The 282,673-nt window shown below is 51.3% G+C and overlaps 13 protein-coding genes, 5 long non-coding RNA genes and 5 pseudogenes across 35 annotated transcripts; 12 read left to right on the top strand and 11 right to left on the bottom strand.

The window, feature by feature from the left end:
- The first annotated feature begins 40,029 nt into the window (after positions 1-40,029).
- Positions 40,030-51,816, top strand: LOC140265348 (uncharacterized). Of its 2 annotated transcripts, XR_011906254.1 has the most exons (7): positions 40,030-41,243; positions 41,639-41,694; positions 44,638-45,750; positions 46,146-46,201; positions 47,594-47,668; positions 48,010-48,165; positions 51,413-51,816. It is a non-coding gene; the product is annotated as an uncharacterized lncRNA (long non-coding RNA). The 2 variants fall into 2 exon arrangements; XR_011906253.1 differs by lacking the exon at positions 51,413-51,816 and having other exon boundaries at positions 40,032-41,243; positions 48,010-49,924.
- An 89-nt stretch (positions 51,817-51,905) lies between these two features.
- LOC140265346 (ciliary microtubule associated protein 1A-like) lies at positions 51,906-60,334 on the bottom strand (annotated as a pseudogene).
- A 3,193-nt stretch (positions 60,335-63,527) lies between these two features.
- On the bottom strand, positions 63,528-68,182 carry LOC140265349 (uncharacterized). The gene is made up of 5 exons (XR_011906255.1): positions 67,403-68,182; positions 65,703-65,792; positions 65,547-65,628; positions 64,972-65,166; positions 63,528-64,533 (listed from the first exon to the last, which is right to left on the bottom strand). It is a non-coding gene; the product is annotated as an uncharacterized lncRNA (long non-coding RNA).
- Positions 68,183-71,219: 3,037 nt separating this feature from the next.
- Positions 71,220-77,404, bottom strand: LOC140265347 (SUN domain-containing protein 2-like). The gene is made up of 8 exons (XM_072361263.1): positions 75,463-77,404; positions 74,999-75,039; positions 74,638-74,734; positions 73,690-73,774; positions 73,391-73,491; positions 72,623-72,790; positions 71,778-71,864; positions 71,220-71,327 (listed from the first exon to the last, which is right to left on the bottom strand). The coding sequence occupies exons 1-8, from the start codon at positions 75,523-75,525 to the stop codon at positions 71,220-71,222; spliced, it is 750 nt and encodes a 249-aa protein (XP_072217364.1). The 5' UTR covers positions 75,526-77,404.
- Positions 77,405-79,809: 2,405 nt separating this feature from the next.
- LOC140265343 (uncharacterized) lies at positions 79,810-87,250 on the top strand. 4 transcript variants are annotated; one of them, XM_072361261.1, is made up of 6 exons: positions 79,810-80,242; positions 80,936-81,034; positions 83,151-83,233; positions 83,425-83,551; positions 84,151-84,261; positions 84,367-87,250. In XM_072361261.1, the coding sequence occupies exons 3-6, from the start codon at positions 83,210-83,212 to the stop codon at positions 86,541-86,543; spliced, it is 2,439 nt and encodes an 812-aa protein (XP_072217362.1). In that variant the 5' UTR covers positions 79,810-80,242; positions 80,936-81,034; positions 83,151-83,209; the 3' UTR covers positions 86,544-87,250. The 4 variants fall into 4 exon arrangements, with proteins under 4 accessions (XP_072217362.1, XP_072217361.1, XP_072217363.1 ...); XM_072361260.1 differs by lacking the exon at positions 80,936-81,034; XM_072361262.1 differs by having other exon boundaries at positions 79,810-81,034; positions 84,370-87,250.
- Positions 87,251-96,074: 8,824 nt separating this feature from the next.
- LOC140265299 (olfactory receptor 14A16-like) lies at positions 96,075-97,016 on the bottom strand. Its single transcript, XM_072361209.1, has one exon. It carries the CDS (start codon positions 97,014-97,016, stop codon positions 96,075-96,077), a length of 942 nt encoding a protein of 313 aa, XP_072217310.1.
- A 5,451-nt stretch (positions 97,017-102,467) lies between these two features.
- LOC140265345 (uncharacterized) lies at positions 102,468-106,409 on the bottom strand. Its single transcript, XR_011906252.1, has 4 exons — positions 105,069-106,409; positions 104,618-104,673; positions 103,151-103,225; positions 102,468-102,809 (listed from the first exon to the last, which is right to left on the bottom strand). It is a non-coding gene; the product is annotated as an uncharacterized lncRNA (long non-coding RNA).
- A 5,897-nt stretch (positions 106,410-112,306) lies between these two features.
- On the top strand, positions 112,307-113,248 carry LOC140265298 (olfactory receptor 14A16-like). The gene has a single exon (XM_072361208.1). The coding sequence runs from the start codon at positions 112,307-112,309 to the stop codon at positions 113,246-113,248; it is 942 nt and encodes a 313-aa protein (XP_072217309.1).
- An 11,413-nt stretch (positions 113,249-124,661) lies between these two features.
- Positions 124,662-132,086, bottom strand: LOC140265302 (uncharacterized). Of its 4 annotated transcripts, XM_072361220.1 has the most exons (6): positions 131,654-132,086; positions 130,862-130,960; positions 128,660-128,742; positions 128,342-128,468; positions 127,632-127,742; positions 124,662-127,526 (listed from the first exon to the last, which is right to left on the bottom strand). In XM_072361220.1, the coding sequence occupies exons 3-6, from the start codon at positions 128,681-128,683 to the stop codon at positions 125,350-125,352; spliced, it is 2,439 nt and encodes an 812-aa protein (XP_072217321.1). In that variant the 5' UTR covers positions 128,684-128,742; positions 130,862-130,960; positions 131,654-132,086; the 3' UTR covers positions 124,662-125,349. The 4 variants fall into 4 exon arrangements, with proteins under 4 accessions (XP_072217321.1, XP_072217319.1, XP_072217322.1 ...); XM_072361218.1 differs by having other exon boundaries at positions 130,862-132,086; XM_072361221.1 differs by having other exon boundaries at positions 124,662-127,523; positions 130,862-132,086.
- Positions 132,087-134,241: 2,155 nt separating this feature from the next.
- LOC140265319 (SUN domain-containing protein 2-like) lies at positions 134,242-140,720 on the top strand. 2 transcript variants are annotated; one of them, XM_072361240.1, is made up of 9 exons: positions 134,242-135,952; positions 136,166-136,227; positions 136,383-136,495; positions 137,142-137,261; positions 138,125-138,209; positions 138,408-138,508; positions 139,091-139,258; positions 140,017-140,103; positions 140,613-140,720. In XM_072361240.1, the coding sequence occupies exons 1-9, from the start codon at positions 135,933-135,935 to the stop codon at positions 140,718-140,720; spliced, it is 864 nt and encodes a 287-aa protein (XP_072217341.1). In that variant the 5' UTR covers positions 134,242-135,932. The 2 variants fall into 2 exon arrangements, 1 of the variants encoding a protein (XP_072217341.1); XR_011906236.1 differs by lacking the exons at positions 138,408-138,508; positions 139,091-139,258; positions 140,017-140,103; positions 140,613-140,720 and having other exon boundaries at positions 134,242-136,227; positions 136,383-136,432; positions 136,860-138,171.
- Positions 140,721-141,813: 1,093 nt separating this feature from the next.
- LOC140265307 (uncharacterized) lies at positions 141,814-154,714 on the top strand. Of its 2 annotated transcripts, XM_072361232.1 has the most exons (15): positions 141,814-143,396; positions 143,996-144,123; positions 144,548-144,819; positions 145,370-145,476; positions 145,665-145,761; positions 146,283-146,355; positions 147,028-147,245; positions 147,901-149,235; positions 150,825-150,886; positions 151,181-151,334; positions 151,521-151,777; positions 151,978-152,063; positions 152,558-152,682; positions 152,959-153,070; positions 153,365-154,714. In XM_072361232.1, exons 8-15 carry the CDS (start codon positions 149,166-149,168, stop codon positions 154,065-154,067), a joined length of 1,569 nt encoding a protein of 522 aa, XP_072217333.1. In that variant the 5' UTR covers positions 141,814-143,396; positions 143,996-144,123; positions 144,548-144,819; positions 145,370-145,476; positions 145,665-145,761; positions 146,283-146,355; positions 147,028-147,245; positions 147,901-149,165; the 3' UTR covers positions 154,068-154,714. The 2 variants fall into 2 exon arrangements, with proteins under 2 accessions (XP_072217333.1, XP_072217332.1); XM_072361231.1 differs by lacking the exons at positions 141,814-143,396; positions 143,996-144,123; positions 144,548-144,819; ... (3 more) ...; positions 147,028-147,245; positions 147,901-149,235 and having other exon boundaries at positions 149,677-150,886.
- A 3,417-nt stretch (positions 154,715-158,131) lies between these two features.
- On the bottom strand, positions 158,132-168,643 carry LOC140265340 (uncharacterized). The gene is made up of 3 exons (XR_011906247.1): positions 167,300-168,643; positions 166,849-166,904; positions 158,132-158,265 (listed from the first exon to the last, which is right to left on the bottom strand). It is a non-coding gene; the product is annotated as an uncharacterized lncRNA (long non-coding RNA).
- On the top strand, positions 160,283-166,687 carry LOC140265334 (ciliary microtubule associated protein 1A-like; annotated as a pseudogene).
- Positions 168,644-174,537: 5,894 nt separating the features above from the next.
- On the top strand, positions 174,538-175,479 carry LOC140265297 (olfactory receptor 14A16-like). The gene has a single exon (XM_072361207.1). The coding sequence runs from the start codon at positions 174,538-174,540 to the stop codon at positions 175,477-175,479; it is 942 nt and encodes a 313-aa protein (XP_072217308.1).
- An 11,346-nt stretch (positions 175,480-186,825) lies between these two features.
- On the bottom strand, positions 186,826-194,273 carry LOC140265301 (uncharacterized). 4 transcript variants are annotated; one of them, XM_072361217.1, is made up of 5 exons: positions 193,841-194,273; positions 190,858-190,940; positions 190,540-190,666; positions 189,830-189,940; positions 186,826-189,721 (listed from the first exon to the last, which is right to left on the bottom strand). In XM_072361217.1, the coding sequence occupies exons 2-5, from the start codon at positions 190,879-190,881 to the stop codon at positions 187,548-187,550; spliced, it is 2,436 nt and encodes an 811-aa protein (XP_072217318.1). In that variant the 5' UTR covers positions 190,882-190,940; positions 193,841-194,273; the 3' UTR covers positions 186,826-187,547. The 4 variants fall into 4 exon arrangements, with proteins under 4 accessions (XP_072217318.1, XP_072217316.1, XP_072217315.1 ...); XM_072361215.1 differs by having other exon boundaries at positions 186,841-189,724; XM_072361214.1 differs by lacking the exon at positions 193,841-194,273 and adding an exon at positions 193,060-193,298 and having other exon boundaries at positions 186,841-189,724.
- A 3,429-nt stretch (positions 194,274-197,702) lies between these two features.
- LOC140265324 (SUN domain-containing protein 2-like) lies at positions 197,703-202,929 on the top strand. The gene is made up of 8 exons (XM_072361245.1): positions 197,703-198,622; positions 199,051-199,091; positions 199,356-199,452; positions 200,316-200,400; positions 200,599-200,699; positions 201,300-201,467; positions 202,226-202,312; positions 202,822-202,929. Exons 1-8 carry the CDS (start codon positions 198,560-198,562, stop codon positions 202,927-202,929), a joined length of 750 nt encoding a protein of 249 aa, XP_072217346.1. The 5' UTR covers positions 197,703-198,559.
- Positions 202,930-204,022: 1,093 nt separating this feature from the next.
- Positions 204,023-256,694, top strand: LOC140265333 (E3 ubiquitin-protein ligase Itchy-like). 5 transcript variants are annotated; one of them, XR_011906240.1, is made up of 8 exons: positions 204,023-205,601; positions 206,201-206,328; positions 206,753-207,013; positions 207,575-207,681; positions 207,870-207,966; positions 208,488-208,560; positions 209,233-210,276; positions 256,240-256,694. XR_011906240.1 is itself a non-coding variant. In XM_072361255.1 (7 exons), exons 4-7 carry the CDS (start codon positions 207,592-207,594, stop codon positions 209,258-209,260), a joined length of 288 nt encoding a protein of 95 aa, XP_072217356.1. In that variant the 5' UTR covers positions 204,023-205,601; positions 206,201-206,328; positions 206,753-207,013; positions 207,575-207,591; the 3' UTR covers positions 209,261-211,678. The 5 variants fall into 5 exon arrangements, 1 of the variants encoding a protein (XP_072217356.1); XR_011906237.1 differs by lacking the exon at positions 256,240-256,694 and having other exon boundaries at positions 209,233-209,450; positions 210,106-211,678; XR_011906238.1 differs by lacking the exon at positions 256,240-256,694 and having other exon boundaries at positions 206,753-207,024; positions 209,233-209,450; positions 210,106-211,678.
- On the top strand, positions 217,581-220,025 carry LOC140265321 (coiled-coil domain-containing protein 81-like). Its single transcript, XM_072361242.1, has 3 exons — positions 217,581-218,092; positions 219,301-219,436; positions 219,637-220,025. Exons 1-3 carry the CDS (start codon positions 217,883-217,885, stop codon positions 220,023-220,025), a joined length of 735 nt encoding a protein of 244 aa, XP_072217343.1. The 5' UTR covers positions 217,581-217,882.
- LOC140265314 (ciliary microtubule associated protein 1A-like) lies at positions 222,746-226,696 on the top strand (annotated as a pseudogene).
- On the bottom strand, positions 227,339-233,367 carry LOC140265339 (uncharacterized). 2 transcript variants are annotated; one of them, XR_011906246.1, is made up of 5 exons: positions 231,696-233,367; positions 231,245-231,300; positions 229,778-229,852; positions 228,396-229,436; positions 227,339-228,219 (listed from the first exon to the last, which is right to left on the bottom strand). It is a non-coding gene; the product is annotated as an uncharacterized lncRNA (long non-coding RNA). The 2 variants fall into 2 exon arrangements; XR_011906245.1 differs by having other exon boundaries at positions 227,365-229,436.
- LOC140265312 (ciliary microtubule associated protein 1A-like) lies at positions 241,603-251,100 on the bottom strand (annotated as a pseudogene).
- Positions 249,187-251,739, bottom strand: LOC140265322 (coiled-coil domain-containing protein 81-like). Its single transcript, XM_072361243.1, has 3 exons — positions 251,120-251,739; positions 249,776-249,911; positions 249,187-249,575 (listed from the first exon to the last, which is right to left on the bottom strand). Exons 1-3 carry the CDS (start codon positions 251,327-251,329, stop codon positions 249,187-249,189), a joined length of 735 nt encoding a protein of 244 aa, XP_072217344.1. The 5' UTR covers positions 251,330-251,739.
- Positions 256,695-275,835: 19,141 nt separating the features above from the next.
- Positions 275,836-277,659, top strand: LOC140265290 (AH receptor-interacting protein pseudogene; annotated as a pseudogene).
- The last annotated feature ends 5,014 nt before the right edge of the window (positions 277,660-282,673 follow it).

The raw sequence follows: 282,673 nt of genomic DNA, 5'->3' as shown, positions 1-282,673 counted from the left end.
TAACCATATAAAAGCATAACCCTAACCATATAAAAGGCATAACCCTAACCATATAAAAGGCATAATCCCAACCATATAAAAGCATATCCCTAACCATATAAAAGCATAACCCTAACCATATAAAAGCATAACCCTAACCATATAAAAGCATAACCCTAACCATATAAAAGCAGAACCCTAACCATATAAAAGCATAACCCTATCCATATAAAAGCATACCCCCTAACCATATAAAAGCATAACCCTAACCATACAAAAGCATAACCCTAACCATATAAAAGGCATAACCCTAACCATATAAAAGCATAACCCTAACCATATAAAAGGCATAACCCCAACCATATAAAAGCATAACCCCAACCATATAAAAGCATAACCCTAACCATATAAAAGCATAACCCTATCCATATAAAAGCATAACCCTAACCATATAAAAGCATAATCCCAACCATATAAAATCATATCCCTAACCATATAAAAGCATAACTCTAACCATATAAAAGCATAACCCTTAACCATACAAAAGCATAACCCTAACCATATAAAAGCATAACCCTAACCATTTAAAAGCATAACCCTAAACCATATAAAAGCAATAACACTAACCATATACAAGCATAACCTAACCATATAAAAGCATGACCCTAACCATATAAAAGCATGACCATAACCATATAAAAGCATATCCCTAAGCATATAAAAGCATGACCCTAACCATATAAAAGCGTAATCCTTACCATATAAAAGCATAACCCCAACCACATAAAAGCATAACCCCAACCATATAAAAGCATAAATCTAACCATATAAAAGCATATCACTAACCATATAAAAGCATAACCCTGACCATATAAAAGCATAACCCTAACCATATAAAAGCATAATCCCAACCATATAAAAGCATATGCCTAACCATATAAAAGCATAACCCAAACCATATAAAAGCATAACCCTAACCATATAAAAGCATAACCCTAACCATATAAGAGCATGACTCTACCATAACCCTAACCATATAAAAGCGTGACCCTAATCATATAAAAGCATAACCCTAGCCATATAAAACCAAGACCCTAACCATATAAAAGCATGACCCTAACCATATTAAAGCATAACCCAAACCATATAAAAGCATAACCCTAACCATATAAAAGCATGACCCTAACCATATAAAAGCATGACCCCACCATAACCCTAACCATATAAAAGCAAGACCCTAACCATATAAAAGCATGACCCTAACCATATAAAAGCATAAGCCCAACAAGATAAAAGCATAACCACAACCATATGCAAGCATAACCCTAACCATATGCAAGCATAACCCTAACCATATGCAAGCATAACCCAAACCATAGGCAAGCATAACCCTAACCATATGCAAGCATAACCCTAACCATATGCAAGCATAACCCTAACCATATGCAAGCATAACCCTAACCATATGCAAGCATAATCCTAACCATATACAAGCATAACCCTAACCATATACAAGCATAACCCTAACCATATACAAGCATAACCCCAACCATATAAAAGCATAACACTAACCATATAAAAACATAACACTAACCATATAAAAGCATAACCCTAACCATATAAAAGCATAACCCTAACCATATACAAGCAGAACCCTAACCATATAAAAGCATAACCCTATCCATATAAAAGTATACCCCTAACCATATAAAAGCATAACCCTAACCATACAAAAGCATAACCCTAACCATACAAAAGCATAACCCTAACCATATAAAAGCATAACCCTAACCATATACAAGCAGAACCCTAACCATATAAAAGCATAACCCTATCCATATAAAAGCATACCCCTAACCATATAAAAGCATAACCCTAACCATACAAAAGCATAACCCTAACCATACAAAAGCATAACACTAACCATATAAAAGCATAACCCTAACCATATAAAAGCATAACCCCAACCATATAAAAGCATAACCCCAACCATATAAAAGCATAACCCTAACCATATAAAAGCATAACCCTATCCATATAAAAGCATAACCCTAACCATATAAAAGCATAATCCCAACCATATAAAAGCATATCCCTAACCATATAAAAGCATAACTCTAACCATATAAAAGCATAACCCTAACCATACAAATGCATAACCCTATCCATATAAAAGCATAACCCTAACCATATAAAAGCATAACCCTAACCATACAAAAGCATAACCCTAACCATATAAAAGCATAACCCTAACCATATAAAAGCATAACCCTAACCATATAAAAGCATAACCCCAACCATATAAAAGCATAACCCCAACCATATAAAAGCATAACCCTAACCATATAAGAGCATAACCCTAACCATATAAAAGCATAACCCTAACCATATAAAAGCATAACACTAACCTTATACATGCATAACCCTAACCATATAAAAGCATGACCCTAACCATATAAAAGCATGACCATAACCATATAAAAGCATAACCCTAACCATATAAAAGCATGACCCTAACCATATAAAAGCGTAATCCTAACCATATAAAAGCATAACCCCAACCATATAAAAGCATAACCCCAACCATATAAAAGCATAAATCTAACGATATAAAAGCATAACACTAACCATATAAAAGCATAACCCTAACCATATAAAAGCATAACCCTAACCATATAAAAGCATAATCCCAACCATATAAAAGCATATGCCTAACCATATAAAAGCATGACCCTAACCATATAAAATATGACCCTAACAATATAAAAGCATGACCATAACCATATAAAAGCATAACCCTAGCCATATAAAAGCAAGACCCTAATCATATAAAAGCATGACCCTAACCATATAAAAGCATAACCCTAACCATATAAAAGCATAACCCTAACCATATAAAAGCATGACCCAAACCATATAAAAGCATGACCCCACCATAAACCTAACCATATAAAACAAGACCCTAACCATATAAAAGCATGACCCTAACCATATAAAAGCATAACCCTAACCATATAAAAGCATAACCATAACCATATAAAAGCATAAGCCCAACAAGATAAAAGCATAACCCTAAGCATATAAAAGCATAACCCTAACCATACAAAAGCATAATCCCTACCATATTAAAGCAAATCCCTAACCATATAAAAGCATAACCCTAAGCATATAAAAGCATAACCCTAACCATACAAAAGCATAATCCCTACCATATTAAAGCAAATCCCTAACCATATAAAAGCATAACCCTAACCATATGCAAGCATAACCCTAACCATATAAATGCAAACCATAACACTAACCATATAAAAGCATAACCCTAACCATATAAAAGCATAACCCTAACCATATGAAAGCATAACACTAACCATATAAAAGCATAACCCTAACCATACAAAAGCATAACCCTATCCATATAAAAGCATAACCCCAACCATATAAAAGCATAACCCTAACCATATGCAAGCATAACCCTAACCATATGCAAGCATAATCCCAACCATATAAAAGCAAATCCCTAACCATATAAAAGCATAACCCTAACCATTTAAAAGCATAACCCTAACCATATAAAAGCATAACCCTAACCATATAAAAGCATAACCCTAACCATATAAAAGCATAACCCTAACCATTTAAAAGCATAACCCTAACCATATAAAAGCATAACCCTAATCATTTAAAAGCATAACCCTAACCATATACAAGCATAATCCTAACCATATACAAGCATAGCCCCAACCATATAAAAGCATAACACTAACCATATAAAAGCATAACACTTACCATATAAAAGCATAACCCTAACCATATACAAGCATAACCCTAACCATATAAAAGCATAACCCTAACCATATACAAGCATAACCCTATCCATACAAAAGCATAACCCTAACCATTTAAAAGCATAACCCTAACCATATAAAAGCATAACCCTTACCAAATAAAAACATAACCCTAACCATATAAAAGCATAATCCCTACCATATTAAAGCAAATCCCTAACCATATAAAAGCATAACCCTAACCATATAAAAGCATAACCCTAACCATATAAAAGCATAACCCTAACCATATAAAAGCATAATCCCAACCAAGTAAAAGCATATCCCTAACCATATAAAAGCATAACTCTAACCATATAAAAGCATAACCTAACCATATAAAAGCATAAACCTAACCATATAAAAGCATAACCCTAACCATATAAAAGCATAACCCTAACCATATAAAAGCATAACCATAACCATATGCAAGCATAACCCTAACCATATGCAAGCATAACCCTTACCATATGCAAGCATAACCCTAACCATATACAAGCATAACCCTAACCATATACAAGCATAACCCTAACCATATACAAGCATAACCACAACCATATGCAAGCATAACCCCAACCATATAAAAGAATAACACTAACCATATACAAGCATAACCCTAACCATATAAAAGCATAACCCTAACCATATACAAGCATAACCCCAACCATATAAAAGCATAACACTAACCATATAAAAGCATAAGCCTTACCATATAAAAGCATAACCCTAACCATATAAAAGCAAAACCGTAACCATATAAAAGCATAACCCTAACCATATAAAAGCATAACCCTAGCCATATAAAAGCATAACCCTAACCATATAAAAGCATAAACCTAACCATATAAAAGCATAACCCTAACCATTTGAAAGCATAACCCTAACCATATAAAAGCATAACACTAACCATATACAAGCATAACCCTAACCATATAAAAGCATGACCATAACCATATAAAAGCATAACCCTAACCATATAAAAGCATGACCCTAACCATATAAAAGCGTAATCCTAACCATATAAAAGCATAACCCCAACCATATACAAGCATAACCCCAACCATATAAAAGCATAAATCTAACCATATAAAAGCATAACACTAACCATATACAAGCATAACCCTAACCATATAAAAGCATAACCCTAACCATATAAAAGCATAATCCCAACCATATAAAAGCATATGCCTAACCATATAAAAGCATAACCCTAACCATATAAAAGCATAACCCTAACCATATAAGAGCATGACTCTACCATAACCCTAACCATATAAAAGCATGACCCTAACCATATAAAATATGACCCTAACAATATAAAAGCATGACCCTAACCATATAAAAGCATAACCCTAGCCATATAAAAGCAAGACCCTAACCATATAAAAGCATGACCCTAACCATATAAAAGCAATACCCTAACCATATAAAAGCATGACCCTAACCATATAAAAGCATGACCCCACCATAACCCTAACCATATAAAAGCAAGACCCTAACCATATAAAAGCATAACCATAACCATATAAAAGCATAAGCCCAACAAGATAAAAGCATAACCCTAACCATATAAAAGCATAACCCTAACCATACAAAAGCATAACCCTATCCATATTAAAGCAAATCACTAACCATATAAAAGCAAAACCCTAACCATATAAAAGCATAACCCTAACCATACAAAAGCATAATCCCTACCATATTAAAGCAAATCCCTAACCACATAAAAGCATAACCCTAACCATACGCAAGCATAACACTAACCATATAAAAGCATAACCCTAACCATATAAAAGCATAACCCTAACCATATAAAAGCATGACCCTAACCATATAAAAGCGTAATCCTAACCATATAAAAGCCTGACACTAACCATATAAAAGCATGACCCTAACCATATAAAAGCATGACCCGAACCATTTAAAAGCATAACCCTAACCATATAAAAGCATAATCCTAACCATATAAAAGCCTGACCCTAAACATATAAAAGCAAAGCATACCTCTAACCATATAAAAGCAAAGCATAACCCTAACCATATAAAAGCATAACCCTAACCATATAAAAGCATAACCCTAACCATATAAAAAGCATAACCCTTACCATATAAATGCAAAGCATAACCCTAACCATATAAAAGCATAACCCTAACCATATAAAAGCATAACCCTTACCATATAAATGCAAAGCATAACCCTAACCATATAAAAGCATAACCCTAACCATATAAAAGCATAACCCTAACCATATAAAAGCATAACACTAACCATATAAAAGCATAACCCTAACCATACAAAAGCATAACCCTATCCATATAAAAGCATAACCCCAACCATATAAAAGCATAACCCTAACCATATGCAAGCATAACCCTAACCATATGCAAGCATAATCCCAACCATATAAAAGCAAATCCCTAACCATATAAAAGCATAACCCTATTTAAAAGCATATCCCTAACCATATAAAAGCATAACCCTAACCATATAAAATCATAACCCTTACCATATAAAAGCATAACCCCAACCATATAAAAGCATAACACTAACCGTATAAAAGCATAACCCTAACCATATAAAAGCATAACACTAACCGTATAAAAGCATAACCCTAACCATATAAAAGCATAACCCTAACCATATAAAAGCATAATCCCAACCATATAAAAGCATATCCATAACCATATAAAAGCATAACCCTAACCATATAAAAGCATAACACTAACCATATAAAAGCATAACCCTAACCATACAAAAGCATAACCCTATCCATATAAAAGCATAACCCTAACCATATAAAAGCAAATCCCTAACCATATAAAAGCATAACCCTAACCATATAAAAGCATAACCCTAACCATACAAAAGCATAATCCCTACCATATTAAAGCAAATCCCTAACCATATAAAAGCATAACCCTAACCATATAAAAGCATAACCCTAACCATATAAATGCAAAGCATAACCCTAACCATATAAAAGCATAACCCTAACCATATAAAAGCATAACCCTAGCCATATAAAAGCATAACCCTAACCATTTAAAAGCACAACCCTAACCATATGCAAGCATAACCCTAACCATATGCAAGCGTAACCCTAACCATATAAAAGCATAACCCCTACCATATAAAAGCATAACCCTAACCATATGCAAGCATAACCCTAACCATATGCAAGCATAATCCCAACCATATAAAAGCATAACCCTAACCATATACAAGCATAACCCTAACCATATACAAGCATAACCCTAACCATATACAAGCATAACCCTAACCATATACAAGCATAACCCTAACCATATACAAGCATAACCCTAACCATATACAAGCATAACCCTTACCATCTAAAAGCATAACCCCAACCATATACAAGCATAACCCTAACCATATAAAAGCATAACCCCAACAATATAAAAGCATAACACTTACCATATAAAAGCATAACCCCAACCATATAAAAGCATAACACTTACCATATAAAAGCATAACCCTAACCATATAAAAGCATAACCCCAACCATATAAAAGCATAACCCTTACCATCTAAAAGCATAACCCCAACCATATAAAAGCATAACCCTAACCATATACAAGCATAACCCTAACCATATAAAAGGATAACCCTAACCATATACAAGCATAACCCCAACCATATACAAGCATAACCCTAACCATATAAAAGCATAACCCTAACCATATAAAAGCATAACCCCAACCATATACAAGCATAACCCTAACCATATACAAGCATAACCCTAACCATATAAAAGCATAACCCTAACCATATACAAGCATAACAGTAACCATATACAAGCATAACCCTAACCATATACAAGCATAACCCCAACCATATAAAAACATAACCCTAACCATATACAAGCATAACCCTAACCATATACAAGCATAACCCTAACCATATACAAGCATAACCCTAACCATATAAAAGCATAACCCTAACCATATACAAGCATAACCCTAACCATATAAAACCATAACCCCAACCATATAAAAGCATAACCCTAAGCATATAAAAGCATAACCCTAACCATATAAAAGCATAACCCTAACCATATAAAAGCACAAACCCAACCATATACAAGCATAACCCTAACCATATACAAGCATAACCCTAACCATATACAAGCATAACCCTAACCACATACAAGCATAACCCTAACCATATAAAAGCATAACCCTAACCATATACAAGCATAACCCTAACCATATAAAAGCATAACCCTAACCATATACAAGCATAACCCCTAACCATATAAAAGCATAACCCCAACCATATAAAAGCATAACCCTAACCATATAAAAGCATAACCCTAACCATATAAAAGCATAACCCTAACCATATACAAGCATAACCCTAACCATATAAAAGCATAACCCTAACCATATAAATGCATGACCCTAACCATATACAAGCATAACCCTAACCATATAAAAGCATAACCCTAACCATATACAAGCATAACCCTAACCATATACAAGCATAACCCTAACCATATACAAGCATAACCCCAACCATATAAAAGCATAACCTTAACCATATAAAAGCATAACCCTAACCATATAAAAGCATAACCCTAACCATATAAAAGCATATCCCTAACCATATAAAAGCATAAACCCAACCAAATACAAGCATAACACTAACCATATACAAGCATAACCCTAACCATATAAAAGCATAACCCTAACCACATACAAGCATAACCCTAACCATATAAAAGCATAACCGTAACCATATAAATGCATAACCCTAACCATATACAAGCATAACCCTAACCATATAAAAGCATAACCCTAACCATATAAAAGCATAACCCTAACCATACACAAGCATAACACTAACCATATACAAGCATAACCCTAACCATATACAAGCATAACCCCAACCATATAAAAGCATAACCCTAACCATATACAAGCATAACCGTATCTATATAAAAGCATAACCCCAACCATATAAAAGCATAACCCTAACCATATAAAAGCATAACCCTAACCATATAAAAGCATAACCCTAACCATATAAAAGCATAAACCCAACCATATACAAGCATAACCCTAACCATATACAAGCATAACCCTAACCATATAAAAGCATAACCCCAACCATATAAAAGCATAACCCTAACCATATAAAAGCATAACCCTAACCATATACAAGCATAACCCTAACCATATAAAAGCATAACCCTAACCATATACAAGCATAACCCTAACCATATACAAGCATAACCCTAACCATATAAAAGCATAACCCTAACCATATACAAGCATAACCCTAACCATATACAAGCATAACCCTAACCATATACAAGCATAACCCCAACCATATAAAAGCACAACCCTAACCATATAAAAGCATAACGCCAACCATATACAAGCATAACCGTATCTATATAAAAGCATAACCCCAACCATATACAAGCATAACCCTAACCATATACAAGCATAAACCCAACCATATATAAGCATAACCCTAACCATATACAAGCATAACCCTAACCATATACAAGCATAACCCTAACCATATACAAGCATAACCCTAACCATATAAAAGCATAACCCTAACCATATACAAGCATAACCCTAACCATATAAAAGCATAACCCCAACCATATAAAAGCATAACCCTAACCATATAAAAGCATAACCCTAACCATATAAAAGCATAACCCTAACCATATACAAGCATAACCCTAACCATATAAAAGCATAACCCTAACCATATAAATGCATGACCCTAACCATATACAAGCATAACCCTAACCATATAAAAGCATAACCCTAACCATATACAAGCATAACCCTAACCATATACAAGCATAACCCTAACCATATACAAGCATAACCCCAACCATATAAAAGCATAACCTTAACCATATAAAAGCATAACCCTAACCATATAAAAGCATAACCCTAACCATATACAAGCATAACCCTAACCATATACAAGCATAACCCTAACCATATAAAAGCATAACCCTAACCATATACAAGCATAACCCTAACCATATAAAACCATAACCCCAACCATATAAAAGCATAACCCTAAGCATATAAAAGCATAACCCTAACCATATAAAAGCATAACCCTAACCATATAAAAGCATAAACCCAACCATATACAAGCATAACCCTAACCATATACAAGCATAACACTAACCATATAAAAGCATAACCCTAACCACATACAAGCATAACCCTAACCATATAAAAGCATAACCCTAACCATATACAAGCATAACCCTAACCATATAAAAGCATAACCCCAACCTTATAAAAGCATAACCCTAACCATATAAAAGCATAACCCTAACCATATAAAAGCATAACCCTAACCATATACAAGCATAACCCTAACCATATAAAAGCATAACACTAACCAACTAAATGCATGACCCTAACCATATACAAGCATAACCCTAACCATATAAAAGCATAGCCCTAACCATATACAAGCATAACCCTAACCATATACAAGCATAACCCTAACCATATACAAGCATAACCCCAACCATATAAAAGCATAACCTTAACCATATAAAAGCATAACCCTAACCATATAAAAGCATAACCCTAACCATATAAAAGCATATCCCTAACCATATAAAAGCATAAACCCAACCATATACAAGCATAACCCTAACCATATACAAGCATAACCCTAACCATATAAAAGCATAACCCTAACCACATACAAGCATAACACTAACCATATAAAAGCATAACCCTAACCATATAAATGCATAACCCTAACCATATACAAGCATAACCCTAACCATATAAAAGCATAACCCTAACCATATACAAGCATAACCCTAAACATATACAAGCATAACCCTAACCATATACAAGCATAACCCCAACCATATAAAAGCATAACCCTAACCATATAAAAGCATAACCCCAACCATATACAAGCATAACCGTATCTATATAAAAGCATAACCCTAACCATATAAAAGCATAAACCCAACCATATACAAGCATAACCCTAACCATATACAAGCATAGCCCTAACCATATAAAAGCATAACACTAACCACATACAAGCATAACCCTAACCATATACAAGCATAACCCTAACCATATAAAAGCATAACCCTAACCATATACAAGCATAACCCTAACCATATAAAACCATAACCCCAACCATATAAAAGCATAACCCTAACCATATAAAAGCATAACCCTAACCATATAAAAGCATAACCCTAACCATATAAAAGCATAAACCCAACCATATACAAGCATAACCCTAACCATATACAAGCATAACCCTAACCATATAAAAGCATAACCCTAACCACATATAAGCATAACCCTAACCATATAAAAGCATAACCCTAACCATATACAAGCATAACCCTAACCATATAAAAGCATAACCCCAACCATATAAAAGCATAACCCTAAAAATTTAAAAGCATAACCCTAACCATATAAAAGCATAACCCTAACCATATACAAGCATAACCCTAACCATATAAAAGCATAACCCTAACCATATAAATGCATAACCCTAACCATATACAAGCATAACCCTAACCAAATAAAAGCATAACCCTAACCATATACAAGCATAACCCTAACCATATACAAGCATAACCCAAACCATATACAAGCATAACCCCAACCATATAAAAGCATAACCCTAACCATATAAAAGCATAACCCCAACCATATACAAGCATAACCGTATCTATATAAAAGCATAACCCCAACCATATACAAGCATAACCCTAAGCATATACAAGCATAAACCCAACCATATACAAGCATAACCCTAACCATATAAAAGCATAACCCTAACCATATAAAAGCATAAACCCAACCATATACAAGCATAACCCTAACCATATACAAGCATAACCCTAACCATATAAAAGCATAACCCTAACCACATATAAGCATAACCCTAACCATATAAAAGCATAACCCTAACCATATACAAGCATAACCCTAACCATATAAAAGCATAACCCCAACCATATAAAAGCATAACCCTAACCATATAAAAGCATAACCCTAAGCATATAAAAGCATAACCCTAAACATATACAAGCATAACCCTAACCATATATAAGCATAACCCTAACCATATAAATGCATAACCCTAACCATATACAAGCATATCCCTAACCATATAAAAGCATAACCCTAACCATATACAAGCATAACCCTAACCATATACAAGCATAACCCTAACCATATACAAGCATAACCCCAACCATATAAAAGCATAACCCTAACCATATAAAAGCATAACCCCAACCATATACAAGCATAACCGTATCTATATAAAAGCATAACCCCAACCATATACAAGCATAACCCTAACCATATACAAGCATAAACCCAACCATATACAAGCATAACCCTAACCATATAAAAGCATAACCCTAACCATATAAAAAGCATAATCCCAACCATATAAAAGCATATCCCTAACCATATAAAAGCATAACCCTAACCATATAAAAGCATAACCCTAACCATATAAAAGCATAACCCTAACCATATAAAAGCATAACACCAACCATATAAAAGCATAACCCGAACCATATACAAGCATAACCCTAACCATTAAAAAGCATAACCCCAACCATATAAAAGCATAACCCTTACCATCTAAAAGCATAACCCCAACCATATACAAGCATAACCCTAACCATATAAAAGCATAACCCCAACCATATACAAGCATAACCCTAACCATATAAAAGCATAACCCCAACCATATAAAAGCATAACACTTACCATATAAAATCATAACCCTAACCATATAAAAGCATGACCCTAACCATATACAAGCATAACCCTAACCATATAAAAGCATAACCCCAACCATATAAAAGCATAACCCTTACCATATAAAAGCATAACCCCAACCATGTACAAGCATAACCCTAACCATATACAAGCATAAACCTAACCATATACTAGCATAACACTAACGATATAAAAGCATAACCCTAACCATATACAAGCGTAACCCTAACCATATAAAAGCATAACCCCAACCATATACAAGCATAACCCTAACCATATAAAAGCATAACCCCAACCATATAAAAGCATAACCCTAACCATATAAAAGCATAACCCCAAATATATACAAGCATAACCCTAACCATACACAAGCATAACCCTATCCATATAAAAGCATAAACCCAACCATATACAAGCATAACCCTAACCATATAAAAGCATAACCCTAACCATATACAAGCATAACCCTAACCATATACAAGCATAACCCTAACCATATACAAGCGTAACCCTAACCATATAAAAGCGTAACGCTAACCATATACAAGCATAACCCTAACCATATACAAGCATAACCCTAACCAAATAAAAGCATAAACCCAACCATATACAAGCATAACCCTAACCATATACAAGCATAACCCCAACCATATAAAAGCATAACCCTAACCATATAAAAGCATAACCCCAACCATATAAAAGCATAACCCTAACCATATACAAGCATAACCCTAACCATATACAAGCATAACCCTAGCCATATACAAGCATAACCCTAACCATATACAAGCATAACCCTAACCATATACAAGCATAACCCTAACCATATAAATGCATAACCCTAACCATATACAAGCATAACCCTAACCATATAAAAGCATAACCCCAACCATATACAAGCATAACCCTAACCATATACAAGCATAACCCTAACCATATACAAGAATAAACCTAACCATATACAAGCATAACCCTAACCATATACAAGCATAACCCTTACCATATAAATGCATAACCCTAACCATATACAAGCATAACCCTAACCATATAAAAGCATAACCCTAACCATATAAAAGCATAACACTAACCATATAAAAGCATAACACTAACCATATAAAAGCATAACACCAACCATATAAAAGCATAAACCCAACCATATACAAGCATCACCCTAACCATATACAAGCAAAACCCCAACCATATAAAAGCATAACCCTAACCATATAAAAGCATAACCCTAACCATATAAAAGCATAATCCCAACCATATAAAAGCATATCCCTAACCATATAAAAGCATAACACTAACCATATAAAAGCATAACCCTAACCATATAAAAGCATAACACCAACCATATAAAAGCATAACCCTAACCATATACAAGCATAACCCTAACCATATAAAAGCATAACCCTAACCATATACAAGCATAACCCCAACCATATACAAGCATAACCCTAACCATATAAAAGCATAACCCTAACCATATAAAAGCATAACCCCAACCATATACAAGCCTAACCCTAACCATATACAAGCATAACCCTAACCATATAAAAGCATAACCCTAACCATATACAAGCATAACCCTAACCATATACAAGCATAACCCTAACCATATACAAGCATAACCCCAACCATATAAAAGCATAACCCTAACCATATAAAAGCATAACCCCAACCATATACAAGCCTAACCCTAACCATATACAAGCATAACCCTAACCATATAAAAGCATAACCCTAACCATATACAAGCATAACCCTAACCATATACAAGCATAACCCTAACCATATACAAGCATAACCCCAACCATATTAAAGCATAACCCCTAACCATATAAAAGCATAACCCTAACCATATAAAAGCATAAACCCAACCATATACAAGCATAACCCTAACCATATACAAGCATAACCCTAACCATATAAAAGCATAACCCTAACCACATACAAGCATAACCCTAACCATATAAAAGCATAACCCTAACCATATACAAGCATAACCCTAACCATATAAAAGCATAACCCCAACCATATAAAAGCATAACCCTAACCATATAAAAGCATAACCCTAACCATATAAAAGCATAACCCTAACCATATACAAGCATAACCCTAACCATATAAAAGCATAACCCTAACCATATAAATGCATAACCCTAACCATATACAAGCATAACCCTAACCATATAAAAGCATAACCCTAACCATATACAAGCATAACCCTAACCATATACAAGCATAACCCTAACCATATACAAGCATAACCCCAACCATATAAAAGCATAACCTTAACCATATAAAAGCATAACCCTAACCATATAAAAGCATAACCCTAACCATATAAAAGCATAACCCTAACCATATAAAAGCATAAACCCAACCATATACAAGCATAACCCTAACCATATACAAGCATAACCCTAACCATATACAAACATAACCCTAACCATATAAAAGCATAACCCTAACCATATAAAAGCATAACCCTAACCATATAAATGCATAACCCTAACCATATACAAGCATAACCCTAACCATATAAAAGCATAACCCTAACCATATAAAAGCATAACCCTAACCATATACAAGCATAACCCTAACCATATACAAGCATAACCCCAACCATATAAAAGCATAACCCTAACCATATACAAGTATAACCCTAACCATATACAAGCATAACCCTAACCATATACAAGCATAACCCTAACCATATAAAAGCATAACCCTAACCATATACAAGCATAACCCTAACCATATACAAGCATAACCCTAACCATATACAAGCATAACCCTAACCATATAAATGCATAACCCTAACCATATACAAGCATAACCCTAACCATATAAAAGCATAACCCTAACCATATACAAGCATAACCCTAACCATATACAAGCATAACCCCAACCATATAAAAGCATAACCCCAACCATATACAAGCATAACCGTATCTATATAAAAGCATAACCCTAACCATATAAAAGCATAAACCCAACCATATACAAGCATAACCCTAACCATATACAAGCATAACCCTAACCATATAAAAGCATAACCCTAACCACATACAAGCATAACCCTAACCATATACAAACATAACCCTAACCATATAAAAGCATAACCCTAACCATATACAAGCATAACCCTAACCATATAAAACCATAACCCCAACCATATAAAAGCATAACCCTAACCATATAAAAGCATAACCCTAACCATATAAAAGCATAACCCTAACCATATAAAAGCATAAACCCAACCATATACAAGCATAACCCTAACCATATACAAGCATAACCCTAACCATATAAAAGCATAACCCTAACCACATACAAGCATAACCCTAACCATATAAAAGCATAACCATAACCATATACAAGCATAACCCTAACCATATAAAAGCATAACCCCAACCATATAAAAACATAACCCTAACCATATAAAAGCATAACCCTAACCATATAAAAGCATAACCCTAACCATATACAAGCATAACCCTAACCATATAAAAGCATAACCCTAACCATATACAAGCATAACCCTAACCATATAAAAGCATAACCCTAACCATATACAAGCATAACCCTAACCATATACAAGCATAACCCTAACCATATACAAGCATAACCCCAACCATATAAAAGCATAACCCTAACCATATAAAAGCATAACCCCAACCATATACAAGCATAACCGTATCTATATAAAAGCATAACCCTAACCATACACAAGCATAACCCTAACCATATACAAGCAAAACCCTAACCATATACAAGCATAACCCTAACCATATACAAGCATAACCCTAACCATTTACAAGCATAACCCTAACCATATACAAGCATAACCCTAACCATATAAAAGCATAACCCTAACCATATAAAAGCATAACCCTAACCATATAAAAGCATTACACTAACCATATAAAAGCATAACACCAACCATATAAAAGCATAACCCCAACCATATACAAGCATAACACTTACCATATAAAAGCATAACCCCAACCATATAAAAGCATAACCCTAACCATATAAAAGCATAACCCTAACCATATAAAAGCATAATCCCAACCATATTAAAGCATATCCCTAACCATATAAAAGCATAACCCTAACCATATAAAAGCATAACCCTAACCATATAAAAGCATAACCCTAACCATATAAAAGCATAACCCTAACCATTAAAAAGCATAACACCAACCATATAAAAGCAAAACCCCAACCATATACAAGCATAACCCTAACCATATACAAGCATAACCCCAACCATATAAAAGCATAACCCTTACCATCTAAAAGCATAACCCCAACCATATAAAAGCATAACCCTAACCATATAAAAGCATAACCCCGACCATATAAAAGCATAACACTTACCATATAAAAGCATAACCCTAACCATATAAAAGCATGACCCCAACCATATAAAAGCATAATCCTAACCATATACAAGCATAACCCTAACCATATACAAGCATAACCCTAACCATATACAAGCATAACCCTTACCATCTAAAAGCATAACCCCAACCATATACAAGCATAACCCTAACCATATAAAAGCATAACCCCAACCATATACAAGCATAACACAAACCATATAAAAGCATAACCCCTACCATATAAAAGCATAACACTTACCATATAAAAGCATAACCCTAACCATATAAAAGCATAACCCCAACCATATAAAAGCATAACACTTACCATATAAAAGCATAACCCTTACCATCTAAAAGCATAACGACAACCATATAAAAGCATAACCCTAACCATATACAAGCATAACCCTAACCATATAAAAGCATAACCCTAACCATATACAAGCATAACCCCAACCATATACAAGCATAACCCTAACCATATAAAAGCATAACCCTAACCATATAAAAGCATAACCCCAACCATATACAAGCCTAACCCTAACCATATACAAGCATAACCCTAACCATATAAAAGCATAACCCTAACCATATACAAGCATAACCCTAACCATATACAAGCATAACCCTAACCATATACAAGCATAACCCCAACCATATAAAAGCATAACCCTAACCATATAAAAGCATAACCCCAACCATATACAAGCCTAACCCTAACCATATACAAGCATAACCCTAACCATATAAAAGCATAACCCTAACCATATACAAGCATAACCCTAACCATATACAAGCATAACCCTAACCATATACAAGCATAAAACCCAACCATATAAAAGCATAACCCTAACCATATAAAAGCATAACCCTAACCATATAAAAGCATAAACCCAACCATATACAAGCATAACCCTAACCATATACAAGCATAACCCTAACCATATAAAAGCATAACCCTAACCACATACAAGCATAACCCTAACCATATAAAAGCATAACCCTAACCATATACAAGCATAACCCTAACCATATAAAAGCATAACCCCAACCATATAAAAGCATAACCCTAACCATATAAAAGCATAACCCTAACCATATAAAAGCATAACCCTAACCATATACAAGCATAACCCTAACCATATAAAAGCATAACCCTAACCATATAAATGCATAACCCTAACCATATACAAGCATAACCCTAACCATATAAAAGCATAACCCTAACCATATACAAGCATAACCCTAACCATATACAAGCATAACCCTAACCATATACAAGCATAACCCCAACCATATAAAAGCATAACCTTAACCATATAAAAGCATAACCCTAACCATATAAAAGCATAACCCTAACCATATAAAAGCATAACCCTAACCATATAAAAGCATAAACCAAATCATATACAATCATAACCCTAACCATATACAAGCATAACCCTAACCATATACAAGCATAACCCTAACCATATAAAAGCATAACCCTAACCATATAAAAGCATAACCCTAACCATATAAATCCATAACCCTAACCATATACAAGCATAACCCTAACCATATAAAAGCATAACCCTAACCATATAAAAGCATAACCCTAACCATATACAAGCATAACCTTAACCATATACAAGCATAACCCCAACCATATAAAAGCATAACCCTAACCATATACAAGCATAACCCTAACCATATACAAGCATAACCCTAACCATATACAAGCATAACCCTAACCATATACAAGCATAACCCTAACCATATAAATGCATAACCCTAACCATATACAAGCATAACCCTAACCATATAAAAGCATAACCCTAACCATATACAAGCATAACCCTAACCATATACAAGCATAACCCCAACCATATAAAAGCATAACCCCAACCATAAACAAGCATAACCGTATCTATATAAAAGCATAACCCTAACCATATAAAAGCATAAACCCAACCATATACAAGCATAACCCTAACCATATACAAGCATAACCCTAACCATATAAAAGCATAACCCTAACCACATACAAGCATAACCCTAACCATATACAAACATAACCCTAACCATATAAAAGCATAACCCTAACCATATACAAGCATAACCCTAACCATATAAAACCATAACCCCAACCATATAAAAGCATAACCCTAACCATATAAAAGCATAACCCTAACCATATAAAAGCATAACCCTAACCATATAAAAGCATAAACCCAACCATATACAAGCATAACCCTAACCATATACAAGCATAACCCTAACCATATAAAAGCATAACCCTAACCACATACAAGCATAACCCTAACCATATAAAAGCATAACCATAACCATATACAAGCATAACCCTAACCATATAAAAGCATAACCCCAACCATATAAAAACATAACCCTAACCATATAAAAGCATAACCCTAACCATATAAAAGCATAACCCTAACCATATACAAGCATAACCCTAACCATATAAAAGCATAACCCTAACCATATAAATGCATAACCCTAACCATATACAAGCATAACCCTAACCATATAAAAGCATAACCCTAACCATATACAAGCATAACCCTAACCATATACAAGCATAACCCTAACCATAAACAAGCATAACCCCAACCATATAAAAGCATAACCCTAACCATATAAAAGCATAACCCCAACCATATACAAGCATAACCGTATCTATATAAAAGCATAACCCCAACCATATACAAGCATAACCCTAACCATATACAAGCATAAACCCAACCATATACAAGCATAACCCTAACCATATAAAAGCATAACCCTAACCATATACAAGCATAACCCTAACCATATACAAGCATAACCCTAACCATCTACAAGCATAACCCTAACCATATACAAGCAGAACCCTAACCATATACAAGCATAACCCCAACCATATAAAAGCATATCCCTAACCATATAAAAGCATAACCCTAACCATATAAAAGCATAACCCTAACCATATAAAAGCATAACACTAACCATATAAAAGCATAACACTAACCATATAAAAGCATAACACCAACCATATAAAAGCATAACCCCAACCATATACAAGCATAACCCTAACCATATACAAGCAAAACCCCGACCATATAAAAGCATAACCCTAACCATATAAAAGCATAACCCTAACCATATAAAAGCATAATCCCAACCATATAAAAGCATATCCCTAACCATATAAAAGCATAACCCTAACCATATAAAAGCATAACCCTAACCATATAAAAGCATAACCCTAACCATATAAAAACATAACCCTAACCATATAAAAGCATAACACCAACCATATAAAAGCATAACCCCAACCATATACAAGCATAACCCTAACCATATACAAGCATAACCCCAACCATATAAAAGCATAACCCTTACCAGCTAAAAGCATAACCCCAACCATATACAAGCATAACCCCAACCATATACAAGCATAACCCTAACCATATAAAAGCATAACCCCAACCATATAAAAGCATAACACTTACCATATAAAAGCATAACCCTAACCATATAAAAGCATGACCCTAACCATATAAAAGCATGACCCTAACCATATAAAAGCATAACCCCAACCATATAAAAGCATAACCCTTACCATATAAAAGCATAACCCCAACCATGTACAAGCATAACCCTAACCATATACAAGCATAAACCTAACCATATACAAGCATAACACTAACGATATAAAAGCATAACCCTAACCATATACAAGCGTAACCCTAACCATATAAAAGCATAACCCCAACCATATACAAGCATAACCCTAACCATATAAAAGCATAACCCCAACCATATAAAAGCATAACCCTAACCATATAAAAGCATAACCCCAAATATATACAAGCATAACCCTAACCATATACAAGCATAACCCTAACCATATACAAGCATAACCCAAACCATATACAAGCATAACCCTAACCATATACAAGCGTAACCCTAACCATATAAAAGCATAACCCTAACCATATACAAGCATAACCCTAACCATATACAAGCATAACCCTAACCAAATAAAAGCATAAACCCAACCATATACAAGCATAACCCTAACCATATACAAGCATAACCCCAACCATATAAAAGCATAACCCTAACCATATAAAAGCATAACCCCAACCATATAAAAGCATAACCCTAACCATATACAAGCATAACCCTAACCATATACAAGCATAACCCTAACCATATACAAGCATAACCCTAACCATATACAAGCATAACCCTAACCATATAAATGCATAACCCTAACCATATACAAGCATAACCCTAACCATATAAAAGCATAACCCCAACCATATAAAAGCATAACCCCAACCATATAAAAGCATAACCCTAACCATATACAAGAATAACCCTATATATATAAAAGCATAACCCCAACCATATACAAGCATAACCCTAACCATATACAAGCATAACCCCAACCATATAAAAGCATAACCCTAACCATATAAAAGCATAAACCCAACCATATACAAGCATAACCCTATCTATATAAAAGCATAACGCCAACCATATACAAGCATAACCCTAACCATATAAAAGCATAAACCCAACCATATACAAGCATAAACCTAATCATATAAAAGCATAACCGTAACCATATACAAGCATAACCCTAACCATATACAAGCATAACCCTAACCATATACAAGCATAACCCTAACCATATACAAGCATAACCCTAACCATATACAAGCATAACCCTAACCATATACAAGCATAACCCTAACCATATACAAGCATAACCCTAACCATATACAAGCATAACCCTAACCATATACAAGCATAACCCTAACCATTTACAAGCATAACCCTAACCATATACAAGCATAACCCTAACCATATAAAAGCATAACCCTAACCATATACAAGCATAACCCTAACCATATACAAGCATAACCCTAACCATATAAAAGCATAACCCTAACCATATAAAAGCATAACCCCAACCATATAAAAGCATAACCCTTACCATCTAAAAGCATAACCCCAACCATATACAAGCATAACCCTAACCATATAAAAGCATAACCCCAACCATATACAAGCATAACACTAACCATATAAAAGCATAACCCCAACCACATAAAAGCATAACACTTACCATATAAAAGCATAACCCTAACCATATAAAAGCATAACCCCAACCATATAAAAGCATAACCCTTACCATCTAAACGCATAACCCCAACCATATAAAAGCATAACCCTAACCATATACAAGCATAACGCCAACCATATAAAAGCATAACCCCAACCATATAAAAGCATAACCCTAACCATATAAAAGCATAACCCTAACCATATACAAGCATAACCCTAACCATATACAAGCATAATCCCAACCATATAAAAGCATAACCCTCTCCATATACAAGCATAACCCTAACCATATACAAGCATAATCCCAACCATATAAAAGCATATCCCTAACCATATACAAGCATAACCCTTACCATATACAAGCATAACCCTAACCATATACAAGCATAACCCTAACCATATACAAGCATAACACTAACCATATACAAGCATAACCCTAACCATATAAAAGCATAACCCTAACCATATACAAGCAGAACCTTAACCATATACAAGCATAATCCCAACCATATAAAAGCATATCCCTAACCATATAAAAGCATAACCCTAACCATATAAAAGCATAACCCTAACCGTATAAAAGCATAACCCTAACCGTATAAAAGCATAACACTAACCATATAAAAGCATAACACTAACCATATAAAAGCATAACACCAACCATATAAAAGCATAACCCCAACCATATACAAGCATAACCCTAACCATATACAAGCAAAACCCCAACCATATAAAAGCATAACCCTAACCATATAAAAGCATAACCCTAACCATATACAAGCATAATCCCAACCATATTAAAGCATATCCCTAACCATATAAAAGCATAACCCTAACCATATAAAAGCATAACCCTAACCATATAAAAGCATAACCCTAACTATATAAAAGCATAACCCTAACAATTAAAAAGCATAACACCAACCATATAAAAGCATAACCCCAACCATATACAAGCATAACCCTAACCATATACAAGCATAACCCCAACCATATAAAAGCATAACCCTTACCATCTAAAAGCATAACCCCAACCATATACAAGCATAACCCTAACCATATAAAAGCATAACCCCAACCATATACAAGCATAACCCTAACCATATAAAAGCATAACCCCGACCATATAAAAGCATAACACTTACCATATAAAAGCATAACCCTAACCATATAAAAGCATGACCCCAACCATATAAAAGCATAACCCTAACCATATAAAAGCATTACCCCAACCATATAAAAGCATAACACTTACCATCTAAAAGCATAACCCCAACCATATACAAGCATAACCCTAACCATATAAAAGCATAACCCCAACCATATAAAAGCATAACCCTAACCATATAAAAGCATAACCCCAACCATATACAAGCATAACCCTAACCATATACAAGCATAACCCTATCTATATAAAAGCATAACCCCAACCATATAAAAGCATAACCCTTACCATATAAAAGCATAACCCTAACCATATACAAGCATAACCCCAACCATATACAAGCATAACCCTAACCATATACAAGCATAACCCTAACCATATACAAGCATAAACCTAACCATATACAAGCATAACACTAACCATATAAAAGCATAACCCTAACCATATACAAGCGTAACCCTACGTATATAAAAGCACAACCCCAACCATATCCAAGCATAACCCTAACCATATAAAAGCATAACCCCAACAATATAAAAGCATAACCCTAACCATATAAAAGCATAACCCCAACCATATACAAGCATAACCCTAACCATATACAAGCATAACCCTATCTATATAAAAGCATAACCCCAACCATATACAAGCATAACCCTAACCATATACAAGCATAATCCCAACCATATAAAAGCATATCCCTTACCATATACAAGCATAACCCTTACCATATACAAGCATAACCCTAACCATATACAAGCATAACCCTAACCATATACAAGCATAACACTAACCATATACAAGCATAACCCTAACCATATAAAAGCATAACCCTAACCATATACAAGCAGAACCCTAACCATATACAAGCATAATCCCAACCATATAAAAGCATAACCCTAACCATATAAAAGCATGACCCCAACCATATACAAGCATAACCCTAACCATATAAAAGCATAACCGTAACCATATACAAGCATAACCCTAACCATATACAAGCATAACCCTAACCATATACAAGCATAACCGTAACCATATACAAGCATAACCCTAACCATATACAAGCATAACCCTAACCATATACAAGCATAACCCTAACCATATAAAAGCATAACCCCAACCATATACAAGCATAACCCCAACCATATACAAGCATAACCCCAACCATATACAAGCATAACCCTAACCATATACAAGCATAACCCTAACCATATACAAGCATAACCCTAACCATATACAAGCATAACCCTAACCATATACAAGCATAACCCTAACCATATACAAGCATAACCGTAACCATATACAAGCATAACCCTAACCATATACAAGCATAACCCTAACCATATACAAGCATAACCCTAACCATATACAAGCATAACCCTAACCATATACAAGCATAACCCTAACCATATACAAGCATAACCCTAACCATATACAAGCATAACCCTAACCATATACAAGCATAACCCTAACCATATACAAGCAGAACCCTAACCATATACAAGCATAACCCCAACCATATAAAAGCATAACCCCAACCATATAAAAGCATAACCCTAACCATATAAAAGCATAACCCCAACCATATAAAAGCATAACCCTAACCATATACAAGCATAACCCTAACCATATAAAAGCATAACCCTAACCATATAAAAGCATAACCCCAACCATATACAAGCATAACCCCAACCATATAAAATCATAACCCTAACCATATAAAAGCATAACCCTAACCATATACAAGCAAAACCCTATCTATATAAAAGCATAACCCCAACCATATACAAGCATAACCCTAACCATATACAAGCATAACCCTAACCATATAAAAGCATAACCCTAACCATATACAAGCATAACCCCAACCATATACAAGCATAACCCCAACCATATAAAAGCATAACCCTAACCATATAAAAGCATAACATCAACCATATACAAGCATAACACTAACCATATACAAGCATAACCCTAACCATATAGAAGCATAACACTAACCACATACAAGCATAACCCTAACCATATAAAAGCATAACCCTAACCATATACAAGCAGAACCCTAACCATATACAAGCATAACCCCAACCATATAAAAGCATAACTCCAACCATATAAAAGCATAACCCTAACCATATAAAAGCATAACCCCAACCATATAAAAGCATAACCCTAACCATATACAAGCATAACCCTAACCATATAAAAGCATAACCCTAACCATATAAAAGCATAACCCCAACCATATACAAGCATAACCCCAACCATATAAAATCATAACCCTAACCATATAAAAGCATAACCCTAACCATATACAAGCAAAACCCTATCTATATAAAAGCATAACCCCAACCATATACAAGCATAACCCTAACCATATACAAGCATAACCCTAACCATATAAAAGCATAACCCTAACCATATACAAGCATAACCCCAACCATATACAAGCATAACCCCAACCATATAAAAGCATAACCCTAACCATATAAAAGCATAACATCAACCATATACAAGCATAACCCTAACCATATACAAGCATAACCCTAACCATATAGAAAGCATAATACCAACCATGTAAAAGCATAACCCTCTCCATATACAAGCATAACCCTAACCATATACAAGCTTAATCCCAACCATATAAAAGCATATCCCTTACCATATACAAGCATAACCCTTACCATATACAAGCATAACCCTAAACATATACAAGCATAACCCTAACCATATACAAGCATAACACTAACCATATACAAGCATAACCCTAACCATATAAAAGCATAACCCTAACCATATACAAGCAGAACCCTAACCATATACAAGCATAATCCCAACCATATAAAAGCATAACCCTAACCATATAAAAGCATGACCCCAACCATATAAAAGCATAACCCTAACCATATAAAAGCATAACCCCAACCATATAAAAGCATAACACTTACCATCTAAAAGCATAACCCCAACCATATACAAGCATAACCCTAACCATATACAAGCATAACCCTAACCATATAAAAGCATAACCCCAACCATATAAAAGCATAACCCTTACCATATAAAAGCATAACCCTAACCATATACAAGCATAACCCCAACCATATACAAGCATAACCCTAACCATATACAAGCATAACCCTAACCATATACAAGCATAAACCTAACCATATACAAGCATAACACTAACCATATAAAAGCATAACCCTAACCATATACAAGCGTAACCCTACCTATATAAAAGCACAACCCCAACCATATCCAAGCATAACCCTAACCATATAAAAGCATAACCCTAACCATATAAAAGCATAACCCCAACCATATAAAAGCATAACCCCAACTATATAAAAGCATAACCCTAACCATATAAAAGCATAACCCTAACCATATACAAGCATAACCCTAACCATATAAAAGCATAACCCTAACCATATAAAAGCATAACCCCAACCATATAAAAGCATAACCCTTACCATCTAAAAGCATAACCCCAACCATATACAAGCATAACCCTAACCATATAAAAGCATAACCCCAACCATATACAAGCATAACACAAACCATATAAAAGCATAACCCCAACCATATAAAAGCATAACCCCAACCATATAAAAGCATAACCCTAACCATATAAAAGCATAACCCCAACCATATAAAAGCATAACCCCTAACCATATACAAGCATAACCCTAACCATATAAAAGCATAACCCTAACCATATAAAAAGCATAACCCCAACCATATACAAGCATAACCCCAACCATATAAAAGCATAACCCTAACCATATAAAAGCATAACCCTAACCATATACAAGCAAAACCCTATCTATATAAAAGCATAACCCCAACCATATACAAGCATAACCCTAACCATATACAAGCATAACCCTAACCATATAAAAGCATAACCCTAACCATATACAAGCATAACCCCAACCATATACAAGCATAACCCCAACCATATAAAAGCATAACCCTAACCATATAAAAGCATAACCCCAACCATATACAAGCATAACCCTAACCATATACAAGCATAACCCTAACCCATATAAAGCATAATACCAACCATGTAAAAGCATAACCCTCTCCATATACAAGCATAACCCTAACCATATACAAGCATAATCCCAACCATATAAAAGCATATCCCTTACCATATACAAGCATAACCCTTACCATATACAAGCATAACCCTAACCATATACAAGCATAACCCTAACCATATACAAGCATAACACTAACCATATACAAGCATAACCCTAACCCATATAAAAGCATAACCCTAACCATATACAAGCAGAACCCTAACCATATACAAGCATAATCCCAACCATATAAAAGCATAACCCTAACCATATAAAAGCATGACCCCAACCATATACAAGCATAACCCTAACCATATAAAAGCATAACCGTAACCATATACAAGCATAACCCTAACCATATACAAGCATAACCCTAACCATATACAAGCATAACCGTAACCATATACAAGCATAACCCTAACCATATACAAGCATAACCCTAACCATATACAAGCATAACCCTAACCATATAAAAGCATAACCCCAACCATATACAAGCATAACCCCAACCATATACAAGCATAACCCTAACCATATACAAGCATAACCCTAACCATATACAAGCATAACCCTAACCATATACAAGCATAACCCTAACCATATACAAGCATAACCCTAACCATATACAAGCATAGCCCTAACCATATAAAAGCATAACCCTAACCATATACAAGCATAACCCTAACCAATATACAAGCATAACCCTAACCATATACAAGCATAACCCTAACCATATACAAGCATAACCCTAACCATATAAAAGCATAACCCTAACCATATAAAAGCATAACCCCAACCATATAAAAGCATAACCCTTACCATCTAAAAGCATAACCCCAACCATATACAAGCATAACCCTAACCATATAAAAGCATAACCCCAACCATATACAAGCATAACACAAACCATATAAAAGCATAACCCCAACCATATAAAAGCATAACCCCAACCATATAAAAGCATAACCCCAACCATATAAAAGCATAACCCTAACCATATAAAGCATAACCCCAACCATATAAAAGCATAACCCTAACCATATACAAGCATAACCCTAACCATATAAAAGCATAACCCTAACCATATAAAAGCATAACCCCAACCATATACAAGCATAACCCCAACCATATAAAAGCATAACCCTAACCATATAAAAGCATAACCCTAACCATATACAAGCAAAACCCTATCTATATAAAAGCATAACCCCGACCATATACAAGCATAACCCTAACCATATACAAGCATAACCCTAACCATATAAAAGCATAACCCTAACCATATACAAGCATAACCCCAACCATATACAAGCATAACCCCAACCATATAAAAGCATAACCCTAACCATATAAAAGCATAACCCCAACCATATACAAGCATAACCCTAACCATATACAAGCATAACCTATACCATATAAAAGCATAATACCAACCATATAAAAGCATAACCCTAACCATATACAAGCATAACCCTAACCATATAAAAGCATAACCCTAACCATATAAAAGCAAAACCCCAACCATATACAAGCATAACCCCAACCATATAAAAGCATAACCCTAACCATATAAAAGCATAACCCTAACCATATACAAGCAAAACCCTATCAATATAAAAGCATAACCCCAACCATATACAAGCATAACCCTAACCATATACAAGCATAACCCTAACCATATAAAAGCATAACCCTAACCATATACAAGCATAACCCCAACCATATACAAGCATAACCCCAACCATATAAAAGCATAACCCTAACCATATAAAAGCATAACCCCAACCATATACAAGCATAACCCTAACCATATACAAGCATAACCCTAACCATATAAAAGCATAATACCAACCATGTAAAAGCATAACCCTCTCCATATACAAGCATAACCCTAACCATATTCAAGCATAATCCCAACCATATAAAAGCATATCCCTTACCATATACAAGCATAACCCTTACCATATACAAGCATAACCCTAACCATATACAAGCATAACCCTAACCATATAGAAGCATAACACTAACCATATACAAGCATAACCCTAACCATATAAAAGCATAACCCTAACCATATACAAGCAGAACCCTAACCATATACAAGCATAACCCCAACCATATAAAAGCATAACCCCAACCATATAAAAGCATAACCCTAACCATATAAAAGCATAACCCCAACCATATAAAAGCATAACCCTAACCATATACAAGCATAACCCTAACCATATAAAAGCATAACCCTAACCATATAAAAGCATAACCCCAACCATATACAAGCATAACCCCAACCATATAAAATCATAACCCTACCATATAAAAGCATAACCCTAACCATATACAAGCAAAACCCTATCTATATAAAAGCATAACCCCAACCATATACAAGCATAACCCTAACCATATACAAGCATAACCCTAACCATATAAAAGCATAACCCTAACCATATACAAGCATAACCCCAACCATATACAAGCATAACCCCAACCATATAAAAGCATAACCCTAACCATATAAAAGCATAACATCAACCATATACAAGCATAACCCTAACCATATACAAGCATAACCCTAACCATATAAAAGCATAATACCAACCATGTAAAAGCATAACCCTCTCCATATACAAGCATAACCCTAACCATATACAAGCTTAATCCCAACCATATAAAAGCATATCCCTTACCATATACAAGCATAACCCTTACCATATACAAGCATAACCCTAAACATATACAAGCATAACCCTAACCATATACAAGCATAACACTAACCATATACAAGCATAACCCTAACCATATAAAAGCATAACCCTAACCATATACAAGCAGAACCCTAACCATATACAAGCATAATCCCAACCATATAAAAGCATAACCCTAACCATATAAAAGCATGACCCCAACCATATAAAAGCATAACCCTAACCATATAAAAGCATAACCCCAACCATATAAAAGCATAACACTTACCATCTAAAAGCATAACCCCAACCATATACAAGCATAACCCTAACCATATACAAGCATAACCCTAACCATATAAAAGCATAACCCCAACCATATAAAAGCATAACCCTTACCATATAAAAGCATAACCCTAACCATATACAAGCATAACCCCAACCATATACAAGCATAACCCTAACCATATACAAGCATAACCCTAACCATATACAAGCATAACCTAACCATATACAAGCATAACACTAACCATATAAAAGCATAACCCTAACCATATACAAGCGTAACCCTACCTATATAAAAGCACAACCCCAACCATATCCAAGCATAACCCTAACCATATAAAAGCATAACCCTAACCATATAAAAAGCATAACCCCAACCATATAAAAGCATAACCCCAACTATATAAAAGCATAACCCTAAACCATATAAAAGCATAACCCTAACCATATACAAGCATAACCCTAACCATATAAAAGCATAACCCTAACCATATAAAAGCATAACCCCAACCATATAAAAGCATAACCCTTACCATCTAAAAGCATAACCCCAACCATATACAAGCATAACCCTAACCATATAAAAGCATAACCCCAACCATATACAAGCATAACACAAACCATATAAAAGCATAACCCCAACCATATAAAAGCATAACCCCAACCATATAAAAGCATAACCCTAACCATATAAAAGCATAACCCCAACCATATAAAAGCATAACCCTAACCATATACAAGCATAACCCTAACCATATAAAAGCATAACCCTAACCATATAAAAGCATAACCCCAACCATATACAAGCATAACCCCAACCATATAAAAGCATAACCCTAACCATATAAAAGCATAACCCTAACCATATACAAGCAAAACCCTATCTATATAAAAGCATAACCCAACCATATACAAGCATAACCCTAACCATATACAAGCATAACCCTAACCATATAAAAGCATAACCCTAACCATATACAAGCATAACCCCAACCATATACAAGCATAACCCCAACCATATAAAAGCATAACCCTAACCATATAAAAGCATAACCCCAACCATATACAAGCATAACCCTAACCATATACAAGCATAACCCTAACCATATAAAAGCATAATACCAACCATGTAAAAGCATAACCCTCTCCATATACAAGCATAACCCTAACCATATACAAGCATAATCCCAACCATATAAAAGCATATCCCTTACCATATACAAGCATAACCCTTACCATATACAAGCATAACCCTAACCATATACAAGCATAACCCTAACCATATACAAGCATAACACTAACCATATACAAGCATAACCCTAACCATATAAAAGCATAACCCTAACCATATACAAGCAGAACCCTAACCATATACAAGCATAATCCCAACCATATAAAAGCATAACCCTAACCATATAAAAGCATGACCCCAACCATATAAAAGCATAACCCTAACCATATAAAAGCATAACCCTAACCATATACAAGCATAACCCTAACCATATACAAGCATAACCCTAACCATATACAAGCATAACCCTAACCATATACAAGCATAACCCTAACCATATAAAAGCATAACCCCAACCATATAAAAGCATAACCCTTACCATATAAAAGCATAACCCTAACCATATACAAGCATAACCCCAACCATATACAAGCATAACCCTAACCATATACAAGCATAACCCTAACCATATACAAGCATAAACCTAACCATATACAAGCATAACACTAACCATATAAAAGCATAACCCTAACCATATACAAGCGTAACCCTACCTATATAAAAGCACAACCACAACCATATCCAAGCATAACCCTAACCATATAAAAGCATAACCCCAACAATATAAAAGCATAACCCTAACCATATAAAAGCATAACCCCAACCATATACAAGCATAACCCTAACCATATACAAGCATAACACTATCTATATAAAAGCATAACCCCAACCATATACAAGCATAACCCTAACCATATACAAGCATAATCCCAACCATATAAAAGCATAACCCCAACCATATACAAGCATAACCCTATCTATATAAAAGCATAACCCCAACCATATACAAGCATAACCCTAAACATATACAAGCATAAACCCAACCATATACAAGCATAACCCTAACCATATAAAAGCATAACCCCAACCATATACAAGCATAACCCTATCTATATAAAAGCATAACCCCAACCATATACAAGCATAACCCTAACAATATACAAGCATAAACCCAACCATATACAAGCATAACCCTAACCATATAAAAGCATAACCGTAACCATATACAAGCATAACCCTAACCATATACAAGCATAACCCTAACCATATACAAGCATAACCGTAACCATATACAAGCATAACCCTAACCATATACAAGCATAACCCTAACCATATACAAGCATAACCCTAACCATATAAAAGCATAACCCCAACCATATACAAGCATAACCCCAACCATATACAAGCATAACCCTAACCATATACAAGCATAACCCTAACCATATACAAGCATAACCCTAACCATATACAAGCATAACCCTAACCATATACAAGCATAACCCTAACCATATACAAGCATAGCCCTAACCATATAAAAGCATAACCCTAACCATATACAAGCATAACCCTAATCATATACAAGCATAACCCTAACCATATACAAGCATAACCCTAACCATATACAAGCATAAACCTAACCATATAAAAGCATAACCCTAACCATATAAAAGCATAACCCCAACCATATAAAAGCATAACCCTTACCATCTAAAAGCATAACCCCAACCATATACAAGCATAACCCTAACCATATAAAAGCATAACCCCAACCATATACAAGCATAACACAAACCATATAAAAGCATAACCCCAACCATATAAAAGCATAACCCCAACCATATAAAAGCATAACCCTAACCATATAAAAGCATAACCCCAACCATATAAAAGCATAACCCCAACCATATACAAGCATAACCCTAACCATATAAAAGCATAACCCTAACCATATAAAAGCATAACCCCAACCATATACAAGCATAACCCCAACCATATAAAAGCATAACCCTAACCATATAAAAGCATAACCCTAACCATATACAAGCAAAACCCTATCTATATAAAAGCATAACCCCAACCATATACAAGCATAACCCTAACCATATACAAGCATAACCCTAACCATATAAAAGCATAACCCTAACCATATACAAGCATAACCCCAACCATATACAAGCATAACCCCAACCATATAAAAGCATAACCCTAACCATATAAAAGCATAACCCCAACCATATACAAGCATAACCCTAACCATATACAAGCATAACCCTAACCATATAAAAGCATAATACCAACCATGTAAAAGCATAACCCTCTCCATATACAAGCATAACCCTAACCATATACAAGCATAAACCCAACCATATAAAAGCATATCCCTTACCATATACAAGCATAACCCTTACCATATACAAGCATAACCCTAACCATATAAAAGCATAACCCTAACCATATACAAGCATAACACTAACCATATAAAAGCATAACCCTAACCATATAAAAGCATAACCCTAACCATATACAAGCAGAACCCTAACCATATACAAGCATAATCCCAACCATATAAAAGCATATCCCTAACCATATAAAAGCATAACCCTAACCATATAAAAGCATAACCCTAACCATATAAAAGCATATCCCTAACCATATAAAAGCATAACCCTAACCATATACAAGCATAACCCTAACCATATAAAAGCATAACCCTAACCATATACAAGCATAACCCCAACCATATACAAGCATAACCCCAACCATATAAAAGCATAACCCTAACCATATAAAAGCATAACCCCAACCATATACAAGCATAACCCTAACCATATACAAGCATAACCCTAACCATATAAAAGCATAATACCAACCATGTAAAAGCATAACCCTCTCCATATACAAGCATAACCCTAACCATATACAAGCATAATCCCAACCATATAAAAGCATATCCCTTACCATATACAAGCATAACCCTTACCATATACAAGCATAACCCTAACCATATACAAGCATAACCCTAACCATATACAAGCATAACACTAACCATATACAAGCATAACCCTAACCATATAAAAGCATAACCCTAACCATATACAAGCAGAACCCTAACCATATACAAGCATAATCCCAACCATATAAAAGCATATCCCTAACCATATAAAAGCATAACCCTAACCATATAAAAGCATAACCCTAACCATATAAAAGCATAACACTAACCATATAAATGCATAACACTAACCATATAAAAGCATAACACCAACGATATAAAAGCATAACCCCAACCATATACAAGCATAACCCTAACCATATACAAGCAAAACCCCAACCATATAAAAGCATAACCCTAACCATATAAAAGCATAAACCCCACCATATACAAGCATAACCCTAACCATATAAAAGCATAACCCCGACAATATAAAAGCATAACACTTACCATATAAAAGCATAACCCTAACCATATAAAAGCATGACCCCAACCATATAAAAGCATAACCCTAACCATATAAAAGCATAACCCCAACCATATAAAAGCATAACACTTACCATCTAAAAGCATAACCCCAACCATATACAAGCATAACCCTAACCATATACAAGCATAACCCTAACCATATAAAAGCATAACCCCAACCATATAACAGCATAACCCCAACCATATACAAGCATAACCCTAACCATATACAAGCATAACCCCAACCATATAAAAGCATAACCCCAACCATATACAAGCATAACCGTATCTATATAAAAGCATAACCCCAACCATATACAAGCATAACCCTAACCATATACAAGCATAAACCCAACGATATACAAGCATAACCCTAACCATATAAAAGCATAACCCCAACCATATACAAGCATAACCCTATCTATATAAAAGCATAACCCCAACCATATACAAGCATAACCCTAACAATATACAAGCACAAACCCAACCATATACAAGCATAACCCTAACCATATAAAAGCATAACCGTAAACATATACAAGCATAACCCTAACCATATACAAGCATAACCCTAACCATATACAAGCATAACCCCAACCATATACAAGCATAACCCCAACCATACACAAGCATAACCCTAACCATACACAAGCATAACCCTAACCATATACAAGCATAACCCTAACCATATACAAGCATAACCCTAACCATATACAAGCATAACCCTAACCATATAAAAGCATAACCCTAACCATATACAAGCATAACCCTAACCATATACAAGCATAACCCTAACCATATACAAGCATAACCCTAACCATATACAAGCATAACCCTAACCATATACAAGCATAACCCTAACCATATAAAAGCATAACCCTAACCATATAAAAGCATAACCCCAACCATATAAAAGCATAACACATACCATCTAAAAGCATAACCCCAACCATATACAAGCATAACCCTACCCATATAAAAGCATAACCCCAACCATATACAAGCATAACCCTAACCATATACAAGCATAACCCTAACCATATAAAAGCATAACCCTAACCATATACAAGCATAACCCTAACCATATAAAAGCATAACCCTAACCATATACAAGCATAACCCTAACCATATAAAAGCATAACCCCAACCATATAAAAGCATAACCCTAACCATATAAAAGCATAACCCTAACCATATAAAAGCATAACCCTAACCATATACAAGCATAACCCTAACCATATACAAGCATAACCCTAACCATATACAAGCATAACCCTAACCATATAAAAGCATAACCCCAACCATATAAAAGCATAACCCTAACCATATAAAAGCATAACCCTAACCATATAAAAGCATATCCCTAACCATATAAAAGCATAAACCCAACCATATACAAGCATAACCCTAACCATATAAAAGCATAACCCTAACCATATAAAAGCATAACCCTAACCATATACAAGCATAACCCTAACCATAAAAGCATAACCCTAACCATACACAAGCATAACCCTAACCATATAAAAGCATAACCCCAACCATATAAAAGCATAACCCTAACCATATAAAAGCATATCCCTAACCATATAAAAGCATAACCCTAACCATATACAAGCATAACCCTAACCATATAAAAGCATAACCCTAACCATATAAATGCATAACACTAACCATGTACAAGCATAACCCTATCCATATAAAAGCATAACCCTAACCATATATAAGCATAACCCTAACCATATACAATCATAACCCTAACCATATACAAGCATAACCCCAACCATATACAAGCATAACACTAACCATATGAAAGCATAACCCCAACAATATAAAAGCATAACACTTACCATATAAAAGCATAACCCTAAGCATATAAAAGCATAACCCCAACCATATAAAAGCATAACCCTTACCATCTAAACGCATAACCCCAACCATATAAAAGCATAACCCCAACCATATACAAGCATAACCCTAACCATATAAAAGCATAACCCTAACCATATACAAGCATAACCCCAACCATATACAAGCATAACCCTAACCATATAAAAGCATAACCCCAACCATATACAAGCACAACCCTAACCATATACAAGCATAACCCTAACCATATAAAAGCATAAACCCAACCATATACAAGCATAACCCTAACCATATACAAGCATAACCCCAACCATATAAAAGCATAACCCTAACCATATAAAAGCATAACCCTAACCATATACAAGCATAACACTAACCATATAAAAGCATAACCCTAACCATATAAATGCATAACCCTAACCATATACAAGCATAACCCTAACCATATAAAAGCATAACCCTAACCATATACAAGCATAACCCCATCCATATAAAAGCATAACCCCATCCATATAAAAGCATAACCCTAACCATATACAAGCATAACCCTAACCATATACAAGCATAACCCTAACCATATACAAGCATAACCCTAACCATATACAAGCATAACCCTAACCATATACAAGCATAACCCTAACCATATACAAGCATAACCCTAACCATATACAAGCATAACCCCAACCATATACAAGCATAACCCCAACCATATACAAGCATAACCCTAACCCTATAAAAGCATAACCCTAACCATATACAAGCATAACCCTATCTATATAAAAGCATAACCCCAACCATATAAAAGCATAACCCTAACCATATAAAAGCATAACCCCAACCATATAAAAGCATAACCCTAACCATATAAAAGCATAACCCCAACCATATAAAAGCATAACCCTAACCATATACAAGCATAACCCTAACCATATACAAGCATAACTCTAACCATACACAAGCATAACCCTAACCATATAAAAGCATAACCCTAACCATATACAAGCATAACCCTAACCATATACAAGCATAACCTTAACCATATACAAGCATAACCCTAACCATATACAAGCATAACCATAAACATATAAAAGCATAACCCTAACCATATAAAAGCATAACCCCAAACATATAAAAGCATAACCCTTACCATCTAAAAGCATAACCCCAACCATATACAAGCATAACCCTAACCATATAAAAGCATAACCCCAACCATATAAAAGCATAACCCTAACCATATACAAGCATAACCCTAACCATATACAAGCATAACCCTAACCATATACAAGCATAACCCTAACCATATACAAGCATAACCCTAACCATATACAAGCATAACCCTAACCATATACAAGCATAACCCTAACCATATACAAGCATAACCCTAACCATATACAAGCATAACCCTAACCATATACAAGCATAACCCTAACCATATACAAGCATAACCCTAACCATATACAAGCATAACCCTAACCATATACAAGCATAACCCTAACCATATACAAGCATAACCGTAACCATATAAAAGCATAACCCTAACCATATAAAAGCATAACCCCAAACATATAAAAGCATAACCCTTACCATCTAAAAGCATAACCCCAACCATATACAAGCATAACCCTAACCATATAAAAGCATAACCCTAACCATATACAAGCATAACCCTAACCATATACAAGCATAACCCCAACCATATAAAAGCATAACCCTAACCATATACAAGCATAACCCTAACCATATACAAGCATAACCCTAACCATATACAAGCATAACCCTAACCATATACAAGCATAACCCTAACCATATACAAGCATAACCCCAACCATATACAAGCCTAACCCTAACCCTATAAAAGCATAACCCTAACCATATACAAGCATAACCCTATCTATATAAAAGCATAACCCCAACCATATAAAAGCATAACCCTAACCATATAAAAGCATAACCCCAAACATATAAAAGCATAACCCTTACCATCTAAAAGCATAACCCCAACCATATACAAGCATAACCCTAACCATATAAAAGCATAACCCTAACCATATAAAAGCATAACCCCAACCATATAAAAGCATAACCCTAACCATATACAAGCATAACCCTAACCATATGCAAGCATAACCCTAACCATATGCAAGCATAACCCGAACCATATAAAAGCATAACCCCAACCATATAAGAGCATAACCCTTACCATCTGAAAGCATAACCCTAACCATATACAAGCATAACCCCAACCATATAAAAGCATAACCCTAACCATATACAAGCATAACCCTAACCATATACAAGCATAACCCTAACCATATACAAGCATAACCCTAACCATATAAAAGCATAACCCCAACCATATAAAAGCATAACCCTTACCATCTAAAAGCATAACCCCAACCATATAAAAGCATAACCCTAACCATATAAAAGCATAACCATAAACATATACAAGCAAAACCCTAACCATATAAAAGCATAACCCTAACCATATAAAAGCATAACCCTAACCCTTACCCTAGCCCTAACCCTAACCCTAACCCTAACCCTAACCCTACCCTAACCCTAACCCTAACCCTAACGCTAACCCTAACCCTAATGGTAATGGTCTGTAATGTTTGTGTCACCACTCCTGCAGAACCACGGGCTAGTGTCTGTGACAAGTTGGTGATGTGTGCTGTTGTAACTCAGACGTTTGTACTTTGTGTGATCCCGTGTTTTATTCAGCTTACACAGCGCGATGTATCCTCCGTGTGCTTTGTAACCACTGCAGCTGGTGACAGACAAGGCCAACAGGTCAGGGCAACATTTGTAACCGAGCCTCCAAACTCCTTTGGAGCAATTGTGTCCCACTGAAGTCCCTCTTCCCACGCCAAGCGGGAATGAGATGCACAATCAGCCAGGGTTGGCCTTGCCGTGTCTGCACCCCATCATGTGTGGGTACCTGCAGTGCCCAGGCCAGATGATGTGCCCGGCAGTGCAAAGCCGGCCCACGTGTGTGCAGATGGCAAGGAGCGTGCCTGCAGCATCGTGCACCGACAGGGCCGTGTGTGGAGGGCATTGCCCATTGCAGCTCCGTGCTACCTGTTGTGGTTTGGGGATGTTTTGTAGATATCCCACATCAGAACATCATGCAGAGCGGTGGCAGTTCAAGAGTTCACCTTCTGGTCCTGTGGCCTGCCTTCTTTGGGCACTGTGGCTCTCAGAAGGGAGGGGAGGAGTGGCATTTCCCCAGAGGACTTTGAGCCCGAAGCTGAGGCCCTGGCACTGCTGCCCAGAGAGGCTGTGGGTGCCACATCCCCACAGGTGCACTCGACTCAGCTCCTGTTGCAGTGAATGGAGGCACGGGGAGGGATGTGGTTAGTACGTGACCATCTCCTTCCCCAGGCACAAAACAAGGCAACAGGGACAACGGCAGCAGCAGCCGTGATGGCAGACTGTCAGTGAGGAAGAGCTTGAGGAGCTGCAGCTCCTGGCTCACCGCAACCAGCCCAACATCCCCCAGCCGCTGAACACACTGTACGGGACAGGCACCTCTGGGCGTGCGCTGTATGGACGTGCTCTGCAGCCTGCCTAGCGCACGGCAGGGGAAGAAGCACGGTGGTGGCAGCGCTACGGGGAGACCTGCCGTGCTGCAGCGCGTGCCTCCGGTCCCGCTGCCGGGCACCACCGGGTGCGGTCTGGCTCCGTCCTCTCTGCACCTCCCTGCGGGCGCCCGCCTGATTCTCTGCCAGGCTTTCACACGTCTCGATCCGTGGGATCGGTCCCTCTCTTTCGGGGCTGCCCGGCTCAGCCAGGAGCTGCTCCTCGAGACCGGGCGCGTTCCGCTGCTCGCGGTCAGCCGCCGCTTCTCACCGCCCAGCAGCGCCCCACCGCCACGCTGACTCCGGAGGACGGCTCAGTTCTGCCCCTGCGCTGGCTTCGCCTGACCGCCCGGCGTCCCCCGAGGCACGGCACAGGCGGCGGCGGGGACGCGGGGCGGCGGAGCAGCGCTCGACCCGCACGGAGCTCCGCAACTCGCGCCGTCATAGCGGACCGGCGTCGTCATAGCGGACCGGCGCCCGCAAGCGCTATTGGCGGAGAAGCCGCGCTCGGCCCCGCCTCCTCTGCGCTCCCATTGGTCGGTCCGCCGAATGGGGCGAGCGCTGCCTGCTGGGGTCTTTCCCTTTCGCCCGTGAGGTCGTGGCGCCCTCGTGACGTCATCACCTCGCAGCCCGTCCGGATCCGTCCGCAGGGTCTTTGCGTCCTTAGGCAGATCGTAGGAGGATGCGAGAGCTGAGGGGCGATGGGGGGGAGGAGCATCCTGCCGTGGCACCGGGAGCCTGGGGACAACGTGCTTTGGGTGCCGGCACGAAACTCCTCCATCCGTCAGCACAGGAGCAGCAGTTCTTGCCGCAGCGGCAGGAACTCAGCGCAGCCCTGCAGAGAGTGGCCCAGAGGCACAAGAAGAAGATGACATCCATCGAGTGTGAGCGCCCAGCAGTGTCTGCAGCCTGCGAGGTGAGCGGGGCTGGGAAGAGGAAGCTGTAGGAGTCCTGGGGAGGGACGCACAATGGCAGCGTTAGTGGCAGGATGAGCTGCTTCCTCTTCCCCTCCTGACACCGTGCACTGGTTTCCTTGGAGAAGCGCCCCACAAGCCAGACCCCGCTGTCACATCTGTGGGGTTCCACAGTGCACACAGACATGGGGACGCCGTGTGCTGGGCTCATGACAGCAGCACTCGGGCGCTGTGGGCAGGACGAGGGTGGCGGTCTGCTTCTCTTTGTAACCTCAGCCAGGCTGTCACTCTCGGGATAGAAAAAGCATTTCTTAGCCATGATCTGCTTGTGCGCGGCGTCCTTCTCTCACGTAGAGCTTTGCTAGAAAACTCCTTCTCTTTCTGTCTGTTATTGCAGTTGCCAGCTGCTGGTGGACCTGAGCCATAAGAGACTGAGCAAAACCTCGAGCGATGGTGAGTGTGCTTGTTTGCTGTGTGCATGTGCTTAATCCTTGTTAATTGTGGTTTCTTTGTGTATATTAAGCACGACGTAGTGATGTAGAAACGGAGGGGAATGTCACAGTTGGATGATCTTTTGTTACTGGTATTCCACAACATAACATCATGTAGTGCACCAGGAGTTAAACCGTTAATGTTCCAGTTCAGGGTACCTGCCCAGAGGAGAAGAACTGCATTCCCCAGGGAACTTTGGGGTCAGAGAGGAGATATAACTCCAAACAAGGTCACCTGATGGGGCTTTTCATCTTGACACTCCCCTCCTTCACCTCTCAGTGCCGCTACCTGTCCCAACTGCGTGCATCACTTCAGAATCAGTGTAAAGCCTTCAGCTATTTGGACAGTCTCCCTCATTATAGTTATTATCTATTAATTTATATAATAAATTAATATAATTAATTAACATATTTATTAATATTACCACATTTAATCAATTAGTTTGTATCTACTCAAATCTTTGCCGCTGACTTTAATTACTTTGTAGTCCCCTGTTTCCCTTTCCTGGACGCATGGATTTTGCAAAATCCCTCTGCCCCACTAGTCACAGAACTGAGCAGGAGCAGCCCGTAAACCATCGACATTCAGACAACAGTACCCATAAAACAAAAACAAAGACAAACCGCGCCTTCCTCCTAAGCACCACCATTCCTGCGCAGACTCCCATCACTCTACACATACCAACTGCCATTCTCAGCCTGACCAAAGCATGAGGAACTGGGCCCAGGCAGCCCACAGGGGATGAAGCCAGAGAGACCTCCTTACAACCAGCCCACAACCCCTCAAGAGCAACCCTCAACCCAAAAAGGCCACTGTAGGCAACACAAGAGCAGACACAGCTTTAAATAAGCCAAGAAACACTAAGGACTCACCCAGGAAATAACCACAGAACTGCTTACCCCTTTCTGAGGAACAGGACACACAAAACACCAGCCAGGAGCAGACCTCCAAGCACAGCTCCCTCCCTGCGGGCAGCCAGCCCTGAAATGAGGCTCCGGAGGGCTGGAACCAGGCCACACGCCTTGCTCATGCAAGTGAATTGCTTCCACCTGCTCTCTGCAGCACAACAGGGTTTGGTGAAGATTCAAGCCTGCAGAGTCTAAAGGAGAACTGCCACGATGCTTTCTCCTTTGCGTTATCCAACTGCTGTTTGACCCAGGTGCGCTTCCTGTGTCTTGCAAATGACACCTGGAAGCGGGTACAGAAAGGAGGCACGGCACCCTGCAACCTTCAGGTGGGTGACAGCGGCCAAAGAGACCTTTGGGCTCTGCAGGGTCTGCATGTGGAGCATTGCACACAGCAGCAGCTGAGCATCAAGATGATGGCAGGGCTGCAGAGCTCTCAGTGAGACATTTGTGTTGCTGCTGTAGTTTCGTGTCCTGAATGCATTGCGTGCATTTGTTCCCTGGGTTTGGTTTTCTTTCTGCCTGCTCTTTTGCACTCAACAAACAGCAGGAATGAGCCACTAGGTTGGCTCAGTTGCTCACGTTGCAGTTTCTTGAGCTCTTCAGTGCTCCTTCAGAGCTCCTCCTCCTCATCCCCTGCCATCATTGAACTCCAAAGCCAGAGAGCTTGTCTATAAGCTGCTACTGTGCATCAGCATAGCAGAGATGAACTCAGCAAAAAACTGGGGCTTGTTGTGCTTTAAATGGACCGTGTCTGTTCCTGGAGCAAACAGGTGTGCTTTTCTAAAGCTACAAATGAACAGACTGGCTCAGTTGCTGTACAGCCAACAAATGGACAGGGTGGTGTGGTTAGGCTGGTACCTACAGATGATACAGCTAGAAAGATGATCGTGTTGGAAAAGGATAATCAAAACTAAATGAAAAGGCTAACCCATGTCTTGCTCACAGTAAATAATAAGAATAAAAGCTCCCAAAGGAGCAATCTCCGGAAAGAGATCCTTCCTTGAGAGCTGCAGCCAGGCTGCACCCCTTCCAGTCACACAGAGGAACTGCCTTTCTCCTGCGCTCCCACAGCTGACTCAGGGCTTGCCTCAGCTGGTCAATCAGAGGTTCAGGCCATAATTCAGCAGTTCCCATACACCTGCCTTTTAAGTTGTACCCACTTTCTGTTGTGTGAAAAGCTCTCCTTTGTTTGGCAGCTTTCTGTAGAACACTTGGCTTTGTTAATTCTAGGATGGCCTTCATGAGGCTGTGATTCTATCAGACAGCTATCTTTGCAGAGATCTTGCTTGTGAGGACACCTGGATGTGGATGTCTCACTGTAAACATTCTGCTACCATGCAAACGTTCTTATTGTTTTCTTTGTTTTCTTTGTTTTATATATGTATGAAAAATGGATATCCCTACCTAACTGAGAGGTTCCTTCTGCTATTTGAGGCTAGGAAGCCCATTCCATGTTAAGCTTGTCATAGTGTAATGTAAGAGGCAAGAAATGTCAAGGAAATTGAACAGCTCTTGATTTTCCTTTCAGCGTTTGGAAGAGGCTGGGCTTGAGGTCCAAACTCTAGGAAGAGGGTCCCTAGAAGTTGTGGAAACATTGTATAGGATCTGCAGAGGAGAGAATAATTTCTCCTGCGTTGGTCTAGGAGATGGTGTGATCTCTAGGGACTAAGCACCATCAGTGAATGTTGCTGCTGCCCCAGTGCACCAGCTGGGCTGCATTGAACTTCCTTTGCTATCTGATAGCTAGTGATAGAAACAAAGCCAAAGTTGGAGGCAAAGCCCTACTGTACAGGAAAAAAGAAACTCCTCTAACGTGCCTGTGACTCTTCTGAGTCAGAGAGAAGTTGTTCACTGAGGGGGAGCTGAGGCCCTGGCACTGCTGCCCAGAGAGGCTGTGGGTGCCACATCCCCACAGGTGCACTCGACTCAGCTCCTGTTGCAGTGAATGGAGGCACGGGGAGGGATGTGGTTAGTACGTGACCATCTCCTTCCCCAGGCACAAAACAAGGCAACAGGGACAACGGCAGCAGCAGCCGTGATGGCAGACTGTCAGTGAGGAAGAGCTTGAGGAGCTGCAGCTCCTGGCTCACCGCAACCAGCCCAACATCCCCCAGCCGCTGAACACACTGTACGGGACAGGCACCTCTGGGCGTGCGCTGTATGGACGTGCTCTGCAGCCTGCCTAGCGCACGGCAGGGGAAGAAGCACGGTGGTGGCAGCGCTACGGGGAGACCTGCCGTGCTGCAGCGCGTGCCTCCGGTCCCGCTGCCGGGCACCACCGGGTGCGGTCTGGCTCCGTCCTCTCTGCACCTCCCTGCGGGCGCCCGCCTGATTCTCTGCCAGGCTTTCACACGTCTCGATCCGTGGGATCGGTCCCTCTCTTTCGGGGCTGCCCGGCTCAGCCAGGAGCTGCTCCTCGAGACCGGGCGCGTTCCGCTGCTCGCGGTCAGCCGCCGCTTCTCACCGCCCAGCAGCGCCCCACCGCCACGCTGACTCCGGAGGACGGCTCAGTTCTGCCCCTGCGCTGGCTTCGCCTGACCGCCCGGCGTCCCCCGAGGCACGGCACAGGCGGCGGCGGGGACGCGGGGCGGCGGAGCAGCGCTCGACCCGCACGGAGCTCCGCAACTCGCGCCGTCATAGCGGACCGGCGTCGTCATAGCGGACCGGCGCCCGCAAGCGCTATTGGCGGAGAAGCCGCGCTCGGCCCCGCCTCCTCTGCGCTCCCATTGGTCGGTCCGCCGAATGGGGCGAGCGCTGCCTGCTGGGGTCTTTCCCTTTCGCCCGTGAGGTCGTGGCGCCCTCGTGACGTCATCACCTCGCAGCCCGTCCGGATCCGTCCGCAGGGTCTTTGCGTCCTTAGGCAGATCGTAGGAGGATGCGAGAGCTGAGGGGCGATGGGGGGGAGGAGCATCCTGCCGTGGCACCGGGAGCCTGGGGACAACGTGCTTTGGGTGCCGGCACGAAACTCCTCCATCCGTCAGCACAGGAGCAGCAGTTCTTGCCGCAGCGGCAGGAACTCAGCGCAGCCCTGCAGAGAGTGGCCCAGAGGCACAAGAAGAAGATGACATCCATCGAGTGTGAGCGCCCAGCAGTGTCTGCAGCCTGCGAGGTGAGCGGGGCTGGGAAGAGGAAGCTGTAGGAGTCCTGGGGAGGGACGCACAATGGCAGCGTTAGTGGCAGGATGAGCTGCTTCCTCTTCCCCTCCTGACACCGTGCACTGGTTTCCTTGGAGAAGCGCCCCACAAGCCAGACCCCGCTGTCACATCTGTGGGGTTCCACAGTGCACACAGACATGGGGACGCCGTGTGCTGGGCTCATGACAGCAGCACTCGGGCGCTGTGGGCAGGACGAGGGTGGCGGTCTGCTTCTCTTTGTAACCTCAGCCAGGCTGTCACTCTCGGGATAGAAAAAGCATTTCTTAGCCATGATCTGCTTGTGCGCGGCGTCCTTCTCTCACGTAGAGCTTTGCTAGAAAACTCCTTCTCTTTCTGTCTGTTATTGCAGTTGCCAGCTGCTGGTGGACCTGAGCCATAAGAGACTGAGCAAAACCTCGAGCGATGGTGAGTGTGCTTGTTTGCTGTACCACGCTGTGCCAGGCGTTTGCTCCATTCAGATAAACATAGGGAGTGTGGATGGGTCAGGATTAGTCAGTCTTTTTTTTTTTGAGTGGTGAATTTGTAGCTTCTTTCCATTTCCTCCTTCTAGAAGATAGTGCCCCACACGTCTGTGCTTCTCCTGCTTGAGAGTGAATGGAAAATGCAACTGAATGTCAGTACCCAGAGGAAGTATTTTTCCAGATAAGCTCTCTGGGCGTACTGCTCCCTCCTGGTTCAACCCACAAGGTTCCACGCGTGCAGTGTTTATTCCTGTGCCTGTTTCCCAAAGCCCAGGCTCCATGAAGGTCAGCGCTGCGTTGGTGTTGACCTTGACTGGAACAGAGTTGGGTCGCAGAAGGCAGTGTGATCTCACAGAGATGGCACTGAGCAAGAGGCAGGAGAAAGCTGTTTGTGAATGGCCAGTTTGAGCCAAACACAGCATGTCGTGGTGTGTTGTAGAAGCACAGAATGGTTGGTGTTGGAAAGGACCTCTGGGCCCATCTGGTCCAGGCCCTGCTGCAACAGGGCCAGCAGAATTGGTGCCGAGGGCCACATCCTGGGCTTGGAGATCACCTAGAGGAAACTCTGCAGCCTCTGTGGGTCTCTGTGCCAGCTCTGCAGCACTTACACAGTGCAGGAGTGCTCCTGATGTTTGGTGTCAAGCTCTGGTCCTGGCACTGGGCTCCACTGGATGCAGCCTGGCTACATTCTCTCTGTCCCTCCCTGCATGGATTGATGGCCATGGGTGGGATCCTCCTGAGCTCCCCTTCTCCAGACTGAGCGGCCACTTCTCTCAGGCTCTTGTCATAGAAGACGTCTTCCAGTCCCTTCACCATCTTGGTAGCCCTCCATTTCCAGTGTGTCCAGCTGTCTCTTGTACTGGGAGCCCAGACCTGGACACTGTTCTCCAGGTGCAGTCTCACCAGTGCCGAGTAGAGCAAAAGTAATGGTGCTGAGTAATGGTCCTTACCTGCTACAAGAGAAGTAGCTAGGGCTATGATGGGAGCACACTGCTTTATGACTGACACGGAGAACTGCTAGGAAGAAGGCCTGGTGGGACTGGACACAGATGCAAGGTGGTCCAGCTTTTGTTTCACTGCAGACTCTGTGGGCAGCAGCATGGAGATATGTTCTCCATATAGTTGTGCCCCTGTGGCTTCTTTCTGATGTGCCTGGGAAGTCCCCCTAGAATAGGCTGCTGCGTGAGACAGAAGTCTGATACAACATCACTTGTGTGGGTGGAGTTTTACTATCTCTGTGTTCACGTCTTTTATGTGCTTTGTTTTGTTTTAATTCAACTCTCTGTGTGCACGGGTGCAAGTCTGCCTTTGCTAAATCCTTTTCTTGTGGCCTTAGGCAACAATGAAGGGGATCTCGAGTTTCAGCGCTGAGCAAGAAGCACAGCACTCAGGAAGGCCATGAAGGGTTTTGGTAAGTTGATCTCCCTCCGCAGGTCAAGTTGTTTTGTTGTTTTTTTTCCCAGCACTGGGAATGGCAGCTCGGATGGTTTGTTCGAGGGAAGCGCAGCTGCTTGTATTGCTCTGCTGCACAACTGCCCTAAAAATAGTTGGGAAGAGGAAACACAGCTGCCTTTCTTATGTCCTGAAATACGGCTCCTCTGGTGGAGTGGGTCCTGGCAGCTTTGTGTGCATGGATGTGGTCCTGGGGCTGTTGAGAACTGGCTGTGGAGGGGACTGGGGGCGGCACAAGACCAGAGGGCAGTTCTGATTCTTGTGCAAGCAGCCTGACTGGCTTCCATTTGTTTCCTGCAGGCACGAATGAAGAAATCATCATTGACATCTTGACCAAACTAAATGTTTCCCAGCGTCAGCAAGTTCTGATCACCTAAAAGGTCTACAGAGATGTGTGAAGGTGGTTGTGTCGCTTGGGTGAAAAGTGACAAAGGACCCAATCTCCATAAGACAAAGGTCGGTGGAGAATTTCCTTGACCAAGGTAGTTTTGGTTTTGTTCAGTTCAGTGCAGTTGTTGATGCAAGGAGGGTTAGAGCCTAAAGAGAAGAGGTGAACAGCTCGGTTCTGTCTGTCCTGGAAGGCCGTACCTTCTGCCACCTCCTTCCTCCTCTCTTGGCTTTCTAGGATTTGATTGGTGACTTGATGTGGTTGCTGAGTGGGAATTTTGAGAGGGTGATGGTTGGGATGATGACTCCCACCGCCACGTCTGATGTGCTTGAACTGAGGAGGGCTGTGAAGGTTTGGAAATCTTTCTTTTGTATTGTTGAAGTTCAGGCCAAGGACTTACTGCTTTGCTATGAATGTCTTCTTAATTTATTATTAACGCTTAAAGAAACCTGATTGCATGTCTGGAGCAGCTGTTGGTATCTTAAATCTTGCCTTGGCGATTCCTGGGAGCAGGAACAGATGAAGGCTGCCTGATGGAAATTCTGGCTTCTCGCACCAGTGAAGAGATTCGTCTCATTCATGAGAACTCCAGGCTTTATAAGTAGTGCGAAAGGCCGGGCCTTGTCCTGCTGCCTGACAGTCAGTTTGTGTGTGTGCAGGCAGGTGTGAGGAGGAAGGAATCTGGGGAGCTTGTAGGTGTGACATGTTGGCCAACCTCGCTGTGGCTGTTTGTTCAGAGTGGAGCCAGACTAGAATTTCACCAGCAACTGATGTAAATGAAATGGGGAGGAGCGTTCTGTCTGTCAGCAGGACGTATGGCTCTCTTGCCAGTTTCTTACTGTCTGTGCTTCTTAATTGGAGGCTGTAGCACTAACGATGATGAATGGACTGCTGCAGTGATGCTGAGAGCCCTGGGCACAGTTCAGTACTTAGCTAAGTTACAGCTGGCAAACGTGGGAGGCACCCAGGTGGTGGCTCTGCTTCCAACAGATGCCGTGTGCGTGTGTTCTTGCGAGAGTATGGCTGCTCCCTTGAGGATGACATCGTATCCAACACATCTTCCATTTTTCCAAGTGTCCTTGTGTCACTTGCAACAGTGAGCCAAGCGAAAGGGAGAGGGGAGAAGGGATTGAATCTTCTTGTAGGCGCAGCTCTGTGCTCATTGGTGAGGAGCTCCAGGCTGGCTTTTTCTCACCCTGTGTGTCTCATGGCCTGCTCCTCAAACCCATCTTCTGCAGGGAGGGGATTCTGACTCTGGGTGTGCATGAATGCCATGGGCTCTTTTCTAAATGTCCCAGTAAAGTGGGCTGCTGCTTCTTTCAGAAAGAAGCCCAAAGCACATTTGAGATGTGTCACTGTGTTTGTAAGCTAGTATTCCCTTTGAAGGACTCCATTAGCCATCTCCTGCAGCTGTTTCTGAGTGGGGAATTCTCAAGGGTTGCTTCCAGTAGATGCTGTGGTGAGCTTTGTCTTCTGTCCTTGTACCTTTGCAGGGTAACAGAGATGAGGGAATGTATGTGGATGATGCTCTTGCTCAGCAGGATGCTCAGGTGTGTAGGAACGTGCTTCCTTGCAAGAGCAATCTATTCTTGTGCATGTGATGCGTGGTGAAGAGAAGCCAACCCGTGAAATGGGAATAAATGGGTTCTGGTCTTGTTTGCAAGTCTCTTAACGAGAAGCCTGTCGGTAGACTGGTTACTTGTCAGGGGCAATGGCATTTCAGCTGTGAGTTGCCATGCCTGGTTGGTGCTTGTTGGAAAATATCCATGATCTGGACAAGTATGTTCCAGCAGTTCTCTAGCACCAATGAATTAAAGATCTCGTGTATACCCAGTCTTCTCCATGAGCCTTACTTTGTCAGCCATAATAAGTGCCTGTACGAAGCGAGGGAGAAGAAATGGGGAACAGATGAGGTGCAATTTATGTCTGTCCTCTATACATGGAACAGGCATCACCTCCTGAGAGGTAGGACCCCTCCCCAGCGTCCTGGGTTTTTCTTCCCTTCCTTGTTTGTGTGTGATGCTTGTGTAGGAGTTTCATAGGTGTTAAGTGCAAGCTCTTCTGGGTCAACAGGTGTCTTAGCGAGAGCCCCATTGCATCCATTCCCTTCGGTCTGTTTTATTCCCTTCTGAGACTGGAAGGGATTTCAGAAACCTAAGTACAATTTGCTGCTGCTCTAGCATGGAAAGCAGAGATCGTGGAGTGTGACCACCATTGGGGCAGGGGGGAGAGGAGCTGAGAAATTCATCTGCCAGGTCTTGAAAATGGGAACAGTTGTTGTAGGCCAGTTAGTAAGCATGTTAGCAATGGAAACGAATTATTCTAGTGGGAAGGTCCTGATTTAGCTGGCAGTGCTGCAGGAATGATAGGATGTTCATGCAGCACGTGAGGAGCTTGTTCTTGCAAAGTGGTCCTTTGGATCTCTCTGACTCACTACCATGGACTCTTCCTCCTAGTTTTCGATGTGTACAGAGGCATTGCTAACAAGGACATAACAGACAGTATTAAATCTGGGAGGTCAGGAGACCTGGAAGATGCTTTGCTGGTTGTGGGTGAGCGCTCTGCTTTTAAACCTTGCATGCAGAGTAATGAAATGATGAGAGGTGCTGCGTGTCCCTTTGAGTGGCTGTTACAGGTTTCAGGGGGTAGACGTGGTTTGTCTTTGTTTATGTGCTCAAAGCCGGGCTGGGTGGGACTTGGAGCTCCCTGGTGTAGAGGGAGGTGTCCCTGCCTACTGCAGGTGGTTGGAACTGTGTGATCTTCGAGGTCTCTTTATACCCAAACCATTCTCTGCTCCCAGCTTCACACCGACTGCCTGCCCTTCTCTGTTCCCTGCTCGTGCCCTCCAGGCTTTTCCTCCCCTTGCTGAGCAAGGCCATGCCCGGTAGCTACCCTGGATCCTCCTCCGCTCTTTGCCTTCCTCCACACGGATGCTTGCTTCTGGCCAGCACTTCAGCCACTGCCAAGCCTATGCACCTCATCTCTTGGGGAGACAGCAAGGTGGCCTGGAGCGGCCCACAGCTGCTCCCGGACATGGCTTCTCAGCTGTGCTTCAAACCCAGAACCCAAAGGAGTTCCTCTCACATTCTGGCCCAGATTCTTTTCCTCCCATGCAGCTCCTGTGGCAGCAGGGGCACAGCTCTTCCCACATTCCTCCATTCCTGCAAGTTTGCTTTTTTCCATTCTTTGCCTTGCTTTGCTTTGCTGTGCTATGGATAGCTTTCCTACTTGCTTTCTCTATCTTTGTTGCCATCCGTTGCTTTTTATCCTCTTTTTGCCTCCGTCTTTCATTATTTTCCCTTCCCTTTGTTCCAGGAATGTCCTTATGGCCAAGCCAGGTGTTGTCACGGGTACAGGAAATGCTGCCGGCCATCCTGTAAGCTGGCAGATGATCAGCAGCAGGTGTTTAAGTCACCCAGCCCCAGGCATCTCACTGACATCTACCTGATGGCGCTGGAAGGGCTGCACTGCCCACGGCCACTGATTCCTTACTTCAGCACGTGGCAGACCTCAGTAATGCAAATGACTGATAAAGCAAGCGTCAGCAGTTTGCAGTGCGCTGATGTTAGAAAGGCTTCAGGGAGCGGCAGCGCATTCCTGTGTGCAGCAGTGAGGAAAACAGAGTAACAAGAAGGTATACATAAAGGTACTAAATTAATTTATTGATGACTTACTCCTAACACTGACATTAACAGTATAATGGGCAAAAGCCAAATTGGATGAAGGGAAATGGAATCAGAAGGAAACCGGCAGTTGGCTGCTCTTTCTTCTCCTCCCCTCCCATTCCAGGAAAGCAACCACGGCCTTCCAGACTTTGCTGTCTTATTCCACGATGAGAGGGGTTGTGTAGAGGGAATGCCGGATCCCAAAAGTGGAGGCAGGCGCCTGGGGCTTGATCAGCGTCACCTGGAAGGGCAGAAAGGAAAGGCAGATCAGCAAGGGCCCTTCTTTGCTGCCCTTGCTCCCTGCTGTCCTGCACCCCTCCCAATCCCAGACAGTCCCAGTGCAGAGCTGGTGCAGCTCCCTGCTAGAGCAGAGCTGGCTCAGGGAGGTGTGCTGGCCTTACATGTGCTCTTATGGGCCCCTCCTGTCTCAAAGAGGGCTGGCTGTGCACCTGGGACCTCACAGCTAACTCTCCTATGCTGGGGGTGTGCTGCTTGGAGCCCCTCTGAGCTGCATTCCCCCAAAGAGCTTGTGAAGGACCAGCACGGCCCATTGAAGGTAATAGGAGCAGAGGGAGGAAAAGCTGTGTGCTGCGCTGTTCCTCACTTCCTCTACTTGGAGGTGGCACGAGGGCAAGGAGCAGGCCTGCTGTCCTGCACTTGGTTCCTGCAGCCAGAAGCTGTTTGGCTGGATGAAGCCTCAGGGAAAGGGGGAGAGGCATGAAGGCTGTGCTTGTGAAGCAGAGGGGAAGAGCTGAGCAGCTGCCTTACCCGGCCTACGCTGTAGTCTGCTGGCCCGGGCTTCACTGCTTTGCCCTCTCCATGTTTTGGTCGGGCTGGCATCGTGTATGCGGGCGCCCTGGTCTTGTACACATCCACAGCCACTTTGGGGAGCGCCGCAGGACCTGGAGTCTGCAAGAGAGGCATGGCCACACGGGGCTGGGGTCACATTCAAGGCTCTCTTTCCCTGGAAGGCTGCATTAAGCAAAGTTGCAGCAGGGTTGGAAGCCCCTGTGGCTCAGGGAGAGCAGCCCAGGTTCGGACGCTAACATGGAAAAGAGGAGCAGCGGAGCTCACCTTGGCAAGGTCCTCATCAAAGCGACCGCGCTGGCTCCTTCCCCTCATGGAGTAGCAGGGGCTGGCCGATGTGTAGGCTGTGTTGGGCCCCATCAGCCTGGGCAGCGTGTAAGTGCCAGGACCTGCAGGAGGAGCAGCAGAGAGTGTGTGCGTGAGGGGATGGAGGAGATGGAAGCAGCAGCAAGGGGCAGCCTGCCCAGCCGGCTGGTGGGAAGTGGAGGGACATCTTGCCCCTCTGCCAGTTCCTGCCTCTCCTCTGACACAGGGCCAGTGCCAGCAGCTTCGAGCATGAGCAGCTGGAGACGCTGCTGGCCGAGAGGTGGTGGTCATGTAAGAAAGCTTGTGGCCCAGCGCCGCATCTTGCCGCACAGGCCATGCAGTAGGCCCTCTGCTGGTGCTGAGCAGCAGCCCGTCCCTGGAGGATGCTCAGGCTGAAGGGTCTGCCTTTGCCAGGGTCACGTACCTGGAGGGCGGTCTGTCCGGAGGGGCTCCCGCCGGAAGGCCATGGACTGCACCGGTGGGCACTTGAAGACGTGCCTGTTGGCAGCTTCGGTGCGGTAGTCACCTGGGACAGAGGAGGAAGAAAATGTGAAGGGCTGGTCTCCTTCTGCAGCCAGAAAGGGTCCTCTGAAGAGCTGCAGAATTGCTGGGGGACACAGGCAGCACGCGGGGACACTTCTCTGTGCCCCGCCACTATGTCCTGCCTTGCTGTCCCCCCTGTCAGCCCCCTGCTCCTTGTACTTTTCAGACATAGTGCCTTGTGCCCTGGGCCCATGGTGCTGGGCAGCTGTCCTTCTCCGAGGGCATTTATCGCTGCTCAGAGCAGCTCATGCTCTCTCAAAAAAGACCTACAGCTCCATCAGGGCATGAGCTGACCCCGGGCAAATGTGCTGCGTGCTCGTGTTGTCTGGGAGAAGTGCTGCAGCAGTGCTACTCACTCGGTCCGGGGGTGACGGTGGTCTTTGTCGTGAGTCGTCCCCGGAGGTGGGTGCCTGGAACCACGTACTTGCCATTCCTAGTGATGGCCGGCTCCACAAAGTAGCAGGGACCTGGCCCACAGCTCTCTGCCGCAGGCCGTTTGGTCCCTCTAAAGGTGTAGGCGGGGGCACGGTTTTTGGTGGGGCTGTGGCCCACGTAACCTAGGAGGAAAAGCAGAAGAGAGCACACCCCTGTGCAGCTGCATGTTTTGAGCTCCTTTGGACCCAGACCAGAGGTGGGCCCCTTTGTCCTCGGGTCACAAGGAGCAGCGCCAGCAGCATTGGCCTTCCTCGGCCAGGCCTGGCTTGCAGCTGCGCCAGAGAGCCAGGAGGCTCTGACAGAACGGGGCAAGGCTGGGGAGCTGCTCTGCCCCTCTGACCAGCCCTGGGGACGGTCACTGTACCTGTTGTCCCCGGGATGGAGTACTGGGGCCCGGGGCTGGGGAACTGGGCCGAGATGAGGCCACGTGGGCGATGGGGTCTCCAGGTCCCCACCCAGGCTCCGTCCATGCTGGCAGGCATGTGCCTCCAAACCTAAAGGCAAGAGCAGAGCAGTTCCTGACGGGGGTTCCTGAGCAGGAAGGGCCGGCAGCAATTTCTCCTGCTCACTGCCAGTCCTGTGCTACACGCCCCTCACACACACTGCAGCCAAGCCCGCATCCTGCAGCTGGGCTCTGCAGCCTGAAGTGTGCAGGAGCTCTCCCTCACCTCTCTGAGCCTTGGAGGACGAGCGCGATGAGGCTGAGCTGCTCTGCTGCTGGGGCTGCTCTCAGGCACAGGGCACGGCGAGCGGCTGCGGGCAGCACAGCTCACAAATGAGGTGCCTGGAGCCAGTGGCCGGCTGTCCTTGGGGAGGGCCCGGCGTCGTCATGGCAGCGCATTGTGACAGCACACAGGCTCCGGGTGATGCCATCCGTGCTGTGACATCTCCTGGCTGGCCTGGAGCCGCGCCCTCCACGCCTTCTCGGCCTTGCACCCCAACCAGTAAGAAGTCGTAGCTCACGCTGCTGACACCTGCAGATGGACCGAGCTCTTAGTTAGATCACACAGCAGAGCTCAGCTTGGTCCTGCTGGCTGTTCAGATTGGTAGTTTTTCTCTCGTTTTGTTTTTAATTGTTGGATTAACACGTGTGAATGGGAACTGCTGTGCAGTCAGGATTGGTCAGTTATGGAAATGTCACATGCCCAGAAGTGTTATGAAAACGTTTGTCCAGGCAGTGAGAGGTCCTGGTGGGACAGAAGGTGCAGCAGAGATGAGAATTACCTTTAGTGAGGCTGGAAAGGAGGAAAAGAGGAAAGAATGCAGCAAAAAGGGGGATAGATTTATCTCCAAACAATTCAGTAATCTATGCATAACCTGTCACGTGTGATGTCTGCATATTCCCCTAGAACATGCAACAATTTTCTGCTGCTTGTTGTTTGGAGCTCTCCTATGGCTTGATCAAGTTAGTCTTGATGCCAGCCACGGGTGCAGCTTTAGCCATTCTCAGCAGAATGGTAACAGAGGTTGCTCAAAGGGAGAGAGGAAAGGAGGAGCTAAACTAAAGCTAACACTTAGTTGCAAAGAGCTCTGCCTGCATTCCATGTCAGCACCCAGACACGAGCCGTACAGCCCTTGCTCTCAGCACACACACCTCTTCTCTTACCAGCTGCTTGCATCCCTGCGCAGCGCTGCTCAAAGCCCTCCTCCAGCTCTCCCTTCACAAAGCAATACGCAGTCTCTCCCCAGCCATGAGCTCTGGGCTGTTTGATGCCTGTGCCATCAGCGGGACCTGCAGAACAAACCTTGGCTTCAGAGCTTGGAGGAGACAAGCGCTCTGTCTAGGAACATTCACCATCTGAAGCACTTGAAAGCAGCAGCTTCTTGAAAGCCCTGGATCTGTGTGACACACCAGGAGATGCTCAACTCAAGCCACAGCCCTCTCCACAATGGAAGGGCTCTTCACAACCGGCTGGAGGGGGAGCAAAGACGCACAGAGGTCTGACAGCTCTGAACCAAAGCAGGGCAGCTGCTGCTGCTGCAGGCAGTGCTTCCCGTGCCTGCCCAGCACGCAGCCAGCAGACAACGTTGGCGGCCGCCTGCTGCTCAGATAGAAGCACAAGTGCTGCTGGAGGAGCAGTGCAAAGCACAGCCTGAATCGCTGCTACCTTGCGCTGAGGAAAGTCTGCGATGCACCACGGCCTCACCTGCTGCCTTCTTGGAAGGGGAGGTTCAGCAGCAGCTCCACTTGTCAGCAAGTCCTCCAGAAACTTCCTTCTTTCTTCCTGAGCAGGAGACTGGATGCTGAAACCTTCTCCAACGTCATTATTAAACAGTACCTGGACCTGAAGCCCCAGGAGAAAACGCAGTTCAGATCCAAGACCACAAAACAGTCATATTCTAGTCCAGTACAATTCCAATTCTGATTTAAATTTCGGGACTAGCATTTCACCCACCCTGCTATGGAAGGGGGAAGGGAGGGGAAAAGGGAAAGGGGAAGCGAGGGAGAACCTTCTAGTCCCACATGCCCCTGTAGCCTATTCTATAGCCCCATATCACCCTATGGCCCCATACACCCCTTTACCCTTGTATCCCACTAGAATCTTCCTACTGTCCCTCCTAGGGACACATACCCCCATAACCCTCCTAAAGCCCACCCAGAGCACCCTACAGGTCCCACTTAGAACGTCCCCCACAGCCTTATATAACACCCCAGCCCCCAAGCTCCCTATAGCCCCATGATCCCCCACAGCCCAGCATCACCCCTCTATCCCCTCCACAGTCCCCTATATCCTCCCCAGAGCTCCCGCTGTCCCATATCCTCCTATACCACTTCAATAGTTCCACAAAACTTTCTAGAACCCCATAACCCTCCTATGGCCACTGTGAAGCGCCCCATAGCCCCATATACTCCTACATCTACCCCTGCAGTCCCCCTAGCATCCTAAAGCCCCATATCCTCCTATAAGCCCCGCACAGCCCTATATCCCTCTACAGCCCCGACCGGTGTTCCCTATAGCCCCAGTTCTCTCCCAATAGCCCTCTTCACACATTTCTATATTCCCCCTTCAGCTACTGATATCCCCATATCCCCCTACAGCCACCGGCAGACCCTACATTGCGCTCACAGCCACCCATTTCCTCACATCCGTTGGTATCCCCACACAGCCCACTACAACCCCACTATATCCCCCACTATTCACCCCTATGTCCATCCCACTGCCACCCACAGCCCCGTATTACCCTATACCCCCCTGGCATAGCCCCATATTACTCCATACCCCCACGTTACCCTACAGACCCCCCACAGCCCCACATTACCCCACACCCCCCTCACCTTTCCCTTCCCCCCCACTCCTCCCCCACTGCCCCCTACACCCACATCCCACCTCAGCCCCGCCGGGCACCGCTTCCTCTCCCCGGCCCGGAGCCGTTCTCCCGCACAGCTCCGGCGCCGCCATCCTCAGCACCGCTCCCGTCGTGCCGCGGTTCCGTCTCGGTGCTGCCCGCACAGCTCTGGCAAGCAGCGGCTGCAGCCAAATGAGGGGAGAGCCGGGCGGCCCCGAGCCGCATGATGGCGGCCGTTCCCGCCTCAGCATGGAGCCTAAGCCAATCAGAGCCGTTGGCGCTGTCGCCGACCAATGAGACGGCGACACGCGTCGGCACTGCCGCTAACCAATGAGAACCCAGGGGAGGTCCGCATGAGCCTCTGACCAAGGAGAGGCCGGCGCGGGCCGGATGAGCAGCTGATTAATGAGAGATGGGGGGGTAGAACTGAGCTGCCGCTGACCTGCAGCTCTGGGGCTGCAGGCACTGCCCGGATGGGTGGCAGAACACTGAAAGGACAGAGCGGGAGGGGTCTGCATGAGTGGCTGATGGCTTTGGGGCCGCATCCCTCAAGGCTGAGCCAGGAGCCTGGGCTGTAATGCAGCCTTCCCCACAGACAGCTGAGCGGCTGCCCCGGGGCTCTCTGCTGATGTGGAGAGGGGCCAGCCCTGTGAGCTGGGGGACCCAGGGGAACCCTGCCAGGCCAAAAGCTGAACAGGAACCGGGGTGCCCTGCCACGCCAGAAGCCAAGCAGCCGGCACAGAGGGCCCTGCCAGACAAAAACCCGGCGGAGCCAGGGAAGCCCTGCCAGGCCCCAAACCTGCCAGGCCAAAAGGCGGCAGGCTGGCTGGGCGGGCCCTTCTGGGCCTGATCTTCTGTGCCCTTTGTCCGAGAAGTTGGAGTGAGCCCCAGGCCAGAAGTGGCTGCCTGGATGCTGTGTCTTGGGGCTCTGGAGACAGGCTGGGCTCAGCCCTTGAGAAAGATCTGGAATCTCTGATGAAAGCTGGCCGTCCAGACAGGGAAGCCCTGCATGGCCAAAACCCAGCTGGCAGACCCAGGAGTCCCTGCCGGGATAGAACCAGCTGGCTGGCCTGTGGGGTCCCTGCTAGGCCAAAACCCAGCTGTCCCAAGGCACCATACCAGGTCAAATGCCAGCCGGGTGGCTTGAGTGGGCCCTGCCAGGCCAATAGCCGGCCTGCTGGCACATGGGGTCCCAGCCAGGCCAAAAGCCAGCTGGCAAGGAAGGCCCTCGGGTGAAAGCCATCTGGTCAGATAGTTGCAGGGCACCAAAGGCCGACTAGGGAAGCCCTGCCAGGCCAAGAGCCTGCCGCCGGCCAGCAAACACTGGCAAGGCCAAAAGCTGGCTGGCCGGCTTGGGGATTCCTACCAGGCCAACATCCAGCCTGCCTGGGGCTCACTGCCTGGCAACAAAATGGCTGACTGACCCGCTGGGCCTGTGAGGCCAAAAGCCAGCCACAAAGTTGGGGGCTACCTTGTCAGGCCTGAAGCTGGTAATCCGGTTAGGGGGGCCCTGCCAGGCTAAAAGCCAGCTGTCTGGTCTGGGGGGCACTGCCAGGTCAAAGGCCTGCACGCCGGGGAAGCCCTTCCAGGCCAAAAGCCTGCAGGCCGAGGTCCCTGCCAGGCCAAAACCCATCCTGTCCGAGGCTCCCTGCCAGGCTAGAAGCCGGCTGTCCGGCCTGTGGGGCCTGGGTTACCTTGCATTCCCTGATCACAGCTAGTGAAAGAAGTTTTCCTCCTTAGATTGTTGCTGCTGCTCTCTTTGTTTCCTTGTGCCCAGCTCCCATCTCCCTACCCCTTTCCCTACTCCCTTCCCATTTGTCGGGGGCCCCACAGCCCTACTGCCCCTCTTCCCCCACCCCTGTCACGGGCAGATTGATCCAGATAAAAAATGGCACCCGCTGACATCCTTTGTGCCCCGGGGCCGGTACCTTGGTCTTGGCTCTTGCCACGCTCCCTGCATGGGCTGCCTTAACAAGACACAATGACACTCGCACAGACATTGCTGAGGTTTATAAGGGATAGGGTTTATTAGGGTATATAAAGCCCGTGATGAGGTTTTATTGGCTGTTTCGCCCCTCTGCATTTCACTCTACATCTCCTTGTGTGGCCTGGAGAAGAGAAGGCTGCAGGGTGACTTCATTGCAGCTTTCTAGTACAGAAGGGGAGTTTACAAACAGGAGGGGAGTCAACTCTTTCAACGTGGGTAGGGTGTGCCCTTCCTGTGGGGTGGGGCTTTGGTCTTTGGAGCCGGACACCTGGGAGACCCCGCTTCGTTCCTTATGGGTGGCAGCAATCTGGCTCCCATGGTGGATGACTCCTTGGGTAGGCTGGTCTCGCCATGAGATGCTGCTGCTGCCATCTCTTCAGTGGGAGTCCCTGTTGCATCCTTTATGGGCGGCAGCAATTGAGCTCTGACAACTGATGGCTCCTTGGGCCGGCTGGGCTCGACACGAGATGTTGCTGCTGCCATCTTTTCAGTGGGAGACCCTGCTTCTTCCCGTATGGGTGGCAGCAATCCAGATCTGTTGTGGGAGGACACCTCGGGCAGGCTGGTCTCACCACCAGATGTTGCTGCTGCCATTTCCTTGGCTTGCTCCCGCTCTTTCCTGATCTTCCTAAGCCTCTCCCTGTGATATTCCACCGAGTCGCAGGCCAGAAACGCCAGCATGGATGGTTTGCGTGGGGTCTGCAAGGACAGGCTGGAGAAAGATGGCGGCTCTTGGCTGCAAGCTGTTGTCTTCTTCAAGGCCGAGTGGCGGCGTGAGGCCTTGGCTTCTTGCCGCTTGGGCAGCGCACCCTCACGCTGGGCTTGCTCTGCTCCTCCTTCTTCACCGAGGAACTTGACGCACCTTGTTCGGCCCAGGTCTGCAGGCACTGCCCGGATGGGTGGCAGAAGTCTGAAAGGACACAGCGGGAGGGGTCTGCATGAGTGGCTGATGGCTTTGGGGCCGCATCCCTCAAGGCTGAGCCAGGAGCCTGGGCTGTAATGCAGCCTTCCCCACAGACAGCTGAGCGGCTGCCCCGGGGCTCTCTGGAGATGTGGAGAGGGGCCAGCCCTGTGAGCTGGGGGGATCCTGGTGTCCCCATCCCAGCACTCTCGGGCGGCCACTAACAAGCAGCAACCCTTTGGTGTTAGGGAAAGGGCTCCTGTTGGCTCAGCCCCATGCACATACATACACCTCCATCCTCACCTGTTGGCAATGCTCTCCTTCTGCAGTTTGCTCCTTATCCTTCGCAACAGCTCTCCGTCAACACCTGCAGAGCTCAGGCGTCCGCAGGCGGATCCACATCCATGGGCTTCTCTGGAGGTGGGTCCACTTCCATAGGCTCATCCGGAGGTGGATCCACCTCCATTGGCTCCACATGGTTGGTGGTCACCAGGATGGTCCAGGCATGATGGAAACGGGCTCTCTTCCCCCTCCTCCACTTGATGGTCATGGCGGGACCCCTCCTCCTCTTTGGTTCTGGGGCCCCCAGCTCCTTCTTCCCACTTAAAACCACGCTATCCAGGTGGGGCAGCAGCAACCAAGGTGACAGCTGTGACATGGGGAAGATTCCAAAATGGCACCTGTGCTGCTGGGAGTGGCATTCTGCATAGGATGAGGGCACAGAGGAGCAGACCCCAAGAAACGGGTCCTCAGCCTCCTTCACCCTCCCCCTCCTTCCACAAGGGAATCCCACCTTGGGTCTGGCGCACGCAGCAAGCAGCGGCACACTCAGGGATCTTCTGAGCTCAGCACCAACAACAGCAGGCTCTAATGGGGACCTGACTACGCCTGCCTCCTGGGACACAGAAGCCCCGGCTTCCATTTCAGCACCCAGCGCCTTTTCCTGCAGGTCACCTCTGGGCATCGAAACATCACCAACAAGAAATACGGACAACTGAGTTCTGAACAAAAGCTTCAGAGTCTCTGAGGGAAGACCTCATAGGGAACAAGCTTCCTCAACAAGACTGCTTGTTACTCGCCTGGCTTAGAAAGCCCTTGCATTCAATAACCCCCTTGCATTCAGCAATCACACCCCCACTGCTCGCCCGATCATCTCAGGCAGCCTTGCTGGCAAAGACGGGCTAGGGAAGTATTGCAGGACACAACTTCCAGAGGACACCCAGGGACTTGGAAGGACAGCAGCCACCTCAGGCCTGTGGACGATGTCGGCGTCCTTTCCCCGCTGCAGATGTTCAGCGACAGCAAGAGAGCATCTCCTCCTGCCACGAAGCAGGCAGCCGGCAGCAGGGAGCAGGGAGGCAGCAGCTGGGGTACAGAGCTGTCAGCAGAACAGGAAGCGCACGCTAAGTGAGCTGCGGGAGGCGCACGCCGAGTCCAGCAACACTTCAGCTGCACCGAGGGGATGGGCACATGCTGGAGCTGCGGCTCCGTGCCCAGGGGCGCAGCTGCTGCAGGGCCAGCCTACATCAGCCCGGGCAGCTTCTGCCAGCTCCCACACAGCTTCTCCCCTTTGCACTTTCTCGTGCCAAAGAAAAGAAAAGAAAGAAAAGAAAGAGTGGTATTTGGTACTAGAGCACAGGGCCTGGATGGGCCAGTACATGATTATTCACCTTTGGAACTGAAGTGGGAAGGGCCCTACAAAGTGCCACTGACTACACATACTGCGGCTAAGGTGGAAGGACTGATCCCGTGGATACATCACACTCGCCTGAAAAAGGCTGCCCGACCACGGTGGACTATTGAAGAGAAAGAACCTCTTAAGCTTAGACTTAAGAAGAAAACATGAACGTATTAGTTTTTAGTATATATATATATATATAGGAGCTGCTTTAGCTTGGCGGGATAATGCTTTTATAAAAATGACAGAAAATCTTACTCGAATTATGAATATTTCAGATTACTGTGTATGTACAGCCTTGCCAAGGGATGGAGGAATGGAACTCCCTCAAGATGGGATTCCATCCACTAATTGGACATTGTGGAAAGGAGCAGGAGGTAAACGTAAGTGTATGAATGAGAATATAACCTCAGAAATAAAGGAACCTAAGTTTGAGTTACAATTCTGGGCAAAACATAACATTACAATGCTTAGGAGATATGGCATAGGTCAACCAGTAAGCGTAGGGGAATTTAATGCGTCCCTACGAGATGGAGTACAGTTTTGTAATCTTGAAAGCCCCAGACAAAGTGGGAAAAATGACCCTTGCTATAATATCATGGGTCAGAAAAGTGCCCCTTGGGACCGGGGTTGTGGTGGCTTTGTGGTGATGGACAGGCAAGAAAGACTTTACCAAGTTAACTGGAGGGGACACTGCATAGGGGGATATTTGGTACAACAACACGATTCTCCCTCCTGGGATATGAAGAACTCCTTGGAAGAGGGTGAAGCATGTAAATAACCCTCTTATAGACAGGCCAACTGCCTTTCATAGCTTTGCAATCATTCATATTTCAGCTACGTTAGAGATAATAGAAAATGCAACTATTGATGCAATACAAGCGCTATAAGTAGAAGTTTCAACGTTAAGTAAGGTAGTACTGCAGAATAGAATGGTGCTGGACTTAATAACAACAAAAGAAGGGGGAAGTTTGCTGTGCTTATGTAGATGAGACACAAAGAGTAGAGATGGACTTACAGACTATGTGGGAATGTACTACAGTGCTCCATCAAGGTTCATTAGACGACACTTCCCTTGGTTTTACAGAGTTCCTGGAAAAGTTAACTGATTGGCTCCCCAATTTTACCTGGTTAAAATAATTGTTTCTGACTTGCGTTGCAATATTGGCCTTGCTTGTTTTGGTGTGTATCATGTCATGATGTGTGATGTGGCTTTGCAAAGATAGAGAAATAGCTATGAGGATTGGAAGAGGCACAGATTACAGCAGGAGATGGAAAATGGAAGTTCTTTTAGAAATTCTCTTTCTAGAAATGGAATCATTTAGCAAAAGATTTTGCTAGATTCAAGAAAAGGGGGGAATTGAAAGTAAGAATTAGGGTAAATGGGGGCCTTTCATGAAGATTAAGCATCCTAGGCTTTGGGGAATGTTAGAAGAAAAGGACTAGTGGGACATGTCGACGCTGCTATAGTTATAATACAGTTGGGACAACACAGCTGGGATAATACAGCTGGGTCTATAGTTAAGACAATACCGTTGGGGGTATGCATAAGGGAAAGGTAGCCAAAGAAATTGGCGTTGACTGATTGAGTAGAGGAACTGGGTCAAAGTAACCTGAGGAAGACTACTGACTTCATCCCAACGACCACCGGAGCGAGACCCCCACTACGGACTGCGCACGCGTCAGTAGGAGGGACAGCATGTGCATGAGTTCCCGGAAAAACAATGGATATGTGATGAATATGTATATGCTTGCTCTATAACTTGCTAACGCTTCTGTCCATCAGTGCACATGCTAGGAGGTGCCATCCCCCATGTGCCCAGCGCTGAATAAACACGTACCTGCTTTAGAACCTGCTCCTGGTTATAGAGTCTGATTCCGCACGTCAATACCGACACGTCGCACAACAGCGGACCGAAGCACGCCGGGGAGTCGCGGCTCGGCACCCGGCGCCACCCGGATCTTACAGCCAGCGAGCGACCGGCAAACAAACGGACGTCTTCCTGCCGCGCGGCCCAGCACGGCCGGAGCCGCACCGCACGATCCGGGCCGGCTCAGGCTCTGCCTCCAGGCTTTTGGGGCCGGCCGGCTGACTCCGCAGCGAGACCGTGGAGCCGCCCGGGAGCCGCCTCTGGCTGCCGGCAGCGCCGCGAGCTCCTCCCCCGGCAGCCCCTCCGTGCCCCCGCACGAGGCCCGACCCCGTCCGCAGCGCACCCGCAGGACCCGGCATTTGCTCTTGGTGAACCTCATCCCATTGGCTTCAGCCCGGCTCTCCAGCCTGTCCAGAGCCCTCTGTAGGGCCTCGCTACCCCCAGGCAGATCCACACTCCCAGCCAATTGAAACGTGGGACAAGCAGCTCCATTTCCAGGGAGGGGCGTGAAGCCGACCGCTTCATGGCCCTGCGACTGCCAGCCCGAGCCAGGCACCTTTTGAGCAGCTACTGAAAGAGGCAGCACCACTATTCAAATGTTTGTTCCGCTTTTATTTGCAAGAAAGAGATGCTAAATGCAACCAAAATGCATTTCAATGGGAAATCAAATAGGTGGGATACTGGTAATGACTAAAGACACAGCTTCCTTAGTTCCTCTCCGCAGTCCACAAAAGGGAAAGCACCGCCATGCCTGAAAACAGGACCACGCAGTCTGTGTCCTTTGGTGCACCTCTGAGGAAGCATTCCAAGCGATTCTGCTGTCCTTTGCGCCTCACTGCTCAAGCCCTTATCGTTTCTTTTTGCTTTCCTTCTTGGCTTTCTTGCTCAGCTGTGCAGCACTCGCCTTGGGTTTCTTCATCGTCTCCCAAGTCTTAGACTCAAAACCCTCCGAGTCCTACAAGAAGCAATTGGGACACAGTCAGGGAGCTCCCTATCAACTGGCTGACAGCTGGCTTTGGGAGCTCAAGTCACCTGACCGAGCAGCTTTGGGGCCAGCACTGGAAATCGCCTTTCTGACCTCAGGGCACATTAGAAACTCCCCCTCTGTCTAGTTCCCAAAAATCCCATGCAAACCAGAGCCTAAAGTCCTCTATAGCAAGGCTGTCCGAGCTAATCGGGTGGACCCCCTGCCTGGCAGCTCATAGGGTGCAGCAGCAGCTGCAGGATAGGACAAGCTGGCACCTCAAGGCTGCTGGAGTGCGGAAGGAAGGACAGAACCAAGTGCGGCACTCTCAGCAGTGCCGGGGCACTCTGCCGTAGGCAGCAGCTACAGACGGTTCCCTCCCAGCCCACTGCCTGAGCATTGCTATCAGTCTCACACAGCGCTACTTACTGCCTTTGGGGACTTGGAAACTGGCAGGATGATGGCCAGAACACACGGGAGCTGGAAAAGGGCTCCAAACAAGAGTCCGCAGCGCAGCACGTTCTCCATTAGTGTGGGCTCAGGGATCTCAGGTGGCGAGAAATGCAGTTCAGCAGCCATAGTGCAGACAGCCTGCTGCTCCACTGCTCTCACGGAGGCTGCCTGCTGAGAGGGGGAAAAAGGCACCGTTAGTCTCAGGCACTGCGACGGGGTCACTTCCTGCTAGCAAACATTTCCAGGCTAACTTAGAGAGCTGCTCGGAAGAGATCCAGGGCCTACTGACCCGAGAACAAAGAGGGACATCAAACTTGCATTCCAGTTCCCTTTGCCCGCCTGCCTAGGACAAGAGCCCTCAGCCTTCGGTACTGCTGCACTTGTAGGTGGGGGAAGAGAAGCAAGAGGGGACGGGTAGACGTCAAATAAGGGAAGAGCTTACCAGGCAAGATTAAACCTATCCCTGAGCTCCATCACACACACGTAACCACTGCCCTATTAATATCACAGCAATGTTATTCTTACCATTAAAGTTACCCATGTTCACGTACCTGGTTGTGGACGTGTTCGTGGCCTTGCTGCTGCTGTGCTCTACAACGCCAGCCACGGAAATAAAGCGAGCAGAAAGCTGATCTGTTGAAGACAGAGGAGTGAGCCGTGCTTAACCAGCACTGCTTCAGAGCACGCTTACAGTAAGGCACACCTACCTTACTATGGCAGCTCCAGATGCAGCTCCAGACTGCTCTCCTGAAGCCCAATTGCATTTCACAGCCACTCACGCGCTGCCCCTCGACAACCTGCAACACAAGAGTCACAAGCTGCAAATCCCATCCCTGGGAGATGTCAGCACATCTCCGCACTCGTGGAGCAGCGCTCACGTCTTCGGGTGAGAAAGCAGGCGTGTGCTTACCGAGTGAGCGCTGTTTGCTGCCAGCTGCTGGTAGGAACCCACCCAACTCTAAGTACGAACAGTAACCTAAGCCTAACTCTAAAACAGGAACAAAAACCTACACCTAACAATAAAACACCAACAGTAACCTAAGCCTAACTCTAAAACAGGAACAATCCTCTACTCCTAACACTAAAACATGAACAGTAACACCTACTCCTAATCAAAAACACGAACAATAACCTACTCCTAACACTACAACTAAACTTAACAAGAAAACCAACAATAAAAACAGGGCTAAGATGGGACATAGGAGGGTTAAGATGGGACCGGGGACCCGCAGAGGAGGAGCAGATGTTAAATGAAGCCTCCCGGCTAATGCCGGGGGCGGACCCACCTCCATGGGCTCGTCCAGAGGTGGATCCAGCTCCATGGGCTCGTCCAGAGGTGGATCCAGCTCCATGGGCTCGTCCAGAGGTGGATTCACCTCCATGGGCTCCACGGAGGTGGTCACGGGGCTGGTCCAGGCGCGATGGGAACGGGCTCTCTTGCCTGTCTGCTGCCCGATGGTCATGGCGGGCCCCCTCTTCCTCTTGGATCCTGCGGTCCCCGGCTCCATCTTCCCACCTCCATCCTGCCCATCGTCCAGCCTCGCTCTCTTGGCTGCCCACATGGCTGTTGACGGCCAGAGCTCGGAGAGGCGAGTGCGTTGCGTGGGGCAGCGGTGACCAAGGCGACGGCTGTGACATGGCCAGGGTTCTAAAATGGTGGCCGCGCTGCTGGCACTGCTGGCACTGGCGTTCCACATGGCATGAGGAGGGGGCTGGAGGGCAGGGCACGGCACGGCAGCCAGAAGGCACTTGCTGTGCCCAGCGGGCAGCCCTTCTCTCCGGCCAGCAAGAGGGCACAGAGGAGCCGGCCCTGAGCAAAGGGCCCTCGGCCTCCTTCGGCCTCCCCCTTCCACCACAAGGGAATCTCTTCGGGCTGCCATACGCAGCACGCAGCACCACGCTGATGGGGCTCCTGAGCTCAGCGCCAACAACAGCAGGCTCCAAAGCGGACCTGACTACGCCTGCCTCCTGGGACACACGAGCTCTGCTCTCCATGTTGGCATCCAGCGCCTCTCCTTGGGTGGCCTCTTGGGGGATTCAACCACGACCCACCATTAATACCTCCAGCTTCCACATCCAACAAACTCACAACAGCAGCAACAAGGCGGGCAGGAACGGGCCGTGCTGCTGACTGCGGGCGCTTGTCAAGCCTCCCTCTCGCTGCCCCCATTCTGCTCGGGCAGCCGGTCCCAGCAACAAACACCATCACACACAACTGCAGCCCTGACTCGTCCCGCTCGCCGACAGCCAGAGGAAGGACATGGATTCCCCTTCCTTCAGCTCCGCACTCGCTGGCACCGCACGCATCGCCTCTGCGTGCCGCCAGCACCGCGAGCTGCTCCGCCGACATCCCTCCGTGCCCCGCACCGCGGCCCGGCCCCGCTGGCAGCACACAGCCCGCTCCTACCGGCCCCATTCAAACTGCCGCGCCGCCACGCCGCGCTGCCCCGGAAGCGCTCTCGGCCGGCAGGAAGCACTTCCTGCCCCGGCCCTAGCAACCGCCTGCGCCGTCCCGTTGCTAAGGGCGGCCTGGGGCCGGCCCGGGCCTGTGGGGGGGTTCGCTTCCGGATTCCTGGCGGGTGGCGCCGGCGGCACGGAGCTTTCCTTCTCCTTTCCTGCTCTGGCCTTTTGGACTCCTCTTTTCCTTTCCTTTCTTTGCCTTCCTTCCCCTCCTCTCCTCCTTTCCCTTCACGTTCCGCCCACACTCAGTACGCAGATCTCCAACGGAGGTGCCTGCAGAAGCTCATCTGTGCAGGCAGTCAATGGCTCGTGCTGTGCTTCGCTGCTTTGTGCTCTTCAATGACCGCTCAGTCGTGCCCTTTCCTAACCCCTTGTGCACTATCAGGATGGCCCGGCTGGCTTTGCTGCAGAGCCTCATTGGAGAGTCTGCAGACGTGGGGGAAAAGCTCAGCAGCTGCCGAGGGAAGGTTTCATGCCCTGGCCTGCACACAGCCCGGCCCTCCCTGCTCTGCGCTCCTGGCGTCCCCTGCGGCCCCTGTGCTGTGACCAACACGAGCGGGGCTCAGGCCCAACGCCCTCCCTGCTGCCGGCCCTCCCCCATGCCCATGTGCTGCACCCACACCGGCTGCCCCAGCCCCGCAGCCCTCCTGCAGGCAGCACAGCCCCAGGCACCGGGCTCGGCCCCAGCCCCGAGGTGCTGCTGCACGGGCTGAGCCCAGACCTAAGATGCAATGACCATTCACAAGTATTTGGGTTTCCCTCATTTTCCCCCTTTGCTGCACCCAACCCGACAATCCTGTCTCCCATCTCCAGCAGCGCTTCCTGCTGCCAGGCAGGCAGGCAGGCAGCAGGAGGCAGTGCCTCGTGGCTCGCTGTACCGAGTCCACCGTGCAGGCTGGAGGAAGGAGGAAGAAGCCAACAAACATACAAGATAACACAATACGATACAATATAATTGCGGCTAATAAATCGAACAAGACAGAGAGAGAGAGAGAAAGAGAGAAAAAGAGTCCCCGAGAACGGGGGGGCCTACTGTGATCTCTAGGCAACGGGCTGGAACGTTGCTGATAGAGGGAGACGGCAGGGATGGAGCGCTCCAAAGCGATAGACAGAGCGAAAAGAAGGACGTTCCAGCCTGGGAGCGAGATTATATATGTGTCCTCCTCCGGTGATTCGTCTCTGGCCGCGTCGTCCCCTGGGATATGTAGTTCTCCTCCAAGAGCTGAGTACTCGGGATGCTGCCATTCCACAGAACGGGAGCATGAACCTTCCACATTTCCACATACCCTCTGTTACACTTCCACATACCCTCTGTTGCACTTCCACATACCCTCTGTTATACTTCCACATACCCTCTGTTACACTTCCACATACCCTCTGTTACACTTCCACATACCCTCGATTACACTTCCGTATGCCATTAACAACTACACTTTCTTATACCATCAAAACAGTTTGCCACTATTTGTACCCTCAGTTAATGATTCATACTGCACATGATGTCATGATGTAGAATATTGACAGCAACAGCACAAAACCATGACACACGGCTCGGGGTCCTCCTGGCTCCTGGTGGACTCTGCTCCGATCCACTCGGTCGTTCCCCGGCAGAGGCCAGGTGTCGCTTCCGTGGCGGTTCGGGTGCGCCGGCACAGTCTACCCGACTCCAAGCGGCTGTCCCCAGCTGGGCTGGCGGTGTGGTCTCCATTAGGAGAGGGGTGGCCAGCAGGGATAGGCAGGTGATTGTCCCTCTCTACTCTGCTCTTGTGAGGCCCCATCTGGAGTACTGTGTCCAGGTATGGAGCCCTCAGTACCAGAAAGACATGGAGCTGTTGGAGAGGGTCCTGAGGAGGGCCATGAGGATGGTCAGGGGGCTGGAGCACCTGCCCTATGAAGACAGGCGGAGGGAGCTGAGCTTGTTCAGCATGGAGAAAAGAAGGCTGCGGGGTGACCTCACTGCAGCCTTTCAGTACCTGAAGGGAACCCATATGCTATATCCAGGGGGTGATCTCATTGCAGCCTAAAGTACCTGAAGGAAACCTATATCCAGGAGGGGAGTAAGCTCTTCAAAAGGGCTGATAATAGCGGGACAAGGGGAAATGGATTTAAGTTGAAAGAGGGCAGATTTAGGTTGGATGTCAGGGGGAAGTTCTTTGCTATGAGAGCGGGGAGGTCCTGGAACAGGATGTCCATGGAGGCTGTGGATGCCCCGTCCTTGGAGGTGTTGAAGGCCAGGTTGGATGAGACCCTGGGCAACCTGATCTAGTCAATAGTGGAAGTTTGGTGGCCCTGCCAGGCATGGGGGTGTTGGAGCTTCATCATCCTTGAGGTCCCTTCCAACCCAATGAGGCTGAGGTGCAGCCGTGAGGGGTCTGGAGAACCTGATGGGGCTGATGGGGAGCCAGGATGGGTCAGCGTGGAGAAGAGGAGCACAGGGGAGACCTCAAGGCTCCTGAAGGGAGGCTGTGATGAGCTGGAGGTCGGCCTGTGCTCCCGTGTAACAATGATAGGATGGGAGGGAATGGCCTCCAGTTGTGCCAGAGGAGATTCAGGCTGGACGTGAGGAAATAGTGCTGCTCCTAAAGAGTGGTTGGGGGCTGCAATGGGCTGCGCAGGGGGTGGTGGGGATGGAGATGCCGCGTTGAGGGCCGTGGTTGAATGAGAGCTATTGGTGATGGGTGGATGGTGGGGGAGCTTGGAGGGCTTCTCCAACCTTGGTGATTGTGGATGGGGGGGATATGGGGGGTGGAAGAGGATTAGAATGGGGGAATAGGAGGGGTGGGATGGGGGAGGGACCCTTCGGGAAGGGACGGGGGACTCACTGGGGTGATTCTGGGGAGACAACAGGGGACTCTATGGGTCAGAATGAGGGAACTGAGAGGGATATGAGAAGGGGTAAAAGGATCATAAAGGGGAATAGAAGGGATGGGATGGGATGGAAGTGAAAGGACCCTTAGGGTAAGAATAGGGGGAGTTGCTGGGGGGGACAGAGGAGCTGGTGGACAGAATGGGGTGTTTCATGGGGGGTGGGGAGGTGGATAGGGGACTCTAGGGGTTGGAATGGGGGACTGGGGGGGGGATATTGGTGGGGGAAGAGGATCAGAATGGGGGAATAGGAAGGGTGGGATGGGGTGGGGTTGGGGAAGGGACCCTGGGGGTCAGAATGGGGGTAGGGAACTGAGGTGGGGGGGAGTCCAAGAGGGCTGTAGGAATCAGAATAGGGGAACTGGAGTGCGGGGGCTCTGAAGGTCAGATGGGAGGGGGACCAGGGGGGACAGTGTGACCCTGGAGGTCAGAGAGAGAGATAAGGAGGGACGGGGCGGGGGATGTTGTAGGTGAAGTGTTGGGAGGGTGGAAAGGGAGGCAGTGAGGTACCCTGGATTGGGGGGAAGGAGGGGTGGAATGCAGCGCAGCTCCCCACACCAAGCAGAGGCCCTGAGCACCGCAGAGGTGGCATGGGGCCAACACAGAGCGGCCCGCAGCCCCCACCCCCTTAGCCCCGGCCCCCTCCCCAGTGCCTCCCCCAAACACCCACCCAACTCAGCCCCGCAGCTTCTCCCTCCCCCCAACCAGCCTCGAGCTGGGCAGAAAGTTATCAGCATCTCTTCATTGAATGATCAATCCCTAATTAAAACCCTCTGGTAGACATCAGAGTTTAGGGGTTTTTAGGGTTTATTAGTTTTTTTGTTTGTTTTTGGTTTTTTTTGGGGGGGGAGGGGGGTTAGGGGTTTTTTAGGGGTTTTTAGGGGTTTTTTTAGGGGGTTTTAGGGGTTCCCATGGATTTCCACCCGGTACACGCAGGTGTATTCCATGTTCCCCCAGTTGCTCTGCACTTCCACTTTGATCCTTTGATAGGCATGAAGGGGCTCCTCCTGCCAATACAAAGAGGAGAGGCTTCGTTATGGGACCAGAGCCCCGTAGTGCCCCATAGATCCCACTGTTCACCCCATAGATATAGGTAAACCTAATAGATAGTCAATGATTTCCTGGAATTTGGATCCATATTCAACAGTTGTTTAGCATGCAGACCCCCCCCTCTTGTTATCACCCATCTTATCAGTGTGGGAATCAAATGTTGTTTCTGCATTTAGAACAAGATAAGATTCTTTTCTTTCAAGGTCTCACTATATAAGTGAAGCAGTAGCAGAGGAGAGGCTTCGTTATGGGCATGGGAAGAGCCACAGCACACAAAGTGCTTCCAAAGGCTTCCAAAAGGGACCCAGCCGGAGTCAGCCATGTTGGAAAGCAGAGGGTGGGCAGGAAACCTCTTTCTTCCCGTGCCTTGCAGGCAGCCCGGCCCTCCCCCCTTGCACTTGCCATACCTGAACATGGAAGGTCTGGGCGATCTCTCCGTCCACGTCATAAATGAATGACCCCAGGAGAGTTTCGTTTTCGTTCTCATCCACTCCCTGAAAGACAAGAGATGATGGCGGTCACACTGAGGCAGGCCATGCCATAAAGAACACACCAAAGGTGGGAGCCCTTCCAACCCTCCCTCTGCTGGGCTCTGATGGGTGTCTGTGGGGCACCGTGTGTCTCTGTGGTGCTCTGTGAGCTCTTGTGTGGCTCTATGGGGTCTTACAGGGCTCTATGTGGCAGTTATGGGGCTCTGTTAGGTGTCTGTGGGGTCCTTATGGGGCTCTATGGGGTGTCTGTGGGCACCATAAGGCTCTACGGTTCTTTATGAGCTCTTGTGCAGCTCTATGGAGTCTTACAAGGCTCTTTGGGGCAGTTACGGGGCTCTGGTGGGTGTCTGTGGGGCACCATGAGGATCTTTGGTTCTCTATGAGCCCTTGTGTGACTCTATGTGGTCTTACAGGCATTATGGGACTCTATGGGGTGTCTGTGGGGGCTCTCTATGGTCTTTTGTTGTGGTTATGGTGCTCTGCTTGTTGTCTCTGGGGCTCTATAGGAGTTCTATGGGGTCTTATGGGGCTCTATGGGGCACCATGAAGCTCTTTGGTTCCCTATGAGCTCTTCTGCAGCTCTATGGGGTCTTATGTTGTGGTTATGATGTTCTTTTAGGTGTCTTTGGGGCTCTATAGGGTTTCTATGGGCTCTTATGGGGCTCTATGAGCTCTATAGGGGTTCTATGGGTTCTTATGGGGCTCAGTGGCAAAGCTGTTTCCTCGGGACACTCCATTAGCAGCAGCAGGCAGAGCCTTACCAAGATGGCAAAGTCTCGGGGGGCGCTGCTGACATCCCCAGAGGGAGAGACCGCCTTGGAGACGTGCCACATGGTGACAGCCGTGGGCCAGATGTTCTCCGGCAGCTGGATGACTGCGTGGCCCCGAGAGCCTTGGAAAGCCCAGCAGCTGCCAGCAGAAACATCGGGCTGAAAGGAGAGAGACGCGTCCATCAGGCAAAGAGCCGCCAGAGCTGGATGGTGGGCAGGGAGCACAGACCTTGTCTGCTATGGGGCTGCCCGTCATGGAATGCTACTCAAGGGACAGGAGGGCAAGATGCAAAGGGTTGGACAACAGCTCTGGGCTCAGTTGCCTTTCTCTGCTTGCACAGAGGTGGCGGGGCAGCCCTCCCCAGCATCTGTCAGCCCAGCACCCTCCCAACACTGATGTCAGTGATGGGAAGAGTGTGGGCTGAGCAGCAATGCTGGGCCAAAGGAAAGTGATGTGCAGCCAGAATGGGGTGAGGATGGAGGGGGAAAGGACTGGGGGGAGGATGGGGAGGGAGAATGGGGAAAGGATGGGGGGAAAAGGAAGGGGGGAAGGACTGGGGGAAGGAAGGGGGGAGGATGGTGGGAGGATGGTGGGAGGAAGCGGGGGACTGGGGGGGAAGGATTGGGGGAAGGAAGGACTGGGGGAAGGAAGAACTGGGGGACGGAGGGGGGCCCTTATGGGGCTCTATGGGGTGTCTGTGGGAAGAGCGGGGGGAAGCAAGGGGGGGAAGCCCACAGTCACCACTTCTCCTGCCTTACCTGCAAGAGGGTCTCTGGGGGCTTCGCGGAGGAAAAGAGGGGAGAAAGCCAGCCTTTCCCACCATAACTCTTGGTTGTCCTCTCCGCATCAACAGTGGCACCTGAAATAAAGATGGACAGACGTGCACTGGGACTGCCCAGAGACGAGCTGAAGGACTGAATGCTCATTGCCCAAAGCTCTTGGCGGGGCTCTGGGGTGCAGAATCCCTCCCGCTGTGTGTATGGGAACTGCTGAGTCCTGGCCTGAAGCACTGATTGGTATCAAAGCAATTGGTAGGGTAGAGAAGCTGTCTACATACCCAAGGATTTCAGAGCCCAGTTGGGCATCCAGTTGCTGTTTCCCATGGCTGTCTCAATCACCTGCCATGTCAGCTGCAGAATTTCCTGGCGACAAATAGGGAATGGAGAGACAGCAGTGAGCACAAAGACAGGAGGTGGGTGTGAGCAGGGAGTCCTACCCAAGAGCTAAGGGAAGGCTCCGTGTCTTTCCAGGTGTGCCCTGATGAGCCACTGCACTCCAGAGACACAGCAAAGATGGACTTTGGGCTCTGCCTGATCCCCTTGTTGCCAGCCTTGTGTCCGCTGCACAACAGCCTGGACAAGCAGTCAGATCGTGCCCTGAGCCAGCCAGGCCCTGCAGAGCTGCAGTTGCAGCTGGCGTGCAGAATGGCCCTTCCAGCTTAGAACCTGACACACAAGTCTCTTGGAAGGGGCCACGTCCAGCCTCCAAGCCAAGCCCAGCAGGTGCCCGGCTCAGCCCCATAGAAACGCATAGAGACCCAGAGACCCCATAAAGACCCATAGGGGCCCTATGAATTCACATAGGGACCCATGGAGACACATAGAGACCTACAGAAACCCATAGGGGGACATCGAGATCCATACAGACCCCATAGGGAGCCGTCGAGACCCACAGAGACACATTGAGACCCACAGAGACACGTAGAGACCCATAGAGAATACATACATATCCCATAAAGACCCATGGGGACCCTATGAAGACTCCATAGGGAGCCATAGAGACACATAGAACCCCTGACCTGGGGCTCGGCCATGGGGGAATGCAGAGCTCTGCACAGAGCACCCTGATCCCAGCTTTACCAGCAGCAGCTCTCAGGGAGGGGAGCAGAGCAGCTCCAAGATGCTGGGGAGGCTGAGCCCCATAGCCAGGTGTGGGGCAGGCAGCCAGAGCACAGAGCTGTCCTTGTAAAAGGCTGAAAGGAAAGAGGAGGCAGCAGTGCCATTACCTCTCTCTTGAGTCCGTGGATCCCGTTCTCTTCCAGGACATCAGAGAGTGACTCAGCAATGAGCTCCTTCCTGGCCGACAGCTGAACCAGTGGGTTCCTGAAGGCAAAGGCAAAGCAAGTCTTGTTCAGCCATGTCCACCCCGCAGGTCCATGTTCCAGTGCCACGAGTTGAAGGATTCCAATGGGTTGTGCCCTTCCTTATCCCCCAGCCCTTTTAGTTCCTTGGCTTTGCCAAGGGCTGCCTTCACCGTACAGATGGGAAAGGCTGGAGCCCTGGGCACGAGGCGAAGGCGTGCATAGAGCACACAGCCAGCTGAGGCCACCCTACAGAGCCAGGTGAGTGGCAAGGAAGTGTCCTTACCCCATAGACAGGAGCTCCTGCCCAGGTCCTGCAGACACCACCTGGAAGAGAAAGGCATTGGATGGGAGGAAGCACCAGGAGCACAAGGAGCTTCCAAAGGAGCTTCCCAGGGAAACGATGGCAGAATTTCCGGCTGCTTCCCAGCACTTTGCAGAGGACCGCTGCCCAATGTTGGGCTCTTCAGCCCTCCATTGCTGCAGAGCATCTGCTGCTTCTCCCTTTGCTTTCCCATCCCCTCCAGACTCCCCAGTGCCACAGATGGCCCAAAGGCTCCTTCTTCCCATGCGCTGTTGCCTTCAGCCTGAGCTCTGTGCTGGGCGCTGGGAAGATGCTGCCACCCCAAAGCCCGCCCTGCTGCCAAGGCAGCCCCCAGCCTGGCTCCGTCTCAGCAGCCCATGGCCAAACTGTCCCCACGGAGGCAGAAGGGCAGAGCTTTGGTCTCTGCTGCACAGCGTAGCACTGACCTGCAGGGCGTTATTGCTCCAAGCATACAGTATCCAAAGGAAGGCTCCAGCTGTGGGGGACATCGGTCAGGAGAGACCATGAGTTTGCCAGGCTGCTCTGAGCCCTGCAGCCCATTTCCCTCCTCCCAACCCAGCGAGGACACGCCATGTGGGACAGTCCCGCTCCCCGTCTGTGCTGGGATGGCTTTGGGTGGGAAACACTCACCGGAAAGGACCGCTAGAGGCAGGACGGGAGTCCTCCTTCCCCTCTCTTGGGCAACACATTGCCTAAGGGAGAGATCAGATGGTGGTTATCACGGCCCTGCACAGGGACACACACGGTCTCCTGGGATCCCTTTAGCAGACGGCTGCCATGGGTTCCTCTGCCCAGCAGAGATGTGAGTCCAGGGGGGGCCCTTTAGCAAGAGCTGGTTAGTGCCACAGCACTAACACACAGCACAGGGCTTCCCCTCCCCTCATTCTGGGCCCTGCTGCACCCACCTGCCCAGCTGGGCTGGCATTTTGGCACCTTCACTCCTCTAACAGACACAGAGAATGGCTTGCTCTCCTCCCAGGACACAAGCACCTCTTCTCCACTCGCCTGCTCTGCACTCCTCACGGGACTGCAGTGCTGCACAGCTCTGCAGCGTGGCTCAGTAGGACGGCAGGTTCCGATGTCATAATGGCTGACAGCTGCCAAGGCCGAGTGACGCCTTCTATGAGCTCACAGGGTGTGCCCAGGAGGGACAGACCCCGTGGGTTTGCCCCCAGCCCAAGGCTGGAATACCCAGGAATAGCTCAGAGGAGCTCCTTTGGATGCCCTGGTAACTATGTCTGTGCCATTGCACAGCTACTCCCATCCTGGGCATGGACAGGCTGTGTGCTTCTGGTGGGGGCTGTGAGAGTCACAGACTCATAGAATGGCCTGGGTTGAAAAGGAACATAATGATCATCCAGTTCCAACCCCCTGCTATGTGCAGGGTCACCAACCAGCAGCCCAGGCTGCCCAGAGCCACATCCAGCCTGGCCTTGAATGCCTGCAGGGATGGGACATCCACAGCCTCCTTGGGCAACCTGTTATCTGGATCAATCTATGTCCATGACAGGGGGGTAGTAGGACTTTGGGCTCCCTGGCCCCTCAAAATGGGAAGGGAAAGGGGTAGTGAGATGGGAGCTGGGCTAAGGAAACAAACAGAGCAGCGGCAACGATCTAAGGAGGAAGACTTACTTTACTAACTACGATGTCGGGATGCAAGATTACACAATAGAATACAATCTAATTGAACCTGAGTTCCTCTGGTCTATGGGATCTCTGACAAGCCCAGCAGCCCCCGGTCCCAACGGGCATCAACGCCGACCCCCCGCCCCCACCGCCGTCCTCCAGGGGGCGGGAACGGTCCGCTCAGGGTGTCAGCTCCGGCGCATCACCCAGCACCCGGACAACTGCTGCCTTGGGGAAGACTGAGAGGCCCGGCAGCCCCCAGCCCCCCCCCCAGCACCACCTCTGCCCTCTTCCTCCCCCCCACCATCCATCAGGGGACGCAGAGTGCAGACGTGGGGAAACTGTCCAAGAGACCGACAACCACTGCCTGGGGGAAGCACAACCAGCCCAGCAGCCCCCCACCTCCCCAGGCACCGTCACCACCCTCCCATTCCCCTCCACGATCCTTCAGGGGATAGGAGTGGCCCCCTCAGGCACCCCCACTGCCCTCCCGCTCCTCTCCACCATTACCTTTAGGAGGTGGGAGCAGCCCCCCCAGGGTGTCAGCTCAGGATCATCATCAGACACATGGAGAACCACTGCCAGGGGGAAACAGACCAGACCCAGCAGCCCCCAGCCCCCCCAGCAACACCTCCACACTTCCCTACACCATCATTCAAGAGATGGCAGCAGCCCCTCCAGCACGACAGGCCTGGTCACCCCCAGCCCCCCCACAGCCCTCACCCTCCCCTACCACCATCCTTTAGGAGGTAGGAGCGGCCCCCCCCACCGTGTCAGCTTAGGGGCATCAGACACCTGGAAAACCACTGCCAGGGGGAAACAGATCAGGCCCGGCAGCCCCCAGCCCTCCCCAGCACCACCTCTGCCCTCTCGCTCCTCTCCACCATCCATCAGGAGGTGGGAGCACCCCAATGAGTTGGTTTGGGGCACCATCTGACATCCACAGAACCACTGCTGTCATCAACCAGAGTTTTCCAGGCTCCACACTAATTTATTTACCAATAAACTGACAATTATAGCACAGTTGTCCGTGTGCTGTTGTCGTGTCATTACCTGACCCACTACCAGACCTTGCATGTCACTTGGCATTGGCAGACAGCGATAAGACGAGTGGGAATGGCTTTCAACTCCAAGAGTGGAAACTGAGGTAGGTGGGTAGAGGAAATTCCTCCCCCAGAGGCACTGTCTCCATTCCTTGTTATTCTAACTAACTAGATCGTTCCTTTTCCCACCTACAAACTAAATTTAACTATCCCCCTTCAGCCCCCCTTTATTCTAAATTCCAACAGAGCCTCTGCTTCTTGCTTCACTGTTCAGCAGCATTATTAAAACAAACACCAGCGGAACCACCACCGTACTCAGATCAAATGATGCTATTAGAGGAGATGGGTAATGAAGTGATGAAGAGGAAGAGGCCTACAAGATAACGCCCTTAAAGAGAAAGCAAAACTTGCAGAAATCAACAGTGCATAAAGAAGAAAAGGGGGAATTGTGGGAATCAAACGTTGTTTCTGCATTTAGAATAAGAATATTTTATTTCAAGGTCTCATGATATCAGTGAAGCGATTTGTAGTTATTAGGTAGAAGTCATGGGTACAAAGACTGCAGCTCCTGTCTGTCCAGCTGTCTGAAATAGAACTACTGATTTTTGGTGCTGGACAAATAAGACCTGAATAGTAAAGGATCCAAAGAGGAGAAGTTCAAATAATTCACAATAGACCTGTATAAACCAGCAACAGTGTATGTTCTAATGGTTTGTTGTCAAAAATATACAAGTGGTGACATACCTAAGGATGTGCCTGAAGAGATATCGGGAAGGACTGGAACCCTCCGAGCTCTTTGTTTAACAAAAGCCTATGGGACAGAATGGAAGAAGCTTTGAAGGGAATCAACATATCAGGACGATAAGAGTACCGAGATATCTTGGAAACAAAAGCAGCAGGATGGCGACTGACCAGCGCAACGTGAACTAACACATTTCAGAACGTAATTATGTAATGAACAAATGCAAACCTCGGGTAAAACTGTAACCTGGAATAGCCAACCAAAGGGGAAAGGGGAGGGGAAAGCAGATGGGAGACAAGGTATAAAAGCTGTCACATCGTGTCTGTAGGTTCGCTTCTGCTATCAGGGCGCCCGCCATTGCAATCGCGAATAAAAACTGCTTTGATCAGAGATACCGTCCTGAACAAAAATCATGGAGGATATTTCCAACAATACGATGCTAGATGAAAAGGGGTGTGTGTGTGTGTAATGTTGGGGACCCACTGTTGCACCTCCATCCCCAATAGCTCATCTCCCAATGGCTCAATAACTGGGGCACTGCGGGGGCTTACTACCCTTTTGCCAATGAATTGGCAGATCATTCAGGGATACCTCTATCACTGGATGGTTGGACTCTTGGCTTGGTAAATGGAAAGGGATGATTATATCCATATTTATTTACTTGATTACAGTAGCAGGAGCCCTGGTGGCCATAGGGTGCTGTATTGTCCCATGTGTAAGGGGGACTGAGATTAATTGAGGCAGCATTATTAAAACAAACACCATCTTTAATGGAGCACCTCCCCACCCCCTAAGGGCCCCCCCTCTTAAAGGGCTCCCCACCCCTTAAAGGAGATCCCCCCCGAACCCAAAGACCCCCCTTTAAAGGAGACCCCCCCTCTTAAAAGAGACCCCCACCCCTTAAAGGAGCCCCCTCACCTTTAAAGGGCCCCCGCCCCTTAAGGGAGATCAAACGATGATATTAGAGGAGGTGGGTAATGAAGTGATGAAGAGGAAGGCTTCTATAAGACAACGCCTGAAAGAGAAAGCAAAACTTGTAGAAATCAACAGTGTAATCATGTGAATGATTACATGTAATCGTGTTACACGTGGAAACCGTGTTGTCAACCAGGGAAACTAAGAAGCTGCCGGCACTGCAAACTACACATTGCCGGGGAATATAAGCTGCTAGAAAATAACCAAAGAATAACAGAAAAGGCTGCTGACTTTCTTCCCAACAACAGCCCAGAGCCCAGCAATAACCTGAGCAGATAACCGAGAATGGCAGCAATGTATACGAGAGATAAGAATCGTATCAATGCAGAACCGATCCTTTGTTCAAATCGAGACCCAGGCGGAATATAGACTCCCCTCAGCGCCGTTTTGCTGGTGGGTGAGAGGAATGAAAGGAACGCCAGGACAGCAAGGGAGGGATGCGTGACAACAAGGGTGTGCGAATGTCCCCACCGAAGGAAGCAAAGAGAGCCGGCAGAAAGCGATGCTTCATTAGCGTCACTAAACACAGCCCCCATCGCTCCCCCGGGTGCGGATGTGCCATGAGAACGAGCTGTGAAACTGCCTGGCAGCCGGCTCGGGACGTGCTCGCTGTGGCAATTCCTGCCTTCCTGAGCCTGTGCGGAAGAGGCGAGAGCCTGGCTGGAAGGCATCCGGGCAGCCCCGCGGTGGCAGGAGGTGCACCAAGGCCGTCCTGCGGCCAGCTCCGGGCTGAGGGCGCTCGGCATCCTCTGCTCTCCGCGACTCCGAGGAGCCTGGCTACCTGCACCAGAGCTGGGAGCAGCCTGCTCCGCACCCAAGGTAGGTGCCCTTCGTGGCTCGTGCAGAGCAGCGCACGCTTCCTGCCCCCTGCCAGCAGCGCCGGGAGAGCAGCGGGGAGCGGCAGCGGACGGGGCGGAACCCGCACTGCCGTACCCCAGGCGGGACCCTGGTCCCGGCTCCAGCTCCCACTCAGCGCAGCAGGTTTGCTGGCCCGGACGAGCTGCAACCAGGGGAGCAGTTTATGCAGCCCGGGCTGAGCTCCGAGTGGCACGGGAACGGGCTCGGAGCTGGGACGGTGAGGAAGGGAGCAGAGGAGGTCAGCGTGCTCTGCTGCCCGGTTGGATCTCTGTAACACAGCGCAGCTGGGGCTGCAGTTCTTCCTCTGGGCCACGGGAGACGCGAGACGGCCTCGCTCTGCAGCTCTGCACGCGTGGCTTGATGCAAGCTTTAAACTCCACGATGCCTCCTTTGGAGTGTCTTCATGCCAAGCCTAAAAGGAGAGAATTTGCCCTCCCCCTGCTCCTCCTCCCCGGCAGTCCCCAGCTTCCCTGCGGGCAACATGTGCCTCTAGCGACCCTTGCAATGGCGTTGCCTTTTGTTTGCTGAGCGCTTGCCTGATGGCTCAGCCGGGGTTGTGCAAACCCCTCGCAAGGCTTTTGTTCAGGCTGTCCCGGCAGCTGCAGATGCCTTGAGCGCACAGCTGCGGGCCCTGAGCACGTTCAGCATCTGCAGCAGCTCCGGCACTGGGCTCTGGAACGAACAGGCGATGAGAAGCTGGCAGCCTGCGGGCTGAATGGAGCACGCGTTGAGAGCACGGCCGAGCAGCAGCAGGTGAGTAAAGCACAGCCCAGGCTGCCTTCTGCAAAGGGCACGCGCTGCTGAGAGCGTCCCCTGGCAGTGAGCGCAGTCTGCGTGCTCAGCTGGAGAGAGAGGGAGGAATGTATTTATTGATACCATGCAGGAATCACGGAGTGCTCTAACAGCGGCTTAACAAGGCTGTTGTAACCACGTGGCTGTTTACTGCCTTAATTGTTCTGTTTAGCACTGCTACTATTCGATAAGTTGCCTTATGGTTCAGATGTTTTGTTGATTTATTTACGTGTTTAAGTAAGCCGTCCTATTGATTTGAGAAGTGTGTGCCATCCAGCTGACTCCTCGCCGTTTTCTTACCCGAGGAATGTGAGTCATCATCACTTTTATTTTAGGTAACATCAGCAGGAGGTGGTTTAGAGAACGCCATCAGTCGCCTTCACAAAGTATTTTCCCAACCCTTTTTTGAGGGCTGGGTTGATTTCATCAAGCCCAAAGCTGCTTCCATTCCTGAGAGGATATACAGACATCTGCCAGAGGATTGAATCCGTTTGCCACCAGCTGTTCCCCTCACTGATCTGTAGAGGCAGCTGCCATCTGCGCTGAGGCTCGCTGTGTTTGTGTGTTGGGGGCTGCATTCACGGTGCTCTGCCATGAACCAGGTGCTGTTCTGCACCTCCTGCTGGATGGTTGGATGGCCGTACCGTTTTCTAACAGTATTTCTGCTGCTCTTTCCTGGGTAGCCGTCCCCTTTAGGAGTGCTTGCAGTCAATCCAAAGATTCCCCAGTTGGCACAGGCTGTCCTTGTATGTCCTCAACTTCCTTCACCACTCAGACCTCCAATCAAACTCCCCTTTCCCATTCCTCGTCTATCACTGTTCAGTTTCCTTAGCTGCAGCTAAGGTAGAAAATAAGCCGTCATTCTGCTGCCTCTGTTTGCCTTAACAGTACAGAGGCAGTGCCGTTAATTAGTGCTATTAGTGCAATTTCACATCTGTTTGGAGCCAAACCATAGAGGTGGAGGATGTGTGTCCTAAAGGATTGTAGGCGACTCCGGCACAACTTCACCGTGTAGCGCAGCAGAAATATTGTGGATTATCAGTCGCTTTTGATTCTGGGAGGACCGGTGCAGTTCTCCTTTGCTTCATATGTCACTTCCAAACCTGACACAATGCTGATAACCCCTTTCCCCTTTTGTGTCCTTTTACTGCTCCCTGTGACCTCTGCTTGCTGCTCAACTACAGCAGTTGCCACGAGAACATTCACAGAAGAATTTGGGATGCGCTTCATGTCTCTTGTCATCGGTTTGTTTCCCTTCTTGCTACCCTGCAGACTTTGCCCGTTGGTCACAGGTGGATCCAAACGCAGCATAACTCTCCTAAGGGAGAAGCAGGACGATATTTGTTGATATAATACGGATATGGTGTAGAGATTTAACGGTGACTCAACAGGATCGGAGGTGGCTGGATACACTTGGTTATTTACTGCATGGAGGGTAGGGTTACACACACACCTACAGGAGGCCCTCCCATTGAGTCACGAGGCTCAGAGTAGTTCCCCTTCCTTTCTCATGGCTTCAGACCACAGAGGTAAGGAGCTAGGATGTGGCTGGATCCTTTCCTAGTCCCAAGCTTGGTCAAGGCATTGTGTGGAAGGAATCATACGTGCACGGTCCCTCTAAGACAGAACCTTAGAGAACACATGAAAGCTCCAAAGTAACCACGGGTGTCTTATGGAAGATCTGCACTGAGAAGGAGTCTTGATGTCAAGCTGCAAGGGATCTCAGTGCAGGTGTGAGCTGCGGAGACAGCCCTGCTGGAGGGCAGGTCCTGCAGAGCTGGAGGGGCACTTGGGCTGCTCCCCGTTTTGGGGTACGATGACTGCCTGCTTGCTGTGCTTTGTCTTAAGTCCCCGGCTCAGTCTCAGCTGTTGAACCAAGTGTCAGCTACCAGTTGTTTCAGCCTACCAGTTTGAGACAGCTTTGTGACGGTTCATCTCTTTGAGCCAGACTGTTTCCAGTGCTGCAGCTCATTGTCTTCCTCTGCAAGGCCAGGCAGTGCCCTGCAGAAGGGCTGAGCTGGGACTGGGACTGCTGCATTCCCTCACAGCTCCCCTGCCATTTCTCTTCTCCCTGCAGGCTCCAGTTCAACTTCTGCCTTCCAGCCGTGATCATCCCAGCCTGCAGGAGAGCAGCAAATGGCCGCAGCACATCCAGCTGAGGTAGGGGGTGAGGAAGCAGGCCGGAGAGGCCAAGGGGCCAGGGATGTGAATGAAGGGGAAGAGGGAGGTGCCCTCAGCCAGCGTATGTGTGTGCTGGGGACAGAGATGCAGCTGGGATGGGAGGTTGTGTCCTGTGCGAGCTGCTTGCCTGGGCCTTGGCTGTTCCCAGCAAGGAGCCTCTTTGCTTGCAGGAGCCTGTGAGCTTTGCGGAGGTGGCCGTGTATTTCAGCAGGGAGGAGTGGGCGCTGCTGGACCCTGCGCAGCGAGCGCTCTACCGGGACGTGATGCTGGAGACGTACCAGTGCGTGGCCTCGCTGGGTGAGAGCTTGGCTGCCTTTCCTCCTCGTTAGGGCACCTTTGGCTGTGCAGAATGAGCCTCTGCAAGCCGGGCCTTGAATAATCGCCATGCAGCTACATATTGACTAACACCACAGTGCCAGCAGGAAAGGAGATACTGAGAAGCGTGAGTTTCAGAAGGGATTAGTATGCACGGCACTCTGATCAAAGCCGCAGAGTCAGTGCTGGCAAGCAGGCATCAGCCAGGGGGAGAAAACCAGCCCCTGTGTTGTGTGTTGCATGGTGCCACCAGCTCCAGCTCACAGATGACTCCCTGGTTACTGCTACGGAACTGAGGATTTTCCATGCAATTGCCATCAACATTTTGATGCCTGGACCAGTGGTAGATTGTAAGAAAATAAATAAGCTGTTGTCAAGTTAATTTGAAAGAACAAATATCCCTTCACAATGTTCAGAGATGTCAAAGCATTCTTTGCTCCAAGGGAAGCTGTAGGCGCGGTGTCATTCAGGCCCAAACGGTGGTTTCTCCCTGGGGAGGGACACAGAGTGGAGCTGTTGAACAGGCACTGTGCCAGCATGAGGTTAATGCTCTCTTGTTCCCTGTTTCTCTCTCCCTGAAGCTCCACTTCCAGCCCCCAAACCCGTGTTGATCTCCCTGCTTGAAGCAGGGGAAGAGCCCTGGATCCCAGATGTGCGTAGCCCTGAGGCCGTGCCAGGAGACCTCATCCCAGGTGAGGTGGTGGAGGGAAGGGGAACGCTGGGGCTGTAAGAGCCTTCTCTGCCTGTGTCTTATTTTGGGCACCGTGTGCTATTGCTGCATTTCCTCTGCCATCCAGCAGCCGATGGGATCAAAAATACAGAGGAGGTGCTGCAGAGAAGTCGCGTAGCAGAAATACAGCGGGGTCGCATCTCTGTGGAAGAAATCAGAAGGGATGCCCAGGAAGGCCTGCAGCAAGGTCAGGGTGAGCACATCAAGAAACCCCTGGGAATGACATTGAGGAACACAGTGGACTTCAGCGTAGGTCCAAAGCAGCCTGAGGAAACCAGGAGCGAGGATGCGTGCCGGATGAAAAAGCAGAATCCGTGCGCTGAGTGTGAGAAAAGCTTTAAAATGGATTCCAGCATCACTAACCAGCAGTGCACGCACTCAGCAAAGAGGCAATACGAGATCTTTGATTCTGCAGAGAGCAAGAAATGGAGCCTCCGGCCCACTGGGCAGCAGTGCATGTACACAGGAGAGAGAGCCTTCGAGTGCTCTGATTGTGGAAAGAAATTCATGGACAGTGGGAGCCTCGCTTCCCACCAGCGTATCCACAGCAGAGAGAGACTGTACGAGTGCCCTGAGTGTGGGAAGAGCTTGAAAGATAGTTCTAAACTCAAAAGACACCAACGTGTCCACACAGGAGAGCGACCATATAAGTGCCTTGAGTGTGGGAAGAGCTTCAAAAACAGTTCCAGCCTCACCATCCACCATCGCGTCCACACAGGAGAGAGACCATTTGAGTGCACTGAGTGTGGGAAGAGCTACAAAAGCAGCTCTGAATTGAAGTCACACCAGCGCGTCCACACAGGAGTGAAACCATATCAGTGCTCTGAGTGTGAGAAGAGCTTCAAAAGCGGTTCTGATTTGAAGCACCACCAGCGCATCCATACAGGAGAGAAACCCTTTCAGTGTCCGGAGTGTGGGAAGAGCTTCAAAAACAGTTCCAGCCTCACCATCCACCATCGCGTCCACACAGGAGAGAAACCATTTAAGTGCACTGAGTGTGGGAAGAGCTTCAAAAGCAGCTCTGAATTGAAGCCGCACCAGCGCGTCCACACAGGAGTGAAACCATATCAGTGCTCTGAGTGTGAGAAGAGCTTCAAAAGCAGCTCTGAATTGAAGTTGCACCAGCGCGTCCATACAGTAGAGAAACCCTTTCAGTGTCCTGAGTGTGGGAAGAGCTTCAAAGGCATCTCTGATTTGAAGCGCCACCAGCGCATCCATACAGGAGAGAAACCCTTTCAGTGTCCTGAGTGTGGGAAGAGCTTCAAAAGGAGGTGGGAATTGAAGCTGCACCAGCGCGTCCACACAGGAGAGCGACCCTATAAGTGTCCTGCGTGTGAGAAGAGCTTCAAAAGCAGCTATGAATTGAAATTGCACCAGAATGTCCACTCAGGAGACAGACCCTTTCAATGTCCCGAGTGTGGGAAGAGCTTCAAAAGGAGGCGGGTACTGAAGATGCACAAGCAGATCCACACAGGAGAGAGACCATGTAAGCGTACCGAGTGTGGGAAGAACTGCAGGAGCGGGGGGACCCTCACAAAACTCCAGCAGTTCCACGCAGGAGAGAGACCCTGCAAGTGCTCCGACTGTGGGAAGAGCTTCAAATGCAGAACCCACCTCACCATTCACCAGCGCATCCACACAGGAGAGAAACCATTTAAGTGCACTGAGTGTGGGAAGAGCTTCAAAAGCACCTATGAACTGAAGATGCACCAGCGCGTCCACACAGGAGTGAAACCATATCAGTGCTCTGAGTGTGAGAAGAGCTTCAAAGGCATTTCTGATTTGAAGCGCCACCAGTGGGTCCATATAGCAGAGAAACCATATAAGTGTCCTGAGTGTGGGAAGAGCTTCAAAAGGCGATGTGAACTGAAGATGCACCAACGCATCCACACAGGAGAGCGACCCTATAAGTGTCCTGAATGTGGGAAGAGCTTCAAAAGGAATTCTGTTTTGAAGCACCACCAGCTCATCCACACAGGAGAGAGGCCATATAAGTGTCCTGAGTGTGGGAAGGGCTTTAAAAGGCGTTCTGAGCTGACGCTGCATCAGAGCATCCACACGAAAAAGAGACCCTATGAGTGTCCAGAGTGTGGGAAGAGCTTCAAAAGCGGTTCTGATTTGAAGCGCCACCAGCGCATCCATACAGGAGAGAAACCCTTTCAGTGTCCTGAGTGTGGGAAGAGCTTCAAAAGGAGGTGGGAATTGAAGCTGCACCAGCGTATGCACAAAGGAGAGAGACCATAGCTTCTGTCTGGTGGAACATTTTGGCCAGGCCTGCATGCAGGGAGATGCCTGGGAAGTTGTCTTTTCTCTCCCTCAGAGAATCCCATCTGCTGTGGTATCAGAATGTCTGCAGCAGTGAGTTCACATGGCAGGAAGCCTTGAGTGTGAGAAGGGCTTTGTGCCGAGCAGAGAGCTCCTCTGCACTCCCAGAAGACCTTCATGCAGAGCTCAGTCCTCATTAAACATTGCAGTCCACAGGACAGGTAGCTCCTGGGAGTACGTCTCCTGCAGGAAGAGTTTCTCTCAGGGCTGGTGCCTCATTTCTCATGGGAAAACCCCCAGCAGAGGGACCCTCAGGATGCTGGAGAGCCCAGGGATGCGGGAGACCAATGCTTCTCCCCACTCAGGAATAGTTTGCAAAGGAGACGGCATCACCGACACCCTCTGTAGAAGGGACTTAACCCAGGAGCTTCAGCTGGCCTTTCCTTGCTGCCCAAAGCAGTTCTCTCACCGTGCCAGCTTTCCACTTCTGCTCTTCCCAGCAGCCACTTTTTGATGCCGTTTCCTAATGGAGAAGCGGTTGTGCAGGGCTGTGCTGTGTGTCTGTGTGCACGTGTTGCTCTCAGTCATTTCTGAGTGCACTGATGAGGCTGAGAGAAGGGTCATCAGAGCAGTAACGTGGCTCTTGGAGGTTTTCTGAGTGGAAAGGGAAGGGGGTGAATAAAGTAGCTGAGCTGTTCTGGAGCTTTCTGTAGTCTTGTTTTTGCTCTTAAAATAAATGTCGGCGTGTTTAATGAGGAGAGGGAAAGGTGCAAGCAGGGTTTGGTTTTGGTGCCCTCTCCAGCCCACGGCTTGCTTCTGGAGAAGGCATTTCTTCCACACAACCCTATCATCCTCCCTAGCTGTGCTACACATCGGTTTTACTGCTCTTCTTTAATCGGTTGCTCAGAGCAGCTGTGAGGCACCAAGCCTTGGCCGTCTCCAATGAAACTACAAAGCTTGCTCTTCCTAAATGCGCCGTTCCAAGTTTCAGGAGGTGGTGGGAGCAGAAGGCAGTGCAAACCCACAGGTGCCCAAGCAGCTCATCCCCACAGCACAGAGATATGGGAGCGTTCTCCAGTGTGTGCTTGTCTTGCAGGTGATTCCTTTTGAGCTTGAAGGTTTTTGCTTTGGCCTTGGGAAGGTGTGTCTGAGATCTCCTGCAGAAGGGCCTTTGCACTTGCTGGGCTCAGCTAAAGCTGCTGCGGTTGGAATGCAGTTTGCAGGTAGTGAGGAAGTGGAGGGTGGTTTTGGTGAGCTAGTGAAGCCAGCAGGAGCTTGCCAGCTTCTCTGAAGGCTCTCTGACCCCCATCAAGCTGGAAGGAGATGATGATTGCAGCATTGAGGAGAGCTGCTTCCTCCATCCCAGGGAGCAGGGGCCTGGTCTGGTGCAGGAGAGGCTCATCAGGGTTGGAGGAACACACAGCTCCAAGGGAAAACACGTGGGAGGGAACGAGCAGCTGGAGGAGTGGGGATCCCCAGCAATAGGAGGCAGCAGCCCAGCCGTGAGCTGGGATGACTTGCCCTTCAACTGCGTCCAATAATTCCTGCCCTGTGGCACTGGTCACCTGTCTCCTCCTTCCTTTTAGGTTCCCCCCAGAGGCATTCTCACTGTTTTGTTGTTTTGCCTTACATCTCCATATTCTCAGAACCACTGAGCAGGGTTTCCCTATTTCTGTTGATCTGGGAGAAAGCCAGGAAGCACGGCAGCAAGCCGGCCTCGGGGGTTCTTCCAAGAGGATTTCCCCTCAGGGAATTCTCTGCCAAAGCTGTCTTTGGGAGTTTGTCTGCAAAGTCCCCAGTTTAGGGATGGCCTTTTATCCCCCATTGCTGTGGGTTTTTTTCTCTCAGTTTAATGTGACATTCCTGGCCGTACAGATGTGCCAGCAGGGAGTGGTGCCTCTGTTGTCCTGCACACTCATTGTCACCTTTTGCGGTGCTCAGCTCCTTCAAGCAGCACCCCTGAAAAAGGCTGCTTGTCCCTCTTCTGCTTATCTGTGCAATCACAAGCAGAGGCACTGTGGCATGGTGACAGCCACCATTCACCCCCCTGGGTAATTCAGTCAGACTCTTAGCACTAGAAAGGCCTCGCCAAGCAAGATTGGAGACCACAAAGAAAAACAGTTTTGTCTTTTGCACCACCTGCTGAAAAGATGATTGAAATTGATGCATAAATGTCCGTTCAGGTGGTGAGGAAATGAGGGAATAAATAAGTAAATAAATAAATAAATAAGGTAAGCATAAGGGAAAGGGACGGGTGGTAAGGAGGAGTTAAATGTTCATCAGTTGCAGCTATAAAGTACATGGAAGATACAACACGTTGTGTACTTCAACTTGAATAAGACATGGGATGACACAAATGTCTGAGTTACAACAGCACACACCACTAACTTGTCACAGACAGCAGCCCGTGGTTCTGCAGGAGTGGTGACACAAATATTACAGAGCAAATAAAAGATAGGGGACGGTCCATTGAGAGTTGATTTTACACCCTTTTTTGAGGTGTCCTTTGCCTTCCAAGAATATTTGTTATGGGATTTTGAACAGTGAAGCAAGAAGCAGAGGCTCTGTTGGAATTTAGAATAAAGGGGGATAGTTAAATGTAGTTTGAAGGTGGGAAAAGGAATGATCTAGTTAGTTAGAATAACAAGGAATGGAGCCAATGGGTCTGGGAGAGCAGGAAGGATGCAGATAAGGAGTGAGATCTCCCTGAGACACCTGGCGAGGAGTGGATTAGAAGTTTGAACAATATTTGAACCGTTGCTTCTTAATCTCACGCCGGGTACACATATCAAAGAACCTTGCCTCCCTCCTATAAATTGGAGCGAGAAATCACCCCAACAGCATCACCACCAACATCACCCCAGCATCACCCCACTGGGGCACTGGGGAGCAGTGGAGGGCATTGGGGTGCTCTCCATATCTTATCATAGGATCATGAGATGGCCTGCGTTTAGAAGGACTGTAATGATCATCTCGTTTCAGCTGGTGCAGCTGGAGGCCATTCCTTCTTGTCCTATCACTGTTAGGCAAGAGAAGAGACCGACCCCCAACTCACCACGGCCTCCCTTTGGGGGTTATAGGGAGCAATAAGGTCTCCCCTGAGCCTTTTTTGTAGTGAGGGGCCCAACACTGAACACAGCACTGGAGCTGCAGCTGTGGATCTCATCCGGCCCCATGGACTCGTGGTGGTCCAGGTGGAACAGCAGGACTCTGTTTCCTCCTGAATCGTGGGGGTTTGCTCTGCTCCCCATCCGAGACAGGTCAGAGAGCAGGGAACCTGTCAAGAGCCTTTTTGTCACCCTTGTTCGCTTCACATCCCTTGCCCACTGCAGCCTTCGCTTCCCTGAAGCTGCTCTCCCCAAGAACTGCTGGAAGGGTCCGAAAGCCACAACCTCCAGCCCTGGGGTCAGGATTTTTTGTGACAGGGATGCACCGTTTGCATTTTGTCCCATCCCCTGAGTCTCCCCGGCTCAGCAAAGGGTCACAACCGCCAAACTGAGGGGAATAATAGGTATGTATTTATTGAGGGCTTTCTTAACAACCAACAACAACCAATTGGAGGTAACATTGGGTAATGGGCTAATTACAATGAGATGCCGTTAGCATAGGCCACGGCTGCTTTGATGAGTCAAAGAATGAAAGAAGACCAAGAGAAAAGACGGAAAGCAGGGAAGGAGGGACAGAGAGGCAGCAAAGCGAGGCGGTTCAGCGCCCGTAGATCCAGCCACGTCCTGCTGTCGGGTGCGGATCTTCCGTCTGATGGGCCGTCGGAGGTTTGTTCTTCAGCTGACAGCGACTCCCGATGACAGTCCAGACCGATTTCCAACATGTCCAACGTGGTGGCACTCAGCCGCCTGCCAGCACTGCCCCACTGCTGTGCCTGGGGGCAGGAGCACAGGACAGGCCCCTTCCGTGGGGACAGAGCCCTGTCCCCTGCCCCAGCACGCAGCCCCGAGCTGGGAGGGGTTATTGAGCTGGGCGGTCAGATGGGCAGCAGCCCATCACAGACCACACGCAGGGTCCTGCTTGCAAAGTACGCCACGGAAGCGTACATTGGCTGGGGCAGCACCCGCAGCAGGAGCCAATAGAGCAGCTCCTGGTCATAGTGCCGGGCGTAAAATAGGGCAAAGCCCAGCACAGCAACGAGCAGCAGCTGGAGGCAGACCAAGATGAGGCAGATGGTCCTGTGGGGCAAAAGAGGGGTCCTGGCCATCAGCCCACTGATGGGAGCCCGGCTGCTGTCGGGTGGGCACAGGGCAAGGAGGGGAGACTCACTGCATCCAGAAGGAGAGCCCACGTCTCCTGGCCCGCTCCTTCTTCTCCTGTAGGTGAAGATGGGGCAGGGATGGTGGTCAGGGCCTGCTGCGCAGCAGGGCTTCATGCAGGACTCGGGAGCCCAGCAGCACAACAGTCCCCAGGGAGACCACTGTTGGATGGGGTGAGGGTGCCGTGTGTTCTGCCCCTTACCAGCTGTGCCTCCACCAGCTCTGGCAGCACAGCCCCAGGCACGCGCTCTACCTCCAGCTCCATCTGATGCTGCCGCCTGTGGGCAACAAGGCTTGGTTGGAGGCTGCCGGCCTCTGTCACCGCGGGGGCTCCCCAGCAGCGTGTGCCCACCCCAGGGCTGGGACGGGGCCGCTCTGCCACACCATGCAGGAAGCAGAGCCCCATCCCCAGCAGCGCTGCAGTCCCATTGCTGCCCCAGGTGTGTCAGAGACCCCCGTGTGCAGGCGTGGGCTGCAGGGTCCCATGGGTGGCTCCCATGCACTCACCAGGCACCCTCCAGCTCCAGCTCCTCCCGCTCCTCTCGCAGGCGCTGTTTCTCCCGGCGCAGCACCTGGCAGACAAAAGGCTGAGCTCCATGTCCACAACACGGGGGTGGGCAGCCCCGCTCCCCTCGCCCCTCCACACTACCTCCATCTCCTCTCTCCCGGCCTTCAGCTGCTCCTCCAGCTGGGCAATGAGCTGCTTCTCCTGCAAGACAACGGCTGTCATGAGGGCTGGCCGCCTTGGGTCCCACGGATGGACCCGAGGGATGGGGACCGAGGTCCTCCTGCACAGCCAGAGGCGTGAGGATGCCGAGCTGTGAGGACGAGCCCTCACTGCCCCCTACCTGCTCCAGCTCCTCCTTACGGGCAGCCGTTCTTTCAGCCCGTATTTGCTGGGCGTCCTGTGGGAAAGAGAAGAGCAGCGGCCGTCAGGGCACCGGCGCTCCCACGGGGCTCCGTCCCCTCCTGCCTCCTCCATCGGGGCAAGCAGGGCCTGCAGGGCTGGAGCTGCAGACCCACACGAGGGCACTTCTCCCACCCCACCGCACCCCACACAGCAGCATCTGCTCACCTTCAGCAAAGACGCCCTGGCCGCGGCCGTGCGCTTCTCCATCATCCGCTCGTGAGCCTGTGCGAGGGGAAAGGAGCGGCGTTGGCACCCGGCTCTCTGCTGCCATGCCGTGGGCAGGGTGCCCTCCAGCCGGCAGCTCGGCCCTTCTGTGCCCGTCCACCCAGAGCTCACCTGCTCCAGCTGCTGCAGCAGCTCCACGCGCTGCAGAGCTGTTAATGTTCCGCTGGCAAACTGGGCCCGCATTGCTGCACCACTGGCACAGCTGCTCGCAGGACCTGCACCGCCTGCAGAATGGGGCCGGCAGGTTCGGCGCTGACCCACTGCCCCTGCCCCACCCCGGGGGGGCTTCTGTGAGGTCAGCGCGACATTGTGACGTCACCAGCATAGGAGGGTCCTGGGAGGTCACAGGAACAGAAGACGGTTTGTGCTGGAAGAGTCCTTGAAGGTCATAAAGAACCAGAGAATGGTTTGTGTTTGGGATGGCATGCGCTCCTTGGGAGGCTCCTTGATGATCAAAGAAGCGTGGATCGGCTTGTGTTGGAAGGGTCCTGGATGGTCACAGGACCGTAGGATGGCGTGGGTTGGGGTGTTCCTTAATGATGATAGAAGTAGTGAAGGGTTTGTGGGGGAGGCTGTGGGGCAGCAGATGAGGACCTGAAGGATACCTCAGCTGGGCTGATGGGTCACCAGGAAGGGAACAATTCTGTTCACAAGGTGTGTGGGAAGAGCTTTGTCTGGAGCTCAACCCTCAGTAGACCCCAGTAGACCCCTCAGTAGGCCTCAGTAGACCCCAGGGGACCCCTCAGTTGATTCCAGTAGACCTCTATGTAGACCCCTCAGTAGACCCCTATGTTGACCCTAGTGGACCCCTATGTAGACCCCTCTGTACACCCCAGTAGACCCCTCAGTACACCCCAGTAGTCCCCTATGTTGACCCCAGTAGACCCCTCAGTAGACCCCTCAGTAAACCCCAACAGACCCCTCAGTTAACCTCAGTACACCCCTCAGTAGACCTGGGAGTGCCTTGACAGCAGGAAGAGCTCCATCCAGAGCTCATTGCACACCTGGGGGTCCACGTGAGGAACTCTATAAAGGTGCCAGCCTGTATGTAAGAGCTTTTTGGCTACAGCTGGAACCTGCTGAGGTACCAGAGGGTCTGCACTTGGGTGAAGCCCTATCCGTGCCTGCAGCAGCTCTGAGCTGACATGGCAGGAAGCCTTAGAAATGCCCTCGAGTGTGAGAACGGCTTTGTGCAGAGTGCAGAGCTCCTCACACGTAGGAAGAAACTGATGTGGTCAACCACAGCTCCTACCTGATCAAGCACCAGGGGATCCACTCAGGGCAGAGACCCTAGAAATGCCCGCATTGCAGGAAGAGCTTCATCTGGAGCTCCATCCTCATTAACCATCTCCCAGTCCATGTGATGTTATTGGCCCTGCAAGTGTCCCTGGTTGCAGGAAGAGTTTCTCTCAGGGCTGGCAGCTCATTTCTCATGGGAGAACCCCAGTGCAGAGAGACCCTCAGGATGCTGGAGAGCCCAGGGATGAGGGAGACCCCAACCCTTCTCCCCACACAGGAAGAGTTTGCAAAGGAGATGGCATCGCTGGCACCCTCTGCAGAGGGGACTTAACCCGGGAGCTTCAGCTGGCCTTTCCTTGCTGCCCAAAGCAGTTCTCTCACCATGCCTGCTTTCCTCTCCTGCTCTTTTTGATGCCATTTCCTAATGGAGAAGCAGACACGTAGGGCTGTGCTGTGTGTCTGTGTGCACGTGTTGCTCTCAGTCATTTCTGAGTGCGCTGATGGGACCCAGAGAAGGGTCAGCAGAGCAGTAACGTGGCTCTTGGAGGTTGGCTGAGAATCATCTGTGGTGGAAAGGGAAGGGGGTGAATAAAGTAGCCAAGTTGTTCTAGAGCTTTCTTTCTTCGCTGTAGTCTTGGTTTTTTGCTCTTAAAATCAGTGTCAGCATGTGGAATGACGAGAGGGGAAGGTGCAAGCAGGGTTTGGTTTTGGTGCCAACCCCAGCCCACTGCTTGCTTCTGGGAAAGGCCTTTCTTCTACACAAGCCTATCATCCTTCCTAAGCGTGCTGCACTTTGGTTCTACCGCTCTTCCTGAATGCTTTAACCAGGAGCTCAGAGCAGCTGTGAGACACCAAGCCTTGGCTGCCACCAGTAAAACTACTAAGCTTTCTCTCTTCCTTAACGCACTATCCATTACAGCTTGAAAGAGCAGCGGCCTGATGTACCCTACCAGATAACAAGCTGCCAACCAGAGGGTCAGGGACAAGGTTCGGTGTTAGAGGTAGGTTTAAGCTTAGAATTAGGGCTGAGGGCTAGCACTGATGGTTAGATTTAGTGCTAGGTGCAGTGCTCGCACGTGAGTTAGTGTTAGGGCGAGGGATGTGATAAGGGTTGGTGTTTAGGGGAAAGAGCTTGAGTTTAGCTTGAAGTTTAGGACAGGAAAGGGTGAAGGTTGTACTTTAAGATACTTTAGGTATACTTTAGGGGGTTCAAGTTATGGGTTAGGAGTTAGGGATCGAGTTAAGGTTAGATTACAGATTGTTATATGGGTTAGAGTCAGCGCTAGGCACCAATTCCCAGCTTCCTTACATGGAGAAAAGCTACGTGAAGACACGGACAGATATAGTTAATGGACAGCAGAGGAAAGCAAGAGGCATAGTTCTGTAAAAGTAGATTTTACCAAGTCCAAATTATATCCACTGAATCATAGAAACACTTGTGTTGGAAAGATGAGAAAGATGATCTAGTTCCAACCCCCCTGCTCTGGGCAGGGTTGCCAACCACAAGACCAGACAGCCCAGGAACACGTCAAGCCTGGCCTTGAATACCTCCAGTGATGGGACATCCACCCATTCTCAGGGCAGGCTATTCCAGTGCCTCAGCACACTCTGCATGAAGGATCTCTTCATAACCTCCGACATAAACCTCCCCTCTTTCACTTTAAATCCATTTCCCTATCACTACCTGTGTAACAAGTCAGTCTCTCTCCTGCCTTTCAAGGAAGTTCCTATCAAGTACTGCAAGACTGCAATGAGGTCTTTCTGGAGCGTTCCTTCTCCAAGCTAAACAATCCCAACTTCAACATCTTTCATCAGCCCTCTGATTATCTTTGTTGGTGCTCCAACAGGTCCATGTTTTCCCTGTGCTGGCTTTGCCAGGCCTGGGCACAGTGTACCAGATGGAGCCTTCAAAAGGCAGAGTAGGGGGGTGCAATCAGCTCCCTCTCACTGCTGGATACCCCTCTGTTGGTGAAGGCCAGGTTACCATTGGTCATCCAGGCTCCAAGAGCACAGTGCAGGCTCATGGCCAGCTCTTCATCCACCAGTGTCCTCAGTTGAATCCACTTTCCACAATGGAGAACCTCTGAGCAATAGAAAATATCTTCTCATTGTGTCAAACACAGATTTCCAGAGCCCCAAAACACTCACTGCCCACGTCCTTCTTGGCTGCTATTTCATCTCAGACACGATGAAGCTGTTGTGCTGTTGTGATCCCTGTTGTGGCTATTCCACATCAGAACATCATTCAGAGCAGTGGCAGTTAAAGAGTTCGTGTCCTGGTTCCGTGTTACTGCCACTGGGGGCAGTTTGGGTTCCCGGAGGGTCACGGACTGACATCTTGGGGTAACCCCGTGACAGAAGCATATGCTGAAATCACAAGCTGCCTAGAAAGAAGGAGGGAAAGGAACACAGTGAAAGGATTTGAGGGGAACAAAAGAAGCATAAGGAGTTAGAAAACATTAAAGATGCATTGAAGAATGAAACACACTAAAGGAAAACAACAGAGCACAAGCTTAGAGTGGGATACATTAGGAGTCACCTGGGGAGAGAGATGGAATCAATGAATCTTTACTGCTGTGTAATCTGCAAATGCACTGATGACACAATTGAGAACATCCAGAAGAGTTAGGCTACGTTGTGTGGTTTTAAGAGGAATAGATGGTGCCTACACTTATCCTGGGCTCACTACAAGCCTCTACAAAGAGCAACCTCCCAAAGAGATCCTTTCCCAATGATAATCAGCTCTAAAATGGGATCTAGGAGAGGTGGAGCCAGGCTCCACCCCTTTTGCTAGCACAGGAGATTACCTTCACCTGTACTCCTAGGCTTATTGCTTGCCTCAGGTGGTTAATCAGAGGTTCAGGCTGTGATTCAGCAGTTCCCATACAAGTAAAAAACACCCTTAATAAGTTTCCAAATGGCATCCTTCAGTGCCTGGTTCCGCACGCTGTAGATGAGGGGGTTCACTGCTGGAGGCACCACGGAGTACAGAACCGCCACCAACACATCCATGGCTGGGGAGGAGGTGGATTGGGGCTTCAGATAGGTAAAGAAGCCAGTGCTGATAAAGAGGGAGACCACGGCCAGGTGAGGGAGGCACGTGGAAAAGGCTTTGTGCCGTCCCTGCACAGAGGGCATCCTCAGCACGGCCCTGAAGATCTGCACGTAAGAAAGCAGAATGAACACAAAACACCCAAAAAACAAAGATGCACTGAGTGTCATGAGGCTGAGATTCCTGAGGTAGGGGTACGAACAAGAGAGCTTGAGAATGTGTGGCATCTCACAGAAGAACTGGTCCACAGCGTTGCCTCGGCAGAGAGGCAGTGAAAATGTATTGGCAGTGTACAGCAGGGAATGGAGAACCCCAGTGCCCCAGGCAGCTGCTGCCATGATGGCACAAGTTCTGCCATCCAGGAGGGTCCCGTAGTGCAGGGGCTTGCAGATGGCAACGTAGCGGTCATAGGACATGATGGCGAGAAGGAAAAATTCAGCTGACAGAAAGAATGAAAACACAAAGAGCTGTGCAGCACACGCAGTGTAGGAGATGGCCCTGGTGTCCCAGAGGGCGTTGGCCATGGCTTTGGGGACAGTGGTGGAGATGCTGCCCAGGTCGAGGAGAGCCAGGTTGAGGAGGAAGAAGTACATGGGGGTGTGTAGGCGGTGGTCGCAGGCTACGGCTGTGCTGATAAGGCCGTTGCCCAGGAGGGCAGCCAGGTAGATGCCCAGGAAGAGCCAGAAGTTCAGGAGCTGCAGCTGCCGTGTGTCTCCCATTGGCAGCAGGAGGAACTCGCTGATGGAGCTGCTGTTGGACATCTGCCGCTCCTGGACATGGGGAATCATCCCAGGAGAAAAAAAGGCAAGTTAGGTGAGAGTTCTCTTGGCACAAACCTGTACCGTTCCTTGGTGACCTTCCTCCTGCTGAGTAATCCAATCCTTTTCTTTCTCTGAGGGAAATGTTGGTTCAGATCCACAGCCTGAGATTGTTTTCATGAGTTGGAATAGGGATGGAAGAGGAAAGTAGGAGAGGCCTCTGCCCGTGGGCTCTGGAGAAGGCGATCCTGAGCCACCCAGGTGGGTACACTGTAAAGTGGCAGGAGTGCTCAGTTTTATTTGTAGAATGTGACGTCTCTCTTAGCATCTCTCCACATCATCTCCATGGGCTGATGCTCATTCTGTCCATCGAGCCAGGAAAGGCTGATGGAACATAAGGATGCTGCTCACAAACCTACTCATCTCCAAAGCTACAGCACAGCAGTCTCAGTGCTGTGTCAATATATACAGCTTGTCTCCCATTTCTCTGGTCATCCCTACCCTAACGGTAGGAAAATGAACAAAAGGCAGGAATTCCCATGTTTGGTCCTCTTTCTTGTAAAGTCCCCTCTGCAACACCCCGAGCATGCAGTGCAGCTGTGAGCCTCCAGCCTATGCAGCACCCTGAGCAGCAAAAGGCCCCTGTGCTGCTGGGGGTCTACTTCCCCTTCCCCACATCTCCCTACAGCTGCCTGAGCAACTCTCCGGGCAGGCTGAGTGCTGAGCCTGGCTGGCGGCTGAGTCCTTGCCCTGGCACAGTGACCTGGGATGCAGGGATCCTGGCTCTGCAGGACATATTTACACTTCCATAGGGACAGGATTCAGCTGAATCCATTCAGGCATCTTATCCTGAGGTTGTAGTCCTGGCTCCTGGAGGGGATTCAGCTCCGTCCCATGCCTCCCACACACCCAGCCAGACCAGCACTGACCACACATCTGGCCACAAGCAACTGGCCCCCTGCAACCCTCCTCTTGCACAGCCTTCTTTCTCCTCCATTGGCATTCATTCCCATCTTTGCCTGTTGCAGTCACTCTCCAGTTATCAGCTCTCACTGACTACATTTCCCTCTTGGATCCCCAGTGCTACCCCCGTGCTGGCTGTACCTCCCTCTCCCTGACGGAGCTGCCATCTGTGTCACACGGGTTGTGCTGCACTCGGTGACATCTCGGTGTCTGGTGTAAGACAAAATACCCTTAAATAGGACATCTCCTTTTTTGTTTCAAGCGATCCTTGAAACCTTCATCTGCAACACAGAGACCTCCCTAAGGAGCAGTTCAGGCCTGGAAGACTTGAGGGAAATGACTTGTTAGGTCTTTCTGCACTGTAATGAGCCCCACAGCGTATGTGGTGTCCATGAACTTTGGGGACCGAGGGAAGACTGCTGTAAGCAAATGATGGAGGTGCAGTCAAAATGCTGTCCAGAAATGTTAGAGAGTGTTGGAGCTGTAATTGGTCCCTGTGGGGCCATTACCAACAAAGCCTCCCCACAGCTGTGTTAGAGCAGATAATTGGAGGCTGTGATTACAGGCAGGCCTTCATCTTTTTTGCTTAGCACCACTACTGTGGGGAAGTGGGCTACAAACTTCAGTTCAAGATGATGAGCACAGCACCAATAGATGGTAGCCTGACAGTCACACCTGGTTTGACTGTGATGTTGTTGGCTATTCTCAGTTGGCAAAGCATGAAGAGAAGTTTGTTACTGTCAGACTTTAGCTCTTTCTACTGCCACTATTGATGGAGGGTAGTAAGGGACACCAGAAACTCCTTGAATAACTTCTCATTTTGCAGTTTTTCATATACAGTCAGTTGGCCATGAAAACCACGGAGCCCATTGGCTGTGTGCTACACCACGTCAGTTTCTAGGAAGCTGGTGAAACATTAGGGCAAGTGATTCTCTTCTTGAGATACTCCTTTAAAGAATTAAGAATAATATGTATTGTTGTCCAGGCTGAGCTGCTTACAGTAGACTCCCACAGTGACATCCACTTTATTTCCTTGTCCCTTACACAGAGGCTTTCAACCATGTCATTGCTAACTGTAAGCTCCATTCTATCCAGCCCACCACATACAGCACCCCTATTCCATCTTACCTGCCCTGCATCTCTGGCCTGGAGAGCCCAGAGCCACCCATCACACACAGCACACCCCTCACAGGACCACGTCTCATGCTGACGGTGGTGAAGCACACAGGGCCTCCAACTTTGGGTGCCAATGTGAAAAACCAATAAGGCATAACAGCCTCGCACATGGGCACCTGGGGGGCTGCTTGTTCCCTTGGGAGCTCTTGTTTGTGGCTGTGTGGAAAAAGGGCCTTTCCTCTTGGGAGGAGTATAGGAGTGTTGTCAGGGCCTGCAGAGAAGCAAAGACGAAGGATAAATCTCACATGGAGCTGAAGATGGTGAATGAGATAAAGGATAATGAGACGATCTTCCTACTGGTTTTAATTTCTCTTTGGTTTTCCTCTTTTTCTCTGAAAGCTGTTAGTAACTCAAGCCTTATGTGGTATTTGAATAAAGCATATGGCTTAGACAGATACGATTGTGAGAGGGCCAACGCATACAGGAGAAGCATTTTGTAGAAATCTCCTAAAGAAGCTGATTTTTTATTTCACTTGTGTATGAGGGTCGTTTCACCTTCATGTAACTGGGGGGACTGTGAATCTGGTTGTCTCTGCCCCAATTCATGGGCAGGACGTGACCGCGTTGAACGAACTAGAGAAGGAACGTGGCTGGTAAAGGGCCATAGAAGTGATTCTTTCAGCACAACCTGTCAGGTCATCCCTTGCCTGCAATAGTTGTGCTGTGGTGCCAGAGACCTCCATCAGGACTGTGTGATCAGTCCTTGCTGTTGTGTCATGAGCAACAACTGGTGAGACTGCAGAACCATCAAAGTAAGGCAGTGCCAGGGTGAGTGCCAGTGCAGGAGTTGAGGTGAGTGTCTGCAGCACGCAGGGAAAAGGAAGCCAGTGTAGGACTGCTTAGAACAGCCTTGGGTGGAGATGGCAAGAGCGCTGGCAAGGCTGGAGGGCCCCAGCAGGAAACCAAGCTCTTTGTCCTCTTTGCTGCAGCAGTTGTGTCTGCCTCCACCCCTTCCTAGACCTCATTTAAGGGTAATCTCTTGCTGGAGATCCCTGCCTACCTGAGGCTCTCCAGAGGCAGGCAGCTCTGCTGCATTTGGGCTTGTTCTCATTTGCTGTATCCAAAGACTTTGCCCCCCTGCTGTTATCATCTCAGCATAGCATTACAACAAGCATAGGCTGCACAAGGACTGCCATTGTGAATGTGGTTTATTAGCTAAAAATTTAGCAAGTATTACCCTGCTCTAATATCATTTCATATTATTTTTCCAGCAGTAAGAGGAAATCAAGAAATCACTTCAGAAGCACATGAAAAAACAGTGTGAATCGATGGTCTCTCATGGAAAAGAGTGTTCCAATGGTGTCTACCCAACTAGTGCTATGATAACATTTTTTCTCCTTTCTTACATCACACACCTCCCAAGCTCCGAGCCATGCGGTAGGCAGGATGTTGGGTGTACACACTGGACTTGGTGATACAGCACCAGATTATGTCTTCTGGAGTAATTGATTTGAAAAGTATGGAAAGTGTTTGCCATCCTTACTCAGATCACATACTATCCTACTCTGCAAGAAACCCCGAGAAGAATTTATAGGATTATTCAATGAGCGAGGTACTATTCATGGTGAGTAAACGTGGTAGAATGAACTTGTTACTGATTACGAGCAGCTTTCCCTCACTTACGCTGCTGTAAATTTAAATTAACTCCACTCAGTCGACGGCGAATAACTGATATAAAAACAGAGTAAGAGGAGAATTAGTCTGTAAGTATGTCTAGAATGAATAAACAGCAAAAAATTGCTGGCGTGTAGAACTCCCCCTTGAAGCTTAGCTGCAAGGTTACTTTTATAACTGATATTTTCATTCTTGGAGGGGCTGCACTGCTGCTCAAAAAGGAGGTCTATACTGAGCTGCTACGTGCTAAAAACACCCATGGTTTGCAGAATCCCACTGAGTTTGGGACAGTCCTTGGGCACAGCCCAGCAAGCGAGGGCAAGCAGCTCTCCTGTGCAGTGCCCTGCTGTGCGCTGCTGGCTTGCAGCTGTTTTTTCACTGGAGGATGCTGGGCTGACACAGGAGGGGAGTGATTTGAACACTGCCTCCCCTTCCTCACAACCAATTCAGCAGATGCTTTATAAGAGCAAACAGAAGCTCTTGTCTTCAGCTGGGAGGTGTCTGCTCCTTCCTGGCTCCCCAGAGCAAGCGTTGCATTCAATTATATTTGTATGGCAGTTCCCACTGTGGGGTTTGGAACTGGCCAATGCCTCTAATTACCAACACAAAGCTATTACAATAGTAATAAATATTAAATATAATCTGCAGAGATCTCAGGATGCCTTTCTGGTGGCATATTTTTTATGCTCATGACTGTATCTCCTGGATGTCGTTTAATTTTAGCTCTGCCTTTTAGATTTTGAGAACAAAAAACCTGCCTTCCTCCCTCTGTGATGCTGACCACAGACCCTGCTCTCACCTGAACTCTGGCCGTGGCTTTTCCTGCCCCACTTAACCCCCTCCCCTCCCTTCCCCCAAGCAGTGGGTTGGGTAGGGTGCTATCACCTCTGGAACTTGCAGATTAAAAGGCAAAAAACTGACAGTAAACTGCCAGTGGCTCATTTACTGTTGACGGTGAGTCAATCAAAATCCTGCTTTCCCCCTGCTTCCTGGCTTTCCCTCCTGTGTGACTTCATGACCCAATTTCTGATGTGTTCCACACTGTTACTTTCTTCCCCTCAGAGTTTAATTGCTTCTGTTTCACATTTGGGTGCTGAAAAGTTGTCAGAAGCTGTACAATCCCCTCCAGCAACAGATCCTGTTTATATTGCTGTAAGCTATGTTTTGCAGTGATATGATAAGTAACAAAAGGGAGAAAATTAAACAGAAACGCACATCTCTTTGTATAAAACCCTGTTATCTGCCAAGTTTTACTCTGAGGGTCACCAGAAATGCTAGCACAGTGTAAGGAAGCCTCCAAGTCTGCCTGCACAGGGCATTCTGAAAGCAGCACCACAGCAACTTGCCTTACACCAGGGACAGCATTTACCCAAACAGAGGTCAGTCTCAGGACTGAGCATCCACAGTGTGCAGAGGAGGAGGGAGAGCAGCAGGAGGAAGGCTGGAATTTAGAGAAGAAGCTGTGGCAACAATTTAGAGCAGAGGTTGTGCTGTGATCATCTAAGGATGTCAATAAGGCGAATAGCTTTTAAAATACCAATCATTGTAGCTGGAGGGGAGAAAAAAAAGAGGAAAGCTTTTGGGCACATAAACCCATCTTGAATGACATTTCAACTCTCCTCCCATTTTCACAGGATCTGAAATAGACCCATTTCTTCTCTGTCAGGATCCCATGCCTTTTTTGTTGGTATTTTTCTACCTCTTTTTGTCTTGAATACATATCTGAACTTTTATTTGCTGGAAACCACCTATGCAGTAAATGAAAATGGATACCTAAAGTTACCAAGTGTTTTATTTACTGAAAGATATTCCTGGTGCAGAGAATGCTTGATGAAACTTTTGGTATTATTTGTGTCAGTATTTTAAGAATTGAAATTATCCAGAAATACTCATACGAATCAGGAACCCTTCATGATCATTTTTCATCCAAGTGACACAACCACCTTCACACATCTCTGTAGACCTTTTAGGTGATCAGAACTTGCTGACGCTGGGAAACATTTAGTTTGGTCAAGATGTCAATGATGATTTCTTCATTCGTGCCTGCAGGAAACAAATGGAAGCCAGTCAGGCTGCTTGCACAAGAATCAGAACTGCCCTCTGGTCTTGTGCCGCCCCCAGTCCCCTCCACAGCCAGTTCTCAACAGCCCCAGGACCACATCCATGCACACAAAGCTGCCAGGACCCGCTCCACCAGAGGAGCCGTATTTCAGGACATAAGAAAGGCAGCTGTGTTTCCTCTTCCCAACTATTTTTAGGGCAGTTGTGCAGCAGAGCAATACAAGCAGCTGCGCTTCCCTCGAACAAACCATCCGAGCTGCCATTCCCAGTGCTGGGAAAAAAAACAACAAAACAACTTGACCTGCGGAGGGAGATCAACTTACCAAAGCCCTTCATGGCCTTCCTGAGTGCTGTGCTTCTTGCTCAGCGCTGAAACTCGAGATCCCCTTCATTGTTGCCTAAGGCCACAAGAAAAGGATTTAGCAAAGGCAGACTTGCACCCGTGCACACAGAGAGTTGAATTAAAACAAAACAAAGCACATAAAAGACGTGAACACAGAGATAGTAAAACTCCACCCACACAAGTGATGTTGTATCAGACTTCTGTCTCACGCAGCAGCCTATTCTAGGGGGACTTCCCAGGCACATCAGAAAGAAGCCACAGGGGCACAACTATATGGAGAACATATCTCCATGCTGCTGCCCACAGAGTCTGCAGTGAAACAAAAGCTGGACCACCTTGCATCTGTGTCCAGTCCCACCAGGCCTTCTTCCTAGCAGTTCTCCGTGTCAGTCATAAAGCAGTGTGCTCCCATCATAGCCCTAGCTACTTCTCTTGTAGCAGGTAAGGACCATTACTCAGCACCATTGCTTTTGCTCTACTCGGCACTGATGAGGCTGCACCTGGAGAATAGTGTCCAGGTCTGGGCTCCCAGTACAAGAGACAGCTGGACACACTGGAAATGGAGGGCTACCAAGATGGTGAAGGGACTGGAAGACGTCTTCTATGACAACAGCCTGAGAGAAGTGGCTGCTCAGTCTGGAGAAGGGGAGCTCAGGAGGATCCCACCCATGGCCATCAATCCATGCAGGGAGGGACAGAGAGAATGTAGCCAGGCTGCATCCAGTGGAGCCCAGTGCCAGGACCAGAGCTTGCCACCAAACATCAGGAGCACTCCTGCACTGTGTAAGTGCTGCAGAGCTGGCACAGAGACCCACAGAGGCTGCAGAGTTTCCTCTAGGTGATCTCCAAGCCCAGGATGTGGCCCTCGGCACCAATTCTGCTGGCCCTGTTGCAGCAGGGCCTGGACCAGATGGGCCCAGAGGTCCTTTCCAACACCAATCATCCCGTGCTTCTGCAACACACCATGACATGCTGTGTTTGGCTCAAACTGGCCATTCACAAACAGCTTTCTCCTGCCTCTTGCTCAGTGCCATCTCTGTGGGATCACACTGCCTCCTACGATCCAACTCTGTTCCAGTCAAGGTCAACACCAACGCAGCGCTGACCTTCATGGAGCCTGGGCTTTGGGAAACAGGCACAGGAATAACCACTGCACGGGTGGAACCTTGTGGGTTGAACCAGGAGGGAGCAGTACGCCCAGAGAGCTTATCTGGAAAAATACTTCCTCTGGGTACTGACATTCAGTTGCATTTTCCATTCACTCTCAAGCAGGAGAAGCACAGACGTGTGGGGCACTATCTTCTAGAAGGAGGAAATGGAAAGAAGCTACAAATTCACCACTAAAAAAATAAAAGACTGACTAATCCTGACCCATCCACACTCCCTATGTTTATCTGAATGGAGCAAACGCCTGGCACAGCGTGGTACAGCAAACAAGCACACTCACCATCGCTCGAGGTTTTGCTCAGTCTCTTATGGCTCAGGTCCACCAGCAGCTGGCAACTGCAATAACAGACAGAAAGAGAAGGAGTTTTCTAGCAAAGCTCTACGTGAGAGAAGGACGCCGCGCACAAGCAGATCATGGCTAAGAAATGCTTTTTCTATCCCGAGAGTGACAGCCTGGCTGAGGTTACAAAGAGAAGCAGACCGCCACCCTCGTCCTGCCCACAGCGCCCGAGTGCTGCTGTCATGAGCCCAGCACACGGCGTCCCCATGTCTGTGTGCACTGTGGAACCCCACAGATGTGACAGCGGGGTCTGGCTTGTGGGGCGCTTCTCCAAGGAAACCAGTGCACGGTGTCAGGAGGGGAAGAGGAAGCAGCTCATCCTGCCACTAACGCTGCCATTGTGCGTCCCTCCCCAGGACTCCTACAGCTTCCTCTTCCCAGCCCCGCTCACCTCGCAGGCTGCAGACACTGCTGGGCGCTCACACTCGATGGATGTCATCTTCTTCTTGTGCCTCTGGGCCACTCTCTGCAGGGCTGCGCTGAGTTCCTGCCGCTGCGGCAAGAACTGCTGCTCCTGTGCTGACGGATGGAGGAGTTTCGTGCCGGCACCCAAAGCACGTTGTCCCCAGGCTCCCGGTGCCACGGCAGGATGCTCCTCCCCCCCATCGCCCCTCAGCTCTCGCATCCTCCTACGATCTGCCTAAGGACGCAAAGACCCTGCGGACGGATCCGGACGGGCTGCGAGGTGATGACGTCACGAGGGCGCCACGACCTCACGGGCGAAAGGGAAAGACCCCAGCAGGCAGCGCTCGCCCCATTCGGCGGACCGACCAATGGGAGCGCAGAGGAGGCGGGGCCGAGCGCGGCTTCTCCGCCAATAGCGCTTGCGGGCGCCGGTCCGCTATGACGACGCCGGTCCGCTATGACGGCGCGAGTTGCGGAGCTCCGTGCGGGTCGAGCGCTGCTCCGCCGCCCCGCGTCCCCGCCGCCGCCTGTGCCGTGCCTCGGGGGACGCCGGGCGGTCAGGCGAAGCCAGCGCAGGGGCAGAACTGAGCCGTCCTCCGGAGTCAGCGTGGCGGTGGGGCGCTGCTGGGCGGTGAGAAGCGGCGGCTGACCGCGAGCAGCGGAACGCGCCCGGTCTCGAGGAGCAGCTCCTGGCTGAGCCGGGCAGCCCCGAAAGAGAGGGACCGATCCCACGGATCGAGACGTGTGAAAGCCTGGCAGAGAATCAGGCGGGCGCCCGCAGGGAGGTGCAGAGAGGACGGAGCCAGACCGCACCCGGTGGTGCCCGGCAGCGGGACCGGAGGCACGCGCTGCAGCACGGCAGGTCTCCCCGTAGCGCTGCCACCACCGTGCTTCTTCCCCTGCCGTGCGCTAGGCAGGCTGCAGAGCACGTCCATACAGCGCACGCCCAGAGGTGCCTGTCCCGTACAGTGTGTTCAGCGGCTGGGGGATGTTGGGCTGGTTGCGGTGAGCCAGGAGCTGCAGCTCCTCAAGCTCTTCCTCACTGACAGTCTGCCATCACGGCTGCTGCTGCCGTTGTCCCTGTTGCCTTGTTTTGTGCCTGGGGAAGGAGATGGTCACGTACTAACCACATCCCTCCCCGTGCCTCCATTCACTGCAACAGGAGCTGAGTCGAGTGCACCTGTGGGGATGTGGCACCCACAGCCTCTCTGGGCAGCAGTGCCAGGGCCTCAGCTCCCCCTCAGTGAACAACTTCTCTCTGACTCAGAAGAGTCACAGGCACGTTAGAGGAGTTTCTTTTTTCCTGTACAGTAGGGCTTTGCCTCCAACTTTGGCTTTGTTTCTATCACTAGCTATCAGATAGCTAAGGAAGTTCATAGAATCACAGAATGACCCGGGTTGGAAGGGACCTCAAGGATCATGAAATTCCAACCTCCCTGCCTGGCAGGGCCACCAAACTTCCATGTTTACTAGGTCAGGTTGCCCAGGGCCCCATCCAACCTGGACTTGAACACCTCCAAGAATGGGGCATCCACAACCTCCCTGGGCAGCCTGTTCCAGGACCTCGGCTTCCTGATTCGTATGAGTGTTTCTGGATAATTTCAATTCTTAAAATACTGACACAAATAATACCAAAAGTTTCATCAAGCATTCTCTGCACCAGGAATATCTTTCAGTAAATAAAACACTTGGTAACTTTAGGTATCCATTTTCATTTACTGCATAGGTGGTTTCCAGCAAATAAAAGTTCAGATATGTATTCAAGACAAAAAGAGGTAGAAAAATATCAACAAAAAAGGCATGGGATCCTGACAGAGAAGAAATGGGTCTATTTCAGATCCTGTGAAAATGGGAGGAGAGTTGAAATGTCATTCAAGATGGGTTTATATGCCCAAAAGCTTTCCTCTTTTTTTTCTCCCCTCCAGCTACAATGATTGGTATTTTAAAAGCTATTCGCCTTATTGACATCCTTAGATGATCACAGCACAACCTCTGCTCTAAATTGTTGCCACAGCTCCTTCTCTAAATTCCAGCCTTCCTCCTGCTGCTCTCCCTCCTCCTCTGCACACTGTGGATGCTCAGTCCTGAGACTGACCTCTGTTTGGGTAAATGCTGTCCCTGGTGTAAGGCAAGTTGCTGTGGTGCTGCTTTCAGAATGCCCTGTGCAGGCAGACTTGGAGGCTTCCTTACACTGTGCTAGCATTTCTGGTGACCCTCAGAGTAAAACTTGGCAGATAACAGGGTTTTATACAAAGAGATGTGCATTTCTGTTTAATTTTCTCCCTTTTGTTACTTATCATATCACTGCAAAACATAGCTTACAGCAATATAAACAGGATCTGTTGCTGGAGGGGATTGTACAGCTTCTGACAACTTTTCAGCACCCAAATGTGAAACAGAAGCAATTAAACTCTGAGGGGAAGAAAGTAACAGTGTGGAACACATCAGAAATTGGGTCATGAAGTCACACAGGAGGGAAAGCCAGGAAGCAGGGGGAAAGCAGGATTTTGATTGACTCACCGTCAACAGTAAATGAGCCACTGGCGGTTTACTGTCAATTTTTTGCCTTTTAATCTGCAAGTTCCAGAGGTGATAGCACCCTACCCAACCCACTGCTTGGGGGAAGGGAGGGGAGGGGGTTAAGTGGGGCAGGAAAAGCCACGGCCAGAGTTCAGGTGAGAGCAGGGTCTGTGGTCAGCATCACAGAGGGAGGAAGGCAGGTTTTTTGTTCTCAAAATCTAAAAGGCAGAGCTAAAATTAAACGACATCCAGGAGATACAGTCATGAGCATAAAAAATATGCCACCAGAAAGGCATCCTGAGATCTCTGCAGATTATATTTAATATTTATTACTATTGTAATAGCTTTGTGTTGGTAATTAGAGGCATTGGCCAGTTCCAAACCCCACAGTGGGAACTGCCATACAAATATAATTGAATGCAACGCTTGCTCTGGGGAGCCAGGAAGGAGCAGACACCTCCCAGCTGAAGACAAGAGCTTCTGTTTGCTCTTATAAAGCATCTGCTGAATTGGTTGTGAGGAAGGGGAGGCAGTGTTCAAATCACTCCCCTCCTGTGTCAGCCCAGCATCCTCCAGTGAAAAAACAGCTGCAAGCCAGCAGCGCACAGCAGGGCACTGCACAGGAGAGCTGCTTGCCCTCGCTTGCTGGGCTGTGCCCAAGGACTGTCCCAAACTCAGTGGGATTCTGCAAACCATGGGTGTTTTTAGCACGTAGCAGCTCAGTATAGACCTCCTTTTTGAGCAGCAGTGCAGCCCCTCCAAGAATGAAAATATCAGTTATAAAAGTAACCTTGCAGCTAAGCTTCAAGGGGGAGTTCTACACGCCAGCAATTTTTTGCTGTTTATTCATTCTAGACATACTTACAGACTAATTCTCCTCTTACTCTGTTTTTATATCAGTTATTCGCCGTCGACTGAGTGGAGTTAATTTAAATTTACAGCAGCGTAAGTGAGGGAAAGCTGCTCGTAATCAGTAACAAGTTCATTCTACCACGTTTACTCACCATGAATAGTACCTCGCTCATTGAATAATCCTATAAATTCTTCTCAGGGTTTCTTGCAGAGTAGGATAGTATGTGATCTGAGTAAGGATGGCAAACACTTTCCATACTTTTCAAATCAATTACTCCAGAAGACATAATCTGGTGCTGTATCACCAAGTCCAGTGTGTACACCCAACATCCTGCCTACCGCATGGCTCGGAGCTTGGGAGGTGTGTGATGTAAGAAAGGAGAAAAAATGTTATCATAGCACTAGTTGGGTAGACACCATTGGAACACTCTTTTCCATGAGAGACCATCGATTCACACTGTTTTTTCATGTGCTTCTGAAGTGATTTCTTGATTTCCTCTTACTGCTGGAAAAATAATATGAAATGATATTAGAGCAGGGTAATACTTGCTAAATTTTTAGCTAATAAACCACATTCACAATGGCAGTCCTTGTGCAGCCTATGCTTGTTGTAATACTATGCTGAGATGATAACAGCAGGGGGGCAAAGTCTTTGGATACAGCAAATGAGAACAAGCCCAAATGCAGCAGAGCTGCCTGCCTCTGGAGAGCCTCAGGTAGGCAGGGATCTCCAGCAAGAGATTACCCTTAAATGAGGTCTAGGAAGGGGTGGAGGCAGACACAACTGCTGCAGCAAAGAGGACAAAGAGCTTGGTTTCCTGCTGGGGCCCTCCAGCCTTGCCAGCGCTCTTGCCATCTCCACCCAAGGCTGTTCTAAGCAGTCCTACACTGGCTTCCTTTTCCCTGCGTGCTGCAGACACTCACCTCGACTCCTGCACTGGCACTCACCCTGGCACTGCCTTACTTTGATGGTTCTGCAGTCTCACCAGTTGTTGCTCATGACACAACAGCAAGGACTGATCACACAGTCCTGATGGAGGTCTCTGGCACCACAGCACAACTATCGCAGGCGAGGGATGACCTGACAGGTTGTGCTGAAAGAATCACTTCTATGGCCCTTTACCAGCCACGTTCCTTCTCTAGTTCGTTCAACGCGGTCACGTCCTGCCCATGAATTGGGGCAGAGACAACCAGATTCACAGTCCCCCCAGTTACATGAAGGTGAAACGACCCTCATACACAAGTGAAATAAAAAATCAGCTTCTTTAGGAGATTTCTACAAAATGCTTCTCCTGTATGCGTTGGCCCTCTCACAATCGTATCTGTCTAAGCCATATGCTTTATTCAAATACCACATAAGGCTTGAGTTACTAACAGCTTTCAGAGAAAAAGAGGAAAACCAAAGAGAAATTAAAACCAGTAGGAAGATCGTCTCATTATCCTTTATCTCATTCACCATCTTCAGCTCCATGTGAGATTTATCCTTCGTCTTTGCTTCTCTGCAGGCCCTGACAACACTCCTATACTCCTCCCAAGAGGAAAGGCCCTTTTTCCACACAGCCACAAACAAGAGCTCCCAAGGGAACAAGCAGCCCCCCAGGTGCCCATGTGCGAGGCTGTTATGCCTTATTGGTTTTTCACATTGGCACCCAAAGTTGGAGGCCCTGTGTGCTTCACCACCGTCAGCATGAGACGTGGTCCTGTGAGGGGTGTGCTGTGTGTGATGGGTGGCTCTGGGCTCTCCAGGCCAGAGATGCAGGGCAGGTAAGATGGAATAGGGGTGCTGTATGTGGTGGGCTGGATAGAATGGAGCTTACAGTTAGCAATGACATGGTTGAAAGCCTCTGTGTAAGGGACAAGGAAATAAAGTGGATGTCACTGTGGGAGTCTACTGTAAGCAGCTCAGCCTGGACAACAATACATATTATTCTTAATTCTTTAAAGGAGTATCTCAAGAAGAGAATCACTTGCCCTAATGTTTCACCAGCTTCCTAGAAACTGACGTGGTGTAGCACACAGCCAATGGGCTCCGTGGTTTTCATGGCCAACTGACTGTATATGAAAAACTGCAAAATGAGAAGTTATTCAAGGAGTTTCTGGTGTCCCTTACTACCCTCCATCAATAGTGGCAGTAGAAAGAGCTAAAGTCTGACAGTAACAAACTTCTCTTCATGCTTTGCCAACTGAGAATAGCCAACAACATCACAGTCAAACCAGGTGTGACTGTCAGGCTACCATCTATTGGTGCTGTGCTCATCATCTTGAACTGAAGTTTGTAGCCCACTTCCCCACAGTAGTGGTGCTAAGCAAAAAAGATGAAGGCCTGCCTGTAATCACAGCCTCCAATTATCTGCTCTAACACAGCTGTGGGGAGGCTTTGTTGGTAATGGCCCCACAGGGACCAATTACAGCTCCAACACTCTCTAACATTTCTGGACAGCATTTTGACTGCACCTCCATCATTTGCTTACAGCAGTCTTCCCTCGGTCCCCAAAGTTCATGGACACCACATACGCTGTGGGGCTCATTACAGTGCAGAAAGACCTAACAAGTCATTTCCCTCAAGTCTTCCAGGCCTGAACTGCTCCTTAGGGAGGTCTCTGTGTTGCAGATGAAGGTTTCAAGGATCGCTTGAAACAAAAAAGGAGATGTCCTATTTAAGGGTATTTTGTCTTACACCAGACACCGAGATGTCACCGAGTGCAGCACAACCCGTGTGACACAGATGGCAGCTCCGTCAGGGAGAGGGAGGTACAGCCAGCACGGGGGTAGCACTGGGGATCCAAGAGGGAAATGTAGTCAGTGAGAGCTGATAACTGGAGAGTGACTGCAACAGGCAAAGATGGGAATGAATGCCAATGGAGGAGAAAGAAGGCTGTGCAAGAGGAGGGTTGCAGGGGGCCAGTTGCTTGTGGCCAGATGTGTGGTCAGTGCTGGTCTGGCTGGGTGTGTGGGAGGCATGGGAGGGAGCTGAATCCCCTCCAGGAGCCAGGACTACAACCTCAGGATAAGATGCCTGAATGGATTTAGCTGAATCCTGTCCCTATGGAAGTGTAAATATGTCCTGCAGAGCCAGGATCCCTGCATCCCAGGTCACTGTGCCAGGGCAAGGACTCAGCCGCCAGCCAGGCTCAGCACTCAGCCTGCCCGGAGAGTTGCTCAGGCAGCTGTAGGGAGATGTGGGGAAGGGGAAGTAGACCCCCAGCAGCACAGGGGCCTTTTGCTGCTCAGGGTGCTGCATAGGCTGGAGGCTCACAGCTGCACTGCATGCTCGGGGTGTTGCAGAGGGGACTTTACAAGAAAGAGGACCAAACATGGGAATTCCTGCCTTTTGTTCATTTTCCTACCGTTAGGGTAGGGATGACCAGAGAAATGGGAGACAAGCTGTATATATTGACACAGCACTGAGACTGCTGTGCTGTAGCTTTGGAGATGAGTAGGTTTGTGAGCAGCATCCTTATGTTCCATCAGCCTTTCCTGGCTCGATGGACAGAATGAGCATCAGCCCATGGAGATGATGTGGAGAGATGCTAAGAGAGACGTCACATTCTACAAATAAAACTGAGCACTCCTGCCACTTTACAGTGTACCCACCTGGGTGGCTCAGGATCGCCTTCTCCAGAGCCCACGGGCAGAGGCCTCTCCTACTTTCCTCTTCCATCCCTATTCCAACTCATGAAAACAATCTTAGGCTGTGGATCTGAACCAACATTTCCCTCAGAGAAAGAAAAGGATTGGATTACTCAGCAGGAGGAAGGTCACCAAGGAACGGTACAGGTTTGTGCCAAGAGAACTCTCACCTAACTTGCCTTTTTTTCTCCTGGGATGATTCCCCATGTCCAGGAGCGGCAGATGTCCAACAGCAGCTCCATCAGCGAGTTCCTCCTGCTGCCAATGGGAGACACACGGCAGCTGCAGCTCCTGAACTTCTGGCTCTTCCTGGGCATCTACCTGGCTGCCCTCCTGGGCAATGGCCTTATCAGCACAGCCGTAGCCTGCGACCACCGCCTACACACCCCCATGTACTTCTTCCTCCTCAACCTGGCTCTCCTCGACCTGGGCAGCATCTCCACCACTGTCCCCAAAGCCATGGCCAACGCCCTCTGGGACACCAGGGCCATCTCCTACACTGCGTGTGCTGCACAGCTCTTTGTGTTTTCATTCTTTCTGTCAGCTGAATTTTTCCTTCTCGCCATCATGTCCTATGACCGCTACGTTGCCATCTGCAAGCCCCTGCACTACGGGACCCTCCTGGATGGCAGAACTTGTGCCATCATGGCAGCAGCTGCCTGGGGCACTGGGGTTCTCCATTCCCTGCTGTACACTGCCAATACATTTTCACTGCCTCTCTGCCGAGGCAACGCTGTGGACCAGTTCTTCTGTGAGATGCCACACATTCTCAAGCTCTCTTGTTCGTACCCCTACCTCAGGAATCTCGGCCTCATGACACTCAGTGCATCTTTGTTTTTTGGGTGTTTTGTGTTCATTCTGCTTTCTTACGTGCAGATCTTCAGGGCCGTGCTGAGGATGCCCTCTGTGCAGGGACGGCACAAAGCCTTTTCCACGTGCCTCCCTCACCTGGCCGTGGTCTCCCTCTTTATCAGCACTGGCTTCTTTACCTATCTGAAGCCCCAATCCACCTCCTCCTCAGCCATGGATGTGTTGGTGGCGGTTCTGTACTCCGTGGTGCCTCCAGCAGTGAACCCCCTCATCTACAGCGTGCGGAACCAGGCACTGAAGGATGCCATTTGGAAACTTATTAAGGGTGTTTTTTACTTGTATGGGAACTGCTGAATCACAGCCTGAACCTCTGATTAACCACCTGAGGCAAGCAATAAGCCTAGGAGTACAGGTGAAGGTAATCTCCTGTGCTAGCAAAAGGGGTGGAGCCTGGCTCCACCTCTCCTAGATCCCATTTTAGAGCTGATTATCATTGGGAAAGGATCTCTTTGGGAGGTTGCTCTTTGTAGAGGCTTGTAGTGAGCCCAGGATAAGTGTAGGCACCATCTATTCCTCTTAAAACCACACAACGTAGCCTAACTCTTCTGGATGTTCTCAATTGTGTCATCAGTGCATTTGCAGATTACACAGCAGTAAAGATTCATTGATTCCATCTCTCTCCCCAGGTGACTCCTAATGTATCCCACTCTAAGCTTGTGCTCTGTTGTTTTCCTTTAGTGTGTTTCATTCTTCAATGCATCTTTAATGTTTTCTAACTCCTTATGCTTCTTTTGTTCCCCTCAAATCCTTTCACTGTGTTCCTTTCCCTCCTTCTTTCTAGGCAGCTTGTGATTTCAGCATATGCTTCTGTCACGGGGTTACCCCAAGATGTCAGTCCGTGACCCTCCGGGAACCCAAACTGCCCCCAGTGGCAGTAACACGGAACCAGGACACGAACTCTTTAACTGCCACTGCTCTGAATGATGTTCTGATGTGGAATAGCCACAACAGGGATCACAACAGCACAACAGCTTCATCGTGTCTGAGATGAAATAGCAGCCAAGAAGGACGTGGGCAGTGAGTGTTTTGGGGCTCTGGAAATCTGTGTTTGACACAATGAGAAGATATTTTCTATTGCTCAGAGGTTCTCCATTGTGGAAAGTGGATTCAACTGAGGACACTGGTGGATGAAGAGCTGGCCATGAGCCTGCACTGTGCTCTTGGAGCCTGGATGACCAATGGTAACCTGGCCTTCACCAACAGAGGGGTATCCAGCAGTGAGAGGGAGCTGATTGCACCCCCCTACTCTGCCTTTTGAAGGCTCCATCTGGTACACTGTGCCCAGGCCTGGCAAAGCCAGCACAGGGAAAACATGGACCTGTTGGAGCACCAACAAAGATAATCAGAGGGCTGATGAAAGATGTTGAAGTTGGGATTGTTTAGCTTGGAGAAGGAACGCTCCAGAAAGACCTCATTGCAGTCTTGCAGTACTTGATAGGAACTTCCTTGAAAGGCAGGAGAGAGACTGACTTGTTACACAGGTAGTGATAGGGAAATGGATTTAAAGTGAAAGAGGGGAGGTTTATGTCGGAGGTTATGAAGAGATCCTTCATGCAGAGTGTGCTGAGGCACTGGAATAGCCTGCCCTGAGAATGGGTGGATGTCCCATCACTGAAGGTATTCAAGGCCAGGCTTGACGTGTTCCTGGGCTGTCTGGTCTTGTGGTTGGCAACCCTGCCCAGAGCAGGGGGGTTGGAACTAGATCATCTTTCTCATCTTTCCAACACAAGTGTTTCTATGATTCAGTGGATATAATTTGGACTTGGTAAAATCTACTTTTACAGAACTATGCCTCTTGCTTTCCTCTGCTGTCCATTAACTATATCTGTCCGTGTCTTCACGTAGCTTTTCTCCATGTAAGGAAGCTGGGAATTGGTGCCTAGCGCTGACTCTAACCCATATAACAATCTGTAATCTAACCTTAACTCGATCCCTAACTCCTAACCCATAACTTGAACCCCCTAAAGTATACCTAAAGTATCTTAAAGTACAACCTTCACCCTTTCCTGTCCTAAACTTCAAGCTAAACTCAAGCTCTTTCCCCTAAACACCAACCCTTATCACATCCCTCGCCCTAACACTAACTCACGTGCGAGCACTGCACCTAGCACTAAATCTAACCATCAGTGCTAGCCCTCAGCCCTAATTCTAAGCTTAAACCTACCTCTAACACCGAACCTTGTCCCTGACCCTCTGGTTGGCAGCTTGTTATCTGGTAGGGTACATCAGGCCGCTGCTCTTTCAAGCTGTAATGGATGGTGCGTTAAGGAAGAGAGAAAGCTTAGTAGTTTTACTGGTGGCAGCCAAGGCTTGGTGTCTCACAGCTGCTCTGAGCTCCTGGTTAAAGCATTCAGGAAGAGCAGTAGAACCAAAGTGCAGCACGCTTAGGAAGGATGATAGGCTTGTGTAGAAGAAAGGCCTTTCCCGGAAGCAAGCAGTGGGCTGGGGTTGGCACCAAAACCAAACCCTGCTTGCACCTTCCCCTCTCGTCATTCCACATGCTGACACTGATTTTAAGAGCAAAAAACCAAGACTACAGCGAAGAAAGAAAGCTCTAGAACAACTTGGCTACTTTATTCACCCCCTTCCCTTTCCACCACAGATGATTCTCAGCCAACCTCCAAGAGCCACGTTACTGCTCTGCTGACCCTTCTCTGGGACCCATCAGCGCACTCAGAAATGACTGAGAGCAACACGTGCACACAGACACACAGCACAGCCCTACGTGTCTGCTTCTCCATTAGGAAATGGCATCAAAAAGAGCAGGAGAGGAAAGCAGGCATGGTGAGAGAACTGCTTTGGGCAGCAAGGAAAGGCCAGCTGAAGCTCCCGGGTTAAGTCCCCTCTGCAGAGGGTGCCAGCGATGCCATCTCCTTTGCAGACTCTTCCTGTGTGGGGAGAAGGGTTGGGGTCTCCCTCATCCCTGGGCTCTCCAGCATCCTGAGGGTCTCTCTGCACTGGGGTTCTCCCATGAGAAATGAGCTGCCAGCCCTGAGAGAAACTCTTCCTGCAACCAGGGACACTTGCAGGGCCAATAACAACACATGGACTGGGCGATGGTTAATGAGGATGGAGCTCCAGATGAAGCTCTTCCTGCAATGCGGGCATTTCTAGGGTCTCTGCCCTGAGTGGATCCCCTGGTGCTTGATCAGGTAGGAGCTGTGGTTGACCACATCAGTTTCTTCCTACGTGTGAGGAGCTCTGCACTCTGCACAAAGCCCTTCTCACACTCGAGGGCATTTCTAAGGCTTCCTGCCATGTCAGCTCAGAGCTGCTGCAGGCACGGATAGGGCTTCACCCAAGTGCAGACCCTCTGGTACCTCAACAGGTTCCAGCTGTATCCAAAAAGCTCTTACATACAGGCTGGCACCTTTATAGAGTTCCTCACGTGGACCCCCAGGTGTGCAATGAGCTCTGGATGGAGCTCTTCCTGCTGTCAAGGCACTCCCAGGTCTACTGAGGGGTGTACTGAGGTTAACTGAGGGGTCTGTTGGGGTTTACTGAGGGGTCTACTGAGGGGTCTACTGGGGTCAACATAGGGGACTACTGGGGTGTACTGAGGGGTCTACTGGGGTGTACAGAGGGGTCTACATAGGGGTCCACTAGGGTCAACATAGGGGTCTACTGAGGGGTCTACATAGAGGTCTACTGGAATCAACTGAGGGGTCCCCTGGGGTCTACTGAGGTCTACTGAGGGGTCTACTGGGGTCTACTGAGGGTTGAGCTCCAGACAAAGCTCTTCCCACACACCTTGTGAACAGAATTGTTCCCTTCCTGGTGACCCATCAGCCCAGCTGAGGTATCCTTCAGGTCCTCATCTGCTGCCCCACAGCCTCCCCCACAAACCCTTCACTACTTCTATCATCATTAAGGAACACCCCAACCCACGCCATCCTACGGTCCTGTGACCATCCAGGACCCTTCCAACACAAGCCGATCCACGCTTCTTTGATCATCAAGGAGCCTCCCAAGGAGCGCATGCCATCCCAAACACAAACCATTCTCTGGTTCTTTATGACCTTCAAGGACTCTTCCAGCACAAACCGTCTTCTGTTCCTGTGACCTCCCAGGACCCTCCTGTGCTGGTGACGTCACAATGTCGCGCTGACCTCACAGAAGCCCCCCCGGGGTGGGGCAGGGGCAGTGGGTCAGCGCCGAACCTGCCGGCCCCATTCTGCAGGCGGTGCAGGTCCTGCGAGCAGCTGTGCCAGTGGTGCAGCAATGCGGGCCCAGTTTGCCAGCGGAACATTAACAGCTCTGCAGCGCGTGGAGCTGCTGCAGCAGCTGGAGCAGGTGAGCTCTGGGTGGACGGGCACAGAAGGGCCGAGCTGCCGGCTGGAGGGCACCCTGCCCACGGCATGGCAGCAGAGAGCCGGGTGCCAACGCCGCTCCTTTCCCCTCGCACAGGCTCACGAGCGGATGATGGAGAAGCGCACGGCCGCGGCCAGGGCGTCTTTGCTGAAGGTGAGCAGATGCTGCTGTGTGGGGTGCGGTGGGGTGGGAGAAGTGCCCTCGTGTGGGTCTGCAGCTCCAGCCCTGCAGGCCCTGCTTGCCCCGATGGAGGAGGCAGGAGGGGACGGAGCCCCGTGGGAGCGCCGGTGCCCTGACGGCCGCTGCTCTTCTCTTTCCCACAGGACGCCCAGCAAATACGGGCTGAAAGAACGGCTGCCCGTAAGGAGGAGCTGGAGCAGGTAGGGGGCAGTGAGGGCTCGTCCTCACAGCTCGGCATCCTCACGCCTCTGGCTGTGCAGGAGGACCTCGGTCCCCATCCCTCGGGTCCGTGGGACCCAAGGCGGCCAGCCCTCATGACAGCCGTTGTCTTGCAGGAGAAGCAGCTCATTGCCCAGCTGGAGGAGCAGCTGAAGGCTGGGAGCGAGGAGATGGAGGTAGTGTGGAGGGGCGAGGGGAGCGGGGCTGCCCACCCCCGTGTTGTGGACATGGAGCTCAGCCTTTTGTCTGCCAGGTGCTGCGCCGGGAGAAACAGCGCCTGCGAGAGGAGCGGGAGGAGCTGGAGCTGGAGGGTGCCTGGTGAGTGCATGGGAGCCACCCATGGGACCCTGCACCCCACGCCTGCACACGGGGGTCTCTGACACACCTGGGGCAGCAATGGGACTGCAGCGCTGCTGGGGATGGGGCTCTGCTTCCTGCATGGTGTGGCAGAGCGGCCCCGTCCCAGCCCTGGGGTGGGCACACGCTGCTGGGGAGCCCCCGCGGTGACAGAGACCGGCAGCTTCCAACCAAGCCTTGTTGCCCACAGGCGGCAGCATCAGATGGAGCTGGAGGTAGAGCGCGTGCCTGGGGCTGTGCTGCCAGAGCTGGTGGAGGCACAGCTGGTAAGGGGCAGAACACACGGCACCCTCACCCCATCCAACAGTGGTCTCCCTGGGGACTGTTGTGCTGCTGGGCTCCCGAGTCCTGCATGAAGCCCTGCTGCGCAGCAGGCCCTGACCACCATCCCTGCCCCATCTTCACCTACAGGAGAAGAAGGAGCGGGCCAGGAGACGTGGGCTCTCCTTCTGGATGCAGTGAGTCTCCCCTCCTTGCCCTGTGCCCAACCGACAGCAGCCGGGCTCCCATCAGTGGGCTGATGGCCAGGACCCCTCTTTTGCCCCACAGGACCATCTGCCTCATCTTGGTCTGCCTCCAGCTGCTGCTCGTTGCCGTGCTGGGCTTTGCCCTATTTTACGCCCGGCACTATGACCAGGAGCTGCTCTATCGGCTCCTGCTGCGGGTGCTGCCCCAGCCAATGTACGCTTCCGTGGCGTACTTTGCAAGCAGGACCCTGCGTGTGGTCTGTGATGGGCTGCTGCCCATCTGACCGCCCAGCTCAATAACCCCTCCCAGCTCGGGGCTGCGTGCTGGGGCAGGGGACAGGGCTCTGTCCCCACGGAGGGGGCCTGTCCTGTGCTCCTGCCCCCAGGCACAGCAGTGGGGCAGTGCTGGCAGGCGGCTGAGTGCCACCACGTTGGACTTGTTGGAAATCAGTCTGGACTGTCATCGGGAGTCGCTGTCAGCTGAAGAACAAACCTCCGACGGCCCATCAGACGGAAGATCCGCACCCGACAGCAGGACGTGGCTGGATCTACGGGCGCTGAACCGCCTCGCTTTGCTGCCTCTCTGTCCCTCCTTCCCTGCTTTCCGTCTTTTCTCTTGGTCTTCTTTCATTCTTTGACTCATCAAAGCAGCCGTGGCCTATGCTAACGGCATCTCATTGTAATTAGCCCATTAGCCAATGTTACCTCCAATTGGTTGTTAAGAAAGCCCTCAATAAATACATACCTATTATTCCCCTCAGTTTGGTGGTTGTGACTCTTTGCTGAGCAGGGGAGGCTCAGGAGGTGGGAAAAGATCCACCCCTTGAAAAGCACAGAGTGAGAGCAGACGTAGATAGGAAGAGAAATGGGATGGGCAGCATCCCTCTGCACTCAGATGCCTGCTGCTTTGTCTGCATGCATCTCTTCTGCCCACTGCAGTTTATCCATGAAGGCTGCAGCAAAGATAAAGTGTCTCTGCTATGGAGCCCTGGAGGGGGATAGAGATGGAAAATGGGGAGAAATGGAAACTAAAAGCAGAACCCCGAGGCCAAATGGGTCAGCCCTACAGCAAACTGCATAACCCCAAGAAATAAAAGGGTGAAGCCCTTTCAAAAGGGCCAAAGGTTGAACCCCTTTAGCAAAAGGGTGCACCCCAGTGCCAAATGAGATCCACAGCTGCAGCTCCAGTGCTGTGTTCATTGTTGGGCCCCTCACTACAAAAAAGGCTCAGGGGAGACCTTATTGCTCCCTATAACTTCCAAAGGGAGGCCGTGGTGAGCTGGGGGTCAGTCTCTTCTCTTGCATAACAGTGATAGGATGAGAAGGAATGGCCTCCAGCTGCACCAGTTGAAACGAGATGATCATTACAGTGCTCCTCAATGCAGGCCATCCTATGATCCTATGATAAGATATTGAGAGCCCCTCAATGCCCTCCACTGCACCCCAGTGCTCCTCAGAGACCCCAATGCCCTCCATTGCCCCCAGTGCCCCTCAGAGCTCCCCAGTGACCCTCAGAGCCCTCCCCAGTGTCCTCCATTGCTCCTCAGTGCCCCTCAGAGCCCCCCAATGCCCTCCACTGTCCCCAGTGCTCCTCAGAGCTTCCCTGTGTCCTCTACTGCTCCCCAGTGCTCCTCAGAGTCCCCCAATATTCTCCAATGCCCATCAGTGCCCCTCAGAGCCTCCCAATACCCTCCACTGCCCCCCAGTGCCCCTCAGAGGCCCACAATGAAGTCCACTGCCCCCCAGTGCCCCTCAGTGCCCTCCATTGCCCCCAGTGCCCCTCAGAGCACTCAGAACCTCCCAGTGCTACCAAAGCCCCCCTGCATCCCTCAGAGCCCCCACTTCCCCCTGGGGCCCCCCAGTGCTGAGTACTGACATTGTTGGTCTAAGGCTGGGGTGCTGCTCACTGGGAGGTGACTGAAGGGAGTGACGTTTGGGTGACATTGGGGCTGTGTTGGAATGACGTTGGGGTGATGCTGGGGTGACATTGGTGTGACATTGGGGTGGTATTGTGGTAACACAGGGGTGATATTGGGGCTGTGTTGGGGTGATGCTGGGGTGACATTGGGGTGATATTGGGTCTGTGTTAGGGTGACATGGGGGTGATGTTGGGGTGACATTGGGGCTGTGTTAGGGTGACATGGGGGTGATGTTGGGGTGACATTGAGGTTGTGTTAGGGTGACATGGGGGTAATGTTGGGGTGATATTGGGTCTGTGTTAGGGTGACATGGGGTTGATGGGGTGACATTGAGGCTGTGTTAGGGTGACATGGGGGTGATGTTGGGGTGATATTGGGTCTGTGTTAGGGTGACATGTGGGTGATGTTGGGGTGACATTGGGGCTGTGTTAGGGTGATGCTGGGGTGATGTTTGGGGTGATGCTGCTGGGTTGATGTTGGGCTGACGTTGGGGTGACGCTGGGGTGATGTTGGGGTGACACTGGGGCTGTGTTGTAGTGACACTGGGGTGATGCTGTGTCATGGTTACCTAGATTTACCTGTGCCTGTGACAGAGGGCAGCTGCCCCATAGGGACCCCAGCCCGGAAAAGGAAGGGAAAAAGGGGAATGGGAAAAGAGAACAGTGGCAGCAATCTAAGGAGGAAAAACTTATTTTACTAAATATGATATCGGAATACAAGATAACACAATATAATACAATATGATTGAGGCCAATAAATCGAACAAAACAGAGAGACACAGTCCCCGAAAACCGAGAGGCCTACTGTGAACTCTAGGCGACACGGCTGGAACGCTTCCCACTGTCCGAGAGCCTGAGAGAGAGAGAAAGCTCCATCCTGGGAGCGAGATTATAGATGTCCTCCTCCCGTGACTTCTCTCTGGCCACGACATCCTCTGGGATATGTAGTTCTCCTCCGAGAGCTGAGTACTCGGGATGTTGTTATTCCACAGAACTGGAATATGAACCTTTTAATGATCCACACTGCACATGATGTTATGATGTGGAATATTGACAGCAACATAACAACACCATGACAACAGGGCAGAGGTGGTTCTATTGGACACAGTGGGAACTGTGGGATAAACTGGGAAATACAGGGCAGAGTCAAAGTGGCATCTGTATGTAGGTTTCTCCAAAAGCAATACAAGAGTTGGTAAAAACTCTGCAGGATCAAGTGGTGAACCTTGAGGAACAATTACAAAGAGAAAAACATAATTCAGTTTTGTTGGAAATGGCTTTTAAGGAGCTGTTAACGTGTACGGATAGCAGCAACGCTGTCGTTCATAACTTGCCTCAAGAAAAAAATCCATCCTCTAGAAGGATTGGAAGAAATAAAGTCCAGGCTTGACAAATTAGAGGACTCGCCAACTCAATTGTGTCCTTTGATAAAAACTGAAGATGCATTTGATCACAGCCAGGATCTGGACCCTCAAATGAATGTTAAAGAAATTCCCTTCTCTGCCACTGAGTTAGCAAAATTAAAAAGAGATTTTGGTCGCTCTCCAAAGGCACAGTATGTATGGAGGGTCAGTCTCACTGGTGGAGACCAAATAGCGTTAGCTGAAAAGGAAGCTGAAGGTTATTGGGGACCAGGAGTATTTATAACAACTGGCAACAGTAGTTAAAGATGCTCCTTGGTCCTTAACACAGAGGGATGCCTATTGGGCAGGTGGTCTTAACACTTTAGAAAGGGGAGACCCTCTTGTTATTACTGGGACAGCTGATCAATTAGTGGAAAGTGTTCAAAAGGCTGCCTGTCTCCAAATGATGCACGACAGAAAGCTGCAGCCACATCATGAATCACCTGTTGCCTGTTGATCCTGAGAGGATGACTCCTTTAATCAGGGGGCTTCCAGAATCGCTGAAACCCATGGGCGTACAACTGCCAGGGAAGATACAGGCTGTGTCTCAGGGAGAAAGAACCCGGGCAGTGTTAGAAGGAACTGTAACATCCAACCATCTGCAGTCAGGATACAAAGTACGGACATGGGGGGAGGTTGCCCACAAGTTAATGAACTGTGGGAGAAAATATGGGCTGGTGATTTCATTCACCAGTAAATCTGAGCCAAGGGGAGTGAGGCTTGCAGCAGTCAGCCTTGCCCCTGGGCTACCCAGCCCAAAGCTCAATGGGACTGGAAGGGTCTCATTGCCAGCAAGTACAGCTACGTGAAATATTGATCAAAAATGTCATTGTCTCTGGATAATGGGCTGGCAAAAGGAAGTTCCATGAGATTTGATGGAAGCTCAAGGAAAACTGATGCCTTCGCCCCCTCCCCCAGATGAGCGGGAGGTGGGTGGATGGCAATGAGGGGTGGAGGTATTAGAAAGCTCACAACAAAAGGAGAAGATCCTTGATTCAACACCTTCTGTCCCAAGGCCTCACTCTTGCCAGTTGCCCCTGTGAGTCCCCATCCAGTTGCTGATAAGCCAGAGAAACACTTCTCTCTCTGGCCAGCCTGTGTCAACTGACTCAGCTCCCCTGAGGCCAGCTTCCCTAACCTTAATGAAATCCCATAGCAAATATTCTTGGAAGGCAAAGGACACCCCGAAAAAGGAATGTAAAATCAACCCTCACTGGATCGTTCCCTACCCTTTGTTTGCTCTGTAATATTTTGTCACCACTCCTGCAGAACCACGGGCTGCTGTCTGACAAGTCGGTGTTGTGTGCTGTTGTAACTCAGACATTTGTACTTTGTGTCATCCCGTGTTTTATTCAACATAAATCCTCCGTGTACTTTATAGCTTCAACTGATGAACATTTAACTCCCCCTTGCCACCCATCCCTTTTCCCTTATGCTTACCTTTTGTTTTTCTTTCTTCTTCCCTCACCACCTGAGCGGCCATTTGTGCATCAATTTCAATCATCCTTTGAGCCACCGGGTGGTGCGAAAGACAAACCCGTTTTTCTTTGTGGTCTCCAATCTTGCTTGGTGAGGCCGTTCTAGTGATAAGAGTCTGACTGAATTACCTAGGGGGGTGAATGGTGGCTGTCACAGTGCCGCAGTGCCTCTGCTTGTCAATGCACAGATAAGCAGAAGCGGGACAAGCAGCCTTTTTCAGGGGTGCTGCTTGATGGAGCAGAGCACTGCAAAAGGCGACAATGCTTGTGCAGGACAACAGAGGCAACACTCCCTGCTGGCACATCTGTTGGGCCAGGAATGTCACACTAAGCTGAGAGAAAAGAAGAAGAAGAAAACCCACAGCAATGGGGGATAAAAGGCCGTCCCTAAACTGGGGTCTTTGCAGACAAACTCCCAAAGACAGCCTTGGCGGAGAAATCACCGAGGGGAAATCCTCTTGGAAGAACCCCCTGAGGCCGGCTTGCTGTGGAGCTTCCTGGCTGTGTACCTCTATTGGCCCACGGTGGTGACTCTCTCTTTTGCTCTCTACAGACTCCCTGCCCCATATTTCCTTCCTTCCCTTTCCCATCTCCCTAAACGGCCAGGACTTGTAATGAACTGGTCAGACCAACATTGGAACCGTTCTTTCTTAATCTCACGCCGGGTATCCATATATCAAAGAACCTTGCCTCTCTCCTATAAATTGGAGCAAGACAAAAGGGTAGTAATCACAAAGTTCTTCTTTCTTGCTCTACTTGCAAACTGGGACAAAATTCTCTGCTCAGAGGAGCTGGACTTCTGCCCCACTGCTTGACTTGCAACACATTGTACTTACCTGTACTCTTACAAGATGCCTCTTAACAAGTGACCAATGGACTACAGTGCCTAGGGCAAGTGATGCTGTTCCAGACACATTCCTTAGTTCCTTAAAGAATAATTAATTGGTATCATCCTCCTCACTGGGTGGCTTATAGTAGGCTCCCTCTTTACTTCCCTTGTCCCTTAATCCATGCCCAGAGACTCTCAACCACATCACTGCCGACCGTAAGCTCCATGCAGAGCTCACGTGGGACACAGAGGGCACCGTCGTCTGCTGGGTGGACACTTGTGTTGGTTGAACCGGACAGCTGCTCTGAGCAACCGATTAAAGGAAGAGCAGTAAAACCGATGTGTAGCACAGCTAGGGAGGATGATAGGGTTGTGTGGAAGAAATGCCTTCTCCAGAAGCAAGCAGTGGGCTGGAGAGGGCACCAAAACCAAACCCTGCTTGCACCTTTCCCTCTCCTCATTCCACACGCTGACATTTATTTTAAGAGCAAAAACAAGACTACAGAAAGCTCCAGAACAGCTCAGCTACTTTATTCACCCCCTTCCCTTTCCACTCAGAAAACCTCCAAGGGCCACGTTACTGCTCTGCTGACCCTTTTCTCAGCCTCATCAGTGCACTCAGAAATAACTGAGAGCAACACGTGCACACAGACACACAGCACAGCCCTGCACAACCGCTTCTCCATTAGGAAATGGCATCAAAAAGTGGCTGCTGGGAAGAGCAGAAGTGGAAAGCTGGCATGGTGAGAGAACTGCTTTGGGCAGCAAGGAAAGGCCAGCTGAAGCTCCTGGGTTAAGTCCCTTCTACAGATGGTGTCGGTGATGCCGTCTCCTTTGCAAACTATTCCTGAGTGGGGAGAAGCATTGGTCTCCCGCATCCCTGGGCTCTCCAGCATCCTGAGGGTCCCTCTGCTGGGGGTTTTCCCATGAGAAATGAGGCACCAGCCCTGAGAGAAAGTCTTCCTGCAGGAGACGTACTCCCAGGAGCTACCTGTCCTGTGGACTGCAATGTTTAATGAGGACTGAGCTCTGCATGAAGGTCTTCTGGGAGTGCAGAGGAGCTCTCTGCTCGGCACAAAGCCCTTCTCACACTCAAGGCTTCCTGCCATGTGAACTCACTGCTGCAGACATTCTGATACCGCAGCAGATGGGATTCTCTGAGGAAGAGAAAAGACAACTTCCCAGGCATCTCCCTGCATGCAGGCCTGGCCAAAATGTTCCACCAGACAGAAGCTATGGTCTCTCTCCTTTGTGCATACGCTGGTGCAGCTTCAATTCCCACCTCCTTTTGAAGCTCTTCCCACACTCCGGACACTGAAAGGGTTTCTCTCCTGTATGGATGCGCTGGTGGCGCTTCAAATCAGAACCGCTTTTGAAGCTCTTCCCACACTCTGGACACTCATAGGGTCTCTTTTTCGTGTGGATGCTCTGATGCAGCGTCAGCTCAGAACGCCTTTTAAAGCCCTTCCCACACTCAGGACACTTATATGGCCTCTCTCCTGTGTGGATGAGCTGGTGGTGCTTCAAAACAGAATTCCTTTTGAAGCTCTTCCCACATTCAGGACACTTATAGGGTCGCTCTCCTGTGTGGATGCGTTGGTGCATCTTCAGTTCACATCGCCTTTTGAAGCTCTTCCCACACTCAGGACACTTATATGGTTTCTCTGCTATATGGACCCACTGGTGGCGCTTCAAATCAGAAATGCCTTTGAAGCTCTTCTCACACTCAGAGCACTGATATGGTTTCACTCCTGTGTGGACGCGCTGGTGCATCTTCAGTTCATAGGTGCTTTTGAAGCTCTTCCCACACTCAGTGCACTTAAATGGTTTCTCTCCTGTGTGGATGCGCTGGTGAATGGTGAGGTGGGTTCTGCATTTGAAGCTCTTCCCACAGTCGGAGCACTTGCAGGGTCTCTCTCCTGCGTGGAACTGCTGGAGTTTTGTGAGGGTCCCCCCGCTCCTGCAGTTCTTCCCACACTCGGTACGCTTACATGGTCTCTCTCCTGTGTGGATCTGCTTGTGCATCTTCAGTACCCGCCTCCTTTTGAAGCTCTTCCCACACTCGGGACATTGAAAGGGTCTGTCTCCTGAGTGGACATTCTGGTGCAATTTCAATTCATAGCTGCTTTTGAAGCTCTTCTCACACGCAGGACACTTATAGGGTCGCTCTCCTGTGTGGACGCGCTGGTGCAGCTTCAATTCCCACCTCCTTTTGAAGCTCTTCCCACACTCAGGACACTGAAAGGGTTTCTCTCCTGTATGGATGCGCTGGTGGCGCTTCAAATCAGAGATGCCTTTGAAGCTCTTCCCACACTCAGGACACTGAAAGGGTTTCTCTACTGTATGGACGCGCTGGTGCAACTTCAATTCAGAGCTGCTTTTGAAGCTCTTCTCACACTCAGAGCACTGATATGGTTTCACTCCTGTGTGGACGCGCTGGTGCGGCTTCAATTCAGAGCTGCTTTTGAAGCTCTTCCCACACTCAGTGCACTTAAATGGTTTCTCTCCTGTGTGGACGCGATGGTGGATGGTGAGGCTGGAACTGTTTTTGAAGCTCTTCCCACACTCCGGACACTGAAAGGGTTTCTCTCCTGTATGGATGCGCTGGTGGTGCTTCAAATCAGAACCGCTTTTGAAGCTCTTCTCACACTCAGAGCACTGATATGGTTTCACTCCTGTGTGGACGCGCTGGTGTGACTTCAATTCAGAGCTGCTTTTGTAGCTCTTCCCACACTCAGTGCACTCAAATGGTCTCTCTCCTGTGTGGACGCGATGGTGGATGGTGAGGCTGGAACTGTTTTTGAAGCTCTTCCCACACTCAAGGCACTTATATGGTCGCTCTCCTGTGTGGACACGTTGGTGTCTTTTGAGTTTAGAACTATCTTTCAAGCTCTTCCCACACTCAGGGCACTCGTACAGTCTCTCTCTGCTGTGGATACGCTGGTGGGAAGCGAGGCTCCCACTGTCCATGAATTTCTTTCCACAATCAGAGCACTCGAAGGCTCTCTCTCCTGTGTACATGCACTGCTGCCCAGTGGGCCGGAGGCTCCATTTCTTGCTCTCTGCAGAATCAAAGATCTCGTATTGCCTCTTTGCTGAGTGCGTGCACTGCTGGTTAGTGATGCTGGAATCCATTTTAAAGCTTTTCTCACACTCAGCGCACGGATTCTGCTTTTTCATCCGGCACGCATCCTCGCTCCTGGTTTCCTCAGGCTGCTTTGGACCTACGCTGAAGTCCACTGTGTTCCTCAATGTCATTCCCAGGGGTTTCTTGATGTGCTCACCCTGACCTTGCTGCAGGCCTTCCTGGGCATCCCTTCTGATTTCTTCCACAGAGATGCGACCCCGCTGTATTTCTGCTACGCGACTTCTCTGCAGCACCTCCTCTGTATTTTTGATCCCATCGGCTGCTGGATGGCAGAGGAAATGCAGCAATAGCACACGGTGCCCAAAATAAGACACAGGCAGAGAAGGCTCTTACAGCCCCAGCGTTCCCCTTCCCTCCACCACCTCACCTGGGATGAGGTCTCCTGGCACGGCCTCAGGGCTACGCACATCTGGGATCCAGGGCTCTTCCCCTGCTTCAAGCAGGGAGATCAACACGGGTTTGGGGGCTGGAAGTGGAGCTTCAGGGAGAGAGAAACAGGGAACAAGAGAGCATTAACCTCATGCTGGCACAGTGCCTGTTCAACAGCTCCACTGTGTGTCCCTCCCCAGGGAGAAACCACCGTTTGGGCCTGAATGACACCGCGCCTACAGCTTCCCTTGGAGCAAAGAATGCTTTGACATCTCTGAACATTGTGAAGGGATATTTGTTCTTTCAAATTAACTTGACAACAGCTTATTTATTTTCTTACAATCTACCACTGGTCCAGGCATCAAAATGTTGATGGCAATTGCATGGAAAATCCTCAGTTCCGTAGCAGTAACCAGGGAGTCATCTGTGAGCTGGAGCTGGTGGCACCATGCAACACACAACACAGGGGCTGGTTTTCTCCCCCTGGCTGATGCCTGCTTGCCAGCACTGACTCTGCGGCTTTGATCAGAGTGCCGTGCATACTAATCCCTTCTGAAACTCACGCTTCTCAGTATCTCCTTTCCTGCTGGCACTGTGGTGTTAGTCAATATGTAGCTGCATGGCGATTATTCAAGGCCCGGCTTGCAGAGGCTCATTCTGCACAGCCAAAGGTGCCCTAACGAGGAGGAAAGGCAGCCAAGCTCTCACCCAGCGAGGCCACGCACTGGTACGTCTCCAGCATCACGTCCCGGTAGAGCGCTCGCTGCGCAGGGTCCAGCAGCGCCCACTCCTCCCTGCTGAAATACACGGCCACCTCCGCAAAGCTCACAGGCTCCTGCAAGCAAAGAGGCTCCTTGCTGGGAACAGCCAAGGCCCAGGCAAGCAGCTCGCACAGGACACAACCTCCCATCCCAGCTGCATCTCTGTCCCCAGCACACACATACGCTGGCTGAGGGCACCTCCCTCTTCCCCTTCATTCACATCCCTGGCCCCTTGGCCTCTCCGGCCTGCTTCCTCACCCCCTACCTCAGCTGGATGTGCTGCGGCCATTTGCTGCTCTCCTGCAGGCTGGGATGATCACGGCTGGAAGGCAGAAGTTGAACTGGAGCCTGCAGGGAGAAGAGAAATGGCAGGGGAGCTGTGAGGGAATGCAGCAGTCCCAGTCCCAGCTCAGCCCTTCTGCAGGGCACTGCCTGGCCTTGCAGAGGAAGACAATGAGCTGCAGCACTGGAAACAGTCTGGCTCAAAGAGATGAACCGTCACAAAGCTGTCTCAAACTGGTAGGCTGAAACAACTGGTAGCTGACACTTGGTTCAACAGCTGAGACTGAGCCGGGGACTTAAGACAAAGCACAGCAAGCAGGCAGTCATCGTACCCCAAAACGGGGAGCAGCCCAAGTGCCCCTCCAGCTCTGCAGGACCTGCCCTCCAGCAGGGCTGTCTCCGCAGCTCACACCTGCACTGAGATCCCTTGCAGCTTGACATCAAGACTCCTTCTCAGTGCAGATCTTCCGTAAGACACCCGTGGTTACTTTGGAGCTTTCATGTGTTCTCTAAGGTTCTGTCTTAGAGGGACCGTGCACGTATGATTCCTTCCACACAATGCCTTGACCAAGCTTGGGACTAGGAAAGGATCCAGCCACATCCTAGCTCCTTACCTCTGTGGTCTGAAGCCATGAGAAAGGAAGGGGAACTACTCTGAGCCTCGTGACTCAATGGGAGGGCCTCCAGTAGGTGTGTGTGTAACCCTACCCTCCATGCAGTAAATAACCAAGTGTATCCAGCCACCTCCGATCCTGTTGAGTCACCGTTAAATCTCTACACCATATCCGTATTATATCAACAAATATCGTCCTGCTTCTCCCTTAGGAGAGTTATGCTGCGTTTGGATCCACCTGTGACCAACGGGCAAAGTCTGCAGGGTAGCAAGAAGGGAAACAAACCGATGACAAGAGACATGAAGCGCATCCCAAATTCTTCTGTGAATGTTCTCGTGGCAACTGCTGTAGTTGAGCAGCAAGCAGAGGTCACAGGGAGCAGTAAAAGGACACAAAAGGGGAAAGGGGTTATCAGCATTGTGTCAGGTTTGGAAGTGACATATGAAGCAAAGGAGAACTGCACCGGTCCTCCCAGAATCAAAAGCGACTGATAATCCACAATATTTCTGCTGCGCTACGCGGTGAAGTTGTGCCGGAGTCGCCTACAATCCTTTAGGACACACATCCTCCACCTCTATGGTTTGGCTCCAAACAGATGTGAAATTGCACTAATAGCACTAATTAACGGCACTGCCTCTGTACTGTTAAGGCAAACAGAGGCAGCAGAATGACGGCTTATTTTCTACCTTAGCTGCAGCTAAGGAAACTGAACAGTGATAGACGAGGAATGGGAAAGGGGAGTTTGATTGGAGGTCTGAGTGGTGAAGGAAGTTGAGGACATACAACAAGGACAGCCTGTGCCAACTGGGGAATCTTTGGATTGCCTGCAAGCACTCCTAAAGGGGACGGCTACCCAGGAAAGAGTAGCAGAAATACTGTTAGAAAACGGTACGGCCATCCAACCATCCAGCAGGAGGTGCAGAACAGCACCTGGTTCATGGCAGAGCACCGTGAATGCAGCCCCCAACACACAAACACAGCGAGCCTCAGCGCAGATGGCAGCTGCCTCTACAGATCAGTGAGGGGAACACCTGGTGGCAAACGGATTCAATCCTCTGGCAGATGTCTGTATATCCTCTCAGGAATGGAAGCAGCCTTGGGCTTGATGAAATCAACCCAGCCCTCAAAAAAGGGTTGGGAAAATACTTTGTGAAGGCGACTGATGGCGTTCTCTAAACCACCTCCTGCTGATGTTACCTAAAATAAAAGTGATGATGACTCACATTCCTCGGGTAAGAAAACGGCGAGGAGTCAGCTGGATGGCACACACTTCTCAAATCAATAGGACGGCTTACTTAAACACGTAAATAAATCAACAAAACATCTGAACCATAAGGCAACTTATCGAATAGTAGCAGTGCTAAACAGAACAATTAAGGCAGTAAACAGCCACGTGGTTACAACAGCCTTGTTAAGCCGCTGTTAGAGCACTCCGTGATTCCTGCATGGTATCAATAAATACATTCCTCCCTCTCTCTCCAGCTGAGCACGCAGACTGCGCTCACTGCCAGGGGACGCTCTCAGCAGCGCGTGCCCTTTGCAGAAGGCAGCCTGGGCTGTGCTTTACTCACCTGCTGCTGCTCGGCCGTGCTCTCAACGCGTGCTCCATTCAGCCCGCAGGCTGCCAGCTTCTCATCGCCTGTTCGTTCCAGAGCCCAGTGCCGGAGCTGCTGCAGATGCTGAACGTGCTCAGGGCCCGCAGCTGTGCGCTCAAGGCATCTGCAGCTGCCGGGACAGCCTGAACAAAAGCCTTGCGAGGGGTTTGCACAACCCCGGCTGAGCCATCAGGCAAGCGCTCAGCAAACAAAAGGCAACGCCATTGCAAGGGTCGCTAGAGGCACATGTTGCCCGCAGGGAAGCTGGGGACTGCCGGGGAGGAGGAGCAGGGGGAGGGCAAATTCTCTCCTTTTAGGCTTGGCATGAAGACACTCCAAAGGAGGCATCGTGGAGTTTAAAGCTTGCATCAAGCCACGCGTGCAGAGCTGCAGAGCGAGGCCGTCTCGCGTCTCCCGTGGCCCAGAGGAAGAACTGCAGCCCCAGCTGCGCTGTGTTACAGAGATCCAACCGGGCAGCAGAGCACGCTGACCTCCTCTGCTCCCTTCCTCACCGTCCCAGCTCCGAGCCCGTTCCCGTGCCACTCGGAGCTCAGCCCGGGCTGCATAAACTGCTCCCCTGGTTGCAGCTCGTCCGGGCCAGCAAACCTGCTGCGCTGAGTGGGAGCTGGAGCCGGGACCAGGGTCCCGCCTGGGGTACGGCAGTGCGGGTTCCGCCCCGTCCGCTGCCGCTCCCCGCTGCTCTCCCGGCGCTGCTGGCAGGGGGCAGGAAGCGTGCGCTGCTCTGCACGAGCCACGAAGGGCACCTACCTTGGGTGCGGAGCAGGCTGCTCCCAGCTCTGGTGCAGGTAGCCAGGCTCCTCGGAGTCGCGGAGAGCAGAGGATGCCGAGCGCCCTCAGCCCGGAGCTGGCCGCAGGACGGCCTTGGTGCACCTCCTGCCACCGCGGGGCTGCCCGGATGCCTTCCAGCCAGGCTCTCGCCTCTTCCGCACAGGCTCAGGAAGGCAGGAATTGCCACAGCGAGCACGTCCCGAGCCGGCTGCCAGGCAGTTTCACAGCTCGTTCTCATGGCACATCCGCACCCGGGGGAGCGATGGGGGCTGTGTTTAGTGACGCTAATGAAGCATCGCTTTCTGCCGGCTCTCTTTGCTTCCTTCGGTGGGGACATTCGCACACCCTTGTTGTCACGCATCCCTCCCTTGCTGTCCTGGCGTTCCTTTCATTCCTCTCACCCACCAGCAAAACGGCGCTGAGGGGAGTCTATATTCCGCCTGGGTCTCGATTTGAACAAAGGATCGGTTCTGCATTGATACGATTCTTATCTCTCGTATACATTGCTGCCATTCTCGGTTATCTGCTCAGGTTATTGCTGGGCTCTGGGCTGTTGTTGGGAAGAAAGTCAGCAGCCTTTTCTGTTATTCTTTGGTTATTTTCTAGCAGCTTATATTCCCCGGCAATGTGTAGTTTGCAGTGCCGGCAGCTTCTTAGTTTCCCTGGTTGACAACACGGTTTCCACGTGTAACACGATTACATGTAATCATTCACATGATTACACTGTTGATTTCTACAAGTTTTGCTTTCTCTTTCAGGCGTTGTCTTATAGAAGCCTTCCTCTTCATCACTTCATTACCCACCTCCTCTAATATCATCGTTTGATCTCCCTTAAGGGGCGGGGGCCCTTTAAAGGTGAGGGGGCTCCTTTAAGGGGTGGGGGTCTCTTTTAAGAGGGGGGGTCTCCTTTAAAGGGGGGTCTTTGGGTTCGGGGGGGATCTCCTTTAAGGGGTGGGGAGCCCTTTAAGAGGGGGGGCCCTTAGGGGGTGGGGAGGTGCTCCATTAAAGATGGTGTTTGTTTTAATAATGCTGCCTCAATTAATCTCAGTCCCCCTTACACATGGGACAATACAGCACCCTATGGCCACCAGGGCTCCTGCTACTGTAATCAAGTAAATAAATATGGATATAATCATCCCTTTCCATTTACCAAGCCAAGAGTCCAACCATCCAGTGATAGAGGTATCCCTGAATGATCTGCCAATTCATTGGCAAAAGGGTAGTAAGCCCCCGCAGTGCCCCAGTTATTGAGCCATTGGGAGATGAGCTATTGGGGATGGAGGTGCAACAGTGGGTCCCCAACATTACACACACACACACCCCTTTTCAGCTAGCATCGTATTGTTGGAAATATCCTCCATGATTTTTGTTCAGGACGGTATCTCTGATCAAAGCAGTTTTTATTCGCGATTGCAATGGCGGGCGCCCTGATAGCAGAAGCGAACCTACAGACACGATGTGACAGCTTTTATACCTTGTCTCCCATCTGCTTTCCCCTCCCCTTTCCCCTTTGGTTGGCTATTCCAGGTTACAGTTTTACCCGAGGTTTGCATTTGTTCATTACATAATTACGTTCTGAAATGTGTTAGTTCACGTTGCGCTGGTCAGTCGCCATCCTGCTGCTTTTGTTTCCAAGATATCTCGGTACTCTTATCGTCCTGATATGTTGATTCCCTTCAAAGCTTCTTCCATTCTGTCCCATAGGCTTTTGTTAAACAAAGAGCTCGGAGGGTTCCAGTCCTTCCCGATATCTCTTCAGGCACATCCTTAGGTATGTCACCACTTGTATATTTTTGACAACAAACCATTAGAACATACACTGTTGCTGGTTTATACAGGTCTATTGTGAATTATTTGAACTTCTCCTCTTTGGATCCTTTACTATTCAGGTCTTATTTGTCCAGCACCAAAAATCAGTAGTTCTATTTCAGACAGCTGGACAGACAGGAGCTGCAGTCTTTGTACCCATGACTTCTACCTAATAACTACAAATCGCTTCACTGATATCATGAGACCTTGAAATAAAATATTCTTATTCTAAATGCAGAAACAACGTTTGATTCCCACAATTCCCCCTTTTCTTCTTTATGCACTGTTGATTTCTGCAAGTTTTGCTTTCTCTTTAAGGGCGTTATCTTGTAGGCCTCTTCCTCTTCATCACTTCATTACCCATCTCCTCTAATAGCATCATTTGATCTGAGTACGGTGGTGGTTCCGCTGGTGTTTGTTTTAATAATGCTGCTGAACAGTGAAGCAAGAAGCAGAGGCTCTGTTGGAATTTAGAATAAAGGGGGGCTGAAGGGGGATAGTTAAATTTAGTTTGTAGGTGGGAAAAGGAACGATCTAGTTAGTTAGAATAACAAGGAATGGAGACAGTGCCTCTGGGGGAGGAATTTCCTCTACCCACCCACCTCAGTTTCCACTCTTGGAGTTGAAAGCCATTCCCACTCGTCTTATCACTGTCTGCCAATGCCAAGTGACATGCAAGGTCTGGTAGTGGGTCAGGTAATGACACGACAACAGCACACGGACAACTGTGCTATAATTGTCAGTTTATTGGTAAATAAATTAGTGTGGAGCCTGGAAAACTCTGGTTGATGACAGCAGTGGTTCTGTGGATGTCAGATGGTGCCCCAAACCAACTCATTGGGGTGCTCCCACCTCCTGATGGATGGTGGAGAGGAGCGAGAGGGCAGAGGTGGTGCTGGGGAGGGCTGGGGGCTGCCGGGCCTGATCTGTTTCCCCCTGGCAGTGGTTTTCCAGGTGTCTGATGCCCCTAAGCTGACACGGTGGGGGGGCCGCTCCTACCTCCTAAAGGATGGTGGTAGGGGAGGGTGAGGGCTGTGGGGGGGCTGGGGGTGACCAGGCCTGTCGTGCTGGAGGGGCTGCTGCCATCTCTTGAATGATGGTGTAGGGAAGTGTGGAGGTGTTGCTGGGGGGGCTGGGGGCTGCTGGGTCTGGTCTGTTTCCCCCTGGCAGTGGTTCTCCATGTGTCTGATGATGATCCTGAGCTGACACCCTGGGGGGGCTGCTCCCACCTCCTAAAGGTAATGGTGGAGAGGAGCGGGAGGGCAGTGGGGGTGACTGAGGGGGCCACTCCTATCCCCTGAAGGATCGTGGAGGGGAATGGGAGGGTGGTGACGGTGCCTGGGGAGGTGGGGGGCTGCTGGGCTGGTTGTGCTTCCCCCAGGCAGTGGTTGTCGGTCTCTTGGACAGTTTCCCCACGTCTGCACTCTGCGTCCCCTGATGGATGGTGGGGGGGAGGAAGAGGGCAGAGGTGGTGCTGGGGGGGGGGCTGGGGGCTGCCGGGCCTCTCAGTCTTCCCCAAGGCAGCAGTTGTCCGGGTGCTGGGTGATGCGCCGGAGCTGACACCCTGAGCGGACCGTTCCCGCCCCCTGGAGGACGGCGGTGGGGGCGGGGGGTCGGCGTTGATGCCCGTTGGGACCGGGGGCTGCTGGGCTTGTCAGAGATCCCATGGACCAGAGGAACTCAGGTTCAATTAGATTGTATTCTATTGTGTAATCTTGCATCCCGACATCGTAGTTAGTAAAGTAAGTCTTCCTCCTTAGATCGTTGCCGCTGCTCTGTTTGTTTCCTTAGCCCAGCTCCCATCTCACTACCCCTTTCCCTTCCCATTTTGAGGGGCCAGGGAGCCCAAAGTCCTACTACCCCCCTGTCATGGACATAGATTGATCCAGATAACAGGTTGCCCAAGGAGGCTGTGGGTGTCCCATCCCTGCAGGCATTCAAGGCCAGGCTGGATGTGGCTCTGGGCAGCCTGGGCTGCTGGTTGGTGACCCTGCACATAGCAGGGGGTTGGAACTGGATGATCATTATGTTCCTTTTCAACCCAGGCCATTCTATGAGTCTGTGACTCTCACAGCCCCCACCAGAAGCACACAGCCTGTCCATGCCCAGGATGGGAGTAGCTGTGCAATGGCACAGACATAGTTACCAGGGCATCCAAAGGAGCTCCTCTGAGCTATTCCTGGGTATTCCAGCCTTGGGCTGGGGGCAAACCCACGGGGTCTGTCCCTCCTGGGCACACCCTGTGAGCTCATAGAAGGCGTCACTCGGCCTTGGCAGCTGTCAGCCATTATGACATCGGAACCTGCCGTCCTACTGAGCCACGCTGCAGAGCTGTGCAGCACTGCAGTCCCGTGAGGAGTGCAGAGCAGGCGAGTGGAGAAGAGGTGCTTGTGTCCTGGGAGGAGAGCAAGCCATTCTCTGTGTCTGTTAGAGGAGTGAAGGTGCCAAAATGCCAGCCCAGCTGGGCAGGTGGGTGCAGCAGGGCCCAGAATGAGGGGAGGGGAAGCCCTGTGCTGTGTGTTAGTGCTGTGGCACTAACCAGCTCTTGCTAAAGGGCCCCCCCTGGACTCACATCTCTGCTGGGCAGAGGAACCCATGGCAGCCGTCTGCTAAAGGGATCCCAGGAGACCGTGTGTGTCCCTGTGCAGGGCCGTGATAACCACCATCTGATCTCTCCCTTAGGCAATGTGTTGCCCAAGAGAGGGGAAGGAGGACTCCCGTCCTGCCTCTAGCGGTCCTTTCCGGTGAGTGTTTCCCACCCAAAGCCATCCCAGCACAGACGGGGAGCGGGACTGTCCCACATGGCGTGTCCTCGCTGGGTTGGGAGGAGGGAAATGGGCTGCAGGGCTCAGAGCAGCCTGGCAAGCTAATGGTCTCTCCTGACCGATGTCCCCCACAGCTGGAGCCTTCCTTTGGATACTGTATGCTTGGAGCAATAACGCCCTGCAGGTCAGTGCTACCTGTGCGGCAGAGACCAAAGCTCTGCCCTTCTGCCTCCGTGGGGACAGTTTGGCCATGGGCTGCTGAGACGGAGCCAGGCTGGGGGCTGCCTTGGCAGCAGGGCGGGCTTTGGGGTGGCAGCATCTTCCCAGCGCCCAGCACAGAGCTCGGGCTGAAGGCAACAGCGCATGGGAAGAAGGAGCCTTTGGGCCATCTGTGGCACTGGGGAGTCTGGAGGGGATGGGAAAGCAAAGGGAGAAGCAGCAGATGCTCTGCAGCAATGGAGGGCTGAAGAGACCCACTTTGGGCCGCGGTCCTCTGCAAAGTGCTGGGAAGCAGCAGGAAATTCTGCCATCGTTTCCCTGGGAAGCTCCTTTGGAAGCTCTGGCCGTGCTCCTTCCATGGCTTCCTCCCATCCAATGCCTTTCTCTTCCAGGTGGTGTCTGCAGGACCTGGGCAGGAGCTCCTGTCTATGGGGTAAGGACACTTCCTTGCCACTCACCTGGCTCTGTAGGGTGGCCTCAGCTGGCTGTGTGCTCTATGCACGCCTTCGCCTCGTGCCCAGGGCTCCAGCCTTTCCCATCTGTACGGTGAAGGCAGCCCTTGGCAAAGCCAAGGAACTAAAAGGGCTGGGGGATAAGGAAGGGCACAACCCATTGGAATCCTTCAACTCGTGGCACTGGAACATGGACCTGCGGGGTGGACATGGCTGAACAAGACTTGCTTTGCCTTTGCCTTCAGGAACCCACTGGTTCAGCTGTCGGCCAGGAAGGAGCTCATTGCTGAGTCACTCTCTGATGTCCTGGAAGAGAACGGGATCCACGGACTCAAGAGAGAGGTAATGGCACTGCTGCCTCCTCTTTCCTTTCAGCCTTTTACAAGGACAGCTCTGTGCTCTGGCTGCCTGCCCCACACCTGGCTATGGGGCTCAGCCTCCCCAGCATCTTGGAGCTGCTCTGCTCCCCTCCCTGAGAGCTGCTGCTGGTAAAGCTGGGATCAGGGTGCTCTGTGCAGAGCTCTGCATTCCCCCATGGCCGAGCCCCAGGTCAGGGGTTCTATGTGTCTCTATGGCTCACTATGGAGTCTTCATAGGGTCCCCATGGGTCTTTATGGGATATGTATGTATTCTCTATGGGTCTCTACGTGTCTCTGTGGGTCTCAATGTGTCTCTGTGGGTCTCGACGGCTCCCTATGGGGTCTGTATGGATCTCGATGTCCCCCTATGGGTTTCTGTAGGTCTCTATGTGTCTCCATGGGTCCCTATGTGAATTCATAGGGCCCCTATGGGTCTTTATGGGGTCTCTGGGTCTCTATGCGTTTCTATGGGGCTGAGCCGGGCACCTGCTGGGCTTGGCTTGGAGGCTGGACGTGGCCCCTTCCAAGAGACTTGTGTGTCAGGTTCTAAGCTGGAAGGGCCATTCTGCACGCCAGCTGCAACTGCAGCTCTGCAGGGCCTGGCTGGCTCAGGGCACGATCTGACTGCTTGTCCAGGCTGTTGTGCAGCGGACACAAGGCTGGCAACAAGGGGATCAGGCAGAGCCCAAAGTCCATCTTTGCTGTGTCTCTGGAGTGCAGTGGCTCATCAGGGCACACCTGGAAAGACACGGAGCCTTCCCTTAGCTCTTGGGTAGGACTCCCTGCTCACACCCACCTCCTGTCTTTGTGCTCACTGCTGTCTCTCCATTCCCTATTTGTCGCCAGGAAATTCTGCAGCTGACACGGCAGGTGATTGAGACAGCCATGGGAAACAGCAACTGGATGCCCAACTGGGCTCTGAAATCCTTGGGTATGTAGACAGCTTCGCTACCCTACCAATTGCTTTGATACCAATCAGTGCTTCAGGCCGGGACTCAGCTGTTCCCATACACACAGTGGGAGGGATTCTGCACCCCAGAGCCCCGCCAAGAGCTTTGGGCAATGAGCATTCAGTCCTTCAGCTCGTCTCTGGGCCGTCCCAGTGCACGTCTGTCCATCTTTATTTCAGGTGCCACTGTTGATGCGGAGAGGACAACCAAGAGTTATGGTGGGAAAGGCTGGCTTTCTCCCCTCTTTTCCTCCGCGAAGCCCCCAGAGACCCTCTTGCAGGTAAGGCAGGAGAAGTGGTGACTGTGGGCTTCCCCCCCTTGCTTCCCCCCGCTCTTCCCACAGACACCCCATAGAGCCCCATAAGGGCCCCCCTCCGTCCCCCAGTTCTTCCTTCCCCCAGTCCTTCCTTCCCCCAATCCTTCCCCCCCAGTCCCCCGCTTCCTCCCACCATCCTCCCACCATCCTCTCCCCTTTCTTCCCCCAATCCTTCCCCCTTCCTTTCCCCCCCATCCTTTCCCCATTTTCCTTCCCATCCTCCCCCCAGTCCTTTCCCCCTCCATCCTCACCCCATTCTGGCTGCACATCACTTTCCTTTGGCCCAGCATTGCTGCTCAGCCCACACTCTTCCCATCACTGACACCAGCGTTGGGGGGTGCTGGGCTGACAGATGCTGGGAGGGCTGCCCTGCCACCTCTGTGCAAGCAGAGAAAGGCAATTGAGCCCAGAGCTGTTGTCCAACCCTTTGCATCTTGCCCTCCTGTCCTTTGAGTAGCATTCCATGATGGGCAGCCTCATAGCAGACAAGGTCTGTGCTCCTTGCCCACCATCCTTTGCCTGATGGACGCGTCTCTCTCCTTTCAGCCCGATGTTTCTGCTGGCAACTGCTGGGCTTTCCAAGGCTCTCGGGGCCACGCAGTCATCCAGCTGCCGGAGAACATCTGGCCCACGGCTGTCACCATGTGGCACGTCTCCAAGGCGGTCTCTCCCTCTGGGGATGTCAGCAGCGCCCCCCGAGACTTTGCCATCTTGGTAAGGCTCTGCCTGCTGCTGCTAATGGAGTGTCCCGAGGAAACAGCTTTGCCACTGAGTCCCATAAGAACCCATAGAACCCCTATAGAGCTCATAGAGCCCCATAAGAGCCCATAGAAACCCTATAGAGCCCCAAAGACACCTAAAAGAACATCATAACCACAACATAAGACCCCATAGAGCTGCAGAAGAGCTCATAGGGAACCAAAGAGCTTCATGGTGCCCCATAGAGCCCCATAAGACCCCATAGAACTCCTATAGAGCCCCAGAGACAACAAGCAGAGCACCATAACCACAACAAAAGACCATAGAGAGCCCCCACAGACACCCCATAGAGTCCCATAATGCCTGTAAGACCACATAGAGTCACACAAGGGCTCATAGAGAACCAAAGATCCTCATGGTGCCCCACAGACACCCACCAGAGCCCCGTAACTGCCCCAAAGAGCCTTGTAAGACTCCATAGAGCTGCACAAGAGCTCATAAAGAACCGTAGAGCCTTATGGTGCCCACAGACACCCCATAGAGCCCCATAAGGACCCCACAGACACCTAACAGAGCCCCATAACTGCCACATAGAGCCCTGTAAGACCCCATAGAGCCACACAAGAGCTCACAGAGCACCACAGAGACACACGGTGCCCCACAGACACCCATCAGAGCCCAGCAGAGGGAGGGTTGGAAGGGCTCCCACCTTTGGTGTGTTCTTTATGGCATGGCCTGCCTCAGTGTGACCGCCATCATCTCTTGTCTTTCAGGGAGTGGATGAGAACGAAAACGAAACTCTCCTGGGGTCATTCATTTATGACGTGGACGGAGAGATCGCCCAGACCTTCCATGTTCAGGTATGGCAAGTGCAAGGGGGGAGGGCCGGGCTGCCTGCAAGGCACGGGAAGAAAGAGGTTTCCTGCCCACCCTCTGCTTTCCAACATGGCCGACTCCGGCTGGGTCCCTTTTGGAAGCCTTTGGAAGCACTTTGTGTGCTGTGGCTCTTCCCATGCCCATAACGAAGCCTCTCCTCTGCTACTGCTTCACTTATATAGTGAGACCTTGAAAGAAAAGAATCTTATCTTGTTCTAAATGCAGAAACAACATTTGATTCCCACACTGATAAGATGGGTGATAACAAGAGGGGGGGGTCTGCATGCTAAACAACTGTTGAATATGGATCCGAATTCCAGGAAATCATTGACTATCTATTAGGTTTACCTATATCTATGGGGAGAACAGTGGTATCTATGGGGCACTATGAGATCTATGGGAAGCTGTGGGATCTATGGGGTGAACAGTGGGATCTATGGGGCACTACGGGGCTCTGGTCCCATAACGAAGCCTCTCCTCTTTGTATTGGCAGGAGGAGCCCCTTCAAGCCTATCAAAGGATCAAAGTGGAAGTGCAGAGCAACTGGGGGAACATGGAATACACCTGCGTGTACCGGGTGGAAATCCATGGGAACCCCTAAAACCCCCTAAAAAAACCCCTAAAAACCCCTAAAAAACCCCTAACCCCCCTCCCCCCCCCAAAAAAACAAAAACAAACAAAAAAAACTAATAAACCCTAAAAACCCCTAAACTCTGATGTCTACCAGAGGGTTTTAATTAGGGATTGATCATTCAATGAAGAGATGCTGATAACTTTCTGCCCAGCTCGAGGCTGGTTGGGGGGAGGGAGAAGCTGCGGGGCTGAGTTGGGTGGGTGTTTGGGGGAGGCACTGGGGAGGGGGCCGGGGCTAAGGGGGTGGGGGCTGCGGGCCGCTCTGTGTTGGCCCCATGCCACCTCTGCGGTGCTCAGGGCCTCTGCTTGGTGTGGGGAGCTGCGCTGCATTCCACCCCTCCTTCCCCCCAATCCAGGGTACCTCACTGCCTCCCTTTCCACCCTCCCAACACTTCACCTACAACATCCCCCGCCCCGTCCCTCCTTATCTCTCTCTCTGACCTCCAGGGTCACACTGTCCCCCCTGGTCCCCCTCCCATCTGACCTTCAGAGCCCCCGCACTCCAGTTCCCCTATTCTGATTCCTACAGCCCTCTTGGACTCCCCCCCACCTCAGTTCCCTACCCCCATTCTGACCCCCAGGGTCCCTTCCCCAACCCCACCCCATCCCACCCTTCCTATTCCCCCATTCTGATCCTCTTCCCCCACCAATATCCCCCCCCCAGTCCCCCATTCCAACCCCTAGAGTCCCCTATCCACCTCCCCACCCCCCATGAAACACCCCATTCTGTCCACCAGCTCCTCTGTCCCCCCCAGCAACTCCCCCTATTCTTACCCTAAGGGTCCTTTCACTTCCATCCCATCCCATCCCTTCTATTCCCCTTTATGATCCTTTTACCCCTTCTCATATCCCTCTCAGTTCCCTCATTCTGACCCATAGAGTCCCCTGTTGTCTCCCCAGAATCACCCCAGTGAGTCCCCCGTCCCTTCCCGAAGGGTCCCTCCCCCATCCCACCCCTCCTATTCCCCCATTCTAATCCTCTTCCACCCCCCATATCCCCCCCATCCACAATCACCAAGGTTGGAGAAGCCCTCCAAGCTCCCCCACCATCCACCCATCACCAATAGCTCTCATTCAACCACAGCCCTCAACGCGGAATCTCCATCCCCACCACCCCCTGTGCAGCCCATTACAGCCCCCAACCACTCTTTAGGAGCAGCACTATTTTCTCACGTCCAGCCTGAATCTCCACTGGCACAACTCAGGGCCGTTCCCTCCCATCCTTTCACTGTTACACGGGAGCACAGGCCGACCCCCAGCTCATCACAACCTCCCTTCAGAACCCATAGAGACACATAGAGACCCATAAGGACACATAGAGACACATAGGGACCCATACAAACCCATTGGGACCCATAGAGAACCCATAGGGAGCCATAAGGACCCATAGAGACCCATAGCCACCCCATAGACCCCATAACCACTTAACCAGTGTTACACGGGACCCCCAGCTCATCACAACCTCCCTTCAGGAGCCTTGAGGTCTCCCCTGTGCTCCTCTTCTCCACGCTGACCCATCCTGGCTCCCCATTAGCCCCATCAGGTTCTCCAGACCCCTCATGGCTGCATCTCAACCTCATTGGGTTGGAAGGGACCTCAAGGATGATGAAGCTCCAACACCCCCATGCCTGGCAGGGCCACCAAACTTCCACTACTGACTAGATCAGGTTGCCCAGGGTCTCACCCAACCTGGCCTTCAACACCTCCAAGGACGGGGCATCCACAGCCTCCATGGACATCCTGTTCCAGGACCTCCCCGCTCTCATAGCAAAGAACTTCCCCCTGACATCCAACCTAAATCTGCCCTCTTTCAACTTAAATCCATTTCCCCTACTCCTGCTATTGTCAGCCCTTTCAAAGAGCTTACTCCCCTCCTGGATATAGGTTCCCTTCAGGTACTTTAGGCTGCAGTGAGGTCACCCCACAGCCTTCTCTTCTCCAGGCTGAACAAGCTCAGCTCCCTCCGCCTGTCCTCACAGGGGAGGTGCTCCAGTCCCCTGATCATCTTGGTCGCCCTCCTCTGGACCCTTTCCAACAGCTCCTCTTCTTTCTTGTACTGAGGGCTCCACACCTGGACACAGCACTCCAGATGGGGCCTCACAAGAGCCGAGTCAAGAGGGGGAATCGCTTCCCGGTCCCTGCTGGCCACCCCTCTCCTGATGGAGCCCAGGACACCGTTTGCCTTCCGAGCTGTAGGAGCGCACTGCTGGCCCACGTGACGTGTATCGTCCATCAGGACCCCCAGGTCCTTCTCTGCCGAGCTGCTCTCGAGGATCGATCACTCCGCAGTGAGGACAGCAGAGTCTGTCAAGAGCACCGAGCAGGGAAACGCAGCGCGAGCCATCGATTGCCTGCGGAGATGAGCAGCTGGAGGCATCTCCGGTGCAGAGCTGGATAGCGAGGGTGGCCAGAAAGCCAAGGGAAGGGAGGGGAGGGGACCGAGGGCGAGCAAGGAAGGAAGGGAAGGGGAAGGAAGGAAAGCGAGAGAAAAGACGCGACATGAGACGTGAATGACGGGGTCCTTTTCCGGCAGCCGCCCACCCCCCAACAGGCCCCGGACCGGCCTGAGCCACGTGACGGGAAGTGCTTGGCGGCGGCGGAGAGCACTTCCGGGCCGTGGCGGCATGGCGGCGTTGCGGGGCCGGTGAGCGGGGCCGGGAGGAGCGGGCTGTGCGCTGCGAACGGGGTCGGGCCTCGGTGCGGGGGCACGGAGGGGCTGCCGGGGGAGGAGCTGGCGGCGCTGGCGGCGTGCGGTGGCAGCGAGTGCGGCGGGGGTCGGGGGGCAGCTTCCTCCCGGGGAAGGCCGTGCGAGGATGGAGCTGTCGGTGCGGCCTTGGGATGCTGCCCGCAGGGAAGCGCAGCGGGCGCTGTGCCGGGTGCCAAGCCGTGGCTCGGCGGCGTGCTTTGCTCGGCCTTGGAAGGCTGAGGTGTAGGCAGCCGGTTTGCGTCGGGTTGAAGGGGCCGGCGCTGCCCTGAAGGGAAGCGAGAGAAGCGGGCAAAGGGAGGGTGAGTGTCGGGATCCGAGGAGGGCGGTTTGTGTTTGCGTCGCGTGCAGAAGGCCGTTCTCTTCTGGTTTTGAAGAAGCCGGGGAGAGCTCAGGCTCCAGCTTAAGCAATGTTCTGTTGTCACACTCTGGGTCCTGTGTTACGCTCTAAAGGAGAGTTTCATCTCTCCTTTACATTCCAGTTCTCTGGATGGGTTAGGCTTGAATTCAGCATCATATCTGCTTCTCCCTGGGTTCAGGTTCTTCGGGTCTCCTGCCTGCTTTTCTCCCTTTTATGAATGGAGAGTGGAGTTTCTACCACAGAGCAAAGTTTCGCGATTAACAGAAACAAATATGGAGCTTTCCAAATGGACGTAGTCGTTTCTTGGTAAGCTAGCAGTCCTCCTTATCTTCACCAGTACCACTTGACCTCCATTTTACCTTGTTGTGAATAATGACTGAGATTTCTGGGGAGGATATTAGATATCAGATGATTTCAGCTCTGCATTTTTTTCTTCCTCCGAATAGCAAGGGACTGCTGTGCTCTCATTAATGTCATCAGTGCTGCCTCCTGTTTGAGCCTAAACTGCTTTCCGTAGTTGAGTGGTTGGAAAGATAGGGTTTTAAGTTAGAATTGTTTGCACAGAGTGAAGGTTGCAAATACAGTTAGAATACAGTTATACAGTGCTCTATCCCCAGAGCTTTCCATCATTTCTCTTAACACAGCTTATGGTTCATGATAAAAGAAACTAACAGAGATGAACTTGGGTTAGCGTAGCCCATTTTAAATGATCCTTCTGTGTCTTTTCCAGGCTGGTAGCAGAATGGAGACTTTCCCGAAGCGCTGAGGAACAGACACAAGCTTTTTTTGAAGGCTTCAACGCAATTCTGCCACAGCAGTGTCTGCGGTACTTTGATGCTAAGGAGCTGGAGGTAGAGGATTCTTTGACTATTGCCAGATCCAGGCTGCTCCACGTAATCCTTCAATTTCAGTCAGTGTCTGAAGAGCAGAGTTCATTAAGGCTGGCGGTTCTGTTTTCAGGATGCTCACGTGAGAGAAGCCTTCTGTATCAGTGAGTATTTGGTTAGTGTGTTGTTCTTCACTTTCTTCTTTGCAACCAACTTAGACATATTTCTAACGTTAAGATTCTGCCAGCGTAATTTTTTTGGCTCATGGTGTTTTTGTAATCCTTGACAATGTGATTTGCGTGTGTTTAAAGAGTGAGCAATTGGAAAGCAAGGGAGATAAGAACCGAATATCAGTGGATGGTTAAATTACTGAGTGGACCAGCTTTTAGCTGCTTTTGTTCTCTCCAAATTATACTCTGCAGCAGAACATCGTATTTCTAGCACAGAATGGTACGGTTAGGCAATGGCAAAGTATACATTCCTAGTTTGAATGTCTGAATACAAACGTTGTCGTGACTGGGTTTTCTCTTTTGTGGCCTCTCCACGTTTTCTTTGTGAGCAGATGTTATTTGCTGTGGAAGTCTGAGAGTTTAATATTAAAAACGAGCAGGTGCTTTGAAGTACAGTAGTATGTACTTCATGACAGTAGTATTTAAGTACAATAGTCTTGCTGTAGAAGCAACTAGCTTGTAGTTTCCTTGTTTCTGATCCATTTTCTCCCCTAGAGGTGTTCCTGTGTGGAATGCAAGAAATGGATCCGAATGACTGGCAGAGGCATACCATCTACCGGCGTTATACCAGAACCAGCAGACAGATGCTGTGGTTCTGGCAGGTTTGTAGACTTCTTCTTTTTCCTCACAAGAACACAGCAACAGCTTAGTGAGCAGCAGTCAGAATTACTCAACAGATACGTAGCGTGTAAATATAAATGATAACTGCTGATCCAGCTGTTCGAGGGGTGATGGGGAAGTGAACGTCTCAATATTAATCTTAACATCAGTGTTAATTATTATTTTTCAGTTTATGAAAGAAATAGATAACGAGAAGAGAATGAGACTTCTACAGTTTGTTACTGGAACGTGTGGATTACCAGTGGGAGGATTTGCTGACCTCATGGGTAACGAGCCCTCTTTAATGCATTTTATGCTTGTGTTAATTCCTTTTTTCCTAATAAGGACCAAGCTGTGTGTTTAAGGGTATTTTTTCATAAATTTATATGGAATCTTTTTTCTGACTCTGGCATATTGGTAGAGCTGTGATAGAAATAGAGATACAGGGAATGTGAACACGCCTTGCATCAGTGACTCTGTAGATGGTTTGGACATGGTCCTGGCAGGGCAGCCTGCTCTGGGTATCCCTGCTTGCTCAGAGTGGAAGGACTAGGTAAACTGCAGGGATTCCTTCCAGTACTAAACCAACAATGTGATGCAGTGGTTGAGTTTCTTTGAAAACCGCTTGATAGTTTTGCATTTCACTACGTGGATTTCTTCAGAGGGATGTAGTGAGAGACAGATGTCTTTGTGCTCTGCAAGTTGTTCTAATCTTGTTTTCGAGCCTTTCTTGCGCTGTTGTCATGTATTACCTACTGGTAGACACGGGCAGTTAGACCTAAGAATTCATTGTTTGCTTTTTGTACAGGGAGCAACGGACCCCAAAAGTTTTGCGTTGAGAAAGTTGGGAAGGAAAACTGGTTCCCTAGAAGTCACTCCTGGTAAGTACGAAGGCTCAAACTCTGCCGTGGTTCTGTTCTTACGGATGGCAATCTCCTTTCAGATTGTAGGAAGTGGGTGTGATATGGAAGTGGCTGAGATTGTGTGAAAGCAAATCACTGGGTGATGGCAGTAAGCTCTGCTGAGTAATAGTTGAACTTCTGAAAAGCAGTTTTGTTGTGGAGCTGATTCCATTGTAAATGCCGTGGATTGGCACACCACTAAAAACAGCAAGTTACTTTTAGTACTGAAGGTAGTACTTTCTTCTAAAGAGTCTGGGATCGATCTTTCATGATCACCAGACCCGATCTTGGCAATGAAAACAAATAGCCACATTCGTGCTCCCTCTTGGCTGGAGGAAATGGAGCTTCTGCTCAGTTTCTCAGTTCTGCTGGTGCTTTGTGAAGATGCTCAGATTTTAAATTTCAGATACAGAAGAGAGATAAGGTGAGAGTTGTTACTAAATACGTTGCCAGTTCTGGAAAGTTATCCCTGCTCAAGTGCTTGTTGTGCTTTAACTCTCACAGACAAATGCACGTCAAGATACAGCTGCTTTAGAGGGTACAAATGCAGTTATCCCTCTGAACAGGACAGTTCACATGCCTGTGTTCCTAGTGGATTTTTTTGGTGGTCTAAGCTGTTCTTCAATACTTCAGGTTTCTCTTTCTTTTCAGTTTCAGTCGCTTGCACCTTCCACCCTAGAATAATTAGGAGCAGCTGAAGGAAAAGCTGCTATTTGCAATTCAAGAAACAGAACGTTTTGGGCAGGAATAGCTGCGATTTGCACCTTGAAGAGTGTGAACTCAATGTGACGTTCTTCTTCGCTTCTTCTGCTTGTTGCACACTTCCTTGTAAAGTAGACTTGACTTGGATTATTTGACAATAGTAGCGTGTAAGTAAATGGATGTTATCCTGAGGTTTTATCCATGTAAACTCTTGGATTTCTACCGAGCACTTTCAGAAACCAAAAGAGCAATCAGATATGGCGACAAAGGAATTGTGACCCGAGTAGAGATTTAATACAGCTCTGGGCTCTGCTTTGTTTTACCTTTCGTCACTTAGAATGTGTCCTTAAGGACTGAGAGATTTTTTTAAAATATTTTTGTCTTTCCTATTCAGTAGCATATTTGGCTACTGATGTACTGGGAAGTTCAGTAGTAGCTGCAGTGCTGCAGCAACATCATCACCTCTTGACAGCAGTGTTATTAGAGCCGGCTTGTGACCGTCCTCTGCCTACTGTGAGCAAATCCATCACTTAAGGTATTCTTCTAACTCAAGTGTGGCTGGACTGTTTTTCCTTGCCTGGAGTCTGCTCACGTGCCAGTGGGACTCAGACTGCTGTTCAGGGGATGTCAAACTGTGGCACCAATCCAGGGCGTAGCTTTGCTTTGTTTTCCTCACAGTCTTGCTAATTTCAGCAAAAGAACCGTCTGCCCAAAGTTGCTGGAGATTTGCTTGTGCCCTCTGAGGAGTTCTGATCTTTTTCTGTGTAACACATCTAACTTTTCAAACTATGTTCACACTGTGGTTCTTCACTTGCTTTGCAGAAGACAAGACCACCTGGGATTGCACTGATTCAACTTAGATTCCCGTTTGCAGACTGATGTTTCCTGTCGGGAGTGTTAATGGACGTTATACTCAGTGTTATTCTTCCACGATGCTGTCAGTTTTCTCTGGAGACTTCTTTGGTGTCTCAGGAAGAGGTACAAAATAACTGGGTTTTGAAAATGATGGTACTTATCATTTTTGGTGATGAACTGATGATGCAGTATTAGCATTATCAGTTCTCGGAGGACTTGAAAGTTTGTACATGGATTCCAGACTGTTTGTGTTTATATGCTCTACTGAACAAGGCCATGAGCTTGGATAAGCAGCACTGGATGGTAAAATACTGTACTGAAATTCCTTGTCGAAATGTCCTTGTATTGTAATTTCCAAGACTCAGGTAACTGTAACAATATCTCCGTAAGTCAAATTCTGGCATCCTTCCGGGAGCTCCATCTTTCTTCCTCTGGGCTCAAAGTCCTCTGGGGAAATGCCACTCCTCCCCTCCCTTCTGAGAGCCACAGTGCCCAAAGAAGGCAGGCCACAGGACCAGAAGGTGAACTCTTGAACTGCCACCGCTCTGCATGATGTTCTGATGTGGGATATCTACAAAACATCCCCAAACCACAACAGGTAGCACGGAGCTGCAGTGGGGAATGCCCTCCACACACGGCCCTGTCGGTGCACGATGCTGCAGGCACGCTCCTTGCCATCTGCACACACGTGGGCCGGCTTTGCACTGCCGGGCACATCATCTGGCCTGGGCACTGCAGGTACCCACACATGATGGGGTGCAGACACGGCAAGGCCAACCCTGGCTGATTGTGCATCTCATTCCCGCTTGGCGTGGGAAGAGGGACTTCAGTGGGACACAATTGCTCCAAAGGAGTTTGGGGGCTCGGTTACAAATGTTGCCCTGACCTGTTGGCCTTGTCTGTCACCAGTTGCAGTGGTTACAAAGCACACGGAGGATACATCGCGCTGTGTAAGCTGAATAAAACACGGGATCACACGAAGTACAAACGTCTGAGTTACAACAGCACACATCACCAACTTGTCACAGACACTAGCCCGTGGTTCTGCAGGAGTGGTGACACAAACGTTACAGACCATTACTGATGTCAACATCTTCCTTTCCCACCCTTTTCTTCCCTGCACACGAAGCAGCAAGCTGCAGGCCATCAGAGGGCTTGCAGTGACATCAGACGGTGGCTGCGGTCATCTGAAGGCTTTTCTGGTTGTCGGAGGGCTCCACTGGTTGTCAGAGATGTTCACTGACCATCAGAAGGCTTCATTGATTGAGTTGGGATGTCACCGGTCATCAGAGGGCTTCATTGGTCAGTGGAAGATGGGAGGTGTCCATGGGAGGGGATATGCAGCCCTTGTTCTGGGTGATGGGTAGGGGGTTGGGGCACTGAGGCACGCGGCCTAAAGCAGACCCAAAGGAGTGACAAGTGGCTGCAATAAGAGAGGGGCTAAAAGTAGGGTGTTGTGGTCACACTGTGTCCATGCAGAGGCGGATCAAAGGGTGAAGGCTTTGGGAGGAAATGTACGGAGGAACTGAGAGAGAGCAGAGGGAGGGTACTGGGGTTGATGGCAGCATGAGGAGCTCCATCCTTTAGGACTTTGGAGCGGATGATGAGAGAGGGAGGGGAAGCCCACAGGGGTGCAGGACATGGTGTGCATGGCATGGAGCTGGGGAGGCCTCCCAGAACTGTGAGGTGGCCAGTCCCTGCTGAGAATGAGAACAAGGACACGGACACAGAGAGTGTAGGTTTGCTGAGGGATTTATTGATCATCAGAGGGTGTCGCTGATCATCGGGGTCTTCACTGCTCACCAGAGGGCAGCACTGGTCATCAGAGGATGTCAGAGCGCTGCACTGGCAAGGAGGAGCCTTGTCCCTGCAGGGTTTGTCCCCAAGGACTCGGGGCAGGAGAAGGACTGGCAGCAGCCAAGAGACCCGGGGCAGGACGTGGGTCCCCTGGGGACAGAAGCCACATCCCCTGTCCCACCTGCATGGTGACTCTGGGCCATCCAATAGGGCACTCTGAGCCTGCCCCCTCCAGATCCGTTTCTCTGCACAGCCCCATAGAGCGCAAAGGAAGGGCTGGAAGTGACAGTGCCCAGGTCCCCCTGGAACAGGCCACGGACAGTCCCCTCCATGCCATCCATTAATTCCCAGCCCCTGATGCCCGGTCCTCAGGGCTGCGGAGACACCCAGGGTCCCCCAAGTGCCCTGTGGTGCAGGGACCCATTGTGAGCACTAGAACAACGTGGCCAAGTCACGGTCATGTCGCCTGCTCAGCCCCAACTGCCCCCCATTGCCTTCTTCCCCTTCCTGTTGCCCACCCATGGCAAGAGGGAGCCCAACAGAGGCTTTGGAACACCAGGGGTGTCCCCAAGGCCCAGGGGAACTGAGAGAACAGCAACACATCCCAGCCCCATCCTCGACCCAGGGTCAGCCCTCAACTCACAGGGCCAGGAGAGGGAGAAAGCAGAGATGGGTCAGCAGTGCCAGCATCATAATGGGCAGCTGGCCATGATGTCACTGCGTTGCCGTGGTGGCGTTTGTGACACGGCCAACCCGAAGGGGGGTATAGGCAGAGCACGGAGGTGGGTCCTGCATCCTGAAGGAGCATCTGGTACAGAGCAGACGCATCTGAAGGATGAGCTCCAGCATGGCTGTCGCCAACAAGGAGCAACATGGGATGAGCGAGGACGGCCCCATGGTGGGCCGTGCCTCCAGACAAATACGCAGCGAGACTGAAGGTACACGGGCCCACAGCCACCACGGGAGCGGTGCTGCAGCCAGTCTTGGGATGGAGATGGCACTTTCCATCTGCCACCTCCATCCTGCCCAGCAGTGGGAGGGGTGCCGGGAAGGGGCAGATGCAGAGTGTGACCAGCTTTTCCTTTGCTCTCCAGAGCGAGTTGCCGTCTGGGATGCGGTGGCCACCTTCATACACGAGCAGCTCCTGGTGCACAAGGTGTGTTTGTTGGCTGTCTGGTTCCTCCTCGCCCTGTCTGGCTCAGCCTGGACTTCCTCTGAGCCTTCCCCTGCACACACAGCAGGAAACTCACCCTGTGTTTCCCTGCTGAGCTGCGTTCGGGAGGGAGGGCGAGGGGAAGGTGCAGCCCCAATGCTGTCCCCGCTGCGCTGGCTTGTGCCTCTTGAACAGCAGGAGGGGGCTCCTGAGCTCTGTCCCCGCACAGGACCAGCTCCAGCTCTTCCTCCAGCCAGCCCTTAACTCTTCCACCCTTTCTTCCTCCTCCACTCGCAGGGGGTCTGGATTCCCACCTTCGGCTCCTTTGACACCGTCTCCAAGGAGATCGTGACGGAGGACAGGACCGTGACTCTGTGCTGGCCCGTGCTTCACCTGGCCAGCAACCTCAGAGCTAGGCACCACCTCAAGTCCCGCAGGGAGTCCCTGCCAGGTAGGATGAGGGGGGATTAAAGCTCTGCTGGCTTTGTGGACGGGGCAAAGAGGGCCACCACATCCCATCTCAGAAGCAGACCTCCCACCAGAGGAGCCCATGCAAACGCGGGGCTGATCTGGATGATGTCCCTTAGAAGGTGGAACAGCAACCTTATCATCAACCCCGTCCCTGGTATTTTTTCAGCCCACAGGAAGCTGGAGCTCCTGAAGTGCAGCCAGGTGGCCGCAGATGCCTCTGTGAGCCGGCAGACAGCGCAGACCTGCATCCAAAGCACCGTGTCGCTGCTCTCCAGCTGCCTGCAGAATGGGGAGAACGTTGCCGTTGTCCTGAAGGGCGTCGGAGTGCTCCTCATTGACGGGCTGAGCTTCGAAATGAAGTTCTATTACGACTTCATGGAGAAGCTGTCAGGGAAAGAGAACTTCAGGAGAGCCATCCGCAAGGTGAGCCGTAGGTTTCTCCATAGGCCGGGCAGTGCCGTGAGCCTCACTCAGCCCGCACACGGCCCACCAGGACCTGGGCATCTGCTCGAGCCGTGCAGGTGCTGCGGTGCTGTCAGCTCTCCCTGCCTCGGGCTCCTCGTGTCCCCAGTGCCTCAGCCATGACCAGGACGTCTCACAACCTCCCTGTTCCTCCCCTGCAGGCCCCCTCGCTGCTGGACATGGGGGTGTCCCGTGCAACACCGCTGGCTTCCCTGGTGTTCTCTGGCTGCCTTGTCGTATTACCCAAGTGAGTATTTTTCTGCTGCTTGATGCAGCTGCTCAGCTCTCATTCTGTAGCACTTGTGCCTTGTGTCCGTCAGTGTCCTGCCCAGCAGGACGTGCCAGAGAATCACAGAACAATTGGATCAGGAAGGAACCCCAAAAGAGCACCCGGTCCCACTGCCCTGCGGGGAACAGGGACACATACCTCCAAATGAGGTTGCTCTGAGCCTGGTCCAGCCAGGCCTTGAATGCCTGTCCCGGCACCCAGCACCTCTCTGGGCAAGACATCCCAGTGCCTCAGCATCTTCCAGCCAAAACCTTCCTCCCATCCAAAGCCAGTCTTCCCTCTTTCCGCCTGAAACTGTTTCCCCTTCTCCTATCCCAAGTGACCCTGCTAACGGCTTTAGAAAGCCTTCATGCAGCACGAAAACGTGCCTGTGAGCAGACGAGCAGAGAGAGAGCAGCAAGGATTGCTGTTGCACTGCGTCACACCGCTCACTGCCTTTTCCTCGCTTACAGGTTTCAAATGGAGTTGGTACCCAAAGTGCTGCCCCTGATACACCACAAGTCCTCCGGGAGCACCTCTGGGGCACAGAAGCCAAGAAAAGATGAGACGTTGCCACCTCTTTCCAAGGGGAAGAAAGGTAAAGTGGCTTCCAGGTCCTTCCCCTTAGGTTATGGTTGGCCTGTCCAAAAGGAAGGTGCTGGGTGTGACGTACCCCCATCCCTGGCTATGGCAGGAGGATGTGGGGATCTCAGGCCCTGCTCTTCCTCAGTGGAAGGTGCTGCAGAGCTGAACTGTAGAGAGGAGGAGTGGGGACAGAGATGGATTCAGGGGGGGTTCTGGGAACAGGCCTGAGTGCTGCTTGTGAGCGAGCCAAAGGCTTGACGGCGAATCTCCTCTTCCTTCCCAACTGCAGTGAGATTTGATAGCACTCCAACCTACATCCGACGCCTGAGCTCTGCAGGTGTTGACGGAGAGCTGTTGCGAAGGACAAGGAGCAAACTGCAGAAGGAGAGCATTGCCAACAGGTGAGGATGGAGGTGTATGTATGTGCATGGGGCTGAGCCAACAGGAGCCCTTTCCCTAACACCAAAGGGTTGCTGCTTGTTAGTGGCCGCCCGAGAGTGCTGGGATGGGGACTCCAGGATCCCCCCAGCTCACAGGGCTGGCCCCTCTGCACATCTGCGGAGAGCCCCGGGGCAGCCGCTCAGCTGTCTGTGGGGAAGGCTGCATTACAGCCCAGGCTCCTGGCTCAGCCTTGAGGGATGTGGCCCCAAAGCCATCAGCCACTCATGCAGACCCCTCCCGCTGTGTCCTTTCAGACTTCTGCCACCCATCCGGGCAGTGCCTGCAGACCTGGGCCGAACAAGGTGCGTCACGTTCCTCGGTGAAGAAGGAGGAGCAGAGCAAGCCCAGCGTGAGGGTGCGCTGCCCAAGCGGCAAGAAGCCAAGGCCTCACGCCGCCACTCGGCCTTGAAGAAGACAACAGCTTGCATCCAAGAGCCGCCATCTTTCTCCAGCCTGCCCTTGCAGACCCCACGCAAACCATCCATGCTGGCGTTTCTGGCCTGCGACTCGGTGGAATATCACAGGGAGAGGCTTAGGAAGATCAGGAAAGAGCGGGAGCAAGCCAAGGAAATGGCAGCAGCAACATCTGGTGGTGAGACCAGCCTGCCTGAGGTGTCCTCCCACAACAGATCTGGATTGCTGCCACCCATACGGGAAGAAGCGGGGTCTCCCATTGAAAAGATGGCAGCAGCAACATCTCGTGTCGAGCCCAGCCAGCCCGAGGAGCCATCAGTTGTCAGAGCTCAATTGCTGCCGCCCATAAAGGATGCAACAGGGTCTCCCACTGAAGAGATGGCAGCAGTAACATCTTGTGTCGAGACCAGCCTACCCAAGGAGTCATCCACCATGGGAGCCAGATTGCTGCCACCCATAAGGAACAAAACGGGGTCTCCCAGGTGTCAGGCTCCAAAGACCAAAGCCCCACCCCTCAGGAGGGGCACACCCTACCCACGTTGATGCGGGCATGGGGTGCCCAGGACAGACAGAGAACCACCTGAGGCTGCAAAACAGAAGTGTGAATCCCATCTGCATCACATCTAATACTAGACCAGGCTGCCCAGGGCCCCATCCATCCCGGCCTTGAACATCTCCAGGGATGGGACATCTACAGCCTCTAAGCGTCTGGTTCCACCATCTCTCCACTCTCTCTGGACAGAACGTCTCCCTGATATCCAATCTGAACCTTCCCTCCCTCAACCCAAAACCACTTCCCCGTGTCCTGCCGTTATCTACCCTTGGAAAGAGCTGACTCCCCTCCTGTTTGTAAACTCCCCTTCTGTACTAGAAAGCTGCAATGAAGTCAGCCTGCAGCCTTCTCTTCTCCAGGCCACACAAGGAGATGTAGAGTGAAATGCAGAGGGGCGAAACAGCCAATAAAACCTCATCACGGGCTTTATAAACCCTAATAAACCCTATCCCTTATAAACCTCAGCAATGTCTGTGCGAGTGTCATTGTGTCTTGTTAAGGCAGCCCATGCAGGGAGCGTGGCAAGAGCCAAGACCAAGGTACCGGCCCCGGGGCACAAAGGATGTCAGCGGGTGCCATTTTTTATCTGGATCAATCTGCCCGTGACAGGGGTGGGGGAAGAGGGGCAGTAGGGCTGTGGGGCCCCCGACAAATGGGAAGGGAATAGGGAAAGGGGTAGGGAGATGGGAGCTGGGCACAAGGAAACAAAGAGAGCAGCAGCAACAATCTAAGGAGGAAAACTTCTTTCACTAACTGTGATCAGGGAATGCAAGGTAACCCAGGCCCCACAGGCCGGACAGCCGGCTTCTAGCCTGGCAGGGAGCCTCGGACAGGATGGGTTTTGGCCTGGCAGGGACCTCGGCCTGCAGGCTTTTGGCCTGGAAGGGCTTCCCCGGCCTGCAGGCCTTTGACCTGGCAGTGCCCCCCAGACCAGACAGCTGGCTTTTAGCCTGGCAGGGCCCCCCTAACCGGATTACCAGCTTCAGGCCTGACAAGGTAGCCCCCAACTTTGTGGCTGGCTTTTGGCCTCACAGGCCCAGCGGGTCAGTCAGCCATTTTGTTGCCAGGCAGTGAGCCCCAGGCAGGCTGGATGTTGGCCTGGTAGGAATCCCCAAGCCGGCCAGCCAGCTTTTGGCCTTGCCAGTGTTTGCTGGCCGGCGGCAGGCTCTTGGCCTGGCAGGGCTTCCCTAGTCGGCCTTTGGTGCCCTGCAACTATCTGACCAGATGGCTTTCACCCGAGGGCCTTCCTTGCCAGCTGGCTTTTGGCCTGGCTGGGACCCCATGTGCCAGCAGGCCGGCTATTGGCCTGGCAGGGCCCACTCAAGCCACCCGGCTGGCATTTGACCTGGTATGGTGCCTTGGGACAGCTGGGTTTTGGCCTAGCAGGGACCCCACAGGCCAGCCAGCTGGTTCTATCCCGGCAGGGACTCCTGGGTCTGCCAGCTGGGTTTTGGCCATGCAGGGCTTCCCTGTCTGGACGGCCAGCTTTCATCAGAGATTCCAGATCTTTCTCAAGGGCTGAGCCCAGCCTGTCTCCAGAGCCCCAAGACACAGCATCCAGGCAGCCACTTCTGGCCTGGGGCTCACTCCAACTTCTCGGACAAAGGGCACAGAAGATCAGGCCCAGAAGGGCCCGCCCAGCCAGCCTGCCGCCTTTTGGCCTGGCAGGTTTGGGGCCTGGCAGGGCTTCCCTGGCTCCGCCGGGTTTTTGTCTGGCAGGGCCCTCTGTGCCGGCTGCTTGGCTTCTGGCGTGGCAGGGCACCCCGGTTCCTGTTCAGCTTTTGGCCTGGCAGGGTTCCCCTGGGTCCCCCAGCTCACAGGGCTGGCCCCTCTCCACATCAGCAGAGAGCCCCGGGGCAGCCGCTCAGCTGTCTGTGGGGAAGGCTGCATTACAGCCCAGGCTCCTGGCTCAGCCTTGAGGGATGCGGCCCCAAAGCCATCAGCCACTCAGGCGGACCCCTCCCGCTCTGTCCTTTCAGTGTTCTGCCACCCATCCGGGCAGTGCCTGCAGCCCCAGAGCTGCAGGTCAGCGGCAGCTCAGTTCTACCCCCCCATCTCTCATTAATCAGCTGCTCATCCGGCCCGCGCCGGCCTCTCCTTGGTCAGAGGCTCATGCGGACCTCCCCTGGGTTCTCATTGGTTAGCGGCATTGCCGACGCGTGTCGCCGTCTCATTGGTCGGCGACAGCGCCAACGGCTCTGATTGGCTTAGGCTCCATGTTGAGGCGGGAACGGCCGCCATCATGCGGTTCGGGGCCGCCCGGCTCTCCCCTCATTTGGCTGCAGCCGCTGCTTGCCAGAGCTGTGCGGGCAGCACCGAGACGGAACCGCGGTACGACGGGAGCGGTGCTGAGGATGGCGGCGCCGGAGCTGTGCGGGAGAACGGCTCCGGGCCGGGGAGAGGAAGCGGTGCCCGGCGGGGCTGAGGTGGGATGTGGGTGTAGGGGGCAGTGGGGGAGGAGTGGGGGGGAAGGGAAGGGTGAGGGGGGTGTGGGGTAATGTGGGGCTGTGGGGGGTCTGTAGGGTAACGTGGGGGTATGGAGTAATATGGGGCTATGCCAGGGGGGTATAGGGTAATACGGGGCTGTGGGTGGCAGTGGGATGGACATAGGGGTGAATAGTGGGGGATATAGTGGGGTTGTAGTGGGCTGTGTGGGGATACCAAGGGATGTGAGGAAATGGGTGGCTGTGAGCGCAATGTAGGGTCTGCCGGTGGCTGTAGGGGAATATGGGGATATCAGTAGCTGAAGGGGAAATATAGAAATGTGTGAAGAGGGCTATTGGGAGAGAACTGGGGCTGTAGGGAGCACCGGTCGGGGCTGTAGAGGGATATAGGGCTGTGCGGGGCTTATAGGAGGATATGGGGCTGTAGGGTGCTAGGGGGACTGCGGGGGTAGATGTAGGAGTATATGGGGCTATGGGGCGCTTCACAGTGGCCATAGGAGGGTTATGGGGTTCTAGAAAGTTGTGTGGAACTATTGAAGTGGTATAGGAGGATATGGGACATCGGGAGCTCTGGGGAGGATATAGGGGACTGTGGAGGGGATAGAGGGGTGATGCTGGGCTGTGGGGGGCTACAGGGGATCATGGGGCTATAGGGAGCTTGGGGGCTGGGGTGTTATATAAGGCTGTGGGGGAGGTTCTAAGTGGGGCCTGTAGGGTGCTCTGGGTGGGCTTTAGGAGGGTTATGGGGGTATGTGTCCCTAGGAGGCTGTGGGTGGGCAGTAGGAGGATTCTAGTGGGATACAGGGTTATAGGGGATATATGGGGCTTTAGAGTGGGTTTTAGGGGCATGTGGGGCTAGAAAGACCTCCCTAGCTTTCCCCTTCTATTTCTCCCTCACTTTCCCCCTTCCATAGCAGGGTGGGTGAAATGCTAGTCCCGAAATTTAAATCAGAATTGGAATTGTATTGGACTATATATGACTGTTTTTATGGGAAAACAAGGGGTATGAGGGCCATAAATATAAGGGCGAAACAGCCTGAAAACAGTGGGGTGATAAGATGTCCACAGGGCAGCTGGAACCAGTTTCGGGGGTGCCCCTTTTGCAGGGTTGAACATTTACAGCAAGGAAGATGACGAGCCTTCATTCCAGCCCGTAATGTTTCTGCCCTTTCTTTCTCTTCCACTCACAGGGGGTCTGGATTCCCACCTTCGGCTCCTTTGACACCATCTCCAAGGAGATCAGGACTGAGGACAGGACCGTGACTCTGTGCTGGCCTGTGTTTGGCCTGACTCTCAACCTCATGTCCTGCAGGGAGTCCCTGCCAGGTAGGATGGGGGATTAAAAGCTCTGCTGGGTTCATAGACCGGGCAAACTTGGCCACCGCCTTCCTTCTCAGATGCAGACCTCCCCCTCAGAGGAGCCCGTCCAAACGCGGGGCCGATCTGGATGATCTTAGAAGCAGTTCTAGGGAAGCAGCTGTGGAACAGCAACCGTGTCATCAACCCCATCCCTGGTATTTTTTCAGCCCACAGGAAGGTGGAGGCCCTGAAGTGCAGCCAGGTGGCCGCAGCTGCTTCTGTGAGCCGGCAGACAGCGCAGACCTGCATCCAAAGCACCGTGTTGCTGCTCTCCGGCTGCCTGCAGAATGGGGAGAATGTTGCCGTTGTCCTGAAGGGCGTCGGAGTGCTCCTCATTGACGGGCTGAGCTTCGAAATGAAGTTCTATTACGACTTCCTCGAGAAGCTGTCAGGGAAAGAGAACTTCAGGAGAGCACTTCAGAACTGGGCTCCTGCCATGTCATGGCAGGTAGCATGCTGCTGTGCCAGTGTAACAATGGGCAGCTGCCAGCACAGGCCACATTGTCACCGCGTTGCCGTGGCGACGTCTGATACACGGCCACCCTGGAGGGGGTGAAGGCGGAGCACAGCAGTGGGTCCTGCATCCTGAAGGAGCATCTGGCACAGAGCAGATGCATTTGATTGGTGGGCTCTGGCATGGCCGACACCAACAAGGAGCAACCCGTCGGCACGAGGCAGAACACAGTGAGCAAGGATGGCCCTGCAGCGGGGTGCGCCTCCAGCCTTATGGACACCAAAGGTACGCGGGTCCACAGCCAGCACAGGAGCGGTGCTGCAGCCCATCTTGGTGCTCAGCAGGAGAGGCCCGGCACGGGGACCACCTTGGGGCTGTCTACGTGTGGGGCTGGGGATGGAGGGAAGGTGAGGGGGGTGTGGGGGGACTGCAGGGTAACATGGGGGTATAGAGTAATATGGGGCTATGCCAGGGGGGGTATAGGGTAATACGGAGCTGTGGGTGGCAGTGGGATGGACATAGGGGTGAATAGTGGGGGATATAGTGGGGTTGTAGTGGGCTGTGTGGGGATACCAAGGGATGTGAGGAAATGGGTGGCTGTGAGCGCAATGTGGGGTCTGCCGGTGGCTGTAGGGGGATATGGGGATATCAGTAGCTGAAGGGGGAATATAGAAATGTGTGAAGAGGGCTATTGGGAGAGAACTGGGGCTATAGGGAGCACCGGTCGGGGCTGTAGAGGGATATAGGGCTGTGCGGGGCTTATAGGAGGATATGGGGCTGTAGGATGCTAGGGGGACTGCAGGGGTAGATGTAGGAGTATATGGGGCTATGGGGCGCTTCACAGTGGCCATAGGAGGGTTATGGGGTTCTAGAAAGTTTTGTGGAACTATTGAAGTGGTATAGGAGGATATGGGACAGCGGGAGCTCTGGGGAGGATATAGGGGACTGTGGAGGGGATAGAGGGGTGATGCTGGGCTGTGGGGGATCATGGGGCTATAGGGAGCTTGGGGGCTGGGGTGTTATATAAGGCTGTGGGGGACGTTCTAAGTGGGACCTGTAGGGTGCTCTGGGTGGGCTTTAGGAGGGTCATGGGGGTATGTGTCCCTAGGAGGGACAGTAGGAAGATTCTAGTGGGATACAAGGGTAAAGGGGTGTATGGGGCCATAGGGTGATATGGGGCTATAGAATAGGCTACAGGGGCATGTGGGACTAGAAGGTTCTCCCTCGCTTCCCCTTTCCCTTTTCCCCTCCCTTCCCCCTTCCATAGCAGGGTGGGTGAAATGCTAGTCCCGAAATTTAAATCAGAATTGGAATTGTATTGGACTAGAATATGACTGTTTTGTGGTCTTGGATCTGAACTGCGTTTTCTCCTGGGGCTTCAGGTCCAGGTACTGTTTAATAATGACGTTGGAGAAGGTTTCAGCATCCAGTCTCCTGCTCAGGAAGAAAGAAGGAAGTTTCTGGAGGACTTGCTGACAAGTGGAGCTGCTGCTGAACCTCCCCTTCCAAGAAGGCAGCAGGTGAGGCCGTGGTGCATCGCAGACTTTCCTCAGCGCAAGGTAGCAGCGATTCAGGCTGTGCTTTGCGCTGCTCCTCCAGCAGCACTTGTGCTTCTATCTGAGCAGCAGGCGGCCGCCAACGTTGTCTGCTGGCTGCGTGCTGGGCAGGCACGGGAAGCACTGCCTGCAGCAGCACCAGCTGCCCTGCTTTGGTTCAGAGCTGTCAGACCTCTGTGCGTCTTTGCTCCCCCTCCAGCCGGTTGTGAAGAGCCCTTCCATTGTGGAGAGGGCTGCGGCTTGAGTTGAGCATCTCCTGGTGTGTCACACAGATCCAGGGCTTTCAAGAAGCCGCTGCTTTCAAGTGCTTCAGATGGTGAATGTTCCTAGACAGAGCGCTTGTCTCCTCCAAGCTCTGAAGCCAAGGTTTGTTCTGCAGGTCCCGCTGATGGCACAGGCATCAAACAGCCCAGAGCTCATGGCTGGGGAGAGACTGCGTATTGCTTTGTGAAGGGAGAGCTGGAGGAGGGCTTTGAGCAGCGCTGCGCAGGGATGCAAGCAGCTGGTAAGAGAAGAGGTGTGTGTGCTGAGAGCAAGGGCTGTACGGCTCATGTCTGGGTGCTGACATGGAATGCAGGCAGAGCTCTTTGCAACTAAGTGTTGGCTTCAGTTTAGCTCCTCCTTTCCTCTCTCCCTTTGAGCAACCTCTGTTACCATTCTGCTGAGAATGGCTAAAGCTGCACCCATGGCTGGCATCAAGACTAACTTGATCAAGCCATAGGAGAGCTCCAAACAACAAGCAGCAGAAAATTGTTGCATGTTCTAGGGGAATATGCAGACATCACACGTGACAGGTTATGCATAGATTACTGAATTGTTTGGAGATAAATCTATCCCCCTTTTTGCTGCATTCTTTCCTCTTTTCCTCCTTTCCAACCTCACTAAAGGAAATTCTCATCTCTGCTGCACCTTCTGTCCCACCAGGACCTCTCACTGCCTGGACAAACGTTTTCATAACACTTCTGGGCATGTGACATTTCCATAACTGACCAATCCTGACTGCACAGCAGTTCCCATTCACACGTGTTATTCCATCAATTAAAAACAAAACGAGAGAAAAACTACCAATCTGAACAGCCAGCAGGACCAAGCTGAGCTCTGCTGTGTGATCTAACTAAGAGCTCGGTCCATCTGCAGGTGTCAGCAGCGTGAGCTACGACTTCTTACTGGTTGGGGTGCGAGGCCGAGAAGGCGTGGAGGGCGTGGCTCCAGGCCAGCCAGGAGATGTCACAGCACGGATGGCATCACCCGGAGCCTGTGTGCTGTCACAATGCGCTGCCATGACGACGCCGGGCCCTCCCCAAGGACAGCCGGCCACTGGCTCCAGGCACCTCATTTGTGAGCTGTGCTGCCCGCAGCCGCTCGCCGTGCCCTGTGCCTGAGAGCAGCCCCAGCAGCAGAGCAGCTCAGCCTCATCGCGCTCGTCCTCCAAGGCTCAGAGAGGTGAGGGAGAGCTCCTGCACACTTCAGGCTGCAGAGCCCAGCTGCAGGATGCGGGCTTGGCTGCAGTGTGTGTGAGGGGCGTGTAGCACAGGACTGGCAGTGAGCAGGAGAAATTGCTGCCGGCCCTTCCTGCTCAGGAACCCCCGTCAGGAACTGCTCTGCTCTTGCCTTTAGGTTTGGAGGCACATGCCTGCCAGCATGGACGGAGCCTGGGTGGGGACCTGGAGACCCCATCGCCCACGTGGCCTCATCTCGGCCCAGTTCCCCAGCCCCGGGCCCCAGTACTCCATCCCGGGGACAACAGGTACAGCGACCGTCCCCAGGGCTGGTCAGAGGGGCAGAGCAGCTCCCCAGCCTTGCCCCGTTCTGGCAGAGCCTCCTGGCTCTCTGGTGCAGCTGCAAGCCAGGCCTGGCCGAGGAAGGCCAATGCTGCTGGCGCTGCTCCTTGTGACCCAAGGACAAAGGGGCCCGCCTCTGGTCTGGGTCCAAAGGAGCTCAAAACATGCAGCTGCACAGGGGTGTGCTCTCTTCTGCTTTTCCTCCTAGGTTACGTGGGCCACAGCCCCACCAAAAACCGTGCCCCCGCCTACACCTTTAGAGGGACCAAACGGCCTGCGGCAGAGAGCTGTGGGCCAGGTCCCTGCTACTTTGTGGAGCCGGCCATCACTAGGAATGGCAAGTACGTGGTTCCAGGCACCCACCTCCGGGGACGACCCACGACAAAGACCACCGTCACCCCCGGACCGAGTGAGTAGCACTGCTGCAGCACTTCTCCCAGACAACACGAGCACGCAGCACGTTTGCCCAGGGTCAGCTCACGCCCTGATGGAGCTGTAGGTCTTTTTTGAGAGAGCATGAGCTGCTCTGAGCAGCGATAAATGCCCTCGGAGAAGGACAGCTGCCCAGCACCATGGGCCCAGGGCACAAGGCACTATGTCTGAAAAGTACAAGGAGCAGGGGGCTGACAGGGGGGACAGCAAGGCAGGACATAGTGGCGGGGCACAGAGAAGTGTCCCCGCGTGCTGCCTGTGTCCCCCAGCAATTCTGCAGCTCTTCAGAGGACCCTTTCTGGCTGCAGAAGGAGACCAGCCCTTCACAGCTTTCTTCCTCCTCTGTCCCAGGTGACTACCGCACCGAAGCTGCCAACAGGCACGTCTTCAAGTGCCCACCGGTGCAGTCCATGGCCTTCCGGCGGGAGCCCCTCCGGACAGACCGCTCTCCAGGTACGTGACCCTGGCAAAGGCAGACCCTTCAGCCTGAGCATCCTCCAGGGACGGGCTGCTGCTCAGCACCAGCAGAGGGCCTACTGCATGGCCTGTGCAGCAAGATGCGGCGCTGGGCCACAAGCTTTCTTACATGACCACCACCTCTCGGCCAGCAGCGTCTCCAGCTGCTCATGCTCGAAGCTGCTGGCACTGGCCCTGTGTCAGAGGAGAGGCAGGAACTGGCAGAGGGGCAAGATGTCCCTCCACTTCCCACCAGCCGGCTGGGCAGGCTGCCCCTCGCTGCTGCTTCCATCTCCTCCATCCCCTCACGCACACACTCTCTGCTGCTCCTCCTGCAGGTCCTGGCACTTACACGCTGCCCAGGCTGATGGGGCCCAACACAGCCTACACATCGGCCAGCCCCTGCTACTCCATGAGGGGAAGGAGCCAGCGCGGTCGCTTTGACGAGGACCTTGCCAAGGTGAGCTCCGCTGCTCCTCTTTTCCATGTTAGCGTCCGAACCTGGGCTGCTCTCCCTGAGCCACAGGGGCTTCCAACCCTGCTGCAACTTTGCTTAATGCAGCCTTCCAGGGAAAGAGAGAGCCTTGAATGTGACCCCAGCCCCGTGTGGCCATGCCTCTCTTGCAGACTCCAGGTCCTGCGGCGCTCCCCAAAGTGGCTGTGGATGTGTACAAGACCAGGGCGCCCGCATACACGATGCCAGCCCGACCAAAACATGGAGAGGGCAAAGCAGTGAAGCCCGGGCCAGCAGACTACAGCGTAGGCCGGGTAAGGCAGCTGCTCAGCTCTTCCCCTCTGCTTCACAAGCACAGCCTTCATGCCTCTCCCCCTTTCCCTGAGGCTTCATCCAGCCAAACAGCTTCTGGCTGCAGGAACCAAGTGCAGGACAGCAGGCCTGCTCCTTGCCCTCGTGCCACCTCCAAGTAGAGGAAGTGAGGAACAGCGCAGCACGCAGCTTTTCCTCCCTCTGCTCCTATTACCTTTAATGGGCCGTGCTGGTCCTTCACAAGCTCTTTGGGGGAATGCAGCTCAGAGGGGCTCCAAGCAGCACACCCCCAGCATAGGAGAGTTAGCTGTGAGGTCCCAGGTGCACAGCCAGCCCTCTTTGAGACAGGAGGGGCACATAAGAGCACATGTAAGGCCAGCACACCTCCCTGAGCCAGCTCTGCTCTAGCAGGGAGCTGCACCGGCTCTGCACTGGGACTGTCTGGGATTGGGAGGGGTGCAGGACAGCAGGGAGCAAGGGCAGCAAAGAAGGGCCCTTGCTGATCTGCCTTTCCTTTCTGCCCTTCCAGGTGACGCTGATCAAGCCCCAGGCGCCTGCCTCCACTTTTGGGATCCGGCATTCCCTCTACACAACCCCTCTCATCGTGGAATAAGACAGCAAAGTCTGGAAGGCCGTGGTTGCTTTCCTGGAACGGGAGGGGAGGAGAAGAAAGAGCAGCCAACTGCCGGTTTCCTTCTGATTCCATTTCCCTTCATCCAGTTGGGCTTTTGCCCATTATACTGTTAATGTCAGTGTTAGGAGTAAGTCATTAATAAATTAATTTAGTACCTTTATGTATACCTTCTTGTTACTCTGTTTTCCTCACTGCTGCACACAGGAATGCGCTGCCGCTCCCTGAAGCCTTTCTAACATCAGCGCACTGCAAACGGCTGACGCTTGCTTTATCAGTCATTTGCATTACATTATTTGCAGGCTTCTCATTAAGAGACTTGCAAACGAGACCAGAACCCATTTATTCCCATTTCACGGGTTGGCTTCTCTTCACCACACATCACATGCACAAGAATAGATTGCTCTTGCAAGGAATCACGTTCCTACACACCTGAGCATCCTGCTGAGCAAGAGCATCATCCACATACATTCCCTCATCTCTGTTACCCTGCAAAGGTACAAGGACAGAAGACAAAGCTCACCACAGCATCTACTGGAAGCAACCCTTGAGAATTCCCCACTCAGAAACAGCTGCAGGAGATGGCTAATGGAGTCCTTCAAAGGGAATACTAGCTTACAAACACAGTGACACATCTCAAATGTGCTTTGGGCTTCCTTCTGAAAGAAGCAGCAGCCCACTTTACTGGGACATTTAGAAAAGAGCCCATGGCATTCGTGCACACCCAGAGTCAGAATCCCCTCCCTGCAGAAGATGGGTTTGAGGAGCAGGCCATGAGACATGCAGGGTGAGAAAAAGCCAGCCTGGAGCTCCTCACCAGTGAGCACAGAGCTGCGCCCACAAGAAGATTCAATCCCTTCTCCCCTCTCCCTTTCGCTTGGCTCACTGTTGCAAGTGACACAAGGACACTTGGAAAAATGGAAGATGTGTTGGATACGATGTCATCCTCAAGGGAGCAGCCATACTCTCGCAAGAACACACGCACACGGCATCTGTTGGAAGCAGAGCCACCACCTGGGTGCCTCCCACAACGTTTGCCAGCTGTAACTTAGCTAAGTACTGAACTGTGCCCAGGGCTCTCAGCATCACTGCAGCAGTCCATTCATCATCATTAGTGCTACAGCCTCCAATTAAGAAGCACAGACAGTAAGAAACTGGCAAGAGAGCCATACGTCCTGCTGACAGACAGAACGCTCCTCCCCATTTCATTTACATCAGTTGCTGGTGAAATTCTAGTCTGGCTCCACTCTGAACAAACAGCCACAGCGAGGTTGGCCAACATGTCACACCTACAAGCTCCCCAGATTCCTTCCTCCTCACACCTGCCTGCACACACACAAACTGACTGTCAGGCAGCAGGACAAGGCCCGGCCTTTCGCACTACTTATAAAGCCTGGAGTTCTCATGAATGAGACGAATCTCTTCACTGGTGCGAGAAGCCAGAATTTCCATCAGGCAGCCTTCATCTGTTCCTGCTCCCAGGAATCGCCAAGGCAAGATTTAAGATACCAACAGCTGCTCCAGACATGCAATCAGGTTTCCTTAAGAGTTAATAATAAATTAAGAAGACATTCATAGCAAAGCAGTAAGTCCTTGGCCTGAACTTCAACAATACAAAAGAAAGATTTCCAAACCTTCACAGCCCTCCTCAGTTCAAGCACATCAGACGTGGCGGTGGGAGTCATCATCCCAACCATCACCCTCTCAAAATTCCCACTCAGCAACCACATCAAGTCACCAATCAAATCCTAGAAAGCCAAGAGAGGAGGAAGGAGGTGGCAGAAGGTACGGCCTTCCAGGACAGACAGAACCGAGCTGTTCACCTCTTCTCTTTAGGCTCTAACCCTCCTTGCATCAACAACTGCACTGAACTGAACAAAACCAAAACTACCTTGGTCAAGGAAATTCTCCACCGACCTTTGTCTTATGGAGATTGGGTCCTTTGTCACTTTTCACCCAAGTGACACAACCACCTTCACACATCTCTGTAGACCTTTTAGGTGATCAGAACTTGCTGACGCTGGGAAACATTTAGTTTGGTCAAGATGTCAATGATGATTTCTTCATTCGTGCTGCTCAGTCTGGAGAAGGGGAGCTCAGGAGGATCCCACCCATGGCCATCAATCCATGCAGGGAGGGACTGAGAGAATGTAGCCAGGCTGCATCGAGTGGAGCCCAGTGCCAGGACCAGAGCTTGCCACCAAACATCAGGAGCACTCCTGCACTGTGTAAGTGCTGCAGCACTGGCACAGAGACCCACAGAGGCTGCAGAGTTTCCTCTAGGTGATCTCCAAGCCCAGGATGTGGCCCTCGGCACCAATTCTGCTGGCCCTGTTGCAGCAGGGCCTGGACCAGATGGGCCCAGAGGTCCTTTCCAACACCAACCATTCCGTGCTTCTACAACACACCACGACATGCTGTGTTTGGCTCAAACTGGCCATTCACAAACAGCTTTCTCCTGCCTCTTGCTCAGTGCCATCTCTGTGAGATCACACTGCCTTCTGCGACCCAACTCTGTTCCAGTCAAGGTCAACACCAACGCAGCGCTGACCTTCATGGAGCCTGGGCTTTGGGAAACAGGCACAGGAATAACCACTGCACGGGTGGAACCTTGTGGGTTGAACCAGGAGGGAGCAGTACGCCCAGAGAGCTTATCTGGAAAAATACTTCCTCTGGGTACTGACATTCAGTTGCATTTTCCATTCACTCTCAAGCAGGAGAAGCACAGACGTGTGGGGCACTATCTTCTAGAAGGAGGAAATGGAAAGAAGCTACAAATTCACCACTCAAAAAAAAAAAGACTGACTAATCCTGACCCATCCACACTCCCTATGTTTATCTGAATGGAGCAAACGCCTGGCACAGCGTGGTACAGCAAACAAGCACACTCACCATCGCTCGAGGTTTTGCTCAGTCTCTTATGGCTCAGGTCCACCAGCAGCTGGCAACTGCAATAACAGACAGAAAGAGAAGGAGTTTTCTAGCAAAGCTCTACGTGAGAGAAGGACGCCGCGCACAAGCAGATCATGGCTAAGAAATGCTTTTTCTATCCCGAGAGTGACAGCCTGGCTGAGGTTACAAAGAGAAGCAGACCGCCACCCTCGTCCTGCCCACAGCGCCCGAGTGCTGCTGTCATGAGCCCAGCACACGGCGTCCCCATGTCTGTGTGCACTGTGGAACCCCACAGATGTGACAGCGGGGTCTGGCTTGTGGGGCGCTTCTCCAAGGAAACCAGTGCACGGTGTCAGGAGGGGAAGAGGAAGCAGCTCATCCTGCCACTAACGCTGCCATTGTGCGTCCCTCCCCAGGACTCCTACAGCTTCCTCTTCCCAGCCCCGCTCACCTCGCAGGCTGCAGACACTGCTGGGCGCTCACACTCGATGGATGTCATCTTCTTCTTGTGCCTCTGGGCCACTCTCTGCAGGGCTGCGCTGAGTTCCTGCCGCTGCGGCAAGAACTGCTGCTCCTGTGCTGACGGATGGAGGAGTTTCGTGCCGGCACCCAAAGCACGTTGTCCCCAGGCTCCCGGTGCCACGGCAGGATGCTCCTCCCCCCCATCGCCCCTCAGCTCTCGCATCCTCCTACGATCTGCCTAAGGACGCAAAGACCCTGCGGACGGATCCGGACGGGCTGCGAGGTGATGACGTCACGAGGGCGCCACGACCTCACGGGCGAAAGGGAAAGACCCCAGCAGGCAGCGCTCGCCCCATTCGGCGGACCGACCAATGGGAGCGCAGAGGAGGCGGGGCCGAGCGCGGCTTCTCCGCCAATAGCGCTTGCGGGCGCCGGTCCGCTATGACGACGCCGGTCCGCTATGACGGCGCGAGTTGCGGAGCTCCGTGCGGGTCGAGCGCTGCTCCGCCGCCCCGCGTCCCCGCCGCCGCCTGTGCCGTGCCTCGGGGGACGCCGGGCGGTCAGGCGAAGCCAGCGCAGGGGCAGAACTGAGCCGTCCTCCGGAGTCAGCGTGGCGGTGGGGCGCTGCTGGGCGGTGAGAAGCGGCGGCTGACCGCGAGCAGCGGAACGCGCCCGGTCTCGAGGAGCAGCTCCTGGCTGAGCCGGGCAGCCCCGAAAGAGAGGGACCGATCCCACGGATCGAGACGTGTGAAAGCCTGGCAGAGAATCAGGCGGGCGCCCGCAGGGAGGTGCAGAGAGGACGGAGCCAGACCGCACCCGGTGGTGCCCGGCAGCGGGACCGGAGGCACGCGCTGCAGCACGGCAGGTCTCCCCGTAGCGCTGCCACCACCGTGCTTCTTCCCCTGCCGTGCGCTAGGCAGGCTGCAGAGCACGTCCATACAGCGCACGCCCAGAGGTGCCTGTCCCGTACAGTGTGTTCAGCGGCTGGGGGATGTTGGGCTGGTTGCGGTGAGCCAGGAGCTGCAGCTCCTCAAGCTCTTCCTCACTGACAGTCTGCCATCACGGCTGCTGCTGCCGTTGTCCCTGTTGCCTTGTTTTGTGCCTGGGGAAGGAGATGGTCACGTACTAACCACATCCCTCCCCGTGCCTCCATTCACTGCAACAGGAGCTGAGTCGAGTGCACCTGTGGGGATGTGGCACCCACAGCCTCTCTGGGCAGCAGTGCCAGGGCCTCAGCTCCCCCTCAGTGAACAACTTCTCTCTGACTCAGAAGAGTCACAGGCACGTTAGAGGAGTTTCTTTTTTCCTGTACAGTAGGGCTTTGCCTCCAACTTTGGCTTTGTTTCTATCACTAGCTATCAGATAGCAAAGGAAGTTCATAGAATCACAGAATGACCCGGGTTGGAAGGGACCTCAAGGATCATGAAATTCCAACCTCCCTGCCTGGCAGGGCCACCAAACTTCCATGTTTACTAGGTCAGGTTGCCCAGGGCCCCATCCAACCTGGACTTGAACACCTCCAAGAATGGGGCATCCACAACCTCCCTGGGCAGCCTGTTCCAGGACCTCGGCTTCCTGATTCGTATGAGTGTTTCTGGATAATTTCAATTCTTAAAATACTGACACAAATAATACCAAAAGTTTCATCAAGCATTCTCTGCACCAGGAATATCTTTCAGTAAATAAAACACTTGGTAACTTTAGGTATCCATTTTCATTTACTGCATAGGTGGTTTCCAGCAAATAAAAGTTCAGATATGTATTCAAGACAAAAAGACGTAGAAAAATATCAACAAAAAAGGCATGGGATCCTGACAGAGAAGAAATGGGTCTATTTCAGATCCTGTGAAAATGGGAGGAGAGTTGAAATGTCATTCAAGATGGGTTTATGTGCCCAAAAGCTTTCCTCTTTTTTTTCTCCCCTCCAGCTACAATGATTGGTATTTTAAAAGCTATTCGCCTTATTGACATCCTTAGATGATCACAGCACAACCTCTGCTCTAAATTGTTGCCACAGCTTCTTCTCTAAATTCCAGCCTTCCTCCTGCTGCTCTCCCTCCTCCTCTGCACACTGTGGATGCTCAGTCCTGAGACTGACCTCTGTTTGGGTAAATGCTGTCCCTGGTGTAAGGCAAGTTGCTGTGGTGCTGCTTTCAGAATGCCCTGTGCAGGCAGACTTGGAGGCTTCCTTACACTGTGCTAGCATTTCTGGTGACCCTCAGAGTAAAACTTGGCAGATAACAGGGTTTTATACAAAGAGATGTGCATTTCTGTTTAATTTTCTCCCTTTTGTTACTTATCATATCACTGCAAAACATAGCTTACAGCAATATAAACAGGATCTGTTGCTGGAGGGGATTGTACAGCTTCTGACAACTTTTCAGCACCCAAATGTGAAACAGAAGCAATTAAACTCTGAGGGGAAGAAAGTAACAGTGTGGAACACATCAGAAATTGGGTCATGAAGTCACACAGGAGGGAAAGCCAGGAAGCAGAGGGAAAGCAGGATTTTGATTGACTCACCGTCAACAGTAAATGAGCCACTGGCAGTTTACTGTCAGTTTTTTGCCTTTTAATCTGCAAGTTCCAGAGGTGATGGCACCCTCCCCAACCCACTGCTTGGGGGAAGGGAGGGGAGGGGGTTAAGTGGGGCAGGAAAAGCCACGGCCAGAGTTCAGGTGAGAGCAGGGTCTGTGGTCAGCATCACAGAGGGAGGAAGGCAGGTTTTTTGTTCTCAAAATCTAAAAGGCAGAGCTAAAATTAAACGACATCCAGGAGATACAGTCATGAGCATAAAAAATATGCCACCAGAAAGGCATCCTGAGATCTCTGCAGATTATATTTAATATTTATTACTATTGTAATAGCTTTGTGTTGGTAATTAGAGGCATTGGCCTGTTCCAAACCCCACAGTGGGAACTGCCATACAAATATAATTGAATGCAACGCTTGCTCTGGGGAGCCAGGAAGGAGCAGACACCTCCCAGCTGAAGACAAGAGCTTCTGTTTGCTCTTATAAAGCATCTGCTGAATTGGTTGTGAGGAAGGGGAGGCAGTGTTCAAATCACTCCCCTCCTGTGTCAGCCCAGCATCCTCCAGTGAAAAAACAGCTGCAAGCCAGCAGCGCACAGCAGGGCACTGCACAGGAGAGCTGCTTGCCCTCGCTTGCTGGGCTGTGCCCAAGGACTGTCCCAAACTCAGTGGGATTCTGCAAACCATGGGTGTTTTTAGCACGTAGCAGCTCAGTATAGACCTCCTTTTTGAGCAGCAGTGCAGCCCCTCCAAGAATGAAAATATCAGTTATAAAAGTAACCTTGCAGTTAAGCTTCAAGGGGGAGTTCTACACGCCAGCAATTTTTTGCTGTTTATTCATTCTAGACATACTTACAGACTAATTCTCCTCTTACTCTGTTTTTATATCAGTTATTCGCCGTCGACTGAGTGGAGTTAATTTAAATTTACAGCAGCGTAAGTGAGGGAAAGCTGCTCGTAATCAGTAACAAGTTCATTCTACCACGTTTACTCACCATGAATAGTACCTCGCTCATTGAATAATCCTATAAATTCTTCTCGGGGTTTCTTGCAGAGTAGAATAGTATGTGATCTGAGTAAGGATGGCAAACACTTTCCATACTTTTCAAATCAATTACTCCAGAAGACATAATCTGGTGCTGTATCACCAAGTCCAGTGTGTACACCCAACATCCTGCCTACCGCATGGCTCGGAGCTTGGGAGGTGTGTGATGTAAGAAAGGAGAAAAAATGTTATCATAGCACTAGTTGGGTAGACACCATTGGAACACTCTTTTCCATGAGAGACCATCGATTCACACTGTTTTTTCATGTGCTTCTGAAGTGATTTCTTGATTTCCTCTTACTGCTGGAAAAATAATATGAAATGATATTAGAGCAGGGTAATACTTGCTAAATTTTTAGCTAATAAACCACATTCACAATGGCAGTCCTTGTGCAGCCTATGCTTGTTGTAATGCTATGCTGAGATGATAACAGCAGGGGGGCAAAGTCTTTGGATACAGCAAATGAGAACAAGCCCAAATGCAGCAGAGCTGCCTGCCTCTGGAGAGCCTCAGGTAGGCAGGGATCTCCAGCAAGAGATTACCCTTAAATGAGGTCTAGGAAGGGGTGGAGGCAGACACAACTGCTGCAGCAAAGAGGACAAAGAGCTTGGTTTCCTGCTGGGGCCCTCCAGCCTTGCCAGCGCTCTTGCCATCTCCACCCAAGGCTGTTCTAAGCAGTCCTACACTGGCTTCCTTTTCCCTGCGTGCTGCAGACACTCACCTCGACTCCTGCACTGGCACTCACCCTGGCACTGCCTTACTTTGATGGTTCTGCAGTCTCACCAGTTGTTGCTCATGACACAACAGCAAGGACTGATCACACAGTCCTGATGGAGGTCTCTGGCACCACAGCACAACTATCGCAGGCGAGGGATGACCTGACAGGTTGTGCTGAAAGAATCACTTCTATGGCCCTTTACCAGCCACGTTCCTTCTCTAGTTCGTTCAACGCGGTCACGTCCTGCCCATGAATTGGGGCAGAGACAACCAGATTCACAGTCCCCCCAGTTACATGAAGGTGAAACGACCCTCATACACAAGTGAAATAAAAAATCAGCTTCTTTAGGAGATTTCTACAAAATGCTTCTCCTGTATGTGTTGGCCCTCTCACAATCGTATCTGTCTAAGCCATATGCTTTATTCAAATACCACATAAGGCTTGAGTTACTAACAGCTTTCAGAGAAAAAGAGGAAAACCAAAGAGAAATTAAAACCAGTAGGAAGATCGTCTCATTATCCTTTATCTCATTCACCATCTTCAGCTCCATGTGAGATTTATCCTTCGTCTTTGCTTCTCTGCAGGCCCTGACAACACTCCTATACTCCTCCCAAGAGGAAAGGCCCTTTTTCCACACAGCCACAAACAAGAGCTCCCAAGGGAACAAGCAGCCCCCCAGGTGCCCATGTGCGAGGCTGTTATGCCTTATTGGTTTTTCACATTGGCATCCAAAGTTGGAGGCCCTGTGTGCTTCACCACCGTCAGCATGAGACGTGGTCCTGTGAGGGGTGTGCTGTGTGTGATGGGTGGCTCTGGGCTCTCCAGGCCAGAGATGCAGGGCAGGTAAGATGGAATAGGGGTGCTGTATGTGGTGGGCTGGATAGAATGGAGCTTACAGTTAGCAATGACATGGTTGAAAGCCTCTGTGTAAGGGACAAGGAAATAAAGTGGATGTCACTGTGGGAGTCTACTGTAAGCAGCTCAGCCTGGACAACAATACATATTATTCTTAATTCTTTAAAGGAGTATCTCAAGAAGAGAATCACTTGCCCTAATGTTTCACCAGCTTCCTAGAAACTGACGTGGTGTAGCACACAGCCAATGGGCTCCGTGGTTTTCATGGCCAACTGACTGTATATGAAAAACTGCAAAATGAGAAGTTATTCAAGGAGTTTCTGGTGTCCCTTACTACCCTCCATCAATAGTGGCAGTAGAAAGAGCTAAAGTCTGACAGTAACAAACTTCTCTTCATGCTTTGCCAACTGAGAATAGCCAACAACATCACAGTCAAACCAGGTGTGACTGTCAGGCTACCATCTATTGGTGCTGTGCTCATCATCTTGAACTGAAGTTTGTAGCCCACTTCCCCACAGTAGTGGTGCTAAGCAAAAAAGATGAAGGCCTGCCTGTAATCACAGCCTCCAATTATCTGCTCTAACACAGCTGTGGGGAGGCTTTGTTGGTAATGGCCCCACAGGGACCAATTACAGCTCCAACACTCTCTAACATTTCTGGACAGCATTTTGACTGCACCTCCATCATTTGCTTACAGCAGTCTTCCCTCGGTCCCCAAAGTTCATGGACACCACATACGCTGTGGGGCTCATTACAGTGCAGAAAGACCTAACAAGTCATTTCCCTCAAGTCTTCCAGGCCTGAACTGCTCCTTAGGGAGGTCTCTGTGTTGCAGATGAAGGTTTCAAGGATCGCTTGAAACAAAAAAGGAGATGTCCTATTTAAGGGTATTTTGTCTTACACCAGACACCGAGATGTCACCGAGTGCAGCACAACCCGTGTGACACAGATGGCAGCTCCGTCAGGGAGAGGGAGGTACAGCCAGCACGGGGGTAGCACTGGGGATCCAAGAGGGAAATGTAGTCAGTGAGAGCTGATAACTGGAGAGTGACTGCAACAGGCAAAGATGGGAATGAATGCCAATGGAGGAGAAAGAAGGCTGTGCAAGAGGAGGGTTGCAGGGGGCCAGTTGCTTGTGGCCAGATGTGTGGTCAGTGCTGGTCTGGCTGGGTGTGTGGGAGGCATGGGAGGGAGCTGAATCCCCTCCAGGAGCCAGGACTACAACCTCAGGATAAGATGCCTGAATGGATTCAGCTGAATCCTGTCCCTATGGAAGTGTAAATATGTCCTGCAGAGCCAGGATCCCTGCATCCCAGGTCACTGTGCCAGGGCAAGGACTCAGCCGCCAGCCAGGCTCAGCACTCAGCCTGCCCGGAGAGTTGCTCAGGCAGCTGTAGGGAGATGTGGGGAAGGGGAAGTAGACCCCCAGCAGCACAGGGGCCTTTTGCTGCTCAGGGTGCTGCATAGGCTGGAGGCTCACAGCTGCACTGCATGCTCGGGGTGTTGCAGAGGGGACTTTACAAGAAAGAGGACCAAACATGGGAATTCCTGCCTTTTGTTCATTTTCCTACCGTTAGGGTAGGGATGACCAGAGAAATGGGAGACAAGCTGTATATATTGACACAGCACTGAGACTGCTGTGCTGTAGCTTTGGAGATGAGTAGGTTTGTGAGCAGCATCCTTATGTTCCATCAGCCTTTCCTGGCTCGATGGACAGAATGAGCATCAGCCCATGGAGATGATGTGGAGAGATGCTAAGAGAGACGTCACATTCTACAAATAAAACTGAGCACTCCTGCCACTTTACAGTGTACCCACCTGGGTGGCTCAGGATCGCCTTCTCCAGAGCCCACGGGCAGAGGCCTCTCCTACTTTCCTCTTCCATCCCTATTCCAACTCATGAAAACAATCTCAGGCTGTGGATCTGAACCAACATTTCCCTCAGAGAAAGAAAAGGATTGGATTACTCAGCAGGAGGAAGGTCACCAAGGAACGGTACAGGTTTGTGCCAAGAGAACTCTCACCTAACTTGCCTTTTTTTCTCCTGGGATGATTCCCCATGTCCAGGAGCGGCAGATGTCCAACAGCAGCTCCATCAGCGAGTTCCTCCTGCTGCCAATGGGAGACACACGGCAGCTGCAGCTCCTGAACTTCTGGCTCTTCCTGGGCATCTACCTGGCAGCCCTCCTGGGCAACGGCCTTATCAGCACAGCCGTAGCCTGCGACCACCGCCTACACACCCCCATGTACTTCTTCCTCCTCAACCTGGCTCTCCTCGACCTGGGCAGCATCTCCACCACTGTCCCCAAAGCCATGGCCAACGCCCTCTGGGACACCAGGGCCATCTCCTACACTGCGTGTGCTGCACAGCTCTTTGTGTTTTCATTCTTTCTGTCAGCTGAATTTTTCCTTCTCGCCATCATGTCCTATGACCGCTACGTTGCCATCTGCAAGCCCCTGCACTACGGGACCCTCCTGGATGGCAGAACTTGTGCCATCATGGCAGCAGCTGCCTGGGGCACTGGGGTTCTCCATTCCCTGCTGTACACTGCCAATACATTTTCACTGCCTCTCTGCCGAGGCAACGCTGTGGACCAGTTCTTCTGTGAGATGCCACACATTCTCAAGCTCTCTTGTTCGTACCCCTACCTCAGGAATCTCGGCCTCATGACACTCAGTGCATCTTTGTTTTTTGGGTGTTTTGTGTTCATTCTGCTTTCTTACGTGCAGATCTTCAGGGCCGTGCTGAGGATGCCCTCTGTGCAGGGACGGCACAAAGCCTTTTCCACGTGCCTCCCTCACCTGGCCGTGGTCTCCCTCTTTATCAGCACTGGCTTCTTTACCTATCTGAAGCCCCAATCCACCTCCTCCTCAGCCATGGATGTGTTGGTGGCGGTTCTGTACTCCGTGGTGCCTCCAGCAGTGAACCCCCTCATCTACAGCGTGCGGAACCAGGCACTGAAGGATGCCATTTGGAAACTTATTAAGGGTGTTTTTTACTTGTATGGGAACTGCTGAATCACAGCCTGAACCTCTGATTAACCACCTGAGGCAAGCAATAAGCCTAGGAGTACAGGTGAAGGTAATCTCCTGTGCTAGCAAAAGGGGTGGAGCCTGGCTCCACCTCTCCTAGATCCCATTTTAGAGCTGATTATCATTGGGAAAGGATCTCTTTGGGAGGTTGCTCTTTGTAGAGGCTTGTAGTGAGCCCAGGATAAGTGTAGGCACCATCTATTCCTCTTAAAACCACACAACGTAGCCTAACTCTTCTGGATGTTCTCAATTGTGTCATCAGTGCATTTGCAGATTACACAGCAGTAAAGATTCATTGATTCCATCTCTCTCCCCAGGTGACTCCTAATGTATCCCACTCTAAGCTTGTGCTCTGTTGTTTTCCTTTAGTGTGTTTCATTCTTCAATGCATCTTTAATGTTTTCTAACTCCTTATGCTTCTTTTGTTCCCCTCAAATCCTTTCACTGTGTTCCTTTCCCTCCTTCTTTCTAGGCAGCTTGTGATTTCAGCATATGCTTCTGTCACGGGGTTACCCCAAGATGTCAGTCCGTGACCCTCCGGGAACCCAAACTGCCCCCAGTGGCGGTAACACGGAACCAGGACACGAACTCTTTAACTGCCACTGCTCTGAATGATGTTCTGATGTGGAATAGCCACAACAGGGATCACAACAGCACAACAGCTTCATCGTGTCTGAGATGAAATAGCAGCCAAGAAGGACGTGGGCAGTGAGTGTTTTGGGGCTCTGGAAATCTGTGTTTGACAAAATGAGAAGATATTTTCTATTGCTCAGAGGTTCTCCATTGTGGAAAGTGGATTCAACTGAGGACACTGGTGGATGAAGAGCTGGCCATGAGCCTGCACTGTGCTCTTGGAGCCTGGATGACCAATGGTAACCTGGCCTTCACCAACAGAGGGGTATCCAGCAGTGAGAGGGAGCTGATTGCATCCCCCTACTCTGCCTTTTGAAGGCTCCATCTGGTACACTGTGCCCAGGCCTGGCAAAGCCAGCACAGGGAAAACATGGACCTGTTGGAGCACCAACAAAGATAATCAGAGGGCTGATGAAAGATGTTGAAGTTGGGATTGTTTAGCTTGGAGAAGGAACGCTCCAGAAAGACCTCATTGCAGTCTTGCAGTACTTGATAGGAACTTCCTTGAAAGGCAGGAGAGAGACTGACTTGTTACACAGGTAGTGATAGGGAAATGGATTTAAAGTGAAAGAGGGGAGGTTTATGTCGGAGGTTATGAAGAGATCCTTCATGCAGAGTGTGCTGAGGCACTGGAATAGCCTGCCCTGAGAATGGGTGGATGTCCCATCACTGAAGGTATTCAAGGCCAGGCTTGACGTGTTCCTGGGCTGTCTGGCAGGGGGGTTGGAACTAGATCATCTTTCTCATCTTTCCAACACAAGTGTTTCTATGATTCAGTGGATATAATTTGGACTTGGTAAAATCTACTTTTACAGAACTATGCCTCTTGCTTTCCTCTGCTGTCCATTAACTATATCTGTCCGTGTCTTCACGTAGCTTTTCTCCATGTAAGGAAGATGGGAATTGGTGCCTAGCGCTGACTCTAACCCATATAACAATCTGTAATCTAACCTTAACTCGATCCCTAACTCCTAACCCATAACTTGAACCCCCTAAAGTATACCTAAAGTATCTTAAAGTACAACCTTCACCCTTTCCTGTCCTAAACTTCAAGCTAAACTCAAGCTCTTTCCCCTAAACACCAACCCTTATCACATCCCTCGCCCTAACACTAACTCACGTGCGAGCACTGCACCTAGCACTAAATCTAACCATCAGTGCTAGCCCTCAGCCCTAATTCTAAGCTTAAACCTACCTCTAACACCGAACCTTGTCCCTGACCCTCTGGTTGGCAGCTTGTTATCTGGTAGGGTACATCAGGCCGCTGCTCTTTCAAGCTGTAATGGATGGTGCGTTAAGGAAGAGAGAAAGCTTAGTAGTTTTACTGGTGGCAGCCAAGGCTTGGTGTCTCACAGCTGCTCTGAGCTCCTGGTTAAAGCATTCAGGAAGAGCAGTAGAACCAAAGTGCAGCACGCTTAGGAAGGATGATAGGCTTGTGTAGAAGAAAGGCCTTTCCCAGAAGCAAGCAGTGGGCTGGGGTTGGCACCAAAACCAAACCCTGCTTGCACCTTCCCCTCTCGTCATTCCACATGCTGACACTGATTTTAAGAGCAAAAAACCAAGACTACAGCGAAGAAAGAAAGCTCTAGAACAACTTGGCTACTTTATTCACCCCCTTCCCTTTCCACCACAGATGATTCTCAGCCAACCTCCAAGAGCCACGTTACTGCTCTGCTGACCCTTCTCTGGGACCCATCAGCGCACTCAGAAATGACTGAGAGCAACACGTGCACACAGACACACAGCACAGCCCTACGTGTCTGCTTCTCCATTAGGAAATGGCATCAAAAAGAGCAGGAGAGGAAAGCAGGCATGGTGAGAGAACTGCTTTGGGCAGCAAGGAAAGGCCAGCTGAAGCTCCCGGGTTAAGTCCCCTCTGCAGAGGGTGCCAGCGATGCCATCTCCTTTGCAGACTCTTCCTGTGTGGGGAGAAGGGTTGGGGTCTCCCTCATCCCTGGGCTCTCCAGCATCCTGAGGGTCTCTCTGCACTGGGGTTCTCCCATGAGAAATGAGCTGCCAGCCCTGAGAGAAACTCTTCCTGCAACCAGGGACACTTGCAGGGCCAATAACAACACATGGACTGGGCGATGGTTAATGAGGATGGAGCTCCAGATGAAGCTCTTCCTGCAATGCGGGCATTTCTAGGGTCTCTGCCCTGAGTGGATCCCCTGGTGCTTGATCAGGTAGGAGCTGTGGTTGACCACATCAGTTTCTTCCTACGTGTGAGGAGCTCTGCACTCTGCACAAAGCCCTTCTCACACTCGAGGGCATTTCTAAGGCTTCCTGCCATGTCAGCTCAGAGCTGCTGCAGGCACGGATAGGGCTTCACCCAAGTGCAGACCCTCTGGTACCTCAACAGGTTCCAGCTGTATCCAAAAAGCTCTTACATACAGGCTGGCACCTTTATAGAGTTCCTCACGTGGACCCCCAGGTGTGCAATGAGCTCTGGATGGAGCTCTTCCTGCTGTCAAGGCACTCCCAGGTCTACTGAGGGGTGTACTGAGGTTAACTGAGGGGTCTGTTGGGGTTTACTGAGGGGTCTACTGAGGGGTCTACTGGGGTCAACATAGGGGACTACTGGGGTGTACTGAGGGGTCTACTGGGGTGTACAGAGGGGTCTACATAGGGGTCCACTAGGGTCAACATAGGGGTCTACTGAGGGGTCTACATAGAGGTCTACTGGAATCAACTGAGGGGTCCCCTGGGGTCTACTGAGGTCTACTGAGGGGTCTACTGGGGTCTACTGAGGGTTGAGCTCCAGACAAAGCTCTTCCCACACACCTTGTGAACAGAATTGTTCCCTTCCTGGTGACCCATCAGCCCAGCTGAGGTATCCTTCAGGTCCTCACCTGCTGCCCCACAGCCTCCCCCACAAACCCTTCACTACTTCTATCATCATTAAGGAACACCCCAACCCACGCCATCCTACGGTCCTGTGACCATCCAGGACCCTTCCAACACAAGCCGATCCACGCTTCTTTGATCATCAAGGAGCCTCCCAAGGAGCGCATGCCATCCCAAACACAAACCATTCTCTGGTTCTTTATGACCTTCAAGGACTCTTCCAGCACAAACCGTCTTCTGTCCCTGTGACCTCCCAGGACCCTCCTGTGCTGGTGACGTCACAATGTCGCGCTGACCTCACAGAAGCCCCCCCGGGGTGGGGCAGGGGCAGTGGGTCAGCGCCGAACCTGCCGGCCCCATTCTGCAGGCGGTGCAGGTCCTGCGAGCAGCTGTGCCAGTGGTGCAGCAATGCGGGCCCAGTTTGCCAGCGGAACATTAACAGCTCTGCAGCGCGTGGAGCTGCTGCAGCAGCTGGAGCAGGTGAGCTCTGGGTGGACGGGCACAGAAGGGCCGAGCTGCCGGCTGGAGGGCACCCTGCCCACGGCATGGCAGCAGAGAGCCGGGTGCCAACGCCGCTCCTTTCCCCTCGCACAGGCTCACGAGCGGATGATGGAGAAGCGCACGGCCGCGGCCAGGGCGTCTTTGCTGAAGGTGAGCAGATGCTGCTGTGTGGGGTGCGGTGGGGTGGGAGAAGTGCCCTCGTGTGGGTCTGCAGCTCCAGCCCTGCAGGCCCTGCTTGCCCCGATGGAGGAGGCAGGAGGGGACGGAGCCCCGTGGGAGCGCCGGTGCCCTGACGGCCGCTGCTCTTCTCTTTCCCACAGGATGCCCAGCAAATACGGGCTGAAAGAACGGCTGCCCGTAAGGAGGAGCTGGAGCAGGTAGGGGGCAGTGAGGGCTCGTCCTCACAGCTCGGCATCCTCACGCCTCTGGCTGTGCAGGAGGACCTCGGTCCCCATCCCTCGGGTCCGTGGGACCCAAGGCGGCCAGCCCTCATGACAGCCGTTGTCTTGCAGGAGAAGCAGCTCATTGCCCAGCTGGAGGAGCAGCTGAAGGCTGGGAGCGAGGAGATGGAGGTAGTGTGGAGGGGCGAGGGGAGCGGGGCTGCCCACCCCCGTGTTGTGGACATGGAGCTCAGCCTTTTGTCTGCCAGGTGCTGCGCCGGGAGAAACAGCGCCTGCGAGAGGAGCGGGAGGAGCTGGAGCTGGAGGGTGCCTGGTGAGTGCATGGGAGCCACCCATGGGACCCTGCAGCCCACGCCTGCACACGGGGGTCTCTGACACACCTGGGGCAGCAATGGGACTGCAGCGCTGCTGGGGATGGGGCTCTGCTTCCTGCATGGTGTGGCAGAGCGGCCCCGTCCCAGCCCTGGGGTGGGCACACGCTGCTGGGGAGCCCCCGCGGTGACAGAGACCGGCAGCTTCCAACCAAGCCTTGTTGCCCACAGGCGGCAGCATCAGATGGAGCTGGAGGTAGAGCGCGTGCCTGGGGCTGTGCTGCCAGAGCTGGTGGAGGCACAGCTGGTAAGGGGCAGAACACACGGCACCCTCACCCCATCCAACAGTGGTCTCCCTGGGGACTGTTGTGCTGCTGGGCTCCCGAGTCCTGCATGAAGCCCTGCTGCGCAGCAGGCCCTGACCACCATCCCTGCCCCATCTTCACCTACAGGAGAAGAAGGAGCGGGCCAGGAGACGTGGGCTCTCCTTCTGGATGCAGTGAGTCTCCCCTCCTTGCCCTGTGCCCAACCGACAGCAGCCGGGCTCCCATCAGTGGGCTGATGGCCAGGACCCCTCTTTTGCCCCACAGGACCATCTGCCTCATCTTGGTCTGCCTCCAGCTGCTGCTCGTTGCCGTGCTGGGCTTTGCCCTATTTTACGCCCGGCACTATGACCAGGAGCTGCTCTATTGGCTCCTGCTGCGGGTGCTGCCCCAGCCAATGTACGCTTCCGTGGCGTACTTTGCAAGCAGGACCCTGCGTGTGGTCTGTGATGGGCTGCTGCCCATCTGACCGCCCAGCTCAATAACCCCTCCCAGCTCGGGGCTGCGTGCTGGGGCAGGGGACAGGGCTCTGTCCCCACGGAGGGGGCCTGTCCTGTGCTCCTGCCCCCAGGCACAGCAGTGGGGCAGTGCTGGCAGGCGGCTGAGTGCCACCACGTTGGACATGTTGGAAATCGGTCTGGACTGTCATCGGGAGCCGCTGTCAGCTGAAGAACAAACCTCCGACGGCCCATCAGACGGAAGATCCGCACCCGACAGCAGGACGTGGCTGGATCTACGGGCGCTGAACCGCCTCGCTTTGCTGCCTCTCTGTCCCTCCTTCCCTGCTTTCCGTCTTTTCTCTTGGTCTTCTTTCATTCTTTGACTCATCAAAGCAGCCGTGGCCTATGCTAACGGCATCTCATTGTAATTAGCCCATTAGCCAATGTTACCTCCAATTGGTTGTTAAGAAAGCCCTCAATAAATACATACCTATTATTCCCCTCAGTTTGGTGGTTGTGACTCTTTGCTGAGCAGGGGAGGCTCAGGAGGTGGGAAAAGATCCACCCCTTGAAAAGCACAGAGTGAGAGCAGACGTAGATAGGAAGAGAAATGGGATGGGCAGCATCCCTCTGCACTCAGATGCCTGCTGCTTTGTCTGCATGCATCTCTTCTGCCCACTGCAGTTTATCCATGAAGGCTGCAGCAAAGATAAAGTGTCTCTGCTATGGAGCCCTGGAGGGGGATAGAGATGGAAAATGGGGAGAAATGGAAACTAAAAGCAGAACCCCGAGGCCAAATGGGTCAGCCCTACAGCAAACTGCATAACCCCAAGAAATAAAAGGGTGAAGCCCTTTCAAAAGGGCCAAAGGTTGAACCCCTTTAGCAAAAGGGTGCACCCCAGTGCCAAATGAGATCCACAGCTGCAGCTCCAGTGCTGTGTTCATTGTTGGGCCCCTCACTACAAAAAAGGCTCAGGGGAGACCTTATTGCTCCCTATAACTTCCAAAGGGAGGCCGTGGTGAGCTGGGGGTCAGTCTCTTCTCTTGCATAACAGTGATAGGATGAGAAGGAATGGCCTCCAGCTGCACCAGTTGAAACGAGATGATCATTACAGTGCTCCTCAATGCAGGCCATCCTATGATCCTATGATAAGATATTGAGAGCCCCTCAATGCCCTCCACTGCACCCCAGTGCTCCTCAGAGACCCCAATGCCCTCCATTGCCCCCAGTGCCCCTCAGAGCTCCCCAGTGACCCTCAGAGCCCTCCCCAGTGTCCTCCATTGCTCCTCAGTGCCCCTCAGAGCCCCCCAATGCCCTCCACTGTCCCCAGTGCTCCTCAGAGCTTCCCTGTGTCCTCTACTGCTCCCCAGTGCTCCTCAGAGTCCCCCAATATTCTCCAATGCCCATCAGTGCCCCTCAGAGCCTCCCAATACCCTCCACTGCCCCCCAGTGCCCCTCAGAGGCCCACAATGAAGTCCACTGCCCCCCAGTGCCCCTCAGTGCCCTCCATTGCCCCCAGTGCCCCTCAGAGCACTCAGAACCTCCCAGTGCTACCAAAGCCCCCCTGCATCCCTCAGAGCCCCCACTTCCCCCTGGGGCCCCCCAGTGCTGAGTACTGACATTGTTGGTCTAAGGCTGGGGTGCTGCTCACTGGGAGGTGACTGAAGGGAGTGACGTTTGGGTGACATTGGGGCTGTGTTGGAATGACGTTGGGGTGATGCTGGGGTGACATTGGTGTGACATTGGGGTGGTATTGTGGTAACACAGGGGTGATATTGGGGCTGTGTTGGGGTGATGCTGGGGTGACATTGGGGTGATATTGGGTCTGTGTTAGGGTGACATGGGGGTGATGTTGGGGTGACATTGGGGCTGTGTTAGGGTGACATGGGGGTGATGTTGGGGTGACATTGAGGTTGTGTTAGGGTGACATGGGGGTAATGTTGGGGTGATATTGGGTCTGTGTTAGGGTGACATGGGGTTGATGGGGTGACATTGAGGCTGTGTTAGGGTGACATGGGGGTGATGTTGGGGTGATATTGGGTCTGTGTTAGGGTGACATGGGGGTGATGTTGGGGTGACATTGGGGCTGTGTTAGGGTGATGCTGGGGTGATGTTTGGGGTGATGCTGCTGGGTTGATGTTGGGCTGACGTTGGGGTGACGCTGGGGTGATGTTGGGGTGACACTGGGGCTGTGTTGTAGTGACACTGGGGTGATGCTGTGTCATGGTTACCTAGATTTACCTGTGCCTGTGACAGAGGGCAGCTGCCCCATAGGGACCCCAGCCCGGAAAAGGAAGGGAAAAAGGGGAATGGGAAAAGAGAACAGTGGCAGCAATCTAAGGAGGAAAAACTTATTTTACTAAATATGATATCGGAATACAAGATAACACAATATAATACAATATGATTGAGGCCAATAAATCGAACAAAACAGAGAGACACAGTCCCCGAAAACCGAGAGGCCTACTGTGAACTCTAGGCGACACGGCTGGAACGCTTCCCACTGTCCGAGAGCCTGAGAGAGAGAGAAAGCTCCATCCTGGGAGCGAGATTATAGATGTCCTCCTCCCGTGACTTCTCTCTGGCCACGACATCCTCTGGGATATGTAGTTCTCCTCCGAGAGCTGAGTACTCGGGATGTTGTTATTCCACAGAACTGGAATATGAACCTTTTAATGATCCACACTGCACATGATGTTATGATGTGGAATATTGACAGCAACATAACAACACCATGACAACAGGGCAGAGGTGGTTCTATTGGACACAGTGGGAACTGTGGGATAAACTGGGAAATACAGGGCAGAGTCAAAGTGGCATCTGTATGTAGGTTTCTCCAAAAGCAATACAAGAGTTGGTAAAAACTCTGCAGGATCAAGTGGTGAACCTTGAGGAACAATTACAAAGAGAAAAACATAATTCAGTTTTGTTGGAAATGGCTTTTAAGGAGCTGTTAACGTGTACGGATAGCAGCAACGCTGTCGTTCATAACTTGCCTCAAGAAAAAAATCCATCCTCTAGAAGGATTGGAAGAAATAAAGTCCAGGCTTGACAAATTAGAGGACTCGCCAACTCAATTGTGTCCTTTGATAAAAACTGAAGATGCATTTGATCACAGCCAGGATCTGGACCCTCAAATGAATGTTAAAGAAATTCCCTTCTCTGCCACTGAGTTAGCAAAATTAAAAAGAGATTTTGGTCGCTCTCCAAAGGCACAGTATGTATGGAGGGTCAGTCTCACTGGTGGAGACCAAATAGCGTTAGCTGAAAAGGAAGCTGAAGGTTATTGGGGACCAGGAGTATTTATAACAACTGGCAACAGTAGTTAAAGATGCTCCTTGGTCCTTAACACAGAGGGATGCCTATTGGGCAGGTGGTCTTAACACTTTAGAAAGGGGAGACCCTCTTGTTATTACTGGGACAGCTGATCAATTAGTGGAAAGTGTTCAAAAGGCTGCCTGTCTCCAAATGATGCACGACAGAAAGCTGCAGCCACATCATGAATCACCTGTTGCCTGTTGATCCTGAGAGGATGACTCCTTTAATCAGGGGGCTTCCAGAATCGCTGAAACCCATGGGCGTACAACTGCCAGGGAAGATACAGGCTGTGTCTCAGGGAGAAAGAACCCGGGCAGTGTTAGAAGGAACTGTAACATCCAACCATCTGCAGTCAGGATACAAAGTACGGACATGGGGGGAGGTTGCCCACAAGTTAATGAACTGTGGGAGAAAATCTGGGCTGGTGATTTCATTCACCAGTAAATCTGAGCCAAGGGGAGTGAGGCTTGCAGCAGTCAGCCTTGCCCCTGGGCTACCCAGCCCAAAGCTCAATGGGACTGGAAGGGTCTCATTGCCAGCAAGTACAGCTACGTGAAATATTGATCAAAAATGTCATTGTCTCTGGATAATGGGCTGGCAAAAGGAAGTTCCATGAGATTTGATGGAAGCTCAAGGAAAACTGATGCCTTCGCCCCCTCCCCCAGATGAGCGGGAGGTGGGTGGATGGCAATGAGGGGTGGAGGTATTAGAAAGCTCACAACAAAAGGAGAAGATCCTCGATTCAACACCTTCTGTCCCAAGGCCTCACTCTTGCCAGTTGCCCCTGTGAGTCCCCATCCAGTTGCTGATAAGCCAGAGAAACACTTCTCTCTCTGGCCAGCCTGTGTCAACTGACTCAGCTCCCCTGAGGCCAGCTTCCCTAACCTTAATGAAATCCCATAGCAAATATTCTTGGAAGGCAAAGGACACCCCGAAAAAGGAATGTAAAATCAACCCTCACTGGATCGTTCCCTACCCTTTGTTTGCTCTGTAATATTTTGTCACCACTCCTGCAGAACCACGGGCTGCTGTCTGACAAGTCGGTGTTGTGTGCTGTTGTAACTCAGACATTTGTACTTTGTGTCATCCCGTGTTTTATTCAACATAAATCCTCCGTGTACTTTATAGCTTCAACTGATGAACATTTAACTCCCCCTTGCCACCCATCCCTTTTCCCTTATGCTTACCTTTTGTTTTTCTTTCTTCTTCCCTCACCACCTGAGCGGCCATTTGTGCATCAATTTCAATCATCCTTTGAGCCACCGGGTGGTGCGAAAGACAAACCCGTTTTTCTTTGTGGTCTCCAATCTTGCTTGGTGAGGCCGTTCTAGTGATAAGAGTCTGACTGAATTACCTAGGGGGGTGAATGGTGGCTGTCACAGTGCCGCAGTGCCTCTGCTTGTCAATGCACAGATAAGCAGAAGCGGGACAAGCAGCCTTTTTCAGGGGTGCTGCTTGATGGAGCAGAGCACTGCAAAAGGCGACAATGCTTGTGCAGGACAACAGAGGCAACACTCCCTGCTGGCACATCTGTTGGGCCAGGAATGTCACACTAAGCTGAGAGAAAAGAAGAAAACCCACAGCAATGGGGGATAAAAGGCCGTCCCTAAACTGGGGTCTTTGCAGACAAACTCCCAAAGACAGCCTTGGCGGAGAAATCACCGAGGGGAAATCCTCTTGGAAGAACCCCCTGAGGCCGGCTTGCTGTGGAGCTTCCTGGCTGTGTACCTCTATTGGCCCACGGTGGTGACTCTCTCTTTTGCTCTCTACAGACTCCCTGCCCCATATTTCCTTCCTTCCCTTTCCCATCTCCCTAAACGGCCAGGACTTGTAATGAACTGGTCAGACCAACATTGGAACCGTTCTTTCTTAATCTCACGCCGGGTATCCATATATCAAAGAACCTTGCCTCTCTCCTATAAATTGGAGCAAGACAAAAGGGTAGTAATCACAAAGTTCTTCTTTCTTGCTCTACTTGCAAACTGGGACAAAATTCTCTGCTCAGAGGAGCTGGACTTCTGCCCCACTGCTTGACTTGCAACACATTGTACTTACCTGTACTCTTACAAGATGCCTCTTAACAAGTGACCAATGGACTACAGTGCCTAGGGCAAGTGATGCTGTTCCAGACACATTCCTTAGTTCCTTAAAGAATAATTAATTGGTATCATCCTCCTCACTGGGTGGCTTATAGTAGGCTCCCTCTTTACTTCCCTTGTCCCTTAATCCATGCCCAGAGACTCTCAACCACATCACTGCCGACCGTAAGCTCCATGCAGAGCTCACGTGGGACACAGAGGGCACCGTCGTCTGCTGGGTGGACACTTGTGTTGGTTGAACCGGACAGCTGCTCTGAGCAACCGATTAAAGGAAGAGCAGTAAAACCGATGTGTAGCACAGCTAGGGAGGATGATAGGGTTGTGTGGAAGAAATGCCTTCTCCAGAAGCAAGCAGTGGGCTGGAGAGGGCACCAAAACCAAACCCTGCTTGCACCTTTCCCTCTCCTCATTCCACACGCTGACATTTATTTTAAGAGCAAAAACAAGACTACAGAAAGCTCCAGAACAGCTCAGCTACTTTATTCACCCCCTTCCCTTTCCACTCAGAAAACCTCCAAGAGCCACGTTACTGCTCTGATGACCCTTCTCTCAGCCTCATCAGTGCACTCAGAAATGACTGAGAGCAACACGTGCACACAGACACACAGCACAGCCCTGCACAACCGCTTCTCCATTAGGAAATGGCATCAAAAAGTGGCTGCTGGGAAGAGCAGAAGTGGAAAGCTGGCACGGTGAGAGAACTGCTTTGGGCAGCAAGGAAAGGCCAGCTGAAGCTCCTGGGTTAAGTCCCTTCTACAGAGGGTGTCGGTGATGCCGTCTCCTTTGCAAACTATTCCTGAGTGGGGAGAAGCATTGGTCTCCCGCATCCCTGGGCTCTCCAGCATCCTGAGGGTCCCTCTGCTGGGGGTTTTCCCATGAGAAATGAGGCACCAGCCCTGAGAGAAAGTCTTCCTGCAGGAGACGTACTCCCAGGAGCTACCTGTCCTGTGGACTGCAATGTTTAATGAGGACTGAGCTCTGCATGAAGGTCTTCTGGGAGTGCAGAGGAGCTCTCTGCTCGGCACAAAGCCCTTCTCACACTCAAGGCTTCCTGCCATGTGAACTCACTGCTACAGACATTCTGATACCGCAGCAGATGGGATTCTCTGAGGGAGAGAAAAGACAACTTCCCAGGCATCTCCCTGCATGCAGGCCTGGCCAAAATGTTCCACCAGACAGAAGCTATGGTCTCTCTCCTTTGTGCATACGCTGGTGCAGCTTCAATTCCCATCTCCTTTTGAAGCTCTTCCCACACTCAGGACACTGAAAGGGTTTCTCTCCTGTATGGATGCGCTGGTGGCGCTTCAAATCAGAACCGCTTTTGAAGCTCTTCCCACACTCTGGACACTCATAGGGTCTCTTTTTCGTGTGGATGCTCTGATGCAGCGTCAGCTCAGAACGCCTTTTAAAGCCCTTCCCACACTCAGGACACTTATATGGCCTCTCTCCTGTGTGGATGAGCTGGTGGTGCTTCAAAACAGAATTCCTTTTGAAGCTCTTCCCACATTCAGGACACTTATAGGGTCGCTCTCCTGTGTGGATGCGTTGGTGCATCTTCAGTTCACATCGCCTTTTGAAGCTCTTCCCACACTCAGGACACTTATATGGTTTCTCTGCTATATGGACCCACTGGTGGCGCTTCAAATCAGAAATGCCTTTGAAGCTCTTCTCACACTCAGAGCACTGATATGGTTTCACTCCTGTGTGGACGCGCTGGTGCATCTTCAGTTCATAGGTGCTTTTGAAGCTCTTCCCACACTCAGTGCACTTAAATGGTTTCTCTCCTGTGTGGATGCGCTGGTGAATGGTGAGGTGGGTTCTGCATTTGAAGCTCTTCCCACAGTCGGAGCACTTGCAGGGTCTCTCTCCTGCGTGGAACTGCTGGAGTTTTGTGAGGGTCCCCCCGCTCCTGCAGTTCTTCCCACACTCGGTACGCTTACATGGTCTCTCTCCTGTGTGGATCTGCTTGTGCATCTTCAGTACCCGCCTCCTTTTGAAGCTCTTCCCACACTCGGGACATTGAAAGGGTCTGTCTCCTGAGTGGACATTCTGGTGCAATTTCAATTCATAGCTGCTTTTGAAGCTCTTCTCACACGCAGGACACTTATAGGGTCGCTCTCCTGTGTGGACGCGCTGGTGCAGCTTCAATTCCCACCTCCTTTTGAAGCTCTTCCCACACTCAGGACACTGAAAGGGTTTCTCTCCTGTATGGATGCGCTGGTGGCGCTTCAAATCAGAGATGCCTTTGAAGCTCTTCCCACACTCAGGACACTGAAAGGGTTTCTCTACTGTATGGACGCGCTGGTGCAACTTCAATTCAGAGCTGCTTTTGAAGCTCTTCTCACACTCAGAGCACTGATATGGTTTCACTCCTGTGTGGACGCGCTGGTGCGGCTTCAATTCAGAGCTGCTTTTGAAGCTCTTCCCACACTCAGTGCACTTAAATGGTTTCTCTCCTGTGTGGACGCGATGGTGGATGGTGAGGCTGGAACTGTTTTTGAAGCTCTTCCCACACTCCGGACACTGAAAGGGTTTCTCTCCTGTATGGATGCGCTGGTGGTGCTTCAAATCAGAACCGCTTTTGAAGCTCTTCTCACACTCAGAGCACTGATATGGTTTCACTCCTGTGTGGACGCGCTGGTGTGACTTCAATTCAGAGCTGCTTTTGTAGCTCTTCCCACACTCAGTGCACTCAAATGGTCTCTCTCCTGTGTGGACGCGATGGTGGATGGTGAGGCTGGAACTGTTTTTGAAGCTCTTCCCACACTCAAGGCACTTATATGGTCGCTCTCCTGTGTGGACACGTTGGTGTCTTTTGAGTTTAGAACTATCTTTCAAGCTCTTCCCACACTCAGGGCACTCGTACAGTCTCTCTCTGCTGTGGATACGCTGGTGGGAAGCGAGGCTCCCACTGTCCATGAATTTCTTTCCACAATCAGAGCACTCGAAGGCTCTCTCTCCTGTGTACATGCACTGCTGCCCAGTGGGCCGGAGGCTCCATTTCTTGCTCTCTGCAGAATCAAAGATCTCGTATTGCCTCTTTGCTGAGTGCGTGCACTGCTGGTTAGTGATGCTGGAATCCATTTTAAAGCTTTTCTCACACTCAGCGCACGGATTCTGCTTTTTCATCCGGCACGCATCCTCGCTCCTGGTTTCCTCAGGCTGCTTTGGACCTACGCTGAAGTCCACTGTGTTCCTCAATGTCATTCCCAGGGGTTTCTTGATGTGCTCACCCTGACCTTGCTGCAGGCCTTCCTGGGCATCCCTTCTGATTTCTTCCACAGAGATGCGACCCTGCTGTATTTCTGCTACGCGACTTCTCTGCAGCACCTCCTTTGTATTTTTGATCCCATCGGCTGCTGGATGGCAGAGGAAATGCAGCAATAGCACACGGTGCCCAAAATAAGACACAGGCAGAGAAGGCTCTTACAGCCCCAGCGTTCCCCTTCCCTCCACCACCTCACCTGGGATGAGGTCTCCTGGCACGGCCTCAGGGCTACGCACATCTGGGATCCAGGGCTCTTCCCCTGCTTCAAGCAGGGAGATCAACACGGGTTTGGGGGCTGGAAGTGGAGCTTCAGGGAGAGAGAAACAGGGAACAAGAGAGCATTAACCTCATGCTGGCACAGTGCCTGTTCAACAGCTCCACTCTGTGTCCCTCCCCAGGGAGAAACCACCGTTTGGGCCTGAATGACACCGCGCCTACAGCTTCCCTTGGAGCAAAGAATGCTTTGACATCTCTGAACATTGTGAAGGGATATTTGTTCTTTCAAATTAACTTGACAACAGCTTATTTATTTTCTTACAATCTACCACTGGTCCAGGCATCAAAATGTTGATGGCAATTGCATGGAAAATCCTCAGTTCCATAGCAGTAACCAGGGAGTCATCTGTGAGCTGGAGCTGGTGGCACCATGCAACACACAACACAGGGGCTGGTTTTCTCCCCCTGGCTGATGCCTGCTTGCCAGCACTGACTCTGCGGCTTTGATCAGAGTGCCGTGCATACTAATCCCTTCTGAAACTCACGCTTCTCAGTATCTCCTTTCCTGCTGGCACTGTGGTGTTAGTCAATATGTAGCTGCATGGCGATTATTCAAGGCCCGGCTTGCAGAGGCTCATTCTGCACAGCCAAAGGTGCCCTAACGAGGAGGAAAGGCAGCCAAGCTCTCACCCAGCGAGGCCACGCACTGGTACGTCTCCAGCATCACGTCCCGGTAGAGCGCTCGCTGCGCAGGGTCCAGCAGCGCCCACTCCTCCCTGCTGAAATACACGGCCACCTCCGCAAAGCTCACGGGCTCCTGCAAGCAAAGAGGCTCCTTGCTGGGAACAGCCAAGGCCCAGGCAAGCAGCTCGCACAGGACACAACCTCCCATCCCAGCTGCATCTCTGTCCCCAGCACACACATACGCTGGCTGAGGGCACCTCCCTCTTCCCCTTCATTCACATCCCTGGCCCCTTGGCCTCTCCGGCCTGCTTCCTCACCCCCTACCTCAGCTGGATGTGCTGCGGCCATTTGCTGCTCTCCTGCAGGCTGGGATGATCACGGCTGGAAGGCAGAAGTTGAACTGGAGCCTGCAGGGAGAAGAGAAATGGCAGGGGAGCTGTGAGGGAATGCAGCAGTCCCAGTCCCAGCTCAGCCCTTCTGCAGGGCACTGCCTGGCCTTGCAGAGGAAGACAATGAGCTGCAGCACTGGAAACAGTCTGGCTCAAAGAGATGAACCGTCACAAAGCTGTCTCAAACTGGGAGGCTGAAACAACTGGTAGCTGACACTTGGTTCAACAGCTGAGACTGAGCCGGGGACTTAAGACAAAGCACGGCAAGCAGGCAGTCATCGTACCCCAAAACGGGGAGCAGCCCAAGTGCCCCTCCAGCTCTGCAGGACCTGCCCTCCAGCAGGGCTGTCTCCGCAGCTCACACCTGCACTGAGATCCCTTGCAGCTTGACATCAAGACTCCTTCTCAGTGCAGATCTTCCATAAGACACCCGTGGTTACTTTGGAGCTTTCATGTGTTCTCTAAGGTTCTGTCTTAGAGGGACCGTGCACGTATGATTCCTTCCACACAAAGCCTTGACCAGGCTTGGGACTAGGAGAGGATCCAGCCACATCCTAGCTCCTTACCTCTGTGGTCTGAAGCCATGAGAAAGGAAGGGGAACTACTCTGAGCCTCGTGACTCAATGGGAGGGCCTCCAGTAGGTGTGTGTGTAACCCTACCCTCCATGCAGTAAATAACCAAGTGTATCCAGCCACCTCCGATCCTGTTGAGTCACCGTTAAATCTCTACACCATATCCGTATTATATCAACAAATATCGTCCTGCTTCTCCCTTAGGAGAGTTATGCTGCGTTTGGATCCACCTGTGACCAACGGGCAAAGTCTGCAGGGTAGCAAGAAGGGAAACAAACCGATGACAAGAGACATGAAGCGCATCCCAAATTCTTCTGTGAATGTTCTCGTGGCAACTGCTGTAGTTGAGCAGCAAGCAGAGGTCACAGGGAGCAGTAAAAGGACACAAAAGGGGAAAGGGGTTATCAGCATTGTGTCAGGTTTGGAAGTGACATATGAAGCAAAGGAGAACTGCACCGGTCCTCCCAGAATCAAAAGCGACTGATAATCCACAATATTTCTGCTGCGCAACGCGGTGAAGTTGTGCCGGAGTCGCCTACAATCCTTTAGGACACACATCCTCCACCTCTATGGTTTGGCTCCAAACAGATGTGAAATTGCACTAATAGCACTAATTAACGGCACTGCCTCTGTACTGTTAAGGCAAACAGAGGCAGCAGAATGACGGCTTATTTTCTACCTTAGCTGCAGCTAAGGAAACTGAACAGTGATAGACGAGGAATGGGAAAGGGGAGTTTGATTGGAGGTCTGAGTGGTGAAGGAAGTTGAGGACATACAACAAGGACAGCCTGTGCCAACTGGGGGATCTTTGGATTGCCTGCAAGCACTCCTAAAGGGGACGGCTACCCAGGAAAGAGCAGCAGAAATACTGTTAGAAAACGGTACGGCCATCCAACCATCCAGCAGGAGGTGCAGAACAGCACCTGGTTCATGGCAGAGCACCGTGAATGCAGCCCCCAACACACAAACACAGCGAGCCTCAGCGCAGATGGCAGCTGCCTCTACAGATCAGTGAGGGGAACACCTGGTGGCAAATGGATTCAATCCTCTGGCAGATGTCTGTATATCCTCTCAGGAATGGAAGCAGCCTTGGGCTTGATGAAATCAACCCAGCCCTCAAAAAAGGGTTGGGAAAATACTTTGTGAAGGCGACTGATGGCGTTCTCTAAACCACCTCCTGCTGATGTTACCTAAAATAAAAGTGATGATGACTCACATTCCTCGGGTAAGAAAACGGCGAGGAGTCAGCTGGATGGCACACACTTCTCAAATCAATAGGACGGCTTACTTAAACACGTAAATAAATCAACAAAACATCTGAACCATAAGGCAACTTATCGAATAGTAGCAGTGCTAAACAGAACAATTAAGGCAGTAAACAGCCACGTGGTTACAACAGCCTTGTTAAGCCGCTGTTAGAGCACTCCGTGATTCCTGCATGGTATCAATAAATACATTCCTCCCTCTCTCTCCAGCTGAGCACGCAGACTGCGCTCACTGCCAGGGGACGCTCTCAGCAGCGCGTGCCCTTTGCAGAAGGCAGCCTGGGCTGTGCTTTACTCACCTGCTGCTGCTCGGCCGTGCTCTCAACGCGTGCTCCACTCAGCCCGCAGGCTGCCAGCTTCTCATCGCCTGTTCGTTCCAGAGCCCAGTGCCGGAGCTGCTGCAGATGCTGAACGTGCTCAGGGCCCGCAGCTGTGCGCTCAAGGCATCTGCAGCTGCCGGGACAGCCTGAACAAAAGCCTTGCGAGGGGTTTGCACAACCCCGGCTGAGCCATCAGGCAAGCGCTCAGCAAACAAAAGGCAACGCTCGCTAGAGGCACATGTTGCCCGCAGGGAAGCTGGGGACTGCCGGGGAGGAGGAGCAGGGGGAGGGCAAATTCTCTCCTTTTAGGCTTCGCATGAAGACACTCCAAAGGAGGCATCGTGGAGTTTAAAGCTTGCATCAAGCCACGCGTGCAGAGCTGCAGAGCGAGGCCGTCTCGCGTCTCCCGTGGCCCAGAGGAAGAACTGCAGCCCCAGCTGCGCTGTGTTACAGAGATCCAACCGGGCAGCAGAGCACGCTGACCTCCTCTGCTCCCTTCCTCACCGTCCCAGCTCCGAGCCCGTTCCCGTGCCACTCGGAGCTCAGCCTGGGCTGCATAAACTGCTCCCCTGGTTGCAGCTCGTCCGGGCCAGCAAACCTGCTGCGCTGAGTGGGAGCTGGAGCGGGGACCAGGGTCCCGCCTGGGGTACGGCAGTGCGGGTTCCGCCCCGTCCGCTGCCGCTCCCCGCTGCTCTCCCGGCGCTGCTGGCAGGGGGCAGGAAGCGTGCGCTGCTCTGCACGAGCCACGAAGGGCACCTACCTTGGGTGCGGAGCAGGCTGCTCCCAGTTCTGGTGCAGGTAGCCAGGCTCCTCGGAGTCGCGGAGAGCAGAGGATGCCGAGCGCCCTCAGCCCGGAGCTGGCCGCAGGACGGCCTTGGTGCACCTCCTGCCACCGCGGGGCTGCCCGGATGCCTTCCAGCCAGGCTCTCGCCTCTTCCGCACAGGCTCAGGAAGGCAGGAATTGCCACAGCGAGCACGTCCCGAGCCGGCTGCCAGGCAGTTTCACAGCTCGTTCTCATGGCACATCCGCACCCGGGGGAGCGATGGGGGCTGTGTTTAGTGACGCTAATGAAGCATCGCTTTCTGCCGGCTCTCTTTGCTTCCTTCGGTGGGGACATTCGCACACCCTTGTTGTCACGCATCCCTCCCTTGCTGTCCTGGCGTTCCTTTCATTCCTCTCACCCACCAGCAAAACGGCGCTGAGGGGAGTCTATATTCCGCCTGGGTCTCGATTTGAACAAAGGATCGGTTCTGCATTGATACGATTCTTATCTCTCGTATACATTGCTGCCATTCTCGGTTATCTGCTCAGGTTTTTGCTGGGCTCTGGGCTGTTGTTGGGAAGAAAGTCAGCAGCCTTTTCTGTTATTCTTTGGTTATTTTCTAGCAGCTTATATTCCCCGGCAATGTGTAGTTTGCAGTGCCGGCAGCTTCTTAGTTTCCCTGGTTGACAACACGATTTCCACGTGTAACACGATTACATGTAATCATTCACATGATTACACTGTTGATTTCTACAAGTTTTGCTTTCTCTTTCAGGCGTTGTCTTATAGAAGCCTTCCTCTTCATCACTTCATTACCCACCTCCTCTAATATCATCGTTTGATCTCCCTTAAGGGGCGGGGGCCCTTTAAAGGTGAGGGGGCTCCTTTAAGGGGTGGGGTCTCTTTTAAGAGGGGGGGTCTCCTTTAATGGGGGGTCTTTGGGTTCGGGGGGGATCTCCTTTAAGGGGTGGGGAGCCCTTTAAGAGGGGGGGCCCTTAGGGGGTGGGGAGGTGCTCCATTAAAGATGGTGTTTGTTTTAATAATGCTGCCTCAATTAATCTCAGTCCCCCTTACACATGGGACAATACAGCACCCTATGGCCACCAGGGCTCCTGCTACTGTAATCAAGTAAATAAATATGGATATAATCATCCCTTTCCATTTACCAAGCCAAGAGTCCAACCATCCAGTGATAGAGGTATCCCTGAATGATCTGCCAATTCATTGGCAAAAGGGTAGTAAGCCCCCGCAGTGCCCCAGTTATTGAGCCATTGGGAGATGAGCTATTGGGGATGGAGGTGCAACAGTGGGTCCCCAACATTACACACACACACACACACCCCTTTTCAGCCAGCATCGTATTGTTGGAAATATCCTCCATGATTTTTGTTCAGGACGGTATCTCTGATCAAAGCAGTTTTTATTCGCGATTGCAATGGCGGGCGCCCTGATAGCAGAAGCGAACCTACAGACACGATGTGACAGCTTTTATACCTTGTCTCCCATCTGCTTTCCCCTCCCCTTTCCCCTTTGGTTGGCTATTCCAGGTTACAGTTTTACCCGAGGTTTGCATTTGTTCATTACATAATTACGTTCTGAAATGTGTTAGTTCACGTTGCGCTGGTCAGTCGCCATCCTGCTGCTTTTGTTTCCAAGATATCTCGGTACTCTTATCGTCCTGATATGTTGATTCCCTTCAAAGCTTCTTCCATTCTGTCCCATAGGCTTTTGTTAAACAAAGAGCTCGGAGGGTTCCAGTCCTTCCCGATATCTCTTCAGGCACATCCTTAGGTATGTCACCACTTGTATATTTTTGACAACAAACCATTAGAACATACACTGTTGCTGGTTTATACAGGTCTATTGTGAATTATTTGAACTTCTCCTCTTTGGATCCTTTACTATTCAGGTCTTATTTGTCCAGCACCAAAAATCAGTAGTTCTATTTCAGACAGCTGGACAGACAGGAGCTGCAGTCTTTGTACCCATGACTTCTACCTAATAACTACAAATCGCTTCACTGATATCATGAGACCTTGAAATAAAATATTCTTATTCTAAATGCAGAAACAACGTTTGATTCCCACAATTCCCCCTTTTCTTCTTTATGCACTGTTGATTTCTGCAAGTTTTGCTTTCTCTTTAAGGGCGTTATCTTGTAGGCCTCTTCCTCTTCATCACTTCATTACCCATCTCCTCTAATAGCATCATTTGATCTGAGTACGGTGGTGGTTCCGCTGGTGTTTGTTTTAATAATGCTGCTGAACAGTGAAGCAAGAAGCAGAGGCTCTGTTGGAATTTAGAATAAAGGGGGGCTGAAGGGGGATAGTTAAATTTAGTTTGTAGGTGGGAAAAGGAATGATCTAGTTAGTTAGAATAACAAGGAATGGAGACAGTGCCTCTGGGGGAGGAATTTCCTCTACCCACCTACCTCAGTTTCCACTCTTGGAGTTGAAAGCCATTCCCACTCGTCTTATCGCTGTCTGCCAATGCCAAGTGACATGCAAGGTCTGGTAGTGGGTCAGGTAATGACACGACAACAGCACATGGACAACTGTGCTATAATTGTCAGTTTATTGGTAAATAAATTAGTGTGGAGCCTGGAAAACTCTGGTTGATGACAGCAGTGGTTCTGTGGATGTCAGATGGTGCCCCAAACCAACTCATTGGGGTGCTCCCACCTCCTGATGGATGGTGGAGAGGAGCGAGAGGGCAGAGGTGGTGCTGGGGAGGGCTGGGGGCTGCCGGGCCTGATCTGTTTCCCCCTGGCAGTGGTTTTCCAGGTGTCTGATGCCCCTAAGCTGACACGGTGGGGGGGCCGCTCCTACCTCCTAAAGGATGGTGGTAGGGGAGGGTGAGGGCTGTGGGGGGGCTGGGGGTGACCAGGCCTGTCGTGCTGGAGGGGCTGCTGCCATCTCTTGAATGATGGTGTAGGGAAGTGTGGAGGTGTTGCTGGGGGGGCTGGGGGCTGCTGGGTCTGGTCTGTTTCCCCCTGGCAGTGGTTCTCCATGTGTCTGATGATGATCCTGAGCTGACACCCTGGGGGGGCTGCTCCCACCTCCTAAAGGTAATGGTGGAGAGGAGCGGGAGGGCAGTGGGGGTGCCTGAGGGGGCCACTCCTATCCCCTGAAGGATCGTGGAGGGGAATGGGAGGGTGGTGACGGTGCCTGGGGAGGTGGGGGGCTGCTGGGCTGGTTGTGCTTCCCCCAGGCAGTGGTTGTCGGTCTCTTGGACAGTTTCCCCACGTCTGCACTCTGCGTCCCCTGATGGATGGTGGGGGGGAGGAAGAGGGCAGAGGTGGTGCTGGGGGGGGGGCTGGGGGCTGCCGGGCCTCTCAGTCTTCCCCAAGGCAGCAGTTGTCCGGGTGCTGGGTGATGCGCCGGAGCTGACACCCTGAGCGGACCGTTCCCGCCCCCTGGAGGACGGCGGTGGGGGCGGGGGGTCGGCGTTGATGCCCGTTGGGACCGGGGGCTGCTGGGCTTGTCAGAGATCCCATAGACCAGAGGAACTCAGGTTCAATTAGATTGTATTCTATTGTGTAATCTTGCATCCCGACATCGTAGTTAGTAAAGTAAGTCTTCCTCCTTAGATCGTTGCCGCTGCTCTGTTTGTTTCCTTAGCCCAGCTCCCATCTCACTACCCCTTTCCCTTCCCATTTTGAGGGGCCAGGGAGCCCAAAGTCCTACTACCCCCCTGTCATGGACATAGATTGATCCAGATAACAGGTTGCCCAAGGAGGCTGTGGATGTCCCATCCCTGCAGGCATTCAAGGCCAGGCTGGATGTGGCTCTGGGCAGCCTGGGCTGCTGGTTGGTGACCCTGCACATAGCAGGGGGTTGGAACTGGATGATCATTATGTTCCTTTTCAACCCAGGCCATTCTATGAGTCTGTGACTCTCACAGCCCCCACCAGAAGCACACAGCCTGTCCATGCCCAGGATGGGAGTAGCTGTGCAATGGCACAGACATAGTTACCAGGGCATCCAAAGTTGCTCCTCTGAGCTATTCCTGGGTATTCCAGCCTTGGGCTGGGGGCAAACCCACGGGGTCTGTCCCTCCTGGGCACACCCTGTGAGCTCATAGAAGGCGTCACTCGGCCTTGGCAGCTGTCAGCCATTATGACATCGGAACCTGCCGTCCTACTGAGCCACGCTGCAGAGCTGTGCAGCACTGCAGTCCCGTGAGGAGTGCGGAGCAGGCGAGTGGAGAAGAGGTGCTTGTGTCCTGGGAGGAGAGCAAGCCATTCTCTGTGTCTGTTAGAGGAGTGAAGGTGCCAAAATGCCAGCCCAGCTGGGCAGGTGGGTGCAGCAGGGCCCAGAATGAGGGGAGGGGAAGCCCTGTGCTGTGTGTTAGTGCTGTGGCACTAACCAGCTCTTGCTAAAGGGCCCCCCCTGGACTCACATCTCTGCTGGGCAGAGGAACCCATGGCAGCCGTCTGCTAAAGGGATCCCAGGAGACCGTGTGTGTCCCTGTGCAGGGCCGTGATAACCACCATCTGATCTCTCCCTTAGGCAATGTGTTGCCCAAGAGAGGGGAAGGAGGACTCCCGTCCTGCCTCTAGCGGTCCTTTCCGGTGAGTGCTTCCCACCCAAAGCCATCCCAGCACAGACGGGGAGCGGGACTGTCCCACATGGCGTGTCCTCGCTGGGTTGGGAGGAGGGAAATGGGCTGCAGGGCTCAGAGCAGCCTGGCAAACTCATGGTCTCTCCTGACCGATGTCCCCCACAGCTGGAGCCTTCCTTTGGATACTGTATGCTTGGAGCAATAACGCCCTGCAGGTCAGTGCTACGCTGTGCGGCAGAGACCAAAGCTCTGCCCTTCTGCCTCCGTGGGGACAGTTTGGCCATGGGCTGCTGAGACGGAGCCAGGCTGGGGGCTGCCTTGGCAGCAGGGCGGGCTTTGGGGTGGCAGCATCTTCCCAGCGCCCAGCACAGAGCTCGGGCTGAAGGCAACAGCGCATGGGAAGAAGGAGCCTTTGGGCCATCTGTGGCACTGGGGAGTCTGGAGGGGATGGGAAAGCAAAGGGAGAAGCAGCAGATGCTCTGCAGCAATGGAGGGCTGAAGAGACCCACTTTGGGCCACGGTCCTCTGCAAAGTGCTGGGAAGCAGCAGGAAATTCTGCCATCGTTTCCCTGGGAAGCTCCTTTGGAAGCTCTGGCCGTGCTCCTTCCATGGCTTCCTCCCATCCAATGCCTTTCTCTTCCAGGTGGTGTCTGCAGGACCTGGGCAGGAGCTCCTGTCTATGGGGTAAGGACACTTCCTTGCCACTCACCTGGCTCTGTAGGGTGGCCTCAGCTGGCTGTGTGCTCTATGCATGCCTTCGCCTCGTGCCCAGGGCTCCAGCCTTTCCCATCTGTACGGTGAAGGCAGCCCTTGGCAAAGCCAAGGAACTAAAAGGGCTGGGGGATAAGGAAGGGCACAACCCATTGGAATCCTTCAACTCGTGGCACTGGAACATGGACCTGAGGGGTGGACATGGCTGAACAAGACTTGCTTTGCCTTTGCCTTCAGGAACCCACTGGTTCAGCTGTCGGCCAGGAAGGAGCTCATTGCTGAGTCACTCTCTGATGTCCTGGAAGAGAACGGGATCCACGGACTCAAGAGAGAGGTAATGGCACTGCTGCCTCCTCTTTCCTTTCAGCCTTTTACAAGGACAGCTCTGTGCTCTGGCTGCCTGCCCCACACCTGGCTATGGGGCTCAGCCTCCCCAGCATCTTGGAGCTGCTCTGCTCCCCTCCCCGAGAGCTGCTGCTGGTAAAGCTGGGATCAGGGTGCTCTGTGCAGAGCTCTGCATTCCCCCATGGCCGAGCCCCAGGTCAGGGGTTCTATGTGTCTCTATGGCTCCCTATGGAGTCTTCATAGGGTCCCCATGGGTCTTTATGGGATATGTATGTATTCTCTATGGGTCTCTACGTGTCTCTGTGGGTCTCGATGTGTCTCTGTGGGTCTCGACGGCTCCCTATGGGGTCTGTATGGATCTCGATGTCCCCCTATGGGTTTCTGTAGGTCTCTATGTGTCTCCATGGGTCCCTATGTGAATTCATAGGGCCCCTATGGGTCTTTATGGGGTCTCTGGGTCTCTATGCGTTTCTATGGGGCTGAGCCGGGCACCTGCTGGGCTTGGCTTGGAGGCTGGACGTGGTCCCTTCCAAGAGACTTGTGTGTCAGGTTCTAAGCTGGAAGGGCCATTCTGCAGGCCAGCTGCAACTGCAGCTCTGCAGGGCCTGGCTGGCTCAGGGCACGATCTGACTGCTTGTCCAGGCTGTTGTGCAGCGGACACAAGGCTGGCAACAAGGGGATCAGGCAGAGCCCAAAGTCCATCTTTGCTGTGTCTCTGGAGTGCAGTGGCTCATCAGGGCACACCTGGAAAGACACGGAGCCTTCCCTTAGCTCTTGGGTAGGACTCCCTGCTCACACCCACCTCCTGTCTTTGTGCTCACTGCTGTCTCTCCATTCCCTGTTTGTTGCCAGGAAATTCTGCAGCTGACACGGCAGGTGATTGAGACAGCCATGGAAAAGAGCAACTGGATGCCCAACTGGGCTCTGAAATCCTTGGGTATGTAGACAGCTTCGCTACCCTACCAATTGCTTTGATACCAATCAGTGCTTCAGGCCAGGACTCAGCAGTTCCCATACACACAGCGGGAGGGATTCTGCACCCCAGAGCCCCGCCAAGAGCTTTGGGCAATGAGCATTCAGTCCTTCAGCTCGTCTCTGGGCAGTCCCAGTGCACGTCTGTCCATCTTTATTTCAGGTGCCACTGTTGATGCGGAGAGGACAACCAAGAGTTACGGTGGGAAAGGCTGGCTTTCTCCCCTCTTTTCCTCCGTGAAGCCCCCAGAGACCCTCTTGCAGGTAAGGCAGGAGAAGTGGTGACTGTGGGCTTCCCCCCCTTGCTTCCCCCCGCTCTTCCCACAGACACCCCATAGAGCCCCATAAGGGCCCCCCTCCGTCCCCCAGTTCTTCCTTCCCCCAGTCCTTCCTTCTCCCAATCCTTCCCCCCCAGTCCCCCGCTTCCTCCCACCATCCTCCCCCCATCCTCCCCCCTTCCTTCCCCCAGTCCTTCCCCCCTTCCTTTTCCCCCCATCCTTTCCCCATTCTCCCTCCCCATCCTCCCCCCAGTCCTTTCCCCCTCCATCCTCACCCCATTCTGGCTGCACATCACTTTCCTTTGGCCCAGCATTGCTGCTCAGCCCACACTCTTCCCATCACTGACATCAGTGTTGGGAGGGTGCTGGGCTGACAGATGCTGGGGAGGGCTGCCCCGCCACCTCTGTGCAAGCAGAGAAAGGCAACTGAGCCCAGAGCTGTTGTCCAACCCTTTGCATCTTGCCCTCCTGTCCCTTGAGTAGCATTCCATGACGGGCAGCCCCATAGCAGACAAGGTCTGTGCTCCCTGCCCACCATCCAGCTCTGGCGGCTCTTTGCCTGATGGACGCGTCTCTCTCCTTTCAGCCCGATGTTTCTGCTGGCAGCTGCTGGGCTTTCCAAGGCTCTCGGGGCCACGCAGTCATCCAGCTGCCGGAGAACATCTGGCCCACGGCTGTCACCATGTGGCACGTCTCCAAGGCGGTCTCTCCCTCTGGGGATGTCAGCAGCGCCCCCCGAGACTTTGCCATCTTGGTAAGGCTCTGCCTGCTGCTGCTAATGGAGTGTCCCGAGGAAACAGCTTTGCCACTGAGCCCCATAAGAACCCATAGAACCCCTATAGAGCTCATAGAGCCCCATAAGAGCCAATAGAAACCCTATAGAGCCCCAAAGACACCTAAAAGAACATCATAACCACAACATAAGACCCCATAGAGCTGCAGAAGAGCTCATAGGGAACCAAAGAGCCTCATGGTGCCCCATAGAGCCCCATAAGACCCCATAGAACTCCTATAGAGCCCCAGAGACAACAAGCAGAGCACCATAACCACAACAAAAGACCATAGAGAGCCCCCACAGACACCCCATAGAGTCCCATAATGCCTGTAAGACCACATAGAGTCACACAAGGGCTCATAGAGAACCAAAGATCCTCATGGTGCCCCACAGACACCCACCAGAGCCCCGTAACTGCCCCAAAGAGCCTTGTAAGACTCCATAGAGCTGCACAAGAGCTCATAAAGAACCGTAGAGCCTTATGGTGCCCACAGACACCCCATAGAGCCCCATAAGGACCCCACAGACACCTAACAGAGCCCCATAACTGCCACATAGAGCCCTGTAAGACCCCATAGAGCCACACAAGAGCTCACAGAGCACCACAGAGACACACGGTGCCCCACAGACACCCATCAGAGCCCAGCAGAGGGAGGGTTGGAAGGGCTCCCACCTTTGGTGTGTTCTTTATGGCATGGCCTGCCTCAGTGTGACCGCCATCATCTCTTGTCTTTCAGGGAGTGGATGAGAACGAAAACGAAACTCTCCTGGGGTCATTCATTTATGACGTGGACGGAGAGATCGCCCAGACCTTCCATGTTCAGGTATGGCAAGTGCAAGGGGGGAGGGCCAGGCTGCCTGCAAGGCACGGGAAGAAAGAGGTTTCCTGCCCACCCTCTGCTTTCCAACATGGCCGACTCCGGCTGGGTCCCTTTTGGAAGCCTTTGGAAGCACTTTGTGTGCTGTGGCTCTTCCCATGCCCATAACGAAGCCTCTCCTCTGCTACTGCTTCACTTATATAGTGAGACCTTGAAAGAAAAGAATCTTATCTTGTTCTAAATGCAGAAACAACATTTGATTCCCACACTGATAAGATGGGTGATAACAAGAGGGGGGGGTCTGCATGCTAAACAACTGTTGAATATGGATCCGAATTCCAGGAAATCATTGACTATCTATTAGGTTTACCTATATCTATGGGGAGAACAGTGGTATCTATGGGGCACTATGAGATCTATGGGAAGCTGTGGGATCTATGGGGTGAACAGTGGGATCTATGGGGCACTACGGGGCTCTGGTCCCATAACGAAGCCTCTCCTCTTTGTATTGGCAGGAGGAGCCCCTTCAAGCCTATCAAAGGATCAAAGTGGAAGTGCAGAGCAACTGGGGGAACATGGAATACACCTGCGTGTACCGGGTGGAAATCCATGGGAACCCCTAAAACCCCCTAAAAAAACCCCTAAAAACCCCTAAAAAACCCCTAACCCCCCTCCCCCCCAAAAAAAAACAAAAACAAACAAAAAAAACTAATAAACCCTAAAAACCCCTAAACTCTGATGTCTACCAGAGGGTTTTAATTAGGGATTGATCATTCAATGAAGAGATGCTGATAACTTTCTGCCCGGCTCGAGGCTGGTTGGGGGGAGGGAGAAGCTGCGGGGCTGAGTTGGGTGGGTGTTTGGGGGAGGCACTGGGGAGGGGGCCGGGGCTAAGGGGGTGGGGGCTGCGGGCCGCTCTGTGTTGGCCCCATGCCACCTCTGCGGTGCTCAGGGCCTCTGCTTGGTGTGGGGAGCTGCGCTGCATTCCACCCCTCCTTCCCCCCAATCCAGGGTACCTCACTGCCTCCCTTTCCACCCTCCCAACACTTCACCTACAACATCCCCCGCCCCGTCCCTCCTTATCTCTCTCTCTGACCTCCAGGGTCACACTGTCCCCCCTGGTCCCCCTCCCATCTGACCTTCAGAGCCCCCGCACTCCAGTTCCCCTATTCTGATTCCTACAGCCCTCTTGGACTCCCCCCCACCTCAGTTCCCTACCCCCATTCTGACCCCCAGGGTCCCTTCCCCAACCCCACCCCATCCCACCCTTCCTATTCCCCCATTCTGATCCTCTTCCCCCACCAATATCCCCCCCCCAGTCCCCCATTCCAACCCCTAGAGTCCCCTATCCACCTCCCCACCCCCCATGAAACACCCCATTCTGTCCACCAGCTCCTCTGTCCCCCCCAGCAACTCCCCCTATTCTTACCCTAAGGGTCCTTTCACTTCCATCCCATCCCATCCCTTCTATTCCCCTTTATGATCCTTTTACCCCTTCTCATATCCCTCTCAGTTCCCTCATTCTGACCCATAGAGTCCCCTGTTGTCTCCCCAGAATCACCCCAGTGAGTCCCCCGTCCCTTCCCGAAGGGTCCCTCCCCCATCCCACCCCTCCTATTCCCCCATTCTAATCCTCTTCCACCCCCCATATCCCCCCCATCCACAATCACCAAGGTTGGAGAAGCCCTCCAAGCTCCCCCACCATCCACCCATCACCAATAGCTCTCATTCAACCACAGCCCTCAACGCGGAATCTCCATCCCCACCACCCCCTGTGCAGCCCATTACAGCCCCCAACCACTCTTTAGGAGCAGCACTATTTTCTCACGTCCAGCCTGAATCTCCACTGGCACAACTCAGGGCCGTTCCCTCCCATCCTTTCACTGTTACACGGGAGCACAGGCCGACCCCCAGCTCATCACAACCTCCCTTCAGAACCCATAGAGACACATAGAGACCCATAAGGACACATAGAGACACATAGGGACCCATACAAACCCATTGGGACCCATAGAGAACCCATAGGGAGCCATAAGGACCCATAGAGACCCATAGCCACCCCATAGACCCCATAACCACTTAACCAGTGTTACACGGGACCCCCAGCTCATCACAACCTCCCTTCAGGAGCCTTGAGGTCTCCCCTGTGCTCCTCTTCTCCACGCTGACCCATCCTGGCTCCCCATTAGCCCCATCAGGTTCTCCAGACCCCTCATGGCTGCATCTCAACCTCATTGGGTTGGAAGGGACCTCAAGGATGATGAAGCTCCAACACCCCCATGCCTGGCAGGGCCACCAAACTTCCACTACTGACTAGATCAGGTTGCCCAGGGTCTCACCCAACCTGGCCTTCAACACCTCCAAGGACGGGGCATCCACAGCCTCCATGGACATCCTGTTCCAGGACCTCCCCGCTCTCATAGCAAAGAACTTCCCCCTGACATCCAACCTAAATCTGCCCTCTTTCAACTTAAATCCATTTCCCCTACTCCTGCTATTGTCAGCCCTTTCAAAGAGCTTACTCCCCTCCTGGATATAGGTTCCCTTCAGGTACTTTAGGCTGCAGTGAGGTCACCCCACAGCCTTCTCTTCTCCAGGCTGAACAAGCTCAGCTCCCTCCGCCTGTCCTCACAGGGGAGGTGCTCCAGTCCCCTGATCATCTTGGTCGCCCTCCTCTGGACCCTTTCCAACAGCTCCTCTTCTTTCTTGTACTGAGGGCTCCACACCTGGACACAGCACTCCAGATGGGGCCTCACAAGAGCCGAGTCAAGAGGGGGAATCGCTTCCCGGTCCCTGCTGGCCACCCCTCTCCTGATGGAGCCCAGGATCCCATTTGCCTTCCGAGCTGTAGGAGCGCACTGCTGGCCCACGTGACGTGTATCGTCCATCAGGACCCCCAGGTCCTTCTCTGCCGAGCTGCTCTCGAGGATCGCTCCGCAGTGAGGACAGCAGAGTCTGTCAAGAGCACCGAGCAGGGAAACGCAGCGCGAGCCATCGATTGCCTGCGGAGATGAGCAGCTGGAGGCATCTCCGGTGCAGAGCTGGATAGCGAGGGTGGCCAGAAAGCCAAGGGAAGGGAGGGGAGGGGGCCGAGGGCGAGCAAGGAAGGAAGGGAAGGGGAAGGAAGGAAAGCGAGAGAAAAGACGCGACATGAGACGTGAATGACGGGGTCCTTTTCCGGCAGCCGCCCACCCCCCAACAGGCCCCGGACCGGCCTGAGCCACGTGACGGGAAGTGCTTGGCGGCGGCGGAGAGCACTTCCGGGCCGTGGCGGCATGGCGGCGTTGCGGGGCCGGTGAGCGGGGCCGGGAGGAGCGGGCTGTGCGCTGCGAACGGGGTCGGGCCTCGGTGCGGGGGCACGGAGGGGCTGCCGGGGGAGGAGCTGGCGGCGCTGGCGGCGTGCGGTGGCAGCGAGTGCGGCGGGGGTCGGGGGGCAGCTTCCTTCCGGGGAAGGCCGTGCGAGGATGGAGCTGTCGGTGCGGCCTTGGGATGCTGCCTGCAGGGAAGCGCAGCGGGCGCTGTGCCGGGTGCCAAGCCGTGGCTCGGCGGCGTGCTTTGCTCGGCCTTGGAAGGCTGAGGTGTAGGCAGCCGGTTTGCGTCGGGTTGAAGGGGCCGGCGCTGCCCTGAAGGGAAGCGAGAGAAGCGGGCAAAGGGAGGGTGAGTGTCGGGATCCGAGGAGGGCGGTTTGTGTTTGCGTCGCGTGCAGAAGGCCGTTCTCTTCTGGTTTTGAAGAAGCCGGGGAGAGCTCAGGCTCCAGCTTAAGCAATGTTCTGTTGTCACACTCTGGGTCCTGTGTTACGCTCTAAAGGAGAGTTTCATCTCTCCTTTACATTCCAGTTCTCTGGATGGGTTAGGCTTGAATTCAGCATCATATCTGCTTCTCCCTGGGTTCAGGTTCTTCAGGTCTCCTGCCTGCTTTTCTCCCTTTTATGAATGGAGAGTGGAGTTTCTACCACAGAGCAAAGTTTCGCGATTAACAGAAACAAATATGGAGCTTTCCAAATGGACGTAGTCGTTTCTTGGTAAGCTAGCAGTCCTCCTTATCTTCACCAGTACCACTTGACCTCCATTTTACCTTGTCGTGAATAATGACTGAGATTTCTGGGGAGGATATTAGATATCAGATGATTTCAGCTCTGCATTTTTTTCTTCCTCCGAATAGCAAGGGACTGCTGTGCTCTCATTAATGTCATCAGTGCTGCCTCCTGTTTGAGCCTAAACTGCTTTCCGTAGTTGAGTGGTTGGAAAGATAGGGTTTTAAGTTAGAATTGTTTGCACAGAGTGAAGGTTGCAAATACAGTTAGAATACAGTTATACAGTGCTCTATCCCCAGAGCTTTCCATCATTTCTCTTAACACAGCTTATGGTTCATGATAAAAGAAACTAACAGAGATGAACTTGGGTTAGCGTAGCCCATTTTAAATGATCCTTCTGTGTCTTTTCCAGGCTGGTAGCAGAATGGAGACTTTCCCGAAGCGCTGAGGAACAGACACAAGCTTTTTTTGAAGGCTTCAACGCAATTCTGCCACAGCAGTGTCTGCGGTACTTTGATGCTAAGGAGCTGGAGGTAGAGGATTCTTTGACTATTGCCAGATCCAGGCTGCTCCACGTAATCCTTCAATTTCAGTCAGTGTCTGAAGAGCAGAGTTCATTAAGGCTGGCGGTTCTGTTTTCAGGATGCTCACGTGAGAGAAGCCTTCTGTATCAGTGAGTATTTGGTTAGTGTGTTGTTCTTCACTTTCTTCTTTGCAACCAACTTAGACATATTTCTAACGTTAAGATTCTGCCAGCGTAATTTTTTTGGCTCATGGTGTTTTTGTAATCCTTGACAATGTGATTTGCGTGTGTTTAAAGAGTGAGCAATTGGAAAGCAAGGGAGATAAGAACCGAATATCAGTGGATGGTTAAATTACTGAGTGGACCAGCTTTTAGCTGCTTTTGTTCTCTCCAAATTATACTCTGCAGCAGAACATCGTATTTCTAGCACAGAATGGTACGGTTAGGCAATGGCAAAGTATACATTCCTAGTTTGAATGTCTGAATACAAACGTTGTCGTGACTGGGTTTTCTCTTTTGTGGCCTCTCCACGTTTTCTTTGTGAGCAGATGTTATTTGCTGTGGAAGTCTGAGAGTTTAATATTAAAAACGAGCAGGTGCTTTGAAGTACAGTAGTATGTACTTCATGACAGTAGTATTTAAGTACAATAGTCTTGCTGTAGAAGCAACTAGCTTGTAGTTTCCATGTTTCTGATCCATTTTCTCCCCTAGAGGTGTTCCTGTGTGGAATGCAAGAAATGGATCCGAATGACTGGCAGAGGCATACCATCTACCGGCGTTATACCAGAACCAGCAGACAGATGCTGTGGTTCTGGCAGGTTTGTAGACTTCTTCTTTTTCCTCACAAGAACACAGTAACAGCTTAGTGAGCAGCAGTCAGAATTACTCAACAGATACGTAGCGTGTAAATATAAATGATAACTGCTGATCCAGCTGTTCGAGGGGTGATGGGGAAGTGAACGTCTCAATATTAATCTTAACATCAGTGTTAATTATTATTTTTCAGTTTATGAAAGAAATAGATAACGAGAAGAGAATGAGACTTCTACAGTTTGTTACTGGAACGTGTGGATTACCAGTGGGAGGATTTGCTGACCTCATGGGTAACGAGCCCTCTTTAATGCATTTTATGCTTGTGTTAATTCCTTTTTTCCTAATAAGGACCAAGCTGTGTGTTTAAGGGTATTTTTTCATAAATTTATATGGAATCTTTTTTCTGACTCTGGCATATTGGTAGAGCTGTGATAGAAATAGAGATACAGGGAATGTGAACACGCCTTGCATCAGTGACTCTGTAGATGGTTTGGACATGGTCCTGGCAGGGCAGCCTGCTCTGGGTATCCCTGCTTGCTCAGAGTGGAAGGACTAGGTAAACTGCAGGGATTCCTTCCAGTACTAAACCAACAATGTGATGCAGTGGTTGAGTTTCTTTGAAAACCGCTTGATAGTTTTGCATTTCACTACGTGGATTTCTTCAGAGGGATGTAGTGAGAGACAGATGTCTTTGTGCTCTGCAAGTTGTTCTAATCTTGTTTTCGAGCCTTTCTTGCGCTGTTGTCATGTATTACCTACTGGTAGACACGGGCAGTTAGACCTAAGAATTCATTGTTTGCTTTTTGTACAGGGAGCAACGGACCCCAAAAGTTTTGCGTTGAGAAAGTTGGGAAGGAAAACTGGTTCCCTAGAAGTCACTCCTGGTAAGTACGAAGGCTCAAACTCTGCCGTGGTTCTGTTCTTACGGATGGCAATCTCCTTTCAGATTGTAGGAAGTGGGTGTGATATGGAAGTGGCTGAGATTGTGTGAAAGCAAATCACTGGGTGATGGCAGTAAGCTCTGCTGAGTAATAGTTGAACTTCTGAAAAGCAGTTTTGTTGTGGAGCTGATTCCATTGTAAATGCCGTGGATTGGCACACCACTAAAAACAGCAAGTTACTTTTAGTACTGAAGGTAGTACTTTCTTCTAAAGAGTCTGGGATCGATCTTTCATGATCACCAGACCCGATCTTGGCAATGAAAACAAATAGCCGCATTCGTGCTCCCTCTTGGCTGGAGGAAATGGAGCTTCTGCTCAGTTTCTCAGTTCTGCTGGTGCTTTGTGAAGATGCTCAGATTTTAAATTTCAGATACAGAAGAGAGATAAGGTGAGAGTTGTTACTAAATACGTTGCCAGTTCTGGAAAGTTATCCCTGCTCAAGTGCTTGTTGTGCTTTAACTCTCACAGACAAATGCACGTCAAGATACAGCTGCTTTAGAGGGTACAAATGCAGTTATCCCTCTGAACAGGACAGTTCACATGCCTGTGTTCCTAGTGGATTTTTTTGGTGGTCTAAGCTGTTCTTCAATACTTCAGGTTTCTCTTTCTTTTCAGTTTCAGTCGCTTGCACCTTCCACCCTAGAATAATTAGGAGCAGCTGAAGGAAAAGCTGCTATTTGCAATTCAAGAAACAGAACGTTTTGGGCAGGAATAGCTGCGATTTGCACCTTGAAGAGTGTGAACTCAATGTGACGTTCTTCTTCGCTTCTTCTGCTTGTTGCACACTTCCTTGTAAAGTAGACTTGACTTGGATTATTTGACAATAGTAGCGTGTAAGTAAATGGATGTTATCCTGAGGTTTTATCCATGTAAACTCTTGGATTTCTACCGAGCACTTTCAGAAACCAAAAGAGCAATCAGATATGGCGACAAAGGAATTGTGACCCGAGTAGAGATTTAATACAGCTCTGGGCTCTGCTTTGTTTTACCTTTCGTCACTTAGAATGTGTCCTTAAGGACTGAGAGATTTTTTTAAAATATTTTTGTCTTTCCTATTCAGTAGCATATTTGGCTACTGATGTACTGGGAAGTTCAGTAGTAGCTGCAGTGCTGCAGCAACATCATCACCTCTTGACAGCAGTGTTATTAGAGCCGGCTTGTGACCGTCCTCTGCCTACTGTGAGCAAATCCATCACTTAAGGTATTCTTCTAACTCAAGTGTGGCTGGACTGTTTTTCCTTGCCTGGAGTCTGCTCACGTGCCAGTGGGACTCAGACTGCTGTTCAGGGGATGTCAAACTGTGGCACCAATCCAGGGCGTAGCTTTGCTTTGTTTTCCTCACAGTCTTGCTAATTTCAGCAAAAGAACCGTCTGCCCAAAGTTGCTGGAGATTTGCTTGTGCCCTCTGAGGAGTTCTGATCTTTTTCTGTGTAACACATCTAACTTTTCAAACTATGTTCACACTGTGGTTCTTCACTTGCTTTGCAGAAGACAAGACCACCTGGGATTGCACTGATTCAACTTAGATTCCCGTTTGCAGACTGATGTTTCCTGTCGGGAGTGTTAATGGACGTTATACTCAGTGTTATTCTTCCACGATGCTGTCAGTTTTCTCTGGAGACTTCTTTGGTGTCTCAGGAAGAGGTACAAAATAACTGGGTTTTGAAAATGATGGTACTTATCATTTTTGGTGATGAACTGATGATGCAGTATTAGCATTATCAGTTCTCGGAGGACTTGAAAGTTTGTACATGGATTCCAGACTGTTTGTGTTTATATGCTCTACTGAACAAGGCCATGAGCTTGGATAAGCAGCACTGGATGGTAAAATACTGTACTGAAATTCCTTGTCGAAATGTCCTTGTATTGTAATTTCCAAGACTCAGGTAACTGTAACAATATCTCCGTAAGTCAAATTCTGGCATCCTTCCGGGAGCTCCATCTTTCTTCCTCTGGGCTCAAAGTCCTCTGGGGAAATGCCACTCCTCCCCTCCCTTCTGAGAGCCACAGTGCCCAAAGAAGGCAGGCCACAGGACCAGAAGGTGAACTCTTGAACTGCCACCGCTCTGCATGATGTTCTGATGTGGGATATCTACAAAACATCCCCAAACCACAACAGGTAGCACGGAGCTGCAGTGGGGAATGCCCTCCACACACGGCCCTGTCGGTGCACGATGCTGCAGGCACGCTCCTTGCCATCTGCACACACGTGGGCCGGCTTTGCACTGCCGGGCACATCATCTGGCCTGGGCACTGCAGGTACCCACACATGATGGGGTGCAGACACGGCAAGGCCAACCCTGGCTGATTGTGCATCTCATTCCCGCTTGGCGTGGGAAGAGGGACTTCAGTGGGACACAATTGCTCCAAAGGAGTTTGGGGGCTCGGTTACAAATGTTGCCCTGACCTGTTGGCCTTGTCTGTCACCAGTTGCAGTGGTTACAAAGCACACGGAGGATACATCGCGCTGTGTAAGCTGAATAAAACACGGGATCACACGAAGTACAAACGTCTGAGTTACAACAGCACACATCACAAACTTGTCACAGACACTAGCCCGTGGTTCTGCAGGAGTGGTGACACAAACATTACAGACCATTACTGATGTCAACATCTTTCTTTCCCACCCTTTTCTTCCCTGCACACGAAGCAGCAAGCTGCAGGCCATCAGAGGGCTTGCAGTGACATCAGACGGTGGCTGCGGTCATCTGAAGGCTTTTCTGGTTGTCAGAGGGCTCCACTGGTTGTCAGAGATGTTCACTGACCATCAGAAGGCTTCATTGATTGAGTTGGGATGTCACCGGTCATCAGAGGGCTTCATTGGTCAGTGGAAGATGGGAGGTGTCCATGGGAGGGGATATGCAGCCCTTGTTCTGGGTGATGGGTAGGGGGTTGGGGCACTGAGGCACGCGGCCTAAAGCAGACCCAAAGGAGTGACAAGTGGCTGCAATAAGAGAGGGGCTAAAAGTAGGGTGTTGTGGTCACACTGTGTCCATGCAGAGGCGGATCAAAGGGTGAAGGCTTTGGGAGGAAATGTACGGAGGAACTGAGAGAGAGCAGAGGGAGGGTACTGGGGTTGATGGTAGCATGAGGAGCTCCATCCTTTAGGACTTTGGAGCGGATGATGAGTGAGGGAGGGGAAGCCCACAGGGGTGCAGGACATGGTGTGCATGGCATGGAGCTGGGGAGGCCTCCCAGAACTGTGAGGTGGCCAGTCCCTGCTGAGCATGAGAACAAGGACACGGACACAGAGAGTGTAGGTTTGCTGAGGGATTTATTGATCATCAGAGGGTGTCGCTGATCATCGGGGTCTTCACTGCTCACCAGAGGGCAGCACTGGTCATCAGAGGATGTCAGAGCGCTGCACTGGCAAGGAGGAGCCTTGTCCCTGCAGGGTTTGTCCCCAAGGACTCGGGGCAGGAGAAGGACTGGCAGCAGCCAAGAGACCCGGGGCAGGACGTGGGTCCCCTGGGGACAGAAGCCACATCCCCTGTCCCACCTGCATGGTGACTCTGGGCCATCCAATAGGGCACTCTGAGCCTGCCCCCTCCAGATCCGTTTCTCTGCACAGCCCCATAGAGCGCAAAGGAAGGGCTGGAAGTGACAGTGCCCAGGTCCCCCTGGAACAGGCCACGGACAGTCCCCTCCATGCCATCCATTAATTCCCAGCCCCTGATGCCCGGTCCTCAGGGCTGCGGAGACACCCAGGGTCCCCCAAGTGCCCTGTGGTGCAGGGACCCATTGTGAGCACTAGAACAACGTGGCCAAGTCACGGTCATGTCGCCTGCTCAGCCCCAACTGCCCCCCATTGCCTTCTTCCCCTTCCTGTTGCCCACCCATGGCAAGAGGGAGCCCAACAGAGGCTTTGGAACACCAGGGGTGTCCCCAAGGCCCAGGGGAACTGAGAGAACAGCAACACATCCCAGCCCCATCCTTGCCCCAGGGTCAGCCCTCAACTCACAGGGCCAGGAGAGGGAGAAAGCAGAGATGGGTCAGCAGTGCCAGCATCATAATGGGCAGCTGGCCATGATGTCACCGCGTTGCCGTGGTGGCGTTTGTGACACGGCCAACCCGAAGGGGGGTATAGGCAGAGCACGGAGGTGGGTCCTGCATCCTGAAGGAGCATCTGGTACAGAGCAGACGCATCTGAAGGATGAGCTCCAGCATGGCTGTCGCCAACAAGGAGCAACATGGGATGAGCGAGGACGGCCCCATGGTGGGCCGTGCCTCCAGACAAATACGCAGCGAGACTGAAGGTACACGGGCCCACAGCCACCACGGGAGCGGTGCTGCAGCCAGTCTTGGGATGGAGATGGCACTTTCCATCTGCCACCTCCATCCTGCCCAGCAGTGGGAGGGGTGCCGGGAAGGGGCAGATGCAGAGTGTGACCAGCTTTTCCTTTGCTCTCCAGAGCGAGTTGCCGTCTGGGATGCGGTGGCCACCTTCATACACGAGCAGCTCCTGGTGCACAAGGTGTGTTTGTTGGCTGTCTGGTTCCTCCTCGCCCTGTCTGGCTCAGCCTGGACTTCCTCTGAGCCTTCCCCTGCACACACAGCAGGAAACTCACCCTGTGTTTCCCTGCTGAGCTGCGTTCGGGAGGGAGGGCGAGGGGAAGGTGCAGCCCCAATGCTGTCCCCGCTGCGCTGGCTTGTGCCTCTTGAACAGCAGGAGGGGGCTCCTGAGCTCTGTCCCCGCACAGGACCAGCTCCAGCTCTTCCTCCAGCCAGCCCTTAACTCTTCCACCCTTTCTTCCTCCTCCACTCGCAGGGGGTCTGGATTCCCACCTTCGGCTCCTTTGACACCGTCTCCAAGGAGATCGTGACGGAGGACAGGACCGTGACTCTGTGCTGGCCCGTGTTTCACCTGGCCAGCAACCTCAGAGCTAGGCACCACCTCAAGTCCCGCAGGGAGTCCCTGCCAGGTAGGATGAGGGGGGATTAAAGCTCTGCTGGCTTTGTGGACGGGGCAAAGAGGGCCACCACATCCCATCTCAGAAGCAGACCTCCCACCAGAGGAGCCCATGCAAACGCGGGGCTGATCTGGATGATGTCCCTTAGAAGGTGGAACAGCAACCTTATCATCAACCCCGTCCCTGGTATTTTTTCAGCCCACAGGAAGCTGGAGCTCCTGAAGTGCAGCCAGGTGGCCGCAGACGCCTCTGTGAGCCGGCAGACAGCGCAGACCTGCATCCAAAGCACCGTGTCGCTGCTCTCCAGCTGCCTGCAGAATGGGGAGAACGTTGCCGTTGTCCTGAAGGGCGTCGGAGTGCTCCTCATTGACGGGCTGAGCTTCGAAATGAAGTTCTATTACGACTTCATGGAGAAGCTGTCAGGGAAAGAGAACTTCAGGAGAGCCATCCGCAAGGTGAGCCGTAGGTTTCTCCATAGGCCGGGCAGTGCCGTGAGCCTCACTCAGCCCGCACACGGCCCACCAGGACCTGGGCATCTGCTCGAGCCGTGCAGGTGCTGCGGTGCTGTCAGCTCTCCCTGCCTCGGGCTCCTCGTGTCCCCAGTGCCTCAGCCATGACCAGGACGTCTCACAACCTCCCTGTTCCTCCCCTGCAGGCCCCCTCGCTGCTGGACATGGGGGTGTCCCGTGCAACACCGCTGGCTTCCCTGGTGTTCTCTGGCTGCCTTGTCGTATTACCCAAGTGAGTATTTTTCTGCTGCTTGATGCAGCTGCTCAGCTCTCATTCTGTAGCACTTGTGCCTTGTGTCCGTCAGTGTCCTGCCCAGCAGGACGTGCCAGAGAATCACAGAACAATTGGATCAGGAAGGAACCCCAAAAGAGCACCCGGTCCCACTGCCCTGCGGGGAACAGGGACACATACCTCCAAATGAGGTTGCTCTGAGCCTGGTCCAGCCAGGCCTTGAATGCCTGTCCCGGCACCCAGCACCTCTCTGGGCAAGACATCCCAGTGCCTCACCACCCTCCAGCCAAAACCTTCCTCCCATCCAAAGCCAGTCTTCCCTCTTTCCGCCTGAAACTGTTTCCCCTCCTCCTATCCCAAGTGACCCTGCTAACGGCTTTAGAAAGCCTTCATGCAGCACGAAAACGTGCCTGTGAGCAGACGAGCAGAGAGAGAGCAGCAAGGATTGCTGTTGCACTGCATCACACCGCTCACTGCCTTCTCCTCGCTTACAGGTTTCAAATGGAGTTGGTACCCAAAGTGCTGCCCCTGATACACCACAAGTCCTCCGGGAGCACCTCTGGGGCACAGAAGCCAAGAAAAGATGAGACGTTGCCACCTCTTTCCAAGGGCAAGAAAGGTAAAGTGGCTTCCAGGTCCTTCCCCTTAGGTTATGGTTGGCCTGTCCAAAAGGAAGGTGCTGGGTGTGACGTACCCCCATCCCTGGCTATGGCAGGAGGATGTGGGGATCTCAGGCCCTGCTCTTCCTCAGTGGAAGGTGCTGCAGAGCTGAACTGTAGAGAGGAGGAGTGGGGACAGAGATGGATTCAGGGGGGGTTCTGGGAACAGGCCTGAGTGCTGCTTGTGAGCGAGCCAAAGGCTTGACGGCGAATCTCCTCTTCCTTCCCAACTGCAGTGAGATTTGATAGCACTCCAACCTACATCCGACGCCTGAGCTCTGCAGGTGTTGACGGAGAGCTGTTGCGAAGGACAAGGAGCAAACTGCAGAAGGAGAGCATTGCCAACAGGTGAGGATGGAGGTGTATGATGTGCATGGGGCTGAGCCAACAGGAGCCCTTTCCCTAACACCAAAGGGTTGCTGCTTGTTAGTGGCCGCCCGAGAGTGCTGGGATGGGGACACCAGGATCCCCCCAGCTCACAGGGCTGGCCCCTCTCCACATCTCCGGAGAGCCCCGGGGCAGCCGCTCAGCTGTCTGGATGCAACAGGGTCTCCCACTGAAGAGATGGCAGCAGTAACATCTTGTGTCGAGACCAGCCTACCCAAGGAGTCATCCACCATGGGAGCCAGATTGCTGCCACCCATAAGGAACAAAACGGGGTCTCCCAGGTGTCAGGCTCCAAAGACCAAAGCCCCACCCCTCAGGAGGGGCACACCCTACCCACGTTGATGCGGGCATGGGGTGCCCAGGACAGACAGAGAACCACCTGAGGCTGCAAAACAGAAGTGTGAATCCCATCTGCATCACATCTAATACTAGACCAGGCTGCCCAGGGCCCCATCCATCCCGGCCTTGAACATCTCCAGGGATGGGACATCTACAGCCTCTAAGCGTCTGGTTCCACCATCTCTCCACTCTCTCTGGACAGAACGTCTCCCTGATATCCAATCTGAACCTTCCCTCCCTCAACCCAAAACCACTTCCCCGTGTCCTGCCGTTATCTACCCTTGGAAAGAGCTGACTCCCCTCCTGTTTGTAAACTCCCCTTCTGTACTAGAAAGCTGCAATGAAGTCAGCCTGCAGCCTTCTCTTCTCCAGGCCACACAAGGAGATGTAGAGTGAAATGCAGAGGGGCGAAACAGCCAATAAAACCTCATCACGGGCTTTATAAACCCTAATAAACCCTATCCCTTATAAACCTCAGCAATGTCTGTGCGAGTGTCATTGTGTCTTGTTAAGGCAGCCCATGCAGGGAGCGTGGCAAGAGCCAAGACCAAGGTACCGGCCCCGGGGCACAAAGGATGTCAGCGGGTGCCATTTTTTATCTGGATCAATCTGCCCGTGACAGGGGTGGGGGAAGAGGGGCAGTAGGGCTGTGGGGCCCCCGACAAATGGGAAGGGAGTAGGGAAAGGGGTAGGGAGATGGGAGCTGGGCACAAGGAAACAAAGAGAGCAGCAGCAACAATCTAAGGAGGAAAACTTCTTTCACTAACTGTGATCAGGGAATGCAAGGTAACCCAGGCCCCACAGGCCGGACAGCCGGCTTCTAGCCTGGCAGGGAGCCTCGGACAGGATGGGTTTTGGCCTGGCAGGGACCTCGGCCTGCAGGCTTTTGGCCTGGAAGGGCTTCCCCGGCCTGCAGGCCTTTGACCTGGCAGTGCCCCCCAGACCAGACAGCTGGCTTTTAGCCTGGCAGGGCCCCCCTAACCGGATTACCAGCTTCAGGCCTGACAAGGTAGCCCCCAACTTTGTGGCTGGCTTTTGGCCTCACAGGTCCAGCGGGTCAGTCAGCCATTTTGTTGCCAGGCAGTGAGCCCCAGGCAGGCTGGATGTTGGCCTGGTAGGAATCCCCAAGCCGGCCAGCCAGCTTTTGGCCTTGCCAGTGTTTGCTGGCCGGCGGCAGGCTCTTGGCCTGGCAGGGCTTCCCTAGTCGGCCTTTGGTGCCCTGCAACTATCTGACCAGATGGCTTTCACCCGAGGGCCTTCCTTGCCAGCTGGCTTTTGGCCTGGCTGGGACCCCATGTGCCAGCAGGCCGGCTATTGGCCTGGCAGGGCCCACTCAAGCCACCCGGCTGGCATTTGACCTGGTATGGTGCCTTGGGACAGCTGGGTTTTGGCCTAGCAGGGACCCCACAGGCCAGCCAGCTGGTTCTATCCCGGCAGGGACTCCTGGGTCTGCCAGCTGGGTTTTGGCCATGCAGGGCTTCCCTGTCTGGACGGCCAGCTTTCATCAGAGATTCCAGATCTTTCTCAAGGGCTGAGCCCAGCCTGTCTCCAGAGCCCCAAGACACAGCATCCAGGCAGCCACTTCTGGCCTGGGGCTCACTCCAACTTCTCGGACAAAGGGCACAGAAGATCAGGCCCAGAAGGGCCCGCCCAGCCAGCCTGCCGCCTTTTGGCCTGGCAGGTTTGGGGCCTGGCAGGGCTTCCCTGGCTCCGCCGGGTTTTTGTCTGGCAGGGCCCTCTGTGCCGGCTGCTTGGCTTCTGGCGTGGCAGGGCACCCCGGTTCCTGTTCAGCTTTTGGCCTGGCAGGGTTCCCCTGGGTCCCCCAGTTCACAGGGCTGGCCCCTCTCCACATCAGCAGAGAGCCCCGGGGCAGCCGCTCAGCTGTCTGTGGGGAAGGCTGCATTACAGCCCAGGCTCCTGGCTCAGCCTTGAGGGATGCGGCCCCAAAGCCATCAGCCACTCAGGCGGACCCCTCCCGCTCTGTCCTTTCAGTGTTCTGCCACCCATCCGGGCAGTGCCTGCAGCCCCAGAGCTGCAGGTCAGCGGCAGCTCAGTTCTACCCCCCCATCTCTCATTAATCAGCTGCTCATCCGGCCCGCGCCGGCCTCTCCTTGGTCAGAGGCTCATGCGGACCTCCCCTGGGTTCTCATTGGTTAGCGGCATTGCCGACGCGTGTCGCCGTCTCATTGGTCGGCGACAGCGCCAACGGCTCTGATTGGCTTAGGCTCCATGTTGAGGCGGGAACGGCCGCCATCATGCGGTTCGGGGCCGCCCGGCTCTCCCCTCATTTGGCTGCAGCCGCTGCTTGCCAGAGCTGTGCGGGCAGCACCGAGACGGAACCGCGGTACGACGGGAGCGGTGCTGAGGATGGCGGCGCCGGAGCTGTGCGGGAGAACGGCTCCGGGCCGGGGAGAGGAAGCGGTGCCCGGCGGGGCTGAGGTGGGATGTGGGTGTAGGGGGCAGTGGGGGAGGAGTGGGGGGGAAGGGAAGGGTGAGGGGGGTGTGGGGTAATGTGGGGCTGTGGGGGGTCTGTAGGGTAACGTGGGGGTATGGAGTAATATGGGGCTATGCCAGGGGGGTATAGGGTAATACGGGGCTGTGGGTGGCAGTGGGATGGACATAGGGGTGAATAGTGGGGGATATAGTGGGGTTGTAGTGGGCTGTGTGGGGATACCAAGGGATGTGAGGAAATGGGTGGCTGTGAGCGCAATGTAGGGTCTGCCGGTGGCTGTAGGGGAATATGGGGATATCAGTAGCTGAAGGGGAAATATAGAAATGTGTGAAGAGGGCTATTGGGAGAGAACTGGGGCTGTAGGGAGCACCGGTCGGGGCTGTAGAGGGATATAGGGCTGTGCGGGGCTTATAGGAGGATATGGGGCTGTAGGGTGCTAGGGGGACTGCGGGGGTAGATGTAGGAGTATATGGGGCTATGGGGCGCTTCACAGTGGCCATAGGAGGGTTATGGGGTTCTAGAAAGTTGTGTGGAACTATTGAAGTGGTATAGGAGGATATGGGACATCGGGAGCTCTGGGGAGGATATAGGGGACTGTGGAGGGGATAGAGGGGTGATGCTGGGCTGTGGGGGGCTACAGGGGATCATGGGGCTATAGGGAGCTTGGGGGCTGGGGTGTTATATAAGGCTGTGGGGGAGGTTCTAAGTGGGGCCTGTAGGGTGCTCTGGGTGGGCTTTAGGAGGGTTATGGGGGTATGTGTCCCTAGGAGGCTGTGGGTGGGCAGTAGGAGGATTCTAGTGGGATACAGGGTTATAGGGGATATATGGGGCTTTAGAGTGGGTTTTAGGGGCATGTGGGGCTAGAAAGACCTCCCTAGCTTTCCCCTTCTATTTCTCCCTCACTTTCCCCCTTCCATAGCAGGGTGGGTGAAATGCTAGTCCCGAAATTTAAATCAGAATTGGAATTGTATTGGACTATATATGACTGTTTTTATGGGAAAACAAGGGGTATGAGGGCCATAAATATAAGGGCGAAACAGCCTGAAAACAGTGGGGTGATAAGATGTCCACAGGGCAGCTGGAACCAGTTTCGGGGGTGCCCCTTTTGCAGGGTTGAACATTTACAGCAAGGAAGATGACGAGCCTTCATTCCAGCCCGTAATGTTTCTGCCCTTTCTTTCTCTTCCACTCACAGGGGGTCTGGATTCCCACCTTCGGCTCCTTTGACACCATCTCCAAGGAGATCAGGACTGAGGACAGGACCGTGACTCTGTGCTGGCCTGTGTTTGGCCTGACTCTCAACCTCATGTCCTGCAGGGAGTCCCTGCCAGGTAGGATGGGGGATTAAAAGCTCTGCTGGCTTCATAGACCGGGCAAACTTGGCCACCGCCTTCCTTCTCAGATGCAGACCTCCCCCTCAGAGGAGCCCGTCCAAACGCGGGGCCGATCTGGATGATCTTAGAAGCAGTTCTAGGGAAGCAGCTGTGGAACAGCAACCGTGTCATCAACCCCATCCCTGGTATTTTTTCAGCCCACAGGAAGGTGGAGGCCCTGAAGTGCAGCCAGGTGGCCGCAGCTGCTTCTGTGAGCCGGCAGACAGCGCAGACCTGCATCCAAAGCACCGTGTTGCTGCTCTCCGGCTGCCTGCAGAATGGGGAGAATGTTGCCGTTGTCCTGAAGGGCGTCGGAGTGCTCCTCATTGACGGGCTGAGCTTCGAAATGAAGTTCTATTACGACTTCCTCGAGAAGCTGTCAGGGAAAGAGAACTTCAGGAGAGCACTTCAGAACTGGGCTCCTGCCATGTCATGGCAGGTAGCATGCTGCTGTGCCAGTGTAACAATGGGCAGCTGCCAACACAGGCCACATTGTCACCGCGTTGCCGTGGCGACGTCTGATACACGGCCACCCTGGAGGGGGTGAAGGCGGAGCACAGCAGTGGGTCCTGCATCCTGAAGGAGCATCTGGCACAGAGCAGATGCATTTGATTGGTGGGCTCTGGCATGGCCGACACCAACAAGGAGCAACCCGTCGGCACGAGGCAGAACACAGCAAGGATGGCCCTGCAGCGGGGTGCGCCTCCAGCCTTATGGACACCAAAGGTACGCGGGTCCACAGCCAGCACAGGAGCGGTGCTGCAGCCCATCTTGGTGCTCAGCAGGAGAGGCCCGGCACGGGGACCACCTTGGGGCTGTCTACGTGTGGGGCTGGGGATGGAGGGAAGGTGAGGGGGGTGTGGGGGGACTGCAGGGTAACATGGGGGTATAGAGTAATATGGGGCTATGCCAGGGGGGGTATAGGGTAATACGGAGCTGTGGGTGGCAGTGGGATGGACATAGGGGTGAATAGTGGGGGATATAGTGGGGTTGTAGTGGGCTGTGTGGGGATACCAAGGGATGTGAGGAAATGGGTGGCTGTGAGCGCAATGTGGGGTCTGCCGGTGGCTGTAGGGGGATATGGGGATATCAGTAGCTGAAGGGGGAATATAGAAATGTGTGAAGAGGGCTATTGGGAGAGAACTGGGGCTATAGGGAGCACCGGTCGGGGCTGTAGAGGGATATAGGGCTGTGCGGGGCTTATAGGAGGATATGGGGCTGTAGGATGCTAGGGGGACTGCAGGGGTAGATGTAGGAGTATATGGGGCTATGGGGCGCTTCACAGTGGCCATAGGAGGGTTATGGGGTTCTAGAAAGTTTTGTGGAACTATTGAAGTGGTATAGGAGGATATGGGACAGCGGGAGCTCTGGGGAGGATATAGGGGACTGTGGAGGGGATAGAGGGGTGATGCTGGGCTGTGGGGGATCATGGGGCTATAGGGAGCTTGGGGGCTGGGGTGTTATATAAGGCTGTGGGGGACGTTCTAAGTGGGACCTGTAGGGTGCTCTGGGTGGGCTTTAGGAGGGTCATGGGGGTATGTGTCCCTAGGAGGGACAGTAGGAAGATTCTAGTGGGATACAAGGGTAAAGGGGTGTATGGGGCCATAGGGTGATATGGGGCTATAGAATAGGCTACAGGGGCATGTGGGACTAGAAGGTTCTCCCTCGCTTCCCCTTTCCCTTTTCCCCTCCCTTCCCCCTTCCATAGCAGGGTGGGTGAAATGCTAGTCCCGAAATTTAAATCAGAATTGGAATTGTATTGGACTAGAATATGACTGTTTTGTGGTCTTGGATCTGAACTGCGTTTTCTCCTGGGGCTTCAGGTCCAGGTACTGTTTAATAATGACGTTGGAGAAGGTTTCAGCATCCAGTCTCCTGCTCAGGAAGAAAGAAGGAAGTTTCTGGAGGACTTGCTGACAAGTGGAGCTGCTGCTGAACCTCCCCTTCCAAGAAGGCAGCAGGTGAGGCCGTGGTGCATCGCAGACTTTCCTCAGCGCAAGGTAGCAGCGATTCAGGCTGTGCTTTGCGCTGCTCCTCCAGCAGCACTTGTGCTTCTATCTGAGCAGCAGGCGGCCGCCAACGTTGTCTGCTGGCTGCGTGCTGGGCAGGCACGGGAAGCACTGCCTGCAGCAGCACCAGCTGCCCTGCTTTGGTTCAGAGCTGTCAGACCTCTGTGCGTCTTTGCTCCCCCTCCAGCCGGTTGTGAAGAGCCCTTCCATTGTGGAGAGGGCTGCGGCTTGAGTTGAGCATCTCCTGGTGTGTCACACAGATCCAGGGCTTTCAAGAAGCCGCTGCTTTCAAGTGCTTCAGATGGTGAATGTTCCTAGACAGAGCGCTTGTCTCCTCCAAGCTCTGAAGCCAAGGTTTGTTCTGCAGGTCCCGCTGATGGCACAGGCATCAAACAGCCCAGAGCTCATGGCTGGGGAGAGACTGCGTATTGCTTTGTGAAGGGAGAGCTGGAGGAGGGCTTTGAGCAGCGCTGCGCAGGGATGCAAGCAGCTGGTAAGAGAAGAGGTGTGTGTGCTGAGAGCAAGGGCTGTACGGCTCATGTCTGGGTGCTGACATGGAATGCAGGCAGAGCTCTTTGCAACTAAGTGTTGGCTTCAGTTTAGCTCCTCCTTTCCTCTCTCCCTTTGAGCAACCTCTGTTACCATTCTGCTGAGAATGGCTAAAGCTGCACCCATGGCTGGCATCAAGACTAACTTGATCAAGCCATAGGAGAGCTCCAAACAACAAGCAGCAGAAAATTGTTGCATGTTCTAGGGGAATATGCAGACATCACACGTGACAGGTTATGCATAGATTACTGAATTGTTTGGAGATAAATCTATCCCCCTTTTTGCTGCATTCTTTCCTCTTTTCCTCCTTTCCAACCTCACTAAAGGAAATTCTCATCTCTGCTGCACCTTCTGTCCCACCAGGACCTCTCACTGCCTGGACAAACGTTTTCATAACACTTCTGGGCATGTGACATTTCCATAACTGACCAATCCTGACTGCACAGCAGTTCCCATTCACACGTGTTAATCCAACAATTAAAAACAAAACGAGAGAAAAACTACCAATCTGAACAGCCAGCAGGACCAAGCTGAGCTCTGCTGTGTGATCTAACTAAGAGCTCGGTCCATCTGCAGGTGTCAGCAGTGTGAGCTACGACTTCTTACTGGTTGGGGTGCGAGGCCGAGAAGGCGTGGAGGGCACGGCTCCAGGCCAGCCAGGAGATGTCACAGCACGGATGGCATCACCCGGAGCCTGTGTGCTGTCACAATGCGCTGCCATGACGACGCCGGGCCCTCCCCAAGGACAGCCGGCCACTGGCTCCAGGCACCTCATTTGTGAGCTGTGCTGCCCGCAGCCGCTCGCCGTGCCCTGTGCCTGAGAGCAGCCCCAGCAGCAGAGCAGCTCAGCCTCATCGCGCTCGTCCTCCAAGGCTCAGAGAGGTGAGGGAGAGCTCCTGCACACTTCAGGCTGCAGAGCCCAGCTGCAGGATGCGGGCTTGGCTGCAGTGTGTGTGAGGGGCGTGTAGCACAGGACTGGCAGTGAGCAGGAGAAATTGCTGCCGGCCCTTCCTGCTCAGGAACCCCCGTCAGGAACTGCTCTGCTCTTGCCTTTAGGTTTGGAGGCACATGCCTGCCAGCATGGACGGAGCCTGGGTGGGGACCTGGAGACCCCATCGCCCACGTGGCCTCATCTCGGCCCAGTTCCCCAGCCCCGGGCCCCAGTACTCCATCCCGGGGACAACAGGTACAGCGACCGTCCCCAGGGCTGGTCAGAGGGGCAGAGCAGCTCCCCAGCCTTGCCCCGTTCTGGCAGAGCCTCCTGGCTCTCTGGTGCAGCTGCAAGCCAGGCCTGGCCGAGGAAGGCCAATGCTGCTGGCGCTGCTCCTTGTGACCCAAGGACAAAGGGGCCCGCCTCTGGTCTGGGTCCAAAGGAGCTCAAAACATGCAGCTGCACAGGGGTGTGCTCTCTTCTGCTTTTCCTCCTAGGTTACGTGGGCCACAGCCCCACCAAAAACCGTGCCCCCGCCTACACCTTTAGAGGGACCAAACGGCCTGCGGCAGAGAGCTGTGGGCCAGGTCCCTGCTACTTTGTGGAGCCGGCCATCACTAGGAATGGCAAGTACGTGGTTCCAGGCACCCACCTCTGGGGACGACCCACGACAAAGACCACCGTCACCCCCGGACCGAGTGAGTAGCACTGCTGCAGCACTTCTCCCAGACAACACGAGCACGCAGCACATTTGCCCGGGGTCAGCTCACGCCCTGATGGAGCTGTAGGTCTTTTTTGAGAGAGCATGAGCTGCTCTGAGCAGCGATAAATGCCCTCGGAGAAGGACAGCTGCCCAGCACCATGGGCCCAGGGCACAAGGCACTATGTCTGAAAAGTACAAGGAGCAGGGGGCTGACAGGGGGGACAGCAAGGCAGGACATAGTGGCGGGGCACAGAGAAGTGTCCCCGCGTGCTGCCTGTGTCCCCCAGCAATTCTGCAGCTCTTCAGAGGACCCTTTCTGGCTGCAGAAGGAGACCAGCCCTTCACAGCTTTCTTCCTCCTCTGTCCCAGGTGACTACCGCACCGAAGCTGCCAACAGGCACGTCTTCAAGTGCCCACCGGTGCAGTCCATGGCCTTCCGGCGGGAGCCCCTACGGACAGACCGCCCTCCAGGTACGTGACCCTGGCAAAGGCAGACCCTTCAGCCTGAGCATCCTCCAGGGACGGGCTGCTGCTCAGCACCAGCAGAGGGCCTACTGCATGGCCTGTGCGGCAAGATGCGGCGCTGGGCCACAAGCTTTCTTACATGACCACCACCTCTCGGCCAGCAGCGTCTCCAGCTGCTCATGCTCGAAGCTGCTGGCACTGGCCCTGTGTCAGAGGAGAGGCAGGAACTGGCAGAGGGGCAAGATGTCCCTCCACTTCCCACCAGCCGGCTGGGCAGGCTGCCCCTCGCTGCTGCTTCCATCTCCTCCATCCCCTCACGCACACACTCTCTGCTGCTCCTCCTGCAGGTCCTGGCACTTACACGCTGCCCAGGCTGATGGGGCCCAACACAGCCTACACATCGGCCAGCCCCTGCTACTCCATGAGGGGAAGGAGCCAGCGCGGTCGCTTTGACGAGGACCTTGCCAAGGTGAGCTCCGCTGCTCCTCTTTTCCATGTTAGCGTCCGAACCTGGGCTGCTCTCCCTGAGCCACAGGGGCTTCCAACCCTGCTGCAACTTTGCTTAATGCAGCCTTCCAGGGAAAGAGAGAGCCTTGAATGTGACCCCAGCCCCGTGTGGCCATGCCTCTCTTGCAGACTCCAGGTCCTGCGGCGCTCCCCAAAGTGGCTGTGGATGTGTACAAGACCAGGGCGCCCGCATACACGATGCCAGCCCGACCAAAACATGGAGAGGGCAAAGCAGTGAAGCCCGGGCCAGCAGACTACAGCGTAGGCCGGGTAAGGCAGCTGCTCAGCTCTTCCCCTCTGCTTCACAAGCACAGCCTTCATGCCTCTCCCCCTTTCCCTGAGGCTTCATCCAGCCAAACAGCTTCTGGCTGCAGGAACCAAGTGCAGGACAGCAGGCCTGCTCCTTGCCCTCGTGCCACCTCCAAGTAGAGGAAGTGAGGAACAGCGCAGCATGCAGCTTTTCCTCCCTCTGCTCCTATTACCTTTAATGGGCCGTGCTGGTCCTTCACAAGCTCTTTGGGGGAATGCAGCTCAGAGGGGCTCCAAGCAGCACACCCCCAGCATAGGAGAGTTAGCTGTGAGGTCCCAGGTGCACAGCCAGCCCTCTTTGAGACAGGAGGGGCCCATAAGAGCACATGTAAGGCCAGCACACCTCCCTGAGCCAGCTCTGCTCTAGCAGGGAGCTGCACCGGCTCTGCACTGGGACTGTCTGGGATTGGGAGGGGTGCAGGACAGCAGGGAGCAAGGGCAGCAAAGAAGGGCCCTTGCTGATCTGCCTTTCCTTTCTGCCCTTCCAGGTGACGCTGATCAAGCCCCAGGCGCCTGCCTCCACTTTTGGGATCCGGCATTCCCTCTACACAACCCCTCTCATCGTGGAATAAGACAGCAAAGTCTGGAAGGCCGTGGTTGCTTTCCTGGAACGGGAGGGGAGGAGAAGAAAGAGCAGCCAACTGCCGGTTTCCTTCTGATTCCATTTCCCTTCATCCAATTTGGCTTTTGCCCATTATACTGTTAATGTCAGTGTTAGGAGTAAGTCATTAATAAATTAATTTAGTACCTTTATGTATACCTTCTTGTTACTCTGTTTTCCTCACTGCTGCACACAGGAATGCGCTGCCGCTCCCTGAAGCCTTTCTAACATCAGCGCACTGCAAACTGCTGACGCTTGCTTTATCAGTCATTTGCATTACTGAGGTCTGCCACGTGCTGAAGTAAGGAATCAGTGGCCGTGGGCAGTGCAGCCCTTCCAGCGCCATCAGGTAGATGTCAGTGAGATGCCTGGGGCTGGGTGACTTAAACACCTGCTGCTGATCATCTGCCAGCTTACAGGATGGCCGGCAGCATTTCCTGTACCCGTGACAACACCTGGCTTGGCCATAAGGACATTCCTGGAACAAAGGGAAGGGAAAATAATGAAAGACGGAGGCAAAAAGAGGATAAAAAGCAACGGATGGCAACAAAGATAGAGAAAGCAAGTAGGAAAGCTATCCATAGCACAGCAAAGCAAAGCAAGGCAAAGAATGGAAAAAAGCAAACTTGCAGGAATGGAGGAATGTGGGAAGAGCTGTGCCCCTGCTGCCACAGGAGCTGCATGGGAGGAAAAGAATCTGGGCCAGAATGTGAGAGGAACTCCTTTGGGTTCTGGGTTTGAAGCACAGCTGAGAAGCCATGTCCGGGAGCAGCTGTGGGCCGCTCCAGGCCACCTTGCTGTCTCCCCAAGAGATGAGGTGCATAGGCTTGGCAGTGGCTGAAGTGCTGGCCAGAAGCAAGCATCCGTGTGGAGGAAGGCAAAGAGCGGAGGAGGATCCAGGGTAGCTACCGGGCATGGCCTTGCTCAGCAAGGGGAGGAAAAGCCTGGAGGGCACGAGCAGGGAACAGAGAAGGGCAGGCAGTAGGTGTGAAGCTGGGAGCAGAGAATGGTTTGGGTATAAAGAGACCTCGAAGATCACACAGTTCCAACCACCTGCAGTAGGCAGGGACACCTCCCTCTACACCAGGGAGCTCCAAGTCCCACCCAGCCCGGCTTTGAGCACATAAACAAAGACAAACCACGTCTACCCCCTGAAACCTGTAACAGCCACTCAAAGGGACACGCAGCACCTCTCATCATTTCATTACTCTGCATGCAAGGTTTAAAAGCAGAGCGCTCACCCACAACCAGCAAAGCATCTTCCAGGTCTCCTGACCTCCCAGATTTAATACTGTCTGTTATGTCCTTGTTAGCAATGCCTCTGTACACATCGAAAACTAGGAGGAAGAGTCCATGGTAGTGAGTCAGAGAGATCCAAAGGACCACTTTGCAAGAACAAGCTCCTCACGTGCTGCATGAACATCCTATCATTCCTGCAGCACTGCCAGCTAAATCAGGACCTTCCCACTAGAATAATTCGTTTCCATTGCTAACATGCTTACTAACTGGCCTACAACAACTGTTCCCATTTTCAAGACCTGGCAGATGAATTTCTCAGCTCCTCTCCCCCCTGCCCCAATGGTGGTCACACTCCACGATCTCTGCTTTCCATGCTAGAGCAGCAGCAAATTGTACTTAGGTTTCTGAAATCCCTTCCAGTCTCAGAAGGGAATAAAACAGACCGAAGGGAATGGATGCAATGGGGCTCTCGCTAAGACACCTGTTGACCCAGAAGAGCTTGCACTTAACACCTATGAAGCTCCTACACAAGCATCACACACAAACAAGGAAGGGAAGAAAAACCCAGGACACTGGGGAGGGGTCCTACCTCTCAGGAGGTGATGCCTGTTCCATGTATAGAGGACAGACATAAATTGCACCTCATCTGTTCCCCATTTCTTCTCCCTCACTTCGTACAGGCACTTATTATGGCTGACAAAGTAAGGCTCATGGAGAAGACTGGATATACACGAGATCTTTAATTCATTGGTGCTAGAGAACTGCTGGAACATACTTGTCCAGATCATGGATATTTTCCAACAAGCACCAACCAGGCATGGCAACTCACAGCTGAAATGCCATTGCCCCTGACAAGTAACCAGTCTACCGACAGGCTTCTCGTTAAGAGACTTGCAAACAAGACCAGAACCCATTTATTCCCATTTCACGGGTTGGCTTCTCTTCACCACACATCACATGCACAAGAATAGATTGCTCTTGCAAGGAAGCACGTTCCTACACACCTGAGCATCCTGCTGAGCAAGAGCATCATCCACATACATTCCCTCATCTCTGTTACCCTGCAAAGGTACAAGGACAGAAGACAAAGCTCACCACAGCATCTACTGGAAGCAACCCTTGAGAATTCCCCACTCAGAAACAGCTGCAGGAGATGGCTAATGGAGTCCTTCAAAGGGAATACTAGCTTACAAACACAGTGACACATCTCAAATGTGCTTTGGGCTTCCTTCTGAAAGAAGCAGCAGCCCACTTTACTGGGACATTTAGAAAAGAGCCCATGGCATTCGTGCACACCCAGAGTCAGAATCCCCTCCCTGCAGAAGATGGGTTTGAGGAGCAGGCCATGAGACACGCAGGGTGAGAAAAAGCCAGCCTGGAGCTCCTCACCAATGAGCACAGAGCTGCGCCCACAAGAAGATTCAATCCCTTCTCCCCTCTCCCTTTCGCTTGGCTCACTGTTGCAAGTGACACAAGGACACTTGGAAAAATGGAAGATGCGTTGGATACGATGTCATCCTCAAGGGAGCAGCCATACTCTCGCAAGAACACACACACACGGCATCTGTTGGAAGCAGAGCCACCACCTGGGTGCCTCCCACAACGTTTGCCAGCTGTAACTTAGCTAAGTACTGAACTGTGCCCAGGGCTCTCAGCATCACTGCAGCAGTCCATTCATCATCATTAGTGCTACAGCCTCCAATTAAGAAGCACAGACAGTAAGAAACTGGCAAGAGAGCCATACGTCCTGCTGACAGACAGAACGCTCCTCCCCATTTCATTTACATCAGTTGCTGGTGAAATTCTAGTCTGGCTCCACTCTGAACAAACAGCCACAGCGAGGTTGGCCAACATGTCACAACTACAAGCTCCCCAGATTCCTTCCTCCTCACACCTGCCTGCACACACACAAACTGACTGTCAGGCAGCAGGACAAGGCCCGGCCTTTCGCACTACTTATAAAGCCTGGAGTTCTCATGAATGAGACGAATCTCTTCACTGGTGCGAGAAGCCAGAATTTCCATCAGGCAGCCTTCATCTGTTCCTGCTCCCAGGAATCGCCAAGGCAAGATTTAAGATACCAACAGCTGCTCCAGACATGCAATCAGGTTTCTTTAAGCGTTAATAATAAATTAAGAAGACATTCATAGCAAAGCAGTAAGTCCTTGGCCTGAACTTCAACAATACAAAAGAAAGATTTCCAAACCTTCACAGCCCTCCTCAGTTCAAGCACATCAGACGTGGCGGTGGGAGTCATCATCCCAACCATCACCCTCTCAAAATTCCCACTCAGCAACCACATCAAGTCACCAATCAAATCCTAGAAAGCCAAGAGAGGAGGAAGGAGGTGGCAGAAGGTACGGCCTTCCAGGACAGACAGAACCGAGCTGTTCACCTCTTCTCTTTAGGCTCTAACCCTCCTTGCATCAACAACTGCACTGAACTGAACAAAACCAAAACTACCTTGGTCAAGGAAATTCTCCACCGACCTTTGTCTTATGGAGATTGGGACCTTTGTCACTTTTCACCCAAGTGACACAACCACCTTCACACATCTCTGTAGACCTTTTAGGTGATCAGAACTTGCTGACGCTGGGAAACATTTAGTTTGGTCAAGATGTCAATGATGATTTCTTCATTCGTGCCTGCAGGAAACAAATGGAAGCCAGTCAGGCTGCTTGCACAAGAATCAGAACTGCCCTCTGGTCTTGTGCCGCCCCCAGTCCCCTCCACAGCCAGTTCTCAACAGCCCCAGGACCACATCCATGCACACAAAGCTGCCAGGACCCGCTCCACCAGAGGAGCCGTATTTCAGGACATAAGAAAGGCAGCTGTGTTTCCTCTTCCCAACTATTTTTAGGGCAGTTGTGCAGCAGAGCAATACAAGCAGCTGCGCTTCCCTCGAACAAACCATCCAAGCTGCCATTCCCAGTGCTGGGAAAAAAAACAACAAAACAACTTGACCTGCGGAGGGAGATCAACTTACCAAAGCCCTTCATGGCCTTCCTGAGTGCTGTGCTTCTTGCTCAGCGCTGAAACTCGAGATCCCCTTCATTGTTGCCTAAGGCCACAAGAAAAGGATTTAGCAAAGGCAGACTTGCACCCGTGCACACAGAGAGTTGAATTAAAACTAAACAAAGCACATAAAAGACGTGAACACAGAGATAGTAAAACTCCACCCACACAAGTGATGTTGTATCAGACTTCTGTCTCACGCAGCAGCCTATTCTAGGGGGACTTCCCAGGCACATCAGAAAGAAGCCACAGGGGCACAACTATATGGAGAACATATCTCCATGCTGCTGCCCACAGAGTCTGCAGTGAAACAAAAGCTGGACCACCTTGCATCTGTGTCCAGTCCCACCAGGCCTTCTTCCTAGCAGTTCTCCGTGTCAGTCATAAAGCAGTGTGCTCCCATCATAGCCCTAGCTACTTCTCCTGTAGCAGGTAAGGACCATTACTCAGCACCATTACTTTTGCTCTACTCGGCACTGGTGAGGCTGCACCTGGAGAACAGTGTCCAGGTCTGGGCTCCCAGTACAAGAGACAGCTGGACACACTGGAAATGGAGGGCTACCAAGATGGTGAAGGGACTGGAAGACGTCTTCTATGACAACAGCCTGAGAGAAGTGGCTGCTCAGTCTGGAGAAGGGGAGCTCAGGAGGATCCCACCCATGGCCATCAATCCTTGCAGGGAGGGACAGAGAGAATGTAGCCAGGCTGCATCCAGTGGAGCCCAGTGCCAGGACCAGAGCTTGCCACCAAACATCAGGAGCACTCCTGCATTGTGTAAGTGCTGCAGCACTGGCACAGAGACCCACAGAGGCTGCAGAGTTTCCTCTAGGTGATCTCCAAGCCCAGGATGTGGCCCTCGGCACCAATTCTGCTGGCCCTGTTGCAGCAGGGCCTGGACCAGATGGGCCCAGAGGTCCTTTCCAACACCAACCATTCCGTGCTTCTACAACACACCACGACATGCTGTGTTTGGCTCAAACTGGCCATTCACAAACAGCTTTCTCCTGCCTCTTGCTCAGTGCCATCTCTGTGGGATCACACTGCCTTCTGCGACCCAACTCTGTTCCAGTCAAGGTCAACACCAACACAGCGCTGACCTTCATGGAGCCTGGGCTTTGGGAAACAGGCACAGGAATAACCACTGCACGGGTGGAACCTTGTGGGTTGAACCAGGAGGGAGCAGTACGCGCAGAGAGCTTATCTGGAAAAATACTTCCTCTGGGTACTGACATTCAGTTGCATTTTCCATTCACTCTCAAGCAGGAGAAGCACAGACGTGTGGGGCACTATCTTCTAGAAGGAGGAAATGGAAAGAAGCTACAAATTCACCACTCAAAAAAAAAAAGACTGACTAATCCTGACCCATCCACACTCCCTATGTTTATCTGAATGGAGCAAACGCCTGGCACAGCGTGGTACAGCAAACAAGCACACTCACCATCGCTCGAGGTTTTGCTCAGTCTCTTATGGCTCAGGTCCACCAGCAGCTGGCAACTGCAATAACAGACAGAAAGAGAAGGAGTTTTCTAGCAAAGCTCTACGTGAGAGAAGGACGCCGCGCACAAGCAGATCATGGCTAAGAAATGCTTTTTCTATCCCGAGAGTGACAGCCTGGCTGAGGTTACAAAGAGAAGCAGACCGCCACCCTCGTCCTGCCCACAGCGCCCGAGTGCTGCTGTCATGAGCCCAGCACACGGCGTCCCCATGTCTGTGTGCACTGTGGAACCCCACAGATGTGACAGCGGGGTCTGGCTTGTGGGGCGCTTCTCCAAGGAAACCAGTGCACGGTGTCAGGAGGGGAAGAGGAAGCAGCTCATCCTGCCACTAACGCTGCCATTGTGCGTCCCTCCCCAGGACTCCTACAGCTTCCTCTTCCCAGCCCCGCTCACCTCGCAGGCTGCAGACACTGCTGGGCGCTCACACTCGATGGATGTCATCTTCTTCTTGTGCCTCTGGGCCACTCTCTGCAGGGCTGCGCTGAGTTCCTGCCGCTGCAGCAAGAACTGCTGCTCCTGTGCTGACGGATGGAGGAGTTTCGTGCCGGCACGTTGTCCCCAGGCTCCCGGTGCCACGGCAGGATGCTCCTCCCCCCCATCGCCCCTCAGCTCTCGCATCCTCCTACGATCTGCCTAAGGACGCAAAGACCCTGCGGACGGATCCGGACGGGCTGCGAGGTGATGACGTCACGAGGGCGCCACGACCTCACGGGCGAAAGGGAAAGACCCCAGCAGGCAGCGCTCGCCCCATTCGGCGGACCGACCAATGGGAGCGCAGAGGAGGCGGGGCCGAGCGCGGCTTCTCCGCCAATAGCGCTTGCGGGCGCCGGTCCGCTATGACGACGCCGGTCCGCTATGACGGCGCGAGTTGCGGAGCTCCGTGCGGGTCGAGCGCTGCTCCGCCGCCCCGCGTCCCCGCCGCCGCCTGTGCCGTGCCTCGGGGGACGCCGGGCGGTCAGGCGAAGCCAGCGCAGGGGCAGAACTGAGCCGTCCTCCGGAGTCAGCGTGGCGGTGGGGCGCTGCTGGGCGCTGAGAAGCGGCGGCTGACCGCGAGCAGCGGAACGCGCCCGGTCTCGAGGAGCAGCTCCTGGCTGAGCCGGGCAGCCCCGAAAGAGAGGGACCGATCCCACGGATCGAGACGTGTGAAAGCCTGGCAGAGAATCAGGCGGGCGCCCGCAGGGAGGTGCAGAGAGGACGGAGCCAGACCGCACCCGGTGGTGCCCGGCAGCGGGACCGGAGGCACGCGCTGCAGCACGGCAGGTCTCCCCGTAGCGCTGCCACCACCGTGCTTCTTCCCCTGCCGTGCGCTAGGCAGGCTGCAGAGCACGTCCATACAGCGCACGCCCAGAGGTGCCTGTCCCGTACAGTGTGTTCAGCGGCTGGGGGATGTTGGGCTGGTTGCGGTGAGCCAGGAGCTGCAGCTCCTCAAGCTCTTCCTCACTGACAGTCTGCCATCACGGCTGCTGCTGCCGTTGTCCCTGTTGCCTTGTTTTGTGCCTGGGGAAGGAGATGGTCACGTACTAACCACATCCCTCCCCGTGCCTCCATTCACTGCAACAGGAGCTGAGTCGAGTGCACCTGTGGGGATGTGGCACCCACAGCCTCTCTGGGCAGCAGTGCCAGGGCCTCAGCTCCCCCTCAGTGAACAACTTCTCTCTGACTCAGAAGAGTCACAGGCACGTTAGAGGAGTTTCTTTTTTCCTGTACAGTAGGGCTTTGCCTCCAACTTTGGCTTTGTTTCTATCACTAGCTATCAGATAGCAAAGGAAGTTCAATGCAGCCCAGCTGGTGCACTGGGGCAGCAGCAACATTCACTGATGGTGCTTAGTCCCTAGAGATCACACCATCTCCTAGACCAACGCAGGAGAAATTATTCTCTCCTCTGCAGATCCTATACAATGTTTCCACAACTTCTAGGGACCCTCTTCCTAGAGTTTGGACCTCAAGCCCAGCCTCTTCCAAACGCTGAAAGGAAAATCAAGAGCTGTTCAATTTCCTTGACATTTCTTGCCTCTTACATTACACTATGACAAGCTTAACATGGAATGGGCTTCCTAGCCTCAAATAGCAGAAGGAACCTCTCAGTTAGGTAGGGATATCCATTTTTCATACAGATATAAAACAAAGAAAACAAAGAAAACAATAAGAACGTTTGCATGGTAGCAGAATGTTTACAGTGAGACATCCACATCCAGGTGTCCTCACAAGCAAGATCTCTGCAAAGATAGCTGTCTGATAGAATCACAGCCTCATGAAGGCCATCCTAGAATTAACAAAGCCAAGTGTTCTACAGAAAGCTGCCAAACAAAGGAGAGCTTTTCACACAACAGAAAGTGGGTACAACTTAAAAGGCAGGTGTATGGGAACTGCTGAATTATGGCCTGAACCTCTGATTGACCAGCTGAGGCAAGCCCTGAGTCAGCTGTGGGAGCGCAGGAGAAAGGCAGTTCCTCTGTGTGACTGGAAGGGGTGCAGCCTGGCTGCAGCTCTCAAGGAAGGATCTCTTTCCGGAGATTGCTCCTTTGGGAGCTTTTATTCTTATTATTTACTGTGAGCAAGACATGGGTTAGCCTTTTCATTTAGCTTTGATGATCCTTTTCCAACACGATCATCTTTCTAGCTGTATCATCTGTAGGTACCAGCCTAACCACACCACCCTGTCCATTTGTTGGCTGTACAGCAACTGAGCCAGTCTGTTCATTTGTAGCTTTAGAAAAGCACACCTGTTTGCTCCAGGAACAGACACGGTCCATTTAAAGCACAACAAGCCCCAGTTTTTGCTGAGTTCATCTCTGCTATGCTGATGCACAGTAGCAGCTTATAGACAAGCTCTCTGGCTTTGGAGTTCAATGATGGCAGGGGATGAGGAGGAGGAGCTCTGAAGGAGCACTGAAGAGCTCAAGAAACTGCAACGTGAGCAACTGAGCCAACCTAGTGGCTCATTCCTGCTGTTTGTTGAGTGCAAAAGAGCAGGCAGAAAGAAAACCAAACCCAGGGAACAAATGCACGCAATGCATTCAGGACACGAAACTACAGCAGCAACACAAATGTCTCACTGAGAGCTCTGCAGCCCTGCCATCATCTTGATGCTCAGCTGCTGCTGTGTGCAATGCTCCACATGCAGACCCTGCAGAGCCCAAAGGTCTCTTTGGCCGCTGTCACCCACCTGAAGGTTGCAGGGTGCCGTGCCTCCTTTCTGTACCCGCTTCCAGGTGTCATTTGCAAGACACAGGAAGCGCACCTGGGTCAAACAGCAGTTGGATAACGCAAAGGAGAAAGCATCGTGGCAGTTCTCCTTTAGACTTTGCAGGCTTGAATCTTCACCAAACCCTGTTGTGCTGCAGAGAGCAGGTGGAAGCAATTCACTTGCATGAGCAAGGCGTGTGGCCTGGTTCCAGCCCTCCGGAGCCTCATTTCAGGGCTGGCTGCCCGCAGGGAGGGAGCTGTGCTTGGAGGTCTGCTCCTGGCTGGTGTTTTGTGTGTCCTGTTCCTCAGAAAGGGGTAAGCAGTTCTGTGGTTATTTCCTGGGTGAGTCCTTAGTGTTTCTTGGCTTATTTAAAGCTGTGTCTGCTCTTGTGTTGCCTACAGTGGCCTTTTTGGGTTGAGGGTTGCTCTTGAGGGGTTGTGGGCTGGTTGTAAGGAGGTCTCTCTGGCTTCATCCCCTGTGGGCTGCCTGGGCCCAGTTCCTCATGCTTTGGTCAGGCTGAGAATGGCAGTTGGTATGTGTAGAGTGATGGGAGTCTGCGCAGGAATGGTGGTGCTTAGGAGGAAGGCGCGGTTTGTCTTTGTTTTTGTTTTATGGGTACTGTTGTCTGAATGTCGATGGTTTACGGGCTGCTCCTGCTCAGTTCTGTGACTAGTGGGGCAGAGGGATTTTGCAAAATCCATGCGTCCAGGAAAGGGAAACAGGGGACTACAAAGTAATTAAAGTCAGCGGCAAAGATTTGAGTAGATACAAACTAATTGATTAAATGTGGTAATATTAATAAATATGTTAATTAATTATATTAATTTATTATATAAATTAATAGATAATAACTATAATGAGGGAGACTGTCCAAATAGCTGAAGGCTTTACACTGATTCTGAAGTGATGCACGCAGTTGGGACAGGTAGCGGCACTGAGAGGTGAAGGAGGGGAGTGTCAAGATGAAAAGCCCCATCAGGTGACCTTGTTTGGAGTTATATCTCCTCTCTGACCCCAAAGTTCCCTGGGGAATGCAGTTCTTCTTCTCCTCTGGGCAGGTACCCTGAACTGGAACATTAACGGTTTAACTCCTGGTGCACTACATGATGTTATGTTGTGGAATACCAGTAACAAAAGATCATCCAACTGTGACATTCCCCTCCGTTTCTACATCACTACGTCGTGCTTAATATACACAAAGAAACCACAATTAACAAGGATTAAGCACATGCACACAGAAACCTATATGTATATGCATGCAATTACTGACTGCACTCCCCCAACATCAAATTCCCTTGTGGTACACGCTGACTATCCCCATTTTTCTTCATCACCCACCGAGTGGACCCAGGTCCCTGGACAAAAACAGTTCCACGAAGAGGCGGTGCGATAGCATCCATAGCTGAGTCCAGCCGTCTGTCTCTAGCTCGCTTGTATGTTGCATCTCTTCCTTGATGGCCGGAAGTCTCATGGGCCCATCGGGCTGGAAATAATTCACTCTTATGTTGCCAGTCCAAGTCTATTTGAGCCATCTCAATTCTGGCAGCTCAATCTACCTGGTGGTTGTTTTGTTGTTCTCTAGTAGCCCGACTCTTGGGCACGTGTGCATCCACGTGACGCACCTTTACAACCATATCTTTTGTTCAGGCAGCACTGTCTTTCCCTAGTCCAGCAGCCCAAATAGGTTTACCCCTCCGCTGCCAGTTATTTTGTTCCTACTGCTGTAACCACCCCCATATGGCAATTGCCACTGTCCATGAGTCAGTATAAAGATACAGCATTGGCCACCTCTCCCATTCAGCAACAACTAAGGCCAGCTGGACTGCCTTTGCCTCTACGAACTGACTTGATTTCTTCTTTACCTTCGGTGGAAGGACAGTCTCCCTCATTATATTTATTAGCTTCAGTTCTAATTATACTGTATTATAGTGTGTTATCTTGCATTCCAACGATGCTTTCTCCTTTGCGTTATCCAACTGCTGTTTGACCCAGGTGCGCTTCCTGTGTCTTGCAAATGACACCTGGAAGCGGGTACAGAAAGGAGGCACGGCACCCTGCAACCTTCAGGTGGGTGACAGCGGCCAAAGAGACCTTTGGGCTCTGCAGGGTCTGCATGTGGAGCATTGCACACAGCAGCAGCTGAGCATCAAGATGATGGCAGGGCTGCAGAGCTCTCAGTGAGACATTTGTGTTGCTGCTGTAGTTTCGTGTCCTGAATGCATTGCGTGCATTTGTTCCCTGGGTTTGGTTTTCTTTCTGCCTGCTCTTTTGCACTCAACAAACAGCAGGAATGAGCCACTAGGTTGGCTCAGTTGCTCACGTTGCAGTTTCTTGAGCTCTTCAGTGCTCCTTCAGAGCTCCTCCTCCTCATCCCCTGCCATCATTGAACTCCAAAGCCAGAGAGCTTGTCTATGAGCTGCTACTGTGCATCAGCATAGCAGAGATGAACTCAGCAAAAACTGGGGCTTGTTGTGCTTTAAATGGACCGTGTCTGTTCCTGGAGCAAACAGGTGTGCTTTTCTAAAGCTACAAATGAACAGACTGGCTCAGTTGCTGTACAGCCAACAAATGGACAGGGTGGTGTGGTTAGGCTGGTACCTACAGATGATACAGCTAGAAAGATGATCGTGTTGGAAAAGGATCATCAAAGCTAAATGAAAAGGCTAACCCATGTCTTGCTCACAGTAAATAATAAGAATAAAAGCTCCCAAAGGAGCAATCTCCGGAAAGAGATCCTTCCTTGAGAGCTGCAGCCAGGCTGCACCCCTTCCAGTCACACAGAGGAACTGCCTTTCTCCTGCGCTCCCACAGCTGACTCAGGGCTTGCCTCAGCTGGTCAATCAGAGGTTCAGGCCATAATTCAGCAGTTCCCATACACCTGCCTTTTAAGTTGTACCCACTTTCTGTTGTGTGAAAAGCTCTCCTTTGTTTGGCAGCTTTCTGTAGAACACTTGGCTTTGTTAATTCTAGGATGGCCTTCATGAGGCTGTGATTCTATCAGACAGCTATCTTTGCAGAGATCTTGCTTGTGAGGACACCCGGATGTGGATGTCTCACTGTAAACATTCTGCTACCATGCAAACGTTCTTATTGTTTTCTTTGTTTTCTTTGTTTTATATATGTATGAAAAATGGATATCCCTACCTAACTGAGAGGTTCCTTCTGCTATTTGAGGCTAGGAAGCCCATTCCATGTTAAGCTTGTCATAGTGTAATGTAAGAGGCAAGAAATGTCAAGGAAATTGAACAGCTCTTGATTTTCCTTTCAGCGTTTGGAAGAGGCTGGGCTTGAGGTCCAAACTCTAGGAAGAGGGTCCCTAGAAGTTGTGGAAACATTGTATAGGATCTGCAGAGGAGAGAATAATTTCTCCTGCGTTGGTCTAGGAGATGGTGTGATCTCTAGGGACTAAGCACCATCAGTGAATGTTGCTGCTGCCCCAGTGCACCAGCTGGGCTGCATTGAACTTCCTTTGCTATCTGATAGCTAGTGATAGAAACAAAGCCAAAGTTGGAGGCAAAGCCCTACTGTACAGGAAAAAAGAAACTCCTCTAACGTGCCTGTGACTCTTCTGAGTCAGAGAGAAGTTGTTCACTGAGGGGGAGCTGAGGCCCTGGCACTGCTGCCCAGAGAGGCTGTGGGTGCCACATCCCCACAGGTGCACTCGACTCAGCTCCTGTTGCAGTGAATGGAGGCACGGGGAGGGATGTGGTTAGTACGTGACCATCTCCTTCCCCAGGCACAAAACAAGGCAACAGGGACAACGGCAGCAGCAGCCGTGATGGCAGACTGTCAGTGAGGAAGAGCTTGAGGAGCTGCAGCTCCTGGCTCACCGCAACCAGCCCAACATCCCCCAGCCGCTGAACACACTGTACGGGACAGGCACCTCTGGGCGTGCGCTGTATGGACGTGCTCTGCAGCCTGCCTAGCGCACGGCAGGGGAAGAAGCACGGTGGTGGCAGCGCTACGGGGAGACCTGCCGTGCTGCAGCGCGTGCCTCCGGTCCCGCTGCCGGGCACCACCGGGTGCGGTCTGGCTCCGTCCTCTCTGCACCTCCCTGCGGGCGCCCGCCTGATTCTCTGCCAGGCTTTCACACGTCTCGATCCGTGGGATCGGTCCCTCTCTTTCGGGGCTGCCCGGCTCAGCCAGGAGCTGCTCCTCGAGACCGGGCGCGTTCCGCTGCTCGCGGTCAGCCGCCGCTTCTCAGCGCCCAGCAGCGCCCCACCGCCACGCTGACTCCGGAGGACGGCTCAGTTCTGCCCCTGCGCTGGCTTCGCCTGACCGCCCGGCGTCCCCCGAGGCACGGCACAGGCGGCGGCGGGGACGCGGGGCGGCGGAGCAGCGCTCGACCCGCACGGAGCTCCGCAACTCGCGCCGTCATAGCGGACCGGCGTCGTCATAGCGGACCGGCGCCCGCAAGCGCTATTGGCGGAGAAGCCGCGCTCGGCCCCGCCTCCTCTGCGCTCCCATTGGTCGGTCCGCCGAATGGGGCGAGCGCTGCCTGCTGGGGTCTTTCCCTTTCGCCCGTGAGGTCGTGGCGCCCTCGTGACGTCATCACCTCGCAGCCCGTCCGGATCCGTCCGCAGGGTCTTTGCGTCCTTAGGCAGATCGTAGGAGGATGCGAGAGCTGAGGGGCGATGGGGGGGAGGAGCATCCTGCCGTGGCACCGGGAGCCTGGGGACAACGTGCTTTGGGTGCCGGCACGAAACTCCTCCATCCGTCAGCACAGGAGCAGCAGTTCTTGCTGCAGCGGCAGGAACTCAGCGCAGCCCTGCAGAGAGTGGCCCAGAGGCACAAGAAGAAGATGACATCCATCGAGTGTGAGCGCCCAGCAGTGTCTGCAGCCTGCGAGGTGAGCGGGGCTGGGAAGAGGAAGCTGTAGGAGTCCTGGGGAGGGACGCACAATGGCAGCGTTAGTGGCAGGATGAGCTGCTTCCTCTTCCCCTCCTGACACCGTGCACTGGTTTCCTTGGAGAAGCGCCCCACAAGCCAGACCCCGCTGTCACATCTGTGGGGTTCCACAGTGCACACAGACATGGGGACGCCGTGTGCTGGGCTCATGACAGCAGCACTCGGGCGCTGTGGGCAGGACGAGGGTGGCGGTCTGCTTCTCTTTGTAACCTCAGCCAGGCTGTCACTCTCGGGATAGAAAAAGCATTTCTTAGCCATGATCTGCTTGTGCGCGGCGTCCTTCTCTCACGTAGAGCTTTGCTAGAAAACTCCTTCTCTTTCTGTCTGTTATTGCAGTTGCCAGCTGCTGGTGGACCTGAGCCATAAGAGACTGAGCAAAACCTCGAGCGATGGTGAGTGTGCTTGTTTGCTGTACCACGCTGTGCCAGGCGTTTGCTCCATTCAGATAAACATAGGGAGTGTGGATGGGTCAGGATTAGTCAGTCTTTTTTTTTTTGAGTGGTGAATTTGTAGCTTCTTTCCATTTCCTCCTTCTAGAAGATAGTGCCCCACACGTCTGTGCTTCTCCTGCTTGAGAGTGAATGGAAAATGCAACTGAATGTCAGTACCCAGAGGAAGTATTTTTCCAGATAAGCTCTCTGGGCGTACTGCTCCCTCCTGGTTCAACCCACAAGGTTCCACCCGTGCAGTGGTTATTCCTGTGCCTGTTTCCCAAAGCCCAGGCTCCATGAAGGTCAGCGCTGTGTTGGTGTTGACCTTGACTGGAACAGAGTTGGGTCGCAGAAGGCAGTGTGATCCCACAGAGATGGCACTGAGCAAGAGGCAGGAGAAAGCTGTTTGTGAATGGCCAGTTTGAGCCAAACACAGCATGTCGTGGTGTGTTGCAGAAGCACGGAATGGTTGGTGTTGGAAAGGACCTCTGGGCCCATCTGGTCCAGGCCCTGCTGCAACAGGGCCAGCAGAATTGGTGCCGAGGGCCACATCCTGGGCTTGGAGATCTCCTAGAGGAAACTCTGCAGCCTCTGTGGGTCTCTGTGCCAGTGCTGCAGCACTTACACAGTGCAGGAGTGCTCCTGATGTTTGGTGGCAAGCTCTGGTCCTGGCACTGGGCTCCACTGGATGCAGCCTGGCTACATTCTCTCTGTCCCTCCCTGCAAGGATTGATGGCCATGGGTGGGATCCTCCTGAGCTCCCCTTCTCCAGACTGAGCGGCCACTTCTCTCAGGCTGTTGTCATAGAAGACGTCTTCCAGTCCCTTCACCATCTTGGTAGCCCTCCATTTCCAGTGTGTCCAGCTGTCTCTTGTACTGGGAGCCCAGACCTGGACACTGTTCTCCAGGTGCAGCCTCACCAGTGCCGAGTAGAGCAAAAGTAATGGTGCTGAGTAATGGTCCTTACCTGCTACAGGAGAAGTAGCTAGGGCTATGATGGGAGCACACTGCTTTATGACTGACACGGAGAACTGCTAGGAAGAAGGCCTGGTGGGACTGGACACAGATGCAAGGTGGTCCAGCTTTTGTTTCACTGCAGACTCTGTGGGCAGCAGCATGGAGATATGTTCTCCATATAGTTGTGCCCCTGTGGCTTCTTTCTGATGTGCCTGGGAAGTCCCCCTAGAATAGGCTGCTGCGTGAGACAGAAGTCTGATACAACATCACTTGTGTGGGTGGAGTTTTACTATCTCTGTGTTCACGTCTTTTATGTGCTTTGTTTTGTTTTAATTCAACTCTCTGTGTGCACGGGTGCAAGTCTGCCTTTGCTAAATCCTTTTCTTGTGGCCTTAGGCAACAATGAAGGGGATCTCGAGTTTCAGCGCTGAGCAAGAAGCACAGCACTCAGGAAGGCCATGAAGGGCTTTGGTAAGTTGATCTCCCTCCGCAGGTCAAGTTGTTTTGTTGTTTTTTTTCCCAGCACTGGGAATGGCAGCTTGGATGGTTTGTTCGAGGGAAGCGCAGCTGCTTGTATTGCTCTGCTGCACAACTGCCCTAAAAATAGTTGGGAAGAGGAAACACAGCTGCCTTTCTTATGTCCTGAAATACGGCTCCTCTGGTGGAGTGGGTCCTGGCAGCTTTGTGTGCATGGATGTGGTCCTGGGGCTGTTGAGAACTGGCTGTGGAGGGGACTGGGGGCGGCACAAGACCAGAGGGCAGTTCTGATTCTTGTGCAAGCAGCCTGACTGGCTTCCATTTGTTTCCTGCAGGCACGAATGAAGAAATCATCATCGACATCTTGACCAAACTAAATGTTTCCCAGCGTCAGCAAGTTCTGATCACCTAAAAGGTCTACAGAGATGTGTGAAGGTGGTTGTGTCACTTGGGTGAAAAGTGACAAAGGTCCCAATCTCCATAAGACAAAGGTCGGTGGAGAATTTCCTTGACCAAGGTAGTTTTGGTTTTGTTCAGTTCAGTGCAGTTGTTGATGCAAGGAGGGTTAGAGCCTAAAGAGAAGAGGTGAACAGCTCGGTTCTGTCTGTCCTGGAAGGCCGTACCTTCTGCCACCTCCTTCCTCCTCTCTTGGCTTTCTAGGATTTGATTGGTGACTTGATGTGGTTGCTGAGTGGGAATTTTGAGAGGGTGATGGTTGGGATGATGACTCCCACCGCCACGTCTGATGTGCTTGAACTGAGGAGGGCTGTGAAGGTTTGGAAATCTTTCTTTTGTATTGTTGAAGTTCAGGCCAAGGACTTACTGCTTTGCTATGAATGTCTTCTTAATTTATTATTAACTCTTAAGGAAACCTGATTGCATGTCTGGAGCAGCTGTTGGTATCTTAAATCTTGCCTTGGCGATTCCTGGGAGCAGGAACAGATGAAGGCTGCCTGATGGAAATTCTGGCTTCTCGCACCAGTGAAGAGATTCGTCTCATTCATGAGAACTCCAGGCTTTATAAGTAGTGCGAAAGGCCGGGCCTTGTCCTGCTGCCTGACAGTCAGTTTGTGTGTGTGCAGGCAGGTGTGAGGAGGAAGGAATCTGGGGAGCTTGTAGGTGTGACATGTTGGCCAACCTCGCTGTGGCTGTTTGTTCAGAGTGGAGCCAGACTAGAATTTCACCAGCAACTGATGTAAATGAAATGGGGAGGAGCGTTCTGTCTGTCAGCAGGACGTATGGCTCTCTTGCCAGTTTCTTACTGTCTGTGCTTCTTAATTGGAGGCTGTAGCACTAATGATGATGAATGGACTGCTGCAGTGATGCTGAGAGCCCTGGGCACAGTTCAGTACTTAGCTAAGTTACAGCTGGCAAACGTTGTGGGAGGCACCCAGGTGGTGGCTCTGCTTCCAACAGATGCCGTGTGCGTGTGTTCTTGCGAGAGTATGGCTGCTCCCTTGAGGATGACATCGTATCCAACACATCTTCCATTTTTCCAAGTGTCCTTGTGTCACTTGCAACAGTGAGCCAAGCGAAAGGGAGAGGGGAGAAGGGATTGAATCTTCTTGTGGGCGCAGCTCTGTGCTCACTGGTGAGGAGCTCCAGGCTGGCTTTTTCTCACCCTGCATGTCTCATGGCCTGCTCCTCAAACCCATCTTCTGCAGGGAGGGGATTCTGACTCTGGGTGTGCACGAATGCCATGGGCTCTTTTCTAAATGTCCCAGTAAAGTGGGCTGCTGCTTCTTTCAGAAGGAAGCCCAAAGCACATTTGAGATGTGTCACTGTGTTTGTAAGCTAGTATTCCCTTTGAAGGACTCCATTAGCCATCTCCTGCAGCTGTTTCTGAGTGGGGAATTCTCAAGGGTTGCTTCCAGTAGATGCTGTGGTGAGCTTTGTCTTCTGTCCTTGTACCTTTGCAGGGTAACAGAGATGAGGGAATGTATGTGGATGATGCTCTTGCTCAGCAGGATGCTCAGGTGTGTAGGAACGTGATTCCTTGCAAGAGCAATCTATTCTTGTGCATGTGATGTGTGGTGAAGAGAAGCCAACCCGTGAAATGGGAATAAATGGGTTCTGGTCTCGTTTGCAAGTCTCTTAATGAGAAGCCTGCAAATAATGTAATGCAAATGACTGATAAAGCAAGCGTCAGCCGTTTGCAGTGCGCTGATGTTAGAAAGGCTTCAGGGAGCGGCAGCGCATTCCTGTGTGCAGCAGTGAGGAAAACAGAGTAACAAGAAGGTATACATAAAGGTACTAAATTAATTTATTAATGACTTACTCCTAACACTGACATTAACAGTATAATGGGCAAAAGCCCAACTGGATGAAGGGAAATGGAATCAGAAGGAAACCGGCAGTTGGCTGCTCTTTCTTCTCCTCCCCTCCCGTTCCAGGAAAGCAACCACGGCCTTCCAGACTTTGCTGTCTTATTCCACGATGAGAGGGGTTGTGTAGAGGGAATGCCGGATCCCAAAAGTGGAGGCAGGCGCCTGGGGCTTGATCAGCGTCACCTGGAAGGGCAGAAAGGAAAGGCAGATCAGCAAGGGCCCTTCTTTGCTGCCCTTGCTCCCTGCTGTCCTGCACCCCTCCCAATCCCAGACAGTCCCAGTGCAGAGCCGGTGCAGCTCCCTGCTAGAGCAGAGCTGGCTCAGGGAGGTGTGCTGGCCTTACATGTGCTCTTATGTGCCCCTCCTGTCTCAAAGAGGGCTGGCTGTGCACCTGGGACCTCACAGCTAACTCTCCTATGCTGGGGGTGTGCTGCTTGGAGCCCCTCTGAGCTGCATTCCCCCAAAGAGCTTGTGAAGGACCAGCACGGCCCATTAAAGGTAATAGGAGCAGAGGGAGGAAAAGCTGCGTGCTGCGCTGTTCCTCACTTCCTCTACTTGGAGGTGGCACGAGGGCAAGGAGCAGGCCTGCTGTCCTGCACTTGGTTCCTGCAGCCAGAAGCTGTTTGGCTGGATGAAGCCTCAGGGAAAGGGGGAGAGGCATGAAGGCTGTGCTTGTGAAGCAGAGGGGAAGAGCTGAGCAGCTGCCTTACCCGGCCTACGCTGTAGTCTGCTGGCCCGGGCTTCACTGCTTTGCCCTCTCCATGTTTTGGTCGGGCTGGCATCGTGTATGCGGGCGCCCTGGTCTTGTACACATCCACAGCCACTTTGGGGAGCGCCGCAGGACCTGGAGTCTGCAAGAGAGGCATGGCCACACGGGGCTGGGGTCACATTCAAGGCTCTCTCTTTCCCTGGAAGGCTGCATTAAGCAAAGTTGCAGCAGGGTTGGAAGCCCCTGTGGCTCAGGGAGAGCAGCCCAGGTTCGGACGCTAACATGGAAAAGAGGAGCAGCGGAGCTCACCTTGGCAAGGTCCTCGTCAAAGCGACCGCGCTGGCTCCTTCCCCTCATGGAGTAGCAGGGGCTGGCCGATGTGTAGGCTGTGTTGGGCCCCATCAGCCTGGGCAGCGTGTAAGTGCCAGGACCTGCAGGAGGAGCAGCAGAGAGTGTGTGCGTGAGGGGATGGAGGAGATGGAAGCAGCAGCGAGGGGCAGCCTGCCCAGCCGGCTGGTGGGAAGTGGAGGGACATCTTGCCCCTCTGCCAGTTCCTGCCTCTCCTCTGACACAGGGCCAGTGCCAGCAGCTTCGAGCATGAGCAGCTGGAGACGCTGCTGGCCGAGAGGTGGTGGTCATGTAAGAAAGCTTGTGGCCCAGCGCCGCATCTTGCCGCACAGGCCATGCAGTAGGCCCTCTGCTGGTGCTGAGCAGCAGCCCGTCCCTGGAGGATGCTCAGGCTGAAGGGTCTGCCTTTGCCAGGGTCACGTACCTGGAGGGCGGTCTGTCCGGAGGGGCTCCCGCCGGAAGGCCATGGACTGCACCGGTGGGCACTTGAAGACGTGCCTGTTGGCAGCTTCGGTGCGGTAGTCACCTGGGACAGAGGAGGAAGAAAGCTGTGAAGGGCTGGTCTCCTTCTGCAGCCAGAAAGGGTCCTCTGAAGAGCTGCAGAATTGCTGGGGGACACAGGCAGCACGCGGGGACACTTCTCTGTGCCCCGCCACTATGTCCTGCCTTGCTGTCCCCCCTGTCAGCCCCCTGCTCCTTGTACTTTTCAGACATAGTGCCTTGTGCCCTGGGCCCATGGTGCTGGGCAGCTGTCCTTCTCCGAGGGCATTTATCGCTGCTCAGAGCAGCTCATGCTCTCTCAAAAAAGACCTACAGCTCCATCAGGGCGTGAGCTGACCCCGGGCAAATGTGCTGCGTGCTCGTGTTGTCTGGGAGAAGTGCTGCAGCAGTGCTACTCACTCGGTCCGGGGGTGACGGTGGTCTTTGTCGTGGGTCGTCCCCGGAGGTGGGTGCCTGGAACCACGTACTTGCCATTCCTAGTGATGGCCGGCTCCACAAAGTAGCAGGGACCTGGCCCACAGCTCTCTGCCGCAGGCCGTTTGGTCCCTCTAAAGGTGTAGGCGGGGGCACGGTTTTTGGTGGGGCTGTGGCCCACGTAACCTAGGAGGAAAAGCAGAAGAGAGCACACCCCTGTGCAGCTGCATGTTTTGAGCTCCTTTGGACCCAGACCAGAGGCGGGCCCCTTTGTCCTTGGGTCACAAGGAGCAGCGCCAGCAGCATTGGCCTTCCTCGGCCAGGCCTGGCTTGCAGCTGCACCAGAGAGCCAGGAGGCTCTGCCAGAACGGGGCAAGGCTGGGGAGCTGCTCTGCCCCTCTGACCAGCCCTGGGGACGGTCGCTGTACCTGTTGTCCCCGGGATGGAGTACTGGGGCCCGGGGCTGGGGAACTGGGCCGAGATGAGGCCACGTGGGCGATGGGGTCTCCAGGTCCCCACCCAGGCTCCGTCCATGCTGGCAGGCATGTGCCTCCAAACCTAAAGGCAAGAGCAGAGCAGTTCCTGACGGGGGTTCCTGAGCAGGAAGGGCCGGCAGCAATTTCTCCTGCTCACTGCCAGTCCTGTGCTACACGCCCCTCACACACACTGCAGCCAAGCCCGCATCCTGCAGCTGGGCTCTGCAGCCTGAAGTGTGCAGGAGCTCTCCCTCACCTCTCTGAGCCTTGGAGGACGAGCGCGATGAGGCTGAGCTGCTCTGCTGCTGGGGCTGCTCTCAGGCACAGGGCACGGCGAGCGGCTGCGGGCAGCACAGCTCACAAATGAGGTGCCTGGAGCCAGTGGCCGGCTGTCCTTGGGGAGGGCCCGGCGTCGTCATGGCAGCGCATTGTGACAGCACACAGGCTCCGGGTGATGCCATCCGTGCTGTGACATCTCCTGGCTGGCCTGGAGCCGTGCCCTCCACGCCTTCTCGGCCTCGCACCCCAACCAGTAAGAAGTCGTAGCTCACACTGCTGACACCTGCAGATGGACCGAGCTCTTAGTTAGATCACACAGCAGAGCTCAGCTTGGTCCTGCTGGCTGTTCAGATTGGTAGTTTTTCTCTCGTTTTGTTTTTAATTGTTGGATTAACACGTGTGAATGGGAACTGCTGTGCAGTCAGGATTGGTCAGTTATGGAAATGTCACATGCCCAGAAGTGTTATGAAAACGTTTGTCCAGGCAGTGAGAGGTCCTGGTGGGACAGAAGGTGCAGCAGAGATGAGAATTTCCTTTAGTGAGGTTGGAAAGGAGGAAAAGAGGAAAGAATGCAGCAAAAAGGGGGATAGATTTATCTCCAAACAATTCAGTAATCTATGCATAACCTGTCACGTGTGATGTCTGCATATTCCCCTAGAACATGCAACAATTTTCTGCTGCTTGTTGTTTGGAGCTCTCCTATGGCTTGATCAAGTTAGTCTTGATGCCAGCCATGGGTGCAGCTTTAGCCATTCTCAGCAGAATGGTAACAGAGGTTGCTCAAAGGGAGAGAGGAAAGGAGGAGCTAAACTGAAGCCAACACTTAGTTGCAAAGAGCTCTGCCTGCATTCCATGTCAGCACCCAGACACGAGCCGTACAGCCCTTGCTCTCAGCACACACACCTCTTCTCTTACCAGCTGCTTGCATCCCTGCGCAGCGCTGCTCAAAGCCCTCCTCCAGCTCTCCCTTCACAAAGCAATACGCAGTCTCTCCCCAGCCATGAGCTCTGGGCTGTTTGATGCCTGTGCCATCAGCGGGACCTGCAGAACAAACCTTGGCTTCAGAGCTTGGAGGAGACAAGCGCTCTGTCTAGGAACATTCACCATCTGAAGCACTTGAAAGCAGCGGCTTCTTGAAAGCCCTGGATCTGTGTGACACACCAGGAGATGCTCAACTCAAGCCGCAGCCCTCTCCACAATGGAAGGGCTCTTCACAACCGGCTGGAGGGGGAGCAAAGACGCACAGAGGTCTGACAGCTCTGAACCAAAGCAGGGCAGCTGGTGCTGCTGCAGGCAGTGCTTCCCGTGCCTGCCCAGCACGCAGCCAGCAGACAACGTTGGCGGCCGCCTGCTGCTCAGATAGAAGCACAAGTGCTGCTGGAGGAGCAGCGCAAAGCACAGCCTGAATCGCTGCTACCTTGCGCTGAGGAAAGTCTGCGATGCACCACGGCCTCACCTGCTGCCTTCTTGGAAGGGGAGGTTCAGCAGCAGCTCCACTTGTCAGCAAGTCCTCCAGAAACTTCCTTCTTTCTTCCTGAGCAGGAGACTGGATGCTGAAACCTTCTCCAACGTCATTATTAAACAGTACCTGGACCTGAAGCCCCAGGAGAAAACGCAGTTCAGATCCAAGACCACAAAAGAGTCATATTCTAGTCCAATACAATTCCAATTCTGATTTAAATTTCGGGACTAGCATTTCACCCACCCTGCTATGGAAGGGGGAAGGGAGGGGAAAAGGGAAAGGGGAAGCGAGGGAGAACCTTCTAGTCCCACATGCCCCTGTAGCCTATTCTATAGCCCCATATCACCCTATGGCCCCATACACCCCTTTACCCTTGTATCCCACTAGAATCTTCCTACTGTCCCTCCTAGGGACACATACCCCCATGACCCTCCTAAAGCCCACCCAGAGCACCCTACAGGTCCCACTTAGAACGTCCCCCACAGCCTTATATAACACCCCAGCCCCCAAGCTCCCTATAGCCCCATGATCCCCCACAGCCCAGCATCACCCCTCTATCCCCTCCACAGTCCCCTATATCCTCCCCAGAGCTCCCGCTGTCCCATATCCTCCTATACCACTTCAATAGTTCCACAAAACTTTCTAGAACCCCATAACCCTCCTATGGCCACTGTGAAGCGCCCCATAGCCCCATATACTCCTACATCTACCCCTGCAGTCCCCCTAGCATCCTACAGCCCCATATCCTCCTATAAGCCCCGCACAGCCCTATATCCCTCTACAGCCCCGACCGGTGCTCCCTATAGCCCCAGTTCTCTCCCAATAGCCCTCTTCACACATTTCTATATTCCCCCTTCAGCTACTGATATCCCCATATCCCCCTACAGCCACCGGCAGACCCCACATTGCGCTCACAGCCACCCATTTCCTCACATCCCTTGGTATCCCCACACAGCCCACTACAACCCCACTATATCCCCCACTATTCACCCCTATGTCCATCCCACTGCCACCCACAGCTCCGTATTACCCTATACCCCCCCTGGCATAGCCCCATATTACTCTATACCCCCATGTTACCCTGCAGTCCCCCCACACCCCCCTCACCTTCCCTCCATCCCCAGCCCCACACGTAGACAGCCCCAAGGTGGTCCCCGTGCCGGGCCTCTCCTGCTGAGCACCAAGATGGGCTGCAGCACCGCTCCTGTGCTGGCTGTGGACCCGCGTACCTTTGGTGTCCATAAGGCTGGAGGCGCACCCCGCTGCAGGGCCATCCTTGCTGTGTTCTGCCTCGTGCCGACGGGTTGCTCCTTGTTGGTGTCGGCCATGCCAGAGCCCACCAATCAAATGCATCTGCTCTGTGCCAGATGCTCCTTCAGGATGCAGGACCCACTGCTGTGCTCCGCCTTCACCCCCTCCAGGGTGGCCGTGTATCAGACGTCGCCACGGCAACGCGGTGACAATGTGGCCTATGTTGGCAGCTGCCCATTGTTACACTGGCACAGCAGCATGCTACCTGCCATGACATGGCAGGAGCCCAGTTCTGAAGTGCTCTCCTGAAGTTCTCTTTCCCTGACAGCTTCTCGAGGAAGTCGTAATAGAACTTCATTTCGAAGCTCAGCCCGTCAATGAGGAGCACTCCGACGCCCTTCAGGACAACGGCAACATTCTCCCCATTCTGCAGGCAGCCGGAGAGCAGCAACACGGTGCTTTGGATGCAGGTCTGCGCTGTCTGCCGGCTCACAGAAGCAGCTGCGGCCACCTGGCTGCACTTCAGGGCCTCCACCTTCCTGTGGGCTGAAAAAATACCAGGGATGGGGTTGATGACACGGTTGCTGTTCCACAGCTGCTTCCCTAGAACTGCTTCTAAGATCATCCAGATCGGCCCCGCGTTTGGACGGGCTCCTCTGAGGGGGAGGTCTGCATCTGAGAAGGAAGGCGGTGGCCAAGTTTGCCCGGTCTATGAAGCCAGCAGAGCTTTTAATCCCCCATCCTACCTGGCAGGGACTCCCTGCAGGACATGAGGTTGAGAGTCAGGCCAAACACAGGCCAGCACAGAGTCACGGTCCTGTCCTCAGTCCTGATCTCCTTGGAGATGGTGTCAAAGGAGCCGAAGGTGGGAATCCAGACCCCCTGTGAGTGGAAGAGAAAGAAAGGGCAGAAACATTACGGGCTGGAATGAAGGCTCGTCATCTTCCTTGCTGTAAATGTTCAACCCTGCAAAAGGGGCACCCCCGAAACTGGTTCCAGCTGCCCTGTGGACATCTTATCACCCCACTGTTTTCAGGCTGTTTCGCCCTTATATTTATGGCCCTCATACCCCTTGTTTTCCCATAAAAACAGTCATATATAGTCCAATACAATTCCAATTCTGATTTAAATTTCGGGACTAGCATTTCACCCACCCTGCTATGGAAGGGGGAAAGTGAGGGAGAAATAGAAGGGGAAAGCTAGGGAGGTCTTTCTAGCCCCACATGCCCCTAAAACCCACTCTAAAGCCCCATATATCCCCTATAACCCTGTATCCCACTAGAATCCTCCTACTGCCCACCCACAGCCTCCTAGGGACACATACCCCCATAACCCTCCTAAAGCCCACCCAGAGCACCCTACAGGCCCCACTTAGAACCTCCCCCACAGCCTTATATAACACCCCAGCCCCCAAGCTCCCTATAGCCCCATGATCCCCTGTAGCCCCCCACAGCCCAGCATCACCCCTCTATCCCCTCCACAGTCCCCTATATCCTCCCCAGAGCTCCCGATGTCCCATATCCTCCTATACCACTTCAATAGTTCCACACAACTTTCTAGAACCCCATAACCCTCCTATGGCCACTGTGAAGCGCCCCATAGCCCCATATACTCCTACATCTACCCCCGCAGTCCCCCTAGCACCCTACAGCCCCATATCCTCCTATAAGCCCCGCACAGCCCTATATCCCTCTACAGCCCCGACCGGTGCTCCCTACAGCCCCAGTTCTCTCCCAATAGCCCTCTTCACACATTTCTATATTTCCCCTTCAGCTACTGATATCCCCATATTCCCCTACAGCCACCGGCAGACCCTACATTGCGCTCACAGCCACCCATTTCCTCACATCCCTTGGTATCCCCACACAGCCCACTACAACCCCACTATATCCCCCACTATTCACCCCTATGTCCATCCCACTGCCACCCACAGCCCCGTATTACCCTATACCCCCCTGGCATAGCCCCATATTACTCCATACCCCCACGTTACCCTACAGACCCCCCACAGCCCCACATTACCCCACACCCCCCTCACCCTTCCCTTCCCCCCCACTCCTCCCCCACTGCCCCCTACACCCACATCCCACCTCAGCCCCGCCGGGCACCGCTTCCTCTCCCCGGCCCGGAGCCGTTCTCCCGCACAGCTCCGGCGCCGCCATCCTCAGCACCGCTCCCGTCGTACCGCGGTTCCGTCTCGGTGCTGCCCGCACAGCTCTGGCAAGCAGCGGCTGCAGCCAAATGAGGGGAGAGCCGGGCGGCCCCGAACCGCATGATGGCGGCCGTTCCCGCCTCAACATGGAGCCTAAGCCAATCAGAGCCGTTGGCGCTGTCGCCGACCAATGAGACGGCGACACGCGTCGGCAATGCCGCTAACCAATGAGAACCCAGGGGAGGTCCGCATGAGCCTCTGACCAAGGAGAGGCCGGCGCGGGCCGGATGAGCAGCTGATTAATGAGAGATGGGGGGGTAGAACTGAGCTGCCGCTGACCTGCAGCTCTGGGGCTGCAGGCACTGCCCGGATGGGTGGCAGAACACTGAAAGGACAGAGCGGGAGGGGTCCGCCTGAGTGGCTGATGGCTTTGGGGCCGCATCCCTCAAGGCTGAGCCAGGAGCCTGGGCTGTAATGCAGCCTTCCCCACAGACAGCTGAGCGGCTGCCCCGGGGCTCTCTGCTGATGTGGAGAGGGGCCAGCCCTGTGAACTGGGGGACCCAGGGGAACCCTGCCAGGCCAAAAGCTGAACAGGAACCGGGGTGCCCTGCCACGCCAGAAGCCAAGCAGCCGGCACAGAGGGCCCTGCCAGACAAAAACCCGGCGGAGCCAGGGAAGCCCTGCCAGGCCCCAAACCTGCCAGGCCAAAAGGCGGCAGGCTGGCTGGGCGGGCCCTTCTGGGCCTGATCTTCTGTGCCCTTTGTCCGAGAAGTTGGAGTGAGCCCCAGGCCAGAAGTGGCTGCCTGGATGCTGTGTCTTGGGGCTCTGGAGACAGGCTGGGCTCAGCCCTTGAGAAAGATCTGGAATCTCTGATGAAAGCTGGCCGTCCAGACAGGGAAGCCCTGCATGGCCAAAACCCAGCTGGCAGACCCAGGAGTCCCTGCCGGGATAGAACCAGCTGGCTGGCCTGTGGGGTCCCTGCTAGGCCAAAACCCAGCTGTCCCAAGGCACCATACCAGGTCAAATGCCAGCCGGGTGGCTTGAGTGGGCCCTGCCAGGCCAATAGCCGGCCTGCTGGCACATGGGGTCCCAGCCAGGCCAAAAGCCAGCTGGCAAGGAAGGCCCTCGGGTGAAAGCCATCTGGTCAGATAGTTGCAGGGCACCAAAGGCCGACTAGGGAAGCCCTGCCAGGCCAAGAGCCTGCCGCCGGCCAGCAAACACTGGCAAGGCCAAAAGCTGGCTGGCCGGCTTGGGGATTCCTACCAGGCCAACATCCAGCCTGCCTGGGGCTCACTGCCTGGCAACAAAATGGCTGACTGACCCGCTGGGCCTGTGAGGCCAAAAGCCAGCCACAAAGTTGGGGGCTACCTTGTCAGGCCTGAAGCTGGTAATCCGGTTAGGGGGGCCCTGCCAGGCTAAAAGCCAGCTGTCTGGTCTGGGGGGCACTGCCAGGTCAAAGGCCTGCAGGCCGGGGAAGCCCTTCCAGGCCAAAAGCCTGCAGGCCGAGGTCCCTGCCAGGCCAAAACCCATCCTGTCCGAGGCTCCCTGCCAGGCTAGAAGCCGGCTGTCCGGCCTGTGGGGCCTGGGTTACCTTGCATTCCCTGATCACAGCTAGTGAAAGTTTTCCTCCTTAGATTGTTGCTGCTGCTCTCTTTGTTTCCTTGTGCCCAGCTCCCATCTCCCTACCCCTTTCCCTACTCCCTTCCCATTTGTCGGGGGCCCCACAGCCCTACTGCCCCTCTTCCCCCACTCCTGTCACGGGCAGATTGATCCAGATAAAAAATGGCACCCGCTGACATCCTTTGTGCCCCGGGGCCGGTACCTTGGTCTTGGCTCTTGCCACGCTCCCTGCATGGGCTGCCTTAACAAGACACAATGACACTCGCACAGACATTGCTGAGGTTTATAAGGGATAGGGTTTATTAGGGTATATAAAGCCCGTGATGAGGTTTTATTGGCTGTTTCGCCCCTCTGCATTTCACTCTACATCTCCTTGTGTGGCCTGGAGAAGAGAAGGCTGCAGGGTGACTTCATTGCAGCTTTCTAGTACAGAAGGGGAGTTTACAAACAGGAGGGGAGTCAACTCTTTCAACGTGGGTAGGGTGTGCCCTTCCTGCGGGGTGGGGCTTTGGTCTTTGGAGCCGGACACCTGGGAGACCCCGCTTCGTTCCTTATGGGTGGCAGCAATCTGGCTCCCATGGTGGATGACTCCTTGGGTAGGCTGGTCTCGCCATGAGATGCTGCTGCTGCCATCTCTTCAGTGGGAGTCCCTGTTGCATCCTTTATGGGCGGCAGCAATTGAGCTCTGACAACTGATGGCTCCTCGGGCCGGCTGGGCTCGACACGAGATGTTGCTGCTGCCATCTTTTCAGTGGGAGACCCCGCTTCTTCCCGTATGGGTGGCAGCAATCCAGATCTGTTGTGGGAGGACACCTCGGGCAGGCTGGTCTCACCACCAGATGTTGCTGCTGCCATTTCCTTGGCTTGCTCCCGCTCTTTCCTGATCTTCCTAAGCCTCTCCCTGTGATATTCCACCGAGTCGCAGGCCAGAAACGCCAGCATGGATGGTTTGCGTGGGGTCTGCAAGGACAGGCTGGAGAAAGATGGCGGCTCTTGGCTGCAAGCTGTTGTTGTCTTCTTCAAGGCTGAGTGGCGGCGTGAGGCCTTGGCTTCTTGCCGCTTGGGCAGCGCACCCTCACGCTGGGCTTGCTCTGCTCCTCCTTCTTCACCGAGGAACTTGACGCACCTTGTTCGGCCCAGGTCTGCAGGCACTGCCCGGATGGGTGGCAGAAGTCTGAAAGGACAGAGCGGGAGGGGTCTGCATGAGTGGCTGATGGCTTTGGGGCCGCATCCCTCAAGGCTGAGCCAGGAGCCTGGGCTGTAATGCAGCCTTCCCCACAGACAGCTGAGCGGCTGCCCCGGGGCTCTCTGCTGATGTGGAGAGGGGCCAGCCCTGTGAAATGGGGGACCCAGGGGAACCCTGCCAGGCCAAAAGCTGAACAGGAACCGGGGTGCCCTGCCACGCCAGAAGCCAAGCAGCCGGCACAGAGGGCCCTGCCAGACAAAAACCCGGCGGAGCCAGGGAAGCCCTGCCAGGCCCCAAACCTGCCAGGCCAAAAGGCGGCAGGCTGGCTGGGCGGGCCCTTCTGGGCCTGATCTTCTGTGCCCTTTGTCCGAGAAGTTGGAGTGAGCCCCAGGCCAGAAGTGGCTGCCTGGATGCTGTGTCTTGGGGCTCTGGAGACAGGCTGGGCTCAGCCCTTGAGAAAGATCTGGAATCTCTGATGAAAGCTGGCCGTCCAGACAGGGAAGCCCTGCATGGCCAAAACCCAGCTGGCAGACCCAGGAGTCCCTGCCGGGATAGAACCAGCTGGCTGGCCTGTGGGGTCCCTGCTAGGCCAAAACCCAGCTGTCCCAAGGCACCATACCAGGTCAAATGCCAGCCGGGTGGCTTGAGTGGGCCCTGCCAGGCCAATAGCCGGCCTGCTGGCACATGGGGTCCCAGCCAGGCCAAAAGCCAGCTGGCAAGGAAGGCCCTCGGGTGAAAGCCATCTGGTCAGATAGTTGCAGGGCACCAAAGGCCGACTAGGGAAGCCCTGCCAGGCCAAGAGCCTGCCGCCGGCCAGCAAACACTGGCAAGGCCAAAAGCTGGCTGGCCGGCTTGGGGATTCCTACCAGGCCAACATCCAGCCTGCCTGGGGCTCACTGCCTGGCAACAAAATGGCTGACTGACCCGCTGGGCCTGTGAGGCCAAAAGCCAGCCACAAAGTTGGGGGCTACCTTGTCAGGCCTGAAGCTGGTAATCCGGTTAGGGGGGCCCTGCCAGGCTAAAAGCCAGCTGTCTGGTCTGGGGGGCACTGCCAGGTCAAAGGCCTGCAGGCCGGGGAAGCCCTTCCAGGCCAAAAGCCTGCAGGCCGAGGTCCCTGCCAGGCCAAAACCCATCCTGTCCGAGGCTCCCTGCCAGGCTAGAAGCCGGCTGTTTGGCCTGTGGGGCCTGGGTTACCTTGCATTCCCTGATCACAGCTAGTGAAAGAAGTTTTCCTCCTTAGATCGTTGCTGCTGCTCTCTTTGTTTCCTTGTGCCCAGCTCCCATCTCCCTACCCCTTTCCCTACTCCCTTCCCATTTGTCGGGGGCCCCACAGCCCTACTGCCCCTCTTCCCCCACCCCTGTCACGGGCAGATTGATCCAGATAAAAAATGGCACCCGCTGACATCCTTTGTGCCCCGGGGCCGGTACCTTGGTCTTGGCTCTTGCCACGCTCCCTGCATGGGGCAGCACCGTAACCGTGTGCTCCCTCAGCTCTGGAGATGGATGGGTTTCTTTGGATTCCTTCCTTGTGAAGTTTTTAATTCTTGCGTATTTTTATCCCACTGAAAATCGTTGCGTCTTATTCAGTTCAGATGCGCTGTCAGGTGTCACGCGCCACAAAGTGGTGTCCATTCCTTTCTGTTGGCAGAATGGTTTCTAGCACCGGGAACAAGTTCTGACAATAAACGAGTGGGTTTTCTTCTCCATTTTACCCTTCCAGCTCACAACCTTGGCAGTCACACCTGTGACATTTACATTCGCGTCCCTCTGCAGCGCTGTGCCTGCTCCTACAAATATGAGGAAGAGCACAAGCTTGCTCTGAACCATGGGAGTGCTTGGGAGGACTCTTGGGTTTTCTTTTCATGTCGGTTTTCATCTTGCCTCCTTTTTTCTTCACGTGGATAGTAAAAGACCACAGTAAGACGTGGCTACTTCTGGTCTGCTGTAAACAGATGTGTGCCATGGCACTCTGTGCTGGGGCATAATGACTTGTTCAGCTTCTCTGTTGGCTGTGTTAGTCACGATGCTGCACAGAACAAAAATGCCCAGATAGCCCAAAGAGATAGAAAGGGGAGTGGGCACTGGTGATCTCAGTGCAATCGATAAATACTCGCGGGCTGGTGATATGTTGGAATGCAATAGATCTGCACTGGCGGTGTGATAGATGGTTAGCTCATGTTGATCAGATGTGAGTATGGATGGTTGATCACATCCCCTGTTATCACCGTGGCTGTTGAAGTTAGATGTTCCAGCTGTATTGGTTTTAAATGTACAGATGGAAACAAAATGTACAGAAGGTATACAAGTGAATAAGTAAAGGAAAAACTCACCAATGGTGGTGCCTTGACTGAGGCAGCTGAGGCAGTCCTCCCTGGTGAGCGATCTCCAAGAGATACTGCTCCAGTGGGAGTCAGCCCTTAAATGAGGTCTCAGAGGGGATGGAGTCAAGCTCCACCCCTTCCGGGAGCACAGCTACATCACTCTCACCTGTGCTCCCACAGCTGACCCCATACTTGCCTCAGCTGATTAATCAGAGGTTCAGGCTGTGATTACCAATCTCCCATACACTCCACCCCTTCACAGCGTGAACCAATGATTAGGTGAGTTTTCCCTTATCACAGAGACCCAACGCGACGCTGATACAATTTCCCGTCGCACCGAATGCTGATGTTATTCAAATGATGATTGGATGGGTATTCACGATCTTCCGTGGGCCAGTGCTTGATAGATGTTACTGGAGACAAGCCATCTCGAGGTGCAGGTCCATTTGCGTTTCATCAGTCCACACAAATTGTTCTCTGATGGTCCTAGAGGCTTAGAATCTTAGGGAGAGTAATACAGATGTTTCAAGGGTACCAGGAGAGGAAGGTCTGCCCTCCAGGGCAAGATACAGGCCGTATTCTTGTCTTGGGTCAATACTTCTGCTCGCACCGGATTATGTCCCGGCCTCCGATACCATACCCTCTGGCCAGATATCTGTGGCTGTATAACTATATCTGGCACCAGAGGAGGAGTCCTGATCTGCCATAGGGACATGATGGGTGTCCCTTTAGCAATAAAGACCGGAGTATTGACCACGATGTCAGTAGGCCATGTACCTATCACCGAGGGGGTAACTGAACCTCCCACCTCCAATAGTCTCCCCCAAGGTGCAAGTAGGCCACACCACTTGGGTCCTACTTGCACCTTCCAGGGCCAATTTATCTTATGGATTCCTGGTTTTAGATTCTCAGGGGCAGGGAGCAGAAGATTATTGTCATTACCAACCTGCGGTTTTACCTCATTATCAGCACCTGTAATTTGAATCCTAAGAGGGGAGGCCCATATAGTGTGTAACATTTTCAGAGCACTGGGTCTGCCATCCCGAGGTCTTTCGTTCAAGTCCCGCAGGGTTTCGTATAATCTTTTTGTCCACCCCTGCAGGGACTGGGAGTCTGTCTTCAGGGCAGCCTTAAGAATACCATTGTAGCGTTCAATAAGGCCTGCCCCTGTTGGATTATATGGCAGATGGAATCGCCATTCAATGTTGTTCTCTTCTGCCCAGCGCTGTATCATCGCTCCAGTAAAGTGAGTCCCTTGGTCGCTCTCGATGACTTGAGGTGTCCCATATGCAGACATCAGTTTAGTGAGTGCCTTAATTGTATATGCTTGATTTGCCTTTGGTACGGGATAGGCTTGCAGCAGTCCACTTACAGTATCAACGCAGGTCAGGGCATATCTCGCCCCCTCAGACCGAGGGAGGGGCCCAATGTAATCAACCTGCCATCTCTGAAGAGGACTATATCCTCTAGCAATGTGGGATGTTGTTTCAGGCAACGGTCTCGGTCTCATCTTCGAGCAAGCGTCACAGTCCTGACATGCTTGGACGATATCAGATAACTGTACAGGCAGCCCCCATGCTTTAGCAGCTGCCCACATTATCTTTTGTCCAGCATGCCGTAGCTTCTGATGTAACCATCGGGCAATATTTTCGGATTGTGAATTCCCAATCCATCGAACTCGGGCCAGTGTGTCCGCTTCATCGTTTCCTGGTGACTGCAGGGGTTGATGACCAGAGACATGGTAGACACATACCGTCCTGTGTTTGACTGTATTCCAAATGTCTACCCACATGTCTTTCCCCCAGATCGGTCGGGCGTGGATAGTCCATTCCTGGGTAGCCCACTGCGTAATCCACAGAGTAAGCCCCCGGTACACGGCCCAGCTATCCGTACAGATGTTCAGGATGCCATCACCAGGTTCTTTAGTTATAACCATCCACACGGCTCGTAATTCTGCCCATTGGCTGCTCTGACCATCCCCCTCATCAAACCAGATTGTCTCAGTAGAGGGATGGTATGCTATAGCTCGCCACTTGCTCGGGTTGCCTCTGCTGGACCCATCCGTATACCAGGCATCTTCAGGAATAGGATATCTTCCTTCCTGAACAGGGCTCTTCTCTGGTGGAGCGACCATTGGTTCTTTCGGCGTATCACTGCGATATGTCACTGGGCCTAAGATCTTCTGTAATTCCTCCTTGAGTGGAGACGAAGACAAGCTGCTTCTTTGACTTAGATAGGCGACCCATCGTGCTACCGTCTGTGCTTGGGCCACCCCTGTCTTAGGAAGGTGAGTTAGATCTCTTACCCACCCCTGGATCGGTAATGTAGTTTTAACTATAACCTCTGCTGTTTGCGTTATTGGCTCTACCGCTTGTAACGCTGAATAGGCAGCCAATAACTGTTTTTCAATCATGCTGTATCTTTCTTCTGCTCCGTGCCAAACCTGAGACCAGAATCCAATGGGGGTTCGAACAGAACTCTGGCGTTGCCACAGGCCCCAGCCAAAACCATCCTGGGTAACATGAACGTCTAGTTCAGCTGGGAGGGTCGGATCAAATATACCCAATGCCTGGGCTTGTTTAACTGCCAGCTTTGCCTGTTGGAAAGCATCTTGTTCTACCTTCCCCCAGTTCCACGATTGACCCTTCTTGGTAAGCTTATACAATGGCCTCAACAACTGAGCTAAGTGAGGTATAAAGGAGCGCCAATACCCTAATATACCTAAGAACTCTTGTAGCTGTTTTGATGTTGTAGGGACTGGGAACGCTTGGACTTTATCCACTACTGCACTGGGTAGTACTTTGGTTTTTCCGGACCAAATTACTCCCAGGAATTTTACAGATAGCCCCGGACCTTGCACCTTCTGTGGGTTTATAGCCCACCCTCTCTTTTGCAGATAAGCTATCAATAAATCTGCTGCTTGTCTCACCGCCTCTAATGAATCGGACGTTAACAGGAGGTCATCAATATAATGATATAAATTTACATTATGTGGCTTCTGCCACTTAGCCAGATCACGCGCCACCAAATTATGACAAAAAGTAGGTGAATGCACGTACCCTTGCGGCAGAACCTGAAAAGTCCACTGCCTGCCTTCCCATGTGAATGCAAACTGGTCTTGTGATTCTTCACTAATCGGAATACTGAAGAATGCATTCGCTAAGTCTAGGACACAGTGATACGTTTTAATTTCTCTACTTAGTGTGTCCATTAGGGAGGCAATATTGGGTACGGCTGCATGAACGGGCGGCGTGACCTTGTTTAATTCCCTGTAATCCACTGTCATCCTCCATGTTCCATCCGATTTTCGCACTGGCCATATTGGGGAGTTGTACGGGCTATGTGCAGGCCTTATAATACCCACTCTTTCTAATTCCTGCACTGTTTTTGTTATTTCATCCTGCCCACCTGGGAGTCTGTACTGTTTTACATTAGTAATCCGACGTGGCTTGGGCAGACAAATAGGCTCATGTTTTGCATGGCCTCTCAATATTGTCTGAATTGCCCGGATACTAATGCATCTCTGCCGCAACCGGAACTCTCCCACTGTTGTGTGGAGAGCCAGACCCCACAAGATATCAATTCCCAATATGTACTCCGGAATTGGAGCAATAGATACCTTGTACTCCCGTGGTGGGAGGCGCCCGACCCCCAATTTTACCCAAGTTTGGGTGACTGGAACGGTCTGTCCCCCAAAGCCTCCAATCATTACTTTGTTCCCTCTGAATTTTGTTGGGTCTCCATAAATTATAGATGTTTCCGCCCCCGTATCAACGAGGGCCATAACCTTCTGCACATTTTCTCGGGACCAATATATTGTCAATTCCACATAGGGCCTCCGGTCCCGTCTAGAGGCCCTAGGGTGACTGACGTCCCTCATCACGCCATAAACTGGGCCAGATTCAAGTCTTTTACCTCTGATGCCTCTGGTACTGTGACCCGAGGCACCTGAGGTGGCCTCTTTTTCCTATTTGGCACGATAAAGTCTTCTAGATTCCAAACTGTTGTTGGTCGTCGTTCTATAAGCCTTATCCCCGGTCTTTTGGGGCGGTTTTGAAATTTTTGTTCATCCTTCAGCTGTTTCCACAACTGAAGCAGAACGTGATTGGGCTGCCCATCAATTTTGGCAAATTGAACACCTGCTCGGAGTAGATCATTAAACATTTGTTTTCGGGACACCCTAATGGGTCCCGCCCGAGGGGTTCGTGGAGCCGATCTCCTGGCTCGGGCTATTGGAAAAACTTCAGGATCTTCAATTACTCTAATATTGCGCTTGGTTCTTAGGCGCTCCGTTTCCCCCAGGTCCGCTACCAATTGGGCAGCATGCTGGACTGCTGCCTCTGCGGCCACTAGAGGATTCAATATAGAAACCAATGTTCCATACATATGTGAGGGAGCCTGTTGTAAGATTAGGTCCCTCATTCCCGCGGAAAACTTCACCATGTCCGGACTAACAGATACATCTTCATAGACAGCCTCTCGCATGCCTAGTTCCCGGATATAATTTTGTAGGTCTTCCATAGAAGACCACATTCCTGTATGTATTGGCATGTCTGTTTTATTTGACCATACCATACGGCAGGCAGCCATTATCCAATCTACGATCGAATGATTCTCTTCAGGGAACTGGGACCCTGAGTACAATCTCTGCCTCAGGGCAGGATGGACTGTTATAGTTGCTAGTTTAGATACCTCGGAGCCGTTAACTATTACACTTTCTGCTCCCGAGTCCCATAATCGTAACAGCCAGGCTGGGACACTTTCCCTTGGTCTTTGCCTGAAGCGCTGTACTAGATCCATAAGTTCGGTGGGTGTATATGGACGTGCTGTTACGTGTAAATAGGAGTCAGCAGGGGTCCATTGATCAGGAGGCACCCCTGCTGGTCGCTCCTGGACTTTTTTTGTTTTTTGGGTTACCATAGGGCGGACTTCTAATAAGTCCGTCTTAAGTGGCTCTTCTAGGTCAGATTTAGTGACCTTAGTTTGATCCGATGTTTCAGGATCCTTACTATCATCCATTGTAATATATCTAATTTGGGGGGTGTTTGAAAAAAATGATGAATTTTTCCCCGTTAATAGATTAATTTCGCCCTCCAATTTTTCAATGCGGGCTTTTAATAATTGATTTTCATGTTCAATCTTATCTGATTTAACCTCTGCCTGATTTAAAGCATTCAATAAAGGCCAAGCAGCCATGGATGCAGCCATTTGCCTTTCTTTGGTTGTCAAAATATCTTTTTGCAACCCCTGAAAGTATTCAGTTAGATGGTAAGGGGACATATTGCCCGTCACCCGTAAGGGCCCCCATTGTTCGATAATCGTCGCTAATTGAAAATATGGGGACGCCTCAAACCCTGGTATTTGTCCAGGGAGGATTTTCCCTAAGGGGGTGATCTTCTCCCCCTTGAACCAGCTAAACACATTCCACAGGAAAGACATTTTTTTTTCCGATATTTACAGGCTCCTGCCTGGCTCGCCAAATGTATTGGTTTTAAATGTACAGATGGAAACAAAATGTACAGAAGGTATACAAGTGAATAAGTAAAGGAAAAACTCACCAATGGTGGTGCCTTGACTGAGGCAGCTGAGGCAGTCCTCCCTGGTGAGCGATCTCCAAGAGATACTGCTCCAGTGGGAGTCAGCCCTTAAATGAGGTCTCAGAGGGGATGGAGTCAAGCTCCACCCCTTCCGGGAGCACAGCTACATCACTCTCACCTGTGCTCCCACAGCTGACCCCATACTTGCCTCAGCTGATTAATCAGAGGTTCAGGCTGTGATTACCAATCTCCCATACACCAGCCCTCCCTCTGGGTGAATGGAGCTAAGTCCAGCTGGCGACCGGTCACAAGTGGCGCTCCCCAGGGGTCGGTGCAGTGATTGTCCCCCTGTACTCAGCTCTGGTGAGGCTGCACCTCGAGTTCTGTGTTCGGTTCTGGATCCTGCACTGCAAGAAAGACACTGGGGGCCTGGGACCTGTTCAAAGAAGGGCAACAAAGCTGGCGAGAGCTCTGGAGCACAGGCCGTATGAGGAGCATCATCAGTTGTTCTGATGCCCTCTCGCAATTCTTTCCCCCTCCACCAGCACGAGAGCTGCCTTAACAAGACACAATGACGCTCGCACAGACATTGCTGAGGTTTATAAGGGATAGGGTTTATTAGGGTATATAAAGCCCGTGATGAGGTTTTATTGACTGTTTCGCCCCTCTGCATTTCACTCTACATCTCCTTGTGTGGCCTGGAGAAGAGAAGGCTGCAGGGTGACTTCATTGCAGCCTTCTAGTACAGAAGGGGAGTTTACAAACAGGAGGGGAGTCAACTCTTTCAACGTGGGTAGGGTGTCCCCTTCCTGCGGGGTAAGGCTTTGGTCTTTGGAGCCGGACACCTGGGAGACCCCGCTTCGTTCCTTATGGGTGGCAGCAATCTGGCTCCCATGGTGGATGACTCCTTGGGTAGGCTGGGCTCGACACAAGATGTTACTGCTGCCATCTCTTCAGTGGGAGACCCTGTTGCATCCTTTATGGGCGGCAGCAATTGAGCTCTGACAACTGATGGCTCCTCGGGCCGGCTGCGCTCGACGCGAGATGTTGCTGCTGCCATCTTTTCAGTGGGAGACCCCGCTTCTTCCCGTATGGGTGGCAGCAATCCAGATCTGTTGTGGGAGGACACCTCGGGCAGGCTGGTCTCACCACCAGATGTTGCTGCTGCCATTTCCTTGGCTTGCTCCCGCTCTTTCCTGATCTTCCTAAGCCTCTCCCTGTGATATTCCACCGAGTCGCAGGCCAGAAACGCCAGCATGGATGGTTTGCGTGGGGTCTGCAAGGGCAGGCTGGAGAAAGATGGCGGCTCTTGGCTGCAAGCTGTTGTCTTCTTCAAGGCCGAGTGGCGGCGTGAGGCCTTGGCTTCTTGCCGCTTGGGCAGCGCACCCTCACGCTGGGCTTGCTCTGCTCCTCCTTCTTCACCGAGGAACGTGACGCACCTTGTTCGGCCCAGGTCTGCAGGCACTGCCCCGATGGGTGGCAGAAGTCTGAAAGGACAGAGCGGGAGGGGTCTGCATGAGTGGCTGATGGCTTTGGGGCCGCATCCCGCCAGCCTGAGCCTGGAGCCTGGGCTGTAATGCAGCCTTCCCCACAGACAGCTGAGCGGCTGCCCCGGGGCTCTCCGGAGATGTGCAGAGGGGCCAGCCCTGTGAGCTGGGGGGATCCTGGTGTCCCCATCCCAGCACTCTCGGGCGGCCACTAACAAGCAGCGACCCTTTGGTGTTAGGGAAAGGGCTCCTGTTGGCTCAGCCCCATGCACATACATACACCTCCATCCTCACCTGTTGGCAATGCTCTCCTTCTGCAGTTTGCTCCTTATCCTTCGCAACAGCTCTCCGTCAACACCTGCAGAGCTCAGGCGTCGGATGTAGGTTGGAGTGCTATCAAATCTCACTGCAGTTGGGAAGGAAGAGGAGATTCGCTGTCAAGCCTTTGGCTCGCTCACAAGCAGCACTCAGGCCTGTTCCCAGAACCCCCCCTGAATCCATCTCTGTCCCCACTCCTCCTCTCTACAGTTCAGCTCTGCAGCACCTTCCACTGAGGAAGAGCAGGGCCTGAGATCCCCACATCCTCCTGCCATAGCCAGGGATGGGGGTATGTCACACCCAGCACCTTCCTTTTGGACAGGCCAACCATAACCTAAGGGGAAGGACCTGGAAGCCACTTTACCTTTCTTGCCCTTGGAAAGAGGTGGCAACGTCTCATCTTTTCTTGGCTTCTGTGCCCCAGAGGTGCTCCCGGAGGACTTGTGGTGTATCAGGGGCAGCACTTTGGGTACCAACTCCATTTGAAACCTGTAAGCGAGGAGAAGGCAGTGAGCGGTGTGACGCAGTGCAACAGCAATCCTTGCTGCTCTCTCTCTGCTCGTCTGCTCACAGGCACGTTTTCGTGCTGCATGAAGGCTTTCTAAAGCCGTTAGCAGGGTCACTTGGGATAGGAGGAGGGGAAACAGTTTCAGGCGGAAAGAGGGAAGACTGGCTTTGGATGGGAGGAAGGTTTTGGCTGGAGGGTGGTGAGGCACTGGGATGTCTTGCCCAGAGAGATGCTGGGTGTCGGGACTGGCATTCAAGGCCTGGCTGGACCAGGCTCAGAGCAACCTCATTTGGAGGTAGGTGTCCCTGTTCCCCGCAGGGCAGTGGGACCGGGTGCTCTTTTGGGGTTCCTTCCTGCTCCAATTGTTCTGTGATTGTTTGGCACGTCCTGCTGGGCAGGACACTGACGGACACGAGGCACAAGTGCTACAGAATGAGAGCTGAGCAGCTGCATCAAGCAGCAGAAAAATACTCACTTGGGTAATATGACAAGGCAGCCAGAGAACACCAGGGAAGCCAGCGGTGTTGCACGGGACACCCCCATGTCCAGCAGCGAGGGGGCCTGCAGGGGAGGAACAGGGAGGTTGTGAGACGTCCTGGTCATGGCTGAGGCACTGGGGACACGAGGAGCCCGAGGCAGGGAGAGCTGACAGCACCGCAGCACCTGCACGGCTCGAGCAGATGCCCAGGTCCTGGTGGGCCGTGTGCGGGCTGAGTGAGGCTCACGGCACTGCCCGGCCTATGGAGAAACCTACGGCTCACCTTGCGGACGGCTCTCCTGAAGTTCTCTTTCCCCGACAGCTTCTCGAGGAAGTCGTAATAGAACTTCATTTCGAAGGTCAGCCCGTCAATGAGGAGCACTCCGACGCCCTTCAGGACAACGGCAACGTTCTCCCCACTCTGCAGGCAGCCGGAGAGCAGCGACACGGTGCTTTGGATGCAGGTCTGCGCTGTCTGCCGGCTCACAGAGGCATCTGCGGCCACCTGGCTGCACTTCAGGAGCTCCAGCTTCCTGTGGGCTGAAAAAATACCAGGGATGGGGTTGATGATAAGGTTGCTGTTCCACCTTCTAAGGGACATCATCCAGATCAGCCCCGCATTTGCATGGGCTCCTCTGGTGGGAGGTCTGCTTCTGAGATGGGATGTGGTGGCCCTCTTTGCCCCGTCCACAAAGCCAGCAGAGCTTTAATCCCCCCTCCTACCTGGCAGGGACTCCCTGCGGGACTTGAGGTGGTGCCTAGCTCTGAGGTTGCTGGCCAGGTGAAACACGGGCCAGCACAGAGTCACGGTCCTGTCCTCTGTCACGATCTCCTTGGAGACGGTGTCAAAGGAGCCGAAGGTGGGAATCCAGACCCCCTGCGAGTGGAGGAGGAAGAAAGGGCGGAAGAGTTAAGGGCTGGCTGGAGGAAGAGCTGGAGCTGGTCCTGTGCGGGGACAGAGCTCAGGAGCCCCCTCCTGCTGTTCAAGAGGCACAAGCCAGCGCAGCGGGGACAGCACTGGGGCTGCACCTTCCCCTCGCCCTCCCTCCCGAACGCAGCTCAGCAGGGAAACACGGGGTGAGTTTCCTGCTGTGTGTGCAGGGCAAGACTCAGAGGAAGTCCAGGCTGAGCCAGACAGGGCGAGGAGGAACCAGACAGCCAACAAACGCACCTTGTGCACCAGGAGCTGCTCGTGTATGAAGGTGGCCACCGCATCCCAGACGGCAACTCGCTCTGGAGATGAAAGGAAAAGCTGGTCACACTCTGCATCTGCCTCTACCCGGCACCCCTCCCACTGCTGGACAGGATGGAGGTGGCAGATGGAAAGTGCCACCTCCATCCCAAAACTGGCTGCAGCACCGCTCCCGTGGTGGCTGTGGGCCCGTGTACCTTCAGTCTCGCTGCGTATTTGTCTGGAGGCACGGCCCACCATGGGGCCGTCCTCGCTCATCCCATGTTGCTCCTTGTTGGCGACAGCCATGCTGGAGCTCATCCTTCAGATGCGTCTGCTCTGTACCAGATGCTCCTTCAGGATGCAGGACCCACCTCCGTGCTCTGCCTACACCCCCCTTCGGGTTGGCCGTGTCACAAACGCCACCACGGCAACGCGGTGACATCATGGCCAGCTGCCCATTATGATGCTGGCACTGCTGACCCATCTCTGCTTTCTCCCTCTCCCGGGCCTGTGAGTTGAGGGGTGAGGATGGGGCTGGGATGTGTTGCTGTTCTCTCAGTTCCCCTGGGCCTTGGGGACACCCCTGGTGTTCCAAAGCCTCTGTTGGGCTCCCTCTTGCCATGGGTGGGCAACAGGAAGGGGAAGAAGGCAATGGGGGGCAGTTGGGGCTGAGCAGGCGACATGACCGTGACTTGGCCACGTTGTTCTAGTGCTCACAATGGGTCCCTGCACCACAGGGCACTTGGGGGACCCTGGGTGTCTCCGCAGCCCTGAGGACCGGGCATCAGGGGCTGGGAATTAATGGATGGCATGGAGGGGACTGTCCGTGGCCTGTTCTAGGGGTACCTGGGCACTGTCACCTCCTGCCCCGAGTCCTTGGGGACAAACCCTGCAGAGACAAGGCTCCTCCTTGCCAGTGCAGCGCTCTGACATCCTCTGATGACCAGTGCTGCCCTCTGGTGCCCAGTGAAGACCCCAATGATCAGTGACATGCCACGATGATCAATAAATCCCTCAGCAAACTTACACTCTGTGTGTCTGTGTCCTTGTTCTCATGCTCAGCAGGGACTGCTGGGATCTGTCCCTGCCTGGCTGTGGCCACCTCACAGTTCTGGGAGGCCTCCCCAGCTCCATGCCATGCACACCATGTCCTGCACCCCTGTGGGCTTCCCCACCCTCACTCATCATCCGCTCCAAAGTCCTAAAGGATGGAGCTCCTCATGCTGCCATCAACCCCAGTACCCTCCCTCTGCTCTCTCTCAGCTCCTCCATACAATTCCTTCCAAACCCTTCACCCTTTGATCCAACTCTGCACAGCGTGACCAAATCACCCTCCTTTTAGACCCTCTCTTTCTGCAGCCACTTGTCACTCCTTTGGGTCTGCTTTGGGTCTCTTGCATCACTGCCCCAACCCCTTACCCCATCACCCAGAACAAGGTCTGCATATCCCATGGACACCTCCAATCTCCCGATGACCAATGAAGCCCTCTGATGACCGGTGACATCCCAACTCAGTCAATGAAGCCTTCTGATGGTCAGTGAACATCTCTGACAACCAGTGGAGCCCTCCGACAACCAGAAAAACCTTCAGATGACCGCAGCCACCTTCTGATGTCACTGCAAGCCCTCTGATGGCCAGCAGCTTGCTGCTTCGCGTGCAGGGAAGGGAAGGGAATAGGGAAAGGGAGATGCTGACATCACCTGGGTAGACAGCACAGTTTGCTCATCGTAGCAAGGGGTTCACTCCCTTCTTTCACTATGATCAGGGAATGCAAGGTAACCCAGGCCCCACAGGCCGGACAGCCGGCTTCTAGCCTGGCAGGGAGCCTCGGACAGGATGGGTTTTGGCCTGGCAGGGACCCCCTAACCAGATTACCAGCTTCAGGCCTGGCAGGGTCTCCCCCGACTGCCTGGAGGCTGCTTGGCCTCAAATGGGGTCAGGATACACTAAAAAGAGAAAAAACACAGCCTTAAAATAAATAAGGGACCGCTCACCCCACCCCATAAGGAAGGGACCGCTCACCCCACCCCATAAGGAAGGGACCGCTCACCCCACCCCATAAGGAAGGGACCGCTCACCCCACCCCATAAGGAAGGGACCGCTCACCCCACCCCATAAGGAAGGGACCGCTCACCCCACCCCATAAGGAAGGGACCGCTCACCCCACCCCATAAGGAAGGGACCGCTCACCCCACCCCATAAGGAAGGGACCGCTCACCCCACCCCATAAGGAAGGGACCGCTCACCCCACCCCATAAGGAAGGGACCGCTCACCCCACCCCATAAGGAAGGGACCGCTCACCCCACCCCATAAGGAAGGGACCGCTCACCCCACCCCATAAGGAAGGGACCGCTCACCCCACCCCATAAGGAAGGGACCGCTCACCCCACCCCATAAGGAAGGGACCGCTCACCCCACCCCATAAGGAAGGGACCGCTCACCCCACCCCATATGGAAGGGACCGCTCACCCCACCCCATATGGAAGGGACCGCTCACCCCACCCCATATGGAAGGGACCGCTCACCCCACCCCATATGGAAGGGACCGCTCACCCCACCCCATATGGAAGGGATCGCTCACCCCACCCCATAAGGAAGGGATCGCTCACCCCACCCCATAAGGAAGGGATCGCTCACCCCACCCCATAAGGAAGGGATCGCTCACCCCACTCCATAAGGAAGGGATCGCTTACCCCACTCCATGGCTCACCCCATAAGGAAGGGATCACTCACCCCACTCCATGGCTCACCCCCACACTCCTAAGCATGAGGCTCCAGGATCCTGCCTCTCTGCCTTCCAGCCTTTCAATGTGCCCAGGTTGTGGTGGAGCCGGGCTCAGCCCCAGCTGGTGCTGGGAATTGCTTCCACCTGTGCTCCCACCCCTGCCCAGGTGCTCCATCACTGCTCTGGGCTGTGAGGAAGCATCCGACATCCGGGGAATAGAAGGGCCCTAAGGAAGGAAATGGCACAGTTGGATCATGGGCTGAAGCCAATGGAACAAACTATTAGCAATACATTAAGATGTAACTTTAGAGCCACATTGCAAAGGAGATTCAGAGTTAATCTCTACATTCAGAGAGATTTGGACACCAAGACGTGTTCTCTCCGAAAGAGAATCTTCCCCAATACAAAATTTTCTCCACTAATGACGGGGTTTCATCACCAAAAGAAGACGTTTTCACTACCAAATGCTGCCGAAGACACATGGGTTCCAAAATACCTGTTTTTTCTCTATTTAATAAGGACATTTCTACTCAAAAAAAATCAATTTCTGGGAAATGTCAGTAAATTTTCACACAGAAATTTCAGCTCTGATCCCTGAAATGAAAAGTTCTCTTTCAGATATCATTTTCTCCTTGCAAATCAGAAGTTTCTTTCTAAAATAGTGCAAAAAATGTCTCTAAAGTATCACTCTCTACCAGACGAAGAAGATAATTTTCTCCCAAAAATGCTTCTTTTGAAACACGAAAATAACATCATATTCCATGTGTCTGGTTTTCACTCCAAAAGAAGATGTTTCCTTCTTAAAGTGCTGCAGTTTAGCTTAGTACTCAAAGTTCCTTCTCTCCACTTCATAACGAAAGAGTTCTTCCATTAATATCAATTCATGTGAAAATAAGCAATCATTACACCCGAATATCACTAGTTATGCCTGAAATAAAACGTACACATTGTAGTTCTGAATTGTCCCGTGTTCATTCCTGACTGTTCGCAGCTGGGCCAAATGCCAAGACAGCAAAAAGAGAACACATGGCAAGTGGCCTTTTATTCAAGTTTACACATCCTTATATACCCTTGGCACAGAGCCTTCTGGGTATAACCTTGGCACAGAGCCTTCTAGGTAGTAGGCATGGCTTATCACGCCCACATGATTGCATCATGCATATTAACTAGGGAGGTGGAACCTTACCCGTAACAGCCCGAGTCCCCGCCTTTCACCTAATACACTACATTTCCCCCTCCCTATGATAAAGTAACTTTACCCGTAACAACCCGATCGCTTTTATTCTTCATTCTTCATTAGAGTCTCTCATACATTCGTTCTTGCTCACGTTTCTCTTCGAAGATTCCCGTCACCATCCGTCTGATGCATCCTTGGAGGCACTGGACGATACACGGTATGCAGATCATCAGTGCGAGAAACATAATGAGCCCTATTACTAGCACCTTTAATAATTGCTTAATCCAAGGTCCAATACCTCCAAATATACTATTCAGCCAGTCCCCAAATGGATCGTCCTGGATGCCAATCTTCTTGGTATGATCTTGCAACCAAGCTAACTGCTTATGCATTGATTCACTATGATCACTCAGGTTAAAACAACACATCCCTTCGACATCTTGACAACCATGCCCTTGGGCAAGAAGCAAGAACACATAAGTATCACACTTTGTCCAAGCAAAAAATTTTCTCCCAAATTCTCTTTTCTTCTAGAAAAAAGGTATTTTTTTTTGTCCCTTCAATACCATTTTTTACCCCCCAAATAAGGTTTTGCCTCCCCGAAATATCGCTACTAATCCACCAAATTAAACATCTTCTATGCACAGAAACTCATTTTCTTTCATAAATATCACCTTTAATCGCTACTAATCCACCAAATTAAACACCTTCTATGCACAGAAACTCATTTTCTTTCATAAATATCACCTTTAATGACAAAAAAAAAGAATCCTCCCCTTCGCATCAATATTTACTCCAGAAATTAGATACATTCACACTTAAATATGACCTTCGTTCCAAACGTAAGGCATTTGCTCCCAAATTACCACATTTTCCACCAAAATAAGACATTCTCTCCATTCAATATCACTTCTTATCCCTAAAATAAGACTCTTGCTCCCCACATCGTCACATTTCATACAAACTATTGTCATTTTATCATTGAAATCTCACTCCTAATCCTATCAATGTTTTCCCTTTTGAACATCACTTAGAACCTCATAAATATTATTTATTGTTCCCTTAAATGTCACCTTATCCCAAAAATAAGAGATTATCCCCCTTTAATAACAATTGCTATCCTCAAAATTAGGTATTCCTTACCCAAAATACCATTTTATATATAAAACAGAACAATTTCTCCAATGAAAACACAGTTTATAACAAAAACAAGACTTTCATTGCTCAGGGGCTCATCCCGCCCGCCCCCGGCCTCTCATTGCTCGGCGGCAGCGCCGATGCTTATAGCCATCCCATTGGTATTCATGAGGTCTTTAAGGGGTCTTCATGGGGTCCTACAGGGTCCTTAAGGGGTCTAGGACTGACACCTGGGAGACCCTGTTTCGTTCCTAATGGATGGCAGCAATCTGGCTCCCGTGGTGGGGGACTCCTTGGGTAGGCTGGTCACAACATCCATCCCAGGGCAGTAGGACAGGAAAGCAGCTCTTTAGCCACGCCCCCACGTGCACAGCACACCGTGAAGCCCCGCCCCTTTCTAGCCCCGCCCACCCACGACCCTGCCCCAATGAGCACTGCACAAAGCCCCGCCCCCATTTAGCCCCGCCCCCATTCGCCTGCACACCGCAAAGCCCCGCCCCCTTTAGCCCCGCCCCATGTTCTCAGCAGTCCTGGAAGCCCCGCCCCATGTAGCCCCGCCCCATTCAAAGCCCCGCCCCCATGAGCGCAGCACACCATGAAGCCCCATTCTCCCTTAGCCCCGCCCCCTCCCTAAGCCCCGCCCCTCTCCCTTAGCCCCGCCCCCTTGTAGCCCCGCCCAATTCAAAGCCACGCCTCCATGAGCACACCACACCACGAAGCCCCGCCCCCTTTGACCCCGCCCCCATATTTTCACAAGTCCTTGAAGCCCCGCCCCCTTTAGCCCCGCCCCATTCAAAGCCCCGCCCCCTTCAAAGCCCCCCCCAAGAACCGCGCGCACCATGAAGCCCCTCTCTCCCTATACCCCGCCCCCTCGCTTAGCCCCGCCCATCTCTCTTAGCCCCGCCCCAATGAGCGCAGCACACCATTAAGCCCCATTCTCTCCCTAAGCCCAACCCCCTTCCCCTTAGCCCCGCCCCCTCCATAAGCCCCATCCCATTCCCGAAGCCCCGCCCCCTCGCTTAGCCACGCCCCATTCTCCCTTAGCCCCGCCCCTCTCCCTTAGCCCCGCCTCCATGTTCACAGCATTCCTCGCAGCACCCGCCCCCTTGTAGCCCCGCCCCCATTAGCCCCGCCCTCATGATCACAGCAGGACCCAAACCTCTCCCCCATAGGATCCCATAGGACCTAAACTCTCCCCTCATAGGATCCCATAGGACCCAACCCCCCATCATAGGACCCCATAGGACCCAACCCCCCCCCCTCCCATAGGATCCCATAGGACCCAACCCCCCCCCATAGGATCCCATAGGACCCAAACGTCTCCCCCATAGGATCCCATAGAACCCAACCCCCACCCCATAGGATCCCATAGGACCCAACCTCCCCCCTCCCCATAGGATCCCATAGGACCCAACCCCCCCCCCGCCCCCTCCCCATAGGATCCCATAGGACCCCCCTCACTCACCCATGGGCACTGGGGAGGGCACCGGTTCCAGGAGCGCAGCTTTGGCCTTTACGGGGAGGGGGGTGCTGGGGCCGTTCACCATCACGTGACCTGCCATGATTTGGGGGGGGGGCACCTGGTCAGCATCCTGACCCACAGGGCCCCCAATGATCCATAGGGACCCCCAATGATCCACGCCCCCCTCCGAGACCCCCCAAGATCCCCCCTGCCCCTTTCGAGACCCCCCACCACCTCCAAGACCGCCCCAGACACCCCCTACCCCCTCCGAGACCTCCCCACCCCTTCAAGACCCCCTCCCCCTTCAAGATCCCCCCTTACACCCGCAGAGACGCCCCCAGACCACCCTTGCCCCCTTTAAGACCCCCCCGCCCCCTCTGAGACCCCCCTCACCCCCTCCAAGACACCCCCACTCCCATTCAAGACCCCCCTCTGAGACCCCCCCTTCAAGACACCCCATCCCTACCCCCTCTGAGACCCCCCTTGCCTTCAAGACCCCCCCCCCCTTCGAGACCCTCTCTAACCCCTTTGAGACCCCCCCAACCCCCTTAAGAACCCCCCAGACCCCCTCACCCCTTCAAGACTTCCCCTTGCTCACTTCGAGACCCCCCTTACCCCCCTTCAAGACCCCCCCCAGACCCCCCAACCCCCATCAAGACCCCCCAACCCCTCCAAGACCCCCCGTATCTTCTCCAAGACTCCCCCCTCCCCATTCAAGACCCCCCCGACCCCACCTGCCCCTTTAAGACCCTTCCCATCCCATTCCAGACCTCCCCACCCCTTCAAGACCCCCCCCCTATTCAAGACCCCCCCACCCCCCTCCAAGACCCCCCCAGACCCTCCCTGCCCCCTCCAAGACCCCCCCATCACGACCTCCCCTACCCCCTTCAAGACCCCCCCTTACCCCTTTCAAGACCCCCCCTGCCCCCTACGAGACCCCTCCCCCTTCAAGACCCTCCCCATCCCCTCTGAGACCCCTCCTGCCCTCTTCAAGACCCCCCTGCCCCCTCCAAGACCCCCCTACCCCCTTCAAGACCCCCACTCCCATTCAAGACTCCCCCTGCCCCCTCAGAGACCCTTCCCCTTCAAGACCCTCCCCACCCCCTCCAAGACCCCCACCTTGACCCCTTCGAGATACCCCCTTACCCCCCTTCAAGACCCCCCCAGATCCCCCAACTCCCTTCAAGACCCCCCCACCCCCCAAGACCCCCCGTACCCCTTCCAAGACTCCCCCCAACCTCTTCAAGACCCCCCCAGGCCCCCCCTGCCCCTTTAAGACCCCCCCACCCCTTCAAGACCCCCCCCTACCCAATCCGAGACCGCTCCCTACCCCCTCGGAGACCCCTCCTGCCCCCTTCAAGGACCTGGATCCCCCACCCATGACCCAGATCCCCGCTCTTAGACCTGGATCCATGTCCCAGAACCCAGATGCCCCCCCAGGACCCGAATCCCCCCCGAGGAACCGGATCTGCCTCCCTTGGACCCAGAAACCCCAAAGGACCCAGATTCCCCCCCCTTGGATCTGGATTCCCCCCCTTGGACCCTAATCTCCCCCCCAGGACACAGACCCCCCCCAGGACACAGAACCATCCTCCAGAACCTACATCCCCCACCGATAACCTGGAGCCCCCCCTTGGACCTTGATCCCCCCCCCAGAACCCGGATCCCCCCTGAGGACCCAGATCCCCCCCAGGACCCGGATCTTCCCCCCAGGACCCGGATACTCCCCCTTGAACTCAGATTCCCCAACTTGGACCCAAATCTCCCCACTTGGACCCAGTTCCACCCCCCAGAACCCGGATACACACCCAGGACCCAGATCCATCCCCCAGGACCTGGATCTTCCCCCCAGGACCTGGATCCCCCACCCATGACCCAGATCCCTGCTCTTAGACCTGGATCCGTGCCCCAGAACCCAGATGCCCCCCCAGGACCCGAATCCCCATCCGCATGGGCATCGACCCCTAACCGCCGCTGCCGAGCCCGACAGCCGCTCGAAGCCGGGTAGACCGTGCCGACCCAGTCGAGACGCACGGGCACCGACCCCTAGGCACCGCCGCCGAGCCCGACAGCCGCTCGGAGCTGGGTAGACCGTGCCGACTGACTCGAGATGCACGGGTAGCGACCCCTAGTCTCCACCGAGCCCGACAGCCGCTCGTAGCTGGGTAGACCATGCCGACCTTGTCGAGCCGCAAGGGCAGCGACCCCTAGCTGCCACTGCCGTGCCTCAGTGTCGCTCGGAGCTGGGTAGACTGCGCTGTCCTAGTCGAGCTGCACAAGCAGCGACCCCTATCTGCCGCCACCATGCCCGAGTACCTCTCGGGGCCAGGTAGATCGTGTCGAAGGACTCGAGACGCACGGGCACCGACCCCTAGCCGACGCCGCCATGCCCGAGCTGCTCAGAGCCGGGTAGACCGTGCCGACCTAGTCAAGCCACACAAGCAGCAACTTCTAGCCGCCGCTGCGGGGCCTGTGCTGCTTGGAGCCAGGTAGACTGTGCCGACCGACTTGAGATACACGGGCAGCGAACCCTAGCCGCCGCCACCGAGCCCAACAGCCGCTCGGAGCCGGGTAGACCATGCTGACCGACTCGAGACACAACTCCAGGAGGTGCACATAGAAAAGTTTCAGGCTATATCTGGGAGGACAACACTCTCACGGCGGGAATCCTGTCCGTGACACCAATAATAAATGTCTCGCTCCAATGAGCAGGAGGGAGGCAAGGTTCTTTGATATCTGTATACCCGGCGTGAGATTAAGAAGCAACAGTTCAAATGTTGGTCCAACCAGTCTATTAAAGTTCTAGATGTCTGGGGGGAAGATCCAGGTCCTGGGGGATGGATCTGGGTCCTGGGTGTGTATCCGGGTTCTGGGGGCTGGAACTGGGTCCAAGTGGGGAGATTTGGGTCCAAGTTGGGGAATCTGAGTTCAAGGGGGAGTATCCGGGTCCTGGGGGGGATCTGGGTCCTCAGGGGGGAATCTGGGTCCCGAGGGGGGATCCAGGTTCTGGGGGGGGGATCAAGGTCCAAGGGGGGGATCCATGTTCTTGGTGGGGGATGTAGGTTCTGGAGGATAGATCTGTGTCCTGGGGGGGGGAAGGGAAGGGAAGGTGGGCGATAGTAAAAGTAGGAAAAAGGAGCAAGGATCAAGTATAATATATGAGGTGTAACAATAGATACGCTGCACACTTACCTTCCTGCAGACTAGGATGGATTACTTGCTTACGCCTCAATGTTTTCAGCTCTTCTATCTACTCCTTTTCCAGAACTTGTATCCTCGCCTGACAATCTTCTCAACAACATAAAAAGCGTAAAAGATATTTCATGTGCCAAAAAAATTGACATACATCTTTAATTTTCCGACGTGTCTTTTTAAATTCCCTTACTACAGGGAATATCCACTCACAAAAATCAAAAAACAGAACAAAAAAAAACCAACCCAAAATTACCTGGATCATTTGTAGCCAACAAGGGAGCCTGAAGAGTCGGTGATTCTTCTCCTCCAGCTCTATCCACAGTGTGAATGTCAAGAGCTTCCTACACACATAAAGAGCCCAAGCACGTGGTGCTGCACCTGTAGCCTGCGCAACATCGCAGCGGGGAAGGAGCCCCTGGAGGGGGGTCCTGCTGCAGCATGGCCCAGCTGCACGAGCACTACTCACTAGGATATACCTGGACGAGCTGCAAAAGAACCCCCAGCCCCTCATCGAGGTGCTCAAGGTGGAGGAGCCTGGCTCCTACCAGCAGGACCCCTGGGCCATGACGGATGAGGAGAAGCTGCAGGTCGTGCCCCTGATCCACCAGGAGCTGTACCGACAGGGCAAGGTGCAGGAGGCAGCCACCAAGTACTACGATGCCATCGCCTGCCTCAAGAACCTGCAGATGAAGGAGCAACCCGGCTCTCCGGACTGGATCGAGCTGGACCAGAAGATCACCCCACTGCTGTTGAATTACTGCCAGTGCAAGCTGCAGAATGAGGAGTACTACCAGGTGCTCCTCCATCCTCAACAAGGAGGAGGACAACGTCAAAGCCTACTTCAAGCGGGGCAAGGCTCACAGAATCACAGAATGACCCGGGTTGGAAGGGACCTCAAGGATCATGTAGTTCCAACCCCCTGCCTGGCAGGGCCACCAAACATACGCCTTTACTAGATCAGGTTGCCCAGAGCCCTGTCCAACCTGGCCTTGAACACCCCCAATGACGGGGCATCCACAACCTCCCTGGGCAGCCTGTTCCAGGACCTCACCACTCTCCTAGTAAAGAACTTCCCCCTAACATCCAACCTAAATCTTCCCTCTTTTAACTTAAAACCATTTCCCCTAGTCCTGCTATTATCAGCCCTTTCGAAGAGTTTACTCCCCTCCTGGGAGTAAGTTCCCTTCAGGTATTGAGAGGCTGCAATGAGGTCACCCCGCAACCTTCTCTTCTCCAGGCTGAACAAACCCAACTCCCTCAGCCTGTCCTCATAGGGGAGGTGCTCCAGCCCCCTGATCATCTTCGTGGCCCTCCTCAGGACCCTCTCCAACAGCTCCATGTCTTTCTTGTACTGAGGGCTCCATACCTGGACACAGTACTCCAGATGGGGCCTCACAAGAGCAGAGTAGAGAGGGACAATCACCTCCCTATCCCTGCTGACCACCCCTCTCCTGATGGAGCCCAGGATCCCATTTGCCTTCCGGGCTGCCAGAGCGCACTGCTGGCTCATGTTAAGTTTCTCATCTATCAGGACCCCCAGGTCTTTCTCTGCCGAGCTGCTCTCAAGGACAGCGGCTCACGCGGCTGTGTGGAACGTGGCCGAGGCACAGGCTGACTTGGCCAAGGTGCTGGCACTGGACCCATCGCAGCGCCCCGTGGTCAGCAAGGAGCTATATGCAGCCTGGAGGCACGCCTGCGCCAGAAGGATGCAGAGGACAAGATCCGCTTCAAGGGCATCTTCTCGCAGTAGAGACCACCACGCTCTCCAGGCCAGGTTCTGTTAGATATTCCACATGTGGAATGGTTATCCGTGTTTATTCGTGTTTAATACAACGCTTATTGGAAGCCAGCGGAAGGCGAGGGGGAGTTCGGCGCGGCGCTGAAGGCGCAGAGTTAAGTGCTGGACCATTGGATGGCAATAGAAGCGAGGATCTCCTCAGTGAGCCCCAGGCTGCGCTCAGTGGCACAACGGTGGGAAATCCAGTGGAGGAAACGAGGCCAAGCCGACGCTCTTCCACGCTGCTTTATCTCAATGCTTTCTTTCTTTACAAGATTCTTTCTCAGAAGACTCGTTTTTATATCATTCTTTCTTAGAAGTTTCCTCCTTGGAAGATGCAAAGTCCTTGTTCATACATCTGTGGAAAGAAACAAGATGCGTACAAAATATTAACTTTGTGTATCCTCTTCCGCAATCAAAGCACGTCACAAAATACAGCAGTTCGTCACATTATCATCCAGAACCACAGGAAGTGTTTTAACTTTGACAGAAATCAAAATGTAGGTCATTACTTTAAGAACACAACACCCAACTATCAACTCTAACTCAATCTCAAACACAGCCAGCAGCCTGAACAACTCTTTTTGTAGACATTTTACAAGCATGTACATGTACAGAAAGAGAAAGTCTTCAACAGCCAGTGCTTCTGTGCAGCTTTCTTTCCTTTGCCCTAAATATTTATCCCACACGTAGCCAGCAACAGCAGAACCAATCTGTAATACCCCAACACAACACTGCATTCAGGTGCAGAGGGTACAACAGAAATACTTCACCTCGTTTCCAAACGTGACGTAGCAAACTGCCCAATACTCATTTCTGAGGCAGGGCAAAGAGTTTAAGATGGAGCAGTATTCACCTATCTGGAGTCCAAAATACATCCAATCTAAAAGAACATCACTTCCAAGTCCCTAGGGCAACACAAGTCTGGACTTACCACACTGCTCCCCAGGTTGAACCAGAACTGACCAACAAAACCAAAACTAATACCACTTCCATTTGCACTGAAACCTTCTGCGTAAAACAGAACGCATTTTTTGTTGATTCTGTTCTTTTTGTTGTTTTCAGTTTCTCTTTTCTCCTCTCATTCTTTGCTGTTCGTGGAAGCAGTAGCAACATTCAAGAGAGTCCCAAAACAAAAAGAAACCTCTCATTAAAACACATGCTAGAACTGAATTGCAACATCTCTCCAAGGTTAAGAAAGAGATCTTGGAAATATCTGCACTCAGCTCATCCCTTTGATTTTAATCCCATTCTGGTTCCTCTACCTTCATTTCTAGAAGCACCACGAAGCTTCCCTCGCCAGCCTTTGATCTTCCTGAAATCATTTGTCTTTCCTGTTCTGGAAACAACAGGAAATCCACTATCGGGAAAAGAAGAAAGCCAGCCTCAGTTTGCAAATCAAGATGGATTGTTATAAACAGCCTAGTGAATTGTTGATTTATTTTCCGAGATGCATGCACTCCTATAGATCAAAAGACGGAATAAGGTGTCTTTTTTTTCCTAATTAAAGGAATAAATAACAAAGCCAGGCATCCAGGACAGTTATCATGTAACTATGCATTCCTCTATCCCATACAGAAAATACCCCCTCCAGTTTCACCCTTCTTCCCTTAGCCATAATGCAAGCGGTGCCTTTCAAAAGGCAAACAGGCTAAAATGGGACGAGTAAGTTTTGAGCTGAGTGGGGAAAGTAAGTTGAGCTTCTCACCCCCAGTTTAGCCAATGAACCTGAGTGACTTGTAGAGACTACATTGCATGTTTGCTGTGCTGTCAAGTTCAGCAGGATATCTGTGAAGCACAGAGACAGAATAATCACAACCGTTAAACAGTGACAGCTCTGTCAAACCATCTGTGATCTCTGAGTGCTGCAGTGTAATGCGGATATATTAACAGGGCCCTCTGTAGCTGTTTTATGTACTGCTAGTCTAGAATTGCCCTTGGCACAGAGCTGGACTAGGGTGCTCTGAATTGAATGTGCCTCTTTTGTGGTGTAGACAGGGCTGGGACACAAGGACACTTTACCAGCTCCAAAAGCTGTACAAGGAGAAAACAACAGCAGTCAGAATACTGAAGCAAGAGAGAATCAGCCACCCTGGGCTTTGTTTAGCAAATAAGTTTACTGTTAAAGAAACGGTATCTTACCAGGAGTAGAATCAGTCATATTTTAATGGGAAACTGCATTTGTTGGGATACCAAATAAATGAGCAAAAGAAATAGTAATTTTACAAGCATGTTTCATCAGCAGCTTTGTGGGAAAAAACAAAAAAAACAACGAAACAAAACAAGAACAAAATCCCAATCCAATATAGCGTTAAATGCTTTTTATAGTGTTTTGTTTGTGGGCTTTTGGAAAGTTGAATATCCCTGCCCTAATGAAAAGAATCCGACCTCCAAACAGCATCACGTCCCGAATCCCTCTGATCATCGACAATACAATGACTCTCAATCTCAGCAGGTTCATGTTCCACTCACCTGGAGAAATGGGGTTTGTTCCTGGAGAGCTCCACAAAGAATCTTTGGGGTAGGAAAGGGGGAAGCTGCGCACCCGAGTATTTCAAGTCAATGCTCATGGCTGGATCCACAGAATTTAACTTCAATCCCACTGCAGGAAGCAATTACCAGCATCAGTGCAGCCAGATGTGAAGGAGAAAAGAAAGAACGTTTATTAAGAAAAAAATGAAGTTTCACATGACAGACTTTTCTTGCATTCATCCATGTTTTAAGGGTTCTGAAAACAAGCATTAGTTAACTGCTGCTTACAATGGATCTTACAATGGATCTTCATAGTTACGAACTAAAGAGTATCTCAGGGAGATAAAAAGATAAAGAAAATCAAGGGACTTGATACTTTTCTGACTGCGGCTGAAGTCTCTGCAGAATGTTAGCAATCGGAATGTCAGCGCTCTATTCGTTTCCACAATAAAGCTGTATTCAGTATTCAGCTCTCTCATGATCTCTCCGTGCCCCCTGCCCCCCAACTCTTGTTACAGATTAGCTAGCCAGCCACCTCGTTACTATGCAATAAATCAACCCTCCTTCCTTTTTCCTTTTATTTCTTTATCCTTATTTTTTTCATCAGGGATGTGATTCTGTGGCTAAAATGAAACAAAACAGTCAGCTTTGCTGGATGGCGCTGGCTCAGACACTTTCCTGCTTGTTAACATCTTCCTTACCTCCCCCAAGTGGTCAGTTGGAAAGGCTTACTTAGCCACAAAAGGTGTCTTTATGAATTAAGCAAATTAGGTACGGATACAGAAATAAAAGGATACCGAAATAACGAGGAAAGCAATAAAAGCTAGCAGAATTATATTCAGTGAATGAAAGAACTTATGGTCATCCAACTGACAGGGGAACAAACCCAGGGGGGGGGGGCAGGAACAAAGGTACCTCCCTTCCCTTAACAGCGCGGTGCGGCCACGTGCGCTCCGGGAGAGGGGACGGGAAGGGAGATCGCGAATGGGTCTGGGAGGGGAAAAAAGAAATGAAGAAAGGATGATCTGAGAACGAACGGCAGTTTAATAAACCCAGTGACACTAAACAACAACGAGAGAGTTTCAACAAGGAGAAAAACCAAATCCCGATCTCACCGACGGGCTGCGGGAGGCGAGAAGCTCCGACCACGCTGTCTCCTGGCAGGGAGACGGGACAGAAACCCCGTCCCCTTCCCGACCTCCCCTCCGGTGCCGCCCCCCACGTGCCCATTTAAGGCAGCCCGCAGAAAAAAAAACGTGTCCCCTTCACTCCCATTATCCTACATGACGTTCTGATGTGGAATACCGACACCAACCACGTTATAAAACCATAACAACGTCACAAGAGCACAGCACTGCTGGGGGCTGCGTTCCAGAGCCAGCTGGGTGTCACAGCAGCCCGGGATGCTGACCAGAAGGGCAGCGCCAGCCAGAGATCCAGAGTGAGCGAGGGCTGTGGCGGGCAGGAGCAGCCATGGGGATGGATGGGAGCTGCTCCTCCTCTGCCTCACAGCCACACACGGGGACAGGGACACGGCAGGACGGCGCTGTGCTCACCCACAGGACAGATAAGTCACTCCCAAGCCAGATCCCACCTCGCTCCTGCAGGACCCCGAGAGCTCCCAAGGGAACCCTTGCCCTACAACAACCTTTGGTGCTGCTTTGCTGAGCCCTGGCCACGCTGCAGGTGCTGCCACCAGAAGAGATGATTAGAGCGGCCCGTTCTACACAGGCTTGGGGACACAGGCAGCCCAACACAGCCCTGGGAATGGCTGGCAGACCAGCAACCTGGTGAGCAGGGCTGTGCAGGGGAGGGCAGCACAGCAAAGCAGGGCAGGAGGCTGCTCCTTTCTTCCATCCCTCCTGCCTTGCAGATGGACAGCACAACAAAAGGGCACCAGATGACCAACAGTGCTGGAGCTCAGCCCTGCAAACTGGTGTCCTACAAAAAAAGGTAAGTCAGCACCAAGTTGCAGCCTGTCGGGCTCCTACAGGACCACACAAGCACCCCATGATCCCCCTGTTGTTACCCCAAACCTTTTACTCTGCTTTGCTGAGTCCTGACCCCACTGCAGGTGCTGCCACCACACCACCTGATTGCAGTGGCCGTGTCAATGTGGCATTGCTGACACAGTGAGCCCCAAATGGCCAAGAAACCAATTTCAGAGCAGCAACCCGGTGAGCAGGGCTGTGTAGGGGAGGGCAGCACAGCAAAGCAGGGCAGGAGGCTGCTCCTTCTTCCTTCCCTTCTGCCTTGCAGATGGGCATCAGCACCAAGATGGAAACAGAGCAGGACACACATCCTCAGCTCTCCATCTGGTCTCCATGCCACACAGCACAGATAAGTCAGCCTCAAACAGTGCCCTTTCTAGGGACACTGGAAGCTCCCCAGGGTCTCTCTGTCCTCACAACAACATTTGGTGCTGCTTTGCTGAGCCCTGGCCCTATTGCAGGTGCTGGCACCAGACCTGCTGATTGCAGTGGCCCTTTCCACACATGGCAATGGATATGGTGGGCTGAGCAGCAACCCGGTGAGCAGGGCTGTGCAGGGGAGGGCAGCAAAACAAAGCAGGGCAGGAGGCTGCTCCTTCCTTCCATCCCCTCTGCATTGCAGATGGGCATCAGCACAAGATGGAACCAGAGCTGGACTGAGCCTGCCCTCAGCTCTACATCTGGTCTCCATGCCACACAGCACAGATAAGTCAGCCTCAAACAGGGCCCTTTCTGGGGACACTGGAAGCTCCCCGAGGACCCCTTGCCCTACCCCAAGCCTTGGTCTGCTTTGCTAAGCCCTGACCTCACTGCAGGTGCTGCCACAACAACACCTGATTAGAGCAGTGCATTGTACACAGGCTTGGGGACACAGGCAGCCCAACACAGCCCTGGGAATGGCTGGCAGAGCAGCAACCTGGTGAGC

This window comes from Excalfactoria chinensis, unplaced genomic scaffold (assembly GCF_039878825.1).
Source record: "Excalfactoria chinensis isolate bCotChi1 unplaced genomic scaffold, bCotChi1.hap2 Scaffold_84, whole genome shotgun sequence".
In the NCBI taxonomy this organism is placed as follows: Eukaryota; Metazoa; Chordata; class Aves; order Galliformes; family Phasianidae; genus Excalfactoria; species Excalfactoria chinensis.
This window is presented reverse-complemented; position numbering and strand designations above follow the sequence as displayed.

Bases quoted from the DNA above. Each gene is read 5' to 3' on its own strand.
- LOC140265347 (XM_072361263.1), bottom strand. From the start codon at position 75,525: ATGTCCCCCACAGCTGGAGCCTTCCTTTGGATACTGTATGCTTGGAGC. The intron at 73,775-74,637 runs GTAATGGCACTG...ATTTGTCGCCAG, and splicing joins TCCACGGACTCAAGAGAGAG to GAAATTCTGCAGCTGACATG. The intron at 73,492-73,689 runs GTATGTAGACAG...TCTTTATTTCAG, and splicing joins CTGGGCTCTGAAATCCTTGG to GTGCCACTGTTGATGCGGAG.
- LOC140265343 (XM_072361260.1), top strand. From the start codon at position 83,210: ATGGCCGCAGCACATCCAGCTGAG. The intron at 83,234-83,424 runs GTAGGGGGTGAG...CTTTGCTTGCAG, and splicing joins CCGCAGCACATCCAGCTGAG to GAGCCTGTGAGCTTTGCGGA. The intron at 84,262-84,366 runs GTGAGGTGGTGG...TCTGCCATCCAG, and splicing joins GCCAGGAGACCTCATCCCAG to CAGCCGATGGGATCAAAAAT.
- LOC140265299 (XM_072361209.1), bottom strand. From the start codon at position 97,016: ATGTCCAACAGCAGCTCCATCAGCGAGTTCCTCCTGCTGCCAATGGGA.
- LOC140265298 (XM_072361208.1), top strand. From the start codon at position 112,307: ATGTCCAACAGCAGCTCCATCAGCGAGTTCCTCCTGCTGCCAATGGGA.
- LOC140265302 (XM_072361218.1), bottom strand. From the start codon at position 128,683: ATGGCCGCAGCACATCCAGCTGAG. The intron at 127,743-128,341 runs GTGAGAGCTTGG...CTCTCCCTGAAG, and splicing joins CCAGTGCGTGGCCTCGCTGG to CTCCACTTCCAGCCCCCAAA. The intron at 127,527-127,631 runs GTGAGGTGGTGG...TCTGCCATCCAG, and splicing joins GCCAGGAGACCTCATCCCAG to CAGCCGATGGGATCAAAAAT.
- LOC140265319 (XM_072361240.1), top strand. From the start codon at position 135,933: ATGCCAGCCCAGCTGGGCAG. The intron at 136,496-137,141 runs GCCATGGGCTGC...TGGCTGAACAAG, and splicing joins GCCTCCGTGGGGACAGTTTG to ACTTGCTTTGCCTTTGCCTT. The intron at 138,509-139,090 runs GTAAGGCAGGAG...CTCTCCTTTCAG, and splicing joins CCCCAGAGACCCTCTTGCAG to CCCGATGTTTCTGCTGGCAA.
- LOC140265307 (XM_072361231.1), top strand. From the start codon at position 150,566: ATGAGCTCCAGCATGGCTGTCGCCAACAAGGAGCAACATGGGATGAGC. The intron at 150,887-151,180 runs GTGTGTTTGTTG...CTCCACTCGCAG, and splicing joins AGCAGCTCCTGGTGCACAAG to GGGGTCTGGATTCCCACCTT. The intron at 152,683-152,958 runs GTAAAGTGGCTT...TCCCAACTGCAG, and splicing joins TCTTTCCAAGGGGAAGAAAG to TGAGATTTGATAGCACTCCA.
- LOC140265297 (XM_072361207.1), top strand. From the start codon at position 174,538: ATGTCCAACAGCAGCTCCATCAGCGAGTTCCTCCTGCTGCCAATGGGA.
- LOC140265301 (XM_072361215.1), bottom strand. From the start codon at position 190,881: ATGGCCGCAGCACATCCAGCTGAG. The intron at 190,667-190,857 runs GTAGGGGGTGAG...CTTTGCTTGCAG, and splicing joins CCGCAGCACATCCAGCTGAG to GAGCCCGTGAGCTTTGCGGA. The intron at 189,725-189,829 runs GTGAGGTGGTGG...TCTGCCATCCAG, and splicing joins GCCAGGAGACCTCATCCCAG to CAGCCGATGGGATCAAAAAT.
- LOC140265324 (XM_072361245.1), top strand. From the start codon at position 198,560: ATGTCCCCCACAGCTGGAGCCTTCCTTTGGATACTGTATGCTTGGAGC. The intron at 199,092-199,355 runs GTAAGGACACTT...CTTTGCCTTCAG, and splicing joins CAGGAGCTCCTGTCTATGGG to GAACCCACTGGTTCAGCTGT. The intron at 202,313-202,821 runs GTATGGCAAGTG...TTGTATTGGCAG, and splicing joins CCCAGACCTTCCATGTTCAG to GAGGAGCCCCTTCAAGCCTA.
- LOC140265333 (XM_072361255.1), top strand. From the start codon at position 207,592: ATGCAAGAAATGGATCCGAATGACTGGCAGAGGCATACCATCTACCGG. The intron at 207,967-208,487 runs GTAACGAGCCCT...CTTTTTGTACAG, and splicing joins AGGATTTGCTGACCTCATGG to GGAGCAACGGACCCCAAAAG. The intron at 208,561-209,232 runs GTAAGTACGAAG...CTTTCTTTTCAG, and splicing joins TTCCCTAGAAGTCACTCCTG to TTTCAGTCGCTTGCACCTTC.
- LOC140265321 (XM_072361242.1), top strand. From the start codon at position 217,883: ATGTTGAGGCGGGAACGGCCGCCATCATGCGGTTCGGGGCCGCCCGGC. The intron at 218,093-219,300 runs GTGGGATGTGGG...TTCCACTCACAG, and splicing joins CGGTGCCCGGCGGGGCTGAG to GGGGTCTGGATTCCCACCTT. The intron at 219,437-219,636 runs GTAGGATGGGGG...GTATTTTTTCAG, and splicing joins CTGCAGGGAGTCCCTGCCAG to CCCACAGGAAGGTGGAGGCC.
- LOC140265322 (XM_072361243.1), bottom strand. From the start codon at position 251,329: ATGTTGAGGCGGGAACGGCCGCCATCATGCGGTTCGGGGCCGCCCGGC. The intron at 249,912-251,119 runs GTGGGATGTGGG...TTCCACTCACAG, and splicing joins CGGTGCCCGGCGGGGCTGAG to GGGGTCTGGATTCCCACCTT. The intron at 249,576-249,775 runs GTAGGATGGGGG...GTATTTTTTCAG, and splicing joins CTGCAGGGAGTCCCTGCCAG to CCCACAGGAAGGTGGAGGCC.